This window comes from Melanostigma gelatinosum (assembly GCF_949748355.1).
Source record: "Melanostigma gelatinosum genome assembly, chromosome: 3".
Classification (NCBI taxonomy): Eukaryota; Metazoa; Chordata; class Actinopteri; order Perciformes; family Zoarcidae; genus Melanostigma; species Melanostigma gelatinosum.
Genome location: NC_136636.1, coordinates 22,700,184 through 22,960,183, shown reverse-complemented (window position 1 = coordinate 22,960,183; position 260,000 = coordinate 22,700,184). Strand labels below are relative to the sequence as shown.

The window sequence follows — 260,000 nt, the reverse complement described above, 5'->3', positions numbered from 1 at the left end:
AAAATCCTGTCTAGCACCATTTGAAATCGGTGTTCTTGAGCGGGATCAGACTTTCGGGAATGACAGCAGTGAACAACTTCAGTTAACCCAAGTTGCCAGTGTGTTTAGTGTCAGTCACACTGGATTGCAGAGTACGCTCATGGTGACCAGAGGAACAGAAGGTGCTGGCCACCCTCTCACCAAGGATGACCGTTTTCGTCTGGTGTTCAGAGTTTCCATCATGTCTAGCACCATTTGAAATCGGTTACAATGAGGAGAGACTACCAACAGAGCGTTTGCTTCAGCAGCTGCATGATGAGCTTCCTTCAAGCGCCAGAAGATGGCAGCATTGAGCTGCTTATGGGTTCCTCTTTGTGAGTCTGTTTGCTCTTCTTGACAATTCAGTTTCTTCTTCAAGGGAAAGACACACCAGGTGAAGTAACAAATAGATATCGTCATGAGAAGTTCTCTGACCATGTTTGTGTAAATATGCAAATGAGGCATTGTTAAATATGTGCTAATATGCATATTTTTCCAGAAATAAATTTGAACATTGGATAAAGACATGGTCGAAATGAGTCATTTTGTTGACGTATTAGGGTCAAAAGTTTTTCTTATTTATCTCATTTTATCACTTAATGAATCTGAAAATAACAGCCATAAAAAACTATTTTCACCATGTTTTTAGGAATACATGTTTTATAAATTAAGCTGTGAAATGATATTTGCACAAACCCCTCTGTAAAAACCATCATGATATGACTGAAACTGTAAAGTTTTGTGTGTAAGTGTTACTGAAGTGGAGACTTCTGGCTCAGTTTTTTAAGTTTTCTGAAATTAAATATGCAAATTCGGCATTATCTAATAGTAACTTTTAATAAATTTAGGAGAAATCTATAAATAAAATATGTGAATAAATAAATGTGTATTTTGGATGTTTTTTTAAAAATAAAAATATAAGAAATTGGTTATTTGTCTTTGACATGATTAATGTTCAGTTTCAGTGTGTTTTTGCATTATTTACTTGTCACCACCGTGTCACCTCTGTCTGGTCTTCAGAGAGACAGAAGTTTGGCATCAACTACCGTAAGGTGTTATCGAACAATTTCTTATTGTAACCCGACCGCAGAGGCAATCATTTTGAGTTTTTGCACTTTAAATAAAATACAATTATAGCATTTCATATTTTAATACATGCTTGCCTTGAACCTACACTGAAGTTGAACAGGAAGTTGGCAGAAAAAAGAACAATAATTAATTGACACTCAGTTGCCAGTTTATTGTGTATACACCTCGTCAAAACAAATACCACAGACCTGTAATCAATCCTTTTATGGAAGGTTATTATTTAGATTGTGTATAGAGAGGTGTTCATTAAACTCTCATTTTGGAGTTTGTGCTGCTCTTGAATTATATTGCATTATGCTGACTGGTGTTTCTATTATTTTGTCCATCCCACTTTGAGCCAAATAACAGAAACATCCCTCCCAGTGTCCCTGTATGTATTTGAGCATACATATTTGTGTAAATGACCAACAACACTATAGCAGTCGCTGTGCCAGCAAAATCCTTTTGCAGGTGATATGTTGAGCAATTTGCTGCTCCGCTGTTATGAATTTTAGATCTGCCATCACTTTGAGCATCATTTGACTCTGAAAAGTCTCCTCCTCAATCCTCAGCCCACATTTCCTCCAACAGTGCCCACACAGTCGTCCACCACAGCGTTCTAATGACTCCCCACTACTTTCTAACCTTCTCAAATGGAGCGATGTTGGGGAGCCAAAGCTAAATTGAAAAGTCTTAAATGACTTAATGGCTAGCCTTGAAAGGGGGGAGAAAGCTCCCTCAACAGCATGACCTTATTTATATCCCAGGAGTCAGGAGAAGCCAATCTGGCGAAAAGGGCGAAGATTTATTATTAGTGTTGCCATACCAACAGTAAACAAGAACATGCCCGATTCAGTGTCTTTTGACTTTGGAGCAAATGTGAGTCACAAGTGTCTCCGCCAAGAAACATGTCATAATCAGCAGCAGCATCATCGTCAATGCTTGATTGCACCCATCTCTGCTTTGACTTGCCCTGTCTGCGTCACTGTGATATGGTTAGGTGTGACTGGTATCCTCGGTTGCATAAACGTTCATTCAGAATTTTCCTTCAACGTCAGCAGACGTGGGAGGAGGACGGACGAAAGCACAGATGGGTCATAGTAGACATGACGATGGAAGATTTAAAGTAAGACTGTGGCTTTAAAAAAATAAAAATAAATAGCGTGTTATAGTGCTTGTATTTATCTCGCAAGCCAATCAGAGCAGACTGGGCTTTTTCTGGAGGCGGGCTTAAAGAGACAGGCGCTAATGGGAAGAGTTTCCGAGGGTGAATACAGGTATATTCAGATTCATCAATAATGTATTTTTTGAACATTAAATCGTGTAAACACGTTCTAGCAGAAACCTAAAATACAACCTGAAAACGAGCATGATGTGTCCCCTTCAAAGGGGACACATCATGCTCGTTTTCGGCGGAGGGGGGTTTGAAGACGCAGTGCTAACCATCAGACAGACAGTATACCAGCTCCTTTATTATGCATTTGATGTTATTTAATAATTGGTACTTACAGCAAAAAAGGCCGCTGTTCAATAAAAGTTTCGTCCTTAAAAATCAGAACTACAGCTCAACACGGATATGTAGTTAATGTGCTCATTGTTAGCGATACATCCATACTGTATGTATACGTTGTGTTACGGCCGGCTCGGGAGTCGCAATAGGAGGGACACAACACCAAGTTAGGTTAAAAACAACCACAGCTGCCAGTTTATTTACAGGACACAAGTAAAGTGTAGTGTGCAAATCCCTCTGCAGACCAGGGTCTGGTGCCAGGCAGAGAGAGAGCGCTGATATAGGTAAACCACACCCTCATCCAGGTGCCCTCAATCACTCGTTAGGGAGCTGCACCTAGAAGTCAAAAGACACAGAATGGAGTGGTCTCACCGACGTCACGATCTCCTTAGTTACGAGGTCGGTCGGCCATGTTGGAGTACATACAGAACCTACATGGCGGCGCGTAAGCAAGGAAGTGCGGCGAAAATACCATACTTTGAATCACTGGATAGTGCATCAAAGGTTCGCTACCTGGCCAAATTGAAGGTTATTGGTAACTTGGATCCCTATACGATGAGTGCAGATGGTTTCAGTGCCGATCCTACTTATCTTCCATCGGTAAACTACGCCAACATCTACACGTATCTCGTGAACACCCCCAGTCCTTACACAAAAGACGAGCTGGAGTGCTACAAAGGGCTCGACGCTTATAATCAGTTTGTCAGTGGATGGGTCCGAGACGTCAAAGCAACGGTCGTCGGGAATTCTCATCTCGTCATTGGAAGGGTAAATATATACAGATCTGGTCAGATATTTAGCAATATTCAATGTTTACTCAGCGCAAACAGACACGTGTGTTTGTTTACATTGTACATGCACGTCATTGTGTGCGTGTGTGTAGGAATTCACTTTCAACTAACTCCTAACTTCATCCCCCCCCACACATATATATATATACATACATATATATATGATCTGAGTGTTAAACTCATATCAAGCAATGCTGAGGCTGCATCTCTGTGTTTCGCCTGTTGTACACGCTCGACACGTCTCTGGCACCGACTGCTGTCACGGGCCGATGAAGCTTCGGTAACCTTCTCATGTAAAAGTTTAATTTATATTTCCTTTATTAAATACTGTTCACAAACGAATTTGTAAATAAAATCACTGACCACTTATAAAGTGATCCGCACATACTCTAGTGTACGCCAAATTCCATTCCTTTAGATCTCGAGAGATGCGTGACAGCCATTTCTCGCGACGTCGCTTGGATAGCTCCTTCGTGTCATTTCCTTGATGTGTAATGACCGCTGGCAAACGAAAGAATGATTTCTTGTCTCTATCAGCTCTGCTGCCACAACCAAAGACAGCACAAAAGTTCACCACCGATAGGTTATGCGACTCAGCCGTACATGCCAGTGGCTTTGTGTGTACTCCAACATGGCCGACAGCTAAACTGTGACGTCACACGAGACCACTCCATACACACACATGCACACACACACACACACCCAAGCACAAACATTCACAGCAGGACATAGAACCATACGTAACAGTTGTGTGAATCTCAAGTACCAACAATCCTGTTGAAGGTGCTTACAGTAAAAGCATGTAAACATTTACTTTGAGATCCCTGCCCCGCTGCTGGTATTCACGCTCAACATCTGTTTCTGTTCTAATGCTGAGGCCTCAGTGGGAACCATTTATGTCTTGTTTGTCTTAAGTTTAAAGATCTCCATCCGCCCTACTCATTAGAACTTTAAAGAGTCCTTCACCAACGAGTGCTTTCATCCTGTTTCATTATCCCTTTTTTCCCCTCCACGAAGCAAAGTCAGTTGTGCCATAGCCGCTCACCACTTACCACACTGTGCGTAACCATGGAAGTGATTCACAGCTCCATGAATGATAAACAAAGCAGCGTGTGACACAGCATTCTCCAGTCGTGGTTCGGTGTATAATGCCACAGAAAAGTGTTATAGTCTGAGTTGTTCACAAAGTGTAAAAGTGCATCACTTCCTCTGAGATCCTTGATGCTTTAACACGTGGCTGGAGCGGGATAAAGTTGAGGGTCTCATGGAAGGCTGACGGGCGGATTTCCCCCTCCTTGTGCCCTGACACACGATAAAGACTGATGATCATGGTTTCATGATCTTGAAATGTTAATGTTATGGGAGCCAGTTTTAACATCCAGCTGTGATGCATTGTATTTGATTGTAAACTTCCTGAAAGACAAAGATTGATTTGGGAACTTAGCTAAGAACGAGCGCAACCCGTTTTCTGTATGAGTGCATCCCGGGATGAAACACACGGGCCTCGTAGCTTCAGCGAGAAACTTCACTTATGTCCCTTTTTGGGTTTGTAGTCTTTCAAATGACGTATTTTCACGGTTTTATACTTCAGCAGGTTGATGACAAAAAGTTAGCTAGCTAGCTAGCTAACCTTGTGTGCTAGCTAGCTAGCACACCAAGGTAATGGCCGTGTTGGTGACGTACATTGTGCGAGACAAGAGATGTAGTTCACTGATCGGTTCAGTGATTATAGCACAAATCGATGACAAACGTGACGACTTTCCTAAGGAGCTAAATGATCTTTTACACAGACAAACATCGTGTAATTCATTTAAGATGTAATTCAAACAGGATATGACTTGATTCTTCCAGCTCACCTCCAGCCTCATCTGGTCATCAATGTCCTTTCCAAATAATTCACAATAGCTTATGTCAGAATAAATTATTTTCCTGCTCCACGAAGCCTTTTGTTCATCATAAACATTTAGTCCATTTAATTTTGTATTTATGAGTAAAATGCTGAATGGGAGGGGTTACAATTCTTTACCGAAAAGATGCTTATCCCTGCACGTCATCTTAATAAACATACATATTGTATGAAGGGCCACAATTGTTTCTGAATGCATAATGAAAATCTCATCTAAGTTTTACAACCACATTACGGTGTTTTTATTTGTTTTACTGTACAGCATAAACGTATCGTGTTTTAGACGAGTCTCAAAAGTGTAACATGGGTGTCCTCATCGTTTCTGAAGAGCCGTTAAATGCACAAAGTGAATTCCTGTAATAGGATCCCATCAAAGAGGATGGACATGTCATCTCCGTGTTCCTGTCCTTCTCAAACAGGATAGGGACTCATCGAAACCCAATGGAAAAAAAACACCCCAAGAAAACAGCAGGTGCTGAGTGAAAGATTCGCATTGTCACGTGAAGGCCTCACAGTTCGGAACTTGGATACTTTTGAAAATGCCTGATTGGCGTACAAACAAGTTCCTGACAGCCCGATGTTCGGGAGATATGTGTTTTTCAAGGTTGTCTGACAGTGATGACACAATATGAGCTAGGATGGGTGTGGTACTGTACTTGTTCAGTTGAACAACAGGCTTTAAAAGAGGAGGAGCGATCAATGCTTATGACTTCAGAGGATGGAAAACTTGCTGAGACAGGGAGGACACCCGACATATTTCCTGCTGTCACTCTACTTCCTGTGGTGAAGCCACTGACAAATGACTCTTGGAGCGACAGAAGAAGACCAGTTAAGCTGGTTATTCTGTGATATAAAAATAGTCCACGAACTGGCTTAAACGTACATTGTTATTTAACTGTACTACATCACCATGGTTGCAAAGCTGGCTCACTGGGCCAGAGCCTGGTGTGTGTTGACGGGGAAACCACAGTGGAGGGTGACTAAGCTCTGAGCAATGAGTTTCATATGCTTGATCTCACAACATGTATCTGTGTTTCTGTTCACCTGGTTCTCTTGTGGTGTTTTGTTGAACAGATAAAGCTGGTGATATTTGATCGATGATAGCGCAGTGGCTCTCGGGATGGCAGCGCCGGGCAGGCAGGCCACCACTTTGGTCGAGATTGAAATATTCTGATAATATTGATAGATTATGATTCAATTTTCACAGACATTCAGGCTCCCAAGAGGATGAATCCTACCGACTTTGGTGACCCACAAAGTCTCCTCCAACACCACTACGAGGCTGACAGTTGTGGTTTTGAGCAAAATCTCTCAACTGGATGGAATGAAAATTGGCATTTATGTCTCTCTCGGGATGAAATGTTTTCCCCTATAGCTTCCATCATTGGGTCAAATTTTTGCAACATTTTGGTTTATGACCAAATATATGCAAAACTAATGACATTCCTATCAGCCCATGTACTTTGTGTTTATCACTCATCAGCAAATATTTGCATGGTAACGTACTAAACTAAGATGTACTGGCATTTTGCGCAAAGCACCCAAATACAGCCTCACTGAGTCTCATGGGTCTTGTTTGTGTGTTGTTGTCTCGCTTCAATACTTTCCAACAGCCTCAAACCCTTTCAGACCAAGACTTAAACAACAGGTCACAAATATGGACAAAAATAGGGCAAAATAATTTCCCAAAACAGCTGGGCACTGAGGTTTTTAACAAATGATCAAACTGGAATAAATTGTGTTATTGTGGGGAAGTACTTTCCGTGGTGGATTTGTCACGGCACTGAGTTCAGCTCAGTGATGTGGTTTTGAATAGTTTTCAAGCAACAATGGTTTAAAGTTGCTAAATTTGAGATTTAGTAGGATCAGTTCATTGTTGGTTTTGGTCTTTTCATGGTATCTGTTGACAATAAGAACAGTATAGAATATCTGCAGACTTCAAAATAATTGTTTAAATTCCACAGACAAATGCCTGAAGCTCCAACATAAAAACATCAGATGCCATAAAAGGTTGTTTTTTTTCTTCTTCGTTCTTTGTGGGGGGAGGGGCTGGGTTTGGAAGATGGTTGATGGCCTCCACAAAGACCACCACTGTTGTCAAAGTTTGTCTGCGAAAGAAACCCTCCTCTCTGGTACTCCACATAACTACGGTGAAGAGTGCACATCCTGTTTATGTTCATGTTTTTCTTTTCCAGAGGATTTCACAAGATCATTAAAGCATCGTTTCATTCCAGCTAAATCTCAATCACATACACTCAAGCAAACTGTAAAACCTGACCAGAAATGATTTAGTTCTTTTGAAGTAGACACAAGAAATCCCAAAAAGGCCGACTCAAAGCCTCTGGCACTACAACAGACCTGGTACAATGAAACAGTGTGCCCACATTTCATCATGAGGGTTTTCTCTGTGCTGGTCCACACCCCTGCCAGGGTTAACAGCTTGATCCTTCACTGCTGCCACCACTGAGAATGTAACCATTGAGTTTTTACTTCATGGCACAATAACTGCTACTTTGCAAGTGAACAATGCTTTAATATGTGCTCCAGGAGTTTTTTTAATAGAAGCCTTTCCTGTTTAAAATAATATCTTGACTTACCTATATTTAACATTGTCTTTGTTAAAACGTCTTTCAGATCTGGTAGTTGCAGTTTGTTCTCAAATATTGTTTTTCAGCGATGGCCTGACCTACTTATAAAATGTGCTCCATTCAGTTACACATTGAACCCTGTCCCGAGAACGTCCCCTCATACTTAATATGGTAGAGTTGTGTTACATGGTTTATTGATGGTCGGTTCTTTTCTCGTGAAAGAGTTATTTTGCACAGTGTACGGAAAGAACCCCAGAACAATAGACAGTGTCAAAAAGAAAGTCAGGGGGCAAAGAATGCAGCTGATTGTATCTTTATCAGTCGCCACTTCAGTCTGCGAACTGAATTCACTACATTGTGTTCCTCTTGAATCACCTCTTCATGAGTCCTCCAAACACAACCGCACATCTGCAACACTTCGAAAGTAATAGACTAACTAACTGAGATGTTTTGACAAAGAGACAATACAAAAACAATATTTTGAAATACTTCATAGCACACGGAGGCAGTGTTTAGGAGTTTATTCCAGTTTATTCCATAAATAAGTACATATAGTACAAATATTATTAATACTATAGTGGCATCAGATATTTACAATTATTGAAACTAATGTGGCAATACAAAATCATTACAAAAAGTGCTTTTCATCCGTGGATGTTGATTTAAATTAAGATACTTTTACATGTTTGATTATCTGCAATAAAATTGAAAGAGAGTTGTTCCCCCCCCCCCCCCCCCCCCCATCGACTCAGAGAGGCACTGCTGCAGTTTATTTGGCACGTCCCTCCAGGGTCACAGAAGCTCTTTAATAGATAGGCCCCGGTCCAGTTGCAGAGCTGGCGTCGACGAGAATTGAAGAAAAAAAAAAGGTTTAGTTTGAGCTTCATTCACACAGTGGTGCAAAAATAAAACGGGAAACGGCACACCATTCACGCTCTACTGGCATCATTTGTTCTATCTACTTCATGCTCCCACTTGAAAGAGAAGTACGGTAGCTTCATTCAGAGAAGTTAATGAACAAGTAAACAATTCTTCAATATATTTTTGGAGGTATTTTGCTTGTTTTATGGCAACATATCTCTTGATAACAGTAAATACACAGGAAGTGACAGGTACCTTAGTCAGGCAGGCAATCTAAAGATTTTGGAACTGTAATAACTCCGGCTTCAGGTCCTCTCTGGTGTCATATGAGCTATGGTGTCATCAAATAAGGAGTTTGTGTCAGAATTGTTGAGTTATTTTTAATGTTAAATTGTATTAGTTCACCATCTGGGGTTGTATTGCACACTGAATTAGTATTCAAAAATGTTAGTGTTAGTCATTGCCACTTTGAGTGAGTAATGATTTTTTTTATTTTATTTGTAAAATAAGGTTTAAACCTTGAATCAATGAAATATGTGAAGCATGCACATGATTATATAAGATTTATGTGTAAGTAAGATTTCTGTGGCTGCGTCTGAGCTAATTGGTTTATTTCCAAGTGACTTTCCCGAGATGCAGCTGTTGTCTTTTTTCTTTTTTTTTGCGTCAAATTCAGGGAACATGAATATCAAAGGGAAATTGTCACTTCAGTCACAGAATGTGTCGGCCTGTTTCCTGTACGATTCATTGAACTGAATCATTGAAGACATCCTGATTCATGAACGGAATTTTCTTCCCGGCGCTGACTTCCAAGTCACAACCGCTTTCACCAAAACTAAAATGCAGGTGAAGAATTTAAGCTTCTACTAGGTTACTGCATAATACTTCGCTGCGTTTGTCCACAGAAACATGTGCACGTATTGACCTGTAAGCTGCTGTGCATTGAGGTTCTGAGAGTACAAATAATAAGCTATGGTAGAAACAGCAGAATGTGCAAAGGGGATACAAAGCGTAGTCAAGTATGACTCATGCATTAAAGAGTTAAGAGTAAAATAATGGGTCTCACCCTTTTCTCCTCAGAAGAAACTTGTGTACAAACACCGCTACAATACACACAGCTGAGATAAGAAGATAATTCAAAAAAAGATTTATTGTATTTTGCATTTCAACTGCAAAACTTAGCTTTAATTTGACTTTCAAAGAGGAGAAATGGTACATTACCTAATGAGACGCATATCACACTGACTATAACAGGCAGGTACCCTGAAAGAAACAAGCACAGTCAAATGCAGAGCATAAATAACTAGAAAAAGCATTTCCTGCTGAAAATGCGTTGGAATGCTGAAAACTGAAATTAATCGCAAAAACATTGCTGAAAATAGATATCCAATTCAAAACACAAATTGCAAAAAGCTTAATAATTCAAAGAGTTTAAAGATTACAAATATGAAAAGTCATACCACACCTCTCCTGAAAGAGCTGAACATTTTAATAGTTGAACGGTTTCTGTAGCTTAAAAAATGAAGGAGGAGAAGCGGTGCGACGGAAGAAATAGAAGAAGTTGAATAAAGATTCGAAGAACAATAGTTGGAATGCTTAACAGCATTCATACTATGACTCATGTCAACGTCTGGAGAGCGCTGCGGCTCAGTAACTCACCAATATCCTTGTCAGTATCCACAGCCCCATCATTATTGCCTGCAATTACAAAACAGTATCATTCGTATGAAAACTATTTAAACTGCAAAACATGAAGGCCACACGTTAACAACACATACAAAGAAAGTCTGTTACAAACAGTGAATATCTCATTTACAGCTTTAAAGCCAATGTGTGTAAAGTTCGTGTTGCTCTCAGCTCCTCATTATCTCTGTGTCTCCATGTCGGCTCAGTGGGGGGGGGGGGATCAAACATTAATATATTAACTGGCATATTAAATGACAGTTCAACTCGGTGAATTAAAACTTAGAGTCATAAATTGCAGTGTTAAAGGAATAGTTTGACGTTTTGGGGAAATTAAGCTTGTTGCTTCCTGGTGGAGAGTCAAATGAGAGTGTTGATATCAGTTTAATATGCGTCTGTTAAGTATGAAGCTACAGCCAACAGTTGGTTTGGTTAGCTTAGCTTAGCTTAGCACAAAGACGGGAAACGGCTAGCCTAACAAAATACTACAAGCTCCTTTCAAAGGTGTAAAAACACATTTCCCCACTTTATGGAGCTTTTGTGATTTCATGTTGCCTGTGAGTATAGCTTCTTGGAATCTTCGCTGGTTGCCTGGCAACTCCTCAGAGCCAAGAAATAGCCTGGCCCATTACCCCCAAATAAAATGGTAATTGTTGTTTTTACGCTTCAGTTCATCCAAGTCTCTGCCAGAGAGCAAATACACTTATTCCCCAAAAATGTTGAATTATTCATTAAGTTTAATTTGTTAGTTAAAGTATTTCAGCAACAAGGTCTTTAGAGGGTCAGCTGACCGTACTGATGACGTTCATTCTCCTCGTAAATGGTTTTGTATATAGCACGGGAGTCATTATATTTCTACTACTGCGCTGCCTATACGAGGACGAAACAATAATGAGTTGTTTGCTCGTTTCTGCCACTTTGGCTTTAATCCGATAAACAAACACTGTACCTTCAAAGTGACGAGCCCATCGGGTAATTCATAAAAGACACAACGGGTAGAAGTCTGGAGTTGTCTAATCAAACTGGAGTTGCTTGGGAAGCATCATGCTCATGGGAGGCACAGTGTAAATAATCAAAGATTCAAACTCGACGACAGCTTTTTCACGAAGCTATTCAATACCTGGAAGTGAAGATGATGTCGTTGATGTCTCAGCGGTTGTTGTGGCGTTACCCGCAGCTGTCGAGACGTCTCGGCCACCTTTGAACAGAGCGATCAGAGCGATTCTTAGTTCTCCTCAAGCTCGGACGGGATACAAGTCATTCGTCAAGCTGAGGAAGCAGTTCCTCGAGAAGCATGCGGCATGCACATAATCCATTCACGTGCTGTGCCTAAAAAGGGTTTTCAACTTAATTACGCGCAGATCGGCTTGTTCGGAGACACTCTCCTGTACCTTTTACTGAAGGTGAGACTGTTGGTGTCGCACTGGTTGTGACGGTTTTATCTCTGTGAGCTGTGAGTGTGGCAGACGGATCTGTAGATGTGGACACTTCTGTGGAAAATAATCATTGTCTTCAAATATTTGTACCGCCTTTAAATGGAAGCAGTGGCGGCTGGTGGAAAATGTTCTAGGTAGGGCCATCCTATCAATTTCAGCAAACATCCCAGTATGATTTAATGCAAATAAATGTAAGTATCAAACACGCATTATTACTTGGCAGTTAAATATTTAACATGTATTCCAACACAAAAACAATCTGTAAATAACACTTATATAATATAATATAACATGTTCATTTATTGAGATGCCCCTATGGACCTTGTTATAGGAGGTAAAGATCAGGAGAAGTAAACATGAAGTGTAATTATGAATACTGATGTTAAATTAAGCTATGATGAGTTTTCACTGTTAATTTAACATCTCTATTACATGTTGATGCCTCCATGACCAAGTTAAGCAGATGAGACTGAGGACAACTGTGTAGAAGAAAAGATGTTCACTTTGTCTAATATGTAGCTTGACAGAGTTCTCCATGTGTGTCCTGGTGTTCTCATGTTTCCTTACCTCCTCATCCCTCACTCCCTACCCTGGTGTTCTCATGTTTCCTTACCTCCTCATCCCTCACTCCCTACCCTGGTGTTCTCATGTTTCCTTACCTCCTCATCCCTCACTCCCTACCCTGGTGTTCTCATGTTTCCTTACCTCCTCATCCCTCACTCCCTACCCTGGTGTTCTCATGTTTCCTTACCTCCTCATCCCTCACTCCCTAACTGTCCGTGCTGGATCCGTCCCCGTTGTTTTAAAAAGCTAAATAAATAATTAGCATGACGTCATCCAGTTAGCCAAACCTGTCTGGTGTACAGCTAGTACAGAAGCTCCGCATGTACTGCTTCCCTTTCCCGCAAGTCTGCTGTCTGATTGTGAGGTCAGGCTGATCTGATATCAGCTCTTTGGCTGCAGAATCTCCGCCAAAGTTCTCCTCTCAAACGGGTCTTGGAGGAGGAGTGCTCGTGCTGGCGCGAGCTCATCTCATAGAGAGATAATTAAATATCAATAATTATCTCTCTATGAATGTATATATACCTTGTGCTGGAGGTGTAGATGTTGGTGCTGGCACTTTTGTTGTCGTTCTACCTTCTGTTGTCACACCTATGAATAAGAAAAGTACTGAATTTATCTTGAAATGAGTACCATTGATCATTCATGAGATTGGTGATGGAGCATGCATATATATATATATATATATAATCTATATATATATATATGTATATATCTATATACACATATTAGTTTACATGCAGAATGTAGCCGTGCCATGCTTCTTGTTCAACAATTTACTTCCCACACAAGGCTGGTGCCTTGCAATGTTCAACCATCCGCTTGTAGAAAACTAGACTCAATGCGGGTGAAGGACACATGACCATTGACCAACTCCCTAAAGACAGGTTGCTCTTCGGGTCAGTTGACTGTTAAGCCGTTAAGGAGGGTATAAGTGTGGCAGTGACAGCAAACAAACAACTTGGAGTGAGCACAGACATGAATGGTGAATAGAAAAATCTTGAACACTTCATAAAAGAGTTCGTGTCTAGAGAGGCTCGAAGGCTGCATGCTCAGTGATGAACTGACTACAGTACATTACAAACATGTTGTTTGTTCGGTGACTGATCTCCCAAGCCTGTGTTTATTAAGGATCCCATTATTATTTAACACACCCGTATTGCTCTTGTTCTTGATTTAAATTTCAAATAATGTGCTTTAACTGGTGAATGCAATACTTTTCACCCTCATACTCTCACGTAATTCATATCTGAATGTCCTTGAACACATCCTGGATAACAACACAATCAATTCAATGTCTGTGGATGGTGTGTGCTTACCTTGGCACGTGGGAGGCCGAGAATCGTAGTCATGAGTTTCGCTGCACACAATGCTGTCACTCCCAACGAGGGCGTATCCTTTGTCGCAGACGTACTGTATGCTTTCTCCGTATTTCGGGTCATCTTCAGAAAGCCACGAGCTTCTGCCATTGGTCACTTCACTCGGTTTTTTGCACGTTACAACTGAGGAATCAGACAAACAGGTGTTTCCACACGATCTTATCACAAAGTAATTTGAACTGGAAAACAATGAATCCATATTTTTGTCATATTATGAAATGTGCTACTAAGTCCGAGGAAACCGAGGAAGAAGAACGTCACAAAGAGGCAAACTAAACCAGTGCTGCATCAGCATTTTAAAACCACAGAAACAGTCTTTTCCAAAATAGCTTTTGTTGTCGGAAACCATTGTTTTATTGCTTCTGGTTTGGGCTTCTTGAAATACAATACAAGCGACACTTACTTTTACACTTGGATTTTCGACTCCACCCGTTCGCATAGCACTGCCTGTAGCTTGTTCCGATGATCTGGAATCTGTTGAAAGGTGGAGGAAAATAAAGCCGGACTGTTTATTTAAGGAGAATTGGATACTGTAGAGCTAAGGTTGTCTAATGCAACGGAAAGGTCATTTTGAAACTGCATTCTTTCGGAGCTGAGTCAAGAACTAGGTATAAACAATTACCTCAGCTTTGGCAAAAGAAAAGCCACGTTTCTAATCAGTGAGACCATAACGTAAGACTTTATTGTGACTGCTCTATTTCTCTTTCCAGACTATTTTGTTTTCTTCAGAGACCTTGACTTCAGTCATCTATGACTGTTTGCCAGCAGCCCTTTTCGGTCGACAACTGTTGGCAGTACAGCAAAAAGAGATGCTTTGCATGCATGTAAATGACATGACCATGTCCTGAGCGCGCCCTTTGTGTGGTCATTGGAGCAGCTCCATGCCAACACTTGTTTTAATACATTTATTTTCAAATGTAATTCAACCAGATAGCAGTGAGCTTTTATATTCATACTCACCCTTTATCACAAACTACTTTTATAACCGCACCGAACAGGGTACCGGCGCTGGTATTAAAGCTCATATTGGGCTGAGGGCTCGGGGGACCACAGTCTCTCTCTGTAATGCAAACACAAACAACAGAATATTGCTGCTGGACTTTAAGGCATGCGGTATGAACTCCAAACACACTTTGATGAAGGTGTCAGTCATTAAAGAAGACAGGACTCACTTTTGCAGGAGAGATCTAGTTTAGTCCAATTCTCATTCGTGCAGGTTATGCTCCCAGAGCCACTTTCAACAACAAAGCCATGAGCACACTCTAAAGTGACGACCACACGGTCTGGGAAATCATTCATCAGAAGTGCTTCGTTGGTTAAGACAATGTTTTCCCTTTCCTGGGGCTTAGGACAGTCGGCTGGAGAAGAAAAGAGACAAAGAGGCAACCTCAAAATCAGTCGATAAAACAGTTCACCTGAAAATCTGTAATGCGATGAAAGAAATAAAAATATAAAGAAAATGTCAGATTTACAATTTAGGCTTTTATAGAGATCAAGTGTACTAATGCAATTCTAAGCGTTGGTAATCCATTAAAAATACTCGTCAGATTCTCACTTTCTAATAAAACATTAAGTCTGTAGTTATAAATGTTAATAAATCATTCATAAAGGGTTTTTAAATGTCGAGTCTTCAGTTACAAACGTTAATAAATCGTTAATAAAGGATTTTTAATCCATCAGGTTTGCAGTTCTAAATGTTAATAAATCATTCATAAAGGGTTTTTTAATCTATCAAGTCTTTTTTTGGTTCTCCATAACCTGATCAACTTTGTGTACAGTCTGCAGTCTACATTGGCATCTTCATACATAATGGAATTGTCTTATCTCTGACTAACCCACAGACTATTTCTTAACTATTCAGGAAGTACATTCATCTCTAGCCTTGACAGTTCATCTCATGCCCTTGGATATTCATACGGAGACAAGAACGCAGCAGGTCCCTACTATTCTATGATGTAGTCTCATTCACTCAGCGGTCACTTTGTTAGGTACACAGACCTCCCAAAACATTCATCAAAGATCAGAATGTATCAAAGAGCAACATTCTTGAAAATGTGTAAACTGAACTATTACTGAGGTCGTAGTTAAAGGTGGTGTTACCTACAATAGGTGGTGTTGGACTATAATACTGAAAGGTGTTTCTAATTGATGTTCTTTCCATTCAGTACAACACTGACTCTGACCCCAATGCTTACTCATAAATGAATTAAAACACCTATAGGTAAACAAAAAAAATGAAAACAGGCACCATACAAGCGTGCAAAGTGTTGTAATAAAGTGGACACTGAGTGTATTATAATATTGTTATTTAGATCTCACGGAGTGAATTAGTACAGGAACCGTATGATAGATTATTTGTAGATTAAAAAAAAAAGTTTAAATCAAGGCATGTATACGACTAAACAGGAAGGAACATTTATTTTTCTGTGGAGTCGACATGAAATGCAGGCTGGCTGTATTAGCTGGAACTCTCATGTGACTTGCTACTTTGATAAATATGATCTCATGAAGCAGACTGCGAGGGTGATGTTAAACTGACCTGCTGCCTTCACGACCAAGAGGAACAGTAACAGCGGGAACTTGACTCGTCGCCGTCCACAGGTGTCCAGTAAAACGTCCATGCCGGGCTGCAGAAGGAGACTCAAGATCCAGATCCAGATCCAGATCCTGTCAGTCAGAGTTCTCCAGAGACGCGAGCCGCTCCGCTGCCGGTCTACAGTGGCCCTGAACGCACCAACACACGACTATCCATTCTGTGTCAAGTTAACTGCACTAGTTAGCGTTGCAGGAAATGAGAAAATAATGGCCCACTTCATAAAAGCAGTGACATTTACCCCCCAACACATGTATTTAATCGTAACTAACAGCAAAAAAAGTGCTATTTAATTACAGAGAACACACATTTCGTATTAATCTAAAACATTAACGGATATATATATATGAATATACACATATGTGACACTCACCTGTCGGTCTTCTTGTATTCCTGTCGGGTTGATTGGATTTTAGTTTAGCATGTTTTCATTGTTTTATTTCTTATCTACCTCTTTGTGTGTCCTGATGCTTGTTTAGCGATTCAACTAGCTATCTGACAAAAAACAAACACTGGTCTTATTTTGAAAGGCAAAACAGGAAGTTTGAAATTTTAAAGGTCTATCTTGACGTTCCAACGTGTGGCTAGACTGCAGGCACAGACAGAGGTCTCAGAGGGATCAAAGACCTGGAAATAAAATCGAGGACATATTTGAACAACTGATGGTTGAAAGAGGCGAGTTTTCTTTTGATAGCCAGTAGTAAATACACATTACTCCCAGTATGTCCACCAGTAGGAGCTGCTCAGTTTCCCCTCCTCCCGTAAGAAGTGGAGACGTCTCCTCAAATGTGCTGCAATGCCAAAATTGAGAAACTATGGGTGTGTCCTGGAAAAATGGGGGTATCCCCTCTCCGGGTCCTCTAAGGGGGAAACCATTGACTATTCTATTCTGTTATATTTAGTTACAGACCTACACGTTTGTTAAGTCTCACCAAGGGAACATGATACATATTAGAATACTACAATTTCATTTCATGCGACCGTGGCAAATAATAATACTATTACTTGTATTACTACTACTAATAACAATCAAACAAATAAACAAGAAATACGTCTGGGACTGTGATGGTGAGGGTTCATAGCAGTTTACACTATGACACAGAGCCTGAGCCACTTTCTGAGGTTTGGGTGGTTCTGAGGTTTTGGGTTATTGTCTGACATTCCACAGTTCTTCAGCAACGGGGCTGTGCCTCATTGCCTCACACACAGTCACTTGGGTCAATTCCAGGGGAGTTCTCTCCACCACCCATTTTCAACCATACAAGTTTGTTGACACCGAGAGTTGCCTCAGAAACACATGATTACACGGAAACTATGGTGACAAAGTTTAAAAGCCAGTGAACCAGTGAGGAAACACCAGGATAGGGGATTTGTTATTTGATTAGGCACATTGAATCACTAGAAAGTGGGATATTAACATGGTCATACTCAACCTGACATAAAGCCAATAAAAAGTGACCTGTAAAAACGGTGTGGTTTCCTTTTCAGGCCATCTAACAAAAACAGCATTAGTTGGTGACAAATGCTGCTCCGGCGAGCAACTTCTCAAGTTCAAAGCCTCCGAGAGCTGTGGCAAGGCCTGCTCTTCTTATCTCCCCAAACACCCTGTCCAAGTAAAAGATTAAGACACCTCCCTTCTTCATCAACCAACCCAAGAATGCATCTGCTTCTCTTCACGTCAGATAACGAGAAAGAAACGAGGCTGCCACCCAAACATTAGCATCTGTCCAGCTCACCTGCTGTTCTCACGCGCAGACATACCGGGGATGTGATGTAAAGAGTAGCAGGATCATAACCTTTTACTCCACTCGTAACTTATATCACGACACATCTTTATGACATGACGGTATCTTACAAAGGGCTTGATTTTGGAGACATGTACATCAATTTTTTCTAGAGATAATGATCCCCTCCAAAAACAACTTCTAATGATAGACGACCCCTATAAGAATCTTTATTTGAATCAAGACATGTTCTTCACATCTGAATTGATGTGTGCACTTCTTTAACCATGTGCACGAGACACTTCACTGTAAATCGCGACACCTAGTGGTGCGAAACATAAACTGCATCAAAACCCAAAAGCTCTGACGAATGAAGGCGAATCAAGACGCACAAATCATGTGTTGTTGTTTACTTCCAGCGTAAAACGTGACTCAGTGCAGCAGTTTCTGCACGCACACACACACACACACACACACACACACACACACACACACACACACACACACACACACACACACACACACACACACACACACATTAAGAGTCACATACTCCCTCTCCAGAGTATCTACACCCAGAGTGACCACATGTTGTGTGACAGAATCTTCGCAGCCATCAAGAACCCATAAATCATAACCTTTTTGACTCCAAAACACTCACTGGTATATTACGAGGCAACAACATTGTTGTTTTGTTGTCAAGATACAGATTTAACTCCCAACAGTTTTATATTTTGATATAAAGGAGGTCTAAATATAAACTGAAAATGCTGAAAATGTATACGAAGGATATTATCTTTCGTTTGGGATCGTAGACATATCAGCCAATCAGTGAACCAGTTTGCAGATGACTAGTATTTCTAATCTTTACTCATTATGTCTTGAAGTGAAAACACAAGTTGGCTTTCATGAATATTTAATATCTATTTGCACAAAGGATAAAGAATGCAGCTGAATATGTCTGTAGAAAGATGTGTGCATAACACGAGTGATACGCAGGTAATGACCCAGAGTAAAGCTTTTTCATCATTTATTTTTCAATAAATCAGCAGTAAACATGCATAGTATTGGTGTTACAGTTGAATCAAAATCACATCACAACTATTTCAGCTCTTATGGCGCTTTCACACTCCTTTACAGAGGAGTAAACATGAAGGTATACAGACGGACAGGTAACTCTACCGTTGGTCGGTAGTCGTCCTGCATCGTGAGGACCCTCGTGGGGAAATCAAACTCTATTCAAATCAAAGCTCACAAAGAAATAACTTAGTATCAGCAGTAGTAGTATTATCAGACTGCAAATTGGGAAGTTCGGGAAGCGCACGGAAAACACGCACGAGGTGCACAAATGTGGGATCACTGTAACACACAACAGTTGGATAAACATAACGCCGTTTTACCAGCTTTTGACCCATTAATCAGGAAAAACACCTGCACTGACGTGCATACGTGTTGATTGGCATAAATAGGTTATATACTTGGCTACAGATCAACGAGATGACTCCCTGAACAGGTTTCACGATCAACAGATGGATTTATTTGTATTTTAGCTTTTGAAATCCAGGTACAAATCACATATCTGCCAGCAAACCGGTTGGGTGTGAAAGCCCTCTAAATTAGTTTCTCAGATATGGATATATTTTAAGAACAGTTAAAGAACATTATGCTGCCTTTATTCCTTTGTTTTAATCAAGTGGCTTGTAGATGCTTATAGAGCAAGAGCATTCTCTATTATCCATCATGGGGAACGCGTCGTATTCGTATCGCAAACAAAATTGAGCTTGTCTGCACAGTCCCAGCTTTCCATGTGCCGTCCCTCCAGCGAGAGGGCCCCACAGCGGTGAGTCCAGGCGGGGCAGTGTGGCGTCTCCGTGGGGCTCCAGGCCTGGTAACTCACAATTTCACCGCTCACCCACAGCCAGTCGTCTGCCAGGTAGCGCAGGCCGGTCCACACGCGGTCTGTCTGGGCTTCCTCCATGGTCTTCAGGGTTTCGGCCAGAGCAGATTCAGAGGGCAGGCTGACCAGGTCGTTGTGCTGCTCGCGACACTGCTCCATGGCGTCCTCCCACGTCTTGCTTTCCTTCACCAAAACCAGGGTGTTTTGGAAACAGTAGAAGTGGTGTTTTTCATCGCAGTCCCTTATTCGCCAGCCTCTTGCACTGTGCACCACGCATCTCTCGTTGTATGTGGGTGGGTTGGGATCTTCGAACCAGTTGAAGAACGATGCGTTTTGCCCTCCCGACCACTTCCACTAATTTTGGTCGTCCTTTCGGAGACCGATCCAGCCCCATATATAAGGACCCTGCTGGAGGTTATCATCTTCTTCCTGGTTGCTGATTGAAGACAGATCAGTGTGATGCTTTCTGCAGTGATCTCTGGCCTCTGACCAATTCTTTTTTTCGTCGACATACTTATTCCACCCGCAGAGGGCCACCTCGAAGAGACAAGTGAGAATGAGACACCTGAGAGTACTCTTCTTCATGTTGAGTTGCAGTGGAGGTTCCCTTCTGTGACCTTCTCTCAGCCTGTCAAGGGTCTTTACTACTCCTGCAGGAGCAGAAAGCAGCCAATCACAGTGCATGCTGTGCCGTTATGAAAATGCCCAGGAAGCCTTTGGGTGCATCGACACAAATTGAGGCATTCAAATGTTCACAAATGGGGCGTAGTGGGAAGTATCGAGTGCTTTGAATTTGTATGCAAATGTTCATTCTTATTAAATATATCTGGTATTGATCAGATGTGACCAATCAGCATTAAATACTTTATCTGTCACTGACGTCATACAATCGCATCAGCGGATTTCCACAAACGTCTCAAACGTCTGTACACGCAACTTGGGTCATCACCATTACTCATTTGACTTCACTGAAGCGTGTCGCTAATGGCGTGTTTTGAATACCAGATTTGCCTTTTCATGACGAACATTCAGGCTTCGAGCTATTGTCTGCTCTGCCTTAGTCAAAATCAGTGGCGGCTGGTGGAAAATGTTCTAGGTAGGGCCATCTTATCAATTTCAGCAAACATCCCAGTATGATTTAATGCAAAAAAAATGTAAGTATTCACGGGGCCCCTTTAAGGAAAGGGGCGTAACCCTGGTGACAGAGGGGGTTAAAGGGTGACAGGAAGTGAATGTGTTTTTGTTTTGTATGGATGGAAATAAACGGCCACAAGGTGCAGCCAAAGGGAATACTCGACTCCTTGTTTGTTTCCACACACCTACATTGGTGACCCTGACACTCCTGGACGTTTCCAGAAGAAAGAATGACGACGCACGCAGTTTCGCTGAAACTGCCGGAGTTTTGGGAGACGCAAGCGGCGGTGTAGTTCGCTCAAACTGAGGCACAGTTTGCCCTCAGAGACATTACAGCGGACGCGACAAGATATTATTATGTCGTGGCGGCTCTCGGCAGTTCGACAGCAGGCAGAGTGGTGAGCATTCTGGAAAATCCGCCAGAGAGGGATAAGTACAATACCCTGAAAGACCGGCTGTTGAACATTTTCGGGCTTTCGGACTCTGAGCGGGCTCGCCGGTTGCTTGCTCTGAATGGCCTCGGCGACAGCAAGCCGTCGGAGCTAATGGACAAAATGTTAGCGCTGCTAGGTAAACACCAGCCGGAGTTTCTGTTTACGGAACTTTTTCTGCAGCAGCTCCCGCTGCAGGTGCGGGCCGCTTTGGCCAACACCAGGATTACCGATTGTCGTGAGTTGGCCGAGGAGGCCGATAAGTTTTTTTCTGGGGGGCCAACAAAGCTACACGGCCGCGTTGAGGCCGGCCCAAGCCACGGCGTGGCCGGGGGAGACAGCGATCGTCGCAGCAGCAGCAGCGAGCCAACGGCGCTCAGTGACTGCCATGGGCGTCGGTTGGGAAGGCAGGCTGCTGTTCATCAGGGACGACGTTTCCGGGCGACGCTTTCTCGGCGACACGGGGGCCCAGAGGAGCGTTGTGCCTGCATCGCGGGTGGACATGCTGACGAACGGGCAGGGCCCCCCGCTGGAAGCCGCGAATGGTACCCCCATACGGACTTTTGGGACACGGTGCCTGGAGCTGTGTTTTATGGGGCAGCGTTTCAGCTGGGACTTTGTGACTGCCAAAATTGCCATTCCCCTGCTTGGCACGGATTTCCTATGCGCTTATGGGCTATTGGTGGACGTCAAGGGCCGCCGCCTGATAAATGCTGTGACTTTTTGCTCTTACCCATGTACACTAAGTGGAGCAGGCTCTACCAGGTTGACTAACATGCTTGCAGCGGCTGATGAGTTTCTGCGTCTGCTGGCCGAGTTCCCAGACCTCTCGCAGCCCACCTTCTCCTCCTACACGGTCAAGCATGGGGTGGAGCATCACATCTCTACCACCGGCCCACCGGTACATGCCCGGGCCCGGCGCCTAGATCCGGCAAAGCTCACCATCGCCAAGATAGAGTTTGAAAACATGGAGCGCCTGGGCATCATTCGCCGCTCCGACAGTCCATGGGCTTCACCCCTGCACATGGCCCCGAAGCCTGGGGGCGGGTGGCGCCCGTGTGGAGATTATCGCCGGCTCAACGAGGCAACAATCCCGGACCGCTATCCGGTTCCACATATCCAAGACTTTTCTACCCACTTGTCAGAATAGCGTGGTGTTTTCGAAAGTGGACCTGGTACGAGGTTACCATCAAGTGCCCGTTCACCCGCTGGACATTCCCAAGACTGCGCTGATCACTCCGTTCAGCCTGTTTGAGTTCTTGAGGATGCCGTTTGGCCTAAAAAATGCAGCGCAGACGTTCCAGCGTCTAATGGACACGGTGCTGAGGGACCTGCCTTTCCTGTTCGTCTACCTGGATGACATCCTGGTGGCCAGTTCGTCAAGAGCAGAGCACAGGTCTCACCTCCGGACTCTATTCGAGCGACTCAGCCAGCACGGGTTGATCATCAACCCGGCTAAGTGCCAGTTTGGGTAGACCACCATTGACTTTCTGGGTCACCGCATCACAAAGGACGGGGCGCTCCCCCTCCCGACAAAGGTGGAGGCAGTGACTAACTTTACACGCCCACTCACGGTGAGGGCCCTGCAGGAGTTTTTAGGCATGGTGAACTTTACCATCGCTTTATTCCCCGAGCAGCACAAGTGATGCGGCCCCTGTACGAAGCCCTGAAAGGCAAGGCCATCAAACAGCTGGTGGATTGGACTGAAGAGAGGGAACTTGCGTTTGTTGATGCGAAAACAGCTCTGGCAAACACAACAATGCTGGCACACCCGTCACCTAAGGCTCCGATTGCCATCACCACGGACGCATTCGGCATTTCCGGTTCCTGCTGGAGGCTTGGCCGTTCACTGCGTTTGTGGATCACAAACCACTGATGTTTGCCATGAGTAAGAGCACCGAACCATGGTCTGCACGCCAGCTCTCCTTCATATCAGAGTTTACCACGGATCTGCAGCATGTAGCGGGCAAGGAAAACCTGGTCGCAGACTGTCTCTCCAGGGCTGTCACCGGGGCTGTCCAGTTAGGCTTGGACTATAACAAGATGGCAGAGGATCAAGTTACAGACCCGGGCGTCCAGGAGTTGAGGACGGCAGTCACGGGACTGCGGTTGGAGGAGGTCCCGTTTGGCGAAACTGGCGTTACGCTCCTGTGCGACGTCTCCACAGGCCAGCCGCGGCCAGTTGTTCCCGACGAATGGAGACAGCAGGTTTTCAATGCTATTCATGGACTGTCCCACCCGGGCAAGAGGGCGTCTCAGAAGTTGATCTCAGCAAAATTTGTCTGGCACGGGCTGAAAAAGGATATACGGAAGTGGGCCGGGACTTGTGTGGTGTGCCAGCTCTCCAAGGTGCACCGTCACATAAAGGCCCCGTTAGCACAGTTCTCGGTGCCAGAAAGGAGGTTCGATCATGTGAATGTGGACTTTGTAGGACCTTTGCACCCATCCCGTGGGTTCACACATCTCCTCACGATGGTAGACCGAACCACTCGTTGGCCAGAAGCTGTCCCGTTGTCATCAACAACGGCGGATGAGGTGGCTCGGGCATTTATTCAGGCTTGGGTCGCCAGGTTTGGAGCCCCAGCTGACGTTTCCTCGGACCGAGGCCCACAGTTTACATCAGAGCTGTGGAATGCAGTTGCAGGAGGCCTAGGGGTGAAGCTCCATCGCACTACCGCCTACCACCCGCAGGCTAATGGCTTATGCGAGCGGTTCCACCGGTCGATGAAAGCTGCTCTCCGTGCCAGCCTCAAAGACAGCAGTTGGGTGGACAGGCTCCCGTGGGTCATGTTGGGGCTCAGGACAGCCCCCAAAGATGATCTGCAAGCTTCATCGGCTGAGCTGGTTTATGGAGAGCCACTGCGGGTCCCGGGGGAGTTTATCCCCAAAGTCACAGACCCTTGGTCTGCAACCCAGCAGCGGGAAACGCTCCTGGAAAAAGCCAGGCTGTTTAAACCAGTGCCCACGTTGCAGCACGGCCTTCCGCAGTCATATGTCCCGTCCAGCCTCAGGTCAGCGGAGTATGTGTTTGTTCGCCAGGACAGCCACCGTGGACCCTTTCAACCCCCCTACGTCGGGCCATTTCGGGTGCTGGAGACCGGAGACAAAACCTGCAAGGTCGACATGGGCGGCAAGCTGGAGTACGTGTCGGTTGACCGCCTTAAACCAGCACATCTGGACCTGGACCAACCTGTATGGTTGGCTGAACCCCCACGGCGGGGGCGGCCTCGTGCCCTCCCACCTCAGCACGACAGGACCAGGAGGGGGCCTTCAACGGTGGTTCTGCCTCCGGCCCCAGAGACACGGAGTCGGGCTGGTCGGTTGATCCGGGCCCCCAAACATTAATGGTTGGGACTAATCTCGGGAGTTGGTGAATTCTGGGGGGAGGCATGTAGGGGACGACCGAATTCACGGGGCCCCTTTAAGGAAAGGGGCGTAACCCTGGTGACAGAGGGGGTTAAAGGGTGACAGGAAGTGAATGTGTTTTTGTTTTGTATGGATGGAAATAAACGGCCACAAGGTGCAGCCAAAGGGAATACTCGACTCCTTGTTTGTTTCCACACACCTACAACATGTTCATTTATTGAGATGCCCCTATGGACCTTGTTATAGGAGGTAAAGATCAGGAGAAGTAAACATGAAGTGTAATTATGAATACTGATGTTAAATTAAGCTATGATGAGTTTTCACCGTTAATTTAACATCTCGATTACATGTTGATGCCTCCATTACCAAGTTAAGCAGATGAGACTGAGGACAGCTATGTAGAAGAAAAGATGTTCACTTTGTCTAATATGTAGCTTGACAGAGTTCTCCATGTGTGTCCTGGTGTTCTCATGTTTCCTTACCTCCTCATCCCTCACTCCCGTAACTGTCCGTGCTGGATCCGTCCCCGTTGTTTTAAAAAGCTAAATAAATGATTAGCATGACGTCATCCATCTAGCAGAATCTCCACATGTACTGCTTCCCTTTCCCGCGAGTCTGCTGTCTGATTGTGAGGTCAGGCTGATCTGATATGAATGAATGAATGAATGAATTTTATTTATATAGCGCTTTTCACAGACAGTACTATCACAAAGTGCTTAACAGAGCAGACATTTAAAAGCATAAAAAACACAATGTGACCCTACGGTCAATAAATTACATACACAGAGTGAATAAAAAATGTTAAAGAATAAAATTAAAATTAAATAAAAATGTAAAACAAATGTTAAGAGCAGGTCTAGGACATGGGTTTACTTTTACACAAACGCCAGCCTAAACAGGTGGGTTTTTAGCTGGCTTTTAAAAGTATCCACAGTATCTGCGAGGCGTAGAGTTGCAGGCAGAGCATTCCAGAGCCTCGGGGCCACTGCCTCAAAGGCTCGGTCACCACGGGTCTTAAATCGTGTGCGTGGGACTGACAGAAGACCTAGAGCATTTGACCTGAGAGTGCGGGCGGGTGAATATGGGCGAAGTAGATCAGCTACATAAGTCGGAGCCTGACCATGAAGTGCTCTGTAAGTGATGGTGAGAATTTTGAAGTGTATCCGAGATGCTACAGGAAGCCAGTGGAGAGATCGGAGTACGGGGGTGATGTGAGACCGTCGGTTTGTCCTGGTGAGTAATCTGGCGGCAGCATTTTGGATGACCTGCAGACGGTTAAGAGCAGATACACTGAGTGATGTAAAAAGTGAGTTGCAGTAGTCAATGCGAGAGGAGATAAATGTGTGTATGATCATTTCTAATTCAGGCGTTGATAATACAGATCTCAGTTTACTGATATTTCTTAGATGGAAGAAACATGACCTGGACAGCTGCTTAACATGAGGGTCAAATGACATGGAGCGATCAAAGAAAATCCCAAGATTGCGCAGGTTGCAATGGGAAGCAGAGGAGAGAGGACTAATAATCTGCCTGATCATGGGGACAAACTCCTCTGGAGCAATAACTAGGACCTCCGTCTTAGAGTCGTTGAGTTGCAGGCAGTTTTCTGCCGTCCAGTCTCTGATGGCATTGACACAGTCCAGGAGCCTAGTTAATGTGAATGCCTCGCTGGGTTTGAATGACAGATGAAGTTGGATGTCGTCTGCATATAAGTGATAGGACACATTATAGCTTTTTATGATCGGTCCCAAAGGTAACAGATAAAGTGAAAATAACAGAGGCCCCAGAACCGAGCCCTGCGGTACACCACAAGACAGTGGAGAGGTAACAGACACATCAGGTAACAGACATATCAGCTCTTTGGCTGCAGAATCTCCGCCAAAGTTCTCCTCTCAAACGGGTCTTGGAGGAGGAGTGCTCACGCTGGCGCGGGCGCCTGTAGAGACTTCTCCTGACGAGAACGCGCAGCGAGGGGGGCCTGATCGTTCTGGCCCCAAGCTGAATCTATTTGAGGGCGCTGATTGGCTAAATTGTATGTCACTCATTTATATCTTGAATCAGCAATTGGCTAAACTGCTTCATAGACCCGTCTCTTTTGGGCCAAAACGATCAGGCCCCCAAGCTGCCTGTTCTCAGAGTGTCGTGCACACAGACAGAGAGCACGAGCAGAGAGCACACAGGCGGAGAGGACGAGCAGGAAAAGCATATCTTTTGCGCAGATATCATATTTTACACACATTACTGGGTACATTCCATAGTTCAAAAACACAAATATTGACAATTTGTATAATTTATGATAATTATAATATTTTTTTTTTTGTGTGGCTCATGGTGGGGCCATGCCCCATGGCCCTCTATTGACCAGCCGCCACTGGTCAAAATGTTGATTTGCATTTCACTAGAACGCGTCGGCTGAAAACCATCATGATCTAATCTTGAAAACAGAATAGAGAGTTTTATTGTGCCAGGGTTAAATGCTGTTACTCCTTTAAATCCTCGTTGATGCTTGCTTTATGCAACACGAGTCATTTATATGTTTCATTTTCAGATTGAAGGTCAAGTGTCTATATTTTAATTTCCTTTGGTGGAGATTAAATCAAGAGCAGTTTATTTGCAATGAATCACAATTTAGATGATTTGATTTTTGTGGATCAAGAGCATACTGCTTTGCATAATAGCTTGTGTCCTTTGTTTTTGGTGAAGTTAACAGTTTAAATCAGCCAGAGGCACTGCTGGTTTAGGATAATGAGTGTGCCGTATTCACATCTATCTAATATATATATATATCTGTATCGATGGTGGACAACAGATATTAAGTAGCTGGGTTCACTTTTCCTGAGTGAATCTCTGCGTTTTATAATGTGAAAGAAGTATTTTACTGGACCTGGTGTGGAGGATGTTTGATGTATATGTATTTGAATGTTTCTGTCCATAAATCATGTAATCACAAAAGCTGAAGACAACTAATGAAGATATTGTCAACAATCACAGTTTACTACACAGTACACACAGGTAGAGAGAGCAGGCATATTTACACATGCGGGTTATTTTGCTCAAACGGTAACTCAAGCCATTTGACATTTACATTGCCCATTTTTACTGCACCATTTGAAACATAACAACATATTTGTTGGATGTGTGTTTGATTGGTGACTGGAAAAAAGTGAAGAAGTGCTGGTTATGGTAGAAATGTGTATAAGAGAACTTATTGATATATGCTTACACCTATAACTTACAATAAATCTAAGCTCAGCATCTGCTTCTTACCTGTTTAGTTTATGGTCGCACAGGCCGAAACTAAGAAATGTATCTTTTATTTGAATAAAATCTGAACCATATCTGTTCTTTTGTTCCACATGAATGCATCAGAATGTGATTGATTTCAGACAGAAACGGCAATAAAAAAACCCCATTTGGGTTAGAGAAGCTTAAAACTCAGATCTTCTTCTAAAGCTGCATTCCTGAAAACACAGAGAGTGTAAAATGTCAGGTCAGAGACAATAGCTCTTTGCAGAACATTTACCTCGGCTATGAAACAGTCAGTGCAATCCAGTTCCATCGTTTCATGCCCGTTCCTGAAACAGACCATCACATTTCAGTCATTTTTAAGCACTTCAAGTCAATTATCACTCCACATGCAATTACCAGTCTGTTCTGTTCTGTTCTGATTGACCAGGCCGCTCCCATTCAAACCGGGGTCAAAGTGAGGCCACGAACATGATGGAAGTGCTGAGGGTCACACAGCAGCCATTCACAGACGCATTGTACTTCTCCATCAATGAAGCATTCAGAACAACTGTGTCAGGAACCTTGATTTAGAAGTTCCCTGCAGCTGATCAACAACTGACAAGAACAAACATGTACTGTAGTATTGGACAAACAGCTTTGGTGTTTTGCAGCGACACCTATTTCTAACTCAGTATCTGCCATTGTCGTGTGTCGTGTGTCTCAGCTTCATTTGTGTTCCCATTTCAGATATACGACCCCGTGATTCCATGGCTGCTTTTTGAAATATGGATATTTAATGGTCATGACGCACGCATGGCATATAGGATGCCTCTGATCTTTCTCTTGTAATTGAAGAAGCGTCGTCTTCGTGCAGCGAGGCTCTCTCCGAGCTCTGCTGAGAAAAGCAGTCGGCTACCATGACAACAGGAAATCTGCCATAGTAACAGCGGCTCACGCCACTCCGACATACGAGAGGACGGCATCGTCGGACTGCAGCGAGAAACAAATTCATCGAAATATGACACCTATACATGATTAGTCTGTGAACAATTATGACAGAAATAGAATGGCATGGTTTGAATAAAAAATGTATAATTCATGTGTATTTTATTTTCAGTACAAGAGCTATACCTGGGAAAGTGTATTCCAGGGTGCTGGAAAGGGCTTTTGGAGGGATCATGGCAGTTTGCCCACGCAGTCTACATGTGTTTTATGGAAAAAGCTTACAACCGTGTGCCCCAAAGTCTTTTGTGGCGTATAGAGCGGGAATATGGGGTATAGCTATGAGCCATCCAGTCCTTGTGTAGCCAAAGGGAGAGCTGTGTCCTTATACCCGGTCGAGTGGTGTTGGCCTCAGGGTTGTCCCTTGTCATCGATTCTCTTTGTGATTTTCACAGACAGGATCTCAAGCCGCAGCCGAGGGAAGGAGAGTGTCCGGTTTTGGGGACCTCAGAATTGCGTTTCTGCTCTTTGCAGATGATGTGGTTCTGTTGGCTCCCAACAGACAGTGACCTTCAACATGCAGTGCAGTTTGCAGATGTGTGTGAAGCGGTCTGGACGAGTGTCAGTATCTATACGTTTGAGGCCATGGTTCTCAGCCAGATGACTGTGGCTTGCGCCCACCGTTTGGGAGTTAGTAACTGCCTCGAAGCAAGGGAGTTCAAGTATCTCAGGGTCTTCTTGTTCATGAGTGGTTAGGGCATCTGATCAGTATGCCCCCTGGACGGCTCTCTTTCGAGGTTTTCCAAGCACATCCAACTGGTAAGAGGCCTCAAGGTATAGACCCAGAACGTTGCTTGATTGGTTATATAAATCACAGTGGGGGTCACCCAGGAAGAGCTGGGAGGAGGGACGTGTGGAAATCCTGCAAAGCCTGCTGCCCCTGCGGTCGCGGTTAAGTGGAGGATACTGGATTGATTGATGGATGGAAGAGGTCCAGAGGGTGATTTCAGTAAAACTTTATTTTTCAGTGCATGAACGGAACACCATGTCAAGGTCATAGTCTATCCTTTTCAATTCATTTTTAAATATTTTCTCTTTCTTTACATAAAAAAATAATGGAGCGATTCTATATACCTCTATTCCCCCCCGCCCCCCCCAAAAGAGCACTCAGCAAGTATTTATAAAGGTGCTGTACAATGTACAAACATTTACATCTACTGTTCCAACAGAATGTAGAAGATACCACAATGATTGTTTTTCTAATGAAGCGATGCAAGGCCACAGTATGATACAGAGATGAGTTAAAAAAACACGGTCAAAATAAAAGCATGAAGGAGTACAACAGTGCAGGGGTCATACAGTAAAAAGGGCACTATCTGACTCACCAGAGAGAACTGCCTGTACCTGACACTCAGAGTTTACTCAACCAACCACGATTACTATTGCACAAAAACCTACCACAGATTGGCTCACAGCGCATCCTCGAGTATTTCTTTTTAACCTGAAAACTCCCATTGTACAATCACAGGCTCGTATCAAAGTCAATCACAGACCTTAACCATCACGTACACCATGTTTGCTACTATACTGTGTTCCCTGAGCTCATCTGAATATCTCTTAATCTCATCAATTGTATCGGTGAGTTGAGTCTATTTTATTTTCTCCGATTTTTACAGCAGAAGATTCAAAAACTTGGAACCAATTGTTTATCTCAGCTCAACAACCCGACAAATAAGTAAGAAGTTTGGATCTCTGTATACCTGTCTTACATTAGCAGCATGCTTAATACCTCAGTAAACCGCCACATCGCTCTCTAAGCTCCATCATCCTTCAAGCTACCCTGTCAGATAATTATACAGCAGGATTGACAAATACATACGTACTATTTAAAACCCTCATTTTTCTTTTTCCCAGCACTCGGCAAATGTAAAAGCATCAGGGACATGACTCACAACTTGCACGTTATTACATAAATTGCCAGTTCGGCCTTAAATAGTGAATATTTTTCTTCTTTTTTGAAAAAATGAATAGCTTTATAAAACAACATTAACAATAATAATAAAATGGCATTGGTAGCAAGTCAGCATCACAAATACAACTCATGGTCATTCTGTTATGCTACGAGGGCAGATGCAGTGCAATGGAATTTCAATAGATATTTAAAAGTTAGAATCTGCAAAACATGACACATTCAAATACATATATATATATATATATATATATATATACATATATATGTATATGTATATATATATTTCTTTTATTTATATATATATATATATATATATATATATATATATATATTATTTCACAATGAGACACATTTTGAGCGAATGCAAACATCTGGTACAGCGGTTTGCACGTTAGCTATACATCTCATGAACTACAAGATCCGTGGTAATTCCTACCACTGAAATACAGAGGTGAAAGGTCAGATAACATGGGACAAATCTTTGAAGTCTCCATCAAAATGTGGAATGGCTTAGGTACAGCTACATATACATATTAATCTATCATCTCAATAAATTACACACTGGTTGGTTATCGTACACATGGTAAACAAGATCTCAAACCACAAGTTTCTGGTCATTTTTAATGCAACCATTTGTACGGAGGAGAGTCGTATCTGTAATCATAGAACAGTCTAGAGTCCCCGGGTTAAGTGAACGCTTGCTGGATTGTATTAGAAATCTGCCTGGTGTTGAGAATGAGAACTATGAACGGGAAACAGGGATCATCCTTGGCGATGTGCAGAACACGTGCAGTAAAACAAGCAGAAGGATCGACTGCATGCAGTTGAGGGAACGCTTATGAAAAAGAAGAGAGTCAAAATAGCCCCGCGATGAGGCCGAGAGCAAAACTAAACCCGAGATGACAGTCACACTTGGTGTATACTACAGGCGAGAGGCCTTTCTTTGCATATGGGTCATTGCATTGTAATGGGCGAAGCGCTGTTGGTCGTCGTCGTTCCACAGGAGGCTCCCAGGATTGGCACATGTATTCACATTTCAAAATGTCTTGTCTGGCGAGGCCCCCGAGCATGCCGCACATGCTCAAGTCCCGCGTCGAAGAGGCTGAAGCAGCGGACAAGGCAGAGGGGAGCTGCTACATGCCGTCACGCAATGTCACAGGACTCCCAAAAAAGAGCTAAAGACAAACGTGGACATGGTCCAAAGGTAATAAAAGTGGCACCATGTCGCACTTCTCTGTTTTATGGAAGAACTCAGAAAAACAATCCGCTGAGGGTGCTGCTAAGTATTCTTAATATGCTATCACAAAGGGTCACGAAGGACCTCTGTCTTGGAGAGGATTTTGACTGAGCTGGGCACTTTCCAAGAGCCGGGGCTAACAGGTCCCTTTGGGCTCTGCGGGGTCCCTGGAGAGCTGTTTATGGAGGCCACAGAGTCTTCTCTACCACTGACTTCTTTGGAGTAAGAAAACATGTCTTCTCTTTCTTTGGCCTCTCTTGGGGAAACTACGGAACCTTTTCTACCCCACATTTCTTTCAAAGACAACAGTGATTCTCTTTTCTTGGTGGTTTCTTTACTTGTGTTCCTGTCTTCTGTGGATTTGGTCTTCCCATTAGCATCTATCTGCCCTGAGTCTTTGCCTGTCCCTTTCTCCCCCTCTCTGACTGTATGAGGAGATGGCCTGTGGGAGTGAGACTCTCCCGCCACCCTTCTTTTGAAACTTTCTTGCTCACGGACAGGCCTGGTCTGCTCTACTCTGCCTTCCATCTCCCGCCTTCGTGAATGTCTCCTGATCTCAAGATTCCCCCCTTTGCCGTTTTTCTTTTCATGATCCAAGCTCTCCCTGCTGGAAGAATCTTTTAATCTCCTCTGAGGGCCTCGTTGATGCTCTGCCAGCTGCATTGTCAAAGCCACTTGCTCTCCAGCTTGAGGAGACTTCCCAGGGCTTGTGGATCCTGTTTTTGTCTGCGTCTGAGACATCCTGTTCCTGCTCAGTGTTTCTTCCTTTGCCGGACTCTCAGTCTTTTTGGGTCTGTGATGTTGCTCTTTGGCTTTAGAAATCGTCTCCCCGGTTTTCTTTGGGCTGCTTAGCTCTCTGGAGTCTTTCATGGGCCTGGTCCTCCTGTAGAAGGTCACATGCTCAGGGGAGGCGGAAGAGAGCCTTTCTACCTCTTTGTCGGTCCACTCACCCTTCTCCTCCACCGAACTCAAACCCCCGCGGATACGGGGCCTGATGCCCCGTGGAGAGATGTTGCTCCAGCTGTGGGAATGTTTCAGTTTGCCGGAGAAGGGAGAAGAAGCGAAGGTGGAAGCCCCGGTGGGATATGGAGAGGACAGTGGTGATGTATCAGAGAGAAACACCTCTCCGGAGTAGCCTGTGGGTGAAATGAGTTTTTGATCGTGTCGACCTGTAAGAGAAGCACACATTTTACATGGAGACACCGTAACGGCACACAGAAATGAAAAGCTCACACACAAGATACAGAAAGTTAGAGAGAGAAATGAGGAAAAAACAGATTATACTGAGAGGTTAACAAAAAAAGGAGAATTACCAAGGTAAAAGAGAAGAGGCCAATAAAAGCAGTGAATATGTTAGTGTTGATGTTCAGTGTAGTAGCACACAGTAGAAGAAGTGGTACTACCTGCATCAGGGGCAAGAGAAGAAGAGTCAAAGGCAATTAGATGGTTAGAATTGAATGAATAAATAAAAAAGTCAATAAAGAAAGTACATTCAAATCAATACGGGCAGCATTCCAAAGTAGGTTCCACCAATTAACAAACAGATAAAGTCCTTATCATCAGCTGGGTGTTAGGATTTATGGATTCAACATGTACTTAACTGCTGTCGCTGGCACCTCCCTCTAAACACATTTAGTACAATCCAGTTTCTAATTTATGTTTTATTGTAAACGTGAATTGTGGCAAAGCCAGGCTAGTCGTTTCCTACTGCTTTCAGTTTCATGCTAAGCTAAGCTAAGCGGCTGCTGGCTGTAGTTTCATATTCAACAGGCAATTATGAGGCTGATATCAATCTTCTTGTCAAACTCTCTGCAAAAAAGTGAATAAATGTATTTCCCACGCTTTTCCTTTCAGGGGTTTATAATGAAACACTGAAAATACTTCTCAAAGAAAAGAAATGAGTATGTGTCATAAATAAATTATACTTGTAAATTTAATTTAGTCAACTAAGTGCTAATGTTGTCTACTATACTATCCTTTATTGTTCCAAAATAGGCTTTAAATTGAGCCATAACCGTCAAGGCACAAAGGCAGTGTGTATCAAATGGTGAACCAAAAGCTGAGAGGAAAACTTGAATTAGTCTGTTCTGTATGTTGAAACTCTCATTGAATAAACTGCGTGTATACAGTACGTACTGCCATCTTGAGCCAGGCCCGCCCCAGGTCTCAGCAGCAGTACCACTTTGCTTCCTCCAGCCTGGATCAGTTCAATAGCCCGTGTGTGGGAAATGCCACGTGCCGGCTCCCCGTTAATCTCCACGATCTCATCTCCAACCTGTCAGGAACACAGAAAAAAACGATTAACATACAGGGACACATCCAATCGAAGCTTAGCATACTCCGCTGTGCCTGCAGTCACACTTTCACTCAAACATACTGAATTGGTATGCTTTCACACACATACTGTACACATCAAAGTATCTCAAATGCATGTCACACACACAAGCACACACAGCTTTGTAATATCCTGGAGGTATCCTCTATTATTGGAGTTGACAAAATAACTTGTGTGTAAACATGTCAGTCTGTTAGGATGGAATCAGTTTTGACACCCCTCGCCACCCTCGGATGGGCAAAGCTACGCCCAGAGATCACAGTCTGGCAAGTCTTAGATTGATTTCCGCCAGGAGCTTCTATTCTGTTCCCTCACTGAACCGTCACCCCTCTCATTATAATAATCATAATAATAATGGTGTGAACATTTCATCACAATGGGGATATTCAAATTCTACTGAACCTCTTCCACGAACAGAAAATCTACAGGGTAGGTCACAGCGTGACCCTCCTGGAAACGGTCAGTGTCGTACACAAGCCCACTAAAGATGGATGGACAGATGGATGGATAGATGCACAGACAGACAGATAGATCTCAACATAACTGGCTAAATGCTCTCAGCATTTGGTGCGGGTATTCATTGTCCAGAGAGAAAGAATCTTAATGATTTTGGTGACCCCCTGACCTTTCCTGTAGCCCCACACCACAATCTAAATGTGAAGGAATTCCACGTGCATTCCTCTCGCTCAACTGTGCACACAAGATGCATCATCTTGACATTTTAATTTCAGTGTAATACTCCAAACACCTTCATGAACCCTTGGGGGTACTGATCTCTGATGGTAATGATCCCATGACCTTTCTTGAAGCACCCTGGAGGCCAGCTTTACGCTATAGCCCTACCACTGTCAAGACTCTAAGAACAGCAAAAGTGGCAATATGTAGCTCACTCCATCCAGTGGGAGTAACACAGTCGCGCTTTGGACGTTTTGATGAAGTATAATCCGTTCACAGGTCACGGGGTTCATTGGAACGAATTTGTTTTCAAAAAAAGTCACAAATATGATAAAAAAATATCAAGAAGTAGAACTTTTAAGTTTGTAACAACAATGACTACCAAAACAACTGTCTTCCTCTGTTCAAAGTAGATATGAGGAAATTATTAAAAAGAATAATCCCAAAAAGAAAGTGATGGACATTTGAATAAAAGAAGCACTCACATGGATCCTGCCGTCCAGCACAGCAGCTCCATCCTCAGCCAGTCTCAGGATGTACAGGCCCATGTTGTACTCTGTTCCCCCTCGCAGACTGAAGCCAAAGCCCCGAGGGCCCCTTTCTAACTCCACTGTCAGACAGCCCTGCACAGCATAAAGATGACACTCATTAATATGCGCACATACAGACAAACAGAGACATAACAGCAAATATATACTGGGCTTCATGAATAAATTCCGTGATAAAAACATTTTCATTCAAGGCACAGTTTTCTTCCGATGGAAGATGTCTTTAAAGACCCTTTTTGTTAACGATTGACTGTTTTTTGTTTGTCTGTGTCTGTTCAGTAAGTTGCCTCTAGATTAGTGATGTCTCGGAGTCTGGATAATTTTCTATTCATTAGAAATGTCATTAGTGATCCCCAGTCTTCTCTGAATGGCTTCATTCTTTGTTTGTATTGATCGGAGAGTAACATTATGTGAAATTCTAATTGGAGAAGGCAATTTATGAAGAAAGTGCAGAGTGAATGCCACGGTGGTGATGGTAACTGATGTGTGACTCCTGGGTCAGACAGATCATTTCATGGAAATTAAATTGAGGAGCACCTCCTCAAGCCCCTGCATTCTTGCTCAAACACCGAAGATCTGTGATGATGTTGATTTTTTCCGTTTGTGGAGTCAAAAATGTGAGAATGAGAGCAATTTAGAAAATTGGCACTGTCTGCTTTCATCCAGAAATGTCTGGTCTTAGTTTGCAATGAGTCAATACAGCAGGTTTTGGAGACTTCTGTATATGTGTACGTCTGTTAGCTTCCTACACCTTGAAGCTAAATTATGTATGAAGAGTGACAATTGTGAGACTGAGAGCAAGTTTCTGATTATTTTTTGGAAGATTTTACAGCTCTTCCCCACTCACTCACTCACTCACTCACTCACTCACTCACTCACTCACTCACTCACTCACTCACTCTTGTTTCTGAACATTCCATTCAATATCAAATAGCGTAAACATCTGAGAAGGTCATTATATTAAGTAGAATGAATGTATGAAAGATGTGGAACCATAGAAAGTGAATTGGATTAGAACACATAGCCAGCTGTCTGCGAGCTAGCTAGCTAGCTAGCTAATTCCACCATGCTGTAATGCTACACCGGTTACAGAAAATGAGCTGTCCGTTTGTTGTTGCTTTCCTTCGCTGTGACAAGAGTGCGTTTCATAATATAACTACTCCACTGCTTGTTTTTGTCGTTACCGCCAAACCTCACCTCAGTGAGTCTGCAACGGAAGGCGGTTTCGTTTATACGTAAGTGTAGCCCGCTGCAACGGTTGCACTGGCTACGCTACATTTGACCATCCTGCTACATTGATTCGAGTGGGAATGTCCGTACTATTCTATTTCTATGTGTGGAACATTTAAAATTCACAGATAAAGAGTTTTAAAATTCTGAACTTCTCGTCCATTCATTCGAATGCAGAAAATGTGGAATATTTATGAAAGTATGAAAGCTAGGAATGATAAAACTAACAGCAAAGTTATCCTCACTGAATCAAAGAATCAGTTTGAATTACGTTTCTACATTGGAAAATTGGAGTTGAATGACCAAAAATGTGGTGGAATAATAATCAAAAAAATGTAGAAGAATACAAGTGCTACCAGAATTCAAACCCAATGAACGCAGTATGCATGAACTCACTGCATTGTATGGAACAAAAAATAGCTTTATGTTATTGGGAGAGGGTGCTATACTGTAAGCAAACGGTCATAAAGAGGAAGATATAGTGGAAGGAATAAGAGGACTTTCTTACCTGGTTGGGTCCTGTCACACACAGCGTTCCCTGCTCACTAAGTGAAAGAGTTCTCTGTTCAGACCAGTTGACTCCGTCTCTTTTCTCTTCCAGGTCCAGGTTGTAACTAAAAAAAACCCCAGATGTATTACTGCAGTAACACCTGCAGTCAACAGTATGCTGCAGGCCACAAACACAAAAAGCCATTATGCAAAACTTAAAATGTAATTTAATGCTGGATATTAAATTGGGGCTTTTTCATGTGTTGATATTTTAATTTGTATGCTGTATTGTTCTTTAGGGCTGTATGTTCTGTACTGTACACATTATTATCTGTTTATGTTTATTACACCGGCGTCTTTGTTGAGAGACATTTTCTCTCGTCGTTTGCTCTGAGGGCAGCCCTCCCTCCTCCACGTACACACACTTTATTTCATGTTAAGTGTAACAGTGCTTTCATTAGAATTTGTAGGGGCAAGAAGCATTCTATTAATATTACCATAACCATTTATTTTCAATTGTAGAGTTCTAGTTGCATTCCCTGTCAGTGTACACCCTCCTCAGGGCAAAAGTGGGGGTGGGAGTCATAAGTCAGAGCACCAGCGGTGAAGGAGGAGTTGGCCATTGCAATTTAGAGATTAAAAAAACATAACGGCAGCACAACCATTTTCTCAGTGTGGCCTGATGTGGAAGTAAAAATGTTTTATAAAAGGTACATGTTGGTCACTTGGGGATATTTTCTTCTTTTAAGGAACAAATGGTGGGAGTTCGAATATTGACTTGCAAGATTGCCTTCATTCCCTTCTCCAGGGTACGAACCAAGGGCCAGCTACGCACAAGATGTTTGAACAATTTCAAAGGTAATTTTCCCTGCTGACTGTAGGCTTTGTGTTTTTTTGTGTGTTGCTTTTACTGTAATTCATTTCTTTTGAGTGGGAGCAGATGCTTACCGTTCATCCTGCAGTGCGGACCTTGGTCCAATGGCTCTGTGCAGGAGCGCTGGACTTTGTTTAGCTGAACTGGCTCCGGAAGGAGGACCCTTGTATTCTAAAAGGAATTTTGACATTACAGCCATCAGTGTAAAAAATGCCAATACACTATAGATAATCCTTCTACAACATATTCATTTCTGCTAAAGAAAAGTTCATCCTTTAATTCTCTTAAACAACCGGAATACAATTTAGGCTGCACCTATTTAGAGAATAATCAGACTTCGATATCCTACGAAATGCATTAGCATTACAGTGACGTAATATGTTAATTATTTGTCTTCACTCAATCAAATTTCAAATACCTCTATTAAGAACAAAATTCTTACTAAAACATTCATATCTTTTTATTATGCTGATTGGTTTGATGGCTGCAAAACTAATTTCCCCCTTGCAGACAATGACATTTAAAAATTGAAATCGATCGCAGGACCAACATGCCACTCTAATAACTGCAGAGACTCACCATCCTCAGGAACCACAGTGAGGGTGACGACACTGCCGGCTTCCTTGATAAGCTGAACAATGTCGTTGTGAGAGAGCTCAATGATGGAGCGCCCGTTGACCGCCGAGATACGATCTCCGACGTGCAGCAGGCCGCAGCGGTCGGTGGGGCTGCCGTCAATGATTCTACCAATTTTGTGAGGAATAACTGGAGATATGGAGAGAAATGAGACATTGAGACCCAGATAGAGTGGGTGTTGAGAAAACCTTGAACATCAATGTTGGATTATAATTTGAAATACAAACCAGCGAACAAAACCCCCGGTGAGTCTCCTTCTTCAGTCCACATATGACTGTCTAGCTTAAACACAACTAACTGCTACAAACTGTAATATATTATTTCTTGCCATGACACCAGGAAATCAGGGATAAAGGAGTCTTTCCATCTACAAATCAAAATTTCAAAGAAGTGTGCTGTGTTCATAAAGAAAATCTGTGCTCATAAGGGAAATCTTAAAATGACGATGCAGGATCTGAGGGACCAGACTCTCACCTCCGTACGGCGGTTTACTCTTGGAGGTGAGGATGACGAAGCCAAAGCCCTCCGAGTCTTTGCGGTGGAGCGTGATATCAAAAGACTCGTGGTCCAGAGCGCTGGGCATCGGCAGGCGAGGTAGCTTGGGAGAACCGTTCACCAGCACTGGAGCCATTTCCTGAGCCTCTTCCTCCGTTGCATCTGAAATAAACGGAAACGGATGCAAACAAATTTGTGTTTGGTGCAACTCTGTGTTGGTGTGTGTGTGTGTGTGTGTGCATTCCTGGGGTTTTTTACGAAGGCAAAGAAGTACTACAGAGTGCTGCTTCAGCTTTAGTAGCTGCGGGGGCGCAACGCCATTCAAAAACCTCCTTGTTGTCTTTGCTTGGATTGTAAACTAGTTATGTTTCCATCAGCAAAATGGCATCCCAAAATATGAGCCATTAATGAGCCGCTGCAGCAGGGCGGGGAAAAACAGCGTGTCGAGCCGGGATCATTTCACATCTAACTTTGCGAGTTAAGGATCGATTTCGACCAAAACCAGAGTTTCTGATTGTCGGAACAGTGCAAAGACTAACCAAGACGTGTTTGGTGAGTTTGAGTTAGCTTAGTGCGTTTTACGATGAGTTAACATGGCAATAAACCCCGTCTCAGTTCGGTGTAATAGAGAAACTTGAATTCAGAAGGTGGTCGCTTGTAATTTTCTGTTGGGGTGTAAGACCATTTCCTTTTTGGAAAAGAGAGCCATGTCAGATGCTGTTCTGCTCGTTACTCACTTCTGTAGATGACCTTCCTGCGTACAGTCAACATAACTTGGCCATTGCGGGCAGCGTTGGTCATCAGATCCAGCACCTGCTTGTGCGAGCGACCTTTAACTATCACGCCATCGATGCCGATGAGCTCGTCTCCAGCTCTCAGACGGCCGTCCTTCTCTGCAGCTCCGTTGGGCACAATGGCCCCAATGTACACCTGGGGGAAAACATTCTGATAGAGGGTTAGTAGGAACGCAGAACTGAAGAAATAGATAATTTAATATTCATTAAGGCACATGAAATGAATCCGCATCAACAGCTTTCTTTATGGTATCATCTTTCCATGATAGAGATTAAAATACAAAGAGTGTTCCATCTACTTACTGGCTGTTGTGGACCTTCTCCTCCCAGAACACGGAAGCCAAAGCCTGTTTCGATGTCTCTCTTTAGAAAAACATCTATGTCTTTGGTGTGAGGCTCTGTGGATGAGGTGAGGGATCAAGGTTAAAAAAAACAACTTCTGAGAACATCTGATGGCGTGTTGGTCTTCACTTACGTCTGCTGTCCAGCAGGGCTTTGGACTTCAGGTACATCTCTGTGGCATCTCGTTTGGGGGAGTCGGCGGAGTGCAGGGTGCTCGTGTTGGAGTGGTAAGGCAGGGCCTGGGGGACGAAGTCTACGATAGCGTCTAAAGACTCTGTGCTGGCCGTCATTTCCTGTCTCTGAAAAGAAATACATGTACCATCAAATGCTCACATTTCTTTAAGCATCGCTGTTTTTGAACATGCTAATTTACCATTAGATCGCACAATCTTTAGTATTCTCCTATGAAGGACATCACACATTTTATACATAGTCTCTACAGCTCATTATCCCGGACCGACTAGGTGGCTGAGCATGTGATGGTGATAGATTATCAGAAGTGGCAAAGGTCACTTTACTGGCTCTTTTTTTATTATTATTAATTTCTTCAACATAGGCTGTTTCCCTTTACATTCCTGCAATTGTTTTGAAGGCTAAGCAATGAGATTTTAATGTCATTTAAAATCCACGGGGGGGAACTACAGATTTCCCAGGGGCAGGCCTATTCAGGCAGAAAGGGCAACGTCTTTATCTAAAACGCTTGTATTAATAATACCACCATATCTAAAGAGGCTCATCCATGCTTCATTACCATTGCAATCCCCTGACAATAGCCCTAAGAATACGAATACTGAAAGGAAGTAATTAAGATCGTTTTTCAGAGCGAACAAAAGGAGGCGCCCAGAAACATAATCAACATTCAAATGTATTGCTATCATTTAATTCGAGGCAACAGAGGCTTTACTGGTTAGGCTGGAAGACAAAAAGCTCCGCAATTAAATTGTGGGATAAGTCCCAGAGGGGGAAACAATAGTGGGGAAATAGGAAAATATATGCTTTTACTCACAGGCTTTAGAGTCTTCACAGGGGACGTTTGACCTATAGAGAGACACAGAGAGACAACAGGAATACGGTGAGAAACTCAGAAAAGACTACAATCACTGAAGCACCGTTCCACCAGATGGCACTGCCTCTCTGACTGAGAAGCAGCAGCGGCGCAGCATAAAAATAAACCGGCTCCAAGCTGCTCTAAACTCAAGAGGTGTGTACTCACTAAAGAATGCTCCATTAGGAAACAAGCATCCATGTGCGATTAAAAGATACACAGGGAATATAAAGGTACATGTGCTGGAGTGCTCACTACATAGTGAGTGCATTAGAGATTCATGCATATAATTCAATGAGCGATAATTCTCTTCTCCTCTCTCTCTCTCTCTGTGTTCGCTGTACTGCACCCACACGTTCCATCGCAAGTGCTCAGATGGTTCCCTACAGGTCATCTCTTACAGCCCCCTCCCTCCAACACTCCCCAACCCCCCTTTCCTCCCACTCAACTCCCCGCATTAACTGGATTAACAAACACTCCTCTGGAGCCGGCAGCCCATGTGGGGCCGGACCAACACTTGGCTTGATGAGGGGTTAATGGAGCCTGATGGAAAAGGGGAGACGCAGCAGCATTTTTCCGCTCCACTTCGAAAATTCCCAATCCAGCATCAGGGTCATCAAAGGCATACAGAAAGGCGCGTGCAATAGGCACACACCTGCATCGCACCCACTCTTTTTCTCCCATCCTGTAGCTAAGCTCCACTCTTCTTCTGCACAGTGATGCCCACCACACATACACAAACACAAGCCAAAGGCCATTGTCTAATGAGGGTTAAAGCTGGCATTGGCTCTTCGGCCGGGGATGCTGGGTGAGGCTGAGCCCAGCTCTGCTTTGACTGTGGGGTCATGCAGTGGATCAGAGGAGTAGGACGTGGTGATGGTGGCACAGCAGAGAGGGCGAGTGGGTGTTTGGGAGAGGAGAGAGGAGGGTTGGGGCGTGGCCACGGGGTGGAGGCCCCTTGGGACTATCCCTCTATAGACATTTAGCCATGGCTCTGTAAGGGGCCATGGCTATAGAGGCATCTAGAAGTCCTCTGCACTCCGCTGCTGATCAAAGCCAATCCGGGGTTCATCGATTTACGCAGTGAATCCCCGGGGCGGCTGGAGATGATGTAGGAGGCATTTGAAGGGTGCCTGCCCTCCTCCCTCTCTCCTTTGGAATCAAGCACAGCCCCACGCTTATGTAATTCCCGCTCTCAGAATTGTAACAGACTGCGTTACGCCTCCATGGGAGACGTCATAAACAGAGCCGGGTTGAGTGAAGACACCCAGGAGGAATGCTCGAGACGTACAGTTTGAAAAAACAAAGACGCTGCAATGCGATGGCAAGAACTAGGGCTCAGTCGGATCGAGTCTGATCATTGAATGCAACAGCTACAGACGTGCAGGTGGATCTATATAGCAAAAAAAAAAGAAGGGCAGCAGTCTCTGGTGTGGTGACCTACAGACCGCAGACACAGTGGCATCACCCAGGCTTTTACAGAACAACAGTGAGTGGTCAGCCCCCAAACAAGCCACAGCACCACCTCACCTCCCGTCAGTATCAGCACGCTGACCTCGCCTATACTCGAATGAGGAGTTAGATGACTGCAGACCACTGATTGGTCAGAGAAAATCATCACGAATGGTCACAGAATCCTGCACACAGCTACCACTTTTGAATAGCCAAGCTACCGTCAACAGCCACCACAATTTGTTGTTTTTATTCACTCGACTTGAAAATGTGAGGAGTCAGCGAGTTCCGCGCTGAAGATGACATGACCGCAGTTTCAAGCGGGAGTCGCTTTGGCTCAGACAGACAGACGACAAACAGTCTCTCACCTCCTCGCAGCACCAGCACGTTGACCTCGCTGCCCACTGGCAAGTCTTTGAGAATGTCCACCACTTGAGCGTGACTGAGCGTTTGGACATTTTGCCTGTTGATCTCCTTGATGACGTCTCCTTTCTGCAAGCCACGGCACCACTGGGCGTCCAGGATCATCTTCACCTTCTGGCCCAGCGGGCAGTCAGCAATGGCGAACCCGAATCCTCCAGGCCCCTTGACCAGCGGCACGCTCACCAGCTCTGGCTGCAGCATCCCCGTGGCCAACTCTCCCCGCTCCCCCTGCCTCCCGTTGGGCAAGGCAGCCACGACGGGCCGGCCGATGGCGTCCGTGGTGACATAGTGGAGCTCCTGAGAGGAGCCGTGGAGGACGTCGCCTTTCACGAGCAGCGGCTGCCCGTTGATGAGGGGCACGGCTGTCACCACCTCTCCGCCATGCAGGGCCTGCTGGGGCTGGGTGGCCGGTGGGGGAGGGGGAGGCGGGAGAGGGTCGTCGCTGCTCAGATCCACATCTGGAGGCAGCGGGTAGCCACGGCAAAGAACCATGTCCACATACTGGTTGATATGGATGGATTGGAACATCTGCACCACCTCTGGATGGGTTTTGCCCAGCACAGACATCCCGTTGATCTCAACAATGACATCACCTGAAACGGAAAAGAGAGAAATTGGCGGCGGCGTTTCTATTCTGGGATTGAATCCAGACATCACGTCTCTACATGTCTTATTCCTTCCTTTGTCAGATGGATCTTTCTTCTAAAAAGTCCTTTTTTCTCCTCGCTGCTCTCTCATATTTTCATTTTGGCAACTCCCGGTACGTCTTAGTTTTCCTTTTATCCTTGAATTCCTTCAGTCTACCATCACTTTACTCCTGTCCCTCCTTCCCATGCTCCATTGTTGAACAGACCTTAACAGCACTCTCTGCCACAGCTACACGGGCGGGCGACGGTTGTAGATTTCTGTCACAACGTACCATTGTAACCATCACACAGAGCTCACAGCTGTTGATTTACCAAGGCAGCCGCAAGGCAATGGCAAGATCAGAAACAATGGCTTCACACCCACCATAATCAGTCTGCTATAAAGCTATACCCTTTGACAGAGCTAGCGTTGTTGTTATTATCTTGCTGAACTCGTGGGACAGTGTTAGGTTAAATAATCACTACGGAGGTCAAATTAATACCTCCAGATGCACAGCTGGTATGAGTTGGCTGCAAAATAAATTAGTTTGTAACTACTAGTTTGGCTACGTGAGATTGAAGCATTGATTTGAACAGGAAAGCCCTTTCGGCAGAGCGTGTACATCTGCAGAGGTTTCGCTCACCGGACGCCATCTTGTTGTCGTGGGCGGCAGGGCCGTCGCCGAGCACGTTTTTCACCTGCAGGAACTCATCAGTGCGGTCACCACCGATGATGGTGAATCCAAATCCCTGGGGGCTCTTCTTCAGCGCCGTGTGGTACAGTTCACCCTTCAGTTCGCTGGGGTCTGAAGTGAAGCCGAACGCACCTCCCTTACCTGCGAACAAAGTGCACATGCGTGTTAAGTATGTGTGTGTGTGTGTGTGTGTGTGTTATGTAAGGGAATGACAAGCTTTATCAAAACACAAGTGAAATCTCCGAACAGAGCTCGACATCAAACGCAGCGACACAGGTTTAATAGAGTCATATCTCTCTTGAAAGGCAGCGAAATCCATTGAATGTCGATGACACACATTATGTGCCGAGCATCAACAGTAATTCGTCATTTAGAATTAACAGGCATGACGTTCATGCCTAAGCTTGATAAACCTGTCACTAGGGACCTTTTTGTGCAACCCTGCAGAGAGGAGCACAAAGAGACAGATACAATGACATACAATGTTAGCTTTAGATGCTAATTTACTTAAGGTCGGTGGCAACATCAATATGAACCAGCAGCTTGGCTGTGGCATACGCTACACGTGAGATAACCGGCTGTCAGGGTCACACTGAATTAAACTGAGCAGCGTCCCTATCTGGCGTTACTGCGCTATCAGCACTTTAGATCATGGACACACCATTTCCCCCCCCCCCCCCCCCCCCCCCCCCCTACTGCCCCACTCTGGCCTGGACTGCGTTATAGCTTCAACTCAAAAACACCAGCTGGTGACAAACGATGCACATCCCGGCGAATGTGCTGTGTAATGACAGAATGCGATGTGGCGGTCTGTCTCTGGGATGACAGAAATTTCATTGTAGCTTAAGAAATGGTCCATCATTTTCTTTCAAGATGTTTCTTTACATCTAAAGTTCATTGAAACAACAAAAAAAACCACTTACCTTAAAGACAAATTGGCAAATAAAATATCACGGTGACACTTTATATGACGCCCGTGTCTACGATGCATTATGAACATTATCATACCTATACATCATAGACATGTGCGTCATGTGCGTCAACAATAAATACATGTATTTAATTATAAGAATTCCTAAGAATGCTCCTGTGTTTAAAAACGTTTTAAAGAATGAACACGGCCCAAAACAGAATTCCACAGCCACCATGCTAGTTACAGATGTGGTGAGAATATTCTCTCTTTGTGAATATATTCACCAATAATAGTTAAAGAACAAAGGTGGTCTTGTTCTATGTTTTTCTTATTGACAACAAATCCCGTCAAAAGACCCAAACCAACAATGACTCAGTCTGTCTTCCCAAATTCATGAATTCCTACAGAAGATGTGAATCTGCAAAAGAAAATTGTAATTGTTTTATCATCTAAAGAGGCTGAAACAAACTGCTGCAGGTTAAGCATACAAATGCTCAAACAGTGCTGGGGGCTTTTTTCAGCCACAATTGTTGCATTGGTGAGTATTAATGCCATCAGGACGCTGCATGTTGGATTAACTCAAAATAATCTAGACTGTCCGAGTTCATGGCAATAAAGGAAAATGTCACCTAGAGTTTACTGATGTGTTTTTAACAGTTTTTGGACAACAACGGAGGATTAAGTGATATCAGGCTCGGGAAACACAGACAATACTTGATCGGATCAATTCATTCTTGTTGTTTTGTCTGTAAGAATGAGAACATGATAGAATGTGTGCTGCATGTGTACGCCTCACCTGAAAACTACCCTTCTGTGTATGAAAATATAAAGCTGAATATCTTCCTCCAATTCGACCCCTTTATCTCCTTCTGTCGCGCACGGTGATTGGACCATGGTGACTGTGACCATTTCCATATCAAATGTTCAAGATCACAGCAGTGGCTTTCTGGTTTGGCTGGAAAGTAGCAACCGCAACAACCTCTCACTTCCTTCAGTTTTAAAAAACGCTCGGTACCTTTCAGAGGCGTGTGTGAGGAATTTAAATGCAGCCACTCTCACACTATCAACTGGTTCAGCGGTCATAAACATCCAGCACAGACATGGACGGCCGTGAGCAAGTGAGTGCAACTTAGCACAGTCAGTGTGGACTCCAGATGTCCACACTGTCACATGGATCAAGCAACGCTCATTTACATAATCACATGAAAATCGCTTCATAAACTCAACATGGGAACACCATTTGACTGCGTGAGGAGAAACAGACAGAGGTAATGGCGGGAGAATGAGACAGAAGGAGGACGTGAGAGCGGCGTGTGCGAGCCTGTGCTTGTGTGGGAGAGTCCAAGGAAGGTCCCTGTGCCGACGTCTGTGGGCAGACTTTGAAAGCCAGAGGCAGACAAAGCCATCAGATCCACCGCAACAAACAGCCATGGCTTTTGATTTTTGCTCGCGTGTGTGACTCAATTGCGTAGTAAATCCCCAGAGACAGTATTCAGCATAATTGGGAAGACGTCTTTCTTACTACATCAATGGGAATGCACCGTGAACATCAGAATTCAAAAGCAACTGCTGTCGCCAGGCCAAGACTTGACGCACAGGGAAAGTAACGCACAATGTAGACAACCTATCAGAACAAAGCCACACGTGTGGGCGCAACGCCTGTTATGTTGGCGAGCTGACAAACAGCGCAGCATAGCCTCCTCTGTAGGTTGAGCTGCAGCAGCACCTCATATATATTGGATGCTAGCGTTCAATAGATAAATGAAATTAAAATGATGGGGGAAAAGTGTTATACAGTGGAATACAAATACAAGTCAAGTAACCATGTTCCTTTGCGAAAGTAAGAATCGCTAAATAAGATTTATTAAAAATTTGGTGAGAATTAATCATTTATTGAACGATTTCACGACATGTATTCAGGTATATAAGAGCAGTAATGTCCCTGATAAAAACAAAAAACTCCCTCGGAATCTATCTGGGAAAGCTGTAAAAATCTGAATTATCGCCTGAGGTGCAACCGTCAACGGTTTCATTATAGCGACCGTCTGGCAGCTCACTAGGTTGCGTAATCGGTAATCAGGCGGTTTCCTCAGTCCCCACACACCTGAGCAGAGAAATGTCTGATTATGCGTGCCCTCTCTGACATGCTGTTCCAACAGCTGTTGCCACAAGCGCCGCTAAAAGCCGGCCTCCTGCCCTGCATTCCCATTCCCACTCCCTGAAACCCTGCCAGCGCAGCGAGCCTGTCTATCTCCACGACTGCAGCACCGTAATCTACTCTACATCCATTGTCATGAAAACATACTTAAGTCATAGTGTTTATTGCAGGAGACAAATTGATTGTCAATCGTAAGAACAAGACAGTTACTGCAGAGCTGACAAAAACCTGTGTTGTATGAGCGAACCAATTTACTATTGTTTGAGGCTACTTGAAGGGTTACACGTTCAGCTGAACGTGCATTAAAAGACGACACTCCTGCTGCTTTATATTCCCAGATAACAGATTTGTCACAGCACGCTGTCGGAGGTGAAAGGGCTGGCCTCAGTACAGAGCATAAGCCAAAGTGATTAAACTACAAGTGCATGACTAGAGAGGACTCATGTTGACTCATGCTAACGTCCAGAGTGATTCAAAGTGAGTACCGAAACAGAATAAGCTCAGTGAAAATGTTCATATTGAAGCCAAACCTCCTCCTCCATTCTTGAATATCATACGACATAGTGAAGTAAACACCAGGTCAGAAAATAATAATGATGATAAGTGAGAAATGATCATACAAACAGCAGGAACAAATAGAGTCATGCTTTTTCATTATCTCTGCCAGGAGATTATGTGTGTGTGCGTGTGCATTTCGGTGTCTGTCTGTCCATGGCTAGTCTTGCATACATACATGTATCTATGTATGTGTATGTATGTAGGTATGTATGTATGTCTAGACGGGGGGCAGATGTGGGTTGTATTCATTCCATCAAACGTCACAGCAGTGGTCGTTGCAGACACGCCTAAGTGGAGATCTGCACTGAGTCCACTTTTCTCATTTCAGATGACTTCACTTTTACTGGAATTTCTTGTGGTGGTGTCTTTACCCAGACAGACAATGACGAGTGTGAAAGACAGGAAGCTGGTGGAAGTAATTACAGTTATACACGTACTTGCATGTCTTATCGACCGGGAGCGAGACGTCAAAAGGCAGAGTGTAATATCTCGTGCTGTTTTCAAAGGTCACGCGTAGGAGCAGCAATGCTGGAAGTTGTCGTTCTTTTTTCTCTCTCCTAACAATCCAAATGAAGAGGAGGTTGAAGTGGGGGACAGGTTCTGCAGTGTTGTTGTTACCTTGGGAAGGTGCTGCTGCGGCTTGTTGGATGGCAGCCGTCTCCTGGCTCAGCTTCTTCTTCGCCTCCAGGACCGGGTTCTCAAACTGGGTTTTCTGGTTGATGTGGCTGAAAGAAAAACAGGCTCAGATTTAAGAGACTTGCAAACACACAACACGCACCTCAGACTTTCTGAGCTTACTGCTCCACTTTTTTGCAGTAAATTATGCAAGCACCTTTCCGATAAAGGAACTGTGATTTTCTCATACAGGGATGCTATAGTGGCAGCATTATAAATACATTCATAAACACAGCACAAATAGCGTAAAGGCTGCCTTGCATTCTCTTTATGTGGGGAACAACTATGGCTTATAGCAATTTAATATTCTAGGAAATGAACCCCCCGAATGCCAACAAATTGCTGTTCCTCTCCAACACGGTAAACAGCCTGTTGTCCCCCTGGCATACAAACTACAGCCATTGTATCATCGTGAGTTCATTTCAAGCTAAAAGACTGGCAGCTATAAGCTCCATCTATATGCCGTTGACTCTCCTTGTCCAAACAGTGAGCGCTGCCTAGGAGGGATCCTTCTGCAGTCTGAGCAATAAAACAACGCCAGTGTTCCCATTTCCTTTTCATCACAACAGATTGCTACCTCTCCTTCCAGCCCCCTCTCGCCTCCCTCCATGTATTCTAGTTTAAAGTCTCCCCCACTTCTCTCCACTGCTGTTACAATGGCCGCGGTTCCCCGATGTCCTGATGGGGAGGTGGAAACGCATTTCGCACACAGACAAATGTACAAACAATATGCAGAGACGTATATGCGTCCTGCACGCAGCGAGATCAGGTCGGTGCAATGTTACCCGCAGAACCTTCAACTGTTCTGCTCACCCGGGATACAACAACACGAGCTGTGTGCTGCGTCCATTTGTTTATTTTTAGACGGTATTGATTCACGCCGGTCCACTGCTAATGTACACAGTGTAACGTGCACTCCTGATCCATCTGGTGAAATGCGTTTGTGTGTTATGTGCATCCGCGAGGAGCAAGCGGGATAGAACAATTTGCACTGTTTGTGACAATGGCAGCTGGAGTGCTTGGAAAACACATACACTAATAAAGCAATACAACTTACTCGACGTAGTATGTGCCGTACTGCGGGTCGTCAATTTCCTCCCAGCCGTAAGGTAACTCTGCAAACAGAGAACAGCGCTGTGTTATGTAGAGATGTAGAAAGACAGGGAGCATGCATTAAGACGACACGATGGAAGACAGAAGAGGAAGACGAGGCACGATGTTTCGTCGACAATCATCTGGGCATTGTAACGCATGTAACATAGTGGAGAGGTGCAGCAGTGGTTACCGGTGTAGTTCTTTTCCCCCTGACTGGGACATTTAGCATAAGAAAGTAGCCGTGAAAATGAGCCGACAATGATTTTGTGAACATTTCTGTGGTTTCAACAAGCAGGTTGGCTGGAATGGCCGATGTCCGTCATGCCCCAATGAACAGGCGGAGGGAGAGAAAGGAGAGAGAGAGAGAGACAGAAGAGCTCTTCATGCACGAGATAGCTTTGGAGTAGCTTTTCAGAAGCAACACACCAACTAGAATTCTGTAAAAATCCATTAAAACCCATCTGGAAGGGTCCCACTCTTTCAGCTGTGGCTACTCTCTGTCTCTGCCTGCACTCAAGCCCACATTAGCATCCTGGGGATACGGAGGCACGGCTGGGATTCCTCAAAGAAGTAGACCATGGCTCCAGGTAAATTAGGTCATGTGACTATGAAGCTGAGGGCTAGGTGACATGTCAATTCAAAGACAAAGTCATGGACCTTTACCCTGGTTGGTTATTTGATTGAATGTGTGAAGTGATGGATCACGTAATGGTGGTCCGACACAATGGAGGTATGCCCCCGTGTAAATACATGTGCAGCAGTTAATGGGATGACTGCATGCTTGAGTACAGCAGCTGAGTAGTGCAGCCTACATACCTCCATCCTCACACTTCTCAGGGGGCTTCGCCTTCTTCGCCAAGCGGGGGTCCAACCACGTGGTCGTCTTGGTATTGTGACTGCGGAACACAAACAGTAGCCGGTAAATATCAACGACGAAGACCGCCGCTGAGGCCTGTAACAGGATGTGCCATGTCAACCGGATTCTCCTCTGTGACATGCTTTCTGGCACAAGAGTCACTGGATCCATCGACACACATCCGATCCATTGGTTTACGTTCAGCTGTCACATTAGCGTGTTGATGGTTAGGCGGCGCTCTCAGAGTGGAGAAAAAACAACAACTCTGAATGAGAAACCCGACAAACTCGTTTACCCTGAAATGTGTTGAGCAACTGGGGTGTGTAATGAGGAGGAAAAGCACAATGGTCTTCTGATATCTCCAGAGACAAATGGCTTTGAGCCAAATATGAATAAAACACACCGGCTTGCATGGACACACATGCTGGCTCAACACGGAGTGCACCAACACATTATACCAACCTCTGAGAAAGGCTTGTTGACCCGATTGTTGTAAAATCAAAGTGTTGATTGGTCTCCATGTTAGCGATGACAGTCAATGTGTTTATTGTTATGCACCAGTAAGTCAGATTCCTTCTATGTGCAAATGAATAAACTGTCTTCAACAAGCCTCTGCTCAAGAAAGTATATATACCGGTACACAGTATATAGGGAGAGATTTTGTCAAAACGTGAGCGGCTCTTATAGCGCTTACAAATATCCCCATTTTCATTTTAACAAAGTCCAGAGCTGATGAGGCACCGATGATTCACTAACATCAAAAAGTGTATCTTAAAAATGATTATTATTGACATGAAACCGTTGAATGCGGCACAATAAAGTGAGAGCAAATACATTTGTCTTTCCAGTGGATCAGCTGTTTCTAAAAATACTCAAAGACACGTTCGAAGTCCCTTCGATCGCCTCTCTTCAGCAGATCATTGTGATCATGTCTACATGCCTTACTTAAAGTGCTGTCACGTGATTGGCTGATTAGATATTTGCATTAATGAGCAGTTGAAGAGGTGCTACTAATAAAGTGGCCGGTGTGTGTGATACCCGCTAACACTAACCCTTTACAGTATATACATATATATATATATATATATATATATATATATATATATATATATATATATATATATATATATATATATATATATATATATATATACATATACATATACAGTATATAAACACTGTATATTATAAATGATGACTTTACTCATGACTCAGTGATTGACACCTTTTGTGTGATGAAGTGATGCACATTGAAATCCACTGTGCTGTGTTTTTCCCTCCAAATCATTTGTATTACACTTTTTTTTATTATCAAAATGTTCTATTAACTTGTCATATTTGGAATGAAGGAAAAAATATTCCAGGTGAAATACGAACTTTGTTGAAGTTCGCCTGAAAAGAGCGAGTGGTCAGTTGAACTTGGGAAGTTTTATGTTTTACTGTATTCATATTTCACTGCCCAAAATGTTGCAATGAGACAGTTTAGAGTCTGGGGTGATGGGATGTGTGGTGTTTGTCTGCATTCAGTCAGACACTGTTCCAAACTTCACAACTGTGGGCCCTCGTTGTGCTCGTGTCACTCTTTCTTTCCCCGAACGCGTTGTTGATGAGCTGCTATTTCTTAATCGCTCAGCGATGAGTAAATGATGTCACATGCAGATCACAAACCCATCATTACACACCCAGGATCAAGCCCAACAGTCCTGATTTGATACGAACAGAAACATGCGACTGTGTTTCCTTGTGCATAAAGCAGACAGCAGTAAATAAAATGCTGTACAAACAACACATCCATTTTTAACATCACATCTTACAACATACCCTGCTGCAGTTGTAAGATGACATGGTTTACATAAGTAACAACACCCAAATCGTCACTTACTCTATGAAGTAGACCATGCCGGTCTCAGTGTAAGCCATCTCCCAGTTAAGGGGCAGGGGCTCCAGGCTGTCATCGCGGGGCAGAGAGCTCCATGTGCGGAAGTCCATGGAGCTGCTGGACTGGTTGTAGCTGGGCACTGCTTTTCTCCAGTCTGCCCCCTCTTTGTGCTCTGTATAGAGAGAGAGAGAGAGACAAGAGGAAAAAGAGGGAGAAAAGCGAGCAGAGTGGACGGTTAGCCTGCAGGAACACCTCTGCCCTCCTGTTTTCATTCGTGCTGCAGGGGAGTGAAGGAAGAGCTGTGTCGCTCATAGGATTTGCATGTGCGTGTTCGCCAAAGGGCTGTTTTTTGCATTTGCATGTGCACACAGTGTTAATGCTTATGCATATGTACACGTACACTCCCTGAGGGTTGCAACGACAGAGGCATGGACTCACATTAGAAAGAGCCATTTGAGCCCAAGGACATTTCTGTATGACAACACTGTGCTGCTGCTCTCCACTTATACACCGTTGCTTTTGTACAGACACCCATGAATGAGAACCTGGTCTACAATGAACATGAAACATAGAACAAAGGCTCTCCTAATTCATTTAGCATTTCACACCTTCCCTCAAAAGACAGGTATAAAGGGATGAAACGCGAGTTATATTCTATTTGCATCCAAAACGCTTTTTTTTTCTTTTTGCCTCTCTGATCAGAAGCACAGACTTTATATTTGATTTAAAAGGCACAGATTGAAGGCACATGTGTTTGAAGGGCCCACTCAGCGATACACGTAAAGAGGGACTGGGGAGAGGGGCAATGGCGGTGGTGGTGGTGGGGGGGGGGGGGGGGGGGGGTTATGATAAGGACAGTCCGAGAAAAGACGGGGCAAAGATGGAGTCAAGAGTTTAGAGACTTAGAGCTCACTTTTTCCATTCACCTCTTTTTTTCATTCGAGCATAACTCTGCCCATTTATGGCTGGTCTGAGACCACTCTGCAACAGCTACGGCTGGTTTCTTTCCATTAAAAGAACTCCTGGATGTTTGGGCATCATTCTCTGTTTGATTTCAATCTGACAGAGCGTTTGGGTAAACAGACGCTGGATTTATGTGAATCCTTTGTACAGCTGAGCAAGCAGTGTTTGAGCCGTGACTGTCAAAACAATGTTTCATTCTGGAAAGAAAAACACCATTTTCAGCTCGGACCTGCCTCCGCGTTAACTCCAACTCTCTCGCTGTCAATACCCGGGTACGGCGCACAGTATGTAACCCATTTCTGATGCAAGCGCTGTTCTCCTCGTGAGCATCGGAGGACAGAATTGTTCCTCAAAGAGCTGAGGAGGATGCCCTGCTTGACATAGTAGAAGGTAACAAATAGTGACGGCATCGCCAGCGTATCCAGGTTTTGTCAGGTCAAATTTTTCAAGTTAGTTCTCAAACAGAGTCTGCACCGGTAGTTCAAAATTTGATCTGGGTGTGCAAAAACACGACAACCTTGAATGACAAACGGGCGAGAAGGGGATGGGACGAGAGCTTGAGAGGGATGATCAAGCTGCCCAGGAGGGGAATCCATTAATGCCGTTTTATGTGACAGTACTGTAGTTTCCTCAAACACCCACTGGGCCCCATCAAACGGGAAACAATCTGCAACCAGGCAAAGTCTTCATGTCTCACAGCAGACAGTGACCTAACATGACAATGCCACAACCAAAGGACAAACAGAGTACGGTCGGAATCTCCATTATTTGACATGACATTCTGTGCTTTGACGTTCACTGACCAGGCAGTCCATTGACCAGCGGTGGCCTCTCATCATCGTCTTCCTCCTCAGGGACCGCGCTGTCCTTCCTGTCCATCTTACTGACTGAGGTGGTGCGTTTCCTGGGGCCCTCGCCACCGTAGTCTTCATCAAACAGCACCTGATCCACCAGGTCCGGCTGCACCAGGTTGGGCTCCGCCGGCGGCTTCGGGGTCCCGTAGTAGTTACCTTTCAGAGTAAAAGATGGGAGGAGCAGAAGGAGGAGGAGGAGGAGAATGAGAGAGACTTACTCATAAAATAGTGCAACCGCAAACAGTTAAGGAGCCGCGGAAAAGGCAGCTAACGCAGACCAGTATGAACGAAAAACCTGCAGTAGTGTGCCACGAACCGTATATATGTCATGTGAGGGAGCAGAGAGATCATCCACCATGTCAACATCACTCCAATTCCTCTGATTTCAATCAGGTTCAAAAAATGAATTCCCTAAATGTCACACGGCAGCACTCGAGGTCGACTTCTCACACGTTTCAGAGGTCTTCTTCCTCCGCACACTTTCCACGGCTTTGTTTTCCCTCGATAACTGCACCACAGGGCTGTCATGACTCATGTAACATTAAAATTCCTTTACTTGGAGTTTGCCAGCAACTAATTACACTGATCATTGAATACAGCAATTATGTAAATCTCAGCTTGCTCTTTTTTTTCCCGAATGAAGAAAAAACCTTGTGTTACGGATGATAAATCTTCAGTGCACTCCGTACGAGTGCAAAACTTTGTTAAATGATTTGCTCATTTAGCTCACGGGGTGATCAATCGATGTATGGCTGGTGAGCAGTATGTGGAACTCAATTTAGGTGTGGAATAAGTAATTATTCAACCTCCATTAGGATTATAAATAATGAGCATCCTGATTTACATCCCTGCCATTTTTTTTTTTACTATTATGTGTTCGCTAAATGCGGCTCTCTCTCTCAGATGTCTTCATGCAATGATATTAAATATATGTTTTGCCAATTCATTCGTCGGGTCAAATATTTACTCAGTTCTTACAATGAGTGATCACATAAGAGTGCGCCTGCTCTGCTAAATCAGGATTTATAATGAGATTAATTGAAGAACAGGGAGGGATGCTGCTGGGTAACAGGGGTTTTAAGAAATGTAATTAGCCTGAACTCCATTCCATTGGACCATAGTATTATGAACCTGAGATGTACTTAACATGCAGATGCTGTACTGTAAGAGCAACATTCATCAACTCCAGATCTTTTTATAGCTTGGTACAAAGAGGCAAAGCTGACAACGCCGTGCATGCTGGGAGGAACAGAGGGCTCTGAGGAACGCACCACAGCTTTACGGCACCATACCGTACCACCACTACGATCTCCTCCGATAAGGGAGCCCATCTCGAAGTGCAACCTCTTCTCCTCAAGCTTGCCAACTACAATGCACAGCAACCTGGGTTAATGCAGCTACGTTCAGCATCCTCAAAGCAGCGGGAAGGTTGAGGAGGGGAAGGAGGCTGGATGAAAGCCGGCCCCTCCCTCCTTGTCGCGCGACTCGCTGTGTTTACTAAGCGACACTCATCCGCATTTGTCAAAGATGGCTTCATTAACAGGGGTGGCACCGCGATAGCGAGGAGAGATTGGGTCTGCTGGCTAATCCCCCGCCTGTCTCCTGCCGCACGCTGCCATTCATCAGCCAGACGCTCCGTCTGTGATTAATTACTTACAAAAGTGTCTCTTGGCCCCTGATAAATGTGTGTCGCAGATACGGAGGTCTGTGAAAGCAGCGCATCGGTGAAGATTTGTGACGCCATTTGCCACCATAGACGGAGGGAGGCCTCATAAGCTGATGAGCAGGGGAGCTTGTCCGACGCTACTTGTGATCCTCGCGTCTCGCAACGGGGTTCATGAGCCAGGAAGAGCGGGCCGCCGCTTCTTAACGTGCGTGCGAGCAATTTCATGGTGGGGAAATCCTCCGCCGGTGATGACAAGAACTCCTGTTGTCAAGGGCACTATGCACGAGCTACACAAGGTCATCAGCACGCTTTCATCTGGCCAAGATCACGAAACAGACAGCTACGCGGTCCCAGAGACTCACGCACAACCATCCACGCAGCACACCATACATTGCCACTCATGCATGAGTACTGCACGCACACGCACACTCACATTCAATTTAATCTCCAGGTCTGTTTCCCTTCCTCGTTAAAATCAGACTCATTATCACGATGGGGATCCCACAACAACAGATTTCGGCGTGGATCTCGATTTGGCAGAATTTTGCATTCCCTGGTTCGCGGATTAGAGATGTCATTTACCAGAGGGGAAAAAACAAAAAACCCTCTATGTGCATAACTTTATTTTCCTGGCAGCTGTCTCTCCAGTCTTGCACTTCACTGCACTTAGATATTCAGTTCTTGTCCGGGCTGCTCTGCTCGGAGCGAGTGACCCAACGTGAACCTCTGAGGCGCCGAGACTGAGGAGGGACCTGAGAGCCCAGAAAGATGTGCTCTCAGCGCCTGGCGCAGATGGCTGACGTGTCTGCTTGGCAGGCGACCCGGGACCCTCCGGAACAACATGAAGCAGCCGGCATGTACACCACCAATCCTAGAACAGCCCGGGCCCACAAGGAACGGTCTAACCCTGGCTGGTGTTGATGCCAGTTGTGTCCCGACCTCCGAGCAGCTTTTCCTGAGAGATCAGCGTGGTCATGGACGGCAGGATGATTGATAAGGGGAAGGTGTTTAAGTTGACATTATGTGCACAATGCGTTAAATGACTCCCATCAAATATTTTCTAGGTAGGGGGGGGGGGAGACGTTACACATGAACCATTACCATAACGAGCATTCAGACGAAGTCATTTGGGACTATTAGCGAGCCCATTATGATTAGCTAAGAATACCATTAGCGCAGTACCTTGAGTGAAACTCGCTTACTGTTCGCTTTTAAACTGAAGCTAATTCAGGAGCTCTTCACAGATGAAATGCAGCCCATGTGACCTATTACAAGAGAACGGTTGTTCTTGTTTGTCTTCCCCCTTTTTCAAAGAAATCAGCGAGGCCGCGCTTCAACCACAACCAAATGGAGTAAATGATCTCATTCCTCGATCCAATTACTTCCTTCACTGTGCTGCTGAGAGATCAACCCTCTCTGCCACGGCAGCCGTTGGTGCCGACTGGTTCTTAGAGGAAGAGAGGAGGAGGGCGGTCACTATCCGAGTGTTCAGTTCTCTCTCGGGGGTCGTATGCTTAAACCTTCCAGCTTTTGAGAAGCTAATCCACACATCTGCAGGCAGCCAGTCCTGCTTCCCTTGCAAGAGGAGGAGGAGGGGGGGGGGGTTCCACCAGGAGCATGCCTCTATGTCAACCCTCTCTCTCTCTCTCTTTATTATGTGCTCTTCCTCAGTTTGCGCTCCCTCTCTACCCACGGTCAACCTCTTTATGAAGGTGTAAATCCCACCTGGCTTCAGCTCACAGATGAAGGACAGCTCGGGGGCGATTTGGCTGCTCCTGAAAGCTGATCTTCGAGTTCTTAGATTTGTTCTCTGCGCAAGTGCATGCTCATACAGTTTGTGTGCGTGTTTTAATGTCATTGCTGGCACTATGCTACAAGGACAAGGGGTGGGGGTGGGGACTGGCACCTTATCAGGGATCAGAGACCATTGGAAGAACCTGCCTCAACAAGTTAGAATTTGCACTTAGCGGTCCACGAATGCACAAACACACACTTCTACAAACACACACTTGTGCACACCCATAAGAAGCGACTCTCACACTTAAGGCGCTTTCTCACTGGATGAGGATTTGACTTTATCTTTTAATTCTCCATCCATATAGGAAGTACGAGATGCGGCTGAATGGGAACGAGTGAATGGCGCTGGGAAGGTCCATTGAGGCGACAAGAGGTTGCCCATCAAGCATTTAGAAAGATCCCCCTCCCATTTCACAGCAGCCTGGATTTGCAGTCAGAAAGAACGAGCTTAAGGAGAGAGGAAGATTATCATGTTATTGCTATAATCATTGCGCAATGTGCGAGAAATCCTCCGCTCCAATCCCCTCATGAGATAAATACACTGCGACCGTCTGACTTTCCAAGACCTTTAAATGCACGGCCAGTGCTTACGCTTCATTGCAGTCGAAGGTGTTAGAAACGCTAAATACTTGGCCCTTCGCCAAGCTGAAAGATCCCTCCTTGTGTAAACCTCCGACTGGAAACAACATGACTGGGCTTGTCTACTTGTTGTAAAGTATCAGTCGCCACTGACATGTTTACTGCCAGGTGCAGTTCAAATGAACGTACATTAAAGGTGCTTTTAAAGAGTGAAGAGACTTTTGAAAGCTTTAAATTTAGATTGTGATGAGACAGAGCTGACTGGTCGTGTCTGTGAGAGGAGGAAGGAGGAAGGTAGGCAAAAAGGGGAGGCAGGTTTATCTGACTAGTTTACATAAGGGCACACCGGGTCCCGTCACTTGCGTGCTCAGATTTTGTGGTCGACTGGATATTGTCAAGAACGGGAAAAGACACAAACGCATGGGCACATAAAAAACCTCAATTACAAACAAGCGCAAGCATACATATACAATACATATATGAATATCTAGTCAACACGTTTATTAATAGCTTAAAGCCATGGACACAGCTGGTGTTTCGGCTTAACGAGTGATTTTAAATACATACTAATTTGCGTTTACAATCTACGCCCACCATTTATGGAAGTAACTGCGAGCGACCACGGCCGCATTCGGCTGAAAGTCACCAGTTAACACGGTCACTGGTTAAACTGAAACACCTGTTGCTCTAAATTCTGTATAACTTGAGTCTGCTGTTGGAATATCGATTCTGACAACCAAACATGCAACAACCAGACATTTAATGCTGTTAGCAGTTTTAATTCAATGTGTATGGATGGCTGAGGGGAAAACGCCACTTCCGTTGCCAACATGAGTGTATGTGTCTACAATGGTGGCTAAGGCTCTTTAATTCACTGTTTAGCACTGTTTAGGTGTACTCTTTGGTAAATGTAAGGCTTAGTTACAACCACGTCCTCATTTCTACAGTAAATCCATTTATATTTAAATATAAAATCTGCATACTTCAGCGGCCCGTTCCACAGAGAGAGCGTGGAGGAACAGAAGAGTGGAGTTCATCTGAAGGGCGGCGAGTATCGCTGCTAATCTGACAATCACTTCCAACGAGTCTTTAATAATGTCTCACTGATCAATACGTTTCGTCCGGCTTGTCACGTTTCTCTCGGCAGGCTGTAACTCACACCGACTGAACATCAAGCTCACAGTCACTCCGTGATGGGGAGCTGTCAGCGTGAATGGTGCGGCCACACACGTGCAGGTTTCTCATATTGTTAACAGCGAGGTGATACTAACCATCGTAAGTCCCGCTCTCCAGTAGAAGTCCACTCTCCTCCAGGATCCTGAAGTCTCCAACACTGATGAAGTTGTAGTCCACTCCTGGCACCTCCGTGTCTCTGGGAATCCGTGTGGTACCTGGAAAAATAAACAAAAATAAGATGCAGAGCATGTTTTAGGTAAGAGATACAAGTGCTTTGGGATGATGACGTTACATCATGTGACACTTTATGACTTTGGTTGTATTCTGCTTTTGTTGCGTCAAGGCCTTGACCCTGACCCGAGACACCTCTCATCCAGCTCCAGCTCTATAACGTTTCATGTTTTTTTGAAGAAGATCTTCAACTGACCTTCCTCGTTCACGATTCATAAGATGCAGAAGACCCAGTTTTGTAACAGTGTTTTTGTGATCTGTGCAAGGCTTTCCCACAAATCTCATTTTGGAACGAAAACCCCAAAAGACCTTGGTGCCATCCTGTGGAAGATGGATAATTGATGAGGGCCTGCGGCGGTATTCATTTAATCCTCCATGAGTAACTGCAGCTACGAGTCATTATTGGGGGGCTTCTTGATGTATCTACTGGCTACAGCTGACATGAAGAAAGCAGCCGAGTAAACTGCGGAGGTGGGAAACGATCAAAGCGATAGGTTGTGTCACCTCCAGGAGTGGCTTAGGTTCACAGAGGGCACCGTCAATGCAAATTACACATTCTGTGCAGATTTTGCTCCTGTGGTGAAGCCACAGTCTATTGATGGAACACTGATGGAAGCCCCCCCCCCCCCCCCCCCAAATTAATATCCACAAGTCGCAAATGGACACCAAATGATTACATTAGCATGAGGATTATGTAAACCATATAAAATGAATAAATAAGTAGGACTGTTCTATTATTGCACTCAGGGCTAATTAAGTGGCGTGCCACCAAACTTGCAAAGTCCACAGAAATAACCTCGGCTGAACAGGAGCCAGGGCAGCAGTTATTTATTACATGGAAGGCTGAACAAAGCGCACAGCGAGAACCTCATCGGAGCTACATTGCGCGGCGATGTCGAGTCACCTAAATGTGAGGCTGAGAAACACCAGCGCAGGCCACCGGTCGATTAAAAAAAACAACTTCAAATCAACCTGACTTCAGTGTCAGGGGAGATCAGGGCACACGGAGGAGCCCTGCAGCAGGGATGAGATGAGTCAGAAGGAGATGGATCAGGGTCAGAGTTCAATCATTTTTCACGCAATTTGACCCTCGCTGTACCTGCAAACAGCCGCTGTGATTTGACTGTACATTACAAATTTGCTAATCCGCTCAATGACATTTGTTGCATTGAAACCTTAAACAGCATATTCTAGTCCAACCACAGTGGGATCTCATTGAAATATGTTGTTGCATAACTCCAAGTAACTTCTTGTCACTTGTAATGTCTGCAGCAATTTGCAGCGAAGCCGCTGTACACAGCCTGTGGTGGCCGAACGGCCTATTAAGTCACTTTATGTCGCCGTCCCCTTTTGTTTTTCCGCTCTCATATTATCTCGCTAATTGGACGGCGACAGCCTTCTCTGCACCCGAGCAGCGGAGTAAAAGCAGTTTTGAAAAAGAAGCAAAAAACACATCAGAGAAGCTTCCTTCCACAGTGCACCTTGATATCACAGCGCACCTTCAGCAGGTTGACATTGCATCGTGTGTGAGAATGCCAGCCTCTGCTGCTTCTCATTACCAACTTGTTTGCCTGCCCGCACTGGCTTTGGTCACTCAAACATGTCCCCTGTAGCCCAATTACTTGAGCCACAGTTATGTACCTGCCAAATATCTCCCCAAACCATCATCCCAAATGTCACACTGATGTATACCATAAGCCTCCTATTGGGGATCAGTCGCTGACAATATACTGAGGGCTTGCTGAGCTTTGAGGGGACATCTGACTGAAAGCAGCAGAAATTTGAAACATGCTGTCGCACTGTCCTTCCAAATACAGGCGGTGGCACTTTGAACAGGCCTTCAAATAAACTGCTGGAGGCTGCTCCTTCAAACAACATGCTCAGTGTAAAAAGGGAGCAGTCGATGCACTGCAGTTAATTAAACCAGACAAGAGGTGGTGTGTTGAAAGGCGTTACCATAGAAGCATTGGTGTCAGGACACAAAGTTATACATAGTATTGGTTCATATATCAGGGAATGCATTTGTATTGTGCAGACGTTACACCATTTGGAATATTTAGACATTTGGGGAAATGATCGAATCGCTTTCTTGCCAAAAAGCTGAAGCGGTGGATCGATACCGCTCTCGTGTCTCTGTTGCTAAATCCAAAATGCAGAAAGGACAATGACGTCAAGAATCCAGCAAGTCACTTTGTGCAAAGAAATAGTCCTGCACACAACCCGCCGTTTAATTATACACCGTCATTTTTCCATTTTCTCCAATTTTGCACAGGTTGAGATGTCATTTTTCATGTTACTTTGTATTTACCGGACAAACGGAAAATTTCCCCTCAGCAAACACAAACAAGCATATTTCGGCAAATGTCACACTATTCCTTTAATTTCATGGCCACGCACAGCGGTCACAGCCATGTGTGTCCGTCTATCCTGGACTGAAACAAATTGTCACTTCAGTCTTGTGTCACGATGGGAACATCAGAGGTAGTCAGTCAGAAATGGCAGGCCATAAATTGAACATGGTGATTCCGTGCATCGTTTAATGTTGGGACTTTGGGGCTTTGCTGTACGGAACGAGAGAGAGGAAGGAGGCTCATTACAAAGCCAAAGTCTCTTGGTCCTTTTGTGACGTGTTTGCTTTTAAGATACCGTGGGCTCTGTCGTGTGGCTTACTCTGCTGTTGTTATGTTGTAATAACAGAGCACAGCTACTAACATTTAACAAGAAGCACACAACGACTTCACACGTGAATCTTCTACCATTATCTTAAAATATAATGTTAGTCAACTGAGGAAGAGAGGGAGAAGACGGACCATGAGGACAAGAGAGACAACCCGGGGTCTGAAGAGTGAAGCCAAAGCTGAAGCGCCTTAAACCTGCATTCTTTTTGATGGCCATTACGGGGCGACTCCTTTGGTTGCAAAAATAATTCAGGGCGTGGCGTAAACATTTCTTATTCAGCATTCCGTTGTACTTAGCTCCACACCTTTGTGTCACTTTTGGTTCCAAAAACGAAGATGGCGACGGCTGAACTGCTGAACTCGAGGCTTCAAAGCAGCAGTCCACAAACCGATGGGTGACGTCACGGTGACTAAGTTCACTTCTGATATACCGTCTATGGGAGAATTCGCTCCTGAAATAGTTGCAACGAAGCAGGCAGAGAGGTCACGGCTTACGGCTGTATGTGTCCATGACGTTTACCAATTTGGCCCTGCATGTCTGTGCATGTGTACCTGGCCAGTGCATTGTGTGTGTGTGTGTGTGTGTGTGTGTAAGTGAGGAGACTTTGAGTCAGATCAAACTCTTTCTGCCCATCTCTGATCTCAGCAGGGAGTCGAGGGACAGCGTGTGACCCTGAGCTCTTCGTCCTCTTTTAGAAATCCTCCTCCCTTCGTCCTCTCCACAGCTCTTGAAATCCTCCTCCAGCGTTTCTGCAAGAGTCCAAATGAGGTGAAGCCCTTCCCAAGGCCCAGTGAAGGAGAAGCAGGGATTTACCTTAGAGACCGTAAGGAGCTTGCTCTCTTTGTCTCTCTGCTCATCACTTTTCTCTCCCATCCCTCCGTTACAGAACACGCTCAATGCCTGTCTCTCTTTCTCTTTCTATTTGAACATTCCTCTTTTAGCTTTCATAACTGGCCTAAAAGTAGAAACTAATGCTTTCATTATGGGCCCCAAAGTACTGCATCTCAGCAGAACTGACCCTGTGGTGCTGGTCGGACACACAAACAAGACAGCACAGCACTGTGGCTGGTAGTTAAGTGAAGTGGAGCACTGGCACAGTGACACAAACCGCATCTGCTCATCCTCTTGCTGTCTGCCTGATTGTCAACACATTTGGGATATAAATCCACCCTCATCAACATGTGACATGCTACACATTCAACTGGCATACGACTGCTCAACCTGCCTTGTGTACTTCTTCCGAAAGTCTCGGTCTCGCACGGTGAGAAAGAAAAGATCCCGTTTCGGCGTCAAAAAGCTGTCAAGCAAGTACAGCACGTTTAGAGGGCGGAGCTATGGGAGCGAAATACCAGCAGTAAGAGCAGGCGATAGAGAGAGACAAGCCTCAACAAGCACCTTGTTGTGTGGCTTCTTGGTCCAATGTGGTTCAGTTTGGCCAGTTGTCTGCAGAAGTATAATTCCAGACAGACAATGCATGTAGAGATTATATGTTTGTGGACAATTGAGCAAGGCGCCCACACACATGAATTGATGCTCTCAAATCGAGCTGATGTCTGGATTTCAAACTTTGCATTTCAGAGGAAATATGCGTGTGTACGGTATGTTACTGTAATTAATGGTATCAGGCTCAATTTGGGACACACAGTCGCTCTGAATCAAGCGATACACATTCCAGTTCAAAAGTTGGGAATCAGCTGTTATATTGATGTTTTTCGTCTTTCCTCCGACAATGACTAGTTCAACAGAGACAAAAGGAGTATAATTCAGACACCAAATGCACATTTGAAATAGTTTTGTTCACAAAAGAAGATGAATTAAGTGATTAAAAGTTCTGTTTAGTTGATCCAGTGATTTCCAGCCTATAAAAGCTTCAGTGACTCGAGATCATAAATAGATTACAATGGTGCATTGGGAAGCAGTATTTCTTTGGGCCCTCTGCAGTCTACTCAGTGGTTATATTGAACAGGTTATAACTGATCTTCTGACCCGACACTGACCTATTTCTCTCGCGACACTTTACGAAGAGCTTTGCTGAAGCAACACAGCTGTCAATATTCCAGCTTGTTATCGGCATTATTGTGCACTCGACACTGAAAAGGGAACTTGTTCTATATTTAAATCTCCAATTTAAATTCTTCCATCAATGACTGAAGATGTATTCTGTTCATAATCAACTGTTGCTCAGAGGGATCTTTGTCTCTTTCTGCCCTTTGCTATTCTATTTCGTTCTAGTCTGGTTGAACCATCAAACAACGTTTTGTTCTCCTAGTACTTACAAAGCCTTCTTACAAAAAAGCATTTATTTGTAAAGAGGACTTTCTACAACCTCAAAGCATGAATGACAATTAAAAAACATGAAGTAGTCCTCTCAGTGATCTGAATGTAACAAATCAAACTTCTATGGCAGACCGCAGTGTATAAGGACCTTCTTCACGCTCCTGAATACTGATTACATCGTAGCTTTGATTTCTATTTGAACATCACAACATTATTACATTAGTATCATTTTCTGCTTAACATAGTGGTCAATACAAGACATTTAAACATATATTTTTTGCTTTTCTAGTTTTTCTTTTTCTATTTTTATACTTGTGTAACCAAAATCAGCTCAGAAATATGAAGAACGCTTCAAACAGAAAAACGAACTGAGTGAACCAACCAGTTTTTTTCTCTCTTTTTTTTTGAAAGGCAGGATAGGGTAATTGAAACAGAGAAAAAGTGAAAGTGAAAAAGAGAGGGTGAAGGATGGGAGACTGAAAGCGAGCGAATGAATGATGGAGGTGCCGTCACTGTGCGAGTCCCGGTTTCTTGCTCATTAAAACAGTAATTCAAGCCGGGGATCAGAGAGTCAGTCTCATGCAGCGAGCCCACTGGCTGCTGATGATGAATGGGTGGTTGAGGAGTCGTAAAAAACCGCAACGACCGCCACTATTGTACAGGGGAAAAAATAAATTGGAAGCCATGTTTGCAGTGGTGGTTAAGATCAGGGTGTGTGTACAGGTGTGTGTGTGTGTGGAATATCAGGTTGTCCTTGGATGAGAAATCACTGAAGACTTCTCCATCCACTGTTACTGAGCTTTGAAAAGAGGTATATGAAATAAAGAGGGAGCGTGAGTGAATGAAGGAAACAGTCAAAGGAGGAAAAGAAAGAATTGGTGGTGTATGAGGACTGTAAGAAATATATTTCTCCACTTCTAAAATAGAACATAAAGAAATTAACTATACATGAAAGCTAAGCAGCTTACTTCCTAAAAAAATGTCACACTTGTGCATCCAAAGGTCTCCCCTGAACAAGAGAGAGAGCAACTTCCAGCCCTCGGGGAGCAGAGATGCTGCTTGTTTTTGACAGAGCTGTGCCTCAGAGTCTGTCGTCACCTCAGGAGCAGTCGCTCTGCATGCGACTAAAACCTCGACGACACTCAATTAGGGCGCTCCTCTGAGCAGAGACGCTCTTCAGCAGGACGTGGGAAATATTTAGGCCAAAATATCTGTGTGAACATCATCACAGTTTCAGGATTACTGGTACCGAGTCGTAGTCGCGTCTCCGGTTTATGCAATTTCACTTCCACACGTCATCTGGTGCTTTACAGATGTGCTGCAATAGCGCTTTAAAAATGTACGCGAGCATCACAGAGGGGATGTCTTAAATTCAGGTACATTTGTTCAGCCGCCTGATGATATAAATGGAATATAAATTACCACGCCTTTTTAAGCTTATAATCATCTTTGCTGCTACTGTAATTGACACTATTTATACACAGACGGAAGCTGTTTATTTTCAGTATTTCCGACACAAACCTGAATCAGGATATTAATCTGCACCTTTACTGTACTAACAGCCGTTTCACTCTAATTTAGGTAATTTTCACACTTTCATTTTAAAAGATTATAACATCCAAGCTCATAAAACCCAAAACATACAGAAGCGTCAGGCTATGAAGTGAAAAGTGCTAACACTCTACAGATACAAAATGTTGTCTACAAGGTCCATTTCTCACCACTGATTAGTTACAAATACATGAAAAGCATAAATTATCCAGACTGTTAGATCAACAGCTGTTTTGCATTGTTTTTGCAATACATATTGCAATCAATGGACATTTCAATTAGGCATGAATTACTGTTACTCTGAAAGCGCACACAGCTGCTGTTCTGTGCAGTGGTTCTGTTCTTGGCAGTCCACAGTACCAACCGTTGTATTTACCACTCCATTAAAGAATGACAGTTGCTAATTCTCCGAGCGGAAAGTCATCGGGGGGGGCGACCGACACAGGGTCCTTCAGGGAAAGAAGATGGTTTATACTGCGATGATACGGCGCAGAAGTAAAACAAGTTACATGGGGGTTAGGGAGATGTCCTTGATCGGGTTGCTATGGTGACACTGAAGTGTGTGTGCGTGCGTGTGTGTGTGTTGTAGAGTGTGTGACAGAGCGCTGTGAGAGAATGAAAACGCATGAGTGCAGTGAGCAGCTGCGTGCGTTTGTGAGTGTGGAGTGTGTATACAGTCCTGTGTAGCGTAACAGAAAGAGAGCACTAATTGCTCAGCTTGTGTATCAGCTTGTGTCCCATAAGGTGCTTCAGATGAAAACCCATATGCACTGAAAGTAGGTTATATTACTGTAGATTCCTTTGTGCTCGCAGGAGTGTCGTGAATGCAGTCGTGTACTTACAGGGGATGGTGCGCAGGTAGAGGTTGTCCCGTATGATCTGCTGGAGCTTGTGGTCCATCGAGCCCTTCTGAAACTGGAGACTGAGGTAGTGGCGCAGGTCCGTGTTCAATACTTTACCTGCAAAGACAGAGGGAAGGGTCAATAAAAACATGGCGGTGCTCTCTCTGAGGGGAAGGACATCTTTGACATGTACTCTCACAAAGTGATCAATGCCACAGAGTCAGATCAAGCTGTTGTTATACTAAGCGGTTCCCCTTTTAGAGCATAGCTGTTTCATTTTCTGGTATTTTCACAGATATTGGGTGCTTAACATCATGATATGGATTCCATTCTGAGGGATTGTACTGCATTTCTATATACAGTAATTCCATAATAAATACATTCAGTTAAATTCAGTTCAAAACTATTTCATTTATTCCATGAGGGCATATTAAAGGCAGCGCAAGCAACGATAACGTGAAAACATAGAATACAAGCCACATGTTGAGTACAAACTGGTAGATAACAGGAAACGTTGCCAAATGAATGGTTGGTCATTTCACATCTGGTTCTATTAAGTGCAGAGGTCACAGTTCTCCTACGTTAAAACCATCACCCTTCTCAACAGAAATGTGCTCAACGGTAACTACTTTTGTTGGATGATATGTTGCCATTCAAGACCATTTTGTGCTACCGATATATAGTGATATTATATTCGCATAATAACGCAATTACACCCTATAGAAGAGCGATGAACTTTTAATTCCTAAGAATATTCAGACATTGGAATTGGAATGGAAAAAAATATATCAACATCTACCTATAAAGCAAGACGTCTTGGTGGGAGGTGTCGATATATCGTACGATGAGTGGATAATGTAAAAAATGATGGAGGTTCATGTAAATGTATTGTATGAAAAGTCGATAACGTGTCTATCGTGCCAGGCCTAGCGTTCTTGTAAGCAGGGCAAATAAATGAAACCCTCTCAAAGCCCTTTGGATAGTCTCAAAACTCACGGTGATCAGAACAGATATTATTGGCACTCAAGGTTTTCATAGTTGCAATATTATCCGCGGCTTTATACACGCAGTATACGCCTGTACTGTGTGACAACCTGCTCTGTCTGAGAGCTTAAATCTTAGTTGATTCACCTTTTAATTCCCGTTTGATCCCTAAGGGGAGATTGTAGCTGAGGGGGAGGACGAAGGCTAAACTGATTTTTATAAACTCTGATCCTTTCTGTTAAATCCATTTCAATCATTAAGTGTAAATGGAGATTTAGTGTACAAGAGCGGGGTATTTGGCCTCGAAACACTTCAGAATATGCTGTGGAAAAGAGAGCATGATGCTGTGGAAGAGTACTTTGCGTACTGAGTGAAGACAGCTTGTTAAAAACACCAAGAACAAACTGGACTGAGATGAGTGCTTTGTCATCACTACCTCCGTTCATCTGAAACCCAAACTGCTAAGTGACAGATGACGGATGCCACACACTCCACTTACCTTTAGAACAATCTCACACAGGCCTTAAAAAAAAGTTTTTTTACCAAAGATGCGCAATGCGCAACTTCAAAAGTGAGGCGCCAGAGAAAATCTGAAAAGATTTCGCCTTTGCTCTCAACACCCAGAAGCCTTTGTAAAAAAACAAAACAAAGCAAGTTCTTGCAAAGTTTGAGGCAAAGGAAAGACTTCAGAGTCGTCATACACACGCAGCGAAGACAAGTTTTTCTCTGAAAGAACATGATGAGGAGTTTGGAAAACAGGAAGAGATCTTCGGTGTCTGTCTGCCCTGAGCTTCAGTGTGAGCTTCATCTCTTGACAGATGGGGGAGAGCAGGCTTTGAAACAGTTTGACTACAGAGAAGTAATCACTTTTTTCCCCATTTCTCTCCCCCATTCTGTCCCCGTCTCTCTTTCCCTCTCTGTTGCACACACAGATCAAACTCGCCATGAATACCAATCGGTGGCACTAAAGACGAGCTCTTGCCACTGTAGATGTACTGTATGAACTAATGGAGAGACGCACTTGACTACAGAAGGGTGATAGAATAATCATGAGCTCGAGGAATATTTCAGCAAGTTTTGTCAACGCTCAAATCCTCTTTTTCCTGTTCAAGTCGTCGAACAGAACTCACATGTGACCACGCCACAGAGGTCCTATTATTTTGTGCTCTAAACTTACTCTTGCTCCCAGTTTTGGAGGCAGTTGTTGACTCACATCAAAATGCCCCTCATGTCCACAGGCCCCCCGCTGCCATCTGACACCGTTTTAGGAGCAGTCCTCCCGACGGGCCTGGCTTTTCAGAATAAAGGTTGCACCGTTCTCCGTCTGCCTGTCCAAAGAGAGCTGCATCACAGCTGGTCTCGCAGAAAAAAAACAGACTGAGACTGGGGAACAAATGCCTAATCTGGCAACTTCATCTGAAAACTGTCCCAAGAATATTATTTTTGTTCAAATTCAGCTCACGCACAAGGGAATTAATAGAGAAACATGGCTGTTTCAACAAACTACAGATGCTTTCAGCAAGTGATGTAGCATCTAAACGAGGATTCGACACAGTTCGCTTCAAATCAGTAAAACAGCCTCATCTTCAAGCCAGAACATGCAAAAGCTTTGGCAATTAAACCCCACAATAAATAAAATACCTTCATCGATCATCAATCTGCTGGATACCCTGGATTCACGCAACGCTAAACACATGTTTTGAAACGATATACTTTGAATTTCTTTTTCTTCTTTTTGTCAATGTCTTTTTTCCTTTCCATGTCGTGGTTCTTCCTTTTCGAATTTAAGTGTCTTGAAATATATATTCGTTGTCTTCCTTAATTGCTACGAGTTTCTTTTTAGCGGTTTCCCTTGTCTTCTTTGAGAGCACAGGCTGGTACAGCATTCAATCATGCTGCGGGCCTGTGAAGCCTGTTGAGACGTTGCATGTAATACTGGGCTTTTTACCAGGTTATATGCTCGGTTTTGATTTTTTTTCGTTCTCAAAATATCCCGGAGCACCAGCCAATGACATCAAATATTACTCTACACACGGGGCCCTTAATTGTAAGCTAAAAACTTTGCATTTGTGATGATGAAACTCTTTTTGATGATGAAAGAATGCTAACATCTTCTTACAGTTGTCAAGGGCTCGCTGTAGCTAACACACATGCGCCGACCATCAGTAGCAAACAGTCCTCAGCACGAGATGCTTGCGGCTGTATAGTAGAGCTACCAGGTGTGGATGTGTCTGACTGTAAGACAGTAGAGCAAGCTTGCTCAGTCCCATTTCACTGGATAAATAAATGAAAAGAAATATATAACACACACACACACACACACGCATTGGTTTCATCTGTTAATTGCGGTACAAGTACAGTGTGGCCTTTGTGGCTTCCTGGGTCCTGTCAGAGACGTCATAACACGGCTATTGTAGCGAGCCTCATTTTCCTGTGACGGGGGACTCAATGGGCTCTATTGTCGGCAATCCACTCACTTGTAGCTAACGTTTCTACCGGCAGCCGAGATGGTTGGTGGATTATGAGACAATGGGCACACAGATGCAAGACACAACGACTTCATTGACATTTACCCTAATTTTGTTGTCGTTGTTATGTCTCTTTGCAGTCATTTTGTGGTCATTCTTTGTATCTTTGTAGTTGTTTTGTGCACTTTGACATTATTTTGGGCTTTTGTAGTCGATTTGTCTCTTTGTGGCCATTCGGGTTCTCTTTGTACTCATTCTGTGTCTCTTTGAGGTTTTGCCCCTCTTCTTGTCTCTTTGTCTCTCCTTGTAGTCGTTTTGGACTCCTTTTAGTTGTTTTGTGTCTCTTTGTTGTCATTGTGTGTCTCTTTGAGGTTTTGGCCCTTTTCATAGTCTTTTCATCTCTTTAAAGCTGTTTTGCATCCATTTGTACTTGTTTTGGCCTCTTTGGGTGATCTATGTGTCTCTTTGTAGTCATTTTATGTTTCTTTGAGGTCATTTTGAATCTCTTCCTGGTTTGTACGTGTATTTTTGAGTGACATGTTGTAGGTGAAAGCCACGGAGGCCCGTTCAGTAATCCATTCATGAAAAATTACCACAATTTCTTTCATTACACACTTCATTCCACTGTGATTTCAGTCAATGTGACGGCAGAAAATGATCCCTAATTTATCTCTTGTCAGTTAAATCATGAGCTATATCTCAGGCTTCCTTCCAAATTAGATGAGATTAGACTAATCAAACGAGCGGGTCCCTTTCAGTGAAGCTGTTGCTTTACGCTCAACTCGTCCAAAGATCCTCTGCTCTCCTCTGTCATTTTTGCATGAAGTGACGGCAGAGGATGTGTCAGAAAAGAGCAAGGTCGCCCACGGGAATCCTTCGGCAGCGCGTTGCCATTTCACCTGACATCAGCAGTACTGCTCTTCTCAACAACTGGAGGCTCAGAGGAAATGTCTGTAGCGACGGTCGCAGTGCCTGGCAGCCCTAGTGAAGCGACAGACTGTTAACATCCTCACTTAGACCAACACCTCACTCAGAAGCCACAGCATTCGATTAACACTCCAAGCGCAAGACATAACTCTCTCTCTCTCACACACAAGCACATGTCAAGCATCCGTTTGAAGAGATTTGCTCTGTGAATGTTATTATATGCACTTGTTGAGTTTGTGAACATTATTACATAAGATTGGAGTGCTGATAACACATCATGTCATTTTTAACTGTGTTGAGACCACCTTTCCCTCAATTTGTCTCATCTATTTTTAAACCAGTCACTGACCAGAACTCGTGGAGAAGAGGTTTAAATTGGCTGCTGTCAATCAAATGTTTTTGAATTTGTAAAATGACTTTATCTAGGTACTAATCAATTTGAATTGTATTCATCTAAACTGCACATTCTAATACATTATTTCATTGTAATGGTATTACAAGTTAGAGTGCAAGTTGTCTGATTCGACAATCTGAATAAAAATACCTGCATCGTGCTTCCTAACCACCAACAATACGTGATAATTGAGTCGTTCAATGTTTTTGGGAAATACGCATTTTTGCTTTCTTGCCGAGAGTTAAAGAGCTCATTTTCAGGTTCATACTTGTATTTTGGGTTTCTACTAGACCGTGGTTACATGCTGTTCAAAAAAACACATTCTTTTTCTGATACTGTCTGTCAGAATATAGCTGTATTTACCCTCTGTCTGAAATACCCCATTTTAGAGCCTGTCTCTTTCAGACTCCCTCGTGGAAAAGCTCAGTCTGCTCTGATTGGCTTGAGCAATAAATATTGTGCGCCTGTGCGAGGGTAAAGTTCTCAAGCCGTGGTGGAGACGGGCCCACAATGTCCCCGCTAAGCCCTTAAGCCCTGCACCCTAAGGGAAACTTAACTTACATCCCCCAGTAAATGGTTGCGAGAGGTTAGGGCTTGAAATGGTATAAATAAGACTGAGGCAGCACTTTGCTACGACAACGTCACAACATCTTATCGGCAATTGTGGGTTTTTATTTTCTATTTTTTTACTTCCTGATTCGAACGTCTTCCAGGATCTTGCGTTACGAATGAGGTTTTTTTCTAATAATCTATTTCCTCAATTTTGTCAAAACAGCTATAAAATAAGTCTCTGCTTGTATTCCTCAGATTTCATGTACCATCTTAACAAATCCTTAATGTTTCTGCGTGAATTTAAGATGCCATGTGTGCCATCTCTTTGTTAACCTTTTTGTTATGTCTCGGTCTTCCACGCTTCCAATGGTAACCCCTGTGTTTGATGTCACAACACTATAAATTGTGGGTGACTTCCGAAGGCAAAGTCTGCAAGAATGTGGGCTGAGGGGCTCAACATGTCTGCGAGAGAGCCCTAAAGGACTCCACGATTTGACAGTGGGACAGCCATAAGCCTCTGGGGGTGCGCGTGATTGTTGAGATTGGGATTGGGCCAAACTCAGATGGACTTCTCTTAAACCTGCATGTGACATACGAAAGGGAACCAAATCTAAGCGGCTTGTTGAATAGCATGTTTTCTGATGTCGACAGCCCACAAAAACACTGACTGTCTTATTTCACAGTTTGTTAACTCAAGATACCCAAATGTATGTGAATAAGCATGAATCACAAGATTGATACCATCTACAATTTGTTATTAACATATTGTATGTTGTTTGTTTAATCCAAAACAAAAAACGTAAAGAGGACATGTTCCTTTATAGGGGGTTAAATTACTATTTATTGGCCCGGAGCAGTGACATGCCTCCTGTTTCCAGTCTGTATGCTATGCTAAGCTAACTCACCCAAAACTATTTCTTTAGGGAGCATTGCTGTGCCAGGATTTAATCCTCTTGATCGGCCCCAGTGAAATGTGAGCAAACGCATGGTGTGCATCGTGACATTTCATTCTGAGGCATTCTCCCCGAGGCATGCGGCACGTCCACAGGGAGGTCATTAGCTCCGTTGTCTGTCTGTTGATTACCAGTCTTCAGAATAGGGAATATGTCGTCAGGTCTGCTGCTGCCCCCTGACACCTTTCTCTGTGCACTAGGTCACCTCATGGAAAGACTATAAAGGCAGGAATTCTACACATTGAGACAGAAGACGTTTGGAAAGTCACGTTAATACACACGTGTGCTTGGAATGTGTACGCAAAGACTGCAATCTCTCACGTTCATGAAACTGAACATCTTCCTGTCTTTTATTCTCGACATAATATATACCCGCGGGACATCCATGTACTGTGCAGCGAGTGGATCATTTTTAAGTGGAGGAGGAACAGATCTGTCAGAATCGACTTAATAGAAAAAGGAAGCTTCGTTATTTACTGTTAAAAGTAGCTATTTATTTTACAAACTCACGACTTTTAAACCCGTACACATCACTGACCTGTTCGTGGGTCCGCTTTTAAAAACTTACGGCATGCTGAGAAGCTAAATATCAGAAGTCCCACAAATTAAACAACAAAATACATTCTTTATAATTGCCCCCAGAGACACAAGTGAGACTGTGTGTTGCTGTTGTACCTTTAATAAATAAAACCTCCACTACGTCATAACATTTTGGAGTGAAAATATTATATAATGAATTGGAATGGATTATGCGACTACTTTATAAAAGTCAGATATTTGCAATATGCAATTAGTATCTATTGTCTTTCATCATCATAAATGCAGCAGTGTAAACAAGATGAAATGCCTTTCAACCAACACTGCAAGCCACATAGGTCAGAGCCACAGCCGCATGACGACAAATCCCCCCTCGTATGATCGTAGCATGACATCATTTCCAGCCCACTGATCTCACAAACAGCTCACAGAGACATCTGGTGCTGAGTCACGCCGACACTCGATCTCGCGCTGTTTTCGCGTCTCTTCACTTTTTTGTTTCTCAATTCCCGCTCTCTCTTTTTTCGCTGTCTCATACTCCTCTACAGTCTGGCTCCTCTCCATTTCACATTTCTTCTTCTACCCTCTCTTTAATGAGCAGTCTATGGGCCATGCCTCTGTTCTATCATTAATGTGGTCTGTGCAGAAGGAGGCTGCTGCAGAATGCAATGGCAGACACAGGCACACAAACACACTTCACATCCCATGCGGGTCCTCATTTAGCATCCGGCTAAAAGCTCATAATGAGACAGCATTTATCCATACGACCAACGTTTGCACAACATTGATCGAAAAATACTGCACTTTGCTCTCATTCTCATTCGAGTGTGGAAGTAACAGTTACGTACACCTAAATCTGCAGAATTGTTATTCACTGGGCACAAAATTGGGAAAACTAGCAACAACAGAAAGAGTCCACAGCCATGCTAATGGATTTTTTGAGGCCGATGCTAGCACAGTAGCAGTGAGTCCATTCAACTGTCAAGCAAATTTAAGCAATTCTTTTGAAATGTTGTAAAAAAAACAAATGGGAATTAGGCGCATTTCCATCAACTGGTTCAGAGTGAATAAACGGGGCTACAGCATAGTTTCAACAGAAGTTGGTGCTAAAGGATTGCATGGCTGTAATCAGAGTAGAAGTAGAGGTTGTGAACCAGAAACAAGCATGTAGGCTTGGCCATCCAAACCATTTACGAGAGAAAATGGAGGAATTTGTTTCATTTAGGAACATTTTAAATTTGCACGTTATGGGAATATCTGAGAAGACATCAACAATGGAAACAGCTGATCAGTCATGTGAGTTATTTTTGCTATATCAAAATTGATTTAAAAAACGATCCATTCATTGCATCAAGTCTCTCTTCGACAAAGGCAAAAAATACTTTATTAAGAGAAGTAATTTTGGTTTTTTTTTGCAACTGAGGAAGTTTCATTAATTTTGTTCATGCATGAAACAAATTTGAATGGAAACACCGACAATGCTATAATGCTGATATTAAGCACACTATACTTCACTGTCGTAGATTAGCGTGTCGGCATGCTAACATTTGCTAATTAGCACTAAACCCAAAGTTAGGTGGCTGATGGGAAAATGGCCAACTTTCTGTAGGCACTGGATGAAAAACAGAAATGATCAAAGTGATCAGTCTACAATTCATCCTGAAGGGGACATAAATGTGAGAACCAAATGACATAGCAATCCATCCAATAGCTGTCGGGACATTTCACTCAAAACCACAAACGTCAACCTCATGGTAGCGCTGGAGGAAAAGTCAGGTTATCACCAAAGTCAGTAAGATGCATCCTCAGGGAACCATGAATGCCTGTAGAGGATTTCATGGCAATCCATCTAATACTTGGTAAGATTTTCTTTCGCCAGATTGGCGAAAAATACAAGTTAAACTGCCACTGTGAGGAACACACAGGCCTCTCCTGCGCTATTTAACAGCAGGCCAGATACTTGTTTATGTATTTTGCATTTGACCGGCATGTTTGATCAATAAGCATCGCCCAATTGCTTTCTCCAGACAAATAAATCTGTGCACCCATCTTGTCCTGTGCATGTTGTTTTGATTTCTGAATAATCTTACGAAACTGAGACAGCCTCGCTGGCATCCGAGCACTCTTGTTTGTTTATTGTTCCCAAATGAATCGGATTCATTCAGCTTTTCTTCCAATCCACGCTTTCCCCCTCTGGTCATGCGCAGCCTCTCGGCTCTACGCCACTCAGCTTGGGAACCACCGGTGTAACCGACGTGCATTTCTTATTCGCCCCCTCTCTCCAGCTGTTTCACATGCAAAATGACATCTGGCACAAATGCATACAAGCACTGTTTCTGCTGCGGTGAGAGAAATGACTTTTCGAGTTTAATCTACGAAAACAAGCATGACTCAAGTGAGCCGTGTTGTTCCTCGCTCGTGGGAGTGTCTGGCTAATCCTAAACCTTTTGTCAAATCATGTCTCCATAAAAGAGAAGTCATGTTTTTTGTGGAGCAAGAACTCGGCCAGACGTATTCAATTGTTGAAAGCGGGAGAAAACAGTAAGGAGGAGAATGTATAAGCCACTGAAATGAGGTGGAAGTCGACCAACATGCGGAGGCAGTCAGGAAGACACGGGACAAAAAGCCTGGATCCTAATCTCCCTCACATCTGCCTCAGACCTAATGGCACGGCCTGTTTTTCTCCTTACATTTCCACACCAAGGCTGTGTGAACACAAGCAGCTCGTGCAGGGAAACATGCTAGCAGACAGTGAGTGGGAAACACAGCAGTGAGACCTTATACAGGCTCCACTAAGGGCCGCTTTGAATGCTGTTTACTCAACGCTGCGTAACAAAACCTGTGCATTACTGCAGCTACAGAGCTCATCCGGCATTCCTTTTGATGTTTAATGAGTCTGCAATGGGCCAAAACAATGGGCTGAGTCATCCTTAACTCAAGATGGTCGTCGAGTGCCGTAGTCTGCAGCTTTGCCATTAATCCTGCCAGCCGCCAGGGAATGATGAGAGAAATATGGGCTATCTATAACCCTCCCATAATGTCGCTCTCTCTCTCTCTCTCTCTCTCTCTCTCTCTCTCTCTCTCTCTATCTCTCTCTCTCTCTCTCTCTCTCTCTCTCTCTCTCTCTCTCTCTCTATCTCTCTCTCTCTCTCTCTCTCTCTCTCTCAGGTGTTTAAGTGACTGACAGACCACACGCACACCCAAACAAAGATAAGCTTGAAATAGAAGCGTAAGTGTTGCCGTGGCGATGAGATGTGCAAGCCTCGTTGTTTTTCAGACAGCAGCCGCCTCGCCAGATTTTGCAGAGGAAGAAAGGGAAAGAGAGCAAGAGAGTGAGGATGTGTGTGTGCCAGATCAGAGAGAGTGAGGATGTGTGTGTGCCAGATCAGAGAGAGTGAGGATGTGTGTGTGTCACTCAGCACTCGCCAGTATTGTGTAGATCATTACCGTATGCTATCATTAAAAGTAACTTCCCGAGATCTGGACGGAAGGAGAAGTCTATCTCGATGCGTTTGTCGTCATTCAAAGACTCGGCGGGGATTAAAAGGTGCAGCTCTCCGGGCTAGGACTCCTCAACCACTCTCTTTTATCACCGCTGCTTCCTGTCAAAGGGGAAGGTCGTAATATCTGCTCCGCCTGAAATGCCAGTGCATCGGCTGCAATACCATGAATTTCATTGTCGAGTGAGCAAAGAGCATCCTGGGGGCAACAGGGCATCTTATGAAAGTGCATTGCGCTGAGAGAGCATGACACACACGTGCGTTTCACCTCTTACACACAGCGCCCAGTTATCCAACAGTCCTTGACAGCGATTATATCAGCTACAACACATGCATGTATTTGTGATTTTGACAGTTTAGTGGGTTTGAAGAATGTTGACGTTTATGGGAGAAGTTAAGGCAAAAACATCATCAGACTTTAACACTATTTTGCTTCCATAGTCATCTTTATTCAGACTAGTAGAAAGAAAACATCCAAAACACGTATTTAGTTGTTTATTTCACAACATTTTATATATTTGTGTCTAAATTCCCTAAAAGTTAGCATTAGATAATCCCTCATTTGCATATCTAAAAATAACATTTCAGAAAACATGCATTTCAAAAAATGCTTGCCCTTATTTGAGAAATCAACTGGGAAAGTTTCATGGTGATATCTATTAGTTTTCAGTTCTTCACTGAAAGTTATTCACTTGTAAGTTCCTGCAAATGGACATTTGCAATACATATCCTGTCAGGCTGGTTTCTCAAAATGAGTTTTCTCTCAGACTCTGAGCCAGAAATCTTCACTTCAGCAGCTCTTACATCCACCAAACCTTCCAATTTCATCCTTATCTCTATTCTGACGGATTTTACAGAGAGGATTGATCCTACATCATTCAGAGCCTGATTTATATACAGGAACAACTTATTCTCAAAAACATGGCGAAGATGGATGGTTTTCTATGGCTGTTGACAGTATTTTCGGATTTATTGAGTGATAAAAAGAGATATAGAAATCCCCCTTTGTAAAACCCCTGGAGTCTAATATGTATGACACAAGAATTTTGAACCTGGCTTTATTCAATGTTCTCGTTTTGGTTCTGGAAAATGTGTGCAAATTAGAACACATTTAATTAAGATTACATTACAGTCATTTACCAGACGCTTTTATCCAAAGCGACTTACAATTCAGATTCTGTCACACCGTAGGCACAGCTACGGGAGCAATTGTTGGGGTTAAGTGTCTTGCTCAAGGACACATCGACATGCGACTAGTGGGGGCAGAGCCGGGGACCGAACCGCCGATCCTCTGATTGAAGGGCGGCCCTGCTCTCCACTTAGCCACAGTCGCCCAAGATAATGCCTCTAATGCAGATTTTTGTTAAAGGAAACGTGGAACACAGAAAAAACGTCTTAATGTAAGTAATCAAAGTGTAATGCTGATATCTGTGAGTTAAATGTCTTACCCCATTCACCTTAAGGGCGAATCCACTGTTTCATCCCTCATCCCTTTCAGAGTGAGTATGTTTAATCTAACTGATGATGATATTTTGTTCAATCCCATATTCTTAAATGTTCCACTGACCAAAATCAAAAATAGGATATCTACTGTTTGTGCTCAACACACACTAAGTGCTATCCATAAGATGTCTTGTTATGCTGATTTGATTGCAGTATTGCTGGGTGTGCCCATCCATTAAACAAGGAGCCGTCATCATCCTGGATAATCATGCAAATTAAAGCCAGACTGTGTTTAACATAAAACTTTAAACAGCACACAAGAGGAGGAGTAAGAAAAACAAATGTTGGTAAAACTTCTTCAACATCTGTACATTTAATGTTCTGCAGCTGTGTGCATTCAGCAAATGCAACGTAATGTGCGGCGGAGGGAGCACTGAGGTGAGGAGTTCATGATGAGGTATCGGGAGGATAATGATGGCAATTCCAATAACTCTCCTTCGCTCACTGCACACACCCACTCGCTCACCGTGCAGAATCTTAATCCTGGGCTCTAATCCTGCTGACTGAGAGGACCCAGAGAGCCATCTATAACAATGCAAGACAGAAAGACGACGGCACGGAATACATCCCCACGGTGTTTATGACAGGACACCCAGATTACATCGGCTCCGACACGGGGAAAATAACTAAAGTGGAACACAGCTACACAGCAGCCCGTGTTGCTTTATGTTGCAAACTGCCATCACGCCTTTGAGTCATTGCCTGCCTCATGTATGAGATCTTGGTGATGCATTTGTCACAGAAATCGATGAACGATGCGTCGACAATCGGCATCACGCCAGGATGTTACACAGTGGCGGAGAGACTTCGTCACAGGGGACAACAGCCCCTGCTGATTAGACTGTGGAGGTGTGTGTGTGAGGCCACATTGGCTATAGCTGCCATTTTGCAGCCGGGAAACTGAATGTGCTGCACTCCTAATTGGCAAAAGGCTGAAGGGAGTTTGAGGGATGGCAGGGTTTGTGTGCTGAGGGACGGAGGCTCTGTTGGTGGCTCTCTGACAAAAACTGTCTCAAGCTAAAAGTAGCCAGACAGCTAGGAGCGTCAAACTTTCTCGGGCCCTCGAAACAGAAATGTTGCTCGTATATAATGTATTTATTCATGTACGTATGCACCCAGGCAGGGTCATTGTTTGACTGTGTTCCCTTTGCAGAGGTAATATGAGTTAAGCTTTGGTTTCAGTAGCAAACCTCGATATTTTGTTAGTATCGTCCTCAGCAAAAAGTATCAACTGTGAAAGTTATTGGGCAAAGTTGTTGTGTGGCTTCTTTAGTTTGAACCACATTTTCCTTTAGAGAACTTCTTCTACTTCGATAAATGGAAGAAAAAAACAACTGGTTTTGTATTGTAGGAAAAAAAAACATCTTCATATTTCTCAAGGAAAGGTACTGAAAAAAGCATCAAGTTGATTTATTTGTTCTGAACCTCGGGGATAACACCGGCACAGACACTTTAAAGTGATAGTCAGCCCAAAGAGTGCACATTTTTTAAGCTTCCTGGCAGTGCATTGTATTTACAATCCAATGAATTTTCAGAGTGTTGTTTTTTTTTTTTTTTACATTTTGTCTGGATAATCAAAAGATCTCGCTGAGGGCAGTTTTCACCACTACTTTCTCCTTCATAAAAATCCCCATCAAATTGTTGATGTGCGGTTTGTGGAACATCCTGAATAATGGAAGAGATCTTCCATAAAATTATAATCACCTTCAATGTAATTTAGCAGCGGATTTTCATTATCAATTCATCTGCTGAATATTTTCTTGGTTAAACAATTCATCCTTCTTGCTTACAAGATGGGGCTGAGATGGGGCTGAGAGGGGGCTGAGATGGGGCTGAGATGGGGCTGAGATGGGGCTGAGATGGGGCTGAGATGGGGCTGAGATGGGGCTGAGATGGGGCTGAGATGGGGCTGAGATGGGGCTGAGATGGGGCCAGAGACGAAGGGAGTCTGCTGCAGAGGCCGAGGGATTTCTGCCAGTTGTGTTGACACTTACTTGGCGAGAAGTCAATGGAGAGACAAGCATGGATGGTAAGCTTTGGGGAAAGTTAGCTCTTCGACACACGCGCACGCGCACACACACACACACACACACACACACACACACACACACACACACACACACACACACACACACACACACACACACACACACACACACACACACACACTGTCAGGACAGAAGGGAGCATCAGTCAACACACCCTGGAGTTGAACGGAAGAGGAGGCAACAACACGCGAGGAGGGCCAGAGAGGAGAGGCTGTTCGTGGTGGCCCGGGGAGGTCGACAGTCCCCATGACGACCTGGCTCAGGTGTGTGCCGTGACCTGTTACTAAGCTTGCATAGAGCGTTCACTACGAAGGGGGAGCGGCTCTGCATGAGCATGAACAGCTCTAAATGCACGAATCATAAACAAGCATTCTTTTGACAAGGAGTCCTCACATTTGGAGTCAACTCTAAAAGAGTTGTTGTTTCACAGTGTTTCACAGCGCAGCCATGAACTTTATTATCATAACAATAACAGTCAATATTAGAGGATAGTGAATATTGTAAACTTTGAAATATAGAACTTAAATACCCCAAAATTGTTGCCCATAAAATATTTATGACGCCATTTCACTGCACTGAAAGTTCTGGCAGCTGATGTCAACACACATCAATACTTTCATTCGTGCTTCATCTGTTCATACTTTCTCAGACTCATCAATGAATCCGTCCATCTGGAAAACGTCAGAGAATAATGAAAAATGCATGCGTGACTTGATGCTTGTTTGTCCAAAATTCATTTACAACTATTACAACAACTGTTTTCATAACCTCACTAAACCAGTGTCATTGCACAAGACAGACAAATCTATTTTTTCTCCCCCATTTGCATTTGGCCCAGTTCAAAACGCATGCAAATCCATTGCAGCCTGAATCCCTGCTCCGCCGTCCACAGTAACCTCAACCACAACACATACATTGATTGTGGAAGACAAGACAACCTCAGGTATGTGCACGTCGAGCTGAAAGCAGCAGGGAGAAGAGGAGAAGACAAAGAGACCACGTCTTTCCTGCAGACAAATTACGTAACAGACAGGCTATGTTATCCCGACCTGAGGTACGGCATCGCAGGCATGCATGTCTGCTGAGCAAGTGGATCATGATGCAACGTGATGGATCTCCAGGGAGACGCGGAGTGAGGATGTTGGGGGGCTGCCATCTCTCAGACAGCAACCATGCACTGAAGCAGGGATGCGGGACAAATGTGGCACACACACGTTCACACGCATGCAAACACTGCCGTGTGCAACCACATGACCGCTCTTCTATTGCACTCCATTGCTTTTCTCATGGGTCGTTGTATATTTGGACTTGGTTGTTACCTTGGAAACAATCACTACTCCACTTGAGGTCCACGAAATATACTATCATCTTTACACTGACGCTATACATACAGCATATAACAGCTAATAATGAACTCAACCTGAAGACAATCATACTTCAAACTAATTCAATTTGAAATCAAAAATTTTATATACAAAACAATATATGACAGATTTGTGACTTAATTCGACAAATATTCATGATAAAAATAATACTAAAATACCAATATATTAAAAATGTTATACCTGCAGATATCTTCAGCAAGAGTCAATTCACACACACACACACACACACACCGTTCTCTTTCCACAGTAGCTGCGGTACACAGAGGGCAGACAGAAAATCCCCACTCTCGATTTATTCCAAACCTTGGACCTTTCCAATAATCACATCCAGGCGAGCGCTCGACACCCAGGATGATCACAGCTCTAATCCCCATATACTCATGTGGGGTAAAGCTACCAATTGTTGTAGGAAAGTAATTGCTCTGCACAGCAATTATCCTCCATAAACACTGATGGCTACATGCCCCCCTGAAGAACCAGCTGTAATTATTTCCTTTGAAAGGGAATTTTTCATTGCCTTAAATGAAACCACTTAGTGGATGGTAACTTTTAAGGTTTTGCCGTTGTGCAATGAGGGGATATTCTTGTTAAATGGAGCCTAGGAAGACTCTCCTTTGAAAGGCTGGCATTGGTTTGAAAGAGTGTGTGAGTGAGAGAGAGAGAGAGAGAGAGAGAGAGAGAGAGAGAGAGAGAGAGAGAGAGAGAGAGAGAGAGACACACATTATGGGAGGGTGGGAGGACTCGCTGTAGGCTCGGAAGTGGAAAGAAAGTTTGGCGTCATTTCAAGGTTGCGGTGTATCCACCTGCAAAGCTCCACTGACCACATCACTCTTCATGGGCTATAAACAACAAACTAACAATTGCCTGCTGGCCCCACACACACACACACACACACACACACACACACACACACACACACACACACACACACACACACACACACACACACACACACACACACACACACACACACACACACACACACACACACACACACACACACACCTGTATTCATACACTGTAATGTAACTTATACCTCCCTCTAATATATTCCGCGGTGGCAGCATGACGTATGCTGACACCTCCATATAAATCCTGAAAGCATAGACCAAATCAGACATTAGCCTCTGTAGCTCCAACAAAAGCACACTGGGGCCACCTTCAAGCAAATCGAATGGTGTGTTTAAAAAAAAAAAAGCGAGGATAAATCAAGCTGTCAAAGATTTTGCGTCGAACCTGCAAACTGCCAGATTAAAATAGTGTGGAGAAAAGCTTTGCCAATAGTCTGTAGACAGCTCTGCCACCCACTCTGCATGGTTCAACGGCACCGCACCAACCACGCGAGCCACCCCTCTACCTAAAGAGAGAGCACGCCACCCCCAAATCAATTACAGCCGAATTATGCTGTTTGAGGACGCTTATTTATCTCTGCCAATATCCACAAGGAAAGACTGTAGGGGGTTTTGGAGGATAATGATTAATTTAATCAAGTGTGAGTGAACTTTCTCCAAAAATCATGCCGCTCCGACAAATAATCCGCTTTCCCTGAAACGTTTCCAACAGGATTAGCCCCCAGAGGGAAGCCTGGATGCATTTTACAGGGGGGGAGAGAGAGAAAGAGAGAGAGAGAGAGAGAGAGAGAGAGAGAGGCGGAGAAAGGAAGAGAGAGGGAAAGGAAATAAATGGAGAGAGGAAGATACAGAGAGGAGACAGACAGCGAGACAGACAGATGGAGATGTATAGAGGGAGGCAGAATCGACGGAAAGGTTGGAGAACAAGACACAGACGGGAAAAAATGGTTGAAAAAAGATAAAACTAAATCAAAATGTATGAAGATGGATAAGTTTCAGTTTATAAAGGGGTGTGGGATGAAGGCAGGAAGTGACTAAATATAACCATTTCCTCCTTAACTTCAATCCTAACTGGACCAGTTGAGCTGCTCACTTCCCCAGCAGTGAGTGTGGTGGTCTGCTGTGTCAAAGTGCTGCTGCCTATATGCTCCTCGGATGCAGCCTGTGTATAAGTCAGTGGCGAGGATCAGACTGGGACAGAGAAGGGTTTACATCTGCTGTCCTGGAAAATGTATCCCAAATGCAGTTTTGTATTTTGGTGTATTTTGACTTGACGTGGGGATTTTCATGTCCAGAGAGCTCGTAGAAACATTCTTGTAAACCCGTTGCTTTACAATGTGAAAACAAGGCAGTTCTTCGAAATTCCTGAAATGCTGACATTTTGTTTTTCATCTCACAGCAACATTATGTTGCCCAACCTAGAAGCTGTATCATAGTCTGATGTACACTGTTTACATATAGCCACGTCTACTCTGCTGCTATTGAGAACACCGCGTGTCACTTTACTACGTCATTTTGTCTCCCAAATGCTCTTGTCACCCGCAATCAAATGTTATCAGCCAACAGAGTCAGTGTTATTAGCCTCATAGGGTTAGCAGGGGCCTGCTACCTACTATAGCTTCATAAGGCCCTTATCATCTATTTACATGGTTGACCATCGATATGAATGCAAGAAGACGACGCCCACCTCTAGTGGCCTTAAAATGACCGGAGCAGAACCACTGCTCTCGTCCTGTGTGAAGCCAGGTCAACATTGACTTATTTTACAATGGTTTTGCTACATAACATGAACGTAAAGTAACGTAAGTTCAGCGTATACTTATTTTAAACCAACCCACCGTTTCCTGAACCTAACCAGGTCGCTTTTGTTTCCTAAACCTGAAGTTTCCTTTGTTTCGAACAGAAAGGTTCTTGTTCACAACGTGATTGGTGCGGTTGACCAATCTGAAGCACTGATAATCGGCTGATAACATTAGAAATGGATGCACTGTTTCTATTTTTGTTCTGTTCTTATTTTAGTCAATGCACCTCTTCTATTTCTGTAACCCTTCGACACTTATCTGGACTTATCGCTGTAACAACCAAATTCCCCGCGCTGGGGACCAAATAAAGGTTTACCTTATCCTATCTTAAGAAAAGAGATGAAATGAAGCCATATCAATGAAATAAATAAATGAACCCACAGAGTGCTAATCGGCAAATGATCCTCGAGAAGAGGCAGCATGAATCAGAATTTGCGGATTAAAGTTGAAATAGAAAGAAGGTGGAGCTGAGCTGAATTGCCATCACAGCAGCTGGTTCAGTAGCCTACAAGGCGTTCTCACAGTGAAAGAACGGAGGTTTGCTGAATGTAACATTTCTGAATTGCATTGCAATCTCAAGAGCCTCTCAAAGCTTACGCAGCCCTCCAAAGTCAGCCTCTGGCCGGATATTTCGACTTCATATTTAAAATCTGCATTGCGCCAAGCTCGAGGTTACAACTGCCAATGGGGGGCGCTGAGCCACACTGAAAGCTGTAGCCTTTGATTGAGCTCCTGGGTGCTCTCTGTCGCGGGATGACAGAATTAGAGAGACGGGATCAGAGGGACGACAACGCTGCCAAATGGAGGCCGCAGTCTTCCCATGCCAGGGCACTCTCCGGCCACGCCCCCCCCCCTCCCCCCTCCCCTATCTGCCGCTGTTTTTTTCTATCGGTCCAGCGGAGCTTTAGCGCAGCTCCTTTCAATTTCAAGGGAAACGATAAATGGAGGACCAGACAAGAATTAGGAAGGGTCACAGCGGAGTGAGATTCAGGATGTTGAGTTATTTAGCCACCTTAAGCAGGACCAGAATGAATTGTGTTGGTTATAATTCATTTTAATACACCAAGATAATGATCTCTGTGTCACATGATTGCATGCGGCGTATTGTGCAATCAACACCACTCTGGTTTTAGCATGCCAGCGCAGCTGCTCCCTCCCCGCAATTAAGGAGCTGATTGTCCCTGGGGTGTGTCATGCGCGCTCATTCATCACTTCCCGTGTATAGCGTCGCTTTAAAAGTCTTAATTCACACCTTCAGAGTCCATCATACTCACTGTGAAGGCTTCACAGGCATATTCAACACATACTCAAGGTTACACGGTCATCGAGAGGATCGTTGAATCAAACTCAAATATCAACTGTTCATTTCAGCTGGATCATTTTTCAGTGCGCAGAGAAGAGGAAGGGATGGCAACGCAGGGAGTCTCAAGCCCAGCCAGGCAAAACTTCAAGCATACAAGGCTCAGACCAAAAATGCAATTAAGCAAGGAAAAAATAGGATTAGGATGACAAGTAACGCAGAGTTTTCTTGTCTTAGCTTAGCGAGCACTGAGCAACGTGGAGGAGGGTGTTATTTGCATGTTGAAGAGCTACTGAGGAGGCAGCATGTTGTGTTAATAAGCCAGCAGAGGCAGGATGCTACTCAGTATGCTCTTCACATTCTTTATTTAACGAAATAAATCAGTTTGACTTACAGCATGAGTGAAGTCGTGGCTGCGGTTCAAAAAGTATCCAGCTGGGACCAGCTCATAAAAACAGGCACACTTGATTTCCAACGTGGACATTGCGTTTGATACAAGTGTTCTTGAGGTCCTGCTCAACTTAACAGAACCAGATCACTCATTGCTTTCGATAAAGAGCCCAAATTTGTACACTTAAAATGCGACTTTCCTTTTTTTCCATCCTAATTCCCGTTAAATGAAATATCCTGAAAGAAAAATAAAGCCTTGAAGAGAACCATTTTGTCAAAAACAGTCCCCCAGTTCCAGTCTGAAGGTCGGCTCAAAGAAATAACAAAGGAGCCTTTTATGCACACAGATACAGTGTGTAAATAAACTGCTAAAACCAAGCAGAGTGCTGTTAAGCATGCATAAGCCCTTTGATTTAGTCTTCCTGATCTGCCTTGGATGACAGCCGTTCATGCAGGCAGAATACGATATGAGAGCATATCACCACAACACAGACTGTTCCCTCATGTCAACTCATCCTCTCCACACAAAACAAAACAGCCAACTTTGGCATTGTTCGCTCATTTTTCAGCACACGGAAACTCCTGAAAGACGTGGAGTTAATACTGTCGCTGGGCCACAACTGAACGGTTCTCCAGCGTTGTTCATGACCGGCTGTTATCGAGACATCCTGGCCCTTCGGTGTTTCGTCTTCGATGTTGCAACAGTAAATTCCCTCGGCCCGCTCTGTTCACCACCTGACAGCATGTAAATGGCTTCAGGATTCATTACTCACTGTGTCTCATAAACCACGTCTCTGTCTTCTTCTTCTTTTACAGTTGACTTAGCACTGATGGTGCCGCATTTAGAAACATCCAGTAAAAGCCCTTGTAAATATAAAGCCGAAGAGGAAGGCGGTAGATCGAACACAATGGAAGTGCTGTCTAAATCAAATATCAAGAGCATATTCCTGTGTATTTATCAAGCTTATGAATGAAACAGATTATTGACTCTTGTGTTCCCCTGCAGTGGTTCCAACAACAAACACAGACTATCGTACAATAAAAACAAATGAGTCAGTGTTCCTGAGTGGAGACGGTCTACATGTTTGGGTTGAAGGGGTCTGCCGGCACTCTTGCAGCAGGGACAAGTGGGAAGTGTGAGGAGGAACAGACCAGTCGAGTACAGAGCAAAAGACCACCACTGTGGTGCTGATGCTGCCAGACAGATAGGGTTGTCACGGTGCCCGATGTGTGTCACTGACACTTGTGGGTGTGTGGTATTAGAAGCTGGTATGCTGGTCCACAGCTGGGGGACTGAGGACTCACACACACACACACACACAAAGATCTGGGTCAGTCGCTGTGTGTGTGTTCATCTGTGCTTGTGCATTTCCCACCGCAAAGTTATGCTTCTTGCGTAGGCATGTAGAGTAGCATTTTTAACGCGTGGCCTTTGCATGTCCTCATGAGCGTGTGCGTGTGCATCATGGCCTGCTACGGGGCCATGACACCGCTTGTCATCTTGCCACAGCAAGAGCTCAGACGCCCTGAGAATATAGCTGCGGGAGAAGAAACAAGATGTCATGGTGTAGCAAATATTTACTCCCCGCGCTATCGGTCAGACGCCTATTTAAAGACAAAAAGGAAGAACGAGGCCCTCTCTTCAAATGCCTGCTCGTCTTGCACCTTAACCATTTAAACACACTGACATTCTGTGCTATGTGTCAGGAGCGAGGCACAATTAAAGTGTATCTAGAGTGGAGATCCATTCAAATGATAGCAGGCAATCTCGCAAGCCAGCAGATGCTGTGGTCAAAGCGATTGACCTGAGAGTATTGGGGTGTGATGCAGCAAGAGGGCTGACAACCTGCTGGAAAAAGAAAAGGTCCCCAGCAGAGACAGATTGTCGTCCTGTTAGTGTTTACTGTGTTCATCAAAATAAAAAAGGTCTCTCTTCACGGTCTATTGGCCATAAAGCAAAACATGGGCGAGCAAGATGTGTGTGTATGTGGGGGGGGGGGGGGGCAGAGAGAAAGAGTGAAAACAACTGAGAGAAGAAGACTTGTTTCTTCTCACACTGTGTCATCATCTGTGAATGTGTGGTTGTGAGGAAGAGGCGGAAACAAACTGACAAGAGTGAGAAAAACAGGCTCTGAACACGAGCCTATAAAGCAGATAGGATGGGTTGATCGTAATGTTTTGGCCTGGGTATAATATAATATTAACATTACATTTGAAAGTACATTTCACAAACTGCTGATCATATGCATGTCTGTGTAGCAGATGTTCTCTCTGAATGGTGCATGTGCCGGCTCTTGTGTTACAGTGCGGGAAAAATGCATTTTTAGTATTGACGTTCATCTTCTGAACGCGTTAAAAGGAGCACCAAAAGTAATCTGCTGGTTTATGTGAGGTGCTTTTCCAATGAGTTGAAACACCACGTTCTCACGACCAACTCGTCAAATATGAGCTACATATGCTCTTGGTGGTACTTAAGCGCCAGTTTTGAGATGACAGTTTCAGCATAGCTTGTTTTCAAAATAAACTTCCCACCTTGGTTTACATCGTTTTTAGGGTCACTCTGGTTTAGGAAACAAAAGTAAAAGGTTAGGTTTTGGAAAAGATTGTGGTCTGGGTTCATGAAAGTATGTTTGTTCCGTACAATAAGTATGCTGGTTACGTTGCTGACATAAGTGGTGCTAGTTCAGTACGTAAGTTACATTAAAAAAAGATTATTAAATAAGTGGTTTCACATGTGACACAAGCAGCGGTCTCCTTGGTGGTGAAAGTCCTGTTTGTTTGACCCATTCAAACTCTCCACTTCCACCCCACCCAACACAGCTCTTTATACTACGTCAGTTGCTCTTGCCAAGTTATTGGGTGCCTCGGTACGTCGGTATCAGACATCTGTATTTGACGAGTTGGGAGTGAAACGGGTTGGTTGGAACGCCTCCCAGCTTCTAGAAATGGACCATGACAGAGTCGTTGATTCTCTCTGATGTGGTAAGATCTTCATGAAAAAGGCGAGAGTCTGTCGTGTTTACTGTAATTATATATTGAGAAGATGTCACGGTAGTGTGAAGAGTTTTTCATGTTAAGAACTTATGTTTACACTACTTCCTGCCTGCCCTTTTGGCATGTGTTAAATGAATGGCAGGAATGTGAATTAAGAGCACGATACAAACTAAATGTGGACCTGCTCATTAATACATTGCTCTATAACTCAACTAGGGGCCAAACACTCCACAGGTTGCTTATCAATGCGCGTAAACATGCCTGCTTCCATTAATGAAAGTGGTCTTTTTAAATTGAAAATATGATTTACAAAAAGAGTCACGACAATGTTTCGCCCGCTTACTGACCACGAGCTTTGATGTTACCAGAAGTGATGGCTTTTTTCACACTAGTGCAACGATTCAAATGTTTGGACGGAGGTGTCAGGTTCGTGTTGATCGAGGCTGACTTTGGTGAGGAAGCTGAAGGCGTGAGCGACAGGCTACTTTACTCTTACAGACGTGAGCTGTGTCCCTCTGTTGCCCGATGCACCCTTCCCTTTGGCACTGTGGCACAACCATGTCCGTTCGTAGGACACGGGACATAAGCCTCAAGCAGTTGCCAAAAAATATGGCGGCGGAAGAAGGAGATGACGGCAGAGGATAGGAGTAAAGGACGACACGGCTCCTCGGCCGGTTGTCTGTCAAAGTTCGGCACCCTCGCACCCCCATCCCTCCCTCCTTCCCTCAAAGCCTCGCTCCTCCCCTCCATGACCTTCTCTCTCTAGCCGCCGTCTCCACTGCGAGGCAGATCGTCTCCATGTGATAGTGGAGTGCCTGAAAAGCAGGGCCATTGGACCGCTCAGCTTCCTCACTGTAACCAAATCACATTAATGGAATTCACCAAGACCAGCTACTCTAGCGGGATTGCCAGTGTAATGCATGGCAGTAAATCACATCCACTGAGTACATAGTGAACGATGGGAAAGTCATTAGGAAGGAGTGGTCAGCCTTGTCGTGGCCCAGAGGAAATGACATTGTTCAAACTGGGCTCTCGCTTGAGAGGGAAAAGCACACATTCAGAGAGGCTTATCTGAGATATTCTTCATTAATTGGCAGTTAGCAGCTTATATGTGACATAACATAGAGCAGTATAGAGTATATCCTGACATTTACTCCTCTCCACATGCCTTATCGGAACTCAGCACAACCAATGCAACACCGACGTCACGACAAGTCCACTCGCAAACCCCCACGGTGCTCCGCTGTCATTCATTTGTGGTTTCCTGCTGCTGACCTATCTCCTCACATTAAATGATGTCTGCTTTGGCACGCTGCTCTCAGAAGCACCAGCTGGCAGCGACGCCACAACCCCATAGTGCTCCATTGTTTATCATAGTTATGCATACATGCTTCGACCCCCTCCTTGAAAGTCAAAAACAATTCTGCATTCTGCATTCGCACTCATCCTCCGAGACAGACGATAAATCACGGCAGTGAAGCATGCAGTACAACAAAAGTACTGCAGTGCTGCACTTTAACCCAGCCCAGTCACACAGCGGCCGCTATTGCTGCAGCTGGCCTCCTCTCCCGCTCCCTCGCCTTTGATTACAAGCGAAGAAACGTATGGGCTCGAGCTTGATCATCATCTTCTGCAAAGGCCAAACATGCCTCCTTCCCTCTTCTCCTCCTCCGCTCTCTCCTCCACCCTCTCCACCTCCAATGCTCTTTACTCCCCTCCATTACACGAATAAGACTAATCACCCCCCTGACTGGTGCAGTCAAGGGCCTGGAGAACATGTCAGCAAGGGGAGATCAATGGACTACTTGAAAGGGCTGGAGCAGCACACAAACCACCCCAGCACAGGGCCCGAGAGATAAGGCTGCTGCTCCCCTACATTTTTCATGAGATTACCCTGTTCTGTTCTTGCCTGTGGTTTGAGTGCAGGGTGCTTTTAATGAGTCGGGCAGCACCAGATACTAACGCTGACGGCGTTAACCAACAGCTCGGGAACCACACGTGTGCAAACATGATAACGCACACGTGCACTGGATGCATGATTGAGTTTCTGCGCAGAAACCAATAAACACCCATGCAGGCACGCTCATGTAGTTATTTCTACAGCTGCATTAGAGGTTCATCCATAATAGATGAGTTGCTAATTAGGGGATAGTTTGCCGGTGCTAAAGTAGTGTTGAGGGCAGAGGGAGGAGAGGAAGAGCCGACCACTCTGCCAGATAGCTCAGCAGCCCACTTTCAGCTTTGTCTTCCTCGTGAATTCGCTCTTCCTGAAGGCCAAACAGGCACTTTGCGATCCAAGGGTGCTCACTCAGCCTCCTCGGAGGAGCTGCCTGGCTGATGAGCCGAGATGAGAGCCCAGAAGAAGGAGGATGCGAACTAGAGGCTAGCTTCCTTTAGTTGAGGGGGAGGAATGAGGGGATAAAAGAAACGCTTAAGCTCTCGCTCTGCAAAGTCTCGAAGAAGAGCAGGGATGAATGAAGAGATTTGTAAGGGAGGTGACCTTTAAGTCCAACTAAGGTGTTAACTGGGTGATACTGGCTGAAATGGGCTGGGACAAACGGCCTTCACGTTCCACATGACATTCTCTTTTTATGTGATTTATGTGATGTCATTTAGCCCACAAAACTTCAGTGCGGCCTTATAGTGAGCGGTCGCAGCTCCGGAGACATATGATTGGCTAGTTAGCTAGGTACCAGCCGGCTATTTGGCTCATTTTCTGTAACCAATGTAGCATTCATGGCAGAATTAGCAAGCTACCTAGCTAGCCAGTTGTATGCAAGTCAGTTGTATGCAATGTAGCATCAAAGCTAGCTAGCATTATCAGCTAGCTAGCTTTGATGCTACATTGGTGAGTGATCTAACTAGCCTGGTAATTCCGTCAAGCTTTCATGCTGCAATGGTGACAGAAAATGAGCCGAACAAAGTTGTCACTCATCTGGCAATAGCAATGTGCTTATACGTAGTGACAAGAGAGTGTGGATGAAGCATTACGCTGATTTTAAAATTTAAATCAGGCTACTACTTCACTTCTTGTTTTAGTTGTTCCTGGCAAAACCTCACCTCAGTGAGTCTGCGACTTGTCGCAAATCGGTTTAGTTTATACGGAAGTTAGCCTGCTACAATGTTTCAATGGCAAAGGTACACGTAAAAATGGCTGCCATTTTGACCATACTGTTACATTGATTTCAATGGGAATATCCGTTCTACTCCTTTTCTACTTCAATGTATCAAACCGTATGTGGTACTTTCTTCTGGAAATGTCCACAAATGAGCAGCATTAAATTAAGTGTAATTAAGAATAACATGTTTATATGGTTAAACACATACTTTGGCAGCTTAACAGTTAAACAAGCACCTCAAAAACTCAATATCCAATTCCAGTGAAAAGAAAAATACCAACAACATTCATGAAACATAAACCAGCAGTTGCAGCAGCGGAGGGAGTAATGTTTTATGTCCATTTCTTTAACAATCCCTGAGCATTGCTACAGGAGCCAATCTTTTATACAGGACATTATTAACTGTATAATAATAATAACATAACATAACATAATTATCCCACACATTCCTCTTTGTCAGTCCTCTAATTTTCCACTACTGCTATGCACACGTAATTATTAGACGCATTAAATGAAAATGAAACCCTCGCCTACACAGTAAAGTAAAACACAAATAGTTATTTGTCATATCTCTGTTAAAAAATTTATAAAATGTGAGCATGTATTGCTGCAACACAATCAGTGTCAACACTGTGCTTGTTAAGGGGAAATTGCTGCTGGATGAACTTGACAAAATAACTGCATTATCAAAGAATTATCTAAGGATATATACAGCTGTGCCTGAAGGCATTTTCAAACAATACTACAAACCATTTTCACAGAGAAAACTCATTTAACTGTGTATTACCACTATGTGAGACAATTGTCAAAGCTTTTACTCTCTCCACTACTTCCCATAACGAGGCATTCTTCTCTGTGAATGTATTCCTTTATGGACATGGACCGCTTCCTCAGAATGTCGAAATATGAAAATCTTTACCCAGGCTATAAAACTAAATGGGGGATTTCAGCTCAGTGGTTCTCATGTTTAACACTCGTTTCAGTCCCTTATAGAATATTTAGGCTTCGTACACAGCTGCATGGCTCGCACTGCCGATCACAGAATATCATGTCTGTCAGGCTACTCTGCAGTTTCAAACTCTTAAGAGCCGTCTCTCAGTAAGACTTAAACTGAGCAGCTCGACAGTTTTGGTGAGGATCAGTGTGTAGAACCCAAACACAGCTCTTAAAAGGAGTACCTACAGTTGAATAGGGGGAAAATGGACTTTTGGTGAATTCAGAAGAAATCTAAAGCTGTCAAATAAACACCTGAATGTGTATTTTGGATATTTTCTTGCCACATGTCAAAAAGAAGACATGTTATTGAACCAAAATCTTAAAATTGAGCAATAGAGCAATGTTGATGTTGAAAAAGCATTGTTGCAAGGTTGAAAGGCTGACTTGCGACCACACCTTAGTATGATGCGAGTGTGGTTCATCGGGTCTGCTGCAGAGGTGACAACACCCAGCTGTGATGTGGTCTTGTATACAGTGAGGGCTGACCCTTGATGGCAGCTCAAGAAAAGAGTCTCTGGGTGCAGTTAATTTTAAAGGAGTCCATTTATCATTGGGTGTAGTTATCCTGCACAGCGCTTCATTTGAGGACTGGCAATCACTATATGCAGGCGTGCCCACTGTATGTAAAGCCTTCATTAGGATGGTTCCTACTTACCTGTGGTACTAAGAAACCAGAAACCCGCCCTCTCATGACATTTTACAAAAAACAAATAAAGAGCTGCTAAAAATCTTCAATTCTTTCTGAACCCCCAGGGCTTTAACTTTCTCACATGTTTGCAGTGATGTAGAAGTGCTCTCCAGGGCGCACCGTGACATCACTGTTTGGTGTAGGGCTATTATGATAACAGACTTTTTTGGGGGAATACATTGTCGCAGAAATAACTGCGATAAAATATATTGTTTTAATTTTAGACCACGTTATGCCTCTGAAGTACACCCTTTAAAAGAGCAATGAACCTTTCATTCTTTAAGATATTCAGAATTGGAATGTGAAAATATATATATCGTAAATAAATTAAATAAAAATGTCGGCAAAATTGTGCAATGCCAAAGTCGTATGATGGTAGGGAAAACCCTGCTGTTTGTTCTGGCATCATGTTGGTGACATTCTTATGTAAACAAACATGTATGTAAACACAACTGACAATATTGAGATTAGGAGTTTGAGAAAGCTTAAGGTCATGCCCATACATTGTACAATAAGTTAACATAGTAATCATTGTGACAGGCCTAGCTGTGGTTACAGGAGCAACAGAAACATTTTCATTCATCTATTTAGTTACTTTTTATTATTCCCAATCAAAGTCAGGCCTTGGCCAATGCTTTTGTTTATTTATTCATTATTCATTTATGCAGATGCTGGTTACATATAAGTGCAACATAACTGGATATAATTTATACTTTGTGTGTTTGACAGTCTTCCTATCCATGTATGTATGTATAATAGTTGTATGCTGCCTTCTTAACAATGCCTTTCTTAAAACAATATATTTTAATTAGGGGTGTAACGATACGCGTATTCGTATTGAACCGTTCGATACAAGGCTCACAGTTCGGTACGCATGAAGAACCGAATACGTTTGAAAAAAATAATAAATAATAAAAAAAAAATTATTATTTTTTAAAACCTTTATTTAACCAGGTCGTCCCATTGAGATTAATAATCTCTTTTGCAAGATGTAAGTAACAATACAAGATGTAAGCAAGATGTAAGTAACAATACTACATAACATTAAGGAGCAGTTTTTGTTTTTTATGCTTATGTGTTGCTAAGAAGACACCCCAGAAGATGGGTCACTCAGGTATAGTTCCATCATTGTTCAAAGTCAAAGAATAACTTCATGATGTTAGTTGTAATGAATAAATATATTTTAAAATCAAGTACATTTCTCTGGCATTTATAGTTTTCTACTGTACCGAACCGTACCGAACCGTGGCTCCACTGTATCGTACCGAACCCAACCGTGGATTTTGTGAACCGTTGCTAATTTTAATCTCAATGAGACTTGTACTTGTTGGCTGAGTTGAAAATGTTAAAATGTTGAGCCCAACTAGGCAAAAGACTGTTAACACTGGCTAGTGTCAAAGACTTACAAGCATTAACATCTGCATAATTACATAAATGTTAAATATCTATAAAACTGCAATAAGCTAAACCACCAGAACAGTTCAGAGTTCAAATGTGTCCAAGAAAGGAAATGTTCTGCCTTTTCATCAGAAGAAAACACATTACAACATTGGGGGCAGCATATTAATAAGGCATTACGATAGATCATAGTATTCTGCAATATTGCTTATTTATTAGACCCATATCCACCACTCGAAGAAGACTGAAATATGTGGCATTAACATACTATGTGGCATTGTTCTGACTGCCTTTCCTCCTCTCTGGTGTCTCTCTCTTTCTCTCTCACTCACACTCACACACACACACACACACACACACACACACACACACACACACACACACACACACACACACACACACACACACACACACACACACACACACACACACACACACACACACACACACACACACACACAGGCTGCAGTATGCGTCGGTCCTCATCATCACCACAGTGCCTTAAAAGGTAATGCCTACTCTGTGATGTCTCCTCTACTCAGCCTGTATATCTGTGATTTCCAGCAACTCGTTTCATGTGGAAATGGAGCCTGTCAAATCAGAGCTTCATAGCCTGTCCTCCCTCTGAGCCGGAAAAACAAGCGCCAAGCATTGGTCAGGAAATAGACTCATACACCGAATATACAAGAAAACAATAGCACCACATGTACCTGGAAGGATACACGCAAACAGCCGCAGCATCTGCATACAAGCACAATCTCAAAGCTGCACGGACCGAGCCGAGCTCGCTCTTTGTGGTGATTGAAAAACATTTATCGTAGTGGGGGTAGAATCCCAACTCCTTTTCTGTGACTTAAGTTGGACGTGGATCTTATATTTTCTCACTCTGGATGCATGACCTACTTATTGGCACACACACACAAGACAGACACCCTAACTGCCACTAAAGCAAGGTGAGGCACTGTGTGTGTGTGTGTGTGTGTGTGTCACCTGTGAAGGGATGTTTTCCCATCTGTGAAAACAGAGAACAAGTACGTAGATGCAACCCCCATTTCTATATGCTGCAAGCCGTCTCCTGGGATGAATAAATGTGCACACAGACTACATACCCACACAACGCACGGCAACACGTCGCGAACACACACACATAAGGGTGCAAAACAAGCGTTGTCGTCAAAGCTTTCTCGCTTGCCCGTCACCCACAATTTTTCTTCACAGAAGAAAAAAATCGTTCATGATTGATTCAGGGCTTATTTATGACAAATAAGTGAATAAAGAAGAAGAAGAGAAGAGAAATTCAAAGTGAACATTTGTCTTTGACCCAGGAAACCAAAATGAGCCCTGGTGCACGTGTATATAGCGTGTGATGTAAAACGTCATTAGCTCTTTCATTTAGGGCATATAGGCTTTTAATTGAAAAAATAAATATCATAATTCACTCGGCACGTACAATCCCCTCGTCACTGATTCAAAAGAAACTTATTTGCACATTAAGGTTAATAAGCACATCCTGTACTTCATTTAATACTTTAAGACACCTGAGCACTGTGTGATATTTGACGAATAAAAGAGAGAGGAAGAGTGTGCAAATGTACAGCAAGTATGTTTATGACACTGCTACCTGCAGTCCCACCATCCTGCACCCTCTCATTTCCTCCTATCTCGATCTCCTTTTCACTCCCCCACCCCCGCACTCTTATCCCCCCTCCTCCCTCTCTCTAAGCAGTGGTCCGCGACATTATCCATCCAGTACAACTCACAGGAGAGCCATATCGGCTGCCTTGTCTCTGCAGGGACTCCATTACTTTTTGGCTGAATGACTCCTACAAATGGAGAAATGACAGGAACAAAATGTCTGGTGTCTATTTGTAGTCGTGGCTGACTAAAACGGCACCTCTCACATTCACCTCTTAACTAACAAGCAATGAATCCTGCAACTTCATACATTTGCAGGTCTCTGTGCACTTTTATTGTTTTGGCAGCATCGCCAGAGGGAAAGACAATGGCTGCATGAAGTGATTAAGGTCAACTGACATCTAGCCAGTGGTCATTCCTGTTGACTAAGCCCAGAACAACCTCCAAACACAAAGCTTCACAGCAGTGGAATAATGTTGACTCGCGGCTGTGTGGCTGACGATGCAGGACATGAGGTATGGTGGGCTAAAGAAGTGATGGTCAAGTGTGGGTTCCCTGTGGACACGGCAGCAGCCTTAGTGGATGATGACAGGGTGGGCCGCTGACCACCCACAGTTTCCTGAAGAAGGATTTAGAAACCTGGATGTCATAGTCATGAAAAGATGCTCAAACACTACTCTTTCCTTCATCTTAAAACCCAAATGATGGCATGTTCATAACAACAAATGCTGCACAACGTCAATCAACAGAACTTTATTTTGAAATCAAGATCCCAGGGTTATAATGACATTAATAATAACAACTCACGTCACCAGCGAGAGACAAACGAGTCTTTGAGTATTTGACGAATGGGGAGTGAGACCGGCTTGCGATATAATGTAGATGGTGGCTCACTGGCCCCGTGGTGGTCGTGATGCAGGTCAGGGTTAAAGCCAGTTGTCTCTGCATTGACCAACACATTCTTCACCGTCTGATTCATCACAGCCAAAGGGTGTGTGTTGGATTCCACACAGTGCACACAGTTCCTCCCTACAGCAGATGTCTATGGAGATAGTGAGACTCACTCCATCTGCCATAATGAATAGGATGTACTGCAGAGATGAATGTCTGTGTGTGTGTATGAACAGGTTCTATTCTAGTCTGATTCAAACTGATGGATTGAATGTGTCCACTCGTCTGCGTGATCGTTCTTACACGTTTACATCCAAGTTGGACATTCAGCATCATAATGGATGACGCCTCAACCCTGCATGTGAATGCTGCATGTCAGGCTGTGTGATATTACATGGGTTTTTTTTGTGTGTGAAAGCTTTTCGATTACGACATGATGCGGCTCCCCCATTGACGGCGCTGTCCCTCATGTCGCGGCATGCCTCGACAGTCGAGGAGGATTGGGGACTAATGGGTGCTCCTGTCACCTGCCTGCCTGTTTCCATCCAGCGGCGTGATGAAGCAATGACGGCATCGATCAAAATCAGTTGGCTCCAGTTGGCCACAGAGAGAATCACATCGACTATCGTCTACAGGTTCCGAGAGAGGAACAACTTCTCTTGGCACATTTTCAAAATGAGTTGTGTGGTCAAATCGAGTGAAGCAAAAAAAAAACGCAGATTTTCACTGCGAGTAAGAAGGTGCCGTGTGAAGGCAAAAAAAGCAGCATCTGGTTTCACCATGATCCATTTCATCTGGAAGCAGCACAGAGCGTGCACATAGAAAAATTGGGCCAGCTACACATTGGAGACTGCATTTGAAACACAAATGCACGGGAGATGAGCTCTGCAGTTGCCCACCCCCAGATCCCCCTTCTTCCTCACAGACAGAGCGAGAGAATGCAGAGTCAACTTTAAGTAGGTCAGTGTTTTTCCCCGAGAATATGACGAGATGAACCTACGAGAGCCTCTCGTCTGAGGGTCGGGAGGAGGACAACACAGGCATATTGATCATCCCTCTGTGTCACTTTAAACGTAATCCTCAGTGATTTACATGGAAAGCCAGGCTTACAGTGTGTGTTTTTTTTCTCCACATGACTCAGAGGGAAGACAATAGCGGTTTCAATAACACAGCTCTTGGAGACCTCAACGCAGAAAAGCCCTGCGGCTGAGGAAGCGCATTCCTCGGAGCACCCGGAGGACCGAGTCCTTATTGGCTGGTGTATGAGAGAAGCCCGGGAATGGGCTTTTACGACTGTTCCCTCTAACCAAGTTAATACTGCCTTGACTGATGCGGGCAATTAAAGCCATATCTAACATTTACTATTACACGGCATGCTCCCAGGTGGTGATGGACCTGTTACCACGGTACTAACCTGCTTCAGTTAAAAATCCCCAAACTGACGAAGTAACGAGGACAATTTTACACCGTTAGTTTTGAGTTCAAGATAAAAAAAAATAGCCAATATGGTCATATAATTAAATATTCAAATGTCAAGTTGTTTTTCTCGCTGCCCTGTCGCAAATTGTTCATGGGCCGATTAATGATGGACTGATCGTTCAGCTGGACATCTGGATTTATTTCTGTTCCAGGCATCCATTGGTTCCCACCAATTTTAATATAGGATAAAAATCTACTCACAGACTTTGAATACTCCACTGGGATACAATACACAACTCAGTGCAGTACGGTGCATTACATAACATGTTGCATTACATGTACAGTATTTCTATTTTATCATTATTGTTTTATTAATACATCTTTTTTTCCTTTCTCTGTTGTGAACACAAACGTTTCATTATTATTATTATTACTACATCTCGCACTTAAACTACATAACCACATCACGTTGACCAAAATGAACACAGACTTGATGATCACTGGGAGCTTTCAACAGTCTACAATACATCATTTCTATTAATGGGAACCAATGACTGTGAGGCATGTCGGGGCAAAACATTTTCAAAACCACGGTGTCATGGTCTGCAAAATAGTTTGCTGTAGTGTTCAGTGTGTGCTCTGCAGTAAATGGGCAAAAACATGACAAAAACGACAGGTATTATGGCTCTTTTCAATTCTATTCATTCTAAACCAGGGTTTCCATTGTGCTCATGAAGTTGGTCTTCAGTAGAGCATGTAAACAGCAATATCATCCCTGTCTTATGACACCAAAGAATGGCTCACAATGGATACTCAGCGACGCTGCTGGTGAGTGAGTGAGAGTGGGAGTGAGTGTGTGAACAAGCAAGTGCAAGCATCAGCATTCAGTAAAGAGGAGGAAAGAGAGAAGCAGGCAGGAGGAAGTGAGGGGAGACGGCTAACAGGGAGCGACAGCACACACACCTGCTGCTCAGGGGGCTCAGCCCATTGAAAGAGAGATATATCTGTCTTTCACACACACACACACACACACAACAGATATATCTGTCTTTCACACACACACACACACACAACAGATATATCTGTCTTTCACACACACACACACACACACAACAGATATATCTGTCTTTCACACACACACACACACACAACAGATATATCTGTCTTTCACACACACACACACACACAACAGATATATCTGTCTTTCACACACACACACACACACAACAGATATATCTGTCTTTCAGAGGGAAGCTGCGGGACGCCAGCCTTGTTAGCCAGACAGGCAGCAGGCTGCGTCCCAGCAGCCCCTGTTGCATATTCATTCAGTCTGACTTAAGGATCCGAATTCTGCGGCTTGTTGTGTCTCTTGGTACGTTTGGTGGACTTTTCTTACCGTTGCAAAGAAAAACAAGGAAGCGCATTTTGGCTTATTCAATGAGCCGGCGGAGAGGGAGCTAAACACACATTCCACACTCGCAGCTAATTGCAAAATCAAATGTGGTTTTCAATGTGGTTTTCCTGTGTACACGCGCTTTTCCCCGGGCGCCTGTCATTGGCAGCCCGCTGCTCCCTATATATACAGGGATGGGTCAAATGCAGAGAAAGATTTCCCCACCGTGGGACGAATAAAGGAATGTTTCTTCTTCTTCTTCTTCTTCTTGAAGAACCTCTCTGATATTCAAATTGAGATTATGTATACTTCTGATATCGTTACAGCCTGCAGTGATTCCACATCAAAGGAAACACCTGTTTGGCTCATTACACGCAGCTTTTCAGAGCTCGCGGCAATTGCACAACACTTTGAGGGATCGACTCTTTGCTCAAGTTATTGACTCATACATTATTATGGGTTTTTTTTGTAAGATGAAAATGGTTGTAACGGATTTTTTTTGTTTTTGTAAAAATGTTCCTAGGGTGTGGTTGGTTCAATCAGTGTGCTGTTTGCATTTGAGGCACTCCGGAAAGAATCCTATTCACTCAGCAGCTAGTATATTCCAATGTTGCAACATCTTCATTGTCATTCCCAACTCCACAAATGACACCAGTTAGTCACAAATGAGTGGGCCGAGGGGGAAAAAAGATTTTCCAAACGATAATGTGCGCAGTGTCTTTGTATTCGAGCCCAGCAGCAGCCTCAGCGACACGAAACACCAAGTTTAAACTAAACACCCGGGCCTTAACGGCTAAAAGCAGCTCTGACACATTGCCTCAGCATCAAAACCAAATAGTTATTGGAAAATCTCCGCTGGGGGAGGACATCAGCCAGCCAGACTCCTGCAGATGTGTTCAAGGGGTGTTGGTGCACTGTGAGGCACAACAAGCTCTTCTCGGTTCACCTCTCAGCAGCTCCACTCGTTCCAGTCTTACCCCAGCTGCGTTATCATCAGCACATCTAATTAGTGTAAAAAAGAAGAAGCTGTTTAAGTCACAGATGGGCTCAAAGTTTGCCCAATGATACTTGTAACCTGTCACACCCTACCCTCTCCCGCAGAGTCCCTATGGTGTGTGTGTGTGTGTGTGTGTGTGTGTGTGTGTGTGTGTGTGTGTGTGTGTGTGTGTGTGTGTGTGTGTGTGTGTGTGTGTGTGTGTGTGTGTGTGTGTGTGTGAAAAACGTGTTGCACAACTGACCCTGTGACAGGAACAAAGAGTCTTCTGGGCATGGACCCAACTTTCTCCTTATTGATGTGTTTCCACCGGTTCGTCCCTACATCCCTTGTTTCTGCTCCGATGCCACAGTCACGCTTGAACACACCATGAGCATGTCACAGTTGAATCGGATGCAGCTGAAGCCAGCCGCCGTCTTTTGTACCGTGTGCCCGGCGCCATGAGACACAACAACAACAACAACAACCTGCGAGGAGCTCCCAGAGCAAGAACCTGGGCACGGCAGACGGGCCAGGAAGGCAGGTGATGGATGTGCTGTTGTTTCAAGGCATGTGGCGTCTCTTTGCGAGTCTGCCATTCTTTCGTGCTTCGCGCTGCACAAGCTTGAGCACCTTCCACGACGCACAAGAATGCTAAGCAGTCAGGATCTTTTTAAGACTCCCCGTGGTGGCGGGGCTACATTTGCCTGTTAAGCCTGATATTTTATTTATTTTTTTAATCTGAAAAGGTAAACAACTGCTACAACTGCAGATATGAAGAGAAAATGGAATGCGAGGGATTGAGGAACACAGCGAGAGAGAGAGCGAGAGAGAGAGAGAGAGAGAGAGAGAGAGAGAGAGAGAGAGAGAGAGAGAGAGAGGTGGGCGGGTGAAGAGGAGAGGATGTCACTGAAGGACACAGGGTGAGGGACAAAACCTTATTGGATTTATTTGTCTTGCTCGGCTTCTCAGATGAATCTCATTTATTGTGGCTGACAGCGAGGGAAGTGCGCATCAAAGAGGAGCCCGGCGCAGACAAATGTCTTTTGAAGCATGTCCACTTGTGGAAAAGCCAAAGCCAAAAAGATAGCAAAGTCGGCACGTTCACAAAAAGCAGACAAATCAATCCTCATAACATTCAGATACATTATATGGACTCATGGTCTGAAGCTGGCGAAAGAAACACAAACTGCTCCACAGACACCAAACCTTTTGGCACCTTGACTTTGGGTGTCATTGTTTGTGCGACTTCCTGTCAATCGAAACGGCACCACATCTGTTTGTTGCATTGCAGTCATTATTTTCCCAGATATTGACACCGAAGAATGTACTGTGTGAAAGATCAGCTGGGGCTGGGTTTCCTGTCTCAAAGGTTCGATGGCCTCCAGGCTGAAGGGAGAAGCTGAAAGCATTCTCTGTGCAGATGGTTCATGTGGTGATGACTGCACTTATTGAATACAGCACCTGTGTATTAATCACTTATTTTCTTGAACTTGAGTTGTATATTTTTATAAAAATTTTTTTTATTTAACCTAGTTTTTATTTCATGCTTTTCTCTCTTTTTATTTTCATATTTTATTGTCTTGCTTGCATCGGTCCCAAATTGTGAAATTTGAATTATTTTTGTATCTGTTGTCTTATTTTTGGCTCGTCTTGCACTAACCTGTAAGAAAGGCGCTATTCAAATAAAGTTTGATTTATTGATGGATTGCTTAACGCTCAATCCAATAAACATGAATTGCATGTGCTGGGGGGCAAAAAGAAAGAAAGGAGGGAAGAAATGATGAAAAATGTAATATTGAGACAGTATTTGGGTGAGATGATCCCCAAACAGCTGGCAATGAACTAGCATTTGTTTTCCATCCTGCTCTGTGGCAGAGGAAGCAGATTGTCCTTGAGGACTCAACATAAATCAGCAATCGGCATCAGAAGCAGGCTGTCAGCCCATGGGTCTGCCAGGGAAAGCATCAACTTAATTAAGTCCGATCTTACAAGGTGTGTGTGCACTGGGAGGCCTGTAATGAAAGCCTAATGCTGGCCACAAATTGGTCCAACAAGCAGCTAAAACGGAGCCTCAGAGGGGGACCAGAGGACCTGGAGGCTAATAAAGAGAGATAAGACATTAAGGAACAGACTCCAAGATGTCCTCGCAAACCTGAGCTATGGCATGAAGCTAGCTGAAAGCAGTGACGAGTGCTGCCTTCAACGTCAAAGATTGTAATTGATTGTACATGCAGTACATGCAGTTATATAAATGTAAAAATATATTTTAGCACATTTCTGTTATTATAACTTAAATCCTTTAATTTAGGGTTAAGAAACCCACATTACTCGATCAAAGATCAAACTATTAAAGAAAATATCAAAGACAAATATCAAACACAAGTTATAATAACTTTGTTCAATGCTTAAAATCCTCTCAAGGGTGCATTTGCACAATCCCACGTGAAGTATTTCATGTGTTTTAAAGCCACGTTTATTAAAGTAGTCTTCAATGTACTCACAATACATTTACAAGTCAAATGTACAGTAACCAGCCAAAGAGCTGCTTCTATGACTGTGTTTAAGTATCTCATCATTTTGACTTTCTATCTCATAATTTTGACTTTTAATCTCATAATTTTGACTTTCTATCTCATAACTTCGACTCTGGGGATATTTATATATTTATATTTTATTATTATCAAGTCTAAAAAATAAAAAAATAAAATAATTATTTTTCTTTTTTTTTTTGCTGGCGGAGTCGCGGGCCACATACAATGACTTGGCGGGCCGGGAGTTTGAGACCCCTGACATAAAGGGTCTGGTTGTCCAGGCAATAACCTTCTCATCTCCCGTGTGACCAGGCAGAGCCATCAGTGATCAGCCAAGCACTTTAAACTGTTCAATTCACCTCACGCTGGGGGCCGATCAGCCTGCTGTAACCTGGTAAACACCTGTTTACTGTTTCACTCTCAACCGCCGCCTCACAACAAGCTGAGCGCACAAGTCAGCTGCTGGCAATATTCAAACGAGACACAGGCAAGAACAAGCAAAACAGGCATCAACAAGTCAGAGCCAGTCCCAGGAATGCAGCCACGCAACAATTAGTCAAGGACAAACGGCAACCAACGAAGCCTGTTCTCCAAAGACAGACACACACGCACCAAACGACAACGGCTCGCAGTAAAACGCACCGAAATGAACGTGTGGTTTGGCCACAAACGCGCACAAATCAAGAAGACTATACTTAATCATTCTCCCTGCAATGAAAAGCCAATCAAAAGTTCTGTTTTTCTGATCATTTCCCCCTCAACATGCCAGACCTATGCTCCAAAGTGTTACAGATAGAATCGAGAGGGTGACTCAGCCCTGACAACATTACGATCCTCGTGAGTGGCCAAAACACATAATCTGAGGGCAGTCAAGACCGAATCATTACAAGAGCTGCTTACCGGAGAAGGCAAAAAGTGGACTCTGCTCACACATCCACTTGGCCTCGTCAGGATCTCTACTACCAAAACAAATCTGTCAAGACTCCTGCAGAATCACTGGCCTCACATCAAACATCTAGAGTCCCCAGGGTGCACGCAAGCATCCTCACTAACCGTCTAATAACGTTCTGGAACCGGGGCTTTCAGTTTGTAACCCAAATTGGCAATTAATCAACTCAGTGTGCTGCGGATTTGACTCACTGCTGCTCCGATCAATGCCTTATATTACCTCCAAATCCATAACCCCTTCCATTTATTGACTGACAAGGTGTAGTTAGCCTTTCCTTTTCCGAGCTTGGCAGTTAAATCACGAAACTGGAAAAGACCATAATTAAGATAATTAATTCTAACAATAACAGGACATAATAACTATCGGCCTCTCTTGTCTCGCCAGCAAGAAGGCCCATCTTTGTATTGTCAGATGAGCTCTCAGAAGGCATTACCTCGCTGGATGGATCATTTCATATTTGAGTTATGTATTCATAGTACTAATGTTAGTACAGTACATTGCTAAGCAGGCACCACAAAAGACTGCTGAGACATCATCATGCCCGCAACCAGAAAAGTTGCTTTTAAGGATTTATTTGCTACACGGGCTAATCTAGGCCAAGAAACACTGTTATAATCATTTCAGTGTAACTCCTCACATCTCGGCACATCTGCTCAGTGAGAATGGTGCAGTAACGCTGGCTAAATGGCATCATTTGCAATCAATAACAGTGTGTGTGCCGAAAGACAATTGCCTGTGTTCCTATCACACAAATAAATAAAAAATGAAGGCACTGCCAAGGAGGTGGAGTGTAGAGGGGGGGGGGGGGGGGGTGCTTTGTTGGGTTTTGCAGAGAATTTAATGAGTTTCAGGTCGCTGAGCGGGAGCTGCTGCATTTGTGAGAGAGTGGGAAACCACTGACACCTGTTCAGGGGGAACATAGATGTTGCCGATCCACAAACACCTGAGATTCATAACGTGGAAGCACTGAATTCTTCTTCTTTAGGTGGCTCAGGTGTTAAAACACCAAACACACAGCAGCCCATGTGATGAATTTGGTGCTAAGACCGATGCAGCAGGTATCGGATAAATAAACTATGAGTCCAGTATATCACACGGTGTGGTCTCAACACAGTCGGCAGTAACGGATAGAGAGTGAGAACTTCACTTTGTCCGTAACAACACATTCCACCGGCTCCACATGTCGCTGAAGTGGCTCCTCGTTCCTCTGAAGTGCAACACAGACTCATACAAACAGCAAACAGCACGCGTTAGATCACAGCATCTGTACCGCCCTCCGTAGTTTTGAACCATTTGTCAAAATAAACGGCATCGCTGTCAAAATGCGCGTTATCAATAGATAATGTGTTCTGATTATCACAGTGATAATCAGAGTAGAGGGCAGTGAGTTGTGCAAAAGCAACGCAGCTGAAACCTTTCCTATGAATTATTTAAATAAATATTTATTTAGGTTTGTAAGTAGCTCCACAAGCTGTTACTAATCTCTACAGTATGTACAGATATCCAAACATGCGCTTTCGGCACATTATGTGTAAATACATTTTGAATGTGCACAGTATATACACATATATGTATATATATATATATATATATATATATATATATATATATATGTATATATATATATATATATATATATATATATATATATATATATCCCTCTGCAGATCTGTTTATATTGATTACCTCATTTTGCAAATGTGTCGAAGTTTAGCTCTTTTCAGATTATGTATCTTAACCAGCTGAACTCGCAAAAAAGCATACCTCAGTTAATACATTATTTAACAGTTTCAGAAGTGGTCTTGTAATTAGCGAGCGATGTACACGCACACGCACACACACACACACACACACACACACACACACACACACACACACACACACACACACACAATTAAGCAATTACCAGTGAAGATGCCTCAACAAGTTTCCTCTGATTTACACTTGCACTTTGCGTTTTTTTTCTAATAAACGTTGGCGGCTCAAACTCTGCTCATGTAAGTGTGATAAGGCTGCGGTTACCATGGTAACAACACCCTTCTTCAGATGTGGAACGGAGGGAGGAGGCACGTCTCACTGTGTGATAGTAACCTCCGTATGGTAGAAGAAGTACAGCTGGCTGGTTTATTAATGCGTGTGGATTCAGTGGGACACAAAAAGCTGCCACATGTGTGACTGAAGTGTTCATTTGAATGACGGTACAGAATCAGCTTGCTGGGTCTCGTGTATTAAATCAATGGCCATCTTCAAAGCACATGTTACGAGGAGTTCATCCGGACGGAAATGTGCATGTCACTCATCAAATATCAGTGTCATGCATCGTACGATCGAGCTTTAGTATTGTTTCCAGTAAGTAACATGTTGTACTGTTTGTATATAAAGTGTAGCTCTAATTGACACAGAAGTGTGATGAACTCAAGTCTTACGTCTTATTCAAAAGCATTTTGCCACTGAATAAAAGAACACAAGGCTAAAGTCCTGGTGTGTTATTATAAGCGCTGGGATCTTGTAGATGCCATTGTGCACCTTCTCTAATAGGCTGAGTGGTCTCTGCCCGTTACCATTGGCAACACACAGTCCTGCACTCTGCTCTGTTTCACGAATCTAAACCCAAAAGTGTTTAGTTTCTCTTCTCCACCCAAACTGCTCCGGTCATAGTATCGACCCACTTCTATGACCCGATTCAATCAACAAATTATTGTATTTCACAACTTGGCAATGACACATTAATCTCTGGTTGTGCAGAAGAACCCGACTGTGAACTCCGCTATCGTTTGCTATGAGATTGATAAGAGGCTCCGAGCAAAGGCCAAGAGAGAAGCACTGCAGGATATCCAGCTAGTGGTCTAATGCTATAGTTGCCTTTTCATCTCAGCTGAAATGGAGCGGAGCTGTCCATCCTTGTTGTCAGGTAGATAGAAGTCTAATGGGGTAGATAACTCACTGGCGGAGTCCTTCGCTTGCTATAATAAAGCCAAAGATCTGGAGCTCTTCAAAGCCTCAGCAACACAAGTAGCAGGTTATTACCAGCTCCTCCTAGAGCCCGATCAATTTAAAACGAGTTGGAAAAGGAAACTGGAGTCACGCCTAATCGTGATGATAAACAGACATTTAATGGCCAAGTATCACGAGCTGGAGGTGAAGAGGAGATATCCTGTGTGGTGTCAGAAGGCTCTTATTGGGACTGATTGGATTGAATGGAAAGTGCTGTTGACAAGTGCCGTAATAGCTTCAACCAAGTACTTAGTCAGACCTGCTGGCTGAGAGAATGATTAGTGATGATGGCGGTTTGCTTTCCCTGACAGCGTGATCACTTTTGTAATGGTAGGGGCTGCACAGGAGCTTTATCAGAAAAAAGAACGGGAGATCACACAATATCTCTAAGTGATTGGACACGGGGGCAGAAAATTGAGGAGCACGCTCTTTGGAAAACCCATTTATGAATAATTGATGGAGAGCGTGTTTGTAGGGGTAGAGCCGACAGAGAATACTCTCCTACATTCTGAATGCAAATAAAGTACTTGGGGAAGGGATTTGTGCCAAGCAGTTCCTGAGCTCAGTGAAACAGCTTCTCTTCAGCGGGCATTGAAGAACTGCCTGGATTCAGTTCTGTCAGAGGGGTCTTGTTCTCGCCGGTGGTCTTGATGGTGAAGGAATTTGCCACTCAAGTCCACTTCCGCTTTATCTCCCGCACTTTCACGTGCAGCAAAGACGTACACGACAGCACAAGGGCCACAGAGTAATTTGCATGTCTGGAATAACGTAAACACTCATGAGAAACGAGTGGTGTCAACTTTGGTCGTCATTCTGCTCGCTGCTGGAGTCAGCACAGACTGTGTTCTTTTTGTATTCAAATTTTTCTTTTTTTTTCACAGCATTACACTTGATTCAGAAGTTCCGAAATGGCCTGTCTTTTAGAAAATGTTAAACATTTCCTTTTTATGTTCCTCCCACATGGAAAAGAAAAGCTCTTTGCCTTAATCAAACTCGCTGACAAAAATAGGCCTCCTGGCACCTGTACTTTTACAGAAAGGGGATATACTTAGCAGAGTCACTGTGGCAACGGCAGACCTCAGCTGCTGCACCTGTGTTCATCATAAGAAGATGCTTTTTGCTCAAATAGAATAACAACATCCTTTTCTGGTCCTTACCTGAATACATAAACACACACACAGCTGTCAGCCTGACCATTCCCAGCTGGCACAGTTTCCATTTGCCCAGCGGTCTCCATAGGAGGATATTTTGTTTTTGCCTCTGATCAGCTCATCACAGACAAGGGGACTTCCTTGTTCTCCCCACACAGCCCGCCGGTCGCAGCTCGCCTCTGCCTAATTATGCCCGTCTCCTGGAACATCTACTCAAGAGGAGACGGGACCAATTAGACCGCTGTCGGCCCCAAAGAGAGACCGTCGCCATAGCTGCGATGCGTCAGACTCCCAAGTAATGACAAACATGCTTAAAGAAAAGAAGAGAGCTTGTTTACGATGTGATTGGTCAAGCGTGGTCAAGGTTGGGTGCTATTTCTGTTGATGTAACGAAAGGTTTTATAAAGAGACTCCACTTGAGTAGAGTCGGAGCAATAAACAGTGGCAGACCCCACTTGATTTGCAGGTAGGGGGGCCCTTAAATTGGACTGAAGGATGAGCCATTTCTGGAATACCAGACCACCGTAGATGTCATCAGGAAAAAAGAATCAGATAACATGGGAGGGATTGAAAATAAAAGTAAAACGCATTGTGCTGGATTGTTCATACTGTCGCACACACAAAAACAAATGCATCCGCTGAATGCAGATCATTGGTTACATGCTTGTGCTTGCATATTTCGATTTAAAGAGAGATTATCATACTATTTTAGGAAATACGCTTATTTGCCTTCTTTTGATGAGTTAGATGTGAAGCTTGACACCAGTCGCATATATATATAGATATATATATATATCTATATATATATATGTGTGTTAAGTATGGAACTTGAGTCAGGATACAATTAGCTTAGCATAAGGACAGCCAGTGGAGACGCTGCAGAAAAGTTCTGGGTGAAAAGAATAGCCGACAGATCGAGCCGTTTCCCTCCGTTTTATGCTAAGCTACGGTAAACTCGTTCTGTCCCGACTCCAGCTCTTTATTTAACTCACATGGGAGTGGCATCGATCTTCTCATCTAATTGAGGGAAATGAGGTGAATATTTTACAAAATGTCCAACTATTCCTCTCTGTACAAAACCTTTCGTGGGAGAGGTAGCCTCACGAGCTAGCAAACACATCCCGAACATTATCCTGTATCAGACCAGAGTTGTTGTTTTTAACCACAAGCATGATCTTCCCTTTTTAAAGAGTTGCTATTGAACTTTGCTAACGGCTAAATTGTTTTGCAGATTACAGCCTCGTGTTGCCTTACTAGTTCAAAAAGTAATCCCAACCAGCAACACACGTGAGGTACACAGATTCTAAGTTGAAAAAGAAAAGACGGCTATAAAAGACACCTGAATATTGGCATCAGCAATGGGGGAGTAAAGGTGCAATGGGTGCAGCAATATCTTTGACTCTCCCTTTGTGAGAATTTAACGCCTCCTGTGTGATGTTTCATGTCTAATGTGCGTGCATAAGTGAGTTATATTTGTCTGCAGATGCTTTTTTTAACACATATTTCTTCCCCAAACACGCTGCTTCCACTTCACATCTCTCCCATGAATAATGTGGCTTGACTTTTGTCCAGAACAGAGCCTAGTGCATAAAGATTGGACTAAAAAAAGCCACTCCATTTCAGAGGCAATTAGCAATCGAATCAGATAGCACGAATCAAATCTGTAATTGAAAAAGTTTGAAAAGGCAACCGTCACTTTCACATAGATAAGGTTCTATTTGAGGTATTCAAATGTTTTTGAAGAAAACATTGTAAAGCCTTACAATTCCAGTTATGTTGAGTAGCAAAGCTGAAACAAAGAGATGACTATAAATAGATGTGACAGATAAGAAAGAGACAGAGAGTGCAAAAGACATCAGGATGTGTGGAAGAGAGACGCAAGGAGAATAAAGATCCTTCAGATCACAGAGAAGCGCTGAAGACTCGTCAGAACTCAGAAATCAGAACTCAGCTCCACTTCAACAAGAAGTCTACAAGAAGAGGATGTAGTCACCGTTACGTCACTCATCAGTTTGTCGTCTGCCGTATTGTAGCCTCAAGTTTGGCATTTTGGCTGTTCGCCATCTTGGTTTCTGGCAACCAGAAGTGACACGAGAGGCTGGAGCTAAGTACAACCGGACGCTGAATAAGACATTTTCAGGTGACCAAAATGTTACAGTTACCTTTCATGAACTTAAAACACAGACTGTGTAGCCCCGTCCTAAAGCATCCCCTGCTTTATGGTCTGTTTGACTCTAAATGGACCATAAATTACTAAATGAACATCACGCTGTGTTGAAGAAGACTTGAAACTAGAGATTGAGAACATAAACTCATGTTTAAAATATTTACTGAGGGAATAAATCAAGAGAGAAGGAGAGTCATTTTCTCATAGACTTCTATACAACCAGACTTATTTTTGCAACCAGAGTAGTCGCCCCCTGCAGATCATAAGTGAGAAAGTTGACAGCACCTCCGCATTGGCTTCACTTGTCAGAAGCGGGTGTTGCCGCCTGTGTCAGACTGAATTACAGCCCAGTGATCAACACCCTCAGTTCTTCTACATTTTATTTTTGGATAAAGAGCTGGCTTTCAGACGATTCGTGGAACATCAGTTTGCGGGTCCTGAAATAATCAGGCAACAACTTCTTCTATGTGTTGGTAGCATGAGGAGAGCCAATCATAGAGTGAACCAGCTGGAGCAGAGTTTGGAGAGGATTACTTATTCCCCTAATTGATCGATCACTGTGATTGTCAGGACACCTGTGGCCCCACGCTCCGGTGCGGCGAGCACATCCAGAGAATCAAACTCAAACCAGTGCCTCCAGAAAGACACACCGCATGGACGCTAAATCTTAGATACACAGTGGGTGTAGAATTAGTGTGTGCTGGTGCGTGTCTCAGAGGAAATGTGTTTTCTGATGAGACTAAGTATGTGGTAGAGGTGTGCGTGCCCTTTTCTTTGTGCGAGTTTCTCTCACCTCCTCTTGCTTATGTGCTTCTATACAACTACCGGGATGCATCTCCGGTCATGTTCTCCATCCAGTTTGTCTATCTGGTTGCTGTCTCTATCTGTCTCCCATTACCTCTCCACCTCTCCACCGCTCACAGCCCCGGCTTTGCTGAATAGCCGATACGGGCTCTCAGCAGAACCGTGTCTGGCTACAGCGTAAAGGGGCATATCTCTGCCTGCTCTTCTTTGACCACAGACAGCACTCACAGCCCAGCTGCTCTATTCTGAGCCGCATGCATGGATAGTCTGTCTGGGAGAGACAGATAGTCCGACACCACACCGCCCCTGCTGCTGCCTCTGTGACGTACCAGAGGAGAGAGCTGCTGGAATTAGGAATAAAAAACCAGTGACTTCATCCCTGTCAGACAGTGAGACTGATGGAAATAATTGCAAAAATAAATTTTGTTTTAGCGTTCATCGAACAAAAATGTAGTTTTGCTTTAATACACTGCAGTAGGGTTATACTTTTACTTTTAATTAATGACATTAATATTTAAAAAAGATGGTTTCAATGGTGTGATCCCTGCCGGTGTGTGAATGCCTCTGTCTGCATTGTTTCTCAATGCAGACAGAGGCATTCTGTTAACACACAGATTTCACCTTCACTTACAAAGGGAAATATTCGGCTGATTTTCAGGCTCACACATTGTGTAATTTGTGTTTCTCGTACAACATGTTTACATATGCTAGCTAGTTTGCCGTTTCGGTAGATATCTCTGCGACACAATACATACGCGACTTTGACACAACATCAACACTGTAACCTCTTCACGTTCTGCTGATTGTTCTTGACTGCTTTAAACTAGAATTCGGGCCAGATGTTCACGCATTGCACCTTTACTGATGAGCAAAACCTTGATTTGGTTTTTGAGCTAAAAGCCAGTCACTGTAACCAAGCCGAGCAAATCTCCTCTTATGGTATTAAGACGTTAACCTAGTAGCCAGCTCTGGGATGTTATCATGGGATAAGCAGATTATAGCCCCAAATATCCTCGTGTGCATTAAAGCATGCACCGTACGAGGTGGATGTTTTCATGATGCAATGTCGTACAGCTGAAAGAGTCATCACACCAATCACTGCAGCACAGCTGTAGAGCTGATGATGAGAATGTCTCCTCATTTAAAGCTAATTTCTTTAAGATAATTAGTAAAGAGAGGTTTCTTGATTAACCCGCCAAACAAATCATGCAACAACATTTTCTCTGAATTAGTTCGTGCGGCAAGACGTCGATGGCTGAACAGATCCTGCAGTGAGTTTGATTTACAACTCGACGCGGATTGGATGCGTCACTGTGTGTTCTTGTGTTAAAGGGAACAGGAAGGGGAGAGTCGTTCCCTTTTCATATACTTTGACACTAAATAGCGGGGACAATGCCCGTCAAAATCCCCTGTGCTGTCGGTGACAAGGGGACGGAAGTCGGGCGTCGAAGTGACAGGTGTTTAGCTTTGACTAGTGAGGCAGGGAAGTTGGACCCCTCAGGACACGAAGAGGCCTCCTCGACTACATCAAGAGAAGTGCTGACACAGAGATAACAAGGAGAAAGGCTGAAATCAAGAGATATGGACCCGGAAAAAATGAAGATCAAAAGAGTCATACTGATAAAAGTGAAACAAGGAAACAGCAGCTGGTGATTCTGTTTACTAGTATCAGAGAAAAGATGACAATGGCTTTACCTATTGATTCAGAGAGATGCTGCTGATTCATGACACATTAGCTCTCAAGAATCAAACATGCAGTAGGGTTGGGCAATACTTGTGACCGTCTGGTCCTGGCTTCCTCGTAGCTCCTGGTTTGCTAGCGTTAGCTAGCAGTAGCAACATGGCGACGGCTCACAGCCTGGCTAATGTCTGAAGCAAGAAACAACCATAAGAATTCCAATTTGCATCTGAATTGCAGAGTGAAAGAGAGTCTTATAGGGAACCAATAATGATAATGGGTTCAAGTTAAAGCAAAATAAATCAGTAACAGGGTTCAAACTACTAAAGAAATACTCAGATGCTCATAAATTGAATGTGGTCAGATGAAGTGGGTATCTTTCTTCAACGTTACCGTGGTTTTAGTTCAATAGACCCTCCAACATTGGACTAAACAGACCCACCTGATATGACTGAATCAGACTGTTGAAGCTTCATTTCAGCTTTGCTTGAACTTTGAAGAGAATTTTTGCAAAGAAGAAAGGCTGTGGATTTTGTCGCCCATCTCTCACATCTCCACGGGTCCGGCATGAAGGTGTGAAGAGACTACACCTGCCTGAAGGACCTCAGTTGGACACTTGGTGCCATGGCAACAGTGACAAATCAATGAAATTACAATGGTGATGCTTTCAGCAGGAGAACGGAGACAAAATCTTCAGTGCAGAATACCAGCACGAGGGAAGTTGATTGACAAGGGAGCAACGCCCCCCCCCCCCCCCCCCCCCACACACACACACACACACACACACCTCTAGGGCTCCCACAGAGCCAGTGCTACCATCTCTGATCTCCCGTCTCCAACATTGACTAATGAGCTCATGATGAGAGATTTACCAAATCACAGCTTGTCTTTTCGCTGCTGAGAAATCAGGGTTGAACCCTCAGGCTTTTAACATCCATAAACACATTTCTGAGAAAGACAATGCAGGAAAGAGGTAAAACAACAACAAATAACTATTATTTTCATGTCATAGTAAAAAAAAATATAGATATATATTATCAACTTATCTTTCACACGCCAGCAGGTTCACATTTTCTATATTAAACTATGAATTGGTGGTGATGTCGTTGGACGATAGATGGAGACACTGCCATTGTTATCTGTGGTATATTTGAATGAGTGCCCTGCTGCCTGTGTAATCATCCCTTTAATCTGCCCCACAGCACTTAGGCCTATGGCGTGGAATTTAAGACATTTAGTTTGTGAAGAAGCTCAGCCGGGTGCCTCCTCTAAGCGCCCAGTTTTGCCACTTTCCATCACACACACACACTGTGCACACACACACACACACAAGACGCACACACACTCTGTACTGTATCTCCCATTCTTCCATCCATTCTTCCATAATCATCTCTCGTCACGGATCTTCCCTCGCCATGACCGGAGGCCTACGCCATCTTTATAATCGGATCTTCCATCACTCTGTGGCTGGTCCGTGTGTGAGGGGGTGGTGCAGCCTGATTGATTGGGATTACTTGACTTTTTTTTTCATTTAAAAATAGCTCTGCTGATTCAGACAAACTAGTCACATCGATGTGTGTGTGTGTGTTGGGGGGGGGGGGGGGAAACACATCACAATTACTCAGTAAATAACAGCTTATGTCCTCCAGGGCTGTTTTAAAGAGGGGTATGAGGGAAGAGGAGGGTGGAAGAACAGATCTTTAATGGTATGAATGCTGCAATAACACAATGCATGAGGGAAACAGTTTACCGCATCCGTTTGGCAACTAAAAATAGCGCCGCAGCTAACTCTTATTATCATTGTTGATGGCCCTTTATTGTTTTCTTGCTCAACTTATTTATTTGGTGTATAAAACCAAAACAATAGGCACCGATCACATCCCCCATAGCCCAAAGACACATCTTCACGTGACTGTTTTTGTCCACAGTCAAACACGTATTCAATAGAAGCAGAGAGAATGACTCAAATTCTCACATTTGAGGAGCCGCTTGGCATCTTTGTTGATTAACGATTTGAACAATTAAAGTGATTAATGTAATTTTTGTGATTGTTTTTATTAATTAAATTACCAATTAATCATCCAATCACACAGCACCAAGCAAAAACAACATGCCTCCGGAAATCAAACAATCATATCTTGTATCTTGCGGATACAGATGATTGTGCTTTTCCGAAAAGGTTTTTTTCATCTTCTAGCGTTTCGTCTTTTAAATGACTACAGTGAAAGGACTTCACTCGGGACCAATTAAACTAAACTTTAAGGAATCGTTTTAAATGAAGTGAGTTTAACAAGATGGTCGAATTGCCTTAAGTTTAATTTTAAAAGTTGCTATTTTAGAAAACAAGAAGAGTTTGCGATGCATAGCAGGTGAGACGCTAGTGTGATCTCACCCAGTTGTCACACATGCCCCCAGCAAGAGTTCACAGTCTCAAACTGAATCCAGATGAGACATGTTAGTGATCTTTTGCCATTCCCAGTGACAGCCGGTGACAGAGGCAGCAGGTGAAGGTGGAGACGCCCTCCTCCTCCTCCTTAGCCTCCTTTCTCAAGGCGTGCACAAGAAGAACAGGTGAGCACAGAGGAGAGGGGAAGGTTTGGCAGCTGGGGTCCTAGCAGTCTTTTCAGGCATTCATTATTTAGCCCGTCTAAAAATACATCAGAGGCTGCCTCCCTTCCAGCACATGGTGCATCTGAATTTCACAGCATCCGGCTCTCAGCCGCTCAGTCTGATCTGAGGAGCTGCTTGATCTACTGTACATCAAGGCAACGCATGTGCACACAGACGCGCTTGCGTAAAAAGTGTCACGGATGCACAAAGGGACGTGTACATTTGATCAAAACACCAAAGAAAGAACATTCATACGGTGACATTTTTACAATAAATTACAAGCATGGATTAAAAAAAGATGCACAACATTTCTCTCATACTCCAAGTCTGACACATCCAAAAGCTCTAAAATCCTTTGCTCAGGTCTGCTAATTTACACCAACAGCACGGCCACGTGAAAGTAATTAGTACACAAGCAAGCACAGCTCACCACACCTCGTGACAATTAGCTCGGCGAACCAGATGTGCCTCACAGGCAGCGTCCTCTTAACACCATGTGTCCCTGATGAGTTTCACATGCTGCCTCCTGTTAGGAAGCGCTCTGCGTCTTGGGCTTGTAATGCAAGACGCAGCCCATGAAATCAAACATCTAACAGGTCACAGATTGGACGGCGCTCATTGTTAATTGCATTGGGGAGAGAACGTCAACTTAATTATTTCAGCCGGAGCTGGAAATGATTCCTTGCAAATCTATTAGACACGTATGCTGTGCGAGTCATGCACTGAGTCTCACAAGTCAATAAGCAGAGCGTCCTCGAGGACAGAGGAGCAGCGCTAACAGGCCAGCTGTGATTTAGAAGGCAAGATTAAAATGGTAAACCGTCAAGTCTGGTCTGATTAAGGCTGAGTCGATGTTCACACACATATTTAAGAAAGACTTATACCTCCGGCTGTACTAATAAATAGACTCATGGCATGTTCATTTACCCACACATGAAATAGTTAGAGGTGAAACAAAAGCTTATTTGCATTATAGATTATTCTGTCTCTTTCTTATTTTTTTTGACTAATTTAATTACCATTTTGTCTGTGAAATATCTTTTGTGAAAACAGTAAAAGAAAAGAAAAACATAAATCATAAATGCCAAGTCCAAAGCCAAAATGAATTCCATTCACATTGATATAAAACAAAAACAAAAAGCTGCAAACCTTCATATTTAAGAGGCTGGATTGAGAAAATATTTAGCATTTGTTTTTAAATCAACAAATACATTTAATATGGATCATAAAGATTTGCAAGGGACATTGTTCACCTTAAAAAATGTTTTTTGGATGAGTGAGACGTGAGCGATTAGTGATTTTCAGTTTGGTGCAATTGCCTCCAAGCGCTGCTTGAACCAGAACTGTGTTGGAAGACGAAATAAACAGATCAATTCTGCGCTAAAGCACCTCGCAGGAGAGGCCCTCATCCTTCTACACTGCCGACACAGACAGTGTGTCTAGTACAGCCCGACACTATGCAAATTGGCATTTCACATCTTTCTGTGCAGTGAGAGCAGTGAGTGTGTGTGTGATGTACTGCAGACATCATGGCAAAATTCACAACTGCAGAAGAGGAAAACCTCATTTATGCATTTATGACAAAACTCAGCATTATTCAGGATAAAACGCTGCACAACAATTGCTGCCATGCCCCAGTTATGAGCAGGAGCTGATGGGAACACAGCTTTGAGGGAGGTAAAGCATTGGCTCGGGAGAAGGGACCAGGGAATGGAGAAGCAGACTACTTCAAAGACTGAATGTGAGCCGGTGGCTCAAAGCATGCTGATTGTACGTGATGCGAAATCTACAGCAGGATCTTAGGAGCCTGATGAGAGCAGATGGAAATGAGATTTTTCATCACTGAAGGATATATCCGATAACTAACTAACTTTGTGAGAATCATATTCGCTGTAAAAGCTGAGGCTGACGTAGTCCCGATACCTGGGTTTTGGGTCTCGTGTCTGCCTCACTGTGTGGAAATGACTGAGACCATTGTTTTATGTGTAAGGCAACATCAGGCTTGACTTAAATAATATATGCACTAAATCAGTATTCATTAAAATAATGGATTATAGCCAATTGCCCCCTTGTCGTGGAGACTCGATCCAGCTAATTCAGTCAGTATTAGACTGTTATCAGTATCGGTACATCTCTACATTTGAGGTCGCTTTTATGAAAAAGAAGGTTGTATATTCTCAGTGTTTCCTAAATGTTTTGTTTGTAATACAAGAAGGATGCAGTTTACTACTTTAGAACAACTCCGACTGAATCAGGTTAAATTATAAAAATTTAAAATAAAAACAACTAAAATATAAAAGAGGCATCTAATCTATGGTCTGCCTCCATGTTGGGGCATTTTGCAAAGCCAGAACTATCAGCATGTGGCGAAATAATGAGTCAGTGTTTGACAATTGTATCTCCATAGTAACCTTCAAACAGGCTGTTTGATTTTGGATCCAGTTCCAAATTGGTAAAATTCCCGGATTCACTGAGCTCTGAAAATCTCTCCTCGCTCTTCTTCTCTGAACGTCAATCTGAGATTTTAAAATTCTAGTTTTTTTTGGCAATAACTTGCCATTTAAAATGTTTAACGGCTTACTGTGAAAAGCATTTAAAATCATTCAATCGGTTTGATAAGATGCTCCCAAACCCTAAATGCTTTACATCTCACCGGTTGATGTGTAAATTGTGAATGGATCTGCTGTGGCACGCTGAAAATGCACATATAGCCGACTGTACATCCGTTTCCCTCATAATGAGAAACCTTCAACGCAGCAACAAAGTAGTCTACAAATAAAACGCCACATATATTTTCAAATACAATTTTACTCAACTTAACGTGGGTCCTGAACAACGGAGCTGGATTTGATCATTAAATGCATCAGCTCAGAGAAGCGTAGTACTACCCCCGACTGCTGACCTGGAAGTGTACGTACGTGATGGAGTCATCTCCATCTCTGTCATCCGTCACTCTGCCGGCGCCTCGAAATAACATACATACATATGCCCAGCATTACATAACTGACTATATTCAGTCAATATCGTGATTCTAACTGTGACGTTAAAACACAAACACTGCTTGAAGAAATGTCATGTCTTTGGTGCTGGTAGTAGTGAAACGTATCTAAGAACTACACTTAAGTACAACTTTAAGGTATTATTTACTTTTCTTAAAGACTTCCATTTCATGCTACTTTAACCTCGGACTTCACAACATTTCAGAGGGAAATATTGCAGATCAAATGTGCTGAATATGAGGTTCGGAACATTTGTATTGCCTCTCAGTGGCTCTGCAGGAATAAGAGATTAAATGATCAGTCGATTAAAGGAACAGTGTGTAGGATTTAGGGTGATTTATTGTGAAATGGAAGGGAACAATATAACAGGTTTTATTCCCCTTTAGTGATAGTTAACTAAATAACTTTGGGTTTTGGACAGTTCGTCTCTTAGTCAGACATCTTAAGATGCCACCTTGCGCTCTGGGAATTATTGAAGGGTATGTTTCAGTGATGTCTCAGAGCAAAATCGATTATGAAAATAGTAATTGTAAGGGAAGGATCTGAATACTTCTTCCAAGTACACAAACACGTGGGTGCTCCCATGTTCTGGGAAACGACACGCCTTGGATCTGGAAATACAGGCTCAGAGAGGAGCAGGTATAGCCAGAGGTGGCTCACAGCCTCCCTCTGAATCAACAGTAGGGCAGCAGCAGCACATCCAGTTATCCACCTCCGCTCTCCCGTCCGGCTCTGAAGCAGACAAGGGACTATTTATCTCTGCCCTCCGTTTCTGTCAGCTCAGGGCACACATGTGGGCATGTTCATTCACCCACGTACACACACATGCGCACACACAGCTCCTGATTCCATCGAAGTAAGCACAATGTAAGAATGCATTAAGAGCTGTGGGTGAAGAAAAAAGAAGAAGAAATGCAGTTTTCCTTTTCACAGGCAATGCTTGAGTGATCTACTCCTTGACTCCAGGGCAAGTGGTTCGGCAGAGACACATACCTTAGCACAGCTCTCCCTGGCCATTTGAGTGTGTGTGTGTGTGTGTGTGTGTGTGTGTGTGTGTGTGTGTGTGTGTGTGACTGAGAGCACAAAACATTTGTGTACAGCATGTGTGTCTGCATGCATTGCATAAAGGGCCAGATGGACAAGAGAGAAGAACAGAGCCAAATGAAAAAGGATGATAGCAGAGAAAAGAGGAGAAGAAGAAGAAGAAGACGAAGAAGAAGAAGAAGAAGAAGAAGAAGAAGAAGAAGAAGAGGTGAAATGGGGAGAGAGGGCACTTGGAGGGGAAATGCTTCAGTGCCTCTGCGGCCTGCCACCTCGTATCACGGAGCATCCACTGACAGCTGAATGCAGGAGAGCCCAATAGTAGAAATACTCCGGTCTAAGTGGCCGCATGAAGGGGAGGAGCTCCTGCGTGCGAGCTGCTGCGTAAGGATGGCTGGAGGTAAGCCGGGGGTCAGCCGTCTGGACGACAGCTACCCATCTCAGTCCGCTGCTACAAACAAGCAAAACCCGACATGAAGTCTGATTCCTCCCGGTAAGGCCGGTTCACTTTGTTTTGGGTGCCACAGAGCATGCTTCAATTCTGTTGCTATGGAAACTTGAGCCATGGTCTTATTATCCAAAACGGCAAATTTGACCGTTTTTACCCTATTTCTTTTCGTGTGCTTCTGCTCTGTTTCTGGATGTGTTGCTGGTGCACGAACAAGGCCACATTATCAAAATGTCATTGACCTGGCAACAGCTTTTAGAAGAGTCCATGACTGTGTTTTCAATCAAATCATGATAACAACTACACCTTCTGCCAGTGTTTGATATCGAGATATCCGTTTGGGTAAAGGATGAATTACCACACAGGCCTACCGGGCGCAGGGGCCGGTGCGGTTTAGAGTCCCCTGCAGCTACAACCTCTCTTTTAAATGACTGTTATGTAAACCGATTCTTGATTTACAGTCAAAGCGCTCAGTTAAATCACCCAATTACCTTTTTTTTGTTTTTGCTCATGAACTCAAATCCCAAGTCTTTCAAACCAGTCAAGCCAAAATGAATTACCGCCCGGAGCAAAACTCTTTCATTCTACAGCTAAACATACACTAAAATATGCTTCAGAAAACATTTGCGGCGAGAGATACAATGCAGTAAGATAATTCATATTTGATCAGAGCATCCTGTAGTTTGACAGTTTGATTGAAGCTTCACAAGCAGTGATTGACAGCCGTGCTTCTCACCTCTGATCGGGCGTTTCTCTTTAGGTGTGGTGGGATCTTGCAAAAACCATTAGGAGCGCTGAAAGGAGGCAGAGGAACCTGATTTTGACACAGATTATCATGTCTCATGTACTGTCTACTGGGAAATAGAGACAGTTTGAGCGAATATGACAAAAAAAAGTGATTTATTTATTTATTACTCACTGTTGCTTTAAAGCAAGACTGTCGCTTTTAAACAGAAGAAATGACACAATCTTCTTTTCAAAAATGAAATGTTGAATTCCTTAGAAAGGAAGAAAAATACATCCTTGAAAATCAATTCAAAGCGCTGAGTTGTTGTTTTTTCCTGTTACAACCTGACTGGGTCTGGTGTGATCAGGGCCTTATTGATTATGTTTGCGTATCTTAACTAAATTTAGACATTAATGAGTGCGTTTGCTGACTATTTAATGAACGATAACTCATGTCACAGGTGTCCTTGAGGTTCCCGATAATGGTTCATATAGAGCCCTCTAGCGTACTATATCCGTGAAGGGGATGTTATGGACTGCCTCTCTCCATCTGTCATCTCCAGCATGAACAAAACACTGAAGCTGCCGAGGTGCCGTCTCTAAACAACAACAGCACTTCACAGTTACGGCGAACCTGAAAATGTCAAAACACAAGTGCTGCAAGCAATGTGGCTCTAGCACACGGCGGATCCTTTGAACAGTCATTGTCTCACACAGTCATCTCTGCAAGGTTTGGGTATCGGAAATAATTGGACGTTGATATTCCGAGAAGTGCCATGTGCAGCATTTGATCTAAGATATCAGAAAACAGCATAACTATAAATGATACACGCGTATACACATAAATGTATGTATGCTTTTTCCCCCTCTCCTTTTCTCACCCTTTCATGTGACAGAAGAGGTAAAAAATATAAATAAAATGCAATGCAGTGCGAGGCAAGGTAAAGCTATTATAATAGGCGTCAAAGTGAAAGCAGCGATAAGAGCGCATCGGCTGCCGCTGGAAAATGGAATCCAGCTCTATCGCAGCTACAGTTGTTTTTCAGAACTAAAACTGGAAGGCCTCACAGTGTGAAATCCACTACCACAATATGACAGTGTAAGTAGCTTTGACAAATTCACATCCGGCTGAATGCCCCCTCAAATATATCAAGATGATGTTGGGTAGCAGGTTTATGTCTGAGGGGGAAGATGCTTCGGGAGAGATTCCAACCTGTTGCATCAGGGTGGAGTTTAAATATGACAATGGGGAACATGGCTGGTGTGGCTGGGTGGATCTGAATACCGATGCCTTAATGACTTTACAAAACAGGACGAATCCACCCACTCTGAGCACAAAGGCAGGCAGTGCCTTGTAGACCCAGCTTGTTTCTCTCCACACCTGTCGTTCAGGCACGTTGTGGAATTCAACGACCAGGATAAACGTTCCACATGCAAATCTATTCACACACACACACACGCACACACCTGCGTCTCCGTCAAGAATTTCACAAATTAATTAAGTGGTAAATCCCGCGGGGACACCGAAGGCGCAGGCATCAGGCGATGTTTCCGTCGGCTGCCGTGTATACATACAGATGTGCAGAAGTGTTCCTCGCACATATATGAACATTGGAAATTGACAAATGACCGGGGGCCAGCTCTGTCCTCAATGTTGCAAGTCTGATGCAGTGTCAGGTTGGTGCTCATATCCTGGAGGAGAGACGAGAAGTAACGTGATCCGTCATCCATGCTCTGCTCAACAGCATGCATAAAATATCTGACTTCAGAAGGTGTGTTTGTCAAAGCCTCGGCATTTTAAGAGTAAGAATGCATCAGATCAGCCGTTGGTGAATAATGCCACCAACATTATAAAAGAGATGGATCAGTTAGAGAGTCGCTAACGGGGGACGATTACAGGAACGTTAGCACGTAACTCATTGTTATATATATATATTCATGTATTGCAGAAAACAATGGAGCAACCATAACAAAACTAAAGAATGGTTTTACAAAATGGAGTTGTAAACAATAAAAAAATAATGAAAAAACATGTTGATATTTATCTTGATTTTCACTTGACGTACTTAATTAATGTGATGGTAGAGGCTGTCCTTCAACACGTTATTCCTCCCTAGCCTCCCCAAAACCAGAAAAGAAAGTCTGCTGAATGACATCATTGCACTTCTGTCCATCCTGGGAGAGGGATCCCTCCTCTATTGCTCTCCCACAGGTTTCTTCCTCTTTCCTCCCCGTTAAAGGGTTTTTTTTGGGGAGTTTTTCCTGTTCTGATGTGAGGGTCCCGGGACAAGAGGATGTCAAATGTGTACATATTGTAAAGACCTCTGAGGCAAATTTGTAATTTGTGATTTTGGGCTATACAAAAATAAATTGAATTGAATAATGTTTCAAACAAACTCTTCTCCTTCAATTTACACTGCAAAACATCAACGACGTCTCTCCGTGTGAATAACTAAACTCACCCTTCACAGAGAACTCGCCACTTTTGTTGCTTTTTAAAACTTTACTGACAAAGCTTTGTAGATGAACACACAACTGATACTTTATGTACAGAGGAGCTCTTTTTTCTCTCCTCAGTGGCGCACCAGCTAGACCTTGAAATGAATTACTCGAACAGCTCTTTTTTCTTTCCCCTTTCAAAGGTCAGCAATTAAACCAACTGGCATACATGTATCCTTGTCCTGAGCGAGACAGATGAATACAGAAAATAAAGCAGCAAACGGGTGTTTCCAAACCCTGCTTCTGGCTCAACTGGTTTTCATCTCTGCATAGGTGCAGCCACATGCATGCCACAGAGGTGTTTTCAGCCTGTAAGCCTCCACATCAGCCCGACAAGCACTCGTGCCGTAATCCGGAGCTCCTCTCTGTCACAGTGAGCAGCATCCCTGTCTGGCTGGATGGCTGAATGGACCGATGGACCGATGGATGGATAAGTGGTTATATTCGCCTGTGTTCCCCCCGTTAGGCCCCATGCAGTGCAACAGCAATCCGGTCAATTCACACAGATCAATTTTTGCTTCTATGTGCAGGAGTAAGACAATTAGTTTGGTACGTGGCTGCGAGCCTGGGACGTTGCGTGAGAGAGAGGTTGCCACACAGACTAATTTCCTGGGCCGCATTGTTCCTTCAACCTGGCATCCTTCTGCTGTTACTACAATCAAAAATTCTAAACGGCAAAGGTCTTTCCAGGACGTCCGACTCAAATAAATAGAAAATACATATCTACAATGCTGCTCTGTAAATGGGATTTTTATCAATAGCATTTTGTTTGTTTTGCCCCCCCTCGCAAATCTCTCAACAGGAGAAATGTTTTGTTGTGTTGATGAGTTTTTGTGCTTCAGATGCTCAAAGTGGAAAAACATGAATAAATGTGCTCGAAAAACACAACACAGATTGACTCTGTCTTGCGGTGGATGCTTCCATCGCCTGACGCATTCAACACAAATTGCATTTGTTGAGTGAGTTTGAGATTTCATAATTAATTTTGTCTGCAGGGACACAGACAACAACGATGTAACTTTAAGTACATTTATGAGAGCAACATTGTCAGACTACAGACAGCGGGACTCTTCAAGCAAGAGTGCTGTTGTGTTTTTTATTATTATAAGCAAACAATATGAGCTTTCCAGTTCTTCCTTGTTCATTGGATATCATATGAAGTGTAAAATACAATAGAGAGGAGAGTACGTCATTTGTGATTCACTCGCAGGCGAGATTCTATTTCCCTTAATTTAATAATGTGCAAAAATCTATCCTCATAAGTGATTCCATGCATTATTGAAAATGACAGCAGCAAACAAGCAAAGGATGAGTATGAACATGCATTACACAGTAATGCAGGGAGCTAAAAGTGTCATGTTAATCATCTTTTTCAGTCCATGTTTTAAATTAACTTTTAGAAGCGCTGTCTCTGCTGCCCTCCGCATTAGAGTACCCAGGGTTTTCTGTTTTATTAACTGTTCAAATGTCAACCTGCAGACAGCCACAGTCACATCCACCATAACAACCCTAATGTCAGACTTTAATTTCAAAGTAAGAGCACCGACCATCCGACACAAAGTAGCTGGGAAAAAAACCTCAGCTTGACGGACAGGTGGACCGCCTTTTACCGACTTCCACCATCACCTCATCCAAACCAACAGCTTTGTGTGTGTGTGTCTGTACACATTGTTGTGTGCGTGTGTATTTTTGGGTTTGTTTGTTGGTCCCTTCATGTGTAGGGGAATGCCAATGGCAGAGCTGCTCAGCCAGGTATAGAAACAGCCATCCAGACAGACCGGGGCTGGGGGTCGGAGTCGGCCATGTCAAAACACAAACTGGCTGAGTCTGTAATGAACCAGAGGAGAGAGCATGATGCCACACTGCATCATCTGGCCTCCAGCGCCAAAGCACCGCGCCAAAGCACCGCGCCAAACCCCTGGTATGAAACCAACTCATCATGTCGAGATGGTAGATAACGATATGTTATAGGCTCGTCACAGGAAAAAGCACCAAAATGTGGAGATTTCATGTATTTTAACAGAGCGTTCACAAAAACGTTATTTTGACAGCTATTTGTTGCATTTCTGTTTTAGTTGTGATTTATTAGGAAAGTAACGGACTTCAAACTAACTGGTTATTGTCACAAATTGTAGTAATTGTTTATAAAGTTGAGATTAAATGAAGATCACATCCCCTGATCATTCTGTGCATCTATTTAACAATTTATGCAAAAAGTATATTTAAGATATTCTTCACTTCAGTTTCATTGGGAATTTGAGCAAAAAAATCCAAAAGCACTCCAGCTTCTTGAAATGTGAATTTTCTGTTTTTTTAAGTCTTTAGTGGAGGACCGTCGGTTTAATGGCGGACCGTCGGTTTAGTGGCGGACCGTCGGTTTAATGGCGGACCGTCGGTTTAACGGCGGACCGTCGGTTTAGCGGCGGACCGTCGGTTTAACGGCGGACCGTCGGTTTAGCGGCGGACCGTCGGTTTAACGGCGGACCGTCGGTTTAGCGGCGGACCGTCGGTTTAACGGCGGACCGTCGGTTTAGCGGCGGACCGTCGGTTTAACGGCGGACCGTCGGTTTAGCGGCGGACCGTCGGTTTAGCGGCGGACCGTCGGTTTAACGGCGGACCGTCGGTTTAACGGCGGACCGTCGGTTTAGCGGCGGACCGTCGGTTCAGTGGCGGACCGTCGGTTTAGTGGACTGTCGGTTTAATGGTGGACCGTCGGTTTAGTGGACTGTCGGTTTAATGGTGGACCGTCGGTTTAGCGGCGGACCGTCGGTTCAGTGGCGGACCGTCGGTTTAGTGGACTGTCGGTTTAATGGTGGACCGTCGGTTTAGTGGACTGTCGGTTTAATGGTGGACCGTCGGTTTAGTGGTGGACCGTCGGTTTAGTGGCGGACCGTCGGTTTAGTGGCGGACCGTCGGTTGGACAAAACAAGCAATCTGAAGATGGAACCTTGGATCAACAAAACAATCGGCAGTTAAACTGACCAAGAAAATGACTGCAGCAGTAAAAAGATGAACCTTTCAGGCACCTGATGCTGCATGTCAATCAGATCTGAGATCAGATCTCCAAATGAATATACAGCAGTTATGTGCGACGACGACTTAACTCCCTCTGCAACCCGACGGGGCCTCGACTCGAACAGACGACATGAGGTCGGACGGGGTCAACGGATCGGTATCAAAATTCCAGAGGTAAAGCCACAATTTGTGGCAATTTCATACGCATCGCAGGCGATGCGTATGAAATTGCAGACACAGACCAAAAGTGCAACAGAGCAGAGGACAGAAAGTCCTTGAACAACGTAAGGAGGGAGGACTGCGTTTCTATTGTGGACTTTTACCGGCCACTTTCACGACGCAGTCTGGTGTCTAACTGGATTTAATTGACGACTGTCGCTCTTTTAATCCGCTCTATGAAAACTTTCTCAAAAGGCTTATTGAAGTTGTGTACCTCAGAAACAAACTTGTATTGTTTGCTTTTAAGTTGAGTCGAGGAACAAACAAATACTGCAGTTTTCTTTTCTTTTTTTAAAAGCCTGCTTCACTTGATTATGGGAACTAGCTTGCATCAGCTCGGATCCTGTCGATGTCAGCCATTGTTTATGTTGGTGTAAATACCTGACTCATCATCCTCATTTAACCTTGCATGCTGAGGCCGGGCTGCTTCTTTGGACATGCGCAGGCTTAGTCACTGCTTATGTCATTATTTATAAAGGCCACTTTGGGAAAGCTTCCTCCATATTTATGAGTCTGAATTAGTCAGAAAAGTGGAGCTCCAGATAGTCGGTTCATTGTCTTTAAAGCTTAAACACGATGAGAGAGCTTTCGTGATCCCCTGGGAGACGGCCATGACTGTCACATCTAATGAAGACTTGTACTCCAGGTAGTTTGCTTTTAATGAAGTTCCATCCCTTCTGTGACTCTCTCTACGTCCACTCTTTAAAGATGTAATGCATTTTATCCTTTTTTTCATGTTTGTTGTTTAACATTTTTGAATTCATCTGAGAATTCAGTGCACAGAGTAGAATCAGAATTAGTCACTAAACTTCACAAAAGAGCCTTTTTCTTTCAAATCAGCTCATCTTCATGAAGAATGCATGCGTTATACATAAGAAATGAATTGCAGTTTAACATTGCATTTTAAATAGACTGCAGGGAATTGACCACCCTAAAAAGTGCAATCAAAGAGGAATGAATCAGTGAAATCACAGCAGGGTTGTAGAAATTCACATTTCAGGGAGTAGCGGCGGAGATTTGAGTATCGCAAGATGGGAAGAAATATGTGTTCGAACCAATTCCACTCCTTAACACTAATATGATGATATATTTATATTTCATCACTACCTTAATTAGTAGCATGAAAGCATCATAATGCATAACAAAAGAAAAATCAGATAATCCACTGTGAGCAATGAATTCATAATTAATATCAATGCAAATGAATTTGTAAGAAATTTGAGCAAAAAACTGTAGTTAGTAGATATAATAAAAGTGTTTAATAATTCATAATTAATAATTCATAATTAGTCATAATCATAAGGGTTTTTGGGAATGCATAATTAAGATAAACATAAAGTGATGTAGGAATAGTAGCTAGAAGACATGAAGCTTCTGCCAAGTTGCAGAATACACTCCTGGAAGTTAGCCAATAGGAATCGGGATAAACGGAGGAGGAGGTGTTTCGAACAGATGTGGGTGGTTTAATTTAAAGCCTTTTGCTCTCTCACCTGAATGCTCGCAGAGGACAGACGTGTTTTATACCTGAGGAGCTGAGTAGAGTTTTTTGCAAATGGGGTTTTATTGTTTTAATATTTCATAGGAGTATGTACTCCAATGTGTAACTGTAATCGTACTTACATCAGTGGAATTAAATTCCTTATAATTGTAAACCAGTTTTGGTAGTTATTATTGCAGCGTGTGACGACGGCACAAGGCAGCCGGACACATGTGCTCCAGCCTCCTCTCTGTGGGGCTTGAGATGTTAGCCTCAACAAATTTGGCAGATCCACGAAGGGACATTCTTACCGGCCTCGCTGTGTGTGCTGGAGGCAGCGTTGGTCAAGCAGACATCCTGGGCCCATAATATCGGTAGGCAGAGCCGTTTCATGAAATCTGTGAGGTAGCTTCTAGGATCTTAGAGGAATTTCTGCTTGGCTAAGCGTTGCTAACGGCTAGCTCTGTGTGGCCGGTGGGGACGTTCCACGAGGAGGCCGCATTCCACTGAGGTAAGTACGATTTACTTTCTGAAGTATGGTGAACTAAGGGACTAGTCCAAGGTATAAGGATCCTAAGAATAAATTAAAGGCAGACAGCGCTGTAATTAAATCACCACATTGGAATCAAACAGCTATGGACCGGGCGAACTGCTTTGCTCATGCTGGGAGCCTCCTTCGGCCCAACATGAGTATTGCTAGGCCTGCAGATAGCTAGTTTAAAGCAGGTATGTAGATTGGCGGACTGAAATATTGTGGCATTCCGGCTCAGGCGTGCAACCCTTTGCGGGTCTCGTTCATGAATGTTCAGGTCTTGAAGCATACGCTGTTTAGAGAAGCTAGGCTAGCGGGAGTTAGCTTCTGAGGCTGCGGCTCCGGGAAAGACACTCTCGCTTGTTTTGGCCGTGAATGGAAAAATAGCGATCGTGGGGGTGATTCGGAAGAGGTAGAATAGTAGGCTTTTGGGGAAACTAGACTGACTGAGGAGAGTGTTGTGACGCTGGTAGTTTGTAACTCGCGAGCATAAGTAACGATGAACTCAGGTCTGGAGGAGCTATTAGCCTGTTAACCGGAGGATTTAAGGTTTAATAAAACCGGACAATAAGTCCAATAATACGTGTGACTAGTCTGTGTTTTAGCAGCGTGGAAATACGTTTAAAATGATGAATAACATTGCATGATCTGTAGCCGCGCTGTGAGGAGCTAACGCTAGCTACGTGTAGCTCCGGTGTTGCGGTACTCTGTATGTAAAATAAGTGCTTATAAAATAAAATAACCAGTAGAGTGTGAGAGGAGACAGAGGGCGTACCAGTGGAATTAAAGTGTGGGATTTTGGTGATACTTGTGTGTGCGTATGCTTTATTAGAAGCTCCGTTTTTTGTCGTTAGCATAGCGGTTAGCATATCCGTTACCTAAACAGCCGGTTTCAGGACAACTTCCGGTTCGGCGCAGAAGGCAAGGCAAGGCAAGGCAAGTTTATTTGTATAGCACATTTCAACAACAAGGTAATTCAAAGTGCTTCACATAAAACCATTAAAAGCATCAAAACATAAGGCAAAAGAAAAGGAGATTTAAAAACAATTAAACAGAAGAAGGAGTAACTGCAGATAACCGTAAATAAGTGTTTAGAATCTGAATTTTTCAGAGATTCATTGTCTAAGAGCTGTGAGCTTATATCCTGACCTTAGTTTTAATTAAGCATTATAACTTTAGTCGTTGACTTTGGTTTTAATTCAGCATTTTAACAAAGATTAATGGTTTCAGTTGTGCTTCAATTCTTGAACTTAATTGTGATTCATTATTGTGCAGACCAGAGTGTAAGTGCAGTTCAACAGTTTGACTTGCATTGGTATTTCTGATTGAATATCTTTGAACACAGTTAGTGATTTTTAAAGTTGAATTTAATATTTAATTGATTAATTATTCATTGTTTTTTAATTTCATTTTACTTCCAATTTTAAACCTTTCGAATTCTGATTTGGAACTGGATTGTGATTGTGATTCTGATTTAGATGTTGAGTTTGATTTCGGAATTCTAACTTCAATTTTGGATTCGAGATTCCTTCACATATCCAGTATTGACTAATTTTGGTACATTTACTATTTTACATCGTTCCTAAGAATCAATTTTGACACGGACGGCGCAACATATTTGAGAGATCGTTGACCTCTCTTACACTACAGACGTATGCTAACATTTACTGCTGAACTTTTGGCAGTTTTGTGTTTGTTTTAGTCAAGGTGCGTGGTTGAGTGGGTCCAGATCTGGGAAGTGAAGCAGTGGATCCCAGTTTTGGAGTCAACGGCGCACACCATACAGCACAGAGGGTGAGTTGACTTTGATTCATGTGATGACAAGCGTGCACATTTAATACACACATTTGAATACTCCTAGGCTGCATAATGTTTACATTAAAGAAGCAGAGTAAGGAAGTAGGAGCACTGGTAAGAAGACTAAAATGTGAAGTAACAGAAGTAGAACGCATCAGAAAAGATTTGCAACAGCAGATAGAGGAAAGACGAGCAGAAAGTAAAGAAGACGAGGAGATAAGGAGAATGCAGCGGCGACTGCTGAAACTGCAAGTAGCAGAGGTCGACAGAGAAATCAGCAGAAAACATCTGGCCAAGAAACAGATGGCCGTAGCCAAGGCTCAGGCCTCACAACAGCCCCAATATCCAGCTGCACCCCCGACCTCATACCAACCAAATCCAGCAGTACCAGCCCACACAGTGGTGTACTACCAACCTCCACCACATTATAGAGGCAGAGGACGTGCACGAGCATCCAACAGAGGGAGAGGTAACTACAGAGGAGAGTATGAAAGACCTGTAGGTAGAGGAGTGTGCTACGTATGTGGGAGAGAAGGTCATAGGCAGAGAGATTGCCCACATAAAAGAAGAGGAAGACAGCCCAATGCACCACCACAACATGCTCCGTTCCCACCACAACATCAGCAGTACCTACGACCAGGTCCAGCTGGACCTTCTCCCATGAGACATCAACAGATGCCCATGCTGTCACCAGGACCATGGGGAGGTTCAGTGTATAGCCAAGATACATAGATGGTTGCCATGTGATCCCTTACAGCAGAGATATCGAGGTGAAGGGGGGATATGGTAAGGTGTCAAACATTTTTTGTAGATCCACATTTAGAATAGTTTTCAGTAAAGGTGCTACTCACAATTTTTGAGATTTAATAACGTCATGATAAACCACAACTTTGAATTTAAATACAGCACAATCCAAGTCCTCTAACTCAGTGATAGGTCCTAGCCTAGACTTGCTAACTCTAGAAATTGAGAAATATACGGGAGCTCTAACTAACATGAGCCGAGTTTTGTTTTCTCAGGTGACAAACGCAGAAGCAGCAGCTGACGAAAGGAAGCAGGCTGACGTGTCACCAGGCAGTCTGGTGTGGATAAGAGTCCACTAGCGCAGGTGGAGTGAACCAAGGTGGACCAGTCCATGGGAGGTAGTATTGGCAACCTCACATGCAGAAAAGGTAAAATGGGAGCGACTTGGCACCACCTCACTCACTGTGCAGCAGCGAAGGTAACGAGTAAGACACTCGCAGAGACAGGATTGAACATCAAACAGGAAAATTTGAAGCCAAAGACACCTCAAAAGAGGGTTTAGACAGTACTGAAGATGACGTTTTCCCCACAGTTTAAGCGAGGGCGTCCTGTAGGAGACTCTAGGTCAGTGGGTTATGGAAGTCTGTAATTATTTTATTCCTGAGTTCAGTAGCTTCCCTCTTAGTATGGGGAATTAACCACATACAGGAACCAGAACACATGCATGACTACATCAAGATTCGACATTTAGCCTCAGTAGCTAATCAAACTGATCTCAGACCACGTAGAGAGGCTTCTCTGACGACACTCACCTATGAAAATGTAACTCTCACTCTTATGTTCAAAGAAGGTACAACATCAACGGTCCAGTTCGACTTCTGTGAAGTAGTTTCCTGTCCCAGGTATGAACACACCTACGGGTGGATGTCCAAAACCTTGTGCATCATAACTGACCAGTGTGGGCCTGCCACACATAAGTATGGGAAGCTGTTATCATATTATGCCTGTGATGTGTAGACAGGGGGTGGGTAGATGTAATCCTTTAAGACTTACCTAAATTGACTGACTGAGGACTTTACGTAGTACAGGGAAAGGCAACTACTGATAGTCCTGCCCCACAAGGGCTCATTAGGATTATTGTTAAGCCTGTAAAAAGACCAGGTTCGACATACGACTGACGCAGAGAATGAGGTAAGGGGTGGAAACTGGAATGGCAGATGGGAATTTATGGTGGGTACAATATACGGCTTCAAGTCAGTAGTACAGATTGTATTGTGTGTTCAGGACCTAGCAACCCCTAGCAACACCAGTTCCTTCAAGATTCAGACTCATAAGTCCTGAATTTAGTTGTATTTTAACTCTGTTTACTGATGACACTTTGCCCCTCCATCACACTTGTCAGAGGCTACACTGGGATTACCCACCTGTAGAATATAATACCCCACCTCTGTTCAAGGTTACAGAGGGTCCATTTGATTGTATAGTCTCAGATACAGCTAAGGGGCCCAATGTAGGCAATATTATTGCAAATTATTGCAAATTGTAGCAACAGTCACAATGCTAGCGACTATCTATATAACAGTGTGTTAAGACAGACAGCACCTAGAGCTGATTTATGGTGGTGGTGTGGAGGAAGAACCATATATCCAATCCTGCCTAAAGATTGGACAGGTAGATGTGCGTTGGTGCAACTTATATTGTCATTCTATATCTTGCCTGTCACTGATGCAACTTATAGAGAACTCATCTCTCCACGCCCACATGCTAACAGAAGATCCAAAAGAGATGCCGGTGGCCCGAAGGGAGCCTTTGATGACCAAGTGTACATAAGATGTCATAAGACTGCCAAGGGGGGTGTCTAATGACTTTCAAGCCAGAAATCAAATAGCAGCAGATTTAGAATCTGTTTTCTCTCAGAGGGTGACGATTAATAAAAATGTCGATTGGATCAACTACATTTACTATAACCAACAGCGTTTTGTAAACTTCACCAGTGACGCCATATCAGGACTGCATGCACAGCTGGTGAAGACTAGTTTTATGACCTTGCAGAACAGAATGGCATTAGATATGATTTAGCAGAGAAAAGTGGCATGTGCCAGATGTTTGGGTCTGCGTGCTGTACTTTCATTCCAAATAACACAGCTCCTGATGGATCGGTGACCAGGGCTCTGGAGGGACTGACAGCACTCAGCCAAGAGCTAGCAGACAACTCTGGTGTCACGAATCCGTTCACCGACTGGTTGGGAAGTATGCTTGGCCAGTGAAAACATACATTTTTGGCAATCGTAATTATTCTGTGTGCTGTCGTCATAGACCGCCGAGTTGTCTGTGGATGGGGGTTCCCTTGCATCCGTGGACCTCTACAGGGGTTTATTGCTTCACCAATGAGCCAGACACCAGTCCAGGCAACCAGTTATGTGACGAGGATGAGGACGAATTGGAGCTTCTGATGGCCACAGTCTAGATGAGGCCACCAGAGGGACTTCACGAGCGGTTCCTGACCATCCTCTCGGAGATCCTGAAGGACCTGATAAAGGCCCAGATGGACTTCTAAAACATCCAGTGAGATGTTGGAAGTTTGGGAAATAGACGGATTGTTTTGGTTGAGTATCTCGAGATTTTATTTTTTGTTTAATTGGGTTATAAGGGGATTTTAGGGTGTAAAGATTAAGAAATGTAATTTTGTCGAGTGTAAAAGAACAGTCAAGGCTTCTCAGTATGTGTTCTCTAGCCTACAGGCTGTATCCTGATCCTGCCAGCCCCAAGACATGGAAGGCAGTGATTTTCAATGCACTCGATCTTTTCCTTTTTTACGGATTCTATCTTTCCCTTTTACGGATTTAATTTTTCCCTTTTTTGTCTTCCTTTTTACGGACTCAATTTTGAAACGGACTGAACAGAAATACTTGAAATGATATCCGTATGCATGAATTGTTTGCCTCTGTTTAGATAGATAGGGAGCCTCTCCCTGGATTGAGTAGGGGTGAGGTCTCCAGGGGCATTGAGTAACTAACTACATTTGAATAACTAACTACATTTGAGTAGCTAACTCACAGTGAACTGTGAGTTAGGGGGGAATTGTAAGAAATTTGAGCAAAAAACTGTAGTTAGTAGATATAATAAAAGTGTTTAATAATTCATAATTAATCATTCATAATTAGTCATAATCATAAGGGTTTTTGGGAATGCATAATTAAGATAAACATAAAGTGATGTAGGAATAGTAGCTAGAAGACATGAAGCTTCTGCCAAGTTGCAGAATACACTCCTGGAAGTTAGCCAATAGGAATCGGGATAAACGGAGGAGGAGGTGTTTCGAACAGATGTGGGTGGTTTAATTTAAAGCCTTTTGCTCTCTCACCTGAATGCTCGCAGAGGACAGACGTGTTTTATACCTGAGGAGCTGAGTAGAGTTTTTTGCAAATGGGGTTTTATTGTTTTAATATTTCATAGGAGTATGTACTCCAATGTGTAACTGTAATCGTACTTACATCAGTGGAATTAAATTCCTTATAATTGTAAACCAGTTTTGGTAGTTATTATTGCAGCGTGTGACGACGGCACAAGGCAGCCGGACACATGTGCTCCAGCCTCCTCTCTGTGGGGCTTGAGATGTTAGCCTCAACAAATTCCACATTTAAGCGGCATAAGATCAGAAATTAGACAGCAATGACATGACAATGACACTGCTGCCGACCTCCTGACGTAAGCCGACCGATATTGCCAAGCACGCAAACACTGGCCGAACAAGTCCAAGACATCAACTCACATTATGCATATTAGTACGGGCGGAGAATCTTTTTTGTTTGATAAAGTGAAGCAGTCATTCCCCGGCACTCTCAAGGGAATGAACCCGTTTGGGAGGAGATGCTTTGGTTCAGAGCTGCCATCAACAGGGACAGGAGGATCCCGCTTCTACATTTAAAGTGCAAGTTTGAGGTCCAAACATTATTATTCACTCCAAAAAAAGAAAAGGGTAGCGGAGTTAATCACCGAGCAGATTGGAGTAGGCAGAGCATTGTTAGCTTTTAAATAGACTGTTCCATCGCACATGGCTGCGCTGGATACAGGCGAGGGCAGCAGCAGCACACAAAAACTCTTACGATGTACACGCCTGGTGAGCCTTCCTCTACCTGACCACCACAACTGTATATTACACAACGCTAACAGCCGCGGCTGGTCCATCTGTCCCTCCTCCGATGCACTCCCCTCCATCAGTCGGGACGACTGTGTGAAGCCGTCTGTAATCAGATCAGGCAGTGACCATCCAGCCGTCCCTCCATCCTACTGTTAGCAACATCTGCGTCATGTGGAGAACCATGTGCATGCTGTGAAAGAGACTAATGTGTGTGTGTGTGTGCAAGATAGTGTACAGCCCTCCATTTATAGTACACTAACGGGTCCTGTGTTTGGAACAGCCTGTGATGTCTGCGTCGCCTTCATAATGAAGGAGACGCCATGTTCAAGAGGCATAAAACGTTATGAGGTTTTATAATATCCTCTTCAGTGATGTATTGTTTATTCAGTCATTATAAAAGTATACTCCGGCATTCATAAATTATTTGTGATGACCAAACGAGCGGAGATTAATAAAAGCTGCAATATCGAGCAGCGTTTGTTGCAAAGACGGCTTGAATAAAACAAACAACAAATATCATCAGATGCTGCTGTACACTGGAAATGAAGGAAAGAATTTCGTATCTTATCAACCGGCTGAACCCAAAGGGGAGAGTGAAAATTACATGGGAGGAAAATAAAACAGGAAGAAGAGGAGAAAAGGACAAAAAGGAGAAGTGGAGAACAGGATAGAAGAAGGAAAGAGAAGAGGAGGAGAGAGGAGATGAGAAGTGCATGGTCTTCTAGAGTACATCTACAGATTTAGCAGGGCCTCCACACTGTGCTTCACTGTCATTTATCATCGTGTCATTACTGAATCGGACAAGTCGAATCCAACAGCCTCACTTTCTGGGGGCAGTATGTTACAAGGGAAGCAGCGCGAAGTCGAACAGAAGCGCACTTAGATTATCTCCCACTTGACAGAGAAGCACAAGAGAGGGTGCATCGTGGAGATTGAGATAATTCTGCCTCTGGGAGCAGACATATGTGTCCTTTAACCAAGGTGAGGAGCGCTACCTGGTTAAAGGGCTCTCCAGCCACTCAGATCCCCCGCCTGCCACAGCCCGGCCCGCTCCATCGCTTCGACCCGAATGTCTCATCGGCATTCAGCGACATGCCCGCAGCAAGCGGCGAGGGGAGAGCTTGGCGCGGGCTCACCGCCATTAAGATTCTACAAAGCCAGCCGTTCCCCTGCCGCCACACAGAGCATCACACAGCCAAGGAATAATAATAATACTAAATAAAGAAATAGCTGGGGAAGGGATGAGGAGAATAGCTAGGCCAGCCCAAGAGATTTCGGTGTCAAATTTCAAAGCTCTGCTATCCGTGAGGGCAGCACTTGGGTTCACTGTTCACACTGCAGAATCAGCTAATGAAAATTGCATTCTTCGAGTGGCTAAATCACCGGTGCATAATCACACAGGGCCCACTTCCATCCCACCCTCAGAAACAACACCGTGACCACTTCATGATGAGCTGCGTTATTGGCAAGCCTCCCATCATGAAACCAGAGAGAGGCAGCAGCCACCCCCACCTCACCGGCCCAACACCCCTGCCTGTTTGTGTCTGCCTATGAACCCCCCCAGAATCCTAAACTGCTTGCTAATCACCCTTTGAAAGAGCACACTAATTCAGATGTCAAGGCCCATTACCTGTGAGCTGTCTGGAGGTGACCCGAGCCTCTATCTTGCAGCGATAAACACCGGTTGGAGGATAAAATGCACATCTGGATAATAGGAAAGTGGGGAGCGACGCGCTGGCCAAGTGTGCAGTCGTTGAACGCAGCCCAGCAGGGGCTGCGGGTGTGCGGCGCAACCACCGTTGCATGAAGACGACGTCCTTCAAGACAGCGCCGGGTCAGTCGGTAAAATAAACAAGGCGCTCAGACTCGAGGGGTGCCTCCTCACCAGCAAGTCCCCTCAGATCTCCTCTCAGGCACCGACAGATGAAAGCTCAACCAAAAGACGGCCCGGCGAAAATACACCAACCTGCAAACCCTCCTCACATATACAGGGTCAGGATGCGCACTCAGGAGAGAGACAGGAAAAGAGCAGGAGAAAATATATATATATATTGGGGGATAAACACTCGTATTTTCAGCCGGATCACATATAGAGATCTTTGGGGGATTTTCGAGCGGCTGGTATCCTATTTTGACGATTACATATTCGGGGTTCTGTGGTTTCTAGGGGATAAAGTGAGAAGACTAAATCCATTGTTTTTGTGCTATTGCACTAAAGGGGTTGTGTGGCCGGTACCTGGACAACTACACAACTGTATTGTAGATACATACACACTTAGAACATTTAGAAAAGAGTAATGAATGAGACATTTCTTTCATCGGTTGAAAACACATCGGCCCCATTTACTGTGATGAAAATCATGTTACTAGAAGGTGTTTTCTGTCTGTATACACTGTGCTCCACCCCCCTTTTTAAGTGTGGCATCCAATCGCAAACCTTTACATTCTACTACATTCAGCACTTTTAAGGCTGTAGTTCACAGGAGGAGGAGCCTCTACCACCAGAGTGTGCACAGGTGTTCTGTATGCAGTGATTGGGAATTTGATTTGTTTGTTTCCACACCTGCCATTCCAGCTGAACCATGTATGCTCTGATGAAGGTCCGTTAGACGGAAAGCTAAAAGTAAAGTCTTCTCTGCGTGGATATCTATTCTACCGGTTTGAGCTTTTTGATACTTCCAACGGTGGTTATCCTGCAATCACAGGCAGAAAACACGACGGACTGCTCACAGCCATGGTTCCGGGCAGATAGGAGCAGAGAAAAGCAGAGGGAACAGTGGGTAATGAGGGCAAGCAGGATGCAGGTCAAAGCAAGAATAACTGCTTTCTGCAGCAATTACTCCTCGGATATCGGCAGTGAGACCCACCCCCAGCTAAGAATGTGCCTCCACTGCTGGAGCCCTACATAAAACAAATAAGTAATCAGTGATTTTATGACCCCCTAATAAATTCATATTTACTGGGACGGGATTAGAATGACTTATTTAATATGAGCGCCAACAGGCATTTAAGACGACAACGCGGTCTTTAATTGGAACGGGGACTGAAATCCCACTGATAAGAAGAAAAATCACAGAGAAAATTCAACATGCTGCAAACACCCAAACGCTATGTGTATGCTTTGTGTCCAATACTCCTGTGAGCTATAGACAATGCAATTCGAGATTTAATTATCTCATGTTAGAGATGCAGCTTCCCATAAAGAAGAATAAATAAGAATTGAGTTGGAGAGATGATGTTGCATCAGACAACACTCTTATAATCAAGTTTCAACTCCAAACCACCTCATCCGCTGCGATCCTCGCAGGTGCCGCTTATGTGTGTGCGGAAAGAGGAGCGCATTTAAGACTCGAGTGGGAATAATGAGTGTGCTGGGGACCGGGAGGAGTCCTGCTGTGCTTTGTGACTGTAGCCTATACCACTTTGCTCTAATATCACACACACACACACACACACACACACACACACACACACACACACACACACACACACACACACACACACACACACACACACACACACACACACACACACACACACACACACACACACACACACACACACACACACACCATCATCAGTGGAGTATCCGGCTATAGATGAATTATTGAGGACTTGCAGGGTTGGGAACAACTTCACGCTAGTTTGTTTTGTAGTGGCATTACGCCTCCTCCCACCGAGCACCCCCCCCCCCCCCCCCCTCTCCTCTGCCCCAACAAACACACTGCAGGGCATGAGAGAGAGAGAGTGGGCCCCCAACAGGATGCTATGGGATGTTGGCAGCTCTGCTTTGCAATAGCATTCTGGGAAACTGCTGCAGTATTGCAATGCAAAAAAAAAAGTATTGCTGTTATGGAGTCTTGATATCTTACTTTGCCAAAAACAAAAGTCAGAGTTGTTTCTCAAGCAGATCGACATGAAATTCAATACATGAAGTTGACTGATGCACCTTTGCTGATCCTATTATGTTAGAAACCTTCCCACAAACACCAAAACGTTAGATTTATTTCATCCTTACTGTCCGCCAAATGTCCTGGGAATCCATGAGATCAGGTCAGGCAAGACAAGAGTTTGAGTTATTTAGAGTTAGAGTTATTCATTTTGCACAATTCAAACAATAAAATCTAAAATAATCAAAGATAACAGAAATAAATGAATCACAGTGCAGGAAGAGACAGAAAGCCAACTTGGCTTATTTGAAGCCTCCACCTATATAACATTAAAATTTTACAAAATTACAAAGAAAAAATAAAATATGCATCAGACATTACATTACAACAAAACAAAGAAAGAAAGAAAAGAAGAAAAAAAATAACGTAATTGTGTCGAGTGTGAGTGAGCGTGTGTGTGTGCATGTGTAATATAACAGCTAAAACAAGAAAGACATGAAAACTAATTAACAAACTGTTACAAAACAGCAATCAGAGTTTCTTTTAGTCATTTTTTAAAACATTTTACAGAGGGACATTCTTTTGTTCGGTGGGAAAAGGCATTCCATAGTTTGGTTCCCTAAATCTTATTGAAAATTGACCTCTGCTCGTCAGTAACTTAGGAGGATGAAGACGTGAAGATTGACGAGTTGAGTGAGAGTGAACCTGTGAATTAAATTTATAGAAGGTCTTGAAATGATCAGGAATATTCCCTTCACCTGAAAGTATCTTATCAATGAAAACACAAGTTTGTGAAATATTTATGTCATAAATGGTAAGAATCTGCAATTTCTGAAATAGAGGAGAAGAAGAGAAGTGTGACTGATCGGTTAAAAGACAAAATGTGATTTTAGTTTTAACTTAAATTATGTGTCGAGATGGACTTTTTGCACAGTATACTTTTAGGACTCTGCGTGTGCGTGTGCGTGCGTGTGTGTGTGTGTGTGTGTGTGTGTGTGTGTGTGTGTATGTGTGTGTGTGTGTGTGTGTGTGTGTGTGTGTGTGCGCGGTAAGGCAGTAGCACTTCACTGCAAGGCTGACAGCTGCCTCAGGCACACACAGGAGATGCTTGATGGGAGTCACAGAGGCCAAACAAGCTGTACATCAACAAAATGCTTTGTAGGATGATATAGCGAGAGGCCAAACACAAAAAGCACGGAGTGGTTACAAAGAATGAAAGATATCCAAAGCCTCCTTTCCCCCTATTGGAATGTACAGCTGGGTATTCTTCCTGTCGATGGCCAATATTACAATATTGCTGAAGCGTTTCAGCGATGGAGAAAGTACGTTGCTAATAGTCAAGTTTTCTCTCAGACCACTTGAATAACAATATGCTGAAAGGTTATTGTGGAATTTTTGCCGAAAATGATACCAAATTGTGGCAGCCGGAGGGGCAACCCCAGAGGGGCAGTGATAGAGGGACGATATTGCCTGACATGGAGGCGGAGCCCCCATGTCAGGGAAGGGAAAAGAGCGCCAAACCACCATCAGCCCAACAAGCAACACCTGAGGAGGAGAGACGAGGGAGCGACCACACCCTATCAGAGGAGGAGGAGGGGACTACAAAAGGGCCCAGGCAACAGGAAACCGGGAGAGAGTAGGAGTGGAAGAGGAAGCAGAAGAAGTAGCTGATCAGAGAAACCCTTGGAGAAGACTGCCTTACCCCTGGATCACCCTGGAACGTCTGACTACCCGCCCGGCTCACGACCCCTGCCTGTACGACTACCCTGCTCCTGCCCGCGCCCTGGACCGTCTGAGGAATACCCGCTGTGCACCGACCCGTGGACTTGGACCCCGACCCTCCCTCTGGAAAACGGACATTGTGTTCTTGAGTGCCTATCCTACCTCTTTCCCCTCTCTACCTTCAGTAAAAACCTCACTTGAACCGTTTATCTGCCGACTGGTTGTGTTTATTGGTCAGTGTTGTCGTGAAACCCCCTGTCCACCCCGGGGGCTGTCACAAAATATAAACTGCCTTATCACAAGTACTTACAAAACTATGCATGACACAGGTTTTACGGGCATTTGTGGGCCGGACATCACAAAGATATTTTCGACTGGGTTTGGTTAATTAAGGGGCCTCACACGTTTTTTTTTGCAGAGTAACCGGGGGAGGGAGCATGGACAAAGACAAGCTGAGAATATCCAGGGACGGAAACACACCAATTGCTAATTGTCATGCTCTGATGCTGCGGCAACATTCTTGCTTTTACAGCTTGATAGTATTTCTCAAGTGCCCCTGTGCAGCACAAACAAACCCCCGCTGGCTGCTGAGTGTGGTGACACGGTGGCGTTAACAAAAACAGGGGGGGGGGGGCTTGTGATCAAGTGTTGTTTATTTCTGTGTTTTTCTCATCTTAAAACACAGGTAGGAGTTCAGTATCACAACTGTCAAATACAAAGCACCGGCTTGGAGTATGTCTTTTTTTAAATTATTCTCATTTTGTTTTTCACACCAGGCACGAACAGCGGCCTCCTGGGTGATGGTTCTGTTTGTTTGAAGGTTAAACAGCAATCTAAAACATGACCCGGTGCTTTAGGAAATGGTCAGCACGAACATATATTTGCAGCTAATGGGCTGAAAACATGCAAAAAAAAACACCAGTACGATTGAAGTTGAATCTCTTCCATATAGAGTCAAGGCACAGCAGAGCTGTGGGAGTGTAAAATAAATGCAGCAGCAGAGCAGAGCCTGATGCAACACTCTGCTTTTATTTCATAGAAGTGGCGAGTAGAGGTTTGCCAAATACTCTGTGTTACCTACATTGTTAAATATTAATAAGGCACAATAAAAAATTCACCACCACCTACAGTGAATATTGTGTTTACAGTAATCACTACATGTCTGTTTCTCTTTATTGTCTCGCCAGTTGGCACCAATAAGATTGCGGATGCCTTTTTCCAAAGGACGCCTGTATCCCTAGAAGGCATCATCAGGATGGTTGTAGACGACATAGTGCAATTAAAATGACAAAACAGGGCGCAAACATAGCTCCATAAACTGCCAATAACCCAATAGCAGAGCAGCAGCAATTAAAAACAATCTCACTCATCATCACTTTAAATCAAAAAAAGAAAGAAAATGAAACGTGAAATGAATGTGTTGTGAATTCCGTGCAAAAGGACTTGCAGCGGCGTACGTGACGGCTCTCCTGCTCCATTCCGCTGATTGTCAGAAACATCTCTCAGGCGAGAGAACAGATGTCTGGAGTTATTTGACCGGGGCTCTCCATGCTGTTCTATTCCCACTCTTCCCCCCTCCCCTTATTTTTTATGCAGCCAACGACAAATCTCTTTGCAGTGACAAGGCATCGCCTGTCGAGAGGATGCTTCCATTGAGAGGCACTTCCTGATATGAGAGGTGCATTAATGAGATTAACCCACGCACACTATTGCCGTTTGATACGGGGGCTTAGGGGCTCATGTCACTCTGTCACTTCTCTACTGGCATGATCCGCAGGTAATAGAAAGTACGATGGTGTGTGAGCAGGAGAAGGCAACTCAAAAGATAATCTAGAGTGGGAAAGTGTTGCACTGGGCACTTCTAGGGCCGGGCGATCAGGCCAAAATCTCAAAACAATATCCCCCGCAAATATTTCACATCAGATTTCATGAGAAATTTCAGTGAGCGTGCGCTTGATTTGTTATCATTTTAAAACGGCCCAAATTGTGTATCATCATCATATCTCGGGATATGATTTTATCGTGGATCAACATATTGAATTATTGCCCAGCCCGAATACTAACTCAGTTATGAAATATGACTATAAAAGTAAAAAAAAAAAAAAAAAAGGTAAGAACAAAACCTGCCTCTGAAAATGACAGAAAAAAAGATGAGTTATGCCGGTCTGCAGACTTGATATCTCCTCATCATATCACAGACAAGAATCAACTATTAAAATCAATAAAGATAAAAGCATCTTTCACAAGAGAAATGCTATTATCCCAACACCCCGAAGGTGTTTGAGTATTTAAATGAATTACCTGCGATCCGGTGACCTCAGTTATATTTCACGACCACATTAAATATCATGAAACCAATTCCAACTGTCTGACAGAGACAACACAAGCTGTAAAAGCAGGGCTCGTATACATTCATCCATTCAGGTCGAAAAGGCAAACGACAGCTCGCTTCACTGGCTCCACTGTGTGCTGCACTGAGAAATGATTCACTTGATGAGAGAGTCAACATCCATTCAGCTGCACACAAAAGGGCTACAGGTTGTATGTATGCTTTGAGTCCACAGGGACCGAAGCTGCAAACATATATAGGAGGCACAGGAGAAAGCTGAATCAAAGATACCAGAAAAAATGGGCACATTCACCTCGCCGAGTATTGTGAAGTCTTGGCGTGGGCTCGGTGCGAACTTCTTTAATTTCAAACGGTAAAAAGGTATGTAACCTATGTGAGGATGAATGCGTGCGAGAGAAGCCTCGTGGCAGCCCAGAGGGAATGTACGATGCGCCAGAAGCAGCAGGAAAGTACGTGAAGTGCTGTGTGCGACTCTCTCAGCTCACACTCCTTTCGATCAATGGCTGAGATAGATAATAGCCTCCATAGAGACGTGCATCTTACATCCTGTCTCTCTCTCTCTATCGACCGTGGGGGCGACCGTGGCTTACTGGGGAGAGAGGGTTGTCCGCCAACCTAACTGCTGCCCGGGCGCCTGTCACTGGCAGCCCACTGCTCCCTATATATACAGGGATGGGTCAAATGCAGAGAATGATTTCCCCACCGTGGGACTAAGAAAGGAATGTTTCGTCTTCTATCTGCATCTCTGCACACTCTCCATCTCTTCCCTCCTCGCTCCTCCCAGCCATCAGCAGCAGCAGGAGGAGGAGCAACGTGGGAAGCCCACCAGCTCCAGTGTGGGCAAGGCGGGCAGAGCACAAGACATGTCACCAACATGTCACCGTAGAGTCCCGGGCCTCCTGCTAACAGCTGATCCTCGAGGCCCACCACCTCCATCAACGTGGAGAAAATCCACTCGCCAACTCAGTTATGCAAGAGGTGTGAATTAAACATGAGGCTACCACATTGGAATGTATTCACACACACACACACAATATGTAATCATATGTAACAACCCCATCTGTATGCGGACGCCAGGGGGGGGATTTGTGAGGCAAGCAGAGCACACGGAGAGCTGATCCACGCTGGTTGTAACATCACACACACGACTGAAACAGAATATGGACGTCGAGGCCAGACAGGTGAGAGTGACAGCGAAGGAACAGATAATGAGGAATCCCTAGGAGCTTTAAAGAGAGCAACACAAAGAAAGCGAGCCTCGTGTGGGAGTTAAGCCTGGAGCCAAAAGCAGAGCCGGTTTTCTCCCCATCTCTCTTTATGCCTCTCTATCCCTCTGTTTCTGTGTGTGTGTGTGTGTGTGTGTGTGTGTCTCGCTCCCTTTCCTCCATGCCCGTTATTAATCATCCTTGGTTAGTGGGGCAGAGAGCGTGGTGTTAGGAGTGTAGAGCCAGGAAACACACATACACACATACACACACACACACACACACACACACACACACTTTCATGTGCATGCACACTAATGGACTCATAAATATCTGCAAATATTTAGCCTTTCATCTCTTGTTTGCTTACAAAATATATAACATTTATCCTAAAAGAGAAAGAAAATGCAGGATGCGTATGACTACACACACACAGCACAGAAGAAGGCATGCGTGCACGTACAGCTGATCTTCAGGGAACCTGGCCTGACGTTCTGGGGCTCAGCTGCTGCTGCCGTGACCTTTTTGATGTTGTTGAGACAGTCCAGCCCCAGCATACAAGCACAGTAATGGCCATCTCCCTCACCGCCACACACAACTGTATCTCCTCAGAGCCATTAAAACCCTTCACCTGAGCTACCTCAGCTCAGGCCAGAACCAGAACCAGAACCAGAACCAGAACAGCAGCAAGCCATCACAGCTATTAGAGCTCATTATCAGGGTGTTTGGATGTTGCAGCCAGCATCCTTGGAGAGCTGGAGGACAACGGGGTAAGGTGCGGCGAAACCACTCCGGCTTCTGCAAGCCAATGGGAAGCGCAGTAGACTGAATAATGGAGGGTGTAATTCGGCCTTATTTCTATGCATGGAAGTGCACTTACACTGGAACGCTCCAACTGGGCCACATGCCATTATTACCATTATCACTATTCGATCTCCCTGAGAAAGCGGTGAGAGAAATGTCCCATTGAGTTAGATGTCTCGGTACAGTAGGAGGTTTACAGTAAGTCACTGTATTAACCTTATTTTTTTATTCTATTTTGCAATGGTTCAGTCAAAAGTTTGGGCATGTCTGTCATATCACAAGGAGACATTTGAACCTATTGCAACGTATATGAGGAGGGAGTCACTGATGTGATTTGAATTTTGATTTGAGGACGTTTGTCTTGAGATGAGCACTAATAGGGGGGGGGGGGGGGGGGGGAGATAGGGGACGCACCTGGTTTCACCGTCTTCAAGCGAACCGGCTCCGGAAAGTGGCGGATGACAGCCAAGGTGTCGCGGTTTGTAAGTCCACTGACGGGCGTCCCGTTCACCTCCAGCAAGACGTCCCCGTAGTAGGGCAGCTTCCCCACGTGACACACCAGCACGTCCAGCTTCATCTGGCCCAGGTAGGGGAACTGTCCCAGCTCCGCTCCTCCGAGGACCTCCACCACTGAGCCAAAGTCCCCCACGTTCCCCCATGACACCGCGCACTCCACCACTTTACCGGACCAGTGTTTCTTCTTCTTCAGTGTCCTGGACATGGTTACTCCCTTTTACGAACAACTAGCGATCAAACGGGTTACCTCGGTTTGCTGCTGTTAGATGAACGCGAAGTGACGCGGCCTAATAAACCCTCCTGAGTTATTCGCTCGACCTTCTGCTGCAGCTGATGGGAGTTTCATCTTCCTGACATTTGGGAGGCCGATTTTCACCCCGTGAATCCGCCGCCGAGGTGCGTCATCCCACGGGTTTGTGCGCACAGTTGCAATAACTCCGAGCGCTCCTTGTGCGTAAAAGCAGGAGAGCTGAGCGCGGCGGGACTGTTCAGGGGGAGCAATTCAGGTTTCACTCTCTGCCACGCTCCTCCGGCACGGTACCCGCGCTTCGCTTCGTCTCCCCGGGTCCAAACTAAAATGTAAACAGAGTATTTGTCACTCACTCGGCGGCCGATGGTGGAGCGTCTGCCGCCCAAACGTTGCGCGTCAACGAGAAAGCCCTCATACCTGTGGGCAGGCTGAGAATAGACGGGGCGGCGGCGATCACCGGTTGGCGGTTCCTGCGGTCGAGATCCAGCCCCACGGTGACTGTACCGACAGACATCTGCGAGCGTTTTGTCCGCTACAGGTTTGAACACACCTGGCACCGCCAGGAGAGACGTTGCCAAGCTCCTGGAACGCCCCTGTTCTTCTTTTTTCAGGCTCAGCAGCAGCAGCAGCGTTTTGTAGTAGACGCTCACGCTGGCTCCATCCTCCGGTGTGCTGTGGTATTAAATACAAATCAATAGAAATAAAGCACACACTGTCCAGTAATGTTCACTGTCATTTATTGTCATTTTAGTCATCTGCATTTGTTTTGTTTTTAAACATGTCTTGAATATCAGGCAGAATGCGTGTAACAAGTACGACTAATTAAAAATACACAGAGCATGTAATGCTAATAATAAGCGCGCAGAACAAATTCCACCCCATTCATTTGCAGTGAGGTAAGTATTGTTGGGGTTAAACGTACATAATACGCGTCTCCACAGCGCCGCCTACCGACACAATCAGAGAGATGTCCTGCTCCAGGTCGCCCTCCCATCACTCACACTTGCATATACACAGCATCGAGCTCGACTGCCTTCAGCCGCATTTCTCCACTATGCTCGAGCTACAATGAGTGTTAAGCGTTCATTATTACGAGACTGCTGTCTTTGTTTTTCCAATTGTGTGTGCAGAAAATGCTTAAAAGTAGCTTTAGTGTTCATACTGTATCAGACCTAATGATACATGTATCAGTAGGTCTGGTGCAGAAAATCTGACCTTTTTTATTCGAGGGGGAAACTCCCGTAGATGTTCAGACCTAAACAGTTCCTGGCCTCAGAGCACATATCTAATACAATCTCATTAATGCCATACAACTGAAATGTTGGATTCATGATACAATGATACCAGAACCGGATGAAAAATCCAACATGATGCTAAATGTACAGGGTGTTAAAGTGCAAATGAATTACACTTTTGTAAATATCACTTCATCTGAGGAGATTACTGGCGCAGCTTCACAGGGTGCTCTGAATGATGCACAGTCCTCCTCCTCCTCCTCCTGACAGTCATATGTTAATGCCGTGTAGTCGAGTTAATTAACCTTCCAAGAGGAAGCGGGGAAAACACACCGCCTGTAGTATATATATATATATATATATATATATGAAGCAGCAGTATAGTTGCTGTTCTCTGGGTGTGATGTATTAGAAGTCTGTGTTTAAGTACTGAGTCGCCACCCTGGACGTCGGCCTGAATAATTCATCACCTTGTGGAGGACGATGAACAATGCTACCGTGCCTTTGATGGGGGACCGGGGATCCAAACTAACTGCAGACTCTTCAAAAGGCTCACGCGCAGTCAGAGTCGACTCGTAGCCAATGAATCTACTGGGCTGATGATGGACTAACAGTCTTTTCAGGCCCGTATTAGTGGGCTTTGTGTGGGCAAATCCAGATTACAGATGGCTTGGCTTTTTTTAAATCGTTCCATGTTGTGTGCCCAGAAATGGTGTTGTGGTTAAGACCCCCCAGCGCCTGGAATTACACGCAACCTCAATCAAATCCTGCAAGAACTTTCTCTCCTTTTTCTTTCAGCCCCCCTGCCTGTGAAAAACACACACACACACACACAATATATGTTGAAACATGAGCAGTCCCTGTTTTTCTCTCTTATGTTTCATTGTAAAATCAATGTCTTTGGGTTTTGAACAAACCAAACACTTAAAATATGTCACGGAAAGACCCATCAAGAAACTAATCGACAATGAAAGTCATCCTATATTTCTACTTGAGGAGAGCATCGCGGCAGACGACCACAATCCAGGCCAAATGATCAGAATTCATGTTTAATGTCAGAGTAATGGCTACGTAACAAAAAGGCTCTTCAGACATGCTTTACAGAATGTACAGGTAAACAAGGTCCCAAAACAATACAGAAGACGAAGACGAAGAAGAAGAAGAAGAAGAAGAAGAAGAAGACGACGACTTTGGTATGAAGTCATGAAGGACATTCGGAGAATAAAACAATGCTAATGCAGATTATGTACTGTGCTGGCAGAAACTACTGAACAGTGAATCGACACGTAGCTCCATTAGGATGACTTATCACTGCAAGGTGTTATCTGAACGTCTCTATCGTCAATGGGGGGGGGGGGGGGGGGAGGGGAATTGGCCAACAGTCAGAAAACAAAAACGCTTTCATCTGCAAATCATATCTGCACGCACCACTGAGACAAAACATACGTGTCGTCCATTTCAAGCAGCAGTGATACAAAGTAACAATAACTTGTATGTCCAGGATACATTTTGTGACACTACACCGCCACACATTCGCTCTATAAGATGAACTTTTCAGCGTTACTGATAGTTCAGTTCATTCTCTCAACATTACAGAAGTGACAGCAATAAAAAGGAGCGTTCACACTCGGCCTGTTTATTAGGAATCCCGAGATCAAACTAAGGCAAGCAGCCCTGGAATAAATCAAACCCTCATGAAGGTTTTGTTGTTGAAACGGTTTGAGAAAGGCGTGGCCTCCTATCCTCACTGATGTTATGGGGTGGACAAAATAATAGAAGCACCTGTCGATTCAAAAAGCACACAAACCACATCCTTCCAAAATGACCATGAAATGTAATCAACACCTCTCTAAAGCTCTTTTAAAAACCTGAACATTGATGAAGGTTGGATGCATTACAGTACTGCGTTCGTTTGAGCTCGGTGAGCCAGATCAAACGGCCACGGAGTGTAATTTGCATTTCGAGAGTCAAAACCAGCGGCAACTTAGAAGTGCAATAATCAAGGTTTTTTTTTTTTTCAGGAAAACTCATCAAACCCGATTAAACAAGGCCACGTTCTTTCACGCGAGAGGCATTTCCAATCTTCAAAGCAACTTAACAGCCGACATGTGGAAACAGAAGTTTGCTGAAACTGGCAGCTGCTCGTCTCTCAGTGAGGAGGAAAATAATCTCACCTCAAGAAGAGGCGTTCATCTCGTTACCTAAACAAACAGGTGATTTCTCACGTCTCAAACCTCTCTGCAGATGGACTATAGGACATGGAATTCAATAGACTACCAGCCTTTTGTACACGTACATATATGTATAAAATAACACAATACATTCTCATGTTTCACAGTCCCAAGTGAAAACCTAGACTTAATCAATACCTACGGAAGGATCGGGAACGTTTGGAGATAAGACTGTGATGATAAATCCTCACAATGTAAAAAGGCATGCACACTGCATAATAATGTTTACCACCATTAAATTAAGTGCTGTAAGATATGATAAGGGAGGGGGAACCCAATCAGTGCATACATATACACACGCCATAATGTCACCTGACTGACGTTACTGAGAATGCTTGTTAAAAAGGCCGTCCAACAGACAACCATTCAAAACAAATTGCCAGCAAAACCATGATTGTCACATGTGCACAAAAATGTTACGCGTTCTCCCCAAACAGCTCATCATTGTGAAGACACATAAAATGAAGGAATTACCAATCGACATAGGACAAAAACAAGATTGGATAAAGACGATATAGGCTATATACTCATATATAGATATATATATATATATATACACTCATAATATACACCACATTCTGGTGTCAATGTCTCTGGGATTTGCATAACAAGATACCAGACGGCATAGCTTTGAGTCAGTCGGGATGGCTGTGGGAATGTAGGGCGCATGTGTTTTCAATGTTCTTTCCTATATCAACAACCACAAACTGCTGGTCAGGGAACTACACTCGGCACCCGTTTAAACCTCCCTTCTTGGGAATAGGTGGTTTGTAATTTCTAGTCACGTGAGCTGCTCCCAACAGGTGTCCGTACCGGGAATGATGAGACAAAACTGCCAGAGTGACGTGCGCTGGCGCAAAAAAGATTTCAGCTCCACAGCAGCGGGGACGGAGGAGAGAGCTCGCCAAGGCTCCACCACACCTTGGCGTTCTCTCGCGGCAGCATCCGACATGGCTCTTTAAAGCATACATTCATAGCCTTTCTCTAGAAAGAGAACAAAAAGAGTGGAGGACGTGGGGGGGGGGGGGGTAAATCGAATCGCTGGTCCATTTCTCCAGTCCGACACGGCGGTCGCTCCACGGTGATGGAGAACGTTCGTATGTCCTCTTGAGTGAAAAGGGGAATGTAAACATACAAGAGAGCATCTTTGGCAGAATGTGAGGAGTCTCTTTGGAGGTAGTGGGCAAAGGGAGGGCGGGGTGGGGGAGGGGCTGCAGCAAAGGGAGTCAGAGGCAGAACGTAGGTGGAGGTGGGAGGACCGATGTGGGAGCAGGATGCTCCTGAGGGTTAGTCCTATCAGAGGCACGTCTGTGGTCCTGTGTGCATTGGCCGGGGAAACAGTCCGCCTCTGCTTCACTCGGGTCCTCTGCCCCGTCGGCAGTGGACGTCAGAGGAGGCGTCCTGTGTACTGTCACTGGGTGCTGCGACGCGCCTGCTTGGGCTTTCGTGGACGGACCTTCGCCTTCTCCCCAGAAGGACCTGCAGAGATACTCTGCAAACACGGTAAAACACAATAATTAGACGCCTACATATTATCTCCCACCAACTGATTTACAACCAAAAATATTGCAAGATTGCAAGATTTAGAACAAGCCACAGAAAGGGGGGGGGGGAAGAAAAAGTTAACAGGAGTTTTTTCTTAAATAGATTTTTCAGTAGCTGCAGGAGGGAGAAAATTCAACATGTTACCCCAAAACACCTCAGCAGGTAGGACATGATAGTTGGCACCTAGACAAGGGATGGCACCATTACCGTCCTCCGTTCGGTCAAATGTCTCACCAGCGTAGTGCTCCGGGGGGGTGTGGCTGCTCAACCTTTTGTCATGCGAGGTGAGAAAGTTGGAGGAGTCCAGGTTGCTAATGAGGCTCTCCAGTGCCCGGTCCTCGTGCTGCTCACTGAAGCTCTCCTTCAGGCCCGGCAGAGTCTTGTCGAGCGGGTCGTCCTCCCCCAGATAGGCGTAGGGGCAGTACTCCCGCGTGCGAGAGTAGATGTTGGCGTTGTCGTAGCAGTCGGAGCAGATGACCAGCGGGCCTGGACCGCCACCTGGCGAGAAAAGAAGGAGCGGCTCGATAAAGTGTTCCTTCCCGGTCGCTTGTTTCGCCAAGCCTCTTCCAGACCACGGCTTCAGTTTAAGACTCGGCCGTTGACTGACAGTTGATATCATAATTCCAAAAATCCTTCCGATACGAAGAAAACTGAACTGAACACTAAGAAAGAAATAAAGAAATAAAAAGACATAAGTGCTTGTCTGTAGCCGACACTGACCTGTGGGGAGTCCAGCTATTCCCTCACGGGGCTCTCCAGGGTGGAAGCTGCTCCGGCCAGTGAACAGAGAGCCAACCCTGCAGTGCAGCATGCCGTTCCCCTCAGTTTCCGCCTCGTTTGTCGCGTCTCCATAACACACACCTGGGACATAAATGACAATAGTCAGTGACCTCATTTTAAAAAGGATCCGAGCATGGGAAGGTCAACAACCTTTGAATCCTGAAAACTCACCGTCTGTGCCCTTGTGGACGTATCCATTGGAAAGGGGAGGCATGAGCTGCTGGTGGCTGCCAGCCTCAGAGTTACTGTAGCCTTCCTGAGGCTCTGACAAAGTACCCTGAGAGGACAGGTAGCTGGGGATGTCTGCTGGCAAATTCATCTCATCTGGAACAGACAGAGACACGTTTTGTTACACGGCATCGAGTTCTGTGAACAAGGTACATCTTTAACGATACATTCCCAACACCTTTACATGCTCTGAGGCACATCTTTATGACCTTACTTTCTCTTAAACAGTTATGTGTCTGAACTGCTGACCTGTGCTGCTGATACTGTAGTCCTCGCTTTTCCTGCGCATGTGATAGATGACAATGACCCAGACCAGCGAGGTTCCAACCACACAACACACCACCACAATCACCACGATGCCCACGGTGGTCCAGCCGTCCTGGTCGTATCCCGTGCCCGTTTCGCAGTTGGGCGATGGCGAGACGCTCAAGTAGATGTGGCCGCGCTCCGTTCCCAGAGTGTTCGACATGATGCAGGTGTATTTCCCGGCATCGGCAGGACCGGCGTCGACGATGATGAGGAGCTGGTTGGCTGCGGCGAAGAAGTGGCGCTCGGTGAGCAGCAGAGGCCCGTCGTCTTTGGTCCAGTTGAGACGGGGGGCGGGGCTGCCGCCGGCTATACACTGAAGTACGGCGGTTTCACCACGCGCCACTGTTCTGTCTTCCAGCGGCCGCATGAAGGATGGAGTTTCTGGAAGAGAAGATTTAGTAAGGATTATCAGTGACAAGTGTTCATGTGGTGTACGAGGTCAAGCTGGTCATTTCTTCATGCTCATGTTTAAGCCGTTGTGTGTTTAAGTGACTGAGTGAGTACGACTGATGCAGCTAACCTCATAATACTTTGGGTGCTCATTTTACACACGGACCTTTGACGTAACAGTTGTGTGAGAAACGCTCCATTCAGCCAGATTCAAGTGACTCAGCTGAGTAGTAAAACATGGTGTACATGCTCTGTAGATCAGAAGGGCGACTCACCCAGGACGGTGAGAGTCGCGTTTGCAGACAGGCTGCCAGCTGCATTTTGAGCCGTACAGCTGTAAACTCCCATGTCTTCCGTCTTCACGTTGGCGATGAAGAAGATGTCATCGTCTGGCATCACATGCATCCTGCGCTCCCGGGCAGCCGGGAAGTCGGTGCCTCCGTCCTTCTGCCAAGCAATCTGGGGTGATGGATGGCCTTCAGCGGCACACTCCAGCCTGGCCATGGTCCCGGTCCGGATCGTCAGATCCATGGGAGTCTTAAGAAATGTTGGCAGCTCTGGAAAAAAAAGAAGAGACATTATCATTCGTGGGACAGATAGATTACAATGATGTGAGCCGTACCAGCACCTCATAGCTTCAAGAAAGCAGAAAACTGCAAGAGACAATCGTATGAGCCCAACCGATAGACATCACAGTCTTTGACAAACATCCTCACCGTTCACAGTGAGCTTGGCCCTGTTGGAGTAGTTGGAGCCAAAGTGGTTGGAGACCACACACTGGTAGCAGCCCTCATCGGTGAAGTTGACATTGAGGCGGTGCAGCACAGTGGTGTAGATCAGCTCTCCCTCCTGGTACTGGGCGTAGTTCTGCACCTCTGCATCGTACAGCACCTCCCCGTCCTTCCGCCAAGCTGTGGTCATCGGCGAGTCACTGCTGCTGGACGCCACGCAGCTCAGGGTCACGTTGTTGCCCCGCATCGCCACGTACGTCTCAGGGTGGGTTGTGATCCGAGGCTTGGGGAAATCATCTGTGGAGGGGCGGGGACAGAAAGCGTGAATTTTCTTCTTTTTTTTTTTTACAGCAGACCTCTTCACTTAAAATGTAAGATATTAGTTGTTGTTCAACATAAAGTACGCCAATACAGGAAGAGCAACATGGCGGTAGGCTTGGGCCTCTATTGGGACCGAACATCTGTCCCCAGTGTTCCAGACATTTTGTGCAACTGGTTATGAAACCTGTGAATAAAACTTTATGAGCCAAATAATGATAATAATCTACGATAAAAGGAAAACTCAATGCCCCTTCCTGCCTTACGTCAACACTTCCCAGTACCTATGTTGGATCGGACTGGGAACCGTACAAGAGAAATACAGAGAGAATGGGACTGACCACAAACAAACTGTTCCGGGCTGACGGACAGGACATTGTGGCCAAGAAGGCCGGCAGGATGAGCACAGACAGCGGAGACAGACTGCTGGAACTGGCTGACAGTCAGCCAGGGCCCGAGCCACTGCATGTGACAGTCACACAGCAGGCTGCTCGTGTTCAGGACGCTGAGAACACAAAGGTGATGGAGGAAGCGTGAGATGAGTCACTGTGAAATTAGTTGGACTCTGCTGCAGAGATTAATGAGGACGAGATGAACCCACTGAACAAATGAATAGGGATTACAGGATGGGTTGGTGAACATTACAGATGGATTTGTGATTTACCCTTTTAGAAAAGAAAACATGAATTTACTCGGTTGAAATGAAGGTTCAATTTACCTAAATATTACAAAGAGGGCAATTATCTACACCGACAACATATCACGTGCTGCTTGAGTAACATTTGCATCAAAACTATTCATGACACACTTTTTCGATAAAAGGTTTGAATAGATTCACCCAAACAGACGACCAACGACCAGAATCCCATTGGCCTAAAGACCGTCTGGGGTGAAGTGTTGTATTGCCAAAGCTACTGTAAGCTGTTTCATTGAGCTTCCTTGTAGGGAAAAGCTCTGAGTGAATTTGAGTTCCCTCTCCATGTAGTATGTGTATGGCTTCATTGCCAACCACGCCTCCACAACCACGTTTTAATACACGTAAGCCGAAAATAACCTTTAATTACGAGGGTGTAACCATTATGTTCCTGTAGCTATGTTATCAGGCAAAGCCAGTTTATCCACTCGCCAAGTGAAATAGAGCTATATTCTGTTAAAGCCGCAGACTCATTAATAACAGAATACGACTGCTGTCACGGTACATTTTCTGGGTTTGACAGCCGCTGGGGCATTTCGTTAGCCCCCGCCTGAGAGGCCCTCCTAAGATGGGCTGATGGAAAGCTCAAACAGCCAACGGACATTTCCACCGTCTCCCTCACAGGCAGGAGAGACGGCCGCCCTAATGACGCTGCTGCAACTCAAAAGCGGAATCACAAACATGTGCGTGACCAACTGCAATCTAATGACTCAGCAACAACACACATTTTTAAACGTCTTCGCCTCAAAAAATGGAGTGAAGAATGAAAGTAAAGTTACAGTGCTCTCATCCATTCATTACTAAACGCTACAGAACGTCAACAATCTTCTTCATTCAACTACATAACAGCAATTCAAAATGCTAATTATGTCCTGATCATTAGAATTCATTTTTAATGAAAGCCACATTGTTACACGAGTCAAAGAAACAATAACAACACGGCTTCCAAATGTGCTTATGAGAGCTGGAAGATTCATTCAGTGACTACTCACAACACTTTGAGCTTCATATGGGACAACGCCTCGGGGTGTATCGACATGATGCCATTCTTGCTGAGGTCCCTGCAGTGGACAGAATCATGGATCAGACACATGTGATTTGATCAAGATGGCATCCAACTTTACAAGCATAAGACTACAACAGTGGTATCTTCACTCATTCAACAACAACAAGAGATCCTTCTGAGACACACGTAGGACTGCGGCTTTACTCACAGGTGCTCCAGCTCCTCCAGGCCCTCAAACGCTTTCTTTGTGATCGATTTGATTTTGTTCCGCTGTATGATTCTGTAAAAAAAACAAAATGTCACATGAGATTCAGGAAAAAGCTTCAGCCAATAAACCTAAATTAGGACGTTTCAGCAGCCTTTCAATGCCAGTTAGAGGAAAAGCTGATTAAAGCATCACATTTCTCGCCAGAAACGTAGTGAGCAACCAAATATCTGGAACACGATGAAAGATCCACCTGCCACGTTCCTCTAAATACAAGATATTTTACAAGCAAGGATCTTGTATTGAATCAGAATTACATATCTACATGTGTACAATCCGAGTGTCCTCACAGTGTGTTCAGCTTCTTCATTCCATCAAACACACCGATGGAGTCTTCAATGGCCCAGGAGATTTCATTATTGCGGATATCTCTGAAAAAACAAAGAGTGACATTTAAGATATTAAACACTGTAAAAACAACAACATAATCACATCCCCCGTCTGTGTAAAGAGATCCACATTATTCCCACTGTGGCTGTCGGTGGCAGTGACTATTAGACCTGAGACACCATCCTTCCACGGCGCGTTACAGTTCGCTGCCCCTGCGGTGGTTCCGACGAGGGGACACGAATTGGCTCCGTTTAGCACGGGGACAGTTCATGGGTCCACTGGGAACACAGAGAAGCCTTGCGTTTCCCCCGATGGTTATGGGCTCTTTTGTTTCTCTTTCCTGCTTGGCCACCTCTGAAAGAACTTCAGCCCTCTCCCAAACTCCACGTCTCCCATGAAAGCTCCGAGGATGGTCAAAACTCCCAAATATGACCCCTTCCTCGTTGCAGCTCGGCGGCTTAAGCGGAAGTCTGCGCGGCAAATAATGACTCAACACCTTCCTCTCCTATCAACACGTCTTAGCTCGCAGGTAAATGTGTGATGAAGACGAAATACTTGCTCAATTAGGCTGAGAGTCTGAGCCTGAGCCACAAAGTATTTTCAGAGCTTTTGTGGTGGTGTTAATATGGCTCAGAATAGGGATGTCAGTTTCGGTTCATTTGCTTTCGATAGAGGACACCCATTAACTGCCAGCTAACCGGAAAAGAAAAGAAAAAACCTGAAATAAAAGAGGCGCTTTCCTTTTACTCTGGCGATCCGTCGTCTCAGTGAGCTTTGACGCATGATGTCAAAGCTCTATATCCATCCAATTTAGATCTTTGTGGGGGGTTGTAAATGCCTTTTATTCATTAGTTCTGTTGGCTTCGCTGATGTTTATTGCCGCATTTCGATCAGGTCACAGGCGCTCCCTATGGATCGGCCATCAACCGTTTTCAGCTGGTATTGTTCTAAATAGTTTGATCGTTGGTCTCTATAAAGGCCGATCAGACGACGCATCAATTCTGAATTTAAACGTCTACATCTCACATTTGTCTGCGTCTTGCCTGCTCTTTAAATCGCGCTGTGATCGACACTGCACACACACCTCCATATTGTAAATCATAAGTAAACTATGTACAGCCACGTAATGTATTTTCTTGGCCCTGATATGGGATGTATTAATGTAGGAGGACATTGTTGTAAAAAACGTTAACTCCCATTAACTGAATGAACAGAGTGGTGCACAAGATCGAGTGGTATCAAACACCAAAGAAAGCCAGAGCTGCTGTTTTACTGGTTGAGCATATCGCTCAGTATGTTGAGCATCATATATGCTGATACTATTTCATGCCTGCTTGATGAAATATATTAAAAAAAACTCAAATCCCAGACCAGAAGAAGCCTCGCTCTACCCACACTAACAAACGACTATCAGCCTCGATCAGCCTCGATCTCTCGGCCTCTGGCTCAGTGTGGAGACCAGTTTACTCGCCCACGCACAATATTACAACAGCCTTCTGTCCAGTAGACGGCTCACGTGGAAAACATGGACTCAGCACTGAGGGCGCCTTTCAAATATTCAATGTAGATGCATTTGCTCTGGGTAATAAAGCTCCCAGCGATGTAACACTTGTGCGTGCTTCAACTCATTTGAAATCAAAGTGAACGGCAGCACAGAGGACACAACACCAAGACGTACTGGATTCTATGGAAACAACACAGTGGGTGCTTTGATCTCAGACTACACATGAGACTAATGACAAACAGGATCTGATCGCAACAAAGACTATATTAGAGGATGCAGACAATTTCTACTGTGGACTACTTTAGACAGAACTACACATGAAGAGTGAAACAAACACAGACCTACTGTAGTTAGCAGCCTTCATGGGAATGCAGAGCCAAGAACATGTCAGGAGGGTTATATTTCGTATACTGCGCAATATTACACCTGTTCGATCAAATAGGTAATACAGATTTCAGACAGCTTTCTCCGAGTAGCACTTACAGGGTGCGCAGACTTGCCAGGCCGCTGAACACTCCCTCCCCCAAATGGCTGATGGAGTTGTCTCCGAGGTTCAGGCTCTCCAGGAGACCTAATCCAACAAAAGCCGTCTCCTCAAGTCGAGTCAGATGATTGAAGGACAAGTCTCTGCACAAAACGAAATATGAGAAAGATTATTTCAAGCTAATTATGTATTCAACACCAGCCTTGTACTGCACTTTTAAGAATAATACTCCAAAATGAGGCATTTTCACAAAAGTTTACAAAAAATAAAATTAAAATTAAAAAAAGGATGGCGTACATCCACCAGAGCCAAGACAGCACTGAATGAGCTCCAGACACCAACTGCACTGCAAGATAACAGTAAGTCCTCTGAGCCCATAGAATGGACTCCAGAGCCCAGGGAAAGAAAGTAAAAACTCTTAGCTGCGAGGGGATTCTAGCTATGAAGCAAACACACTCACAGTTCCTCCAGCTTTTGGCAAAACTCCCAGGCGTCTGGTCGGATGATGCCAACAGCATTCTGGCTGACCCGCAGGACGCGCAGCATGCGCAGTCCATACAGCCAGCCTTTGTTGACCTCTGTTAGGTTGTTGTGCTCCAGCTCTCTGAGACAGAGATGGGATAAACACAATGGCGTTAACAAAAAAACAACCGTGATTACATGAATTGCTTTGACAGATGCGTAAAAATACTGAATAGGTTGTGAGGTTTCCTCCTCCTTTTGCATTTTTCCCAAACAACATTTTGTGCATTTACTGTAATCTTTGTAGCTTTTTCAGCACTGTTACACAATTCCCGAAGCACTAACTGTTAAATGTCACTTTAAAGAAGAATCGACAACACCAGACTCACAGTTCTTCAATGTTGTTGAGTCCAAAGAAGGCTCCATCCATGAGCTTCGTGATGCCATTCCTCTGCATCTTCAGTGACCTCAGTGAGTCCATCCCTTTGAATGTCAGACTGTCCACGATCTTGATCTTGTTACGCTTCATTTCACTGCAATGAGAGTAAAGACCAGCTTCCTTCAACAGAGTACAGTTATACCCAAAGAAACCAGAGCCATTGGATTTACCCAAATTCATCCGGCTTTAATCCAAAGATGTGTCTGCCGAATATCAACTGTTAAAACTCTTGACAAATTATTTTAGTTTTTTTGCACTAAAACACATCGTGCGATACTTACAGGAACTGAAGCTGTGGAAGTTTGAAGACTTTGGATGGCAGCACAGCTAATCTGTTCCTGTTCAGCTTCAGCACCAGCAGGGAGCTGGAGATGTTTTCAAAGCAGCCGGGCTCGAGGACGCTGATCCTGTTATTACTCAAATTCCTGTGAGATAAAAGAGCAGAAACATTGGAGCCAAAATCAAGAGGGAGAAGACAGTTTGCTCTGTAGTTAAGTCTGCTGCATGTGAATATCTGCATACAATAAAGATGCTTACTCAACAAAATCTAACTTATCAAAACAAGGTGTCTTCTGTGCTCAGCCAGAACTGCTGTCATCTTACTGTTGCTGATCTTGAAGATCATTTATTCCATGATGAAAAACACTCTTAAATGAAGAGGATTACTTACAGATATTTCAGCTGCACGGAGGCGAAGGATCCAACTTTGAGCTCTGAGATGGAGTTGGATGTCAGGTCCAGTGTCTCCAAGGAAACGTATGGCTGCAGCTGATGCATCAACAGTTCTGAGATCCGATTGTGGACTCTGAATCACATAAAAACAATAAGACCGGTATTAGTTTTCTAAGTCATAATGACACAGAGATGCACAAGTCCAACCTTTTTAAGTACCGTTGCCTATACGTGGGCTTTGGGTATTGGCGGACACCGAGTACCGATACGATACCAGCGTCATTAATAAGCTGTATGTCTCACTGTTAGAACTGGCTGGGATCATTCTTTTACGTGTGAGGCAACATCAGGCTTGACTTGAACATCGCTTTCCTCCTTTGTTAAACTAAATGTCTACAGACAGTTAATCTCAGACATAGTAGAAAAAAATAGTAGAACTTGTTGGCGTAGCAAGTGTGACATTTTTCCAAACAGCTGACATGCTGTTATCTCTCTCAGCTATGCGGCCAACTGGCGCGCTGCTGAAGCATGACGTAGAACGCACAAGTGTAATCAGACGTAAACATAGAACCGAATAGAATAGAGCGGCTCCGTTGTCACCAATACCCGATCCAGGTATTTGACACGGGATCGGTCCGATATCAGTATCGGATCAGTGCATCCTTTCTGAGTACTACGTACTGAGTACTTTCTGAGTCTACGGGATACTCAAATCATATCAACATGAGGAAAGACTCATATCTGTTGCTAAGTTACAAAAGAGAATACCTAAATTGTACCGTAGGTTTTGGTTTCACTGTATTTCCATACAAAACATAACAAGGCATCAAAAGATTGAACATTTTGAATTCCTCCCAAAGGGTCCTAACTTTAAAAAAACAAGATGTCTGTGTTGACCTTTGTAAATAAATGTTAAACAGTATTTTTTGCTGTGAGAGAAGCATGTAAAGAAAGAAAGACGTGAAAGGAGGCGTGCCTTTACGTACAGAAATTCAAAGCTGTTTTAAGTATTTGTGTGAGTCGTGACTGGAGAGGCGAGACAACATGATGGGGAGTTTATACTTACAGTGACAGCGACGTGATATTTGAGGACACATCTCCAAGAAAGGGGAGGACAGTCAGTTCGTTGTGATTCATGGTGCTGAAATGAAATTCAATTAAACATTAGTATCACCTTAAAAAGACTGAAGCTGGGAAAAAACATCTGCTGCGGAATAATTGAAAAGCGCACAATAAAAAAAGAAGATTAAACTCCTTTCAGCATCGGGCAGATCATAGGTTATACAACACGTTCCCAAAAATTCTGAGCCATTTACCCACCAGGGTTTGATAGTTCTGTTCAGTTGTCAGTTTATTAACGACCCGAGCTAAAACTACAAACTTCTATTCAACAGACAGGCAACAAATGCTACCACTAAGAAGGTTGTAATATTTTGTAGAAACATCAGAAAGAATGCAATGCTAATAAACAGCACCACAAACTACGACCTCCAAAGTGGCCGCAAACTGACAACTGTAAGATAATTCTGAGGACTTAACGTTATATTTCAGTCAGAGTTTATACGAGGAATGGATAAATTCGTTTGCAAGTAACACACATTATGTTCCACTGGTGCATTCATTATCTAAATAACATAAATTACTGTTAGGCCATTATCACAACGTTATGGTCTTAGATAAGTGGCTAAACTACATCTAAACGTGATAACGTGGTGTGTTATGATGCACCCCTTGGTTGAGCAACACACCAGAGCTGTGGATTCAGTGAGTGCCACACATCTGCATCGTACTGTTTGTGTACTTACACTTGGGTTATCCCGTCCGGTGGGTCCCCAGGAGCAGTCGACAGCCTTTTCCTGTTGCAGTCCAGAATACGGACATCATCTTGTCCTTTTGAACACGAGCACGGAGCAGGACAAGACTCCAGAGCCCAGGCACTCAAACTCAGCAGCATGAAAACAAGGGCCGAAGGAATGGGCCAACCCTCCGCCATTTTAAACGTCTTCCCACTGGGGGCTACGTAACGTTAGCTACGTGGCTAACTCGCTAATCTGGCACTGCTAAAACAAAACACCATCAAAAGGTTCCTGCAATTTGATATCAGTCAAATTAACACATACTTCAGGTTCGTAGTGCCATGATTCGAGTCGGAACCGTAAAATACATGTTTTTCCAACTTGCGTGAGACATCCCAGCAGAAATGTCTCCCCTTCTTCCCAGTGCCAGGAATTCCTTCCGCTCCAATCTGGACAGTGGATACCCTCCCGAAGCAACGTTAGCATATGCTAGCTCAATGCTGCGCTAACTTGCTCCCACAAATACGCCGCTTTCCACCACACGACATCGGTTAAAGTCCATGCTTGGTTAGCGTTTGATTATATTGAGTCATGTAAAATAGTATTTTTGCTTAACCCGGTCTGTTTAAAACGACTTAAAGATATTGTATCCGTCTTTCTGTCCCACAAGAACAACAAAGCGCATTGAGCTGGTGGCATTGGATATCCTAGATCCCGCCCCTTTCCAGCAAGTTTACAGTTATTCTATTGGTCTCCACTCAAACATGTCAAACACTTGCAACAATTTGATTGGATTTCTGTCCAATATATTTTTGTGGCAGCCTTTAAGGGTTCAGAACTGCCCGGAACTGCCTTAGTATCTCATATCTTTGCAATTACTGGTGGTCATTACCGCGTTATGCCTTTTGAGAGAGAAAAAACACATTTAAAATGTTTTTGTTGAAATGTATTTTGTGTTTCCATATCAAACTCACAATGCCTCTTTGAAATTAATAAACAATGGTATTGGGTTATTATCAGAATTATTATTATTAGAACAAGAAGTAGTGGTAATAACGCAACTTTATTCATGCAGCACCAGTTGCTGTGTCCATCGGTCTCCTCTGCTCTCAGTCTGTCGTGGATGTGTAAAGAGCTGCAGGTCTGTGTGTCTTTTTGACCGAGGCCGGGGGTGAGCAATCCAATAAAGCAGCAGCATCCCTTAAACTGGAGAATTTAATGCATGCCTTTACATAATGGGCATTTTCTTTCCCACTTGCTGGCAATTGAGCTGTAAATACGTACCTCAATAGATCTTGGCTCCCCTGTCTCAGTTTGAAGTCCTTCATCAGTCTGAAGCAAACAACAAGCAACCATGTTTCAAGAAGTTTCCTGAACCAAATTTACCTGGTAAACAGTGGCATGGTCTCCATGTTCTTGGTACCTCTTTGATGGCACACCTGAACAGGTAAGCTGAAATGTGATCATTGATTGGATTGAAGAGTCCCTGAACAAAAATGCCCAGCTAAACACATACATGTTGCATGTTGTCAATGATGAGAAGGAGGCTTATCAGTCGAGCCGCTTGCCTCAGCTGCGACATGGGGTTAATATGGTCCTGGGGACACCTACTGTTGCTGGGACTACCACAAGCGGTTTTTTTGCCAGGTCTGTCTGTCTTTGGACAGATTTTGTAACAGCAATAGCAGCAAAACTCTGCAAAATGAAAGGTCATGAAAGGTTACAGGTTACAGTCAAGATCGAAATGAAGGTTGAGTTCGACGGTGGATGTGGTCGGAGCAAGGGAAGTAGGGGGGTAGGAAGTGGGGAAGGGGCCATTGGCCCCTCACTTTACGCTCTTGGAGCAATTTGATGTCGTGGCCAGTGTGATCCCATCACCAAATGGTCTATAGTTTACTTTTGTTGTACTGCATGCAGCCCTGGAGACATTAAGTATCCCCAGTAGGGGTGTAACGATAAGTGTATTCGTATTGAACCGCTCGGTACGAGGCTCACGGTTCGGTACGCATGACGAACCGAATACGTTTGAAAAAATAAAATGAAATAAAAATTCTTTAATTAACCAGGTAGTCACATTGAGATTAAAAATCTCTTTTGCAAGACGTAAGTAACAATACAAGATGTAAGCAAGATGTAAGTAACAATACAAGATGTAAGCAAGATGTAAGTAACAATACTTCATAACATTAAGGAGCAGTTTTTGTTTTTTATGCTTATGTGTTGCTAAGAAGACACCCCAGAAGATGGGTCACTCAGGTATAGTTCCATCATTGTTCAAAGTCAAAGAATAACTTTATGATGTTAGTTGTAATGAATAAATATATTTTAAAATCAAGTACATTTCTCGGGCATTTATAGTTTTCTACTGTACCGAAACGTACCGAACCGTGGCTCCACTGTATCGTACCGAACCCAACCGTGGATTGTGTGAACCGTTACACCCCTAGTCCCTAGTGTTGAATTCCATTTCATGCCGCTCTATACTACTTCACAACATTTCAGATAGATTTATACAAAAAGAAAAAAAGTACAATAAGGCTTATTAAATATGTTGAAGAAGAATATTGAAGAAATATTGTGCGCCTCTTCACTCCTGCGCCTCTTCACTCCTGCGCATGCGTGCGTTCACAGCTACAATTATAACAAATAGTGGTATGAAATACTTCGAAGCAATTGTTACCACTGCTGTAGTTACTTGTTAATAAATGTGCCAACAGTAGGCTTTCTGTGAATATTCCCTCTAAGTGATTCAATGTAAAAGACCACGCCAATACAAATAGACTGAATAAACAGAGAGACAGACGCACAATGATGCACGTGACGGGATAGGAGACGGGGGTGGGTAGACCAATCAGCACACAGAGGCGTAATCCTTCGGGTACCTGCAGCCTTTGTTATCGCTTGCTATTGTGTGCAGGTCTGCGTCCTCGCGTTCTGGTAACGGAGCAGGTTCAGGACATTCAGTGTCAGCAGCCTGTTCAGCCTGAGCGGGTCACTCACTGCGGGAGGACTGCAGTCATGACTCACCCCCGGACTCTCCGAGTAGATTATGACCAAACTACAGGCGCTGTATGCGTGGTCGGCTCGGAACTCAACGTGAACCTGAACAGGTAGGTTCTCGTCTCCCGCAGGACTCATATACAGATCCATCTGGACTGTGTGTGCGCTGCAAATTGTTCGGACATTTTGGGGAGTTTATACTTACAGAGTGGTAGATGTCATATTTATTCTATTATGAAAATGTTCGAGTTTTCCCCTGGAAATAGTATTTTATTGTATCCTTGGTTAATGCTGGCTTATTGCGATTTACACAGCCTAGTGTGTCTCATTCCTTATTTTAATTTGTGAAGTGGTCAACAGGCAATCAGTTAAACAGATAGCAATCAGATCAATATATATATATATATATATATATATATATATATATATATATATATATCAATATATATATATAGATATATATTGATATATAGATATATATATATATTGATATATATATATATATATATATATATATATATATATTGAGATATATATATATATATATATATATATATATAGCAATATATATATATATATATATATATATATATATATATAGATATAGATATATATATATATCTCAATATATATATATATATATATATCAATATATATATATATATATATATATATATATATATATATATATATCTATATCTATATATATATATATATATATATATATATATATATTGCTATATATATATATTGATATATATATATATATATATATATATATATATATATATATTGAGATATATATATATATCTATATATATATATTGATGTAGGCTACTTAAAAAAAATAATAGATCCCCAATTTCATGAGACATACAGTTGGCCTACAACTATCGAAAACAGTCCTGCATAATACCTCCATGAAGGTTATGATACAGCTACAGTGCAGTTTTTGTTGAAACAGTTTTAGAGAGGTGTTGAGTCAGCTTTATAATTGTTTGTGCAGCTAGTTACAGTTCTGTGAACAACTCTGCCCTATTTATATCAATGAGGGTGGACTAAGTATGAAAGCAGCCCTTAGTATAGTGTCATACAACTCAACAGCACCGCAAACCACATGCTCCAAAATGATCATGACGTTAAATCAACACCTCTTCAAAACAGTTGAATATTATCACTTCATGGAAGGTGGAATTTACGGCAGGATTGTTTAGGCTACATTAGTGTTAGATAGGTAATTCCTAATAAACTGGCAACTGGGTGTATACGAATCCCATTGTTAACCCACATCAATAGAGCTGTGGGGGTGATGTCATGCAGATCCTTAGCATTTAGTTTTGTACAGTGGAGACAGTCAACAGTCCTCCATTGTTGCCGTCAGGAGAGTCTTTGCTGTCCCAAAGAAATGTAGACAATACGTTCTGCCAAATGCCAGCCTCCACAACACAACAGAGCCCGGCCTTGATTACAGACTGGACAGGGTGGGAGACTGGCACACCCATTCTAGAGGCCTTGTCATGTAAAGTGGCACTGTTTGTAAATCATAAAGAATGGGTTCATCTTGAAGCCACAGGCCCCTTTTCACAGCAGTCTTTGAGTAAAGACTGCTGTAATAATATAAATAAATTATGGTCTCATTCTATTTAGTCTGTCACAGCCATTACAGTGAACCTGGATGCACTATAGGGCCCATGCCAACCTAAATGAAACAGGGCCAAACTTATTCCTATTAATAACGCCGGTGTGTACAACTGCAATGACATGTCCCAATTTGCTGCTGTGAAAAGGCTCTTTACTCTGTGTTAATGGAGCTGTTGTTGGCTGTAATCATTCCCCCTGTACATGAGGCGGTCCTGTCCCAACACGATAGGAATGTAAGTGATGGGGGAGATAATCCACGAAAGCTAAAATGTGGTCTCGACAGTTCAAGTTGGTCAAACAATGTTTTTAGTGTAAAATCCTCTTTTTTGTAACTCCCGGGACAGTGTTTTCTTGCTGAGCTGCGTTGGAGGGATAGTTTTACTAAAAATGTTTTTGGAAGATAACTTGGTTTGACAAACTCAGACTGCCGACGCCTCAAGAAGGGAATTTTGTTCCTCATCACTTTGGAATCACATTAAGATATCTATTCACAGCCAGTGTGGACAGGAGGAACAATTGCCGCAACTGATACGGGCATGTGACTATTTTTTATTTCGACAATAGACCAGTGTTTCCCAACTGTGTTTCTGAGGATCTACTTTTTTCATTGCAACCCAGTCCACGGTAGGCCTCATCTATGGAGTGGTCTCGTGTGACGTCACAGTTTAGCTGTCGGCCATGTTGGAGTACACACAAAGCCACTGGCATGTACGGCTGAGTCGCATAACCTATCGGTGGTGAACTTTTGTGCTGTCTTTGCTTGTGGCAGCAGAGCTGATAGAGACAAGAAATCATTCTTTGGTTTGCCAGCGGTCATTACACATCAAGGAAATGACACGAAGGAGCTATCCAAGCGACGTCGCGAGAAATGGCTGTCACGCATCTCTCGAGATCTAAAGGAATGGAATTTGGCGTACACTAGAGTATGTGCGGATCACTTTATAAGTGGTCAGTGATTTTATTTACAAATTCGTTTGTGAACAGTATTTAATAAAGGAAATATAAATTAAACTTTTACATGAGAAGGTTACCGAAGCTTCATCGGCCCGTGACAGCAGTCGGTGCCAGAGACGTGTCGAGCGTGTACAACAGGCGAAACACAGAGATGCAGCCTCAGCATTGCTTGATATGAGTTTAACGTCAGATCATATATATATGTATGTATATATATATATGTGTGGGGGGGGATGAAGTTAGGAGTTAGTTGAAAGTGAATTCCTACACACACGCACACAATGACGTGCATGTACAATGTAAACAAACACACGTGTCTGTTTGCGCTGAGTAAACATTGAATATTGCTAAATATTTGACCAGATCTGTATATATTTACCCTTCCAATGACGAGATGAGAATTCTCGACGACCGTTGCTTTGACGTCTCGGACCCATCCACTGACAAACTGATTATAAGCGTCGAGCCCTTTGTAGCACTCCAGCTCGTATTTTGTGTAAGGACTCGGGGTGTTCACGAGATACGTGTAGATGTTGGCGTAGTTTACCGATGGAAGGTAAGTAGGATCGGCACTGAAACCATCTGCACTCATCGTATAGGGATCCAAGTTACCAATAACCTTCAATTTGGCCAGGTAGCGAACCTTTGATGCACTATCCAGTGATTCAAAGTATGGTATTTTCGCCGCACTTCCTTGCTTACGCGCCGCCATGTAGGATCTGTATGTACTCCAACATGGCCGACCGACCTCGTAACTAAGGAGATCGTGACGTCGGTGAGACCACTCCATAGATCGCGAGAAGAGCGAATTTGTTCGTAAATGACCGTTCCTGACCACCTTTACTGTCATTTCTGAATCACCTTCTACTATCTTGAACAGATAAACCAGCCATTTCGAAGAATATGATAATTCACCACTGACAGTTGGAAAACCTGAGATCTGGTGGTATGTGTGCCAGGTGTCCTCAGGCGGAATGCATGTCTTCGCATGAGACAAATTCTGAAGAAACATTTTCGTGTGAACACGCATCATTCTAATTTGTTAATTTAATAAACCAGTATGTTTATAAATCACTTTGCTGTCTTCCAAGCAATAAAGAATAAAGACTAACTTTATCATGACTACAGCTGCTACTTCTTCTCTACCAGTCACACAATTTGAGCTTGTGGCTTGTCCGCATGCGTCAATTCTCTCCCACATTTGGATATCAACAAATATCTGCTCCAACACACACACACACACACACACACACACACACACACACACACACACACACACACACACACACACACACACACACACACACACACACACTGCAAGTTTAATACAGTCTGCCTGCTTTGTGTAAACATACATAGATTCTCTTGTTCTCAGGAGTGCCCCTCCCAGCTCCAGGTTCTTCTCTGTGAAGTGCACCCACAGTGTTCAGTACAGCATCAGCCCCTCACCTCAGCAGACGACCCACGTCTCTCCCATCCCTCTCAATGGAAACTCGGTACTGCTCATCCGCATGAGCCGTGCCAGTCAACATGAAAACGACAGCAAGGTAAAGGAGGACAGAAGTGCAGTAAATTCATGTCACAGAGCAGCAGGTCAAGTTTTCTGATTTCCATATGTGCTCAAACAGTTCCAGGAAATGAGCCACTTATTATATGACAGTCAAGGTGTCCTGGAAACGGTGTTAAATATTTGCTTTTCAGAAATTGAATATTAGTTTGATTCAGAGCCTGAAAGCAAAACACTCAACAAAAAGAATATGCGGCTTCTAAACTGAATTTGTCTGAAGTCGTTGGAGGATTTTCTTTATGATTGAGAGTAGACTTTAACTAGAAATATATCAAACTCACCTACCTCGAAGCATTTCTAGCGTTTGCGTTTTTGCTTAATGATTTATCACTTTTCAAATAACCAGGGGAGACATTCCCCATTCAACCGAGCTCAAGAGCTTTTTGCTTCGCAATATAGTACCGCTCATAATTTTCATTTATGCGACTTGTAAGATTTCACAATCGTCAAATGTCATTTTGTACAATTAAGGACTTGTGTCTTCTTCTTATAAGCTGTCTGTCTGGTACTATGGGGAGAGTAAAGAGGTCTTGGGGAGAGCAGTCCTGCACCTGACAGCTATTGGTGAGTTAAAGCGAAATAAAACAAGATGCACTTTTCTTTCTATCGTAACCAATTATTTGCTAAACCTTGTAACTCGGAATTGTTCTTTCGTCAGCATAATATCAACAGAGCATTAGCGGTGCACATCAAAACTAGAAGAAGAAAAGAAATCGTCAAATACACAGAAATTGTGATATAGAAATGTACATAAACAGTCTTGTAGGACAACAATAGCTGGATACTTTGATATGAAACATTATCTGCAATGTCTGCAGAGGCACTCCGTGATAAACAAACTGTCTGTCACGCAGAGATCTCTCTGGACGTGGATGCTGACAGAGACGGTGTTGTGGAGAGAAACAACGCTAATAAGGTGAGCGCAACGTCTGACAATTAATGCAGGAGATCTTTTCTCTTCTTTTCACTTTCTGATAAACAATAAAGTGTCACAAAGTGAATAGGGTTGTAATTCTCATCGCAGCATTTCAATCATTTTAAAGAGCCTACTGTGTAGTTCAGATCTTTCTATGATTGTGTTTCAACAAGCATTATTGGTTCAATATTCTCACGTATTTCATAAGTTTGACAAGTTAACGTCGCTGAAGACAAAGATTTTCCAACGAACTCCAAAAAACAAATGTATGTGCGTCTGGTTTGTTGAAAACTTTTTAGGGATCCTGGAAATGGGGTCCTAATGGGCATGGAGCCATCCTATTGGTCAACTGTGACTCAGAGTGGGCTTACAGGAAGAAACCAGATCGTGAGCAGGACAGCGTCTCCAAGGTGTCAGGTAAAAGAGTACAGCCTTGTTCACCACTGACTTCTCTCTGACTCATCAACTTTTTCACAACTGTCAGCGTTGTGAAAGGTCTCTCATGTTTGCTTTCGCAAGGTCAACAGATTAAAGTGTTGACAGGGTAAATACGTTTGACGAAACTACAAACCTAGAGCGCTCTGTGGAGTTGATAAAGTAAGCCTCTCAAATGACTTTGCAGTCGACAAACCGGTACGGCTGAAATGTGATAGCGAACCCAGGTGTTATTTCATTATGTGTGGGTGAGTGCTTCCCAGTAGTAATGTTTAGTGTTTAGCGTCAGAGTTAAAAGCATGAATAAAAAAAAGTCTCAAGCACATTGATGTCATGTATCTGTGGCTTGTGCTTTTAAAAAGGGTACGTAGGACTGAATGACTCTTTGTGGGTGAACAGATCTGAAGGACATGTCTGTCATGGTGCTGCGGACCAAAGGCCCCGCCAAGCTGCCAGAGGGCTACAAGCTCACCATGCACATCTCTCAGGGGGACGCAGAGAGTGTCAGAGTCTTCAGGTCCGGAATCTGTCAACCGAAGAATACACTGCGTGAGTAAAGAAGAGGGGTGAGAAGGCCCCCGAACAGATGACGTAATTCAGCTGGTTCGTTGAGGCACATGTGCTGTTTTAACCTGTTATCGATAAACCTTTTTTACTCGCGTTATATTTTTTCTAATGATGTACACGAGCCTCGATTCTGCTGTTCTTACTTCGTCAGAGAAACACCTCTACAAGTACTTTGTGAAGGACTATCCGCTGGTGCTGAGCAGTGAGGTCCTGTCCCAGGAAGTGCCTTACCTCGGAGGAGCAGCAGAGATGAACTTTTATGTGGAGGGCCTCAGGTTTCCTGACAAAGGCTTCAGTGGGCTCATCCGCATCAACCTCAGTCTGTTAGAGCCCATCGCTACGGTAAGACCTGCGGCGCGGCATCCACAGTGTTACACATCTTTTGTTTCATCTCCTGCCATGAGGTCCTTATGCTGCTTAATTATCGCTTCCACTCAAACTGTTGATTCTAATAAAACATAGTTTGACGAGAAAATCTTAAATCAAGGGCCACTTGCTTTCAACCACATCTCACAGCCTTCCTTTGTTGACCGCTCCAAACAAAGCCAGTAGATGGACTTTGAGATGAAGTTTATTTCGGTCAAACCGCTATTTCCAAGGTCAAAAATCAACTTTCGCACCCAACAACAACATAGCTGAACTCGCCATAGTTTGTGAATTGAAGTGGATTTGTTCACTTAAAAAAAAACAAAGGTTAGATCAGTTTTAGGTCACAGTTTTGTGATGTTAGATGAGATGTTTAGTCAAATGACATTACAAACAGGACTCTGCAACCTCTCTCATGTTTTGACAGGGTCTACCTGAGACGCCTATTTTCACAGACACAATCGTGCTCAAAGTGGCACCGTGGATCATGACACCCAACACCCTCCGGCCTGTCGAGGTGTTTGTCTGCAGGTAAGAGGAGACTGATGAACAATAAAGACGATGGTGACGATATATATAAGTCAACTGTATGTTACAGTGTTACACATTCCCCTTCATTTTAACTCCAAGCAAATGTAGCTTATAAAGCTTATTGTTGACTTACAATTCATGTTTTCTCTTTGCGGTTTCACATGTCATTCATGATTTTCTTTTTTAGATTAAAATCAAAATTCTATTACATTTAAAATTCCTAACTCATACTTAATTAATGAAAACTTCTTCTTCCATTGTCACCTTGTCAGCACGTCCGATAACTACCAGTTCCTGAAAAGCATGAAGAACCTTGTTGCAAAGAGCGGGTACAAGCTTAAGATTTGCCACGAGTATGTGAACAGAGGAGATCGTTGGATGCAGGTAAGAAAACCAAAATGTGTCTCTGACAAAATGCGCTTCTTTGAAAAATGACCAAAAAAAGTTGGGAAACACAGCAATAACAGCGGCAATGTCAGTGGATTTCACATCAACCGCATCATGGTGAAGAAAACGAATCATTCACCCCGAAGTCACATCAAATATTGAAATAGAAAAGACAAAAAACATCAGTAAAGTTGTTATTAAAGAAACTCTTTTTTTCAGGATGAGGTGGAGTTTGGCTACATCGACTCTCCTCATCACCGGTTTCCTGTTGTCCTGGATTCCCCTCGAAATGGAAATCTCCTGGATTTTCCATATGATGAGCTCCTGGTGAGATTCAAACTTCTCATGAATTGTTTGCAGATACAAAAAGCTTTCTGAAATGGAAACGCTCTGCTTTTGACAGTAGAAGGCTGTTTTATCTGCTGAAGGGGAAAAGTATTAAAGGCGTGTTGGATTTTGTGACATCACAACTACTCTTGAGGCCAATTGTGGTTCAAAATGCAACTTACACAAAGTGTGATGAAACCTCCAGACATACACTGAAAAAAAGTAGGAGATATCTTCTCATCCAACAGCTATACGTTTGAAATGTTGAGCTGTTGTCTTGAAACACGTCTGGAGGGGATCTTTAACCACCTCCATGTCCTCAGGGACCTGACTTTGGCTATGTGACGAGGGTGGCCCAGAGGGAAGACGTGAGCAGCCTGGACTCATTTGGTAATCTGGAGGTTAGTCCTCCCGTCACGGTCAATGGAAAACACTACCCCCTGGGTAGAATCATCATTGGAGTGGCCTTCCCCACGTGAGTTTGTAACAGATCCAGGGATAAGTTCCTGCTGTTGTGGGGTAGCGCAGGAAACAGAACATATGGCCGAAGACTGGTGAACATCACTTGCCTCTCTCTCTCTTTCTCCAAAGGGCAACTAAAGGACGGAACATGACCAAAGTAGTTCAGGACTTCTTGTGGGCTCAGAAGGTTCAGGAGCCCATTGCCTTGTTCTCTGACTGGCTCTATGTCGGCCACGTAGATGAATTCATGACTTTTGTTCCTGCACCTGACAGAAAGGTAAATATTCCCTTTTTAACAGAAACCGCTAAACTGAAATATCAAAGTAGTTCGAAGGCAGGACGCCGCTAGCTATGCTATGCTGTTGTGTTCTTTGTGGGATGGTAAAAGCCCCGAGGACAATGAGACAGACAGTGTTATCTTTGTCTCTTGTGTTTCCGCGCACACAGGGCTTCCGGCTGCTGCTGGCCAGCCCAGACGCAGGCTACAAACTATTCAGAGGCTTACACAACGATGGTCACGGACAAGCCAAACTGTTTGAGGGTAGGCCCGTCTTTAACAATAATATCTGTAGAAAACCAACAATACAATGTGTATCTTAGCAATCAACAAACTGGTATCATTCTCAACACTCTGTAAAACACTTCCCAAAAGGTCTGGGACATGAAGAACCAGTAACAGTGGATGAGTTACTTAATGATAGAGGTCTCCAAGCTGAAAATAACTACGTGCAGGTGAGTGGGATTGCGGGATTTGGCTGAAGTCCAGAAAAGATGATAAAATACATTTTCAAACCGTGCAAATCTGGCTCCCTGCTGAAGATGTCCTGTAATCAGGAGGCAACCTCCGGGTCTGAAAAGTGAAGTCAATGCGGAAATTCCTTAAACTTGCATTCTTTCTAATGGCCACGAGGGGGCAACTCCTCTGGTTGCAAAAATAAGTCTGGTTGTATGAGAAAATGACTCTACTTCTCTCTTGATTTATTACCTCAGTAAACATTGTAAACATGAGTTTATGTCTCAATCTCTAGTTTCAAGTCTTCTTCAACACAGCGTGATGTTCATTTAGTACATTATGGTCCAGTTAGAGTCAAATAGACGGTAAAGCAGGGTGCGCTTTAGAGCGTGGCTACCTTGTGATTGACAGGTCGCTACCAAATAATTCAAATGTCTTGTTCAGCGTCTGATTGTACTTAGCCCCACCCTCTCTTGTCTCGTTGCAAAAAAACCAAGATGGCGACAGAAAAAAATGCCAACCTTGAGGCTTCAAAACGGCCGTCCACAAACTTTTTATAGTCTGCGACTGTTATCTGCACATTGTGGCAAAAAGTATGTGGACAGCCAGACGTACCACTTGTATCTTACTGTTGAATATCTCATTCCAGAAATATGGGTGTTGATATGCCGCTATAGCAGCCTCCGCTCTATGCGGATGTTCATTCACCCGGCTGCTTTGCCACTTGTATTGAAGCTGTTCTCCAGAGGCAGTTTGTTTTCTTTTACACGCCACGTGCTCCAGCACTCGACGGCCCTGTTCTATGAGCTCGTTTTCGCTCCTAGATGTTTGCACTTCACTGTCACAGGATGTATAATTTAACCCGGCAAATCTAGCAGGTAAGACATCCTGGAAAGCATCCTGTGACAAAGAGCCACGTTGAAAGCTACTGAGCACTTCAGTGTGACTCATGTTTTCCTGCATGAGTGCCTTTCAGTAATGGGGGTGTTTGTGGCAGCTGAACCTACTAATAAGCAGGAGCGTCCACATACATTTGGCCACAGTTTACTTTTTGTTTGCCGCAAAAGTAGCCTGAGAAATGATTAACTAGAGCACTAGTACACGACACAGTTACATTTGACTGTTTGTTCTGTTTTTACTGCTTGTTTGTAGATATGACAAATAATAAAACACAGATGCCATATTACGATATCTAAAAACTAAGATATCGTGTCACAATCAGGCTTTGCCTTATGTGTTCGGTGTGTGTTTTTCTGTAGCTCCTCGCCTTTCAACTCAGTCACTCCCTCAGCACCAGTCCAACTCCTTTCAACTGTCCCCTATCTGTAATCAAGCACTCCCTCATCAGTACAACTCTCCTCACTGTTCTAGTCACTTCTTAAACCCCTGTCTCTCACTCACTCACTGCCAGATCATTGTTTTGTGTTCAGCTCTAACCACCCCTTTTTGCTCATCCTGTTCCCGGTTTCCCAGTCTGCCTGCCCCCCCCTTGTCTCGTCCTCAGATTACCCGTTTTGTTTTCGTGCATTTTTAAAAACCCGTTGTTCACGTCACCTGACTGTCTGCTCGCGAGTCCTAATTGTGTCCCGTGACATATCTAGTCTGGTATCAGGATATCGAGATATTGACATTGATATGCTCTCTCACAGAGCTGCATCGACTGGAACAGAGATGTGCTGAAGAGAGAGCTGGGCCTGGACGACCAGGACATCATCGACCTGCCTATCATCTTCAAGTTATTGGAGGACGAAGAGAAGAAGGCCGAGTACAGAGCGGTGGCTTACTACCCTGACATGGTGTGTTCTGGCGTAATGTTTTGTCATTTTCCAACGGCCGTTTCCAATTTGAGAGGCATCAAAACACTCCAGTAAGTAAATCTGGGAGTTTCATGATGCGTCGCATCTGTTTTTACAGGTGAACATGATTGTCTTGGGGAGAAACCTGGGCATCCCGAAGCCCTTTGGGCCCAAGGTGAATGGGCGCTGCACCCTGGAGGCCGAGATGTGCTCCTTGATGGAGGGCCTGGGCCTCAGCTGCACGTTCATCGACGACTTCGCCTCCTACCACAAACTGCTCGGAGAGGTGCACTGTGGCTCCAACGTCCGCAGGGAAGCATTCGACTTCAAGTGGTGGAATGTGGAGATGTGAACGAGAACTGAACAGTGGGTGGAGATGGGTTATAGAGGCTTTCAAAATACTGGATAGTTTAATAAAACAACCGCACCTTGACTTAATTTACGGTTAGAAGGAGGGCTGGGTGGTATACCGGTTCAACCGGTTTTAATTTCCTGTACGACATGAGTTTTTCAAGGCAACTTCTGCTCTCCAGCAGGCAGCAAAATATATTGTTCGGGTTGAAAGCGCTGCGGTCGGAGCTAGTTGTGTATGTGTATTGAGAGGGAACCCTAGTCATGGTCATAACTTTATAATAACAAGTAACAACCCACAACTAACGCTCTTTAACAGGGCAAAACACCACGACACAACAGTTTGACACAAACAATTTGTAACTAATAATTTTACATTTATAAAATTTCCCCCCCGAACTGCATGCTGGGTACAGCTCGCTAACAGTCTGCTAACAGCTGGGAGAGGCTCTGTTGCGCTAGTAACGTTACATTAAAGAACAGAAAAGAGCGATGCAGGATGAACAAAGCCTGAACAACAAAAGGTATTTTGGTCAGACACATATGCAACGCTGATTACCATGTAATATGTGTGGTATTTGTTATAAATGTATGTTGGTACATAGAGGGTGATAAGAAGCTGTACCTGGAGGGACTTAGGACCCAGGGGAATGTAGGTGAAGGAAACAGGAAGTGACTGAACGGAATACTCCACACAAACAGCTGTTCACCGCCGGCTGGCCGGTTGACCGGCAGGTTCTTTTCGGCGTTAATTAATGCTTTAAAGCGGAAAATAAAATACCGTGAAACCGCCAGAATCTTACAAAATACCGTGATATGTATTTTTGGTCATACCGCCCAGCCCTAGTTAGAAGATATTTTTCTTGTCAAAGCCTTATGTTATCTCTAAAATCATGAAAAGCTTAATTTTCTTTCCAATCATTGTGCAACACGCCCCATTTTTTGTTTTGCTAAATACTTGCCCAGTAACCATCAATGTATAAAGGATCACCCCAGGCCTTTGATCCATTATGCATTTTCATCTTTATTAAACATTTTCGTTGGCTTTATTTACGAAAAAAGGATGTAAAGCAATATTTACAAGTTTTGAACAAGGGCTTCAGTAGACTGTTGACAAAAACAGAAATACAATCATTTGAATCGAGCACGCAGAAGATTCTCTCCCAAGATCTCGTTGTCTGGACCGGCCGTTGGCATACAGTGCAAGCACAGTTAGATGAATGGTACCACACAGTGATGTGCTATAATAATAATAATAATAATAATACTGAGCCACAAGAGGGAGCACTTCATCTACTCAAGCATTTCCAGAGTCCAGAGAAAAATCTGATCTTTCCTCAAATCAATTTGAAAGGCTGTAATACACATGCGTGTAATTATAACCAGAAAAAGTGCATCTTTTTTATATTTGTCTGTAGAGGCAGATGCAAAATGTTGTGATTTATAGCTATTAACAGTTTGAAAACAGCATACTGTTTTTGCATTTGGTCCAGTGTCTTTAAACGCTGTCTTTAATTCAGTGTAGACAATGAATCTCAAGTGCGCTTCAGTTATATCACTGAAATAAACTCCGTGTATCAAGTCGATTCCTTCGTCACAATCTGAAAATGGGGAAAAAAGCTTTTCCGCTGTTGCTGCGGTCGGGAGTCAACACAGTATCACCATTCATTGTGGCGGACATGTATAAATAAATACGTCTGCCTAGTTTTCCATTCAAGCCAGCTGGCGACGCAGTGCCTTTTAAACACGACCCTCCCTTCAAAGCAGCTCACAATCATCAGAAAGGCAACTTCAAGACGAGTCACAGTGTAATTCATATTCAGCGAACAAATCAGGTCAAAGTAACTTTGAAAATGTAGTGCTTCGGTCACGTACATATATTACACTTTACAAATAAAGTAGGAAACTGTGGCATTTGGCTCTCTATCGACAATGTGCTGCGCTGGAGATGTTGGCTGGTTTTCTCAACAAAACACAAATCACGGGGACAACACCTCTATGTCAAGCATGGCACCAGTGTACAGAGGACAGGTTGGGTTTTTTTGGCAAGCAGATTTACACCATGCACAGTACCATTGTATACACACACATCAAATCAACAAGTGGTGTGTGACAAACAGTATTTGGAGACAAGGGTCCTAACAGCAGGATCTTGACATGTGGATTGAGGATGCAGGTTGGGGGGGGGGGGGGGGCACTACAGGAATTACGCTTTTTATTCTAATTATAAAGCTTACTGTGGATTGAATTCTTCAGAAATTCAAATAAAAAAATAGCAGATTGCATTTTTTCCGTGGTATATTTCACCCACCTATAGGGGGAAGGACAGATGCGATCACAGCCACCAACAACAGCATCACAGATGTGCCCCTCCATCAAAAACGACAGATTTACCGAAGCTGTCGTCAAACACGACAAATATCCACTGCAGAATACTCAGAACAAGAAGAATAGATCATCAGCAAAACAGACAAACGTGGCGCGGCAGGCAGGCAGCCACGCACACACACCCGGTACATCAAAGTGAAAACCCATGTACAATATCACAGTGGGATGTGAGGTGGACTCTGTTCCTTTGCTTTGAGCGTTCAAGTTCAAGGAGGGTTTCGACATAGAGCTGGAATGAGGCCGACAGGTAGGGACGTGTCCATGGAGCTGGGTGTCTTGTCACGATAGGCAGCAGATCCAACGGCAAACATACAAAGGAAGATCTGTCGGTCTCTTGATCTGGCTTCTAACTCTGCTCCTCTCCTGCGTCAGTGGTGGAGTTCACATGCCCTTGGCTCTTTTCTTCTCTTATGGGAATGCTGAGACAAAGGAGAAGACATGAGACAGACATAAAATAAAAAGAGAATCAGGGGAATGAGGGGTTCAAATGTGACATATGAAGAAAAGGAACAACAATCTTTATAGGCATCCAAACGTTAAATAGCTCCAAGATTATGTCAACATTATGTCTCACCTGAAAATGGATGTCGATGCCGTAATCAGAGGAGTGTGGCTAACAGTCCTGCACACATAAGACACATAGAAAGAAGATGGCAGTTAATACCAACACATAGAAAACCAAAAAAATCTGACTAGTGCTGATCTGTCTCGTTTGGTGGCGTGTGGTACTGATGATGGGCACCAGTGCACGCTAGTTATGAAGCATACACAAACATCATCGTATCGCCTTGTCAAATGTTAAACTAGAGACTTGACATTGTACAATATACAGCATACATACAGTTATCCTCATTGCATATCTGTAAAAGTAGTGAACATCTGGTCTTTCCACTCAATAAACGACTCAAGCAATCAACGAGGGGAAACATTCCTTCCCGTGGCCTCGTGCAACACGGAGTAAAGCCATCCGAGTGTCACCCAATGCCCGGTGACAAGCGGTTTGTCTCACCGATGAGAACTTGTGCTCCTGCGAGGGCCGCTCTGTCTTGGGCCGGCTGTCTGTCCCTTTTGGCTCCGACGTCTTCACTCCGTCCGGCTGCTGCTGAGGACGACACGCTGCTGGAAAGGAGACGACAGATGCGTGGCCGTCATGGTTAATAAACTCAAGCCCATAATGCTGCCAGCTGTAGTCTTAAGAAGGATATCCCAGCATGCAAAAGATTGAAGGATCAGAGTGAATCACCAGGGATAGAAAAAAAAAAAACTAAACATATAAATTTGTACTGCTGTTCTCTGTAAGCATTGTAAAGTTCATTAATGTAGTAAAAGAACAGTTTGCTAACACAGACTTCTGGTGTTATCAGTGAGATGAAGTGTATCATTCAAGGGTGCGTCCACATTCATTGCTCGGGAAGCGGAGGAGGTTATTCTCACATCCGCCCCATCTAGATTTGCCCCAGATAGATTATGTGAAACGGTCAACCTTTGCAAACGTGCCTGTTTTTTCACACCCTCAGGCCATCACTGACCCAGTAATATGACGCTTATTCTCCCAAACTCACCAGGATAACATGCCTGACTGGTACTGCACGCACTGTCGTCTGCCGCAGAGCTGTACACAAACGACTCTCCCTTGAGTGGCGTAATACAAGACACACTTTCCTGTAGGAGGGGAAAAGGAATTTAGAAGTATTTCCCTTTTTTTAACCAATAATATATAACAAGGAACAGCATAATCATAAACACAGCTCTAGGCTACTCCATGACTGTATTTGCATTTCTCCCTTTTTTTACCTCCTTTTTAGGTGCAAAATGGTGCAAGTGAAATAAATGGATTAATTACTATGCAATAGATTTTGTAATATATTATGTCATTATTGGAATAGAGTGAAATTCATCAAACCAGCTTAAATCCTTTGTTTTAATTGCTTTCGGTAACAGAATTACCCCCCCCCCCCCCCCCCCCCCCACAGTGAAAATGGGACAAATATTAAATATGTCATCAGCTGCCTGTTGTTTGGGCTCTGGGGAAGTGGCATGCATGTATGCACTGTCATTATTGCGTGGCACGTCTCCACCCACCAGTCCAGTGTCGTACTCCTCCTCTGCCTCGTGCTCCTCCACCACGCTGGCAAAGCTGCTGGCGTTGGAGGAGGAGCGGGAAAGGTCCTGAGCCTCGGGGATGGACGGCGCCCTGCAACACATCGCCAGACTACACACCTGGGTCACTCTGACCACACACACACCTGTGGTCTCCAGAAGCCAAATTTATTTCGGGCAGCGGAATAAAACTGGGTTTCATTTTAGTATTTATTACTTTTTCTTCCAGAAGTTAATTAATTCTTCCTCTTCATTTCACAGCACCTCGGGGTAGCACATGTGACATCAGTGTGTTTGCATCTGTGCCAGGTAGCGTAAATCTTTTAAGCTGTTCTGTAGTTGATGCAACCCTCTAAATTAGCTCTATCTAGGGCAATACTTACCAAAACTTACTATATATCACAATATTTTTAAAATAACCACAATAAACAAATGGGTTCAAGAGCAGCCTTTTAGTAAAAGCAAATTGAAGCTATATCGTGCAAATACTCTCACCATTTCTAGAAATATATCTCGTCTCATATTAGCTTTAGTTTGTGCATGTGTATCATTTATTACTGTATAAATAATCGACGTAATAGTCACCTGTTCCTGGCAGCAGGGAATTCTGGAGAGCTTTGATTGGAGGAGTTGTCTGATTTGTTTTCCTGTGAAAAGTGAGTTCCCTCCAGTGTCCTCATGGTGCTGGGTGACACCTCTCGGCTTCAGGACAGGGATGGAGATTAAAACGTGTAAATACGATACAGCACATATCACATTCATCTGAACATGCGTTGTAGTCTGAAGAAGGGGCCCTTCAATGTGTTTTTTAATGTGTATTATTGTTATAAAGCATGAAGGATATTTAAGAACGCTTACAACTATGATTATACAGTGCTTTGAACATATTATTACGCATTATAAGTGTTTACACGGCGTTGTAGACATGGGTATCATAGAAAGTGCAGCTGAGCTTGATACAGGTTGAAACATTATTGAGCATATGGATGATATTGTTTATTCTGCTGTGCCAGTATTCCCACTTAAGTTTCAGATTTCACAACAGAAAATGTGATACTACATCTGTCAGTTGTTCTGAACATTAATAAGCCTGTGCATGTTAGCATGTGCATGCACTGCACATATCCCGGGCAGCCCAATACGTCCCTGCGCTCATGAAGCACAACAAATAAAGTAAGCCATTGATAATTTGAGCCTCTTCATCAAAACTGCCGTCCAACAAGAGCTTGTCTCTTGAGAAGTGCGTCTTCTAATGGCCGACTTCCTAATTTTAACGCCTTGCTTCCATCTATTGCAACACAATTCTCTCCTCACTACCCACTCGCTGCTGATCCGCTCTGCTCCGTCCTCTCACCTCCTCTCCTGGACCTCCTGGATGTTCTCGATGCCAATGGCGCTGCTGCGACGGGAGCTGAAGGGCCCAGACTTTTTCCTGGTTGGGCTTTTCCCAGGAATGATCAATGACTGACGGTGAGCAGGAAGAGAAGAGTCAGACACACACACACACAATATGGGGGTAGTGCAACCATTACACAACCACAGCATTAACTATATGCAGTGCATGACACGGTAGGCTGCTGAAGTGGAAGATGTTCACATGTAAAAAACATGCTGCGAAATAAATGATGAAGCGATGGCTTAATACATCCTCTAATGACATGATAGTCCATGATTCTCTGGGCTTCCGGCAAGAAGTGAATTATTAATATACATATTCTCTCATTAAAAGTCTTGCCAAGCATCCTGTTTGGTTTTCTACGTGGCTTTTATTTTAAGTACTCAGGTCAGACTGTCAAGTTTATTTGTTCAAACTTCAAGATGACTGGTACATGCTTCTAATTCAAGATGCAGTATGATTCATCAATGACTGTGTAGAAGAACATACGTGGGAGTCGAGTTAACATTTTCTTTTCTGAATTTCCTACTTTTCTCTTTCAGAGTTTAAGAACACATTTAAAAGTCAAAGCACTGAATGAATGCATGAATCCGCTGCGAGGGAATAAATAACCTGAAAAATCATCTGCCTGTAAAAAACACTTTACTTTACAGGCAAGATTTATTCGATATAGTAGCTACAACATTCCTCGGTCCGAGCTGGATCAATTCTCTTTCAGCTCTTGATGCATGAATAAAAGAAGGTTAGACTACTGCATGAATGAATGAATGAATGAATGAATGCCAGAAATTAGAATTAACACCATAAATAAACAAACATGAATATCAATACGTGAAATCCTCTCACAGCCACATATTTGAACTAGAAACTACTGACTGCACACTTTATGATCACTAGACATTATGAGACAAAAGCAAAGTTAACAGCAGAGACAGTAAACAAGAAGGGAGAAATATACATGAACCTCTTCTATTGTTCCTATCCCTATGGCGCTGCCTCGGCGTCCATATTTACTGGGACTTTTCCCTGGAACAAGCAATGACTGAGCCACACAAGGCAGGGCCAGGGAAGCAGAGAGAGAGAGAGGAGATGGTAGATTGGAAAAGTAAGGGGTGGGGGGGGGGAAGAAAGGGAAAGAACACATCATGAGATCTCATGCACAGCACAAAGAATTTTAACAGCAAGGTGCATAAGAGCTTAAAAAAAAAAGAGCTTGCAGCGAGACCTGACAGGGAAGACATAAAAGATATTGAGGCAATAGAGAAGCAACAGCAGACTGGGGGCCCAGAACACAGCCGGAGATGGAGTGCCACCGAGGTAGCAGGCATGTCGGCAGTTTCTGCCCTGAGGGTTACAGGTTTGTGTTGAAGCATTTAAACAGGAGAAAAAAAGGGGCAAAGAGTGCTGACAGAATCCAAAGAGATAGTCATGAGTTTCAGAAACAAGGTCCATTTTGTCCCAATTCAAAATACTGCCAGCAACCGAATCCCAAACTGCAGTGAATATTAAAAGAAAAAAAAAAAAACATAGTTAACCCCGTCCCTGGAAGAGACACAAACAGGACGGTGTGCTCCTTCCATTGATGGAATGTGCCATGCATTCTCTGTATAGCACATAACACATGCACATAATACAACAAGGCTGCGGAAAGAGGTTGTAACGTTTACAGGAGGAAACAGTCATGACAAAAGCACAGTGCAGAGGGAGGGAGTCTGGGTAGTCATACAGCCGTTACACTGAGCTCACTTCATGACTCAGGATAGAGACTGGACTGGGGCTCACAAACAATCTCGCACCTCGCATTGACGGCCACTAACAACATCCTACATATCTAACTGTCGCTCGATGTGGTGGTGAAGAATCTCTCAACACGTGAGAATGAATGGAACGGAGAAAATTAATTATGCTGTTCATTTTACAAACAAAACAAGAAAAACAGTCAGTAGAGCTAGGGTTGGTAATCTTGAAAGAAACATCATATATTTGTACAAATTGACCTCGACAGCAATCAATAAATTAGAGGCCCTGACAAAAAAAAGAGGAAAAAACATGTGGCTGTCGTAGGACTGTAATAAGCACGTCCAATCGTTCCATTCACACTCATTGCTCGTTGTCGGAGTTTTCCATAAGCTGCTAGCTTGACAGCTGTGAATGCTGACAACAGCAATATTCGTTGTTGACATTCATTGTGATCATTTTGGGGGAGAGGCTTTGGAGGGAGGCCTGAAGGGACGGACTGTCAGAATCAGAATCAGAATCATCAGTGACTTTCACTGGAAAAGAGTTGGCAACCCTGGGCATCATTTTTTTTTTTACTATTATTGGATAATCTATCGCACACTCGCTAGTTTCTCAATATTATCAACCCTAGCTTAAATGGTAACACAAAATGAGCCGTCTATAAAAAAAAAGGCAATCAATAAAAGCCGCTTTAATGAAAAGTAAGAGTGAATTAAAAATGTCAGGAATGAAAGTAAGTGCTCCGATGATGACATACTGATGAAAGCGATACAATGTGTCACCAGGAGTTATTTGCTAAAGTGCTGCATATAAGAAAGAATAGGGGTTAGAGCAGTCTGCTTCTATCCTGCGAATGGGGTGAAATATATTGTATGTTGAATGTATGTGTTAGGCGGGCATCGTGTGAACCAAAATGGGATACTTACAATCCCTGGGTTTTTGGGGCTCTCTGCGGGATTGTGGGTGAAGCTGCCACTGTGACTAGTGGAGACTGTGTGTGACTTCTTGTTACTGAGGCCCATGGAGTCCATAGACTGGCTTCTGCTGCGGATGACCCGCTACAGAGAGAAACGAGGAGATACTGTCAGTGGATCCACTTTGATATTTTGTGGAAACGCAACACACTGACCGATGTTCAAAGCAATATATACCACATGTGTGGGACTCTACGCTCAAACTAAATTCTATTTATCCAAATTAAGTAAATTTTGAAAGTTGACCAACATGTACATGTTAGTAAATACTTTGCTAATACACAGATTGGCGTAATTTTCATTTACATTAGATATTCTCAAAATTTGGTGGTAATAGAACTTTTTAAAAATGTCAAAATAGAAAAAGCTAAAATGTAGTTACTAAAATTGACATTGGCTGAATTCCATTTAGTTGCATCAGTTTTCAGGGTCCTGGTATTGTTGCCAGAAAAAAGAGTTGGCATCGTATGTTTCTGCAAACCACGAGATACGTAGAATGTGGACGTTTTTTAATTAATACGTTTCATATCAGCCTCGTATCACACTTGCAGGAACGCACAATGTCACGTGGTTAATGGTGTTAAATGATTGGTTAGGTTTAGTCAATAAAACTACTTGGTTTAGGTTCGAAAGAACATCATAGTTTGTGTTAAAAAAATGATGTAACAACATATCATAGAAACGTATCGTAGAAACGTATCGTAGAAACGTATCGTAACAGCGTATCGTACCAGCGTACCCTAACAGCGTACCGTACCAGCGTACCGTAACAGCGTACCGTAACAGCGTACCGTACCAGCGTACCGTACCAGCGTACCGTAACAGCGTACCGTACCAGCGTACCGTAACAGCGTACCGTAACAGCGTACCGTAACAGCGTACCGTAACAGCGTACCGTAACAGAGTACCGTAACAGCGTACCGTACCAGCGTACCGTAACAGCGTACCGTACCAGCGTACCGTACCAGCGTATCGTACCAGCGTACCGTAACAGCGTACCGTAACAGCGTACCGTAACAGCGTACCGTAACAGCGTACCGTAACAGCGTATCGTAACAGCGTAACGTAACAGCGTACCGTAACAGCGTACCGTACCAGCGTACCGTAACAGCGTACCGTAACAGCGTAACGTAACAGCGTACCGTACCAGCGTACCGTAACAGCGTACCGTACCAGCGTACCGTACCAGCGTATCGTACCAGCGTACCGTAACAGCGTACCGTAACAGCGTACCGTAACAGCGTACCGTAACAGCGCATCGTAACAGCGTAACGTAACAGCGTACCGTAACAGCGTACCGTACCAGCGTACCGTACCAGCGTACCGTACCAGCGTATCGTAACAGCTTATCGTACCAGCGTATCGTAACAGCGTATCGTAACAGCGTATCGTACCAGCGTATCGTAACAAGTTATCGTAACAGCGTACCGTAACAGCGTACCGTAACAGCGTATCGTACCAGCGTAACTCATGTCAATAAGTAACCACGCTTAGTGGATTTTCTTACGTAGCGTTATGTAAAAAGCGTAACTTCAACGTTAACTTTCGGTTTCACACGTTGGTTTCTCCTGGGTGGATGTCCTGTGTTTATTTGAACCATCCACCATGACTCCCATCTGCCATCTGAGGACTGTTTCTCTCTTGAAATACTCGTTATTTCACCAAGTAACTTTCAATATGGGACACTCGATACACTGCACCACTTGCTCCGAACGTGGCAAACTGTGGTTTGCAGAAACCTACGATTCTTACATTTTTTCTGGTGACTGGGTTGCAGGTCAAATTTAAGCTGTCAAAAAGGCCTGTCACGAAATGCTTAATATGTATTATAACCACATTACATATCAAGCTGTGTTTCATGCAATGTAAAACGTTAAAAAAAATGTCAACTTTTTATAACAGCTTTGCTCCAATTGGACATTATTTTGAAACGAAGGTCAGTATGCCATATTGTCTCTATGACTACATGCTACGAGTGCTAATATGTGTGAATATTTTGGAATCAATGTGTTAAATCTCAGGACACAAATGTGTGTATATAGACATGTGTGTGTATTTGTGTGTGCACATCGTGGTTTGTGCTTACATGTGTGTATGCAGGATTATTTTTGAACACTCAGGGTTAGTGCAGGTCAACAGGCAGGAGGGAGAGGCTGCGTGAAAGAAATGTAGCTTTACAGAAGGTCAGGGAGACTGTAGGCTACGCGGTGGAGGAGGATGAAGCCGCATCTCTTATTCTACGTATATTGTGGGGTTTTGTGTTATGGGAGGGGAAGATGAGACACAGTGTGAGCAAGGAGGACAGTTAGACAGAGGCAGAGAGGGGGAGGTGGAGTGGGAGATATCTGCAGATGTAATTTGTGGAGGTTTGAGGGAGAAAGAGAAAGGCTGGAAGGTGGCTCTTGACAGAGACCAGATTTGTGGGCAGGAGTATATTTATACAGAGCTAGTGTGTGCTTGTATGGAGAATAAATGGATCTAGAGACAGAGATTGAGACAAAGGCGGTTATATTTTCTGAATTGGAAATGCAGAAAAGATGGCAGAGAACCAGTTGGTGACGCAGAGACGAGAGAAAAACAGCGAGGGGAACGCTGCCTATGGGGAGACATGGAAACTGCATCATCAAATCCCTAATGAGGGGTCATTAAATAGTTCATCAGGCACACACAATCAGAGCTCCTATACCGCCGAGCCCCGGCGGCCGGGCTACGCTCCGCCACCCTAATGGTCATTGATGGAGCACTCAGTCAGAGGAGGTGTCTTTCATACACAGCGGGACGGTCCACCCAGCCACATAAGCACACCATCGTGTGAAAACACCCCGAGTTCAGCAGCCAAGTGAGGAAATCAAATGCCACAGAGGACTGGTCCTTTGAGAAAGTGCAAATGTTCTATGCTTTGTTTTCTCATGTGTGAATACCCAGAATCCCAGCCAAGAGACAGAAAAAAGAATAAAAAGCATCATCAAAGTTTCTGCCGACATAACCATTCTCTGTCATGCATATGGAGGTTGCAGATTAACGGTGCGCCTCTCCAAATGAGGGACGCGGCTGTACCTTGAAGGATTCGAAGAAGCCTCCTCCCCCTCCGGCGGCCCCGTTCTCCAGCTTATCTTCGTCTCCCCCCAGACCCATCATGGACTGGCTGTTGATGTGCACCTCCTCGTACAGAGTCTCCAACAGGGCTGAGCGCGTGCGCTCCTGACAACAACAACAACAGTCAGCCTGCAAGTTCCCCCCCCCCCCCCCGACACACACACACACACATACACACACCATACAAGCATTCACACGTCTATAATTCAATATACATTGCAACACTCTTCTCACCTCGAGCATGGCAAACTTCTCGGCCTTGCAGCAGGCGTACTCTGCATTGATGAGCTTCGTGAAGAGGAACTCGCGGAACTCGGGCCCCTGAGGAAGGTAAATACAGAGGACAGGCGGAGAGAATGAAGGTTGATGATGTCTGCTTGGAAAGGGGAATTGAGTTTGTGTGACTGCTGACCTTTTTGAAGATGGCTGGGTCAGGCAGAGCAGGCCCGAAGAAAGGTACATCATCCCGCGCCGTCACGGACACCTGGAGGAGGAAGCAGGTGAGCACAGCCTGTGACACGCTGGGATACGTGATGCACAGACAAAAAAAAAAGCTCCCGAATAACGAAGCGAGTGAATATTGAAATGTTTTTTTTCACTATCAATACAAGTTTCTTGATACGTTAGCGGTCTTTGGAACCAACCTTGTAGGTGACATTGTCCGTGCAGGCGTTCTCCACCTGCACCACCACATACGCGTGCAGGAAGTTGGACTGGATCATGTCTGGAACGAAGGGCGTGTTCTCCTCCTGGAACATGATGGCTACAATGTCGTTGCCTATGTGCCTCTTCCTCTGCAGCTGGATGGCACAGAAAAACAAAAACTAACAACAGCGGTAACATCTCAAATGACCGGTTGGAGCATCTCAAATGCACGCCCGACACCGAATCACTTCCAGGAGGCGCACTGGAAGATTTACTGGGAATAAATATAGTCCAGGCAGAGAGGTGGGCGGGACTAAAATCCAACAGTGCTAAGGGTTTAACAGCTATTACAGCCACTTCTATTTTTATTAGCTTTATCTGAAAACTTCTTACAAAACTTAAATAAATACACATAAAATAGCTCATATGCACGCATGACACGGATGATGGTGTATACTGAAAACGATCAGAAAACCTACAGTACTCACTGACTAATAGGCCCCCATCAATCAGGTTTATTCATTTTTGTGAACTGATCCTGTAACACTAACAGGTGTTGATCCCCTGCTGTATCATGTGCTTATCTTTGTATTATTACAAGTCCCTTTACATTCTGAGATGGATGAAAAAAGGCTTGTTTCGGTGAAATCGAGACCTGTAGTGAATTTGTGTCCGCCAGGTGGGTTTGCCTCTGCCATTTCTTGTATGAAGGGTGCTATATAAATAAAGTAAATATGTATCACTGTCATTATTATTTACGTTTGATGTAGCCTAGGCCTAGATTTAGGCCTAGGCATTAAAAGGCTGTTGATGATGGGGGAAATTAATGAATCGGAAAGCCAGTACTGCAAAGTCAAACAAAAATGGATTATGATTCTGCAGATGGCTCGTTACTGCTGAATAGCTACATTTTGTTGCCAAAAAGTTGCCAAGTGTCCTTTTGCCAAAAGGACACTTGTGCACTTGGAGGACAGAGTGGCTGTGCCCAAATTTTACATTTGTATCCAAGCAATGCCTTTTAAAAGAACTTAGTGTTGCCAAGCAGTTGGGACACCTACTTCCTCTGCTTGACACCTCATAGCCTTTGGCTAGGAACTCTTATTTAGACAGCTAAGATGTTCCCATAAATATCAGAGCAGATATCCGTAGCTTTTTTGCTGTTTTTGTGAAAATTCATCAAATTAAAAATATGACAAAATATGTGTATTTAGGATTTTGCAGCAGTTGGGGCGAATATCCTGTTTGAGATGTGATAAATACTGTCCCAGAAATGTTTTCCTTTCAGCAATCAAATAAAAACATAAAGCGAGTAGATATCAGGATGTCAAAATATATTCTGCTCAGGCTCAGCGACCAAAATCATTCCAGTTGAGAGGAAGCAGATATATCAGGGTTGTATAAGCCAATAGATGCTCAGTCAAAAATATTCTCCGTGCAGATGGTCTTGGCCAATAAAGACCCAGCTCCCATGGTCCTCCTCAGTAAACACCGTGACACCTGCGCTGCAGCAGCATGAGGTGATTACCCTCCGTCAGCCATCGGGCTATTTAACACACTAAAGTGCGGACATTTAACAAAGCCACTTCACACCTGTTCGCTGCAGTGTCAGCTGGCACGGTCTCAAGGGTTGACCAACTGGGTGCACAGTTTAATACAGCGAATGTTTACCCTGGGAGTTACAGATGATTATTCTCCAGTTAGTCTGATTGATTTACAGCATATGTCTGGTAAAGACAGACTGTTTGCTCACATGAACCATCTGTTTCAGGCCCTGGCAAGTTTTATTTTTATAATATGCTCGTCATAGCAGCCAGAAACATGCCATGAAATATTATGTACACGAAATGTAGTGCTGTTGCAGATGTGAAAAACGTCCCCTTGCCAAATTTGTAGAAATCATCCAGTTCTAAACTTGGAAATCCAATTTGATCGACGTAAATGAGCCGAAAGCGAAGTCCTTTGTGGAGGAAATAGCACAACCCGACTATATTTTATGATACATCTAATGATGAAACTGTATCGCTAAGACAGCAGTGAAGGCTGAGAGTGAAACAGGACACATGTGGCTGCAGAGGCAGCCAGGTTGCTATACTGCATCATCCCTGGGCTTATTAGCACTTAAAAACGAACTCAGCCGGCGTGGGCCCGGATTGAGACACTTGACATCTGTTAATGCCGAACATCCGCTCAAATCGGATCACAGTCAATCAGATCTGGCCACATTAATTCTTCACTTTCTCCCGACTGAAATAATGGCATTATGGTTGCACTTTGCCTCCTTATCTTGAGTTCCCTCATGAATCATCCCGTGTGGGTGTTGTTTATCTCCTCTGTTTCTCGGCAATATGGACGGTCTGTGCAGGGTTGCTGTGGTAACAAAGTTCAAACCACTTGTGGCTTTAAAAAGCAGGTTTTGGACTAATGTAGCTTACTGCAACACTTCATCACAGAGATGAAAGTATTCAGACACAAACCAACAGCAGACACACTTCAATTCCAGTCGACGACACTTGTGGAAATGGTAAATGAAAAAAACGATATTTCTCAAGGACATGAAACCTGCTAATTAAAAAAATAATGTTGTTTGCTTTGCAAATGTTCTGCATATTTTAGTATACATAATAAGAAAATAAGTATAACTTACAAATACAGTTAGTCAAAGAGATCAATACCACTCTCACCATGAGCAGCCAGACAGCTTAGCACAAAGACTGAAAACAGCTCTGTCCAAAGGTAACAAAATCCGTCAACAGCATCTCTAAAGCTCATTAATTACCATGTTATTTTTTACATTTTGGTTTTAGTACAGATTAAATAAACAAGATGACATATTAGTTTGTGAGTTACGGTGCTGGTAGGCAGACTTTGTTTCCTTTTGGACAGAGTCAGCGAATCGAGCTCGCAATAGCTTCAAATTTACCATACATGACAGTCCTCGTCGAAATTTCAACAAGAATGCAAAACTTTTCCTTTAACCACCAATTTAAGCTGTTGCAGATTCAAATGATTCATCTTGCTTCATCAACATGAACTTAAAAGACCGAAATCTGGATTTTACAGCCCAGGAGTCACAAGGAGAGGCCTTTACAAATCAGTTAGTGAAGGACATTGAAAACACAAAGTAGGTACCCTGATAATTTATCATTGTACTGTTACTATACCTGCTGTGAGTCTCCCTCGGTGTAAGGCAGCTTGGTGGACACATGGAACATAATCTCCTTACTATGGAAACTTGTGTAGACGGATTCTGTCCCCGTCTGCCCGTGAGTGACATCCAGCCCGCCCCGAAACCTGAAGAAGAAAAGAGAAGGGGAGAGGAAATGTAAGGGCAGCAGCATGAAGAAGGAGAGAGGATGACAAAGGATTTTGGAGAGAAGAAATAATGAGAAGTTAAGGTGAAGAGAGGATTGAGAGGAAGACGGAGAGGAGACAAACAAAACGGTGGACAAGTGGAACATAAGCGCATGCTCTCGGAGGACCCGGCCCTTCCACGCTCATCCATCATGGAGGGAATGCCAAGGGCGCTTCTTCTGCCTGCTCAATCACAATGTCAGCAACACTGCAAATATCAGGACGTTCTAAATCGCCTCTTCAGGGGTTCATTTGAAGCCAACTCTGATCAAAAGCTTCTGACCGACATGAGGTGGAGCGTTATACGGAGAATTAAAAGCACTTAAATCTGCTGCTGAGGAAACTGAAAGAAATCAAACTGAAAAGTGCCCAAACCCTCTAAAGTCATGAAGCTCAATCCTGTGGCCCAGCAACTCCAAGAACTCGACAAAGGAAGGGCTTTCTTCCATGTTCCCGAACAGCTCCTCCTCTGATGTCTGCGTGGAAGGAGCAAAGGACATTTTCAGGAGGAGTGACACGTGACTTCAAAAGCAGAAGATCAGCAGTTGGTATCTGTGCAACACACTCACCTGGCCAAACTTTTGATAAATAACACCGAACTTGAAGTTGTTGCTGATCACATGCTCATCAAAGGTGACAATGAGCTGTGATGCCTGAGGACGAGAAAACAGAAGATTGTCAGTGAGGTTCACGGAGATGCGATGTTGGCGGATAGCAAGAGAGTTCTATTTGGAAATGAGGATTAGTGCTATACCTTTGGGTAGAGGACAGGATAAAACCGATCCACGTTGACCTCTTCACAAACAAGCTGTCGGGGAAAAAGAACATTCATCTTTTCTCACTTAAAGGCTAAAATACTTTCTTTTTTAAACAATATATTCGTTGCGATAATAAATGCCTACCTTGGCCATCTGAACCACATTGGGGAACTCGGTAAGGCAGGAAATGGGAATGACATCGTGGTAAGTTTTTAGCTTTGTGCTGGAAGACAAACAGTTTGAAAAGTTAAACCGCTCACTGTTCAAGCAATCCTTCAGTGTTTTCTTTCTTTGATGTTTAGCATTCAAATGAAGTGTCAATTCAAAGGGGACCTTTCCTTATAATTGCTTTATAATTGTTCTTAAAAAATTATAAATACTTAAATAGAAAATACATTATATTCTGTATGTAAAGTACTTTTCTGGACCCAGATAAAAACAAAAACATCAGGCATAAAAGCACATAACATTGTAGGAAGATGCAGTGACAGTGAGTTTTATGAAGTTCCTTAAAACTACGGAGACTGGGAGCAATCCTGAGTTGGAGAAAGCGCAGCAGATGGCTGTAAATAATGAAAAGTTGGGCTAAGCCCACGTGGTCTGGGCAGCTAGCAGCGGCCTCCAGCAGGTCTGCACCTGAATGAACTCCTTGCTTTTAAAGAGCAGCTCTTCCTACACACAGACCACAGTTAATGCATAATCAATTGGGCAGTCAAATAACAATCATATGTAAAAACAACAAAAACAATCTTCAATCATTATTCTAATTGTCTTAACATATAAATATTAACGCTATAAGTTGTTTAGGGGTATTTAAAAAAACACATTATTCTCTGTATTCTACTCAACATGGTACAGTCTGAGTTCCCTCTGCTATGAAGCCCATTGGAAGCTCTCACTTTCTGTTTGCCAGTTTGGATCCATGACCATATGACAAGCAGGTAATATGGATGGGAGCTCATGCAACAAACATTTGGTTGATTAAAGTTTCACACAACCAATAAATGAATTTGAATGGAACGTATTAATACATGACTTGAGTCGTTATTTAATCAACAATATGAATGATGACTGTATACATGCTGACCAGAAATTACTTGTTGAGTGTTAGCAACTTAGCATGCTATACCCTTATGTGTTTACGATGCTAACATAACTGTGCCACAGAGGCCTGTGCAGCACAACTTAGCAACGCAGCAGGGACTACAGATCCCTGCAACACTGCAGGATGGAATGAATAAAATAACTGCAGAAACTTGAATGTATCTGGTCAGTGTGCCACCTACACTGATAGGAACCAAAAAAAACAACATAAGAAGGCAAGTCCAGCTTACTTACCTTCAGTAGTAACCGAGGGTTAACTCACCACTAATGCTAAGGGGCACATCAACAATTAACGAGGTGGTTTACAGGTTACATTTAACCAAAAAAGCTCCATTCAGCACATGCACTGTGTGGTATTTGCTCACTGTGTGGAAGCTGGTTAGGAGTTAAGGGCCTTTTTTACTTAGTAAAAGTAAAAATGAAAACATACTGAATAAAAACAGGAACAAATATGTGAGGCACGAAGTCAAACGGGGTTCCCTTGGAACTGATCTTGCATTTTTCCTTTTCATTCTTACACACGGCCTACTCTTACTAGATTCACACTGCAATACAAGACCAATGTTTCTTCATTTTTCAATATACCGCTGTGAGTGTTTGCCTGAAATAGGCACAATATCTATGTAGCCGTCAAGTGCATATTCAAGACCCCTGTAGTTTCTCGTTTTAAAAGCTGAAAGCATTAAATAAGTCCCTCAGTATTTTCAGCTGACGGAGTTGACATTTGCCTGAAATCAAGGTGCCATTTAAAAATAAAAAAATATATATTATGAATTGTAGTGGTTAATCTGCCTCAGTTATAATTGTAGGCAGAAAGCTGGACAGGTGTAGCAACAGTAGCTCAGAGGAGTGTGGCTCTCATAGGTCCGACCAACCTGTGATCCTTCTGTGTGCTTGGGAATACAACAGTTTCTACAGTTTATAGATCTTTAACAGCTACATTTAAAAAAAGAGATTCTGACTGGTCATCTAGTTGTCTTACAGATGCTTTCGATGTGGACAGTGACTCTGACTACATTGAGCGGGGTGGCTGAGTCTGACTTGGGTGGTGGGGTGACTGTGGGCGGTGCCCACCTGGCGGAAAACATCAAACATCACAATGTGAAAAACGTTGTGGGCTGAGTGACTGTTGCCTCGCAACATACTCATCCACTCCATTAACAAAGAGGGAACGCAGCTACTAAAACCTGGAGTGGAACCTCTCGTCTGTCTTTAGCAGAACGTGAAGGAGTGGAGGACTTGGGTGAGTGGGCAGGTGGGAGCAGTTACACTTACATAGTGTGCTAAAAGTTGAGCACTTTGTGGCACATTTTTAAAAGTAGTTTAAACAGCGGAGCTTGAAAGTTTACGCTGTGCCACACAAACATATTTTAACACTTCTATTTATACTCACGTTATTACACAACTCCCAAACATAAATGACAAAACTATCGATTGCATGCTGGCGTGTGTTTTGTTGCGTTTCTAAGGACACTAAAGCAGGGTCTTTACAAATCTGCAATTGTCTTACTGGAAACACTTTCTATGACGCCCATAGTGCATTTTAAACTTACTTAAAACATGTTATTATCTACTTATTGCACTGTATAGTTACAGTTATAATAATTCATAAATATTTATGATGCATTATAACAATAATCATTCACTGTCACGTTTTGTAAGGATCATTGTGTAATATAATTTCCATGGTTGTAATATTTTATGCATAATAATCACTGTTATAAATTGTCATGTAACTATATGTTACTCTAAGTGGTCATTGTTTGCTTTAAGTAAATTGAATAAAACATATCATTAAATCTATGCAAGAACAACATACAAAACACGAAATTACTTTTTACTTTACTTAAAGCAAACAATTACTATTTGGAGTAACTTATAATCACATTATCAAGTTAAAAAGGTAATTGAGTGACCTGCAATTATAAAGTATTATGATACTTGACCTTGATACTTATCATTATGAATATGTACAAGTTGTTATAAGTATAATTTTACGGTGCTAGAAGCTGATTATAACATATTACAAGTAGGTGTATAATACATTGCATTAATTCATTTAGTTATTTAAACATTTAAAATAAGAAATGACATGCGATTTCTGAGGTGTTTATCGTTTGATAGCTGCATCTCACGAGACTTAAACATTGGAGGCTTGATGGAGCAGATGTCAACCAAACCAGATGTGAGGAAGCCCGTTCTGAGATTGAATTCAGACAGCAGGGTCAGGCCTCAGCGTAGCACTGCCTTTTGACAGCAATCAAGCAGGAAAATACATTTTTTAATTCAATGAGAATTCAGAATGCTCTTCTTCCTCCGTGTCATTTTTGCCTGACTTAACACAATTCTTGAGCAAAAAAACAACAACAAAAACTTAATCCATGTGGAACAGTGAAGTCATGAGTGAAATACTCTATATGGGATGCTTCTGTTTGGGAACTCTATGAGTAAATGCCAAAGAATCACTGCATTACATGGACATCTGAAGCCAGCGTTGTTGCAGGTTCAATGTGAGAAAACAGCCATAGAGAGAGAAACATAGAGAAGGAAAATGGAGGAAAGCAAAAGAACAATAGCAGAGGGCATCGCAAAGGAGAGGACTGTGATTAAGAGACAGGGACAAAAAAGCACAAATGGGAGAGAAAACAGGTCAGTTATGAAAATAATAAGAACTGTACCGAAGCATCAAGCGCAGATGCTCTTGATCCCCAATGACATCGTACTTCATGGAAAAGACCAAGTGGCCCAGGGCAGCATCCATGGTGTAATAATTAAAGTGCTCCTGGGGGCAGATAAGCAGAAGACACTTAAACGCCACGATGAATACTCCCTCAGCAACAAACAACAACAAACTGCTGTAATAAATCAGAAATGGAAGAGGGTAGAGAGAGTAACTTTCTTCTGTACTCTTAATTTAGGGAAGCAGTGTCCTTGAGGAAAAGGTGTGAAACAAGGTACTCAACTGCTTCAGTGTATGACAGATATACAGTATTTACAAGTAGGCAATTTGTTTCAATTCAATTTCAATTCAATTCAATTCATTTTGTACAGCCCGAAATTGTCTTATATCAGGCAAGTCAATTTAATAAGAAGCCCAATTGTATACGTCAAGATGCTGTACAAGACTGATTAAATCAAGATCGATGGCTGATTTGAAATGCATAAAACCAGATCCCCTTTTTTCCCCATCCTCACCTTGCCCATGAATTGCTTCCTGTAGATCTTGGCGGTGCTGTTTGTCTCCAGCTTGACATGGGAGGCAGCACAGGGCGGTTGTTCAGCCTCTGGTGGGTCTTTGAGCTCATGGTTGGTCCCTTCGATCCAGTAGCCTCCAAACTGGGGCAGCAGGATGAGTGGAAAAGGGCGAGTGCGACCAAGAACCTGACAGTGATAACAGTGATAACAGTGAAAATAATACTGATTAGTAACTAATAGTCAGCATGTCGCATTAAAACACTGCATTACTTTCATTGTTGCCGAATGTCTGCTTTGTTTGACCTGTTTAAACCTTTAGCTCTACAGTGTCTGACATCTATAAAATATTTGATGTGTTGTGTGAGTTATTTATGCAGAGAGTTACATGGCGTGTACCTCATGAACGCTGGGATAAGGGATGTAGTCCTCTTCTGTCTGCGGGGAAGGAAACAAACATGAGTCAAGCTGACAAACAGACGCTTCGAGTCACACTTACGGTTTTGGGTCTTTGAGGGGAATAACAATGGGCATACGCACTGTGACTGTATCATCCTACTTTCTCAGGGTTACTTTTCTCATCCGGCAAAAGCTTGACAGAGGCCAAATTAGAAGACTTTTCTGACAAAGGCCTGGAATTCTTCTCCAGCGAGTACATAGCTCTCTTTTTTTTGTTGGCAAGAAATGTATCCGAGGCCCACTGCCCTCAGTGTTATAATGTGCAAAAGGTGTACTGAGGTGCTGAAGCCTCACAGTACTCACACGAAAAAGACACAACACAAGCTTTCACTTGGAGAAAGGTAGGGGCTTGCTTCCTGCTGCATATGCACATGTTGGTGTGAGAGAAGCCACATTGCATGTCTTATTTTATCATCTGATAGCTGTGTTCAGTTAGTGGCTTTCCTCTGTGGTGTACGTTTTGTGACGACATGGTGCAATTTACTTTTTTGGCAAACTCACTTTCCTTCAATTGTAGATAGTCATTTTGTCAATTTCCCAAGAGTGTTCTTTTAACAACCTCAGCAGAGCTTGCCTGGCTCCATGCCAAGTTATATCGGCTGTAGCAGAAGTGAAAGCAAGAGAGCTTTTTTATACTCAACTAATTTAAGTCTTACAAGAAACACAGCCATTATTATGGGCGTGGTAGCGCAGTAGTAGAGGAAAAGACAAGAGGATCAGAATCCTGCAGAGACGGTTCTATCCATTACACCATAGAAGGATACTCTGTAGAACCTCTCATAGGGGGTTCTTGGTGGAACCTTTAAGACATTGTTCTGGGAGGAATCTCGAAGACAAAGTTCTATTAGGAAGCAAAATGTGTTCTCTTATGGGGTCTCTTAAGCTGAAGAACCCTGCATGGTTCTAGTGAGCACCTTCATTTCAAAAGTGTTAAGTCTACAAAAATGCAAACTACAAAACTACATTATAAATATTCAAAGTATTCTCATACAGCGTTTTTTTTTTAACGAAAAGTCAATTTCAGATTTTTACATGCATGCGGTCTTTTCAAATTAAACTCCAGTCTTCTCAGGAAACTCAGTTAGGTTTAGGCAACAAAACCACTTCGTTAGGTTTGAGAAAAGATCGTCGTTTGGGTTCAAATAAACACGACTTCCCGTTTCACATGGGGAACGAAAACAGCTGTATCCTGGCACCCGTCCTGTGTGTGTGTGTGTGTGTGTGCACTTCTGTGGTCTTTATACTTCCTCGTTCATGACTACGTGGAAATAAATGGTTTTATGCTCTTATTTCAGATGATTAGCATCTATTGCGCGCCCTTTCTGACTTGACCTCAGACTTCCTGGTGAAAGGATCTCCCAGTCTTCACTGCCAACCGGATTAGCCCGTCTAGGTAATCGGACAGTTTAGGATTTTGCAGCCCTATCCTGTTGAGTTCCCGAACTCAGTCGGTGAGCATCCTAAAGCCTGTCTGACAGCTGATAAGGCCAGGTTTATAACTCTGCCATTACAGATCCTTTACTAGACTGCGGTCTACGAGGAGATGTGAGGATTTCGCGACTCACTTTGAGGGGGGGAGGGAGGGTGCATCTCTGCTCATCCATTCTGCAACCCTGTAGAGAGAAAAATGATGTGATACTGAGGGAACAGGTGGAATATCTACAAAGCAGGTTCACACACCCGCAAAGATAAACACAGAGACACATTATGGGAAAACGTTTTTCGCTTGAAATTTGTTGTGCAGCAGCATCGAGCGAGATTATTCTTTGTTACAATAACTCATGTTTACATAACGCAAGCTCAATCACCAGATGGGCCGCAGAAAGAGGAAGTAAAGAGGAGAGATATCTTGGGGACCATAGCGAGTGAAAAAGATAAGCAGAGGTCCGAGAGAACAGTGTAGATATCATTCATCACAATTCAATTTAAGGCCCCAAAAAGTGCCAAAACAGCTGCATCTACTCTATCCACCCTTGTTTTGCTGACTCATAACTACTGACAGTTCCCAAAGCACAGAGACAGATGAAAAACAAAGAATTCCTGATCAGTGGCCTCTTTGTGTGGAAAACCCTGCAGCAAGAACTGAATCCGATCAAATTTGATGCGCTTTTTTTTTTTCCAGGACGAAGGAAGATGAATCAAATAGAAATTGGAAATGCTTTCATGAAATTCATTCTTTGGAGACTGTTCCACTGCAGACAATAACAACAGTGTTTCAGGATCTTGTTAAGTTGCCCCTGACACAGCAATGCCAAAGTCACAAGGTCAGCGCGGGATATATTTGACAACTTAAGAGACGATGCGTTAAGAAAAAATATGTTGTCAGTTCACCAACCAACATCAAAAGGAAGAGAATTATGATTCAGTTAAAGAGGTGAACGTGCGGATGCATAGTATCAAAGTTACTACATTCAAGTACGTTTAAGCTGTTGTCTCACAGGCTTATTCAGAATATAAGAGTTGAACATCACCGGATACAAAACAAACTACATTCCTACAAAATCCATATCAACATTTCACACATCTGGTGACGCAGACAAAACTGCACCGCTGTGAGGAGAAAACACAAAGGCTTTGTTTGGCCCATTCAGAAGCATCAGGTTTCTAACGGCAGCTTAAGGCTGTCACTGCTGCAAATACCACATCAAAAAATATTAAGGGCAAAGAGAGGGATACACGGAGACACGCATAAAAGTGTTGCAGTAGCAGGGGTTGTGATATGGAATACAGAAATAGCAGGAAAAGCAGAAAAACGTGAGTCTCAAAATAGAAGTAAATGGAAGTTTTATGTCCAAAGCGAGCGGAATTCTGAGGAGGCCCTTTGATTAAAGTTTGGCAGGAAGAACGGGCGAGTCCGGGGACCGCTTACAGTACCTGCATCCTCTCGATCATGGCAAACAGGTCCGAGGTCTGGGGAAGAGAGTTGACAATGATCCAAAAGGGGACATGGGTTTGACAGTTGCGTTGATATGCTTTCCCTGCAGTGCTCACTTATCCTTCATCGCTGCTCACTGCAAAAGCTGTCTGTGCAGTCTCAAGACAGGAGACCTCTTCTTTGGCTCTCTGACACCCTCTAAGTCCTTATTTAACTATGAGTGATCTCCTCAACGCATCCCCCCTCCCACCCCACTTGACACCCCAGTCTCACTGAGGTTCCATTCAACTCCTGGAGAATCCTTCCTCCACGCTTGAAGACAGACTGTACACAAGTAACTCTGAGGGGGAAATGGGCCTCAAAGCTCCTTGTTGCTTCTCTCTGTTGCTACAGCCAACGTCTCATCTGACTGCACGTAACGGCCAAATTAGCTGGAAGGCACTGGGGTTTTTCAGTCACATTAATGTGTGGACGGGACCATATTTGACCGATCAGATAACAGGCATAGCAATGTGAAATTGCTATGCAGGAATTCAAAATAAATTGACATTCTGGCATCTGGGTGCCATGTCAACCATGGTGTAATCTTGATGTTTTGGGTCCAGGTGCACTGATGTGCTGCTCTCTAGATGAATTCTGAATTTATAACTACACCTCGACCATGCACAGGACATCATTTGGTGTGCTGTCCAATTAGCCAAGCTACTGGTACAGGTGAATGCAACACCCTGAGGCATGCATTTCTCATGCAGCCACGTTGCGGATGTTCAGCTGCGCCAACCTGAGACGAGGAGGATCGCAGCAGCCCTGGCGGCAGTGCTCGTTGTGGGGTGAGCCCTCCGCTCACCATGTAACGCAAGTGGACTGAAGTGCCAAGCTGATGTTTCCACATGACAGCTTAAATTTACAGAGGGCACCGCAGGACGTGCGAAACACACATGCACACGAAAACCACGTGGAAGCGTTTACGTGCATTTACCCGCATGCAAACCTACTTAAAAGGTGCACATATCACCACCCATAAATGCAGACTTACTCACAAACACCTGACACTGACCGAGTAAAGCCAAAGGTGCAGCCTGGAGTCTATTGTTTAATGTGAAAATCAACAAAGCCATAATGCAATTCAGCTTGGGTGGTACGGCTCTCCTGACTGCAAAACAAACATCAACAAACATTGCCTCATGCTGACCAGATTATCGGTGAACCATACAGCAACCACATCAGTGCTGCATCTCAACGCACACCTGGATTGTGAAGGAGCCGTTTTAGTGCAGCAGAACGACTAAGTGGACCCAATATACAGTATGTCCTAATAGAACATCATTTTCTCATTGTATTTTGCATGTCATCATCAGGTTCACTTTTTTCTTTTAAACATGTGCTGTACGCAGTTTCTTCTCAAACACAAACACAGTTCATTTCTATGGGGATAAAAACAGATCCGAGAGCAGCGGAGCATGTCTTTATCTGTACAATGTACAACAATCCAGTCTACTGTCCTGCAGCACCAAACACATGATCTATCTGTCTCTAAGCTACCTTAAGAATGAAACAAGCAACAACAACTAGAGAGAAAGGAATTTCTCACTTCCAGCAAGTGAAAAGTACTCACATCACTGAGGCATCGTCTCTTGAGAAGAGGCTTACTGGGAGGACTGGTGAGCAGCCCATCCAATAAGGCATTCTTAGCTATCCTGAGATCAGTCATCATTCCACAAGTATACGGACGCAGGCAGGCTGACAAGAGCGAAGGGTGTCGATGTCACTGTCAGCCACAAGGAGAAACGCAAGATTGACAATGACACTTCGCACTCAGTATGTGTCGCTCAGGCAGCAAACTGGGAGAGAAAGCCTGATGGCTGGCAGAATCCATACATCTGTGTGTGAGGTAAACGCATGTGCGTGTGAGAATTTCCCTTCCTTCCCTTTTTTATTTTTATTTTTTTTAATGCCTGCCCCCACCCTCCCATGTACACACACAGCTATTCAGTAGGAAGCTGGAGGGAGGGAGGAACGTTTCTCCGTGCACAACTATCTTCTCTTTGTAACACACACACACACACACACACACACACACACACACACACACACACACACACACACACACACACACACACACACACACACACACACACACACACACACACACACACAAAACAGCAGTTCTCTTTTTTGTTCAATGTCAATACGAGACTATGCTGTTCCTCTTTTCCTTCATCTTGTATTTCTCAATGTTCCCGCTCAACAGTTCTCCTCCGCTCCATACAGAAAGCCAGACACACACATGAAATCGGGGCAGCACGGGCATTTATTTTACCTCCAAGGACAAATCCTAGACATTTCCACACATTGTACACTTTATGTCCCAATGCGCTTTACAGCAGATGGTGAGAAGTAGGTTAATTACACCCGCAGTGCTTTTATAGATTGTAAGTGCTGATTATGAGCTGTTTGAACTATTTCTGTTCAAGCACTCAGACATATTTCCCTCTTTTTTTTTATAATCATTGCTAAATAACATAAGTTGGCCATCATAAATAAATGAGAAAAGTTGATTAATGAGTGGTGCACTCTGGGGTTTCCACATGAAAATGCATTCAGCACTTTTCACTGCATTGTGTCCAAATGTGAGAGATCCAACTGTTATCGCTTCTACCAGGGGAGATATGTGAAGATGCCACAGCCTGATTGGGGGGGGGGGGGGGGGGGGGGGGGGTGCATACCGGTAGTTAAGTACTGGTATGACATGAGAGCATAAAAGATAAGGGAAAAACAGAGGAGGAAAGGAGAGATTAAAACATGAGGGAAGCACTGTGGGATGAGAGAGGGGAAAAGCTGAGTATTTTCTGTGCAGCTTCCTCCATCGGGCACACTCACAACATCAGACATCAACAAACACTGACCTACTTTAAAAAAAAATAAAAACACTGCTGAAAGCTTTCACGAGGACAGATTCTCCCCAAGTATGTTAAGCATTCTTCATTTGGCAATAGAAGATAAACACTGTCAGCCAACCGTCTGCATTAATCTCGATAGGAAGTACATGAGAGGCGGAGAGGTTACATGGTTTGAATGAAAGTGCACAAAATGCAGATTTTATACGGACAGAGTTGAGTAATACTGCATAGGCAGCTTGGTCAGTGGCCTTACGTGGTTATACTTGTCTTCTCAATACAACTTTTATCATCTGAGGATGCATTAACTGTCAAGTCTGTACGCTTCAAGATTGGATCTTGCTCGCATCGGTAACCCATCAGCTAGACCACATACAGAGGTGGACTGGCTCAAGTTGAGTTCAGATCTCGGTGAGGTGTGGGCTGCATGAGGGAACAAAATGGATCATCTCGCGTCATCTTCTTCTCCTGAGTGAGAGCACAGGAAGGGGAGGAAAACCGGGACTGGAGTACAGCTGAGACCCGTCTGAGTCGTGCAAAGTTACTGCTGATGAAAACCCAACATTTGCTGATTTGGATGCTTCAAAATGAAAGCTTTTCAAAAACTAAATAATGGGCGACTTTTATTGTGAAGAATTTATAGGAAATTGTGTTTTATCACAGAAGTAGCGGAGCTTTGTGACAGGCGGCAACCTCCGGTTCTGCTGAGTGAAGCCAATGCGGAAGTGTCTTTTAACTTGCATTCTCTCTACTGACCAGCGACTCCTCTGGTTGCAAAAAGAAGAACTCAGAGCTGAGTTCTGATCATAGAAGTCTCATTGAAAAGACAAGTGTAACCACGGCCATAGTTTGACGCATAAAGTGAAGCTTGTCTCGGGTAAGCAAAGATCTCCTTGGAGAAATGCTACGCTGGTCAGAATAGAGAAACGAGAGTGTCGGAAAGCTGAGCGCAGGTGGAGAAAAACTAATCTCCAGGTTCACTGTGACATCTATAAAGAGAGACTTCGCAATTATAATTTGGAACTTAGAAATGCAAGGCAGTCATTCTTCTCAGACATCATAACCAAAAACAAGAACAATACACGCGCCTTATTTGCTACCGTCGACAGGCTAACAAACCCTCCAGTGTCGGTAGCTGCTGAGCTCCAATCCACCTGGGCATGCAATCAATTTGCATCCTTTTTTACTGACAAAATTCAGAAAATTAGGCAAGCAGTCAGTGCCTCCACATCAACCACAGGATATGTGTTGTCCCGATCTCTGAATAACATCCATTCAAATATCATGACACAATTTCATTCAATCGACCGTAGAAGCCTAGAAGACATTATACAACATCTGAAGTCATCCTCCTGCTGCTTGGATATTCTACCAACACACTTTTTCAAAAATATTTCAAACTGCATGACCACTGATCTTTTACAAATTGTAAACACATCCCTTCTCTCAGGTGTCTTCCCACAAGCCATAAAAACTGCAGTTATTAAACCGCTCCTAAAGAAGGCTAGTTTAGACTCCGCAACGATGAAAAATTATAGGCCAATATCAAACCTCCCATTTTTAAGTAAAATAATTGAAAAGCGGTTTTCCAACAGCTGACCAACTTCTTGGCCGTAAATAACTGCTTTGATGTTTTCCAGTCAAGCTTTCGACAGCACCACAGTACTGAAACTGCTCTTGTTAAGGTTTTCAACGACATCCACTGAAACATAGACAATGGCAGAAGTTCAGTCTTAGTGTTACTGGATCTCAGTGCTGCATTCGACACAGTCGACCATGCCATACTCCTAGAAAGACTAAAAATCTGGGTGGGACTCTCTGGCACAGCACTTACCTGGTTTGAATCCTACTTGAAGGACCGAGAATACTTTGTGTCTGTAGCTGATTACACATCAGAGCTGACTAAAATGACATGTGGTGTTCCCCAAGGTTCAATACTGGGGCCTCTTCTGTTCAACATCTACATGCTTCCACTAGCTCAGATTATGGAAAACAACAAAGTGTGTTATCATAATTATGCAGACGACACACAAATCTACATAACTATGTCACCAGGGGACTATAATCCGATACAAGGGCTGGGTAACTGCATTGAACAAATCAACAACTGGATGTGCCAGAATTTTCTTCAATTAAACAAAGATAAAACAGAAGTAATTGTTTTTGGTACCAAGGACGAACAATTGAAAATCACCGCTCAGCTTCAGTCACTGATGTTAAAACCCACAAACCAAGCCAGAAATCTAGGTGTAGTTATGGATTCAGACCTCAACCTGAACAGCCATATCAAGACAATTACAAAATCAGCCTACTATCACCTGAAGAATATATCAAGGATTAGAGGACTTATGTCTCAACAGGATTTGGAAAAACTTGTCCACGCATTTATCTTCAGCAGACTGGACTACTGTAACGGTGTGTTTACAGGTCTCTGTAAAAAGTCCGTCAGAAAGCTGCAGCTGATTCAGAACGCTGCAGCGCGAGTCCTCACTAAGACCAGGAGGGTGGATCACATCACCCCAGTTCTAATGTCTTTGCACTGGCTTCCTGTCCAACAAAGAATTGACTTTAAAATCCTGCTGTTGGTTTACAAAGCACTGAATGGTTTAGGGCCAAAATACACCTCTGATCTGCTACCTTATGAACCATCCCGACCCCTCAGGTTGTCTGGGACCGGTCTACTTTCTGTTCCCAGAGTCAGAACTAAACATGGAGAAGCAGCGTTCAGTTTTTCTGGTCCACATATCTGGAACAAAGTCCCAGAAAGCTGCAGGTCTGCTGAGACCCTCAGCTCATTTAAATCAAGATTGAAGACTTTTCTGTTTGCTGCTGCCTTTAATTGAACCACATTCAATTAATATTTTAATAAATTTCCTGCATTTCACGACTGCATTTTATTTCTTACACTGTTTTTTAATGTTTTAATGAATGTTCTTAATTGTTTTTAAATCTCCTTTTCTTTTGCCTTATGTTTTGATGCTTTTAATGGTTTTATGTGAAGCACTTTGAATTACCTTGTTGTTCAAATGTGCTATACAAATAAACTTGCCTTGCCTTGCATAGGGCCGCTGAACCAAGCTGCTGTATTTGAAGAGTTGGGAGTGAGAACGTGTTGCAGCATCACAATGGGGCTGCCTTTTAGACAGTCTAATCATGAGGTTACATTTCATCACTGATGATCTGTTCAGTCAGGTCTACACGGGCTTTAGCTGATGCCAAAGTAGGATTTGAGAATATTTACAGAGGAACGTTGAATACTAATTACATACTTTTCTGATAATCATGTATAACAGTCACATGATGGCAAATGTGAGGGAGACACTCATTTCTATTCAGATTCACACTATGAGTACTGACATAAAGCACACTGATTGGGAAGCATCTTTGGTGAGTGCGACATTCTAGCTCATGCTGTTAGAACAGTCAAGCGGCTGTTGTACTGTCCAGCTTGGTTCTGGTGATGACAGCATGCGGTGTGATCTAACAGATCAATATGTACAGAAGACGACCAAGATCAGCACTAAACGAGTGAAAGGAAACAGGTTGGACTTGGAAGTGTCTTGGCTTTAAGACTTCATGTCCCGCATGTCTTTTAAGCTGATCACGTTTCGTCAACTGATTCGTTGATCTGATCAGACTGACTTGGCTGAATAGAACATATGAGGGTTATTGAATCCATGAACCATGAAGTCCAGACCTTTCTACTCAGTCTCCAAGCTGAGGAGTGAAGCTCTGACTGCACCACTTCATTAACTCGTCACAGCCAGAGCCCCATTTGAATTTCCATGGACAAATTGAGAATGATTTGCATATCCCCACGCCTGCTCACTCCACAATCCCTCCGTGCTATCTGGGTTTGCCGCATCGTCAAAGGCAATACAGTAAAATGGAAAACTAGACTTCAAAGAGAGTCAATCAACGGGCACAGCAGCCTCACATTTCAGCCAGAGAAAATCCATCGAGGTCTGGCTTCAGAGAAGAGCCTGGCCTTGCTGCAGCCATCGGGGCCGAAGAGACACAAACTGAGTTCACACAGATGGACCCCCGCCACCACTTCACTGCCTCAGACGAGCTGGTTGATTGCCATGAAGGGTAAGGTCTGCAGAACTGCTGCTGGGTTTTCTGTCTGCTGAAGCAGATCTCCTACTGTCTTCACGCTGGCAGAAAGTAGTGAGTCAGTTCAGACAAAGAGGAGGCACTGCAACTCTCCCTCGATCATCTCTTGCATTTTGATTAACATCTTCTGGGCATTTGTTTGTGTAATGCATTATTAACAACTGCCTATCAAGGACTTAAAGGTGAGAGGGTTGAATAAACCAATGAAACAGCCCTCCATCAATTTAGCATTGCACCTATATAGCCTTGATGGATTCACGATGGACAGTTTTAAAAAAAAGGATCAAAATCGATGCAGCAGAACCAGAGAATTCTTTATTCATTCCAAGCATTTTTCTTCCATGTCAAAACCTGGTGCCTACGTTACCCACAATGCAACGTAACCAGCAATAGTTAATTCAAGTGTGTTATGTGAGTAGAGGCTAGAGATGAGAGCTGAGGAGCGGATTACAGAGGTCTTGATAAGCTCACTTTCCACACCCCCAGATTTATTTTTTCATTTATAGACTGGTAACCTTCAGCCAAGTGACATCACTTTATGCAATTCATCAGTTTGCACAGCTCCCTCTGGAGCCAGTAGGCCTTATGGAACTTTTTTCACAAATGCAGTAGTACCCCCAGGTAGGCTGATCACTCAGGAAGCACGTGTATGAATCCTCATGAGCTCGACTGGATGAATATGTGACTTTGTTTAAAAAAAGGACTCTTTTACTGAGTCAGTTCACTCTTCTGCTTTCATCTGCAGGCATGAACCTCTCAACCTAAAACAGAAAAACTAATTCACAAGGGGGATGAAAGTCTGGAGCAAAATCATCGCCACTCATCAGAAATGCCAATTTGAGCTGCACAATAAACAGCTGGCAAATAAAGCAGAAGCCATTATATTTAACAGCCCCCCCCCCCCCCCCCCGGACTTAAGATTTACGTTCCTACCCTCTGATTTCAGCCACAGACAACCATAGGTCAGATGGTTAAAGAACTAAACATAGATATGGATATAAATTCTCTACCCTCTGCAATTTCACTGCTCAACTCGGGTAGCATCAGCACATCTCCAACCATGCCTGTTCTTTTCACTAATATCGTATCTTTACTTCATGTGTTTTTTACTCCTGCATTTATGTGGGCTTTTATTTGTTAAGGTTATCTATATGTGTTTTTATCTTTCGTGTCTAGCCCTGTAGAAAATACGCTCTGTGTCAAACACCAGTTTATGATACGTACACTTTTTGTTCTGCAAGATAATCTTAACAAGTGAACACCCCTTTTTAATTAGTTTATGCGTAAATGCAATTGGGAGGAGTAAAAAGCTAACATGTGGCTATAACTATAGCCTGTGTAGGCAGACAAGTCTCTGTGATGATGCTTTGTTGTCTCATTTAGCCACTTGTAGCAACCACCTCCATCAAGCCTTACAGTTCAGGAGACCAACAACTCTATGGAGCAGTACAGACTTTATCCTTGATGCCATCACAAATTTAAATTTTAACACTCTGACTGTCTTAGGCCATAAGGATCACATGTAAGAATTTTGAAAGTTTACTTGGTTGCCCTTTAAATGGCTTTTTACTTTAACCATTGGCAGCAACTTGCCTTCAACAACCCTATGTGCCACTCATAACCTCATACATGTACTGTAGAGATTACTCTCTCCTGTCACGACAGGCTAGAACATCTCACTGGTTACCTTTTCCATATTACAAAATAATCAGGTCTACAATTTCAAATTGTGGAGACAACATTTTAAAAAACTACAAAAAATGTATCCCAGGAAGTCTATTCTGAGCAGCTCCAGATATAACTCCACAAAATGAAACCATGCTTATGTTATTTCTACTGCATGTGTGACAAAAATAATATGGCATGTATCAGAGAGGAACAACTGCTGCAGATCTATGTCCCAGAGGCCTGTTGACAGAGAGCACCACAACAAGCTGCCAACAGCTACCAGGGGTGGGCGACATTAGAGCCACCTTTCACCTGCTGTACCAGCTGAAGGATATGATGAGCAAAAAAAAGAGGGAGGAAAGCAGTTGGGTATAAAATAAACAGATGCATTGAAGGTAGGGATGAACTGGGAACACTATTCCAGTGCTGATAGTAACTCTGTGTACTGGACTCATGCTATCCCCAGGCCAAATACTGATCTGACCTGTCGCTTTAAAGGTGAATTCAATACTTTTTCTTACTGTCAACATATCTAATGAAAAGACCAGAACAGTGTGTTGGTCTATCATTTTTTTTTAATTACTACTAGTTCCTACTGACATACATTTTTTTAAATGGGCCATAAATTCACTCCATTCTGCAAAGCTTTTTTTTTTTTTTTTAAAAGGAAGAAAGTCCTGGAACTGACTTCCTGATCACAATAAAGTTGCTGCAATCACTTTTAAAGAGAGATACCAAATCCTGGCTAATTAAGCAACAAACCTGTGCTCGTGTCCAGCTTTTAAATGTAGTATTTTGAATGTGTAGTAATGTGTTGCATCTCACTGTATTCTGTCTAAGTTTCTTATAGCCCCTTGTTGCAAATTATCTTGCCCTATAAACACAATAATACTTGCATTGGACAGCTGTGTTCAGTTTGGCTATGTATATTCATATTTAGTTACATTTTTTAAAGCTAAGAAATTCGATTTTTTTTTCAGCCAACACTGTTCAAACCTCCTTTGTGTATCATTTGCAGACTAGAATTAATGCATATTTGGTGCGCTAGTGAACATTGCCCATGTATGTTCCTTCATACATGGGCAACAACAATTGTAGTCTAATGCAAAGAGGAACAAGCTATATCAGGCTTTGGCTACACAGGCAATATTTGCTAGATAGATAACTTACATTGTTTGTTTTGATCTTTTATCTTTTAGAGAATACAGCCAGACTTCCTTAAATCCTTTCAATAAACAACTCATATATACAGTATATGCCTGTGCCTGTTTGCTGTAATCATATTATACCTGCTTGATTCATGTAAATCAGACTGCAACAGCATCTTATTAAATTCAGATAAACTGTATTTTTGCACAAAAGGAGAACAGCTAACTGTGTCCCGCATCACTTACTGTACATTGGAAGTGATTAAAAGAGATCTGTTGAAGGCCAGCATGAACAGGAGGAATGATTACAGAGAGCGATGTTTCTATGGGCACCTGAGCCGTGTTTTTACTGGTTTAACGTGTGAAAAACTGGATAGTTTGATTTTAAACGTGTTACAACTCTCAGTTTCACATTCATCAGATCAGAGTCTTGGCAGCGTCTCAGTATTTGATTCCAGCAAACCTGAATAGAGAACAGGACTGCAGCTGGTTGAAATCTTGTGTTACCTTTGAAAGTGAGGGAAGAGGATATGGAGGGTGGGAGTGTGCTAGTAAGGGCTCTACTTCAGAGATACGAGGAATCCTTCCATCTTGTTTCCTGTGAATCAGAGAGGATGGAGGGTTGGGGGGAGGGGGGGGGGGGTGAAAGGGAGAGAGAGGTTATGGCAACCGTGAGCTCAGTTTCTCATTTTAGAAATACGATCACAGGAAATGTCTGGAACACAATTGACTTATCCCATCAAAGAGGATCATTTGACTCTTACTACAAAGAGAAGGGTGCTATTATTAAGTCTGTTATTTGAGTAAAAAAGTCTTCCTCTCCTTTGTGTACAGCTTGCCTGTAGCCAGCGGCCGGCAGACACATTTATTTTGTTTCATGATTTTTTTCGGGTTTTCTTTTATATATTCTATCTTGAAAATAAAATTGTGACAACAATAAATGTAAATGTACCAATAGATCCTGTCTTTGGATTATTTTATCTAATAATGTGCTTGAGGTGCATTTTACATGCCAAGGTTGCTTGTGTACTTACCAACACTATTGAGTTTTTTGGAAATATTTGGATCACACGAGTCGATAACTATCTTACGAACAACTGGTCACAGCATATCACTTCACACTTTGTCTCACACAACAAGTTGGTTGCTAGAACTGGCAGCCCGTCTGTGCATGCAACCTGTTCACAAACCTGCAGCAGAGGGCATTTGTTATGAACGCTGCTTCGGAGCAAAAGAATCACAGAACAAATAGAACAATCTGATTTCTTGGTGAGAATGGAGTGAGACACACATTTCCTCCATTCTGACGTCCTGGCACACACCACACTGGTTTGTGGTGTGTTGCAATAAGATCATTTACTGAGTGGTCTTTCTTCCATTATAAGAGATTGCAGCTCTCTCTATCTCAAAATGCTGTGCCTATTACAACTGGGGAGAATCTGTAAGTCTCAATAAACAAACAGACTGCTGACCGGGAGTTGGGGTGAAGGAATCTATTCGTAACATAGAGGCAACACTGTTCTTTGATTCCTCTGATCTCTGCTGAATCCCAGGAAATGTCTGAAAGAGGCTGTGGAAATGCTTTTTCCCCCGCAGCATCTTCAGCCTCTCAGAACAGACATTCCTCCAGGGAGTGAACTTTGTTACGTCTTTCATATAATGCAGCTGGAATACAAAGAAAAAAGGATGTTGAATGCAGCTCGGAGCAAAGAACGATGCGTTAAAAGTGGCTTACTGGGCATCCTATTTCATCCAGAGGTGGCACCCTGTTTGACTGTCCCATGGGAGCAATTAAGGTAACGAGAGCAAACACCAAAGGTGAAACACAAAATTAGAAGGGGTCTTTGTTTTACCACTGCACATAAAATGTTGAATTCACGCGTCTTTCGTCATGTTTTACCCTTTGTACAGTAGGCGTGAGTCACCTGCCTGCTGCTTCAGGATGCAGAATAAAAAGGCAAAGCACAACGGTGCTCATCAATCTTGCTCTGGGAAAACTAGACAGAAAGATGAAGGCTGCCTGACAGCCTGTCACTTTCACCACCTTGTTTGGTGGCTCTCATCACGAAGGATGAATATTTGTTTGTGGGGTGTGTGTGTGTGTGCGTGTGTGCGTGCGTCTCTGTTTATACCGTCACTGCATTAACTTACAAGACAGATAACCGAAAGATATCTGGTGAAAGGGTAAAATGCTAAGTTTGACTCAGGGAGAGATTTCAGGCTGTCATATTCTGACAATCAGCGAGAGCACATGTTATCAAATACCACCATCCTGACAGATGACATGATGATACTCTATGATATGGATTTATTCAGTTGCAGATCAAATAGTTATAATCAGTAAATCATCAATGCATTGGATACATTTGCATGCCAACAGCCTGAAGAAAATATGAACTGTACTGTGCAGTCTGGATTAATGGTTGTTATTTCCTCAGGTTTGTCTCATCTCACTACGTGGAAGTCTATCGTTCTTTAAAGGGGTCATAACACACACATTTGGGTATCTGGAGTTCCTACCAACTCACAAACTTGTTAAATAAGACGACCCAGTCAGTTCCTTGTGGGCGGCCTGGATCAGAAAACATGTGACTAAACAAGCCATTCAGATGCGTCTCCCCTTCCTGAGTCACATGCGCTCATGTGACTATAATGCCACCCATCAGAGTATCTCCACCGACGGATTGACAACTACATTTGCAAAGGGGCACCGTATTTTTCTCGCAAGACAAACAGAGCAGACTGGACTGTTTCAGGAGGGCCCCTCAAAGAGACAGCCGCTAAAACGGAGCGTTTCAGACAGAGGGTGAATACAGGTCGATTCAGACAGACAGTATGAGAACAATTGTTTAATTTTAATCATTAAAGCATGTAAACATGTTTTAGCAGAAACCAAAAAAACAAGTATGAACCTGAAAATGATGATGATATGTCCCCTTTAAGGACAGTAGTCAAACTACTGTATATTCTTTAAGTTGAATAGGGTGATATCATAAAGCTTTTTTTTCTTTCTAGAATCACCTTTTTCCCACTTCGCTGTAGCCCGGGGTCGTTCTTAATTGGAAATCAGCCATTACTAATTTCAATGTTATCACTTAGAGCAGGGGTCACCAACCTTTTTGAAACGGCGAGCTACTTCAAGGGTACTGAGCAGTACGAAGGGCGGGCACCGTGTTGGCTACCTCTGACTTAGAGTATATTCATCATGCAATCAACCAACATGCAACAGACAAGCCAAAATGTCTGCAATTACAAATACCTAATGCGTTAACAATCTTACAGCAAAAGCACAAACTTGCTCTAATTTCTCACTGACGAAGAGTTGTATAAATGACCAACTGTTTTTATTAGGATGAATTCAATACTCTGGTGTGTCCAAATGAGCTTTGGACCTGGTGACTGGCACGGGTCAGTCCTGTGCACAGCAGCAGCCAGGTGGCAGGGTCACTGTGTCACGTCAGCTGGAGCAACAATTAATTAGCCGGCTGAAACAATGAGATAGGGCTGTCCTTTTGCCAAGCTGGACACACACGATCTCAGGTAAAAGGTTCATTCTTCAGTCCCATGTGATTACAGTTTTTCCCAGTTGCTTTCACACTGAAACCCATTGGCTGAACAAAGTTCTCAGTTGCCTGAACTCATTCAGCTCATTGTGCAGTCTATTGTCAATACCTTAAACTGTGTCACATGGTGAAACACAATTTGCAGATCTCACTTCGACTTTTCAGCAAAACTCTAAACACATTCTCAGTCTCAAAACACATTCTGCACTCTAATGCACATGTCATCCACACTGGTAAACACAAGTGGCAACAATCAAATACAAATAGAGAGCACATGTCATTGATTAAACACAATCACTCAAAATGGATTTCACTTGTATCAAATGATGTGACACAACCAATATAAGCCAGTTTAGAGAGCAAACAGGTGGTTGAAGGTGGGAAGGAGAAAGTCTGAGAGTGGATAGAAGAAACAATGTGAGAGGACGAGGACAAGTGCGTATGCGAGGTGGGCATCGAGGAGGAAGAGGAGGAGGGCAAGAAAGAGGAAGAGGAGGACGAATAGGAAGAGGAGGACACAGAGTGGAAATATCTGATGAAATTCGAGCAACAGTCATAGACCATGTTATAGTCCACGGACTGACAATGAGGGAAGCAGGACTTAGACTGCACCCCAATTTGAGCCGATTTTCTGTGTCCACCATAGTAAGCACATTCAGAGAAGAGAACAGGTACAGTATGCTACTGTATTTTTGTAATTGCAAATTGACTGTACTACACTATATGCAGCTGTTTCAATAGACATTTGTAAAGTTCATCACTGTATGTATTGTACTGCATGAATATTTTTTGTAACTGCACATCTACTTTTTGTAGAACTGCAAGGCTGCCACATGCAGATGGAAGGAGAGCTATATTCACTCAGGAGCAAGAGACCGTTAGAGTGGGCATGGTCCTTCAAGATCATTTAATACGACTCAGAGAAATCCAGGAACGAGTGATACAAGACAACACACACTTCCAGGGAATCGACAGTGTACAATAAACAAATTGTATGGCCTTGAACATGGTGCTTTCTATTTGTTACAGTAACAGCACTGACTGCTCAATAGATGTTGACTGGTTGCAGGTTCATATCAACAAAGAACAAGAATTACAGTATCACAGAGACAAAGGACACGTTTGTGAGCTGCAGGGTACAGTACTGTACAAATAGGGGCACAAGGAGGAGGAAGAACAAAATAAATTGCAAAGAGCAAAGCACAGTAGTCATTTCTGATCAATTTTGAGCTACTGTAATAGTTTTCGTTCATATGAAATTAGTTTTGAGATTAAAAATCTACTTCTCCCTGAGAACTATATGTTTTGAACAATGTGTTTTCTATTCATTGGTGTATTGTTTACTGACTGCTTGATGGTGAATATTATTTTGATCACTTTGTTTATGATTTGAGAGCAGTGTTTGATTTTGAGCACAGGTAAAACTGTTTTGAGGCGAAAGTTTCATTTTGCAAGAGGATTGAGAGGTTTTGTAAATCGTGCTTGAAGATGAGGTTTTGTGTTTACAGTTTTGAGAGAATGGGTGACCGTTTCAAGAAATGTGGCTTAGCAATCGAGAAAAACTGTAACTGGCATTTACAACCTTGTGGACGCAGAGAGCCAAGAGACAAACAGAGAAAGGGAAAGAGGTTTACGTCCCTTTTACTCACCTTTGCAGAGCCAAGGTGAGTAAAAGATTCTCGACGATCTGCTTTTATGGACTGAGTGTGACTAGCACAAACATTTATGGTCTAAATGTTCTGACTGTACATTCATCTTGCAGCACCTCTTGCTCTGAGGTGGACACACTGTGCATCAAGCTCCTTCCTCTTTGGTTTCTCCTTACGGGTTCGTGGATTTCTTGTTACAGTTGCTACAGTTGTGTAAATCTGTCACCTAGCAACATCACCCATCTCCTGAATCACTGAAAGATGTTCCATTTGAAAAACAAACCCAAAAGCTACAATGCAGGATGGATGTTGGTATACAATTATTGGTGTTTTTACCAAAACTTACGAGTCATCTTAAAGGAAAATTACATTTTTAGGTGGCTGACCAGTTTGTATTTAAAATGACGAGTTGCATCATTTGATCCTTTGCTGAGGAAAACATATACGTAACCGTATATTGCACATGAAAGATATGAGCTGACTATAATCTATTCTGTTGCATTTCACAATGCCTTCTGCAATCATGGATTGTAAAAAAAGTATTTTTAAGCAAAATTACCACAGTTGAATACAATTTTTTAAGTTACAGGTTTTTATTTTCAACACACTTTTGCACCACATTAAACAATCCACCAGGGACGCACTTGGCTATTTATGTTGGTCGACCATTAAGTGGACTGGTGGACTATGACGGTTTTCATGTTAGAATCATGTGTTTTAATGGACATTTCTGGCAGAATAAGGTTTCTAAAAATAGACACAAAGCATTCTGAAACTAAATCCGCCCATGAACCCTACGTGTTGCCAGCAGCTGCCTCCACGGGCTGCTGGGTCATGAGCCCTGATAAGACTTTCAGCTTTCTGAAGTCCAATCATCGCTCAGGTTGGAGGGGCACCTGCAAATACAAATGAGTTGGGCTGAACACTGAATGCTCTGTGAACTGAATTAAAAAAAAAAAAAAATGCATTTGAATAGCATGGGTTTGTATTTTGTTGCTGTAGTCTCAGAGAGCAGAGGGCCAAGGTTAGTCAGCTACAGTAACACAGTTGAACCAATATTTTACATGTTAAGGGTGAATGTATCGTCTGCACAATCAAATATGAGTTTCCGCTGACGAAATGTGTCGTAATCTTGCGACTGATAACTATTACTTCTATCTCCCTGACATATTTAGTTTGCTGACATGGCTAAACAAAAAAGATTTTACTTTCCATACAAGAAAAACAGCACCAGATTTTGTGATGATTCATGCCGAGTCATTGCCCGTTAGCCTTAGCATGCTGTCGGCCACAGGAAAAAGTAGAGATTTATTTTGAGGTGGGAAAACTGGGTTTCTCTGATCCAATAATATGTCAATTATAAATCATCAGTTTATCAGTTGGTGTTAGCCCACAGGGGTTAGCCCCACAAAGTCTAACCAGAATAACTGCAGTCAGCTGAAAGTCAGGCTACCAGAATGCGTCAGTATATTCGTCACTGCAACAAAAAAACAAAAAGCATAATTGGGTTACAAAAAGATATGTTATAAAACCAAATAAGGGAGGAACACGCTGGAGGGATTATATCTCTGGCCTAGTGGGAACACCTCGGGATCCCCCTGTATGAGCTGGAACATGTTGCGGGGGAGTGGGAAGTCTGGGTCAGCCAGCTTGGCCTGCTGCCAACGCGACCCGACCCCAGATAACCGGAGGAAAATGGATGGATAAAACCAAATAACTGAAAATATTAAAAAGAAAAAAAAAAGCATATAGTTAAAGACAAAGAATTCTGAGGTTAATATAAAGGCTCAGCGGCAGAAATCCTCAAAAGTAAATACGGTTGACCCCCAGGCTAAATACTGGCCGACTGCTGCATGTCTGCCAGCTCAGCGGATGCCTTGGCTTCTTTGGCAAACAAAAGACAGCCACAGGCACCGCAAGGGTCAGATATCATCGGATCGAGTGCTGCTATAGAGAAACCATGTCTTCTTCGTCTTACCACATTTTTTGTTGATTCTGATTATATCAGTGGCGGCTGGTCAATAGAGGGCCATGGGGCATGGCCCCACCATGAGCCACACAAAAAAGGAAAAATAAATAAATAAAATTATAATCATAAATTATACAAATTGTCAATATTTGTGTTTTTGAACGACGGAATGTACCCAGTAATGTGTGTAAAATATGATATCTGCGCAAAAGATATGCTTTTCCTGCTCGTCCTCTCCGCCTGTGTGCTCTCTGCTCGTGCTCTCTGTCTGTGTGCACGACACTCTGAGAACGCGCAGCTTGGGGGGCCTGATCGTTTTGGCCCAAAAGAGGCGGGTCTATGAAGCAGTTCAGCCAATTGCTGATTCAAGATATAAATGAGTGACATACAATTTAGCCAATCAGCGCCCTCAAATAGATTCAGCTTGGGGCCAGAACGATCAGGCCCCCCTCGCTGCGCGTTCTCGTCAGGAGAAGTCTCTACAGGCGAGCACTCCTCCTCCAAGACCCGTTTGAGAGGAGAACTTTGGCGGAGATTCTGCAGCCAAAGAGCTGATATCAGATCAGCCTGACCTCACAATCAGACAGCAGACTCGCGGGAAAGGGAAGCAGTACATGCGAAGCTTCTGTACTAGCTGTACACCAGACAGGTTTGGCTAGCTGGATGACGTCATGCTAATAATTTATTTAGCTTTTTAAAACAACGGGGACGGATCCAGCATGGACAGTTACGGGAGTGAGGGATGAGGAGGTAAGGAAACATGAGAACACCAGGGTAGGGAGTGAGGGATGAGGAGGTAAGGAAACATGAGAACACCAGGACACACATGAGAACTCTGTCAAGCTACATATTAGACAAAGTGAACATCTCTTCTTCTACATAGCTGTCCTCAGTCTCATCTGCTTAACTTGGTCATGGAGGCATCAACATGTAATAGAGATGTTAAATTAACAGTGAAAACTCATCATAGCTTAATTTAACATCAGTATTCATAATTACACTTCATGTTTACTTCTCCTGATCTTTACCTCCTATAACAAGGTCCATAGGGGCATCTCAATAAATGAACATGTTATATTATATTATAAAAGTGTTATTTACAGATTTTTTTCGTGTTGGAATACATGTTAAATATTTAACTGCCAAGTAATAATGCGCGTTTGATACTTACATTTTTTTTTTGCATTAAAGCATACTGGGATGTTTGCTGAAATTGATAGGATGGCCCTACCTAGAACATTTTCCACCAGCCGCCACTGTTATATCACTATAATTGACAGACAAAGAAAAATGTCACGCCGTCCTGGAAGCAGCCCTAAACATAACTCCTAGATGAGCCGGTCACTGATATCACTCTGAGCAGCATGCATGTGAATGAATTACAATATAAAATGTCTCTTATCAAGTTAGCTGCTCCAAACTTGTAGTTGTGAGAAATTACGAGTCTTCTTCACTTACGCTGACGAACTCATACATTGACGAGAGAGTGTGTGTGTGTGTGTGTGTGTGTGTGTGTGTGTGTGTGTGAGAAACGTTGTCAGTGCCGCTGTGTGCCGACCTAAATCTACAGCACGTGTCAATTTGTCCGACAAAAATGACTGGAAATATGAGATAAAAACCGCCCTGTGCATCTGTAAGATACTTCCAAGACAACTCCCTCTCGCTTTAGAAACCCACAAAGACAACATCAGACAACAACAGCTCTGCTGCAGCATGCTTATCACCCAGTGATCAGTCAGTGACTACAAGTCGCCAGTTAGGCTACAACAATGTCAAGGTTAATATGTCAACGTTAATATGACTTATGTCAGTATTAATCTGTCAACGTTAATGCCTGTTTGTTGTCTCTTATCGGTCTGTCTTGTATTGACAGACAAGAGAAAGCTCTCTCAGTTCATCCATATTTCAACAGTTTCTCCCAACAAGCGCAGCGCCCTCCGTCTACCCAGTCCATGCTTACCTGACTGTAGTGCTGCCTCACTTGCAGCTCAGTCTGCTCCCCTCAACAACTTGGTGCTCCTCTCCGTATCGCTCCCTCCGTGTGTGACTCAGCCTCTCTGTCGTCCAACACCTGCTGTCGGGGATCAGCTTCTCTCCTGCCAGATGATGCTGAGAGCAGCCCTCCCTTTCCATCCTACCCACCCTGTCTTCCTCGTGCCCTCTCCTCCCATCCGCGCATTCTCCTGGTTGTTTTTATTCTGAGGCAAGCACAAGCGTTGCTTTCTCTCTAACTCCTGCTCTCTCTGCCGATGTCTCCCCCTTTTGTCCACCTCCCCTTTTCTCTTGATCAGACTATGACGGAGAGAGCTGCCCGTCCAAGCTGTGGGTGTTGCTTTGCTAAGAATTTGCCATAATGCTGCGGCCGGATGTAGGCTCGAAAGCAAAGTTCTCAAAAAAAAAAAGGAGCGACATAAGATCATCTGAGAACGCAACATCAATTCTCTCCGTCCCATTATCTGCAGCACTCTGACAGCTTGTTCCAACATCACAAAAGCCCGTCTGCAGAAATTAGCCCAACCAATCCCGTTGTTCTTTTGACACATTAGTGGCAGGCAGTTCGTTGAAAAGCTCTCAAACGCTGAAGTGCAGATTTTGTAGCATAGTCACAGTGTAGAAAATCACGTGCTCAGCCCACAGAGGAATATGCACAGGTCAGTGTTGTCCAATGTACGACTGAGTGATCACATTTCCCTAATCCTCATGCAGAAGGCTTCACTACACCGTAAGAAACGTACCGTGAAATTCACAGTTATTAACTGGCAGCAATTGACAAGTTACTTACTGTAAAAAAATAAAACACAGTAACTAACTGGCAGCAATTGACAAGTAACTTACTGTAAAAATAATCACAGTAACAAACTGGCAGCAATTGACAAGTAACTTACTGTAAAAAATAATCACAGTAATTGTTACCATGTATTGTATTTTTTACAGTAGCAGTTTTATATTGTGAAATCAAACAAAGTAACTAAAGTATTTACTGTATTTTTAGTTACAGTAGTAGTGTTATAACCGTAATATAAAGAACAGTAATCTCCAAGTATTGTAATTGTTTTGACGGTTATAGTGTTTAAACTGTAAAATAAAACACAGTAATATCAAAGTACCATTTTTTGTACCATGTACCATGTTTTAGCTGTGAAATATAAAATATAATGTTGCATTTGTAAGTTACAGTATCTTAATGGCGTAATTTACATATTACCAGTATTCGGCTGTTAAAATAAAATATCACTCTTAAAATACACCCATTTTTAAGCTTCAACAATAACTGGGGGAGACACCAAACAATACATTTTTAACAATTTATTCTTAATTGTTGAACAGTAGCAAGGATAACATTATTCCTGTGCTTGCAAGTATACCATGGTTTCAACAAACAATGCACTAGGAATTTTGTTTTCTTTTGATAACCCAATGACCTTCTTCTGAAATGTGCATAACTGACAAGAGCTGTAATCTCTCAACATTTACAATCACAAAGCGATGGATATTAATATCCAAAAACATGAATATTGCAACATTTGAAACCGTGGCGAAAACAAATCAACACAAAAATATGAGGCCTTTTCTTCTACCAATTTTAGATATGTTCTGTTATTGAAAAGGCACCATTTGGTAAATATATTACACATTATTCTTGCATAAAACACATTAAAAAAAAACTTTGAATACACAAAACCAAATGCAAAAATGGTCCCAAACTAATTCATTCCCCTGAAATCCACCGATCTTACTAAACATTAAGAGTGTAGAGGAATTGTCACAGCAAGAAGAGGCCAATAAACCAAGTGCTGTGACAGTTAACATGTATTCTACAGGAGGAATTTGAGGTAGACAGCTTAAAAAGTAACTCTAGCTTTCTCTCAACTTATAAGTATTAAATCTCTTTTTGAGAGCTTTTGTGCATTTACTTCTGGGTAGATATAATACATAAATATCACACAAAAAAAGTATTACATCTGCATGAAAACCTTAATGCTAACTGCAAAAACAGTGTACTATCCACATTAGTATACAGTACAGTTCATACTTAACAATTGGTATATTTTATGGAAATTGGACCAATCATACATCATTCAGTGACAGTTCCATTTAAAACAATGATAGTAACATCTTACATTTTTTTGTTGTGTGTGTGTGCGCGCGCGTGGGGGGGGGGCTTACATACACCTAGGTTACATTCTGCCCTTTCCAGCAAACTGATGTCTGAACTGTATTATAAACAAGGTTTTGCTACCAGGCGAGCGATGTCCATTCCAACCACATCTGCTGGCATAAAAACAGGAAGTCAGTGGTAAAGTAGTAAAGCCTGCGTCTTGCTTGACTTGATTGGCTGCCTCTGACAATTGTGACATTGACAAGCAGTGCGACTCCGCACCGGGTGCTGAAAAGTTGAGAATATTTTATCTAAGGTGCGCACTGTGTATGAAAGGAATGCAATGATTTTGAAGGTGACTCGTTTTAGCGACATGTGAAAGCAATTTGCAGCATAGCCCCATCCTGTGGAATGTCATGTCTGTTTAGTTGATGGAAATTCCTGTCGTCTCCTTTTTTATCTGAAGTGATATATTAGCAGTAAAAGTTTTACGTCCATTTCATATTATTTTAGTTGAATGCCAGATTGCGTTCATACCATTAATAGCCACATATTGGTCTTTTTTTGTGACTAGAAGGGCAGAAAACAGAGACATCTATGCCTGCACATTTGAAATTGACATTACATTTCTTCAGTGGAAATTTGTTCCATTGAAAACTGTCCAATGTGTGTTCTGGATATATTATTTAAAGTATGAAGGACACATTGAAAGCAGATTTAACTTTAACATTATCTAAGAGACTAATATTTCAAAACTTTGACAAATAAAAACCAAACCTTCATGGACAAATACCACAAGAGGGAACTCTTTAAAGGCCACGTTATCATAAGAGCCTCACCTCCATCTGGTTGTTCTGCCAGTCAAATGCAGTGAAGTCCCTCATGAAGGATTTGACGCGTTGGTTCATATCTGATGTCTTGCACTTTACTGGTCTTCTACTTTCCATTCTTTTCTTGACCTTGGCACTGCATTTGCTGGAGTCTGGATTTACCCTGACAAGGAACCCAATACAAATGAAAGTTAATATTTAGAACCACCAAGCTCAGTCTTTTCAGGGCATATCAACAAGGTCATACAACGATCAAACTCTTTTTGGATAATAATTGGGCAAACGTTTTTTTACAGCAAAATCAAATGGATGCTGATTGTAAGAAGTCCTATTCTTGTATTGTCCGCAAACGGCACCTAAATGCAAGTCAGGCGATTTTTACCTGGTCAATGCTACAAGCAGGCTTTAATGGAGAAATGCAGGTCATGCAAATGCAAAGAAACACGATGTACATCAGAATTTATAACAATACCTTTGTATACATTGCGGCTGCTTCCACCTGATACTCAAGGGCCAGGGCAGTTGTGAAATCTGGCACGGGAGGTAAATATGTGATTACCACACGGCCTTCTATGGACAGCATCCACCTGTTCGCAGACATACATACAATAAACGTATGCTGTACATGATTTAAAAAGTCTAATCGTGCAAAGTGAGCATTTTTGTTTAATCACTCTTAACTGCAAAACTTACAATCCGATTGTGCCTTGCCACCAAGTCAGAGACGCAAACTTTGACGAGTTTCAGCCTGTTTTTTTCTGTAACAATGGCCTGAGTTTGGAGTTCCTCAAATATTTCAGGAACTTTCTTATCGAGGAGCGGTCTCAATCCATCCTGTACATCCGGCTCCTTTGTAGGCTGAAAAGAGAACTAAGAGCAAAGCCGAGCAAAGCAGAAATTTTGACTAATTTCCATGACATTCTTTGAAACTAAATTTGACAAGATGTACACATAACCCATACACATAATCCAAAAAATATATATGAAAATGTACCGAGTTAGACAGACTTTTCTTGCAACAGGTTGAAAATGGGCACTTGGAATCTGTCAAGGTTACTTATCTGGACACTACTATCAACATCAGTCAACTCTTGGAAATCAGAGTTGAATTTTAAAATCCTTTCAAGGACAAATCCTAATTCGCTCGTCTTTTCCAGAAGTTGTGCTTTGGACACAATTTTTCTTTTCAATTATTTACCATTCTGTAATGTGGTTGCGAGGACTTTCACAGATTGCTGCTGCTCTTGTCTCCCTTCCTGTAAACAACAAACAAACACACGTTAAGTACCAATCTAATTGATTGTGGTATTGACTAAATGTATTCATTTATCCAGTGTTTTCCACTTTTAGAGGGTAAAGATGCTGCATCACGCATTCACAGAAAGCGAGAGGTCACCTAGACACTTAAAGTAATCTTTCGTTAAATAATCAAAACTCACTACAGTGACCTTTTTTATTTGAAAAAAAACACACCGTTGCTGAATTATATTAAATATAAAAATTAAAATGGCATGAGAGCTATTGCGCGTATACTACAGTGCACCATTTCAACGTAATAAAGTTTCAGAGTAAGAGCATCGACTCCTGCCTGCCGGCACATGCAAGAGGAGAGGGAGAGACAAAATGCCCCGACACACGGGCCCTGAAGCTCTCCACATAGATTTTATATTCATGTGCATAAAGGTCCTTCGCCCTATAGCCATATAATGGCAGGGAAAGCCCTGCTACAAAGTAAAAAGTGATTAAATAACCTGTTCTAGTCCCTGTTCAAGCAAATTATAAATCGCTAATATTAGTTCCATGTAGGTTAATGGCACACTTAGTTTCTTTAACAAATCAAACACAGTTAACCCAAACTTTATATTTAATAACGTTACAGCTTAAGCACTTAATGACACTTACTTTTCCTCTGCCCCATCGCTAACACCTGTCTGCTCTAAGCGCATCTAAGTCTCTCTATCATACACCTCAACACGTAATGTAACGATGGCCTGCCTCGGTCGGCGCTAGCTGCTATTGGCCTGTCTCGAACGATTCCGTCGTGACGCCCTTTCCGGTCATTACGCTGTCATTTTCTTCGGCGATCACCAACCAAACGTAAATAATATTAATTCATACATATCAAATAATCTATGTATCAAATTTCATGACTATATATGGACGTGTATATGTCTAAATACTATAGGAAAGTGACTTTGATGAGAGAAAGCAGAAAGAGCGCTCGGGCGACGCTAAAACAGCTCAAACGGAAATTAAGGAGCTTTTATTGCATCATTTGGAGTTGTTGAAGCGTGATATCTTATTGTTAAGGACAGAACTACGGTCCCGGATGTGTTGACAGCATTGATGGTCATTTTTGCGACCCTGGAACAAGCGAATATCCCCGAAAAACCAGCAGCAGCCAGTGTTTACAACGAGGATAGAAGTCCCCACGGATTAGGCCAATAGCAGTGCACGGCTAATTCACCAGTGTTAGCATCGTTTTAACGACTCTGGTAGAGGCAAAGCTAACTGTAATAATTACAACAATATTTTGTTTGAAAGGTACGAAGTTTAACTTCAGTTTAACATCATTAAATCAACTGAAAACATTACACGATAATTTTTATCAACATTGTAAGTGAATTGTATTGAAACATTAGCTAAAAACTGTCCGGTTTGGGGTACAACTCCGTTAGCTACACACTCACGTTACTGTTACGCGCTTTCGCGCCACGTCTGACGGAACAATGAATTCAATATAACAAGGCCAACCGAGTGTTTGCTAGGCCACAAATGCTAAAATGAACAGACATGACATAATGCACATCATGATGCCCAGAACATAATTTAAGAACCCAGGCAGTTAAAGAAGCTAGCTAACGTTAGCTATCCAACATCAGCTAACACTTATTCATTCAACGTTAACCACTAACGTAGCTTACCTCAGTTCTTCAGCTAACTAGCTAGCTTAATATGAGCTGATAGCTAATGTTAGCCAGATGCTAGATACTGTTGGCAGACTATTTTAAGAGATATAATGTTAACGTTACTCACTTGAATGAATCTTTACCGATATCCAACCAGCTCTCTGTGTCATCACAGTGTGCAGTCGTTCGCTCCGTACCGCAGCGCCTGGAGCTCCCCCCACCATCAGCCGCACAGGTGGCAAGCGGGCGGAGAGCTCCGAGCGCTGCAGCACGGGGCGAAGAGTTTCACCGGGCGCCACTGGACTGCACACACTACGTTACACACACTTCCATTAAAATATGGGGCCACTGTTTTTGTAATATAACCAACTCCAACAACTCACCGCTAGTGTTTGAATGTCCTCCTCTGAGACGTCCATCTTCTTTGGCAGCCAGCAGTGAAAAGGGCAGCTTGACGGTTGCAACTTGAAACATTTGAAATAGCTCAACTGTGATTGGTCAAGGTAGTCCACTGTACCCGCTTCACCGAGTCTCAGGAGGATACACGTTTCATATTTGCGTTTGTTTGGAAAGCAATAATTTGATTTAAAGTCCATTTTCAGATGACTTATTCATACATTACATATTTGAAATTGTAGAAACAGAATTGTCAAAAATCACATTTTGCTGCACTCAACAGCACACTCATGTGTGGGCTGATCCATTGTCATACTACACGTGTGTGTCTGTTAAAAGGATACAGAAATGACACAAAATGTGTTAAAGTGCCCTTGACACAGCAGATGTGATGTATATTAATTCAGATTAATGTTGTTCTGCTGGATGGCACCATCCCTGAACATGTTCCAGTCTGTATTACAGTCCTGTAGAGCAGATATACTGTATATAGTTTCATCTAACGGTTGGGAGTGAGGCTAATTTAGTGGTCTGATTAACAGTAAATTCATAAAATGTAGTCCCCCATGCTACTATTACTCATTTCAATAATAATAATACTTTTTATTTGTGTAGTGCTTTAAAGGGTACTCAAAGACACTTTACATGATAAAAACAGAATCAATAGAAGCAATTACAATATAAACAAGATAGATAACATAACGCAACATAAAGTTGTGGCGGGATTTGTTTAGTGATTTGGGGCCGATGATGAGGATTTCAGATTTGTCGCTGTTGAATTTGAGAACGTTGGCTGGCAATGTTTTAATATATCTGTGAGGCAGTTGGTGATGGTGGAGTGGGTGATGGGGTGATGGATTTGGTGGAGATGTAGAGCTGGGTGTCATCAGCATAGCAGTGGAAGTGGAGACCATGGTGGTGTATGATGTCGTCAAGGGGGAGCAGGTAGAGGATGAAGAGGAGGGGACCAAGTACTGAACCTTGAGGGACACCTTGGCCAGGACAGAAAAATGCTGTGACCGGGTCGATCGGCCGCAGGGACTTTTGAGCGAGGCAGCAGTGCGAAGTGGTCGGACAGGGGTGTAGGGCTTGACCATGGGCTGGGGATAGGAAGAAGCTGTTCCTTTCACTGCCCTGTAGGCTAGCACCAGAGTCTTAAACTGGATGCAACCTCTTACAGGGAGCCAGTGTAGAGAATGAATAAGAGAAGTTGTGTGGGAGAACTTGGGGCGATTGAACACCAGACGAACTGTAGCTTTCTGGACAAGCTCCAGAGGTCTGATGGCTGACGCCGGGGCTCCGGCAAGTAGTGAGTTGCAGTAGTCCAGGTGGGAGATGACAAGAGCTTGGATGAGCACCTGCGCCGTCTCGTCAGTGAGGAAGGGGCGAATCCTCCTGATGTTGTAGAGCACGAATCTGCAGGAGCGTGTAACCGATGCAATGTGTGCTGAGAACGACAGTTGGTCATCTAGGGTCACACCCAGATTCCTCGCAGTCCGAGTTGCCGTCAACACGGTATCATCAATGGTGATGGACAGGTCTCGGTGAGGGAAACCCTTCCCTGGGAGGAACAGTAGCTCGGTTTTGTCCAGGTTGAGCTTCAGGTGGTGTGTCATCCACTTCGAGATGTCAGCCAAGCACGCAGCAATGCGTGCCTCCACTTGAGTGTCACCGGGGGGGAAATGACAAGACCAGCTGGGTGTCATCGGCATAACAATGTTAAGAGAAGTCATGAGAGCGAATAATAGAACCCAGAGATGTTGTGTAGAGCGACAAGAGAAGGAGGCCCAGAACTGAACCTTGTGGAACCCCCGTAGTCAGCATGCGTGGTTCCAACACGGCCCCCCTCCATGTCACCTGGTAGGATCGACCTGTCAAGTGGGATGCAAGCAGGGAGAGTGCAGAGTCTGAGACGCCCATCCCGTCAAGGTAGAGTTCACTCTCTCGGCATGAAGCGACTGTCACCGCAAGGAGGGCTGTCTCTGTCGAGTGACCCACCTTGAACCCGGACTGGTGTGGGTCGAAGAGGCTGTTCTGGTGGAGATCGGAAGACAGTTGGTTAAAGACAGTTCAAGTGTTTTGGATAGAAAGGGTAAAAGAGAAACCGGTCTGAAGTTCTTGACATTAGAAGGGTCAAGTGATGGTTTCTTCAGAAGAGGGGCGACTCTGGCAGTCTTGAAAGTCGTGGGAAAGCATCCTAGCAGGCCGCTAGCAGCCGCTATAAGGCTACCCAGCTTGTTAAGATGAATACCATCGTTCTTAAAAGAGGAAGAGCAGTCCCAAAACAGATTCAAATTGTCAATGAAGCCGTTGTGGGTCCTGCAGGCGGACTGGAGCCAAGTGTGGAGGCTGAGGACTCTGCTGAACCGCTGTGATCCACGGCCGAGTGTCGGAGTTGGACCACTGATGAAAGCATACCGTCCACGGCTGTTTAAAAAGTGTAAAAGATTTTAAAAATCCATCTTTGTCAACTCAGACTGGTGGAGTCTGAGTTGACCAACTGTGTGATTCCCACATGAACGATCAGTTGCCGAATGGTAGACGGGAGTGCGTGCAGCAGGCGAGGCAATTTCAACAGTATGTCGGGGAGCTGTCGCTCTGGGGAAACAGTGTGTGGCTGCGTTGAAGAAATGGATTATTCCTGATTATGGAATCCACGACTATCAGTGTCGTCGGGGAGAAGAGGGGACGAGGAGACAACACAGCGCGTGTAATATGGAGGAGGCGAAGATTTAACAAGTGGTGACGGAGTGGACAAGGAAGGACTGAGAAAACGGGGGACAGAAGCTCGCCGCGGTGCTGGTGTATAGAGCGGTATGGAGCGGCGAGTCCTGGTGCGAGAGGAGGGCTGAGGAATGACTGGCATAGGGATCTCAGGGGACCCGGGGCTGTGGGTCCCACGAGGCGGCAGGTCGGATGGTGTAGGAGGCTGGGAGTCCTTAGTCAGAGGAGAGAAGTCGTGGAGGGCAAGAATGTCATATTTATTCTCCAGCTGGACATTGAAGTAATGGGGTGTAGGAGAGGGATGTCTCCCTTTCCGGCTGCTGTGAGCACAGACCAGGGACCAGGGCTCGTGATGGGAAGGAGTGGAGCTGACCAGGGCTTTAGGCTTAGCTCCGAGTCGTAGCCAGGAAGCCTCAGGGATTTTGACCGGAGGAGGGGTCTGGAAGGGGTAGAATCACATGGTCGCTGGCTGTAGCGGTTTGTGCTGGACCAAAGATGGTGGTGTCCATGAGCTTCTCAGCATCCTGGATCCTGTAGAGTGTGGAAATTCTTCCTTCCAGCTCTGTGTTTTTATCGATCAGATGGACGTAGCTGACACGATGGAGAGGTGAGTGGAGCCATAGTAGATGTAGTGGACAATTGGGCTCCAACCCGCAGCCCACAGCCTTGTCCAGGTATTAGCAACATAGCTGATTCACAGACTGCCCCGTTTTCAGTTTGCTGATCACTCTGTATCTGTGGGCCCTGTAGCGTTAGCTAGCTTCAAAGCCCAAAGCTAAAAACAAGCCGGTAGTAGCCCAGCAGGCTGTCCGGTCGGGGGAATGCCAAACCTAAGAGGTCTAGTACGTGTTGGCTGACATCGTGCTCCTAGTTCAATACACACAGATCAAAACAGCAGGATCTCAACAGTATAGTGCAAGAATGTTGCCAAAACTGGACAAAAATGCCAATTTGTGGAAAAGGGGAGCGGAGAAACAGACACAACGCCACACAATGCATTTATTTCAAGTTTTTTTCAGTACCATATTTATTTATTTCAGAGGCATTTTATTTTTTATATTGAATTAAATCCATTGCAATGCAGCTATCAGTTACTGTGATTTTTTACAGAATATTCTCAGTTATTGGGATTTTCTACAACATGTTGATTACTGTGACTTTCTACAGTACTATGATGGGTAATGTGATTTTACAGTACTATGTTCGTTACTGTGATTTTTTACAGTACTATGTCCTTTACTGTGATTTTCTACGGTAGCTTGTTAGTTACTGTGATTTTCTACAGTACTACATTCGTTATTGTGATTTTTTACACTACTGTTTGTTACTGTGATTTTTTACAGTAGATTGTTAGTTACACAGTACTCTGTTCGTTACTGTGGTTTTTTACAGTACTATGTTCGTTACTGTGATTTTCTACAGTAGATTGTTAGTTACTGTGAGTTATACAGTACTCTGTTCGTTACTGTGGTTTTTTACAGTACTATGTTCGTTTCTGTGATTTTCTACAGTACGCTGTTTGTTACTGTGATTTTTTTACAGTAGATTGTTCGTTGTCGGGTACTGTGATTTTCTACAGTACCTTTTTGGTTACTGTGTTTGTATACAGTAAACGAGTTATTACTGTGATTTTCACAGTAAAACCTTGACTACAGTAATATTTGGTTGAATTCACAGTATTTTACTGGGAAATAGTATACAGTAAGTTACTGCTCACATACACAGTAAATTACTGTGGATTTCACAGCCGTTTTTTACAGTGTACACACGTGCACAATCACAAAAAAGGAATTCACATAATTTCAATGTTCACGTCCAACTCTCTGCACCGCTATCTACAAATACGGATTTCAATTTTAAATCACTTCAACAAGCCAAATAAGTCCAACGTACATTGTAGCAGCTCTTAGAATAGATGTTCTCCGACTCCATGTCCACAACAGGAGTTGGTGCTTTCAGATTAAAACGATGATTCAGGGTGCATCACATAAATGTCTTTTCAATACTCAATGCACTCTTATACAGGTTGATGCCACATATATAATCCTCCATGCAGGTGAAAATAAAAGCTAAAAAAAAGATCTGCATACAATAAATGATACATTCCCTTACCAAACAGTATCAGAGAGGCTCGCGCTCCAGAATCTCCTCCCTCCTCCTGCGGCTTTGCGCTGACGCATTACCTCTGAAAACAGATTTAGCTGCTTGCTTGGGTTACAGTCATAGTCCTACCAAAAGTACAAACCTGCAGCACATTTCGTAGAGCCAATCGATAAGCCATGAGGCTGCAGGCCCTGAAACAAACCGATGAGGGGATGTGAGCCAAGCCTCTTGGTGTGTATAATATTACAGGTTGCCCAGAGCTAGCACACAAGTTTCCACAGTGAAAGAGACACACGAAGCCTGTATTTACTGCTCAGGAGGTTCTAGGTTACAATGGATAAACGTACAGGTAAGCTGCTCTACCACTCACTCCGTAAAGATAGTGTTACCCCAGAGAGGGCAGCGAACACCTGAACCAGCTCGAGCTCCAACAGCTGCAGGTTAAGCACAAGCAATGGGACGTGGCTGGAGATGAGAGGTTTTTTGTTTACATGGGGGCAGAACAAATTGGGTCAAGAAGAGGCTCACCGAACAAATGCTCAGTATTTTATTCCAATTGAGTACATGGGAATTCAGAAAGTTACACTTTAGTTTAGTGAGTTACAGGCAGTGGAATCAGATTTGGGATTCTTTTAACTTCTGGATAAACAGGTGAGCACAATCGCAAGCTGTATGGGAATCCTTTTGAAGAGTCGGTGCCACGACATTAAAATACAGCTGGATCAGGCTGATCCAAGAGCAAATCCCATTCTATATTTTACTCTGTCAGAGTATTCTGTAACTGTATGTATTTGAGTGGAGACTTATGCAGGCCAGTACTGAACACAAAAAAGAATCAGAGTTGCAGATAGTGAAAATAAAGACAGGGTTTTTTGGCCAGTAGCGGAGCAATGGCGCTGATCTACATTTTGTTTTGTATTGTGCATGTGCAACAGGATGCACATTCGAAAAAAGACCCACAATTTATATCAAAAATGTAATATTAACATGTGTAGCCTTTGGGTGGGAAAGGAAGCATTAATTCAACACAACAACCGTGTTGTCAGCACTCCCAGCACCCCACTGACTCTCATAATTACCTTGCTTTAGGATGGCCCTCTCTATTGATTTTGGCAGTGATAAACCCGGAACCAAACGGAGAGAGAAACCACAGGACTGTCAGTGGGGCAGGTAGCATATGGAGGAAAAGCTTTAACGCATCCACAGTTCACCAACACAACTATTGCCTGATTTCCTGTCAGGTGGCACTCACAGTGTTGTCTTTTGCACTTTACATTCATGTTACTTTCGTGGTTTTAATAAATCAAGGTTTTCGTGTATGTTAAATTTGAATGTAATAAAAAAAAGAAGATAAAATCTTTCATTATATAATCTCTGGCTCTTGTGACTTAATTCTTATTTCCTATTAACTTGGCAAATCACAGCAACAATGGACTTGTTGTAGCTCAGCTTATCTTGTTCAAGGCTGCAGTGGGCCTGGACTTCATCCCAGCATGCATTGGGCAGGCTACGGTCTCCCTGGACAGGTTGCCAATCACACAGGCTTGTACATTCAGACAGACAATGACGACAACGTTCACACCAGCTTTATAATTGCTGGTAGTACCAGCAATTATAAAGCTGGTGGTAGGTGGTTGCTGGTTAACATTTCTGTAAAAATCACGTGCTGAAGCACACAGCATGATTAAATTGCACTAAAATCATCAGGCTGGTTTGACTTTGACATTATCTGTGGAAGAGAAACTAGTCTTCTTGTGAAACATATTGGCTCTAGGGAACACCAAGATACATACATTCAATCAAATTTAACAACACACTAACATCATAATATAGCATCAGAAGTTATTTCTGAGTAGATAAACTAAGCGAAAGCTTTCAGAAACACAGCATTCCGAAAATTCTGAAAGCCTTTTCTCATCCTAAATTGATTGAATTGGGGAGTGGATTGATCCGAACCCCACTCTGCGGTGTTTCCGAGTGCCCCAGTGACTAACAGGGTGATTACAGTCATTATGTGGACATGAAGGGCTGTCAGCTGCTGCTCCAGGAGGGCGCGCTGGCTGCTGAGTGAGGAGCGCAAAAACAAAACAAAACAACAACAGCACAGCTGCCCTCAAGCAGCGAATGAGAAGACACCGATATGCTCATGAAGAAAAATAGTAGAATAAGAGCTCTTTTGTTGGCCTTGGTGCTGCGAAATGCATTCATGGCCTTGTGGGAAATGAACAAAAGTGAAACTATTCTCCTCTTCTGACCGCAAGTGTTTCTCAGCCATGATGCGACCGTCATTTGGAAATCTCCTCGTCGAACACGTCTCCACCATTTTCAAGACAAAAGAAAGTGCCACATCTGCCTTGCCTTAGAAATGGGCTTAGAGACTTCTAGTTGACAACACTGATTAAATATATATAATCGTACAAACGTGACGAAGGATTTGACAGTTCTATTCATGAACAATGCTTATAAATGCCACGAAGCAAACCAGACACGCCTGAGCGAAACAATCGCACTGTTCTGTATGAATCATACCGCTTCGCTCCCTGTAATCCCACTGAGTGAGGGATGCACTCTGATTGAAGAGTCTCCTGAACTGAGACTTAATAGAGTTTGATTACATGGAGTCGACCTCCTGATAATGTGAACTGGCTACAACTTCAGGCAACATTACAACCCTCAATAAGTCTGAGCTTCTCAATTAATTAGCTGAACACATCTATGTTAAGTGCAGAGCCTTATAATCGGTGTATTTCATAATCTCTATGTAAATAGGGAGAAATACCTTTCAATATAAAGACAGCAACAACAACTCTCTGGCAAAGGTACCTTATTATAATCTTCAAAAATATGCAATTTAAAGTTTTGGTAAGAGGGTGTGGAGAACTTTAAAAAGATCTTAACGTGCACGGCTCTTTTCTCATCTATGGCAGCTGCAGTCTAGCATGTGTTAAACTGAAGAGGTGCACCGAGTAACAGTCGAACCCCTTCTGCTAAGTTCACCTCCAGAATCACCGCGCTGCTCCCTGACTGTGCCCTGTGCACGACCTGCATCGCCAGACCAATGAACTCACCCGAGGACTGGACACACCCGTCTGGGTCACAGCATGGGGTCTCTCTCCTGCCTCGTTTTGATGCTGGCGAAAGAGCACACAGCCAGTCCGTCGACTAGTAAACCCAAAGCCCCCGGTGCCGTTTACCCTCGATCAAACTCAGACACTCTGAAAAGATTTTGTTCCGTTATCGCTGTAAGCCTCTAGAGATAATTAACATTCGTCAAATTCGTTTCATTATGCAATATGTAAATAATAAGATAAGGGGTTTCATAGAATAACTTTGGAAGGGGTATATTGTGTAATGTTTTCAGTACAAAAGACTCGAGCTAAAGTGAAATATTTTAGGATTTTGAACTATTTGGCACCATCATGAAATTAGATTTGATTATTGTAGCTCTTTCAGGCACTGGGATGTCACTAGACACACCGTTCCAATGGCAACAAGGTTGTGATGTAAAATCCAAATCTATTGTGTGGGTATGCTGTAGATGCGATATATATGAGCCACAATCTGCTGTAAACAAACATGTGTGCAACATGTAAATACTTTGGTTGGCCTTTCCTGCCAGAAGTATCTCTGCAATTCATTGATACAAATCTGAGGCAAAGCCTTTTAATGTTCATATCTGTGTCATTATGTGGTGATAGCTGATTGAACTTGCCTGAGGCTTGTGATCTAGAAGGAGCCATAGCTGCGTTTCCAGATGCCTACATTCTCAGAACCGATGGGCACGACAGCAACATGCAAATGTGAAAAGAGGAAATTAAAGGTTTTATCTATTATTAGATTATGGTGATATTTGGGTTTAAAGTGGGAAAATCTGATCACTGACTCCTGAAGTGGGCTGTGATGAAGTTGTGTAATTTATGGATTGGACTGAAACTTTATAATGTGAGAAAAACAATACGTAACATTGGGGGTGGGGACAGAGGGATCAGGGGACAGAAGTTGCCTGAATGAAATCCAGCCATGCTAACTCCAGGCAAGGGTATCATTCTTAATCATCCGTAGAATCCACTTCAATCAGTGTCAGTTGAGGCTGAAATCAACTGTGCAGAGCAACAGAAAGTCCAGCCAAGTGTCAGTCTGGTAGAGAAGACTAAGAGAGCACATACACAAGAGGGACAAGAGGATGTCAAACGTGTACATGTTGTAAAGCCCTCTGAGGCAAATTTGTAATTTGTGATTTTGGGCGACACAAAAATAAATTGAATTGAATTGAATTGAATACACTTGTTGATCCTTCGTAAGAATGGGGTTGGGCAGCCAATGAACTTAGAGTTCCACAACATCATTTCGTAATTGGACTTCTAGTGAGGATTTGGAGGAATACACAATGGAAATAACTGGTGCCCATTGTTAAAATGGAATTCTGTTCTAAATTCTGTCTGGGATGGTTCAATGAACATTTTAATCAATAAAGCTTGATGCAGTGGGCTGCTCAGCCATTAGATCTCAGTCCCATTGGGAACAAGCCATCCAGGCTGCTTTGGGCCTGGGGGTGCAACGCAATATAAAGAAGGCTCCCCTAACATTTTGTCTCCATTAAGAATGTCTTATATAAAGTAAACAGCTTGTTTGTCCTCATGACAGTCGAGCCATGCCCTGACTGAGTATACAAGCATTGCTCTGCTGCTCTGCCCATGGAGCAACAGCTGGCTACTCTCTCCTCACGACTCCGACTCTGGTATTAGGACCGGCCATTAACAGCGAGCTGAAGAGGCACAGATGCCCGATTAGAGGCCTCTCCGCCCCACTCGCTCATCGTTCATCACTGAGGACCACTTCATTACCGCCCAGCTCCTCATGTCAGTCAAAGGGCTGCTCAGCCTCATAGCCCTGACACTGCGAGGCAACAGACATACCTCCAGCTGTGCACATACATAATATACCACATTCTCTCAAAGAGGAGCCCCTTGAGGGGCGTCCCAAACCAAACAAGTTAATTAAGAAACAATTTCAATTCATAGTTGGATTACAATGGAGATATTGTCCTTGTTGTTCCGCTTTATAAGCTACATCACTAGACACTAATTTGAATTCTAATGCTTTCCCCAATTGGTGCAGATTCAAGTTGTTTGAGGCAAAAATTGCATCCAGATTCCAGGATGACAATTCTTGCAGAAGTGTCACCTGAATTCATTCTGGCCTCCTTATTGAAGCACAGCATGGGCTTTAGACGGAGGAAGATAAGCACCACCGTTATCGAGGGCAATCAAGTTAATGAGCGCTGAATTGGGAACGATGTGCCGTGAGCAGTTTTGCACCGTAAACCTCATGGAGATCAGCTCCTTGTCCAAATGAATCAGGGCTGTTCGATCAACAAAAACAGAGTGTTTGCGTGCCAAGGCGGGATGATGGAGACGTTTGTACTCGGCAGGAGACAGAAAAGTGTCCGTCCACGCACGCACGCACAAACAAACAAACACACCTGCGCCTGGCTGGTTGAGGATAATGTTGTGATGGATTTGAAGCAGTGGCACATGGCAGGCGATGGAGGAACTGACACCGGGGTTTGAAGCCTCTGTGGTAAATCTCACCAACGTGGTGCCGTTCCTACCTAACACAGTGCAACAGGCTCGGTAACAGATATGGCGAGAGTCACTCACAGACAAAGCTAAGACATGTCCTTATTAAGTCATAACCCTTTTCTCAACTCATCCAACCAAATTGGAACAGAACCAACTGGATTTGAAAAAAAGAAAGAAAATAAATCACTCTGTGTCTCAAAAGAGAGAGATTATTAAATAGTGTGTTGTGGATACTTAAACTTTTTAATCAAAGTGCAGCCGGAGACCGAGTACACAGTTGGCATAACGACTCAGTGATTATAATCAGAGAGCTGTGGATCGTTAGCCCCGAGACGCTATTAGCATGCGCTTTGCGACAGAGAGAAAACTGAATCCTTGTGATGAAATTCAGCGGGAGTCTGAGGTTGTATTCTTCTCTGATGAGCCTAAATCATCCTTGCACCTTCAATTTCCCCTTTCCAGTATACCCTCCCATTGTCCTTTCCAGACTCATTATGACTGGTTTTTACGAGTCTATGGCCCATTTGCTGTATAATGATGAAGCTTTTTTTTTCCAGCTGCTGGTGAGCTGGCTGAAAGCCTTGTAAACAAAATGACAAAATCCATCTGAACAAAATAATACAATATATCGCTTTGTTCCATATGACAGGCAGACATACACTCGAGAAAATGCAATTAAGATTTAGTCTCCCTCTTTTTATTTTCTATCTAATTCAACTCAGGGATGGACTGTGCCCAGTGTGAGTCTTCTGCTAATCACCATTGATAATTACAACCGGTATTCACTGTTTAACATTGACATTGATTTGCTGCCTTGAATCTCGGGCTGAAACGATTCCTCGAGTAACTTGATTACTAACATTCATTGATGCAAATTGCTGCAGAATAAAAATGCATTGAGATTTCAATTGTGAATTCGAAAATATCATCACAGTTTGACGAGATAAAACAATAGTACCTTTATAGCAGTAGCCCATCAGATGTAAACCTTGTTTTTTTTATTTGCTTGTTTGCATTTCAGGATTTGATTTATTTAAAACCCAGTCGGTAATATGGCACATAAATGTACCAAACGAGTTTAGTTAGTTATATTTGTGTTTGAAAAATTCGATACTTTGTATATTTATTTTTAAGAAAAACACATTTCTTATCCGATTAATCGATTGAATCTCTCTCTACTCTACCTTGAATCAATGCCAGAATAAATTGTGTATATTAGAATGCCTATTTATTAGTATAATATAATAATAATCAATAAAATATGACAAAACTATACAAACATGGACTTGAATATAAAGTAACATAACTACAGCACCACAAACAAATACGTGCATGGTTTTATTCACTGTCAATCCTTCTGGATGAGACCTCAAAGGCATTTGCCTAACATGACCAGCTGGTGTGATACACCTGCTTGTGCTCCCTGTCACCATCCATCTGCTCTTGTCCCTGTATACAGCCACACATTCCCTTAGCCATGCTTAGATACTACCATCATATATGCAGATGTCCAAAGTCATAAGCGTCAAGTGAGAAAATTATCTAAAGCACAATTGAGAATCTTATTACGAGCCAGGAAAAAGCCCAGGTTGAGATGAAGAAGTGGAAAGGGCTGCTTGTGGTTTTACTGCTCTAAAAATAGGAGTCTTATCAGCCTTCACCTTTTCATACTATATCTCTACCCAGGTCTTCACATTGTCATCACTTTAAAAGAGCACTTTTTGAGAATATTAAAGTAAAGAGGCTTTCCTTGATTACAATACTTCTTCCATCAATAACCAATAAATGTGTTGGACAAACTGAAGTCTATCTTTATTCACCTGATGCTGAGTCGTCTGGCTGTAAACGTATGGAAAATGTCTTATTTATTGCTGCAGCACACAATAGAAAATCATGCTGACAGTGAACATGGGTGGAACAGAAAGACAATTCAAAATCTGACATGCAGTTAAATAGATCGATATAGTCCATGTTTGCTTTCAGATGATTGAACTTAGATATCTTATCAAAATTGTGGTTGTTCACGTGGAAGGAATAGTCTTGAAGCCTTCCCCTCAAAAACTTCAACAGTTGGAAGTGCAACATTTGGGAAGAGAGTGTTGGGAGAATGAAACAAAAGAGAAGACTCACCACAAGGTTCTGGTCCTGGAGAAGCTCTTGTCAACTCTAGAGAGGAACAAAGTGACAGTAAATCAATGGATGTATCGTTGACAAGCCCGCGGTGCAGCTCTACTCCTTCGTTCTATCATGTCGGACTGAGGGCAGCCAAAGTGACTATCACCTCTTGAGGAAACCGGGTTGATCAGAAACTGGATCAAAACAGTATAATTGCGGACTGTAAAACTGAAACAACGAACCAAAAGATGGTGAAAACCCTCCTTAAATCTGCAGAGTAAGGTGATAATTGTTCACAACATGCTAATTGCTTCATCAGCTAATACAACCTCCAAAATCGAATCAGTTCACCGTGGAGTGCAAGAGGACGTTTGTAACTTCATCAACATTGTCACATCCGGAACGCACCCACAATGTGCCTCCAGATGAATATGATCCACCTCCCCCCCCCAGCCCGCTCCCTCTCTTCCCTCCACTCCATTTATCCACACCTCTGCCAGCCAGCCGCTTGCTAAGTCCATCCAGAGTGGGATTGTCTCAAAGATGGGAAGCGCCAGCTGGCAGAGGTGCTGTGCAGGCAGGCAGAATCCAGAAATGTGTGAATGGGCTGGTGGCCAAAATAGTACAGGTTTCATATAAACAAGAGTCAAATATTGCACATGATATAAAGGTAAATAAAAAAATGTCAAGCAAGAAAGCATGTGGGATATATATATATATATGGAATTAATTACAATAAATGTTTCTGTTTGATGATTAATAACATAGAGAGAAAGAACAAGTGTGTGCTTCCTAGTTAAATTAACTGCTGTGAAGAAAATAAAAGGGAATAGGAGATTTAAAAAGCACCCCTGTTGGTGCATTACATCTACAGAGAGTCGGTGGATTTTGTGTGGCTGGTTCTCTCTTTCCATTTGCTCTGCATACTCCCACCTGGAACAATCCTTGAAGCGGCACCAAAGAAGATGCTGGAGTGTGGACAATCAATCTTCTGATAATCACCGCTTATCCATTCCTCCCCAGGGCTAAGCCAATCAAATAATTACCATTGATGCCTTCATGCTCATAGGCACTCGCTCCGTTCGTCAGTTGAAACAACGACATGAAAATAACAAAGGTAATTGAAGCCATCCTGCAGACAGTCTACTTCGAGTGAATAAAGAGAGGAAGACAACTGTTTTAAGTACAAGTGCAAAGTACTGCTGTATTGTGCGATACAACCTCCCGTCTAGACACCAATGGCATCGTAAAAACACACACTTCATTCAAACACAAAAACAAGCTGCTGTATACGCAGGCAATCAGCTGGAAGTCATCCGATAAAACAAAATTAAACTCAGCAAGCTATCTGCCGGCCGAGTGGCTGTAACTTATGTGTACTGCTAGATTTGTTAGCCGTTAGCCAAACACACCGTCCAAAGTAATACAAGTGCGCAAACTGTCCCCCCCCCACACACACACACACACTGTGTCTGTGTCGCAGAGTACCCGCTGTAAGAGTGGTGAGTGAGGGGTCAGCTGGCAGTCAATGTACAAAACAGGTAATAAAAGGTGTTTTGAGTGAAGTTACCGAAACCAGAAGAGGTCCTTGAGCATAACTGGCCAACCAAATTATTATGCAGTTTGGTGCAGCAGAATGTAAGATTAGCTGTGGACAGACACAGAGGTGCACACTCAGTCACGGGCAAGGACACGTGAGCGATCGCATGATCTTCTGGCCGAGATAATGACAACTTCGACCAGTGGAGTAGCATCTTGAGGGCTGAAGAAACAAATACACCTGCTTTCCAGTCACATACAATATTTAGCAAATATCTGTTGACATTGAAGGAAAGACTGCGTATTCCTTTTCCTTACTCGGTCTCATGTAAAACCTTTTAAAATGATAGATCAGATTCCTGGCAATGCTTTACCCAAGGAGAGTTTGCAATAAGGGGCAAGACTCGCTGCACATCTCATGTGATTTACTATCACCCTCATAAAATATTCACACAACGGCATCTTATTCAGTTTTATGTTTATTTATTCATGCCAAGGAGAGTTTTGGAGGGATAAGAACTGAGTCAGGTGGTGTTTTGTTCCACATTAAAGTGCAACTTTAAACCACGTTTTAGCTTGAACATGCCCTCTTCACAAACCCCGCCTCATCTCTCCACAGATTCTTCACTCATTGTTTTTAGAGCGCAGCTTAACAGACAGTTTATAACACTTACTAACAATCATTTTATTATCGATTAGTACGTCTATTCTTTCCTTGATGTCATTTGTTATCTAGAAAATGTCGGAAAATTGTGACAATGGCCATCACCTATTCCTGGCTCAAGGTGCCATCCAAAAATATTCAAATATATAATTATTAGACTGTATATGAAGATGCAAATCCCCACAATTGAGTAACTGGAACCAGTGAATGTCTTGTATTTTGGCTTGAAAAGTTTATTTTATGTCAATTCACTAATTAATTAATCAACAAATGTATTAACTCAAAAAAAGGATTCAAATTTGAAGGGGCAGTCCACAGAGTTTACACATGAACTTCAGTTCACTTCTCAAATTGATTTCTACTCCGGCTGTGAACACGTTTGTGTCACTTCCTCTGTGGCTGTGAATGGAGCTTTCCGAAGGTTAAAACAGTAACCGTGACGATGTCAGCTCAACTTACCGGTACATTTTTTAACAAAAAAGAAAACACGTGCATTGCACACGGGAAGAGTGCGGTTTAAAGGGAGTGGGTATTTAGGAGGCAAGGAGGGTCGAATGAAAGATGCAATCAAGTTACATTTTGGGAAATATAGTTTCCGGTTTTTAACCCCTACAGGGAGCGAAAGGTCAGGATATGGCCGTCTGTTCTGCTTCGATTCTTACCATTCTTTGAAAATCGGACTCTTGTAAGTCCCCCAACATTAGGAAAGTGCAATCGCTAAATTGTTGGAATACCTAAGTTACTCTCTAAGGAGCAGTGGGTCAATATTCAATGGCATGCCTACACCATTGGGAGGCAGGATAGAGCTCAGGGGCAGTAAATGTCTTATCTGTGTGTCTGTACATCCCTTTGTTTCTGCCAATTAGATAACCAGCCTGTTATTATCTCCGTCTCCCCACTCCTTCTCTGTCATTACTCCCATCTCTCCTATTGAAGTACGTCAACAAATATTGGATAAGCTTATATGAGAGATGATGGGATGATGTAAGAAATTGAAACTGTATCAGCAGGGCGTCTGACATCGAACGTGTTATTTCATGAACCTGCTGCAGTGCACGCTCTCACTGTCATTAGATACCACTCACCTTTGAGCAGTGACGTCATGCACGATGCAGGCCAGGCCTTTGCTCTGTTGCTGTGTTTGTTGCTCAGTGTTGAAAATGGAAATATTAGCTCGCAAGTCAGCGATGCGGTTGGTGACTCTCCCCCTGCTGACACACGCAACACTCTGTTTTGGTGTTAACAGTCCAGAGTGAGAGACATACCGTCGCATCAGCAAATACAGCTCCGTCTACTGCGCAGGTACTTGACTCCCACTCGGGGAAGGACACGCAACTAGGTAGAAGGTGGTGTGTTATGACAATTCAAAGTCATTTCACCACTGAGCTTTTATATTTATATGCAAAGAGTTTTCAAGACATTTAAAGTGATGAAAAGATAGATGAGCAACCTCACTTCACAAGAGCCAATTTCCTCGTGTCTGCATGTTCTTATCAGAGCTTAATGATCTCCCAGTGTATGAAAATGAGCTAAAACTACTGGATACTGTAATTAATCATTTAGTTATGTATCACATGAATTCCTCTGACAGCTGAGCTGATAGACAATAACTTACATTTAAACCCCAGTGAGCTTCTGTCTCAACCAGGAATAAAGAGATGACAGAAACATTGAGCTATTCAGACTAAAGCTCTGTGAATTATGTGCGAAATCCATACGAGACGCAGCTAAATGGATCCGTCACGCTGTTTGAGGGGAAGCTGACTATTCAGAACGAGATTTTTTTCAAGAGCACTTAAGTAATTAACCTACATCAGCACTCTTTCAATGCTGGACTTGATACATATGGGTCGTTGTGAAGGTTCAGTCTGTGGGGTTCCAACAGTTAAGTCTGATATATTATAAACTGTGATTGACTTGAATACACTCGTTTTCTTCTCTACATTTCTCCTGTTTCCATGCAGTTCACTCTCACAGCAGCTGGATAACACATCAACTGAAACGGCAGTAAACCAGAATTTCACCAGCTAATTTAATTTTCAAGCTGCTATTTTATTTTTATTTTCTGAATAATTGGATAGAATTGAGTGAGTGCAGCTTTAGTAGAAGTGACAAGCAAACCCTTTAGGAGGAAAAGGCAGCATTTGGCTGGTTGTTGTGAAAGGGTGCAGCTTGGCAGCACTCTGATAATAAAAATCATTTTAAGCTTCTTAAAATCATGTTAATCAAAGTCAACAGGACCGAACATTCACAGCACGGAAGCTGCCTTCACACAAAAGCAAAAGTTATCGTGGAGGGAATAAGAATTTAAATAAAGGTCTAGTGTCTAGTTGCAAAAATCACAAGGTGTCATATTCTTTGTCCAATGGCACATCACAAAAAAAGGCCCTACACTTCATTCTGTGTCCAGGTAGACTTTACTCCATTGTATCTTTGCAAAGCATATCGTTGCTATAGCTATAGCTGCTGTGCTAATGCTCTGAATGTTGGATTTATTTAGTTAAACTCGTAATAACCTAAATAATACTTAAAAATGTTTGTTTGCTCTGATGTTGCTTATTTATTCATGAATATTTAAACATGAACAAAGGCACTATGAAACCTCATAAAACGAGGGCAGGTGATAATGATATAAATGTATAAAACAGAGAAAATCAGCATATCCTCCCGAAGCTGGAACCAGGGAATGTTGTTCAAAAATGACTTAGATGTTGAATCAATTATCAGAATAGTTGCTGACTAAATATTTCGTTGATTAACTAACTGATTAATTGACTAATCAGCGCAGCTCTAATGCAGATGTCTACAACCACCTCAAGTGTATCAGATCTATGAAAAACTCAATACATACAACTGAGCTGGTACAATGCCTGAAAATGAAGGTGAATTGGATGCACAATCGTACCATCCTCCTCCTCGACACCACCATCAAGTATAACACCTGCGAGGGAAACTGAAACAGCGCAGTGGGTTATCCATCTTTCACTTGGCAGGACAGTTGCCAGATGTCAGCTTTGAGCCTGAAGACTTTACTCATCAGCAGGAAACCAGCCATCAATAATTCTAAGCCTGTGAAACCACCGGCATGCTTTCTCTACATCTTCAGTCGACTATCACAACCGTAAAGGGATAGTTTGTAGGATTTAGGAGGAATTCATTGGCAGAAACTGAATGAAATATTCATAGCGATGTTTTCATGAATGTATAATCACCTAAAACTAAGAAAAAAATGTGTTTTCGTTTACTTAGAATAAATGCCCCGTGGGCGGCGTCGCCCATGTTGCAGTTACCCAGAACGATAAGATCAAAGGTTTCACATTTCTATGTTACCCGAAGGCCACCGTAGTTGTCCGACATGCTTGAAAGGGAGGGGTAAGCGGAGGGGTAAGTTTGATGCAATCTGCAACCTCACTACTGTATCCGACACACTGCTCCTTTAAATCTCAAAATGCCAAGTCACTCACTTCAAAGTACACGGCCGTAGGTTGATGAAGTAGGTTCGATGTTTTACTTGATAGATAGTCAAACATACTTGTCCGAAATGGAAAATGTAGGTCAACTAAAATGAATGCATAATATCAATAGGGATTAGACTGGAAGAAAAAGAAAAACTTTTCTCTCTCCCGTTTGGACACCTGCATGAGGCACTCCACTTGCCCGAACAGTTTATTTACCTCAGGCTATAGCGTTCAAGTGTTACTGCCGAGCCCTTGCCTTTGAGCTTGTGCGGGGTGTTTATGAGGGGCATTGACCTTTTTGTTCCTGTGGTTAATGGATTTAAATACAAGTGTACTGAATATTCAGGTCGCAGACAATTTTTTAAAATAGCTGTTCACCCAAACAGTCCTTAACCACCTTTTGTTTTTAAATCGTTTTGCATGTACTTCACATAATTGCCCTCTCTGAATTTGCATGCTACAAAAAGAATGTCACGTCAAAAGGAGGCAGTAAAATTGGTGCTTAAATATATTGCAATTTCCAGTTGTTTTTTGTTGTTTTTTTGCTGTTGTTCATCGGCATTTTCTATTTTATCTGCTAACGGCAATTTATATTAAATTGTATGCGGAAATTCTGCTGCAAGTAAATAACTTCTTCAAAGAAAGACACTGTCAGAAACATAGGCGGGTACTTTGACGGTCCAAGTCTGGGCTCCACCCATTTCTGTTTGATAATCCTCTCCCTCTTCTTCATTTGGCATTAACTTCCCTGGAGAGACTCCTTTTCTCACACAACACAGACACATATTTTGTTGACATCTGCAAACAAACCAAATCTGTGAAGACACATTCAAGTGAGAAAGTAAAAAGCTCATTTCTTTTCTTGAAAGAAACGTGCTAATTCGTTTCAGACAGCTGCATGCTTTCAAAGAATAAGATAAGAACTGAAAACACACTGTGAAAGGGTCAAGGTTGCATGACAACAACATGGATAACTCCCAGACCCGTCAATCACAAGGTAGTCACGCCCTAAAACACACCCTGCTTTATCATCTATTTTACTCTTAATCATAAGGCAACAAGTAATAAGTAGGTAATAAATCAGGAAAGAAGTAGGGTCATTTTCTTATAGACTTCTATACAATGTCTTCCTTTTGCAACCAGATGAATGCCGACTATCGGAACGAATGCAAGTTCATGACACTTCAGCATTGGCTTCACTTTATAGAACCGGAGGTTGCCGCCTAATTTTAACCCAAACCCTGTCTTTTCCTAAACCTAACCAAGTAGTTGTGTTGCCAAATTCGGTACTTCCGTGCAGCAGCTTGAGCAGGCACACAGACTCCTTGTGTTGTAGAAAATAAAAAAATTTAAATAAATTAAAAAAAAGCGTTGTGTGAGGATACGAAGCTAGATTAAACTCATAGGAATCCTTTCTAACATGAGGTCAGAGATTAGTGTGACTAAATGACTTTAACTGATGGTGAAAACAGTGAATTTTACAGTGACATTGACAAAGAAGCTGTATTCAATGTTGATAGGTCACGACGGGGCCGATACCTGACCGGAGGCTCTGACCTTATCTACAACTTAAAAGTTCATCAACATGAAATTCTCAGGTCATCACTTAAAATAACCTTTACACAAGAAATGGAATCAGCCTCTAAAGGCTCATTTTAAAGAATATAACAGCATTGTGTGTTTCAACTTGGAAATACATTCCTCTAGAAACAAACTGTACTAATTATGAAATCCATGGACCTAAACAAACAGAACGTTTTGCAGTTATTTCAGACTTTCCACCCATTTCAGGACTCTTGGTGGAGTTTTAAAAAGTGACCACAGTTAACTCAGTTTATTCCAGTCTCCCCCCCCCCCCCGGCGGATCTGAACCGTCTGACACAGAATAGTTGAATCAATATCACCAGCTGATCAGTGTACAGTTGCCTGCTAAGACTAAGGAAATCCATCAGGCATCGTGAAGAGTGACATCTCATAGGTCCAACTCTGTGGGGTGGAGATTGGTGACATAACTCATCCTCAATTGACCAAAAACAAAAAAAAAAGCAGTCAATAATTCATCTTTTTGTGTGATGTGATATTGCAAAAAAAGACCAGAAATCAAGAAATATTAATGAAATACAAATTTCTAGAAGGTTTATAGAATACAATTTACCTCACGAGTTAGTTGAGAGCATGGTGGGGGGGTGCATTGTTTTTGGACGACTATTCCAAGGATCTCATTGCACATTTTGATAACAAAGTGGTTGTTGCCGTTTCAAAGTTGTCGTGCCCTACACAGCACCTCCTTGTCTACTATTGGTCGGCAGCATCTGCCTGTGCACTCCGGCTAGCTTTCAACCTGACTCCTCCCACAAGACATGTCAGAGCGATCCTCACGTCACGAGTGTTCAGATTTGGCAGAGCCCACGGGCAGCAAAAACACAATATTCATTGCCTCATGAATTCTAATGCACTGCTGCTCACTGCTCATAAAGCCGACACTTTCCATGTCTCAAAGAGTCACATTCTGACGTCTGCAAAATCATCACTCGCATGCACGAAAGACTGCGGCTATACAAAGTCGCATCCTTCCTCTTTCACACCCTCCGTTTAATCATGCCGATGAGACATTGAACTTATTCACTGCCACCAAAGTGAAGCTAATTGCTCATTTTCACTTTCCTCACAGTGAAGTACACATAGAAATCTCTTCTCTTACAATTACCTCACCACCAACATTACATATTATGTTCTTTCTGCAAATGACGCACCATTATTACGATCATATGATGAACGACCAGTGTTTTGTTTTTAATGAAAAAGTCCCCTGATTTGTTGATCATTTTTGGATAACTTTCTTTACCACTGGGATGGAAGTTTAGCAACTTCTGAAAAGTCTTGAAAACAAACAAACGTGCAGGAACAGGTCACCACCATGACCGAGACAATCAATCATCCTGATGAAACAATCGCATGCACTGAAGCGACCTCTTTAACCTTTCCCTTTGTTGCTCATTATGACAGCATTGATGGCTATAAAGTGTAAATTAGGAGAGCACAGTGCTGACAACCTTGTCAGCGTCCTCTGCAGTTGCGGAGCAACAGGTACACGAGCGCTGACTCCCACATCACACTCGGAGAGATTACTCCTCTATTATCTTACCCTCCATAAGCTCCAAACGTGAAACTCCTGTTCCTCCGAGACATCCTGCTGAACGGCTGATGAGGCTTCCCAGGTGAGCGCAGGATATCAGTGGAGTTCACAACACTAGAGAACAACAGTCATACCTCCTCTGTTTCCTCTGTTTCTTTCTCTACGCAACTCTCCTCTCTTTGTATACGTCTAACTCTTTCACCTCTCTCCTCCCTTCTTGTCTCAGCCCTCAGCAGTGTGTGTTTTTTTTGTCTGGGAGTATTTTATGTGTGTATGCACGCACCTCGGCCCTCCCTCCTTGTGTCTGCTCTGTGCTCTCTGGCTAAGTAGCTCCCATCTCGACCAGATTAAGAGAAAGGTGCGTCCTGCTGTGCTGTTGGCCTGGAAACAGACAGGACTATTTCTCAGGCTCTATCTGGCCATTTTTTTTTCTAATTTCCTGCAGGAAGAGGGGACAACAACACTGAAATCAACAAGTCCAATGAAGGCAACTTCCCCCCTGCCCATCAACTGGGACAAGCGATTCTCGTGATCCCTCTTGTGGGAAATAGACATGAAGACATGAAGACGTCACACAATGGTTTGGGGACAAGATTTATTTTTTGCTTGTTTTTTGTTGTTTTAGAGCTTCAACTAACACATATTTTGATTGTTGTTTAATCTGCCAATTGTTTTGTCTAATAAATGTCAGAAAATAGTGAATAATGCTAATGTTAATAATTCCCCTCAACCCAAGAGGATGTTTTCAAAGTCTAAAGGCCTTCTCACTAATTCATTCCCAGGTCAATATGTTTCTTTCAAACTGTTTTGTCATGAATACCTTCACGCAGAACACAAATCTTACACAGCGAAAAAGTGACAGTCCGAACCAATATAGCAACCTTTATGTCTCCTGTCAATCTTGACAAAGGCAGCACATACCAGATCCACTTAATTCTGTTCTTACCTTTCACAATAAAAGCCCGAGACATATATCCTGCATAACTGTTCACCAGAGATATATTCACTCAGGGCATTTTGCTTTAAGGAAACTCAATTACACAGCAGTAGCTCAGGCTATACAACTATTTACCCCAGACTGCCAGATGAATAAAACAATTTAACAATCACAAATAGAGTAATTCAACACGGGAATCTGTTACAACCGAGGCTGTTTTGAACCTGATGAGCTTTAACCAAACATATATGAGTGTCACCATCTCAGTGGGCCAAAGGAATCTGAAGTGTTCTGTAAATGGAAGAGTACTATGATATCTAAGTTTGCTTTCAAATTAACATGGTTCACGGCTTATGACACGGAATTCCGGTGGAGTGGAGTTGCACTGGAAAGAGGGCGAGCCAAATTATCTGATTTCCGCAAGTCTCTCATGTCGCCTGACCTATTTCACTCCGGTAATTCCAGCTCTATGACCCACATTCAAAGATTTAGCTGTGATCACACTTCTAACCCAAAGAACAGAGAATGACAAAAAATCCGCTTCTCTTGAACTTCCTCAGCAAATCAAATGGAGGGACTCGTCAAAGTGACATCAGGGTGCGTGGAAAGCGATATCATCGTCAATCTGCTTGGCAGAGCGTGTGTGCTTATGGTCAAAGAAGAGACGGCAACCTTACGTCAGCTCTGAGCTCTCCTCCTCCTCCTCCTCGTCTCCACTTCTTTTCCTTGCTCTCCGTTTCACCACATTCATCCTCCCTCTCTCCCTGCCTGTCCTCCCCTCTCTCCGGCTGACTTCTCTGCCACCTCTCTTGTTATGAGCTTTATCTGAGTAAATGATGAAGTTGTCGGCCACGATGCGACAGCGTATCATTCCCTGCCCTGTCCGGTTCAAGTGCATTGATTGTACTCTTGTCCCCCGAAGCATCAGTGCTAATGCAGGTTAGCCCTGATGACTCCCCGGTCGACCTTTTGTCATTCTATTGGGCTTGACTGGAATCTCCTCAGACACGGGCTATAAATCAAATCAGAAGCTTGGAGGAGAGGACACAGGAATGTATCATGCCTATCCACAGTGTTCCCACCAAGGTCCTTCACCTCCTTTATTGAATGATATAGATATGGGTTGACCTGTGTTGACGCTCCCCATGCACGGCTATACTCTGTATTACAAGTATAAACAATCAGTCATCCTTTGTGAAAATGGACCACTAGTTTGGGACCAGCTAGTTTGGGACCAGCACTGTTGTATTGAGATGAAGTGACAGCGTTGCAGAAGCAGAGCAGAGGGGAATCGGGTATTGTGTGATATATCTGGGTTATGACATTCAGGCATTTACTGCCAGTTTGCCAAATACATGATTCCCGCTCCGTATGTGCCATTGACATACATTTGATGGTCAATTTATCAGACAGCTTTTTATGCTGATTGATTGTGCTGTGGGCATGAAATGGCTGCTCCTCCTTTCCCGTCAGCCTGCTCCGGTTCCTCGGCTGATAATGACACTGAAATGTCTCCGACAGAATGATTCTCCAGTCAGACTTCTGCTGACAAACGTGTTATTGTTGCTACACTAATGTAGTTTCAAGAGCTCTGTTCACGGCTTTTTTTCTCCCCTCTCGTGTCCCTCAAAAGACGTTCTTCGTGGGGATGTGGGAAGAGGAAAAAAACAGGTTATTTACTCAGAGCGTGAGGCAGGTGAAAGAGAAAGGGCGGCTTGGTGTAAGGAGTCTATGTCCGCAGGTTTCATGCCGGAGACGTGCCAGGCTGGCTAAAGTGCTCTTCTAAAGCAGGTCAGCCTTGACTTTGAGGACTTGACTGGCAACGAGAGGACGGGGACAGTAATGAGAGACTGCCCTCTGTGAGATGGGGTTCAGGCCACCCGGAAACACTGCCGTCAGATCACCCTCAGAGCGAGACACAGAGTTACAACAAACAGTAAAACAGATACATCGAGTGGAAGAGGATGAATACACTGTCAGGAGGACGGAAGGAAGGATGAATGAAATGAAATAACAATTGCAAGGAACTTGAATAGGAAGCTTATGACTAGAAGAAAATTTGCATTGAAGTTTCCAGTCCAGAATGGTAGACTGGCACCTGAGTAGGCTGGGCAACTTGTCCCCCTGTGTGTTCTGGTAAGTGGTAGGGTCTAAATCCCCTTTCTCACAGGGCTATTATTAGCTGGAGATCTCTAGTAAGAGGTCATTAATTTTTGAATGAAGCCCCTAATGTCTGTGGCCATATGCTATTATATCATCACCTTGAAAAAAACAGAAAAATATGATTTTGATGATGTAAAAAAGTAATTCATAGTGCTGTGAGATTGCTGCTAGCCCGATAGTCGAGGTTTGTGCGGGAGAGTAAGCTGTTTCTGACCGCAGTGGAAATGTTTTTTGAAGGGATAAAACGCGATATATGTTTGCAGTATATATGGACTGAAGCATATTTCCTTAAAAACACTGAATTTTGAAAATGGACTGAGACTATTGCAAAGACGTGAACACCGCTGCACTCGCTTTGTGGGTTTGACAGAGCGAGAGGGGAAGAGAAGGTGGAAGTCGGTGGACGATTGCAATGTTTCTGTAAAGTTATTAATAATAATTAAAATGTCAACATTATGAATGAGGTTTCAAACTATTCAATACAGCCGTAACGGAGACCCATTCATCGAGCAAGATGTCTTCGGGAATATTTCATCAACAGTATTTACAATATTAAATGTAAAAATGACAGCCTGTAGTGTACTACTATTAACCATTCGTCTAACATGTTCATATTCCACGAGACTTGACAATCAGCCAGACATCCATCCCTCCACAGTTTTACGATAAACCAAAAATATTTCCTAATTACTCAACGGGCAGGGCCAACGCTGTCTGCCCCACGGATCCAACTCACGGGTCAGGTACGGCCGCTTGCTGTGGGACCTCTCCCCGGCGCTGGCTGTCTGATACACCCATGTGTTTATGATTCTTCATAGATCTCGGCTCTTCATTTTGCTCTCAAAGTGCAACAGAATGATGCATGTGTCTTATTCCTCATCGGGAGCATATCGTCAGGCAGTTCACGACAGTCTCACAAAACATATAAACATATAAATAAATCTATAATAAAAAGGGCTGATAGTCTTGTGGTTCACATTGCAGTTGCCATCTCTGCACTTGCAACAGATCGCTGCCTTAATCCACGAGCTGAATATATAGCAGCTGATTTACTGCATGTTTAGCACAAACACATTCTTCTGCAGAGTCCCCACTCTCCTCAGGTGAGAATAGTCAGACCTTCAGTCATAGCAACAGCTCGTCTGATGTGGGTCTTCGGGACCAATAAAGAGCAATTACATAGTTACAGTACGGCTCCTCCCCTGTGGAAAGAGCAAATCAGGACATTGACCCATTCAATATTTACCAGCTGTACGCACAGCTTCACTCCTGACTAGATCGCAAGGACAACAGGCAGGCTGTGCCTCAGTGGCCTGAAATGGCCGCAGTCATGTTTTCATTTCGGTTTTGTCGAATTTTTCCGTGCGGCACAACTCAGCTTTTTTTCAGTTTGATCATTTTACAAACCCCACAAACTGTAAAAGCCAGAATCACAAAATCATCAACAGTAAATTCAACTTTCATTACTTGTATTTGGCCTTAAGAGCAACTTTCAAATTTCTAATGCATTAAGTATTCACCACTCCCTAATGAAGCTGAATAAATCAACAGGCTCACTATATTCAGGGGTTTCTGCAAAAAAGGCAAATAGGAAAGAGGAAGTCAAACGACGAATGAAGCCGTCTTGGTGCAATACCACCCCTCTCTGTTAGCCGGGGGAACTACTTTTCCTCCTCTCAAGCTGCCGAGTGTCTCAGGCGCTGTTTGAGAGCTCAGCTCGACACAGACAACTCTGAATTCCAAAGCAGGTAGACTCCGCTGCCTTTCAAGCACCGGCGTCTCCCGCCTATGATTCAGTTTCACTGCAAGGAGAAAAGAGAGCAGGAGAGGCAAAGAGACACACTAGCTCACCAACATTACGATTGTATCTCCTTTTATCTTCACGGCACTGTCCAATATTCCATTTCAGGCTGTGCACACGTTACTGGACAGTACAGTTGTGAGGCTATGGAGCAGAAACAGGCTCCGAAGAGGCAGCCACTGTTCCGTAAGCAAATGCAACTAATTAGTAAGTCTCTCTCTCTCTCTCTCTCTCTCTGCAGGAGCTAGATAATCACGGGGTGCTGACATTGTAGAACTTGCTCATCAAAGAGGGACAGATTGCAGCAGAAACTTGGGAGACTATTCTTGTCCTCCAAGCCCTTCTAGATCTGAACGTCACGAATTTCACAACTCCCCTCCAGGCCATGATAACAGAGGAGGGAGTTTCAAAGGGGGAAAAAAATGAGGGAGATGGAGAGAAGACAGACGAGAGAAAAGAAAGAAGGTGTTTGTGTCTGAGGCGGGGAACAGGGATTTGGATATTTATAGTGCGATTAGGCATGACGGGATATAGACGCATAAAGACGCAAATCACGCCAACACAGAGATTCTGTGAATGTCCCCCCCTGGAGCGATGCAGAGTGAGGGCACAGCAACTCACAGCACCGCTACACTCACACAATCCCACCGAATGACCCCAGCAGAACATGTAGCTCATCATCAGGGGAAACAAAAAAACCAAGAGCAGAAGCCCATTAGAGAGAATAAGAGAGAGATGCCGCGAGTAGAGGGGAGGCGAGGAAAAGGGAAGCACAGTTTATTTTTCATGTAGCTATTGAGTCAGGCAGGAGGAGAGAGCCCCGTGGGCTACAGCCTTGGCTTAATGACGTTGCAGACAGAGGAGCAACAGAGACTCAGTTAAGGGCCGACTTTGATTTATCCACATGAGAAAGCTCCACAGGGACCCGGGAGGAGGCAGGCAGGGAGAGATTTCTAATCACGCAGCCTTATCAAAAATAATCATCCATTCAGACCTCAGGGCCTGTCTACTGTCAACAACCTCAATCTGACCTGCACTGGCTTTTTGAAGCTATCAGATCACAAGTTTCTACACTTTCAAGAAACCCCCACAAAGAAAGATGAAACAGAAGAATACGCTTATGGTTCAACAAGATGTGGCCGTGAATATCAAAAGGAGGGCGAAGCCCTCCATCAGAGAAGATATCTTTGTTCAGTGGAACACTTAATTGGGGACTGGTACTATGCAAATGACACTTTGTAGTGTAATGACATTTAAGTATCTGGCATTTTATGCCTTTTAATAATATAGAAGAACCAGTATGTAAATACCATATGTTTCACAGCTCTGCCCCTTCTCTCCTGTCTCTTTATTTCTCACTCACCTATCGGCTCATTCAGTGCACCTGTCAGCCTCCCTCCTCATCAGCACAACTCCCCTCACCTGCCTCTATCAGCCACTATTTAAACCCCTGCCTCTCAGTCACTCCTTGCCAGATCATTGCCATGTCTACCTGCCTGCCCGCCCGCCCCGTCTTGCTGGATTTCCCCCCTCGTCGTTGTGTTCCGGTAAAGATTCCCTGTTTTGTTCATATCTCATGAAAACCCATTTCTCACTGCATCTGACTGTCTGCTTTTGAGTCCTCCATCACACCCCGTGACAATATGGTCTTTCTTTCAAAAATAGATTTCTTAAATTGTATGTCAATACTCTGTTTTCACATGCCTATAGGGCTGAAACCATGAGTCGATTGATCGGCAATTAATAAAGTACATTTTCAAGTAACGTCAATGTGAGGATTTTCTGATTCTTTGTCTTATGTGATCATCACCTTGGGCTGCAACACTTTTATTTTCTGTTTGATTAATCTTATTGATTAATAGTTTGGTCTATAAAATGGAGAAACATGCCGACAAGTATTCAAGAGTTGACATCTGATCAATTAATTGATTATCTTTAGGTGTTTGGACTTTTGTTCAGACCAAAAAATAAGTTATTTGATGACTTTTGTGCGTCAGAAAAGTGCTAGACATGTTTCCCGATCTGAGATATTTTAGGTCAGATGATTAACAGATTAATCAAGAATCTGTGCTTTGAAAGTTTTTTGAGTTTAAGACACCTTCCTCTCCATACTGGCGCCAAAGTGTGATTAAAATGTAAGAGGTGGAGGAATTTGCTAACCTCTGACTGCTGTCGACTGATTTTAGCTTCAGGTGAACTTGTGCACAGAATGAACTGTGGTGCCCCTCATCTCTTCTACTGGAGTCACTTGGAGAGGGATCACTTCAGGGGCCATGATGACCAGAAATGGCACCACAACAGCAACCAATCACTCTTAACATTTTGTAATGAGTACTTTCATATGCCAGACTTGAGACTGAGCCTATCCTTACAGCACACTCATTTACTGTTGATAAACTACATCAGAAGAGCTGTGGGGCTGGTCTTCCTAATTAATAATAGAACGGGGCCACAATTGGATGTCATTTGATTGTGTTTGCTGTGCCCGAGAAATGTGCAATGCACTGTGAATGAAATCAAACTAATTACAAGCAATTTAAAAGTCAGCCAGATCTCTGTTTGAAGAAGACGTTGAGACTGTGACCAGCCTGCCGGATAAGAAGCCGTCTCGTACGGACTGCTGAAAGTGTGGACGGTGCTGTCTCCCAGCAACGCAGGACTCATAGGACACTGAACTGCTTTCAGCACCATGGACAGCAGCAGCAGCAGAATGATCACTTATAGGATTCACTTAATCTTGCAGACCATTAAGTGAATCTGTAATTGCAAATTTAAATTGTATTGAGCAGCATTTTTCAAACCCACTGAACTTTATTTTAAATATCTCGTCTAATCAACATCCATTATTTCCTATGTATTGTGATCAATTACAGGAAAATATCTATGAAATTATGCACAAAACAGTTTTTAGTGTCATGCTAAAGCCACGATAAATGATAGTAATTCTGAGAATAATCCCACATTATTTAGCTCTCAATTTAGTTTTCAAATATGCAACTGAAAAGATAATTGCTCCATTTTTGTTTTGGAATTAGAAGGGAGTTTATTGAATGAGATTGAGAACAACGTCCTAACAGGCATGGCAATGATGAGCTCATTTATTTCACATTAGATAAACTCGACGCTTTCCAGGCTCGGGTTGGTTTAAATGATGTGTCCTGGAGCCAATCGGAACCAATGATTAATCAGAAACTGTCTATGAAACAATGTGGGTAGATGGAAATACAGCAACTTTAACCTTCTCCAAAAGCCAATTTTAAAATTGTCTTTACTCAACGTCTTCGACTTGTTGGCAGGCAGTCGCCTATGTAAACATCCGAAGGATGAAAAGCAACATGTTTGTGTCCAACGGATGTCAGCGCAATATGTATTTTCCCTTCGGCTCGATTTTCAGCCTCTACTAAATCCTGAGGGAAATATCTGGCTCTTGAGCTTCTAAACGCTCCACTATGTCCACCAGATAGTTGCTAATTGTGTCGGTTTTCTATTTGGTAAATGCATTTTGAATCTGTTGAGCTGGGCAGCTGAATGGATCACTCACATACACCCACGCTCTTACCAAATGCTGATATTTGTGCATGAACACGTGCACGCTTCTTCCACACACCAGTATTTGCACAAATTACAACCCTGAGATACTGTCTGTTTGAGTGAAGTAGCTGCTGAAGGTGAGGGAACGGGCTTTGTGGTGGAGAGTGTCAGTGTGCGGTGTGGTCGCCATGCTCACACCGCGCTACGCCTCTTGGCAAAAGTCCTCGACTTCAGTTGCGGCATCAAAGGGCAAAACAGCTCCTTCATTTGCCTTTGTTCCCACTGTGGCATTTCATCAGATCTGACGATGCTGGCACTGTCCAATCCCTGCTGTGGCCCTGACCCTTTGAGGTCCCCCAGACTCCTGCTGGGAACGGCTAAGCTTGCTCCGATGAGATGACAAGAAGTCTGAAAATTGAACTCACAGGACACCCGAGTAGAAGAGCGTAGCTTCAAATGTCAGTTCTTCTTTCAAATTGGTTTCGGGAAAAACAACTGAGCATGATGTAACTCATATTTGTTTTCTCAGATTGGGGGAACATTTATTTGGACTCCACTCTACGACGCAAGGAATATGATTTTACTCAAAAAAGGGGGTCGATTTCCAGCGCTCCGCCACTTGTAACAACAGCTGGCCTAGGGCCAACTGGTGTAGAAAAACACGGAGACACGAGTACTTCTGGAGCTTGTATGATGATGAAATCGACAATATTTCAGCCCTAAACAATGTTCTAACCTCAATGCTGCTTTATCAGTTTCTGTTCAGAAGTAGCAGTCGCTATCTGCAGCTCTGATGTCTGCAATCCACGAATGCACACATGCTTCTTGGTCATTTTTAAATTTCTTATAAACAGTATAACACACCTTTCAGACCAGAACCAAAGCCCATTCACGATGTCTGTTTTGGAATGATGGATGACGGGCGCCACAAGGTCACAACAAAGACAAGGGGAGGAGGAATTCAGAATTAAATCTAATTTAAATTCAAGGTATCCTTGGAAACGGGGCCCCTGAATAAAGAGTAGTTTTTAAGTCAAACATGCATAGTAGTAGTATTTAATACCGCTCTTAAGGAAATGACATGCAGGGAGATAATGTCACAGCAGTATATGAATACACATGAGTGAGTACATCTGTTCAGAGAATTAATATTCATTTGCTTTGAGATTAGCTGCGACAGCTTGCTGTTGAGCACTAACACAAATGCTCACACGGTTTCATTCATACTTGCTTGGTAGGACACACGCTGTTATTTACAACAACTCTCTGTGGTTTTCATATCCTCACAGGTGGGGGACCCCACAGGTCTTCACGGTTTCTTTTCTCCACTGTACTCGCTCCCACTTGGCAATATTTACCGTCAGCTGACAGGCTTTTTTAGTACACAATTCCTTCTTTTTGTTTGTATCCATAGCAGCATAGCACAGAGAAACAAGGCACTGGAAACAGAAAAAGATATATATATTTGATGTGACTGACTCACACTGCTGAAGCCTCACACAAGCTTCAGATAAACTTTAGAATCAATTTTTGCAAAGAACAAGAGCTGTGGATTTTATATTGAAAGCACATTATGAAGAGATCACTTTGTAGCCAGTATGAACACAAGGAATTATTATAGCGGGCAAAACCTGTTTCAATGTTCATCCAGACGCCTGACGATCTAAATATTGTAAACCGATCCTTTATGGTTCGGGGACCTTCGTCCTCATTTTCTTAAGTTGGAAATGGGAAACAGACAGCGGTCTTCTTTGATGAAGTTTAATGTTTTCTTGACATATCCAACCCAACCTCCTCCCGAAGCAGACTTTGTCTCGATACAAGACAGTCACCTGACATCCTCCTTTGCCCCATCATAATTACTGTGGCCGAGATAGGGCTTTGTCACTTATGTTGTTTCTTCCTGAAACAAATATCACTCAAATACCACTCTCAGCATTGATGTAATTATGGCAAATTCATTAAACAATTCAGTTTCTCTCATCTAGACTTGAGTATTGTATTGAGCACATAATACTGAATCTGTTCTCACTTCACTGGTTTTCTTTTTCCGGGTAAGACAAACTGCTTACTCTTCACCTACAAAACTCTTGGCAGAACACCTAAGACCTTAATTTCCCCAACGTAAACCCAGATCACAACAAGCAGTCTATTTCATCATCCCAAATATTAGTAAGAAATCAGACACTTTGGCAGAGCATTGTCTTACCGTGTGCTGTACAATATTCTTCTTTCTTTATTGAGAATTATTTTCATTCTCCAATGACTGGGTTGTATATTTGCTACTTTGTTTTTTATTTAGATCCTTTAAAGTATATCGTTTTGTTGTTTGAACATGTATTTTTATATACATATACTTTACATCATCCTCTCTTTCTGTTCTTTTTGTAAAGTGACACTGTGATACGTCACGTATGTTATGTAGCAAAGCACGAACAACAATAATAACTTCATGTTCTCTTCGTGATATTCACCGTGGCACAGACCCTCCAGGGAAAACATGCTGCCATTTATATTCTCATACATTATCATGGAAGCTCAAATAGATACTTTGAAATAGACTCCTTGAATAAGAGAGCAGCTCAGAGTCTCTAGGAGACTAATTACAGATTCAGTGTTGAAGGACACCTCAGCAGGAGGGATATCTCCTTGAACGTCCAGAGGACTCATTCCTGCTCTCAGCCTCCTTACTTCCCAACTAATATTAAATCTTCAGATTCCAATCCTTATAAGAAGCGGGTGTTCAAATTAGGGGTGTTGTGATATCATTTAAAAATGAAATATTGATATCAAGTTATTAATACTTACTACACTGACGTATATATATATATTTGTGTAATTCATTTGCCAAAAAAAGTCAAAATAGAACGTAAACAAAGTTAGATGATTTTGACTGAAAGCATTATAATTCATTTGATATAGGTATCATGATAAAATTGTTATTTTGAATTATTGTGGCTGTGATAATCATGTCGTGAAAATCTATCCATCCATTCATCAAGCTGTATTTGCTTGGCTTGTGATAATGCAAGGTTCTGCAACCTCAGAAAAGCACTGAGAGAGAATACTTGAAATCAAAATGAGTGGGTAACTTTGGAGTAGGCAACGTTCCTCAGAGACGACACAGCACTGCATCGTGGAGCCTGTGATGTGTAGGGTTGGGTAACGACAACCCGTGCCGGTATGGTACCGGTTCCTATACGACCGGTATCTACGACGAATTGGCGCATTAGCGCCACCAACTGGTTAAATCAAATCAAATAAGTCAGGAGAAGTGTAATTTTGCAAGAGAAGGCAAATATGCTCATATTTCTGCAAAAATAATTGCTTAAGTTTGAAGCTGTAGTGTGTGTGTGTTGTTTTATCTATATTTATTTA

The 260,000-nt window shown here is 43.3% G+C and overlaps 5 protein-coding genes across 18 annotated transcripts; 1 reads left to right on the top strand and 4 right to left on the bottom strand.

Moving 5' to 3' along the window:
- Positions 1 to 8,618: 8,618 nt before the first annotated feature.
- On the bottom strand, positions 8,619 to 17,051 carry LOC306797812 (complement decay-accelerating factor, GPI-anchored). Of its 5 annotated transcripts, none has more exons than XM_079297242.1 (14): positions 16,768 to 17,047; positions 16,341 to 16,545; positions 14,974 to 15,159; positions 14,762 to 14,861; positions 14,205 to 14,275; positions 13,742 to 13,924; positions 12,948 to 13,013; positions 11,817 to 11,915; positions 11,546 to 11,623; positions 10,402 to 10,440; positions 9,964 to 10,005; positions 9,809 to 9,860; positions 8,998 to 9,073; positions 8,621 to 8,717 (listed from the first exon to the last, which is right to left on the bottom strand). In XM_079297242.1, exons 2-13 carry the CDS (start codon positions 16,420 to 16,422, stop codon positions 9,016 to 9,018), a joined length of 1,056 nt encoding a protein of 351 aa, XP_079153368.1. In that variant the 5' UTR covers positions 16,423 to 16,545; positions 16,768 to 17,047; the 3' UTR covers positions 8,621 to 8,717; positions 8,998 to 9,015. The 5 variants fall into 5 exon arrangements, with proteins under 5 accessions (XP_079153370.1, XP_079153368.1, XP_079153369.1 ...); XM_079297243.1 differs by having other exon boundaries at positions 16,341 to 16,525; XM_079297244.1 differs by lacking the exon at positions 8,998 to 9,073 and having other exon boundaries at positions 8,619 to 8,717.
- Positions 17,052 to 31,518: 14,467 nt separating this feature from the next.
- Positions 31,519 to 148,442, bottom strand: magi3b (membrane associated guanylate kinase, WW and PDZ domain containing 3b). Its single transcript, XM_079265964.1, has 21 exons — positions 147,744 to 148,442; positions 67,734 to 67,850; positions 60,249 to 60,368; positions 54,885 to 55,091; positions 53,122 to 53,290; positions 51,200 to 51,279; positions 50,346 to 50,403; positions 49,232 to 49,338; positions 44,934 to 45,125; positions 43,609 to 44,256; positions 41,750 to 41,781; positions 40,877 to 41,042; positions 40,705 to 40,799; positions 40,345 to 40,552; positions 39,587 to 39,769; positions 39,056 to 39,241; positions 38,551 to 38,647; positions 37,622 to 37,727; positions 35,821 to 35,958; positions 34,462 to 34,600; positions 31,519 to 33,494 (listed from the first exon to the last, which is right to left on the bottom strand). Exons 1-21 carry the CDS (start codon positions 148,048 to 148,050, stop codon positions 32,389 to 32,391), a joined length of 4,461 nt encoding a protein of 1,486 aa, XP_079122090.1. The 5' UTR covers positions 148,051 to 148,442; the 3' UTR covers positions 31,519 to 32,388.
- Positions 148,443 to 150,192: 1,750 nt separating this feature from the next.
- Positions 150,193 to 164,198, bottom strand: lrig2 (leucine-rich repeats and immunoglobulin-like domains 2). Of its 3 annotated transcripts, none has more exons than XM_079265738.1 (18): positions 163,524 to 164,198; positions 162,785 to 162,859; positions 161,717 to 161,851; positions 161,328 to 161,471; positions 160,997 to 161,140; positions 160,606 to 160,749; positions 160,145 to 160,288; positions 158,118 to 158,198; positions 157,771 to 157,842; positions 157,549 to 157,617; positions 156,204 to 156,367; positions 155,530 to 155,841; positions 155,089 to 155,370; positions 154,364 to 154,804; positions 154,058 to 154,210; positions 153,827 to 153,967; positions 153,314 to 153,604; positions 150,193 to 153,053 (listed from the first exon to the last, which is right to left on the bottom strand). In XM_079265738.1, exons 1-18 carry the CDS (start codon positions 163,709 to 163,711, stop codon positions 152,788 to 152,790), a joined length of 3,246 nt encoding a protein of 1,081 aa, XP_079121864.1. In that variant the 5' UTR covers positions 163,712 to 164,198; the 3' UTR covers positions 150,193 to 152,787. The 3 variants fall into 3 exon arrangements, with proteins under 3 accessions (XP_079121864.1, XP_079121865.1, XP_079121866.1); XM_079265739.1 differs by having other exon boundaries at positions 150,194 to 153,053; positions 153,341 to 153,604; XM_079265740.1 differs by having other exon boundaries at positions 152,833 to 153,053; positions 153,261 to 153,604.
- Positions 164,199 to 166,436: 2,238 nt separating this feature from the next.
- Positions 166,437 to 178,544, top strand: padi2 (peptidyl arginine deiminase, type II). The gene is made up of 16 exons (XM_079266146.1): positions 166,437 to 166,624; positions 170,485 to 170,656; positions 171,171 to 171,240; positions 171,531 to 171,592; positions 171,892 to 172,009; positions 172,427 to 172,576; positions 172,746 to 172,936; positions 173,388 to 173,491; positions 173,764 to 173,875; positions 174,098 to 174,205; positions 174,529 to 174,680; positions 174,797 to 174,944; positions 175,115 to 175,208; positions 175,320 to 175,399; positions 177,050 to 177,196; positions 177,315 to 178,544. The coding sequence occupies exons 1-16, from the start codon at positions 166,533 to 166,535 to the stop codon at positions 177,546 to 177,548; spliced, it is 2,034 nt and encodes a 677-aa protein (XP_079122272.1). The 5' UTR covers positions 166,437 to 166,532; the 3' UTR covers positions 177,549 to 178,544.
- Positions 178,545 to 178,682: 138 nt separating this feature from the next.
- Positions 178,683 to 220,724, bottom strand: LOC306775678 (rap1 GTPase-activating protein 1-like). Of its 8 annotated transcripts, none has more exons than XM_079266143.1 (23): positions 220,596 to 220,672; positions 211,962 to 212,052; positions 200,316 to 200,363; positions 198,691 to 198,729; positions 198,295 to 198,480; positions 197,778 to 197,905; positions 194,140 to 194,218; positions 193,992 to 194,045; positions 193,807 to 193,890; positions 193,613 to 193,713; positions 193,048 to 193,177; positions 189,886 to 190,041; positions 189,654 to 189,725; positions 189,476 to 189,562; positions 189,203 to 189,346; positions 184,396 to 184,473; positions 183,390 to 183,499; positions 182,621 to 182,737; positions 182,018 to 182,147; positions 181,498 to 181,597; positions 180,945 to 181,054; positions 180,510 to 180,557; positions 178,683 to 180,354 (listed from the first exon to the last, which is right to left on the bottom strand). In XM_079266143.1, exons 3-22 carry the CDS (start codon positions 200,352 to 200,354, stop codon positions 180,549 to 180,551), a joined length of 1,953 nt encoding a protein of 650 aa, XP_079122269.1. In that variant the 5' UTR covers positions 200,355 to 200,363; positions 211,962 to 212,052; positions 220,596 to 220,672; the 3' UTR covers positions 178,683 to 180,354; positions 180,510 to 180,548. The 8 variants fall into 8 exon arrangements, with proteins under 8 accessions (XP_079122269.1, XP_079122263.1, XP_079122264.1 ...); XM_079266137.1 differs by lacking the exons at positions 211,962 to 212,052; positions 220,596 to 220,672 and adding exons at positions 201,625 to 201,660; positions 203,241 to 203,458; XM_079266138.1 differs by lacking the exons at positions 211,962 to 212,052; positions 220,596 to 220,672 and adding exons at positions 201,625 to 201,660; positions 203,241 to 203,458 and having other exon boundaries at positions 180,945 to 181,051.
- Positions 220,725 to 260,000: the final 39,276 nt, after the last annotated feature.

Bases quoted from the DNA above. Each gene is read 5' to 3' on its own strand.
- LOC306797812 (XM_079297242.1), bottom strand. From the start codon at position 16,422: ATGGACGTTTTACTGGACACCTGTGGACGGCGACGAGTCAAGTTCCCG. The intron at 11,624-11,816 runs GTACAGGAGAGT...CTCTGTTCAAAG, and splicing joins AGTCTCACCTTCAGTAAAAG to GTGGCCGAGACGTCTCGACA. The intron at 10,441-11,545 runs GTATTGAATAGC...TTGTAATTGCAG, and splicing joins GACATCATCTTCACTTCCAG to GCAATAATGATGGGGCTGTG.
- magi3b (XM_079265964.1), bottom strand. From the start codon at position 148,050: ATGTCCAGGACACTGAAGAAGAAGAAACACTGGTCCGGTAAAGTGGTG. The intron at 41,782-43,608 runs GTGAGAGACTGT...GTCTCTCTATAG, and splicing joins CGTGCTGGTGCTGCGAGGAG to GTCAAACGTCCCCTGTGAAG. The intron at 39,242-39,586 runs GTGAGAGTCTGG...CCATATCTCCAG, and splicing joins GAGTAAACCGCCGTACGGAG to TTATTCCTCACAAAATTGGT.
- lrig2 (XM_079265738.1), bottom strand. From the start codon at position 163,711: ATGGCGGAGGGTTGGCCCATTCCTTCGGCCCTTGTTTTCATGCTGCTG. The intron at 162,860-163,523 runs GTAAGTACACAA...ATTTCATTTCAG, and splicing joins CCGGACGGGATAACCCAAGT to CACCATGAATCACAACGAAC. The intron at 153,054-153,313 runs GTAATGGTGCCA...CCGTGTTTGCAG, and splicing joins ATTTGACCGAACGGAGGACG to AGTATCTCTGCAGGTCCTTC.
- padi2 (XM_079266146.1), top strand. From the start codon at position 166,533: ATGACTCACCCCCGGACTCTCCGAGTAGATTATGACCAAACTACAGGC. The intron at 173,876-174,097 runs GTAAGAAAACCA...TCTTTTTTTCAG, and splicing joins GAGGAGATCGTTGGATGCAG to GATGAGGTGGAGTTTGGCTA. The intron at 174,945-175,114 runs GTAAATATTCCC...CCGCGCACACAG, and splicing joins TTCCTGCACCTGACAGAAAG to GGCTTCCGGCTGCTGCTGGC.
- LOC306775678 (XM_079266137.1), bottom strand. From the start codon at position 203,339: ATGATGACTGATCTCAGGATAGCTAAGAATGCCTTATTGGATGGGCTG. The intron at 189,726-189,885 runs GTTGGTTCCAAA...TTCCTCCTCCAG, and splicing joins CGGACAATGTCACCTACAAG to GTGTCCGTGACGGCGCGGGA. The intron at 183,500-184,395 runs GTTCATGTATAT...GCTCACCGTCAG, and splicing joins GGATAGGAACAATAGAAGAG to TCATTGATCATTCCTGGGAA.